We start from the raw sequence: 240,912 nt of genomic DNA on the forward strand, positions 1-240,912 counted from the left end.
AACACCCTTATGACCATTTAAAGTGTATAGATTGCACACACACACACACACATACACTATTCATTGTCACATAATCTTAAACCAAACCTGTTGTTTACATTGTCTGCACATGCTGTCGACCGTTCACACTGCATGTAGTGCAATCTTTTTATGACAGAAATGCATGTTTTATTATTGCAATGAAATAAATACAATTATTTTATTGTTTAATTTTGACCATCAGAAGCGCTAGGGTAAGAAAAACTTTATTAGAGGGAAACACATAAAAAGTAGCAAAGTGTTGCACCTTGGTGAGGGGGAAGGGAACAGGATAGAGGGAGTTAGGGTGGGACAATGGAAGCAGTGGTTGACAGTCAACTACTTTGGATGGACTGAAAGTATAATTTTAAGCTACTATTGTACCACCGGTGCCCTTGAATCAAAACATTTAGGCCTTAGACTTTGAAAAGCTAACATTAGATTTCATTGAGTCATTACAGAGAGTATAGAAAGATCCTGATGTAGTACAGGTTTCTATGAATTGTATTGGACTAACTTAAGTAAAACAAACTACTGGTAATCTATGTAACATTACAGTTTTAAATCCAACGCACTTTGGCACTTGGAGTAGGACAGCAAATCTAAATATTACAGCTAGGATAAAATACAACCAATAAAGGAAATAATGATCAATACAATGCAGAATTCTAAGGAAGAGAAGAAATAAAACCTGTGAACCAATGAAAAACTTTTATGGATGAAATAAAAACTGACATGAGTTTTTCCTAGTTTTATACTGTCCACCCCAATAGGGAACTCAATCTAAAACCTGCCTTTTCCCTTCACCTCTCCTCCTGTTATTCTCCCATTTTCATCTAAATACGGGGTGCCGCCCCCTAGTGGTGACCCACAGTTCTCCCGTTCTTGTCCTCCCGTGTTATATGTGATTGTCTTTTCATGTTTCTTTGGACGAGATGAAACTGAAATGAAATGTCGTTGCTCTGTAACATGTATAATGACAAATAAAGCTGATTTTGATGGTAATTAATTGTGTTTTTGGTCGTCTAAACTTACTAAACACTGAGGGGCGGATTCACAAAGATCTGAAATAAAGGGTGGTAATTTAGTTGCTTCCCTAAATCCTTTAGTGACGCAGTTTCCTCACCTGATTGCAGCAATCATTAGTGCACGAGCAGAACTGGTGCAGACCGTCCCAATTTAAATGAGCGTTTTGCATACTGACATTTGAGAAAGTTAAATTTGAGGCATTTGGACTTCTCTGTCTGCTGCACAAACATTAAATCATGTAGAAAACTAAATTAAAAAAAAAAAAAAAAAAAAATATATATATTTTTTTTTTTTTTTTTAAATTAATGATATTTTTTCCCACTCATTTAATGTGGGTGCTCCGTCTGGTCCTGTAACTTTGCTCTGATCAGTGAATGCAATATAAGCAGATTTGGACAGAAACCACCCTATTGATCTACCATTGATCTGAGTTAAGATCAGCTACACAGTCTGTCAATCAGTCTGTATTATTTGAAGATGAACAACTGGCCATTCTGAACATGCGCAGTCCTGACTCCCTGGGCTTTGTATTCCTTATTAGCACGTGGAATGATGTTTGCACACGTTTTAATAATGATAAACCTTTTGTGAATCCGCCCCTGAGTCTTTCTATGGCGCTTAAGTCCTTTTTTAATTTGGAGAAACAGTCCGGCTCCTCAAACATCCACAGGTGAGGTATTTCATGGCCGTCATGCTAACATGCATTAGAGGACCCAGGTTGAAAAGCATGTGGTAAAATGCATGGACAGACAAGCCTCCAGTCTCATCTGCGTACTTCAGTGCTACAATAGGGGTGTACATGGGGTTGGTCAGATTACGGAAACGTGGGTTGTTGGCTTCAATCACTTTCTTGGTGCACTGTGGGGGAAAAAAAAGAAAAGGTATGACTTGTAGAAGCACTAGAGAAGACAATACAGTCAAATAAATAAGACTCTGTAAAGCTGAGCGGGATATAAACTCACCCTGGCAATGTCGTCAGGAGTTTGTCCCAGAGTCTCAAAGATGTCCACAGAAGACGGAAGGTACACGTTTTTGAAGTAATTCACAGTGTCAGCATCAGCTCCAGGAAATTCTTTCTGTTTCACATCCTGAATCATTTTAGCTTCAAACTCTGTGTGCACTGGGCCCGGCTCGATCATTGACATTCTGTAGAGAGATGCACAATACCAAGGACTAGTTAATAGACTCAACCTAAAGAACAGAACACATGACACTACAATAGTGCTGAATAACAGTGTTTGTTATTAATTTAAAGATATTTTTATTGATTAAATATTGCATGCGCAGTCAAAAAAAACCTGGATTTTGCTGCTTAATTGTAAATACACAAAAGAAGGAAATGTTTAAGCTGCTTTTATTTCAATTTAGGACAATAGAATGTGATGATATGATGATAAAAGAATAATATGAGATAATCGCTAATATTATGTAATATTGCCATAAATTAGAATTTTTAAAAATGCATAAGAGCTGCGTTTAAAATGATTCACCTGATAACAACATTATTTACTTTGTGCCTCTAAACTTGCCGGAGGTTTGCGCTCTCTTGTTGTCAATTTCTGTGTTTTTGATTAATATGTGTTTTTTCATTGTCTAGTGTATTTTTCTGTATTTTGTATGTTTTTTTTTAATTCATTTTGTGCGTTTATTTTCGGAGATGCACAAAATTAGAGCAAGACCCTCAATGGCCAGTTTCCCACGTCTGCTGTGAGGGAATCCAGAAAAAAAAAAAGATGATTAAGAGAAAAAAAAAAAAATATATATATATATATATGTATATATGTGTGTTCTCTATATATACCGATTTCACCTAGGTTAAAAATACTTAAACATATAAATGTTAAATATGTAATAGGTAAACACATGCTGTGACTGGACCACTGAAAGTGAATGTGATATAAAGGTTGGCGCTACTGTGGAAGCGAAATAGATAGGTCAACACTAGTATAATGTCTATAATTTGCGCTTTCTTGCTTTCAATGTGGTTTTAGATGTTTTAATAGTAATTTTTAGTATTCTAAAGGAACTCACGTGACATTAAACTTCAAAAGCTGCACAGCCAAACTCTCACAAAATCCTTCCATGGCAAACTTGGAAGCTGCATACACATCATTAAACACCACTCCTAGAACACACATGAAACATATTAATGAGGTGGTTTTGAGACATGGAGATAATCAATGAGTGATTGTTCTTCTTTTTGTAAATATATGCAGTTCAACAACATCAGCCTCTTCATCAATCCACACCTGTATTCACTCACTCACTCGTCCATTATATCTGAGGTAACTCCTCTACTTCTTCCTCCTCTAATAAAAACAATGCATTAGATTTTATGTAGCGCTTTATCATAGACACTCAAAGCACTTTACAGAATTTACAGGCATTATTCTTTCACTCCACACTTAGTGGTGGTAAGCTACTATTGTAGCCACAGCTGTTCTGGGGATGACTGACGGAAGCGAGGCTTTCACCAACCACCACCAACACACACACACACACACGCACACACACACACACACACACACACACACACACACACGCACACACACACACACACACACACACACACACACACACACACACACACACACACACACAGGTCCAGACCTGCTTAGCTTCTGAGATCAAACGAGATACAGCCACAATCACCTCACAGCTTCTGTCTCTACTCACCTTGTAGTCCCATCACACTGCTGACCACAATGATGTGCCCTCCTTTTCTTTTCTTCATATCTGGCATCACTTCCTTAATCATGCGGATCACCCCAAAGAAATTGGTTTCAAACACTTTCTTCATCTCGTCAATGGGAATGCTCTCCAAGGGACCCACCAGGCCAATACCAGCATTGTTTACTAGATCACAGACAGGGAGAGTAAAGTCAGGAGTTACTGATGGTAAGCAACCTGATGCTGAGGATTTTTCCTTCTTTTACTCACTAAGGACATCTACGTGTCGATCTTTGATGCCGTTGATACACTGTTTGACGGACTCATCATTGCAGACGTCCAGTACAGCCAGGGAAAGAGTCTTTCCATAGGCCTCCCCGGCTGCTTCCACCAGCTTATCTTTGCGTTTCAGATCACGCATTGTAGCGATGACTGCACACATTGAGATGACAGCAAAGGAGAAATCAAACCATTTCAAAGGTTTCATCGTGTCTAAAATATTGGGGGAAGCCTTTGGGTGATAATGGAATCAACACACCATTGGACTGCATTAATCATCTTTTTGAATACTATAGAACACAACCTATATGGTATTTTTAGGGACCAATGCCGATACAATATTGGGGGATTTAAATACCTGATATCCTATGTAGGCCATCTACCGATAACCAATATATTGGTCGATATATCAGGTGATATCTCAAATGAGAACATTAATATACACAGGATACAGGGAGAAAAATTCTTATGATACACAAAATATGGATCAAGCTAAAGAAGCAAAACACTATTAAATTAAAATAAGCACCTTTAATTAGTGACACTTTCAACATAAGGACTGCAAAGCCACTGATAATTTAAAAAAAAAAGGCAAACTCATGCAAACTGTATTTCGCTGTTGGTTTTATTATTGCTTTTGTCTGTTGAATTTTTTCTGCCCTTGTTTCTGTAGCACTTTGAGATTACTAAATGTAAAGTGCTTTACAAATAAAGCTGTTCTCATTATTATTGTATTTACAGAATACAACGTAATGATAAGGACATTAAAAATGAAGTTGCTCAAATCTCAAACAGTGAACATAGATATGGATACACTGATTATTCGGCCGCGCTATTGATTGATGTTGATTAATAGGTGATGGCTAAAATCAACCTGATTAATTGTTGCATGTTCTATTGATAAATACAAACGATACAGACTTGATCCAAGGAGCAGTTTAATTATATTAGGATGAGGCTAGAAACCATGTAACACAGATCCCAGTTAGTGCTAAACCACAAAGAATAGCTACACTATGAACCAGAACGTTCAAATTAATTAAATAGATTACGTAGTTTATACTTAAAGTGATAGAAAAAGTTCTACTAACTTGATTATGTCAAGTTAGTGTAACATGTTCTTTCTTTTTGAGTAACTTCAACTAATAATTTTTCAGTAAATGGAACTATATTTGTTATGAATATGCATAACTTAAAAACACAACTTGATAGAATTTTGTAATTACATGCTAAGAATGATAAAGCTCTATTCTTTTAAATAGGGATTATTTAGGAATAAACTTCATTCATATAGCACTTTAATTTACCTGTTATCAAAAAGTACAAGTAGCCAGTCAGTCAACCTTTTAAGTTCTTGAAAATTATGACTTTTAAGTTAAACAACTTAAAAACAATTGAGGCAATCGATTGCCTTAATTTTTTGAGTTCTAGTAACCTATTCTGGTTTACAGTGTAGCTATAACACACATACAATATTTAAACAATGAACAGCTTCTTTCTGAAGCCAACGAGTAGGAAAACGTGTGTTAAAAATAGCAGCGCTGCTAAACCGTATAGTCTGTCTGTGGTGATGAGCAATCTCGTTAAAGTAACCAGTTGACGTAGCATTAGTCTTACTGTAGTTCTCGCATTAGCAAGTAACTCTAAAATAGCCATGCTTGTCTGCCTGAGTTAACGACTTTGTTGATATTTTGTGTCTGAAAAAGGATGCCGAGGCTGTTCCACATCACATAGTCTTATTAGTGACTAAAGGTTAAGATGGCTGTAGTATAGTTACTGTATGTGTGGAGCTACAAGTAGGTGTAGTAAGCAGGGAGCTTAGCCTTATGTTGGAGACCTTAATCTGATCTCAGTGACCTGAAAAAACCTGGTGCTTTCTGACTATTTTTAAAAACGTACCCTATTTCATAATAAGATAAACCTGAAAATCACCGTTTTCCAATAATTGAAGTTTGTGTTGCATTTTTTTAACATACATTTACTGATGTACACAAAATTATAATGGTGAGTTAAATTTGCAAATAGTGTAAAATGAACAAGCTAATATCCTGTGTAGACAAGTATACTCTTTTAATACGCACAGGGACTAGTGGATGCAGGAATCGCATGAAAAATGTAGTTGCTTAAGAAATAATGGTGTGATGTAAAGTTGCTGTGATGTAAGCTTGTATTAAGTAGCTTTCTCTAACCTATCTCTAAAAACATTTCTTTAAATAATATATCATATACAAACAAACACACTGACACATTCTATGTAATGTTTCTTTGAACATTACAATTTGATTTGTGATTTTCAATTAATTCAAAATGTCAGAATATGAACAGTAATTTTCTATCTCTGTTGTCCCAGTCATGATTTAATGAACCACTAGAGGTCATCATTTGACCTGTTTTTATTTTAAAATGAGTTCCAGACTAAAGCATACAGATTTTAAAACTAGGGGAAGATTAAAGTAATATTAAAATATATTGTTAAATCTGCATTTAATAATTTAATAGTCTAAATTTTGGGCAAGACTGTGCGTTGGCTTGTAAAAAACTAAAATAAAAATAAAAACACTTGCATGATCCTCGTGGGAGAACCAATGAAGCCAATTTGCGGCTCACAAGTTGACAGAAAAATGAGGTCCTCAAAGCCATTTACAGCAGTAATTTGTGATGTAGTAGTAGTAGTGATATTCATGATATTTCTGTTATGAACACAAGCATGAATAGTGTTAGATTCTGATGTTTGGCTCCTTATGATTAAATAGCTTCTCTGGCTGTGTTGTCATAATTAATAAAGTAGAGTTGATAATAAATAAATATATATATATATATATATATATATATATATATATATATATATATATATTTTTTTTTTTTTTTTTTGTGGACGCTGCCTCATTGTTCTCTCATTCGAGGAACATTATGTCATGTTTGATGATCACTAATAAAAAACACAGGTAGCATTAGCTGTGATCCCTTTAAGCAGTTCACTAAAACAGCTTTCACTCCCACAACTACAAAAAGGATCAACATTGGACACAACAGTAACGCTTTACTAGAAGTTTTATACATAAGGCTGACATTACACTGTCATTATCTGTCATTAGCATGAATAAGGTGTCATAAAGGCTTTCATTAAGTGTCGTTTGCCAAATTATGACACCTTTTGGAGCTATGTTGGCACTTTTTGGGTTAGGTGGAGGGATCTAGTGGGGTGAGGGTTAATGTTAGGGCTTAGGGGCTAGGGTTAGGGTAACAAAGGGTTAGAGTTAAGGTAAGGGTTAAGATGTAATGACAGCCTTATGTATAAAACTTCAGGTAAAGTGTTACCGACATAACAATTAACAAGTTATGTTCACCCAATGAATTTGGACGAGTTTGACCCTTTTAGAGTCAGCATTTAAAACATTATTTAAAGCTTTACTTGAAGTGAAGCTTATACAGTGCCACTTTCGATATCGTAGACCACAGCATTCTTAAACACCTGGTGGGCCTCTCTGGTGCTGTTCACAAATGGTTTTTATCCTACCTCACAGACAGGACTTTTATAATAAGTTTGGATATATTCTCCTTTAAGGTCCATAAAATAACATGTGGTGTGCCTCAGGGATCAATTTTAGGCCCTGTTTTATTTAGTCTGTATATGCTCACTCTTAGTGATGACATCAGGAGGCACGAAGTGAACTACCACACTTACGCTGACGATACACAGCTATATATCTCTGTGTCTCCTGATGACACCAGTCCAATGGATGTTCTTTTTAACAGCCATGTGCCATTGACCTTATTTTAACTTGTGTTTCTGTGTGTGATGGACAGGTTTTATACGGGTTGGGCATATTTTTAACTATGTAAAGGCACTTTGAACTGCATCTTTTTGTGTGAAAAGCGCTTTCTCATGTACAAATATTGATTGATTGATAAAATTAAATGGATAAATTATCCAAATTAAGAATTGTGTTGAACTAACCTGACCTCAATTGTTTAGTATCAGAAATGCTCACATTTGTCTAACCTATTGCAAATATTCAGCCAACTTTAATCATTGAGCTTATATGGATTTCATAAGCATAGAGGATTACATTCTGGTACACGTCACACAGATATTGCGTATTTGCGTTTTATTATGTGTTTACGATTCAACAACTTCGAGCAACTTCATTGGGAGAAAAACTGAATATCAAGTTTAAAATACTGTAATTATCAGTTATGAATGCTATACTAAGGATGTTTTCTTTAAAATAAAAACAAAAAAAAGCAAACTGGGATGCACTCACTCACTCAGAGCCATCTCTACATACCGTGGTAACGCTTCTGTTCATCGTTGGCCAGCATCACAGCCATCCTCAGACCGATACCGGAGGAGCAGCCGGTGATCAGCACCACTTTCTGTCCGGGACCCGCCATGACTGCACACTGACACACACGCACACACAGAGCCTTATGGAACGAGTGAAGATCCGGGATGAGATGAGAGTAAGAGGATCAAGACATGGAGAAACCACGTGTGTGTGTGTGTGTGCGTGTGTGTGTGTGTGCGTGTGTGTGTGTGTGTGTGTGTGTGTGTGTGTGTGTGTGTGTGTGACGAAGGCACATGGACAGGGAGCAGGATTATCTACTGACTCCTGTGGGTAAACCAGTGGCAGATAGTGAAGCCAGTTTATATATTCTAGTTTTAAATATCAGACTATGGCCCACATGGTAATGCTGCCGCTTGTTGTGGCAATGATTAGAAAACGTTTCAAATCTATGTGCGGTCATGTAAACACAAATTGCTTTGGCGCCACCTTGTGGCCAATGTGAATACACATTCTTATCTTCACAGTATCCCTTCAGTGCAGTAGCTCCTAAACTATCCTCAGTCCCGTATATATATATATATATATATATATATATATATATATATACTACTACTACTACTACTACTTACTGTGAAATAACCTGGAACTAAACATATCAACCCTGGATCAACCTGTCACTGCGAAATGTTCATGGACATAATTTTTTCATTTAAATGTTCACCTGCACTACTCATCAATGCACTACTGCACTATTATCTTATTATTATTATTGTATTTTTTATTTTATTTCATTATTATTATTATCTGTTATTTTTCTTTAGTTTGCACATATTAGTCTAACTACTCTTATATTTATGTTTATACTTCTTTTTTATTTATTTATTTTTCTTTACTTTCTTTATTCTAGTTGATTGTTATTATTTAACGTTACACTACCTGAGAGAGCACAGGTCACCATAAGAAATTCCTCGTGTGTATTCATACACCCCTGGCCAATAAAGTTGATTCTGATTCTGATATATATATATATATATATATATATATATACCCCCTACTCCTGCACACTTAGAAAGCATAAGGTAACACTTTGACATTTTATACACAAGGCTGACATTACGTTGACATTAAGTGCAATGAGATGACTTTGTTGTAATTTGCGCTTTACAAATAAAGTTTAATTGAATTATTATGACATGACACCTGTCATTAATAAGGTGTAATGAAGGCTGTCATTACGTGTTGTTCACTAAATTATGGCACCTTTGGAGCTATGTTGGCATTTCTTGGGAAAGCATTGTCATGACAACTTGTCATTAAAGGTGCAGTCCGCAACTCTCAGATCCCTCTCTCCCCCTCCCTCCTCGCTGCTCTCTTGCTCCAAACTTCCCAATGTCCCTCCCTCAGAAGAGCTAACAAGCTATCGTTTGTCCGACAGCAACATCACTGTAATATAACATGCACTGTTAAAAGCATATTACTGCAGCGCTTCTCTCTCTCTGTGTGCACACACCTCAGCAGCAGCAGCAACAACACGTGTCACTTACAGCAGCCACATGGAGGCTGCTGTGCACACATGAACAACACATGCACTACAGAGTTCTAGTGTAACAATTACAAATCAAACATAATGTAAATCAAGCAGCAGCAATTACCTTTCAAGCAGAAAAGTCACCATTTCCATTTTCTACTCCTCCAGACCCTACACTGTAAAAAAGACGACGCTCTCGCTCTGGGAAAGGGGCAGGGACTATGAGCATCAGCTGTCAGACAGCCCATCAAACACAATCCTGGCTCTGATTGGTTCTTTTTGCTCTTTTGTTTTTGGGGTTCTTAGAACAAAATGGAGATGGGTGAAAATGAGCATGATATGGGACATTTAAAGAGAAGGCTGAGGTTGAGAGGAAGCACATCAATGTTTGGCTGATTCTGAAAGAGTCTGAAATCACTCTCTACGCCAAGTTGTGTAATTTGTTTTCACGTATACCAAAGCCTTTGCCACAAGTACGTGGTGACAAAGGGCATTGAGCATGTTTGGCTAGTGCAAAACAACGTAACTCGCTATATTTGCATTTTTTTGATGAAATTGTCTCTCTCACACCACTAGAGGGCGGTCTTACAGAGACCAATGTGTAATTTGTGGCAATGCATGAAGGCTCCTGACTGCTGCTCTATTTATATTCTCGTTTCCAATGTTGTCACACAACACAAATTTTCCATGTACCTACTATGACAATTTGTGCACCCCTGGGGGTACCCGTACCCCATTTTGGGAACCTAGACCTTAAACCTCCTTTAGTGATAATGCATTAATCCAAAAGAGGGAGAAAAATAATTAAACACTCGTTATAACAAACATCATTGTAACATTATGGCTTGGCACTCATTAAAAACGATTGTTGCTTGTACAACAAACAAAGCAACACACAGAGTAATAAATCTCTCACTTCTCTTTCGTTTACACATGCATTTAAAAGAATGTGTTGCAAACTTGAGTCAAGCCTACCAGCAACAAGAGGCAGACAGTTGGGAAACATTCATGGAATCTATTTCTTTCGAAGAAACATCTTAGTATTTATAACTGCCTGGATACAAATACCGTCTGTTACTAAAAACAGCAGCTGCCAAATGCAGATGCTGTAAAATGGTTGCACAGCACTGAATGCACGTTTATTCAGTCATATTATACATATAATCAATACACAAACTGTTCACACAAAGTATTCCTCTGTAGAATAGAAAAGCAGAAAATAATTAATAATAACTGAATCCTTGACAGTTTTTATACAAAGAGAAAACCTGTTTCGTTTGACGTTTTGGAATTTGGAAACATTGAGGAGGCAACTTTTGGTTGGTGAAGCATGGTCACTCAAACCTTTCATTCAATTTTTACTCAGTTCATCAACATTCATGAAACACTAATTATAATTTTAGTCTCCATGACTAGGCTCTAGTATGATGAGTTAGATGATGAATTAATGAATATGAATATTTAAGTTCATCATAGATGACCAATGAAGTGTTTTTATTCCAAGCAATATAGTAAGTGATGTATAAAGACGTCATATGGAGGATATTTCATCAAAGTAAATTAATCTTATGTGTCTTTGTCATGTTAGAAGCTAATCTTACGGTGACGGATATTTTGTTCTTGGATTGTGATGCATAACTTCCATTTTTCATTGTTTCCCAATTTCAGCAGCACTACTTTAACATCTGTCTAAAAAACACAGCAGAAAATTCCTTAAACTATAGCTGACGACCACTGTTCAGAAGTAAAGGACATTCGCTATTAGTACAAAGTAAATTGATATATTGTAAGACTTTTTGAATAGTAAGCACAGAAGTCTAAATGTAAACATTGTTCAGGAATGCATGTGACTGTATGCAGGTGTTTAGTTTTTTATTCCTTTAACCAACAGATTCTCTGTTTTAGCCTTTCAGTGACCTGTAGCATGCTGTCAACTATCACAGAAAACGAGACAATAAAGCCCAAAATGAGACCTGTTTAGTCTTTATTGTGTGTGTGTGTGTGTGTGTGTGTGTGTGTGTGTGTGGTGGGCAACGACAGACAGGTAATGGAATTTGGAATCTGCAGCAGCATATTTTTATTAGCCTGGTAGCATCGCTGTCTTGTTCGAGCATGCTGGCTGTGCGCGTGCCAGACAAACGCAAGTTCGTGAATGGAAAGTGTGGCACGAGCGTTTGTTCAGAGTGGAACCTAATCAAACATGCACGTGCAACAATTGCACTGCGAGGCTACGTATGACACATGCTAATTGCTCACTGTGCGCGCGCGCAAGAGAGAGAGAGTCTTGGTAAAACGCACGCGGAGATACAATCACTGAGACGCTAATGTCGCTCACGTGGGCAGGACACGCGCATTAAAAATGAGATGTTAGGGGAGGGAGAGGGAGGGTCGGCCCGGAGGGGGGAGGGTGGTGGGGGAAAGTGAGGAAAGTTGTGAGGGTGAAGCAGGTTCGAACCTCTGCTGAATAAAGGCTTTCCTTCCCGCGCTGCGGTGACCGTCTGTACCCGCTCATCCAGAGGTGAAACAGCTGGAAGCTGTCCCAACAAACCAGTGCCACCGTTCCCTGCATGCGCGTGCTCCCGGTCATCAGCTGCTGGAGTGAAGGGCGCAGGTGCACGCGCTGCTCCGGTCTGTTATAGCTGTTCCCTGACTGTCGGTGTCCCGGGAAGGTGTAGACAGCTCGGGCTCGGACCGGGGCTTGAAGATGGACCCGTGGAGCCCAGTGAGCGCGACACGGCTGCTTCTGCTGCTGCTCACCATGGTTTATACCTCCAGAGCAGGTAGGCTCAGGACTTAATGTATTAATATTTATGTTAACACCCGTGGGCATAAAGTTCCATCTTCCTATCTCAGTCTCAGATCACATGAGACCAGCTGCCAAAAGTCTGATTTAATTAATGCAACTCATCTTCACCTTGCCCTTATTTACAACTCTTGAACTTGAGACTGTTCATTTCATTGTTTTAACTAAGACACACACTACTTCACAAAGTTTAGTACAGCCTTAGTTCCAAAAATCACTCAGAGCAAATTTCTGCTCAACTTTCCCAAAGTCTCTCTTTTTGATGGATTATTATTGCCATACAAGGTCATGCAGGCCTAAAGCTACAGAAACTAACCATCTCTTTTCTGGGCTCCTTGGGCCCTCCGCTCATTAGTTAAACATTGGGAAGCATAGGCCTATATGTCGAGACTTGTCCTGCTCCATACATGCTTCAACATCATACAGCAGCTTACAGAATATTTCACCTCTCCAGCTGGATAATGGTGAACAGACTGAGGCAAAAATGAAGTGAGCTGTGCTGGATTGTTCTGTGGATGCTACATAGAGCAGCCCCTGGAGCAGTGCTGGAACTGCATGAGTAATAGGGACTGATAGATCCAGGTGTCACTGGTGCCTCTCAGCTGCTCAAGAATGCCCTACAAAATATTTGTATCAGCAACAATTATATTGCACTTTATATCATGTCATCACAATACTGTTACGATACAACAATCATCACTGTTTATACCATTGAAAGTATTTTTAGAAATAAAAGTAATACCTTGAGCAGACATAGGCAAGTGGAGGCTTGGGGGCCACGTGTGGTCCCGAATATAAAGCCCAACAGAACACACAAAATAACTGCCAAAACACACAAATGTATACAAAATATACAAAAAAAAAACACAAAAAAAAAACACATACAAGCAAAAATACACAAAATGACTCATAAAACCCAAAATGATGACACAGACAGACACAACAACCACTTAAACAAACAAAATGACTACGAAAACAACACATTACAGAATAGCTTCAAAGACACAAACTGCCAACAAAATGACAGGAAAATACAGAAAACAACAACCACAATACAGGAAGTGACCCCAAAATCGACAACATAAATGCAGAAAATGACACACAATTACTACATGAACACACAAAATCACAGACAATACTCAGATCAATCATTATTCTAAATGCTGACTTAAATGTTGATCATGTGGCACTCGGATCAGATACAATCACTTTTTTTGGCCCTTGCTGTGATAAAGTTGCCCATCCCTGGGCTAGAGCCTTTGTTACAACACGCTTAATAAAAGTTTCTTGAAAAACATACATGATGTAGATCTGGGACATAGAAGCACTCTTATTGAGACACACTATTGGGTTGTGAGAGATATTCAGGTGATAGAAACTGGCTCTAATTACTCAGTGTTGGGCAAGTTACTCTAAAATTGTAATACATTTTTATATCACTTGTTACAGGCATAAAAATGTAACATATTTGTATTATAATATTACCACCTCCAAAATGTAACCGAGTTACACTACTTTAAGTTACTTTTAGCTAATCGCACATTTATGTTATGTGAAGCCATTTTAAAATACTGATACTATTCCAGATTAATGTCTCCAAATGTGACAGCACAAAACACTTTTCTTTTTCTTTTAAAAATGTATCTGTTAAAGCTGCTATCCGGAGTTTCTGTGAGAACATCTCAATGTCCCGCCTTCAACAGCTCCACTTCCTTCCTTAAAGTGTTGACACTGGCTCCCAGTCAGCCTCAGAATAGACTTTAAAGTTCTGCTGCTGGTGTATAAATCTGTGAATGGGTTTGGTCCAGAATACATCAGTGAGATGTTAGTCAGGTATGAACCCAGCAGGTCTCTCAGATCTATGGACACAGGTCAGATAGTGGAGCCCAGAGCTCACAGTAAACATGGTGATGCTGCGTTTAGTTGTTATGCTGCAAAGAAGTGGAACAAACTGCCAGCAGAGCTGAAGTCAGCATCTAATGTGAACATTTTTAAATCAAAGTTAAAGGCACTTTTTTTCTCTACTGCGTATGATTGAAAGGGAGATTTTTGGTCATGTTGTTAATGTAATGTGTTTGTTGATGATTTTGATTGATTTTACTGATGATTTTAAATGTTCTTATTGATTTTACGCTGTTGAATGTTTTATCATGTAAAGCACATTGAGTTGCCTTGTGTATGAAATGCGCTATACAAATAAATTTGCCTTGCCTTGCCTCCCCTGCTTCTGCCAATCGACCAGAAGCTACGCCTCTACGTTTGTGCATGCGCATTGCAAAACAAAACAAAGTCGCATAAATACAAAAACAACACATTTATTGTTTGTGTCATAACTTTTAATTAAAACATGTTTATTACCTGTCCATGAGAAATGTCACCAAATCCTGGTCCTTTCGGAATTCTTTTAAAAGCCGGAAGTCCCTCCACCTTTGAAAAGCAGCTCCGAGATAAATTATTTTGCGGTCACGAGGACGATTATTCATAACAAGCTTTGTACCCAGACTTTTCTTTTGTCTTTTAATAGAAGCTTTATACTTTGGCAATCGTGGAATGAGTAACTTTGGAGTTCAGGTATCATTAGGTATGAACAGTGATGTGCAGTCAGGGTAGGCAAGGTAGGCAGTGCCTACCCAAGGGTCAATTGATATTTAATTTGTTTTAAAAAAAAATATAATTATAAGTAATTTATTTTTAAATTTCCGATAGCCTACAGTACCTATAAGTATGAAAGTGTCAGCATTTTGTGTGTTTCATAAACCAAATGACTATACAGCGCTATTTCCTGGTACCGATGCACAGTTTCACTCCGCTGGAAGGCAGGAGGAGGCCACACCCTCTTTCAAAAGCACATTGCTGCTCTGCCTTTGGCCCAATAGTGTGTTTTTGTGTTTGCGCATGCGCAGTCAGTTCTCCAAGATGAAAACCATTTACGTAAAAAGTCAGCTCTCTATGCTGCCTTTGGATGTAACCGCGCTATGCTAAATGCTATACGTAAGTTCAGAGTGCATTAGTGAATTGGTCAAGCGTGGCTGCTTGCTGTTCTCTAGCTAGTGGGCGGGATAACACTACAGGCAGGATGACAGCGCTAGAACCGATAAATAAACTTTCTTTTGAGGAAAAACAACAGCTTTTAAAAGATGGGAGACCAACACCTGAGCCCCCAGACCTTCAGCAAAGAAAAGGTCAGAACATTGTTCGTACTTTCCTCAGTGAATGGTACATAAGGAAGGATTGCTTTGTGGATGCGCCTCACTGAGGCTGTTCTGAGTTGTTGTGATTTTCGCCATGTTCCTGTGTTTCCAACACAAACAATAGATGCGCTGCCGTGTCATGAGCTGTATCTTGTTGGGAGAGTATGGAGGCTATATTAAATAATTGTTTATGTTTCTTTAATGGTGTTTTATGATGTTGATTTTGTTTGATTAACACTTGCCAGCCAAAACATATGAAATTGTCATTGGTGGTCTTGATTTGCAACGTGCCTACCCAACAATTGTGGTCACGGCACGTCACTGGGTATGAATTAATAAATTTGAAATTGTGAGAGTAATTCCACCTTACAAATGTATAGTCCGTTTCCATGGCCATGCATTGTGATTTGCGACAGTCCGCTCTGCAGGAAGAAAGTTGGTGCGGAGGTTCTTCTTCTACGCCGCAGAAATGGGTAGAATTTACGATGGTGTCTTTTCATTGGAATATCAGTGGAATTCATTAAAGTCTCCATATAACTTGAGTTACTGAGATTGTAACGAGTAATATGTTGCTGATTTTTATAATTTCAGTAATGCGTTATATTACTGCGTTACTTAAAAAAGGAATATATTACAGTAACTTGTTACTTTTGTAATGCGTTACTTCTAATATTGCTTCACTCAGTTGATTACAAGTTGTGTTATTGCAATCATTACTGTAAATATTTTTGCTATAGATTCGTTTTTAATGTATTATTAATTTTATTGTTTAATTTGACCTTTTCAATTTCACACATACAGACAACCATACAAAAGAGTATATTTTACACAAATGTGCAATAAACAATGCAACTGAATATAGATATGTTTGAAAGGTTACAGCACGACTATAGCAGATTGATTCATTGCCTTCAGCAGGTGCAGAAAGTAAACACTCCTCCAAGCCAACAGGTGGCAGTAGCACAAATGGGCTCCAAGGTGTGAAATTGAACACAACAGAATTTAAGAAGAAAGGCAGGGTTTGTAATCAGTTTATTATGTACAGAAACATAAAAAGGATATTATTAAAATCAAATACACACTTTTTAGCGAACATGCGATCTCGACTCAGAAAGGCATGGGTGGAGGTTTTTATTTTTTATTTTTTATATCAAACCTTTTTTTCTCTGACTGGCAAGTGCAGGTGTAAAAACCAAGCTTCAAAGTATGTATAGCAGCGGTGGACAAAGGTGGGGTGCAGGTGTCCATGCGTGACCAAAATAACAAACGTGCACCAGCTTGTGCACTTTTGCACACGTATGATTTGGAGATGGATAGTAGTGAAAGATGATGAGTCGGCTCCTGATTGAACTGAAAGTGAAAAAGTTGTATCGGGACATCCCTACTATAAATTACAATATTTAATTTCAAGTAAAACCATAGTTTTCATCAGTCCCCGGGTGTTTGGCTGGGGGCTTCTCACCCCCTCTTCCTCCCTCCCACCACAGCCTCTTCCTCCCTCCCACTGCACCACGTCCTCACGGGGGTCCCTTGTCCTGCCTATGGGTCTCGCTGGTCTCTGTAGATCCTCTCCCTCCGGAGTCTCTTGCACCTCGTCCTCCAGCAGTGCCAGATAAACCACTGTGCGTCTATACGCATTGTCTGCGCGTTCCTTTTTATTACAGCTACAGGTGTTGCAGCCAATTGATCAGCAGTTTTGCGCAATTATCATGTGATTTTAATTACAGTTATTATCATTAATATAAAACTGTATTTCTAGGCGCTCGCACGTTACTCTGGGGTGTCAGTATAATTTTTTTCCTCCATTGTTTTTGGCAAATACATCCTTCATATATGATATGTGTTGTGAAATGTTCAATTATTTCACACAAATGTATCTATTTCACAGAGCTGTCATTAATTTTATTCTTCTTGTGTTGGGGTCAGAGTTTCCCGTTTCTCATGATTTTGTGCGTACGGCAGGGTCAGATCTGCCGTTGAAGTGTGCTCATTATCTCGCCAGGTTTTTTTTTTTATAAGTCCCAAACGTTGCTTATATGTGGCGTACGCTTTCTTTTTTACGTACGCAGCGTTTATAAATGAGGCCCCTGAAGAATGGTTGTGTTACTTGAAAATGACACGAGCACTATTACCTCTCATAGTTTCATTAAGCATTTTTCTTTTGTTTATGCGCAATTTATTCATAATCAATGTAATCTATTCATTAGACAGTTAGTTTTAAATGCATAGATGCATACAAAGTGTTTGACATTCCACATAGAATGTTTTATAGACTTTATATAATATACTGTCCACATTTCTTGCTTTCAGAGATTCCTAAAGATAGGAATTGTTCTCTTACTAGAAAATGTTTTATTGGATGCTCTGACACATTGGATGTGTTGACACAAGCACTTACCTCATCGAATTGACATTTATTTTATTATATTTATGCAGGGTATCCACACCATGTCTTGTTCTCATGCATGTTATTTTGAAATTGTGTTCTTTATTATTATTATTATTAATAATAATAATAATAATAATAATAATAATAATAATAATAATAATAAAAGAACCTAGTTTGATCGTTCTACACATGTTTTTGTACTTTTTTATTGCATGGGAGAGATTTTCTTATCAAAAATTGCTCCAATGTGCATAAAACTCCATATTTTGATAAATCCAAATCATGTAGTCAGATAGATACCACTATTACACATATCTGAGCACTTCTCAGTTGAGAAATTTGTCCAATGAGGCGCATAGCGCTTGTGCGTAAAATGGCCCGTCCCTCCTTTACCCAGCTCTGATTGGCCAGGGTTAAACCCCGACCCCATAGTGTTTGATATCACCAATTTCTACAGGCTCTCAGCTTTGCAACACAGTGTCAAACATTGTAATTGGTCAAAGCATTGCTGAACGAGACACATGCGTAACAGCACCAAGGAGTGGAACCACAGCATATAGCAGCACAGAGACCTGAATAAAAATAGACATGGGTTTATTTCAAGCCAAATGCAACTAGGACTGCAACTAATGACTATTTTAATAGTCGACTAGTCATCGATTATTGAAACGATTAGTCGACTAATTGGATGACAAATCGTACATTTATTTGCTCTATGTTGCTACAATCTTTTAAATTTGGCTTTTGGGCAAATGACAAATAAAAACAATAAATAAATAAATAAAACAATTCTCAACTTAGTGTAAACAGGTTCCTTACAAACACAAAATAAATTAAATACGTCAACACTAGAATCTGCTTCAGTTATATCATTTACACATTAAATAGCTGTGCATATTGGTCATTCCATTAGTGTTATTGTATGAAATTAATTTATTTCCTCATTAATAGTGAAATTATTTTCTAAAAGAAAATAAAAAGAACATGAAAAGCAAAGATAACTAACATTAACATTAGTGTTTTTACTGTTTAATATAAACCACTGCTGTTGAATCTAGTTTATATTATATATTTAATGAATTACATAAAGTTATGGTTGATAAATATCTCTCTGATTTCTATAATTAAACCAGATCAAGCTGATGATTTATTCATTCAGGATATTTAGGTGTAATAATCTCAATAGTGACATTACTGTCACTATGTGTCGCTGCTCATCACAGCTTCAGGTACAATGAAGAACAGAGCAATGTGTGTGAGCGGCGTCGATAGCGCTGAGCTCCCAGTAACAGCGACATATTCCAACCAGTGTGAATGTTTTTGATGGTATATCTTCCTCTAATCTTGTCGGTAATGTGCATACAGCTCTGAGCACGGATATATAGAAGGTTAGACGAGCCACCCCTCATGAAAAACAATGTTCTGCTCCGTCCACAGCTTGAAAAAGACGGCGATGACGTAACCCACAATTGTCGACAAATACATTTGTCGGTGACTAATGCTGTTAACGACAATGTTGAGTAATTGTTGCACCCTTAATTGCAACATCTACTGTAGTGGTCAAACATAAGACTAATAATGATTGGAATCAATTTGACTGACACATTACAGTTTTAAACTTTGCCACAGTTGTGGCCAAGTACAAAATCACATGTATCTTTGGCCTAATGTTTATTGTTATCACCAAACTTGCAGCAGTTGATGTTCATACATTAATTCAATTATTTTTGATTTTACAGCCTTTTTAATGATAATTGGCTTTATATTTTATGTAAATCTGTAATGTTTTTGGGTGGACTACAGATTTCTTTAAAACATGATTTATTGTCACTCAGTATCATATATTCCCTAAATTTCACATCATCTGTAACCACTAAGTTTCCTACTTCAATCTGAACAAAAAATTGCCATGTAGGTAATTTGTTATGGGTATGTGATTTTTGGCGAAAAGTGGCTGGGCTTGAGGAAGCAGAATTTCCCATTAGTTTGATCCAAAGACTGAAGGGCAGAGGATTTTTATTTATTTCTTTTTCTTTTTTAGAACAGTTTTAGTAACTGTTGTTAGTGCTTAGTCATTTCATTTGGTTTTCACTTCAGTGTTTGAAATGGGAGATTTGAACTTTAGTGTTTTTAGTCTTTTTATTAAAAAGTTTCATATCATGTGCTGCTTCTTTTTATTTTCAGTCAGAACTCTGGGATTATGTTATCCATGGCATGCATCTCTATTTTATTCATCCAGGAGGTGGGTTACAAAAACATGTACTATATTTAAAAAAGTGAGTACCAAGCAACAACTCAAGGTGCTCCGCTGAAGGCCAGACCAAAAATGTTAAGTGCTCCCTTTTGTATAGTTTGACAGTTTCATTCATCATATAATGTATTCATCACAGAAATATTTTGTTAGCATTTTTTTTAATCAGTGAATTGCCAAACATGTGATTTCATTTCACACTTCACCATGTTGGCGCCACCTGCTTTGTCTGATGCTGACAGCGCCTGAAAGTAATAAAATGTGTTAAAAACCTTTGTAATTTAAATCTTCTGACTTAAATTTTTTCTCATTTTTAATTGAAAGTTGAGCGGGTCAGAAAATGGATGGATGTGCCGATGTCATTAATGCATCTTTAATGTCTGTCTGTTTGTCTATTATGCTATCAGACACCTGGCTGTCAGCAGGTTGGGTTACCTGTGAATTATTGCTCATAGACATCTAAACAATGTGGTCAAATTTTGGTCAAGCATGTTGTGATCTGGCTTGAGGCATTTCAGACACTTACCTGCCTTAGCTAACAGGTAGTTATTAGCCTGACATGTGCTATTTGTTTCTTCCAAAGTACCCGTATTTTAATTCTTTGAGTTTCAAAATTATTTGGTTCCTTAAGGCCAAGGGTAATACAGTTAAATATAATGAAATTGCATGGGTGGTGTCCTCCCACCAGCCAAAAACATACAAGGTTAATTGGAGTCTCCAGATTGCCTGTAGGAGTGAATGGGAGCGTGAGTATAATGATGATGGACTGGTGCCCTGTCCAGGTTGTACCCTTGCATAGTGCGCCTTGTACCAGCACACACTCGTGACGCTGAATGGGAAAAAGTGGGTTGGACAATGAATTAATTCTGAAATGTTTATTTAATTGGCGAAGGCAAGGCAAATGTATTTGTACAGTGCCTCTTCGAGGTGCTTTGCATCAGTGATCTTGAACCTTTTGTGTGCCTCAGACCACTAATTATACCGGGCATTAAATTAGCTCTTCTGTGGAGTCTGTGCGATGATGCACTTTTGGCAACATAATCCAAGATGGCCGCCCGGACTAGAGCCAAGACGAATTATTCAATAAAAACCTTAAAAGACATGTAGTTAATGCTGCATCCACAGGCCGTAATATCACCAAGTTTATCATTGTACCGGTTGTTAGAACTGTTATTTTTTTATTCCTGGTTATTGTTTTCCATAATTTTACAGGGCTTTATTTTCTGGTGATTAGTTCCTATCTCCTTCTGCTCCGCGGACCAAAGTGAAACAGCATGTCATTGTTGAGTTGCAGCTTCAAAGCTACAGTCATAATAAAGGTGAAAAGAGTAAAACGTTTGTTGTGTGTTTTTCCCAATAGACGTGATACGTCACGTTGACCCCGTCCAGTCTGAGCCTTCCCAACCCCCAGACCTAAAGCGTAATTAAATAGAATTGGTTTTTCCATGTAAACACAAAGCAGAACATTTTGATTCCGAATGATTTCATTCTGAATAACTAATTCAAAATTAAAAAACCTTGTGTAACTGTGGTCATTGTGTGCTGTGCACGAGAATTAATCCCCCTTACTCCTAACTGTTATACAGTTCAAGAGCCTTCAGAAGTCACGTAGTTAGTAAGTTAGTCCACATAGTGAATCTTATCCCAGTATGAATACAGCTGTTGAAGACATTCTTTAGAGAACAGTTGTGTACCATTGTCATTATGAAGAACACACCAGACAGGTCATAGGGTAATGTTATTGAGAAGTCTTTGTAGAATTTGATCACACTCAGCCAACAGTGCACTTCAGAGCTCCAAATGACGAGGTCCCCACAAAGGGAGCCTGACCCGGCCCACCGCCCCATTGACATCCCTGGTGAAGGTGCGCCCCAGGGGACAAAGCCAAAGCGCCCAGACGAGCCGGCGGAGAAACCCACAGCAACCCTCTCCTACCCAGCAACCCGGAACGCAAGCACCGCCCCCGAGCAGTAGCTACCCCTATAGCCACCCCCATCCCGGACCTCCCCAGCCACGAGTCCCACCACCCTAGGCTACCTGACAGACCACCCCCTTGCCAACCCACCCGGATAGTTCCATCTCCGCAGATCTTCTGTAACTTTATCCAACAGTGGATCCAGGTTTAGTTTAATTAGTTAACTTAAATTTGATTATATATTTAAGCTTTTTGGCTGGCAGGATTCCATGATTTTTTGTTAAGGGGAGGATTGATGATTTTGACCAGTTAATGGAATAGTCTGATAGTTTAGAGAAGCTGTTTAATAGAATAAATACTTCTTCTAATGAGGATTGGGGCTCTTCCAAATAAAGTAAAATATCATCCGCATAAAGATTAATTTTGTGTTCTGAGATGAAGAAGTGGATTCCTTTAATAACAAAGTTCTGACGTATAGATGCTGCGAGAGGTTCAACGAATATTGCAAAAAGCAAAGGTGAGAGTGGCAGCCTTGTCTGGTTCCCCTCAGTAGTGTGAAGCTTTGGGTTGTTATTTTGTTTGTGGTTACTGAAGCATTAGGTTTCGTGTACAGAATGGAGATCCATTGTATGAATGATTCTCCAAAGCCAAATTTGCCAAGGACAGCAAGGAGGAAATGACTAGTTGACTCTATCAAATGCTTTTTCTGCATTGAGTGACAAGATTATTGTTTTCTTTTTAGAGCTCTGTGCCATGTTGCTCAAATTAAACATTGTTTGTGGAGTGAATTTTTTAAATAAATCCTGTCTGGTCTTGGTATATTATTGACTGTACTACTTTTGCTTGTTGTGTTTTTAATACCTCTTAGCATAAAACAGGGGTGGGGAACACCAGTCCTCGAGGGCCTGATTCCTGAGACTTTTAGATGTGTCCCTGCTCCAACACACCTGAATCAAATAAATGGCTGGTTATCATGCTTTTACAGAGCTTGATGACAACACATTGGTTTCATCCAGTTGTGTTGGAGCAGGGAGATATCTAAATGTCTCAGGAATCAGGCCCTCAAGGACTAGATTTCTACTCCTGGTATAAAGTATGGGACAGAGGGGCCGGTTAGTGATGGATGGAGCCAAACATGATTGACGACGGGTCACCTTCCATCCAGTTGGACAATGATCCTAACATACAGCCGAGCTACAGTGGAATGGTTTAGACCATGACCGTTCAATTTAGGGCCCTCGGGCCAAAATTGCCCGCCCAAGAGATTAGTTTTGGCCCGCTGCCTATATTTGAAATAGTTTTTTGTATTTTTTGATATTTTTTAAAATATACAAAATTATGTAATACAGTACAGGAATTTATAAGAAAAAAATCTAAAGCTTCCTATAAAGTGTCTTTGAGTTTTCTTTGAAAAGTGCTATATAAAACTTTATTATTATTATTATTATTATTATTATTATTATTATTATTATTATTATTAATAAAGCTAAGGTCCAATTACATTATTTTTTCTTGAGTTTTAAATAATAGAGTAGAATAGCCTTTTATTGTCATTGCCCTGCAAAAGGTACAATGAAATTTGGGGGGCTCCCAAAGAGCCATGCACAAAAAAACAAGGAGAAACAAGAGTAATATGTATACAATAAAAGTGTAGAAAAAAACATTATCTGCATTAAAATCTTAAAGTGACTGCAGTTCTGCAGGAGTACATAACGTGTACATGTTGTCCTATTTTGATGAATTTATATTGCTCTAAATGTTTTTGAAGACAGATTTCATAAATTTATGCCATGAAACACAATAAAGAAAAGTGTTCTTCAAATTAAAAACTAATTGTTTATTTTGCACAGTTATCTTATTGGCATATTTAATTTCATGCACTGGAACATGAATGTTTAGTTTTGGTCCACAGCCCACCACTGCGATTAATTTTTGGCGCTTCAATGAAAAAATCTTGGGCACCCCTGGCGTAGACCAAATTATATTAATGTGTTAGAATGGCCTTTCTTTGTGTTGTACAAAGTTCATATTTTTGCTTAGCCTAGATGCTGCAGCAACATGCTAACAGCAGTTAAGCAAAAGTTGTGGATCACAAATAACATCTTGATTTTTAATGAGGGTTATTGAATAAGCTCAGAGCCATTTATCAGCTATAAGTTAGAGCAAGCTGCACAAAATTAGTAAAGAGCTGCACATTTGACCACCCACTATAGTACAAAATATGGTGGAAATACTCATGATATTATATATATACATGATATTGTCACAGAAGATGTCGGTAAGGCTCATATACAGTAGCTGTTTCCTATGGTGAAGTCCATCGAATCGTGTCATACATCAGATTTTTATTTAGGATTAACTTCTGTCTCTTTGACCAATTTAAAAAAAAAAAAAACTAATTGTGAATGATCATGTCCAAAAACTTGTTCATTTTTCCTCAATAGAATAACAGGTCAAGCCCATTAAATGCTGTGGGCAACCTGCTAATATTTGAGCTAAGCTCAGAGCTCCACATTGGCATCTCAGACTTGCAAACATCTGTACATGCTCTTTTGAGACACTAGAAATTGGTTAGAGCTGTTCCCCAATCTGTTTTTGTTGGATTGTGCTGAGCTCAATTGAAATCAGATTTATTCTGCAGTAGTGGGTTACCTTTTAATACAGTTATTTTCACTTGTTTCCAAATTTATTTAGTGAGCAACAATTGTATCTAATAATAACGATGCATAACTTTGAATGTATGAGTGTATTTAGAAATATTTGACAAACATGACTGGTGGCATGTCTAGTATGCATCCTGCTTCCTGATGACCTGCTTCAATGTTCCACTGTTTGCTGAAGCACAATTAGGAGATGAATGGATATATAGATAATGAATGGTAGGATGCTGCATGCAAAACATGCAACGTCCTAGTATTATTGTTAGTAAACTTAGCCTCAAGGTTGCAATTCTGCTGATTAGTTGACAATTTAGAACATAAGATAAGCTCTTGCCTATCACATTTGTCCCCATGTCTTTATTACACTTTGTGGCCTACACTTCTAGGGTTTAGAAATGATCTCAACCTTTGAAAGATCTCACAGCCAAGAATAATAGAACACAAAGCCACATGAAGCAGTGTGTAACTCTCTGAGGAGAGTCATGGCCTTGCAAATGGCAAATATTGATGCAGGCTTTGATCCTTGTTTTAGGGGAATACCCGCTTTGTTGTAATACATGTGCTGTATGTGTGTCAGTAAACTGCTTCAATATTTAGAAGAGGACTGGTGCAGTAATTGGCACAAAATGTACTCGAGGCAAATCTTAATGTGAACAGAAAAAAACAACCTCCCAAAGTACAAGCTCAAAAATCCAGCAATAAGTTACAAACCAAGAACCAGAATTAGCTCAAAGAAATAAAATAACAGGGAAAACAAACCATCACAGCAGACAATGCAGTAGCATTCAGTCAGTGTGCAACCACACCTTAAATGTGTAAGGAAGGTAATTAGGAACCCCTTTGGAGAAATAGAAGGGACTTCCCAATCTCTTTGTTTCACACACATACCGAAAAGACAGAGTGTGAAGACACAGACATAAATCCATTAACAATAGACAATTAAAAAACGAATTATTACTATTATTATTCCACCTGACTAAACAGGAAAAGATAAAGACCAGGCTAAAAATAACCTAACATTCCAAAGAACCAACTGATCATTTAATAAAAAAACGTAGACAAATACAAATCAAAACTAACAAAAACATTAAACATAAATACAAAAACTACCCACTAACCCTAGATCACAACTGAACTAGAGGTAAAGTGTAATATCAAGTTTTGATTTCTCAAAAAGGAATTTGTCTCCATTTTTCAAACTGATTCTTTAAAGCTGTGTGTGTGTGTGTGTGTGTGTGTGTGTGTGTGTGTGTGTGTGTGTGTGTGTGTGTGTGTGTTCTTTGATCAGCACCAGCAAACTAAGAAGAGAGGAAACACATGGTCCCTCTATTGTGTTTTTCATCTAGGCTCTATTGCTCTGGATTTAATCTTCTCCTGGCGTTGTCTCTGCAGACACATGTCAGCTGAGCTTTAGACTACGTGGCCCCAGTCCATCACCTAGAGTGGATAACAGATTGTTGTCTGGCTTTTGGTGCCCTGTCCCTGACCACTTCAGTTCCTATCTGTACACAGGCGTGTTATTGCATTCTTGACTTGTGCTGAGATAATGATGCACCAACACATACTGTGGTCCACACTGACCAACACATGTGTGGACAAACATCTGGCTTCCAGATTTAATGAACCCCCCAGATGTGGTACCAGCCCATTTGCTAGTGGGTTGTTGTGTCCGTTATCTTGATTATGAATTAAGGTTTGTTGTCTTGCTTGTATGAATGTGAGATCACCAATGGACCAAAGAAAAAGGACATGAATGCCCATCTGGTATAAAAACAACCTTTATGTACTAACTCAATTAAAATAATTCTGAAGCAAATTATATGCCCACAAACCATTAATTATACTTCAGGCTCTTCATCTAAAAAAATTGGGTATTTAGTTACACCATGACTGTTAGTAATGCACAACTCTCTCCTCCCCTGTTGTTAAGTCATATGCACTGAGGAAAAGCACATGAGCTATGTCAAATATAAAGAAAAATCATAGACAGAGTCCCAATCGGAGCATTCCACAGAGCCCATTCTAAATGCAACACCTTAGCAGTAAACACACACTTGTGTGTAATGTACAGGTGGATGAAATTTGATCTGCACTTCAGTGGTTTCCTGGAAATATGTATTCATTTATTCAGAGGCGAGTATTTAGTCTGTCAGTCCCTGGGCATTAAGATCCCTCTTCAACCATCCTGTATTACTTACATGTAATGCAATGTTTGGGAGGTGGAAATTCCTTAGATGCACTATTTTCCATTACAAATTTAGTAGAAAAAAGGCATCAGGCAGTGGTATGATGTGATTTTTAAAAAAAATCTAAATAAAAAGTCTCAAAAGTAAAATCTGAGTTAAATACATCAGTAACAAGTGGGTAGACTGCACTTATGCTTGTAACACTTTCATCTGTTGACTTGTAGTTTAAGAAAAAAACCTTGTGGTTCTTCCATGTAGTAATGGGGAGTAATGGGAGTGCTTATTATATAATTATGACAAAAAAGAGGTTAAAAAGGATCTATTGGCCTTTAAAGACCAGAAGTCTGAAGGCATCTAAAGTTACAAAGCATATATATAGGCATTAGCAAAAAGTGTTTCTCCAAAGACAGACAGTAGAACTGATTGCAGCAGTACTGTATTCGTCAATATATTACACCACTAAATACCATAATATGACCAAAGGGTTTGGGTTTGACAGTAGAAGATAAAGTACATGCTGTAGTGTGTACTTATGACAAGTGAGTCGTAACACACAGCACATTTGTCACACAGTGGTTGTTGTCATCAATCCTGGTCTCTAACCACAGCTCTTGTCTTTACCAAAGAAGAGCCCCACAGTATGACCCCTGCTTTTAAAATTCAGAAATAATAGAGGGAAAACTATCATAAATGGTGTTATGTCAGACTGGTATCTTTGATTGTTTACTCGTGTGATTGGCTTCATGTACTGCCAATGTGGTTTTACATGTTTTAATCCTGGTTGTTATCCTTGAGTGTGAATTGCATCAGAATACATTAAAATGACCTTGTGACTCATTCAGTATTTGTCACTTTTAGTCTCATGTCGTGGCCATCCATTCAAAAATCTGACCTTGAGCGTTTTTACCTTGATTAATGACATAATGAGTTGGAATCAGGCCAGGTCAATGACTTCGGCAGTAAAAGAACATTCTTTTTTAGATTCCTCAGTTGAAACTACAATGTCTTGATGTCAAGGCTAACATCTGACATACTCTGCATGTGTGTGCACGCTGATCGTTTGCACCTCCAACTACAGTTTACAGCCCGGGGATAAAAGCAGTAACTAATGAGGACCAGCACACTACAGTGTGTTTGTAGAGCTTGTAAATGTCCAATGTGCATAGTGTGTTACTGTGTGTATCCATATGAGCTTGTGTGTATAAGTGCTTTAGCTGTTTTTATTACCATGACTACTTCTTCGTTAGCGACAGTGCAAACTGCAGAAACTGATAGCTGATGTTTCTAAGGAAATAAGGGTGAGAGCTAAGCTGCCATGTCTAGTCTTGTCCTGCGAAGCATTCAGATGTCAGGGCTGCCCATCATTTTGTGGTATGTATGGCTAAAAACCTTTGTACCTGCACACTCTGCATGTGACTGTCAAAGTTTGTATTACTCTCTGACAGTCCAAACCACAAGCTCCTTGGGATCTACTTTACAGTTAATCTTAGACTGTAAGAAAAACAAGCGAAATGTAAACAATGGTAATTTTTATTTAATAGAAAGTGAATGAAAATATTTTAATTTAGGGTGGATTTTCTGCCATTTATTTTCTTAATAATCAGTCAGTAAACATTCAGTATTAAAATTAGGGCTGCAACGAAATGAAAATTCTTGGCTGAAACGGAAAACTAAAAATTGGGAAACTAAAGCAGAAAATAATTATGCTAATTATTAATATCTTTGTAATTATGGCTATGACTGTGTTCTAACGCCCCCATGAGTTGATTGACATAAGAATCTAATTAGTATTAATTACTTAGTATTAATTGGTTTAAGTTAGGGGTGTCCTAATCCAATATTGATATTGAATATTGGTCCGATATCAGCCAGAAAATGAATATCGGATTTTATCGGACTGCATCTAAAATCTCTGATATTTATTATATTATATTTACTCAGTTGTAGAATACTGCAGAAATTATGATGAAGGTTAAAATGTACGTAACCAATTTTAATTTTCCGATGCACCGATTAATCTAACGATTATTTTTTTCAATTTGATTCAACTCGATTCGATTATCTCCCCATTGATTGACTTAATAGTAATTAATACATACTGATTTACATATCTAAAATGAAAAAAAAAAAAACATGAATTCCTTGACATTGTAATATGTTTATTGCTCTTCAACTCAAAATTCCAAAATAAAGTTCAAGAATATAAAAGTACAAAATAATGCATTCAGAGTCAGAGATAGCATTTATTAAAAAATAAAAAGGCAGTGGGAGCCGGCAGCCTGTCATAGTGTCCTTCCTGAACCACAGAATTTAGGATTTATGTTGAAAACACATAGGCCTAGATTACTGAAAAAAGTGCATCTTTTAATTCTTTATTCACATGAAAATAACAACAACTTAAGGTCACTCAAATTAACAAATAAATATGGGGTTTTATAATGTTCATTTTTAATTAAAAAATATAATTATAATAACGTAAATGATCTTGATTAGAACATGAACAGAAAATACAAGGGTCAGTCTTGGTCCCACACGAAGGGGGAGATGACACGAAATAATAAAAACTATAGAAATAAATCTTTTCAGGAGCCACTAAATACTGTTTTATTCCACTTATTCTGATTCTTTAAAATGTGTGTTATCACTCATTCATTCCATCATTATGCTTTATATTAAAGTTTGGGAACCACTGGTGTATAGCAACTTCTCACCCTGACTCAGGAAAAGAGCAAAGCTTTTTTTGTTCATATTTTAATGAACACGCTTGGCTCGGTGCGTGTGCGTCTGTTGCTGCTGTCACGGCGGGTGTTTCCTCCTTATCCCGGGGTTGGTCACACCCGGGATAAAAGACAAGGCTTATAGGGAACAGCTACCTTCACTGCCTTGCGCTTTTGAAACTCGGAGGGGCCACTCGCATTAGTTATTCTCCAGCGCCGCCGTCTTTATTTTGATCAGACGACGCATCGGCGCGTAAATTTTGCGTCTACGTATTTTTTGCGTCAACGTCATCGATTGCGTTGACGCTGCAGGGTAACTAATAATCTGTTCAATCACCTGAAAAAACATCACAAACTTAAATTTGATAAGGTCATGAAGGCTAAAGCTAATGTTGCTTCACAAAATCCCTGTGTTCAGCGGACACTCAAGACAGAAAATGTTTATATGCTGGTGTTTCTTGGCCAAAACCTGTAGGCTTAATGTCGGCTTAATCCTGATGTTCTTAACCTTTCTCTTTACGCTGTAATTGTTTTCAAGAAGTTGCACTCTGTAATAGTGTATTTTTGTACTGGTAGTTAGACCATAGTACATTTTTAATTATTGGGTACGTTTTAGTATTTATCATTATACTTGTATAAATCTTTTAATTTCCACTCTAAGATGTTCATATATTGTTTGTTAAAAAGTATTAAAATAAAAAAAACATGTTTTCCCTAATAGGATGAATAATTGTGATTAGAATATTGATGCAAATGATCGTGATTATCATTTCATCTTCTTCGTATTTGGGATTCCTTTGAATATGACTGTGTCATGTGCGAGTGACTGGCACCCTGTTCAGGGTGTACCCCCATCTAGCACCTAACAACAGCTGGAAATAGGCAACATCAGACCCACTGCGACCCTGAAAAGGAGCAAGCACGTTGGAAAATGGATGGATGATAGTGTCAAAGGTGTCTTGTAGTGGAAGCAGGTGATTTTTACCCTAAACTACATCTAGGCATTTTCAAAAATAAAAACAAATAAAAACTAGCAAATCTCCTCTAAAAACTAATGCAAACTAACTGAATTTAAAAATAAAAAGTCAAAACTAAATAAGAAGTATACCTAATAGAAAAATCTAAAACTATTATAACCTTGGTGCTGAGAGAGTATTTTCACTCCGTGCTCCGCCTCAACCTCTGCTTAGATGACACTTAAGTGCTCAGATATATTAAAATACATCCATACGTATCCAGACAAGTGCCTGCTGGCTGCGGTTTATGCTTGCATCATCGCAACATTCTGTTTCAGTCATGTTATTTTGGTGATTTAAGTCTTTTGGCCCAAAACCAAAAATGCCCTTTTTGGCCAAAGGTTTTCGGTGGCTGACTTTTCTGTGCAACACTAATTAATTAATCAATTGCTCAAAAACTATTCCCACTTGCCAATCCACATGCCATTTGACAAAAAATCTGTCTAAACCTTAAATATAACAAAAGCAAAACATCTGGCATGTTGCTCTCTTAGAATTTTATTACTGAAAGAAAGCTACAGGGACAAGGAGTTCTACCAATATTTGTGAAAAATTATTTTGGCCCTTTGATTGATTGATTGTTATAATATTTAGTTCCATTTGTAAGTTTTAATGCGTTGATATAGCAGCCATAACTATTGTTGTGTTACAGAAAGAACGTTCAATCTGGTCATTCAGCTGTAGAGACATTGTCAGTGTTGTTAGCGACACAGAAACATGAACCCTTCTACTGTATAACAGAATTTATTTAAATTCCCACAGGGCGTTTTAGGAAGAATCTGCAAAAACATGAGTTAATAACAGCACTGTGGATGTTTTTTAATACTTGTGTGTGGATGAATGCTTGGAGAAGCTGCATAGTAGCAACTCATCAGCACCGGGAGGTGCTCTTGAGTGCAAATCTGACTGCTTTGTCTTCGAGCGTTGATGCAGTCTTTCTCACACTATTTAATGAAATATATAGCAACCTACATGACTACTAAATGAGTTATTGATAGGGTTGAGATGATATACAAAGTTTTCGAGGAAGGACGATATATGATACTAGGCTCTCGATAACGATAGGGGACGATATTTTTGGAAAGGAAAAAAAGATCAAAACCATGCTTTTATGGTTAACTGTGGGCATATACTTATTTATACACTTATTATATCCGTGTCTTGGATGGCTGCCACCATCTTGGATTATGTCGTCACCAGCGTGTCATCGCCGCAAGTCGCGAAAGCGCAGAATGACCCAAATAACTGTAAAGAAGTCTTATATTAGTCTATTTTCTTTTTAAAGTGGCGGGGGTTTTTTTGTGGCTTTAGACTTCAATTACATTTATGTATATAATATATTCCCTACAATATAAACAGGTTCACAATATAACTATTTTTATTGTTTCTGTTTCCACTGTATCCAGAATAATAATAATCTTTCTCAACAAGAACTATTGATTGATTTGTCACATGACTGCTCCAGGGTTTGAGTTTGTTTTATTTAGTTTCACATCTACTTGTAGCTCTTTGTTTTTTAGACTGCTCCCAACTTGTTTGTAGTATGTTGAGTGACCGTGGTACCACTGGTACCCCTATTTTCAGGTTTGACCAAATAACTTATGATTAAAATTTTGGACAAGAGGCCACCAGAATACCTAATGAGAAGTAAGGGTAATTCAGCTGTTTACCAAAAACAAACTGTCTTTAAAATGTTTTATTGTGAATGATGTAGATAAACTCTGCACTCAAAAGCAGAACTGCAGAGGCAGACGAAAAGTTAGGCAGATAATTTTAAGCAGTATTGTTGTACAGATCCAAAAACAGAAGATAATCAGATACCATACGCAGGTAGATCACAGAGGTAGGATTAGTAAAGTCTGTGCTCATTGGCCCATTGGACTTGTAGTTACTAACTGTGGACATGTTTAATACACATTTCTTATTGTATTCTTAGTTATCATAAATGTCATATATCTTTGACAAAGATTACAGTAACTCCCCCTGTTTCCCTTTATACAAAATAGTTTGTTATCTCCGAATTAGACATTGCACTACATTAGATTGTTAGTAACACTGTACAGTTTTGTGTTCGCTGTAAAATCACTTCATTGTGATTTAAAAATGAGCTCAACACACAACTGACTCAATCGCTGACAGACAACATGCCAGCAGGCATAAGGATAAACAGGCACTTACATCTGGTATCAAGACTCAGACTCTGTGTGCGCGCGTGCGTGCTAAAGCAAAGGAGGGTTTTCGTAAGCCTCAGAAATACGTGTGAGAAGGAGCCACACCAGTAGAGGCATGCCCACCTCTCTTCTGTCATCTATTATTTTTTCTATTCCTCTTAAACCCCCTACCCCTGTGATTAGCGTGTTTCACATCTATCTCTTCTTTGCTTCTCCCAGAATTCTCATATTTTATTGTTTAGCCCACCCGATCTTTAGGTCTCTCACGATTGGATTACGATTATAGAGACTGCGATTCGATTTTGAATCTATGTATTAGGGGTGGCGTAAAAAAATCGATTCACATAGGAATGGTGATTCTAATCATCCACAATTCTGAATCGATTCATAAACTTCAAAAAAATGTTTTTGCAACATACAAGACAAAAGACAGGGACAAACAACAATGTGATAACCCGACAGCATACAGAACAATGGGATGAAGAGAGGAAACATTTATATTACTAACAAAACAAGATATAATAATATTAATAATAATATTTTTTTTACATTGACTCAGCCAGCAGCCCCAGCGCCTTTAGAGGCTGAGGGGCCCAACCCAGCAGACACGAGGGGGCCACAGTACCCCCACCCCCCAACCCCCCCAGCCACCTTTTATTCTTGTAGTCACTGAGAGTTGAGACTTACTTCTGAAAGAAAGGGGCAGCTGGCCTATGCTTTTATTTAGGCAACTTTATTTATGTAAGTTATTTATTGTACAGTAAGTAAGATTTTATTTGTTTAACATGAATAAATGTTGCCTTTTGTCTTTAGTTTGCCTTTGTGTGATTACATCATTGGAATCAGTTTATTTAAAATGATCTTATACAAACTGTATTGTTTTTATGCCATAATTTGCCTTAACACACTATGCATTGTATCAATTTTTGAATCAAGAATTGTTTGAATCGAGAATAGATTTTGAATCGAATCGTGACTCTAAGAATCCGAATCGAATCGTGAGACACCCAAGATTCACATCCCTACTATGCATTTCTTTGTTTCTCAATGTGACACACTGATTAATTGCTGTTTTTTTAAAAAATAAATAGCAGTTGAAATCAGACACATGAGACAAAATTACCTTTTTACATTTTATTAATGTAGCAGAGGACATCTGTACACTGTTCAGTTAATTCCAAAGCATCCATGCTTATAACATAAACAATAAACAAGCACTAACCAAAAAGGGATGTTCTAAATGATAAATACAGTTTATTATATATATGAAAACAAAACCAGCAGCTCAAGTACCATAGTGCTTTTCAAATATCTGTCAATCTGTTAAAATATCATTTTACAGTATTTACTAGTGTAATTTACCATTGAAATAAACGATTATTGGAAATGTATGCATCGATTATTGATTACTGTGTCTGAATGATGATGCATTGATTATTTCTCCCACCTCTGCTTAGACACCTTTTGACTGTTGTGTCTACAAAATAAGTGCATATGCTCATGCATTCCTCCTTAGAAATCTGCTGAGATCCCTTATCTGTAACTGGGTTGAATCATTGCCTTAAAACACATTCACAGTTTTCTCAGTTATAGAAAGCCTCTGCAACAAGTATGTGCCTGAATGTGGTCCTTTTAGCCTTTGTCCCTTGTTGATATACTTCTAGTCATTGAGATGGATGCGAAGAAAGTACGTTTAGGCAAATAATTACTTTAGCAAAAATATAGTACTTGAGTTAAAGCAACTAAAGTGCACAAATGAAATGGTTAGTGGTCTAAATGGTCTAGTTGCGAGCAAGCACAAAGTAGGAGTAAAAATCTTGAATTAATTAAAATGGGAAAATTCACTCATTTACCAATACATTCGTTCACTTCTGGTGCTTTTACTAGTTAGTATCAATAAGTAATGCATTTGTCTTTTAAATCTACATCAGTCTGTACTCTCATATTTTAATGCATAAACTTTACTTCATATTGAATTATCCAATTTGGAAACACAAAATTTTCCCAATCTAAATCTGAGTCTGATGATAGTAATCATTAAACCTAAGAGATGATACAGCATATCAATATAACACTAACAGAGGAAGGCTTTTGTGATGGACTGCAGTGGGTCAAACCTTTGCAGTTCTACAGTAAGGATAGTTTCTGATTCAAACCTGCAGTGCATGTGCAGTGCAACTGTTTCAGCATGTCTTTAACCCGAGATGAAAGGTTGGATGGATTAGACATCCAACGTGCTTAGGTTTTGTCTTGCCTTATGTGTAATGACTGTGGATAGTCAGATAGTTGGATAAAGTAGGTGTTGATGAATGCAGAGGTCACAACTTGCGTAGTTTCACCTTGGTCCAGCCTGCAAAGTCTTGAAAATTAAGAAGTAAGATGTAAGCTTTGCACAATCCTACCAAGGAATGCTGTATAGTACAGTATGTGACCTGTAAAAAAGAATGTACAAAACATACAAGCTTTGACACTCATCTTTCTTCTGAAAGACTTAAGCCTGCATACCTCAGCAGGTTGTGATGAAGGCAGATTAACCAAGGAGTGAAAGTGATACTAAAGGCCTGCACAATAAGGTGATGTGCAGTACTAGACATAAAGGTGATTGGGTGGCCTGTGTTGCATATAGATGAGATAACGTGTGGATAAAAATGCACTTTACAAATATCTTTGCCTTTGCTTGCCTTGCCTTTGTCATGTAAGAGCTGAGTCATTTAGGCCGGGTCTACCGGACTCAAAACACCACTCACTTTGTTCTTGTTGTTGTGTACACTAGTTCAAATCGCTACTCCTATTATTCGTGAACAGATCGGGCTGAAATTTGGTAGGTATAATCTATGGATGTGTACCCTTTTTTATTTGGGGCCCCAAAAGACAAAAAGAAAGAAAGTCAATTTCTCATTTATTTGCAAGTAAAATATTATGACTGTTAGTGTTACCGAATCATTGGCACATACCAATATATAAATGGGGCCCATTACCCCGTATGTGTCACAGGGGGGCCATGGGGGCTTCATTTCTCAAAAGACTACTCCTCCGTTAGTTCTTGTTAGATCGAAATGCAGTTTGGTATGAATGAATATGATGAGACGCTCTGAGACATTTTTTTTTAAGTGGGCCCAGGGTGCCCACCCCCCATTTCTGGTAATTTCCAAATTTATGGGAACATAGTCGTGTTATATATCGTTTCAAAGGTAATTCAACATAGATTACAATTATGCCTCGCACAATTCGATTAGGGGCCCTTTTTTAGGCAATTAGGCAAAGAAGACCTCAAATTAATTCAAGCTGCTTTTCCTCAGAATACAATACAATACTATTCAATCCTGAGAAATCAACAATCCTTCTTGGATACTTAATACTTACTTATGTCAGCAAAAAGGTCTGCTCCCAAAAACAATGTGGACTCAGTGGCATTTGAGAATATGGACAATGCGTTTTATCCAACATTGGGACCGTACTACATCATAGATGTCGATCTATGAAGGTGTAATCATCATGACACGTTACAATTCCCTGCAAGCTACGGCTAACGGTATCTTCAGATCTTATTTACACCCTTAACATGTCCAAAGATCTTGAGTAGAGTAGTTGCTGAGGTGGATAAAGCACTCCCCTTTATTACTTGGGTAATAGCACAGTCAAAATATTGCTTGAGTGCAAGTACATTATAAATTATTTAAGTATTAAAGTAATTACCGGTAGAAATGTGAACATAATTTTAATCATTGTATTCGTAAGTGCAAGTTAGAAAACACTGATACACAATCTGTTAAATGTTTATAATAGTAAAACTGAGTACAGTAGTGCACACTGTATCATAACTTTTAGGATTGTGTTAAAACTCCTCACATCATATCAACTAAAATATTATAATTTACATAATGAACAAGGAGATTTTCAATAGGCTCAACATTTAACAAATATAAAAAATGTCTACAATAACTAACTTAACGGTAGCTGCATTCACCAACCAATACAACTGGTTTTATATAAGAAAACAAAAACTAATCAACAACTGCATCTTTATCACAACAAACATATCCATTACTTGTAGTAACATTGAAGCTTACCAAGGTGTATTAAATGAACAAAATACTAAATAACGAATAATAAAGATAGAGCCATGGACGCTCAGGCTGTGTATCTTTCTCAGTGTCCATCTATGACGGCACCATGGTACAAAACAACTCTATTTAGACATGATTCATCTCTCCTTTGATTTGCCTCTTTCTCTGACAAGCATGACAATTTAAAGTATGCAGACCTGGCTAAAAGCCATACAAGGATCAATTGAAGCTTTTTATATCAGAATTGGAGCAATGAAAAAAAAACAAAAACGTGAGCAGACATAAGAGAAAAAAGTACTTAGTAAAAAGTAAAAAGTACAATATTTGTTCTTTCAAATGAAAAATAGTACTTCAGTACAATACTTGACTAAATTTTCTGTGTTATTATATACCACTGGATAGTTGTGTGTAAAGATCCACCTACCACTATCATGTTTGAAAGATGCAAAGTACAGACAGATTAGACACTGCTTCCCAGTAAAGGTCTGCTTTGTCTTTAACTGGACGTTATTCTCAGGAGACATGAAAACAAACATCATACCATTGGTTTTGTTTTGGGTAAAATATTTTCTAGTTTTAATAACACAGATGGTTTCATTTCTATGTGAACAGTATATTTCAGATTTTTTCAAATCCGACCCAGGCCTCTTTCATATGTGGATGTAAATCTGATATGTATCTGATGCTCAGGTCGTCCTCCGACTCATGTCAAGGTGACAAATGTCACAATTGTTTGACAAAACAGACAGACGCAAAAATAAATGGCGGAAGAAGGAGGCAAAAAAAAAGATGCTTTAGAACAGTTAGATATATATATGTGTGGGGGGGGGGCTGGTCAGTTCAAGCCAAAATAAAGGGGTCATACCACAATCGGTTCATTCTGGTTTGGGGGCCATATTTACTTCCGCAAACACACTGATGTCGTGTTTTGTGTACATGCGGGTTACTTCACGGACACATTCCGTTAACATTAGAAGTCGCTGTTGTTTTTGTAATGTGAACAACTACAACAAAATCCTAATTTGGCATCAAACCCTGCAGTGTGAACGTAGCCAAAGATTATTAACCATTATGTTTGAAAGGTTCAAACCATGTGTTTTATGTGTTTTTGCAGCCACGCCAATTGATGTCCTAAAGATTCTGGATCTATCAGAAGACATGGAGGGTGTGTCACTGGAAGCAGGACTTTGCACCTCCAGGAAAGGACGAGAAGAAACAGACCTCTCCTTTAAAATAGACAAAAAGATTCAACTGAGCGCGCCCACCACACAGCTATTCACAGGTAGGTTTTAAATTTGTGGATTTTCTGGAAATCTCTTTCCCTTTGGGGAGGGGCTAATGATTACATATTTGTGATGTCTCTTTCAGATTCACAATTTCCTGTCAATTTCTCTGTGATGACAACAGTTCGAGCTCTTAAGGGCTCACAAGTTTTTCTCCTGTCCTTGTATGACCCACAGGTTTGCACCAGAAAACTGTCAAATTCTAAGAAGACATATTCATCCCAAAATTCGTAATTCTCTACTATTTCCTTGTCTCTACCTTTGTCAGGGCACGCAACAGCTGGGTATAGAAATAGGTCGCTCTCCAGTGTTCCTGTATGAGGACCACAGGGGTCAGCCACCTCCAGAACTTTACCCCACCTTTAGAAAGGTCAACCTGGCTGATGGCAAGTAGGTAACTACCACACACACTCTACACATACTAGTCCATGGGCCCAGACCAGACTTTTCACTTATCGGTTCTCATGAAGTGTTTTATGAGGGACTATATCCCAGGAACATATTTTGATGTGATAGCCATTCAGAGTGGCAGCTTAGTCACAGAAAAATGATGATAAATGTACTAAATCAAAACCAGCAAAGCAAAGAGCAAAAAGCTATTTTTGAACAGATTTGATCAAATAATAATACAACTGCTGAAGAAACTGAACAAATCTTTGTTATTAACTTCAGTCATTCAGTTCTATAACTATCTGAGAACAATCTAGAATCATTGTACCCTGGCTGTGGTTCTATTTTACCTAATTTGACCATGTATGAATATGACAGCTGCTTTAGCATAACATACTTCATTTATTACTTCAAAACTGTTATTTTTAAATCAAGTATCAAGTTGAGAGTATATGAACAATTTATCAGGTTACAAACAGTTTAACTGGCTGTTTCAATAGAAACTGAGCGTGTTTACTTACATGTATATTTGCATGATTAGTGCCAAAGAAAAAATGTTGATTTTTCTATTATTTTTTTCTATATATTTTTCCATTTTTTTAACCTTGTACATATATGTCCTTATTACTTCTGTAATTGTTATAGATATTGGTATTGTACTTTTATTTGTTTTGTTCTTTGCTTGACATTTGTTTGTTTTTAATCTTTGTGGCATCCAGTGTGAATAGCAAAGTAAAAATTTCACTGTACAGGGAAACATGTTTCTTACTGTGCACATTATAATAAGCACTTTGAATCTTGAATATTACAAGGCACATTGAGCAGTTCTAACAAGTAACATGAAATACAATATGATTTAAAGCTGCAAGCAGCGTTGAACGGGCCCTCGCAACCACACGCATGTCGGGACGTGGTGTACGTTGAGGTGTGTCGCATGTCGGAGTGTGGCAGAAATTTTGAGGTGTTGAGACGTAGCTGACCATTTTCAAGGATTATACCACAAATTTTCATGCAGTGTTTTGTGCAAATATAATGCCTATGATTTCCTTTTACCGATAGGTGGCGCTATAACTATGAATGACGGTTGGGTTAAACCATAACTCCTTTTTTGGCATACAAATGAAAGCTGCTATAATTATTTAGCATCTACTTAGCTCCACAAATTCTTAATAACTTCCATAACCGTAGCACATCCGAGTGAACAGGCTGCTAAGAGGAATAATTCAATCTACAAAGATTCAACCTTATTGACCAATCCCCTGTTGGCTCTGTCATGGTCGCCATGGTAGCCATGGTAACCATTGAGTATAGTTTGCCAAAACGGGGTGAAATGGGGAAGGATGCTACGGCCCTGGAGTCAGCTACAACCTCAGCTATATAATACAGCTACAATAGCTATGTTGGAGAAGAAGTGTGTGAGTAGGACTACATGCTTTTATTGGCTGTGATACTGTTAGTGCATTTGCTGGTCGTGGGAAACTAATAATAACTAGTGCACTCGGAGAGCGCAGACCTCCGCTAAGTACTCACTCACATCAGTCATACTGGTGGGGCCTACTGATAAAAGCATGGCTGCCATTTTGCACCGACAACCGCTCTGACTATCACCAACATTCATGCAAAATTCATACGAGCCATATTTACATGTGGGTAAAGTGACTCGGCCAAGGACACAACAACAATGACTTGGATAGAGCGGTATTCGAACCCCCAACTAACTAGAGATAGTGCCTATCGCGATGCCTTCAGTACTCTGGGTAAAACATGGATTGTACCAGATTATTTGTTTCTAAAGCTGGAAACCTTTGTCTGCAGAATACATACATTGTATAATATTATTACAATATGCATCTTCATCAAAGACCCAAGATGTGAATGAAAGCTTGGAGAGATTGAATCTTGTCAGCTTCCACCATCCAAGGACTGTCTGAGCCTGCACATTCTGCGCTCAAATTATTAGGGTGCAATCTGAAGACATTGTCTTGTAAATCAACCTATTTTGCTGGACCCAACATAAGATGGTTGGACCACTGATGATGAGGGTAATCTCACTATAGAATGGATGAGTGGATCACCAGCACCATGATGCAGTGTTACAACTTCTGTTCTGCAAGTGTGCACGGGCTTGCAAACTTCCTGATTGCACCTGCCTGGCAAACAAACTAAAATGTACTGACTGCACTAACCAGAAAACTGATGATGATGATGATGAAGAAGAGGTAGTTGACCTGGAGAAATCTGATATCGAAAAAAAAGATTATGAGTAATGAAACAGATCATTAAAGCTTGAACTGAATGTTTTGAAAAGTTTTATAAGCATGGTTGTAAACTATATTGCTAGTTGTCATAATACTATATTTCATTTTGTTGTGATACAAATTGTGTGTTTTTCAGTTATGATCTGTTCATACATATATGTGGTCAAGTACTGTAAAGTCAATCAGCACTATTTGAAGATGATCTGCTGACCATCATCCAGCAGGTCTGAGCTCCTGAGTAGTCACGCACACTCCCATTTGTGAACATTGTGCCATTGCTGTGTAAATTACGTATGCTTCTCAGTTGATTCTGGCCTGATGCTCCTGCCATCAATGTGACATGAGAGTTTGAGTCAAAACATGGAGAGAAAGACACAGGAGCTCCATGGAGTTCCATTGGAGGACTTCCATGGAGCTCAGCGCACAGCATCCACGTGTCCAGTTTTTTCTCTCCCTCACACATGCACACATTTCTTTGCATTTTCTCTTCCAGTTAATATTGACCAAATTTTTTATATAGATTATTTTCTTATACTAGAAAGGTTAAATTTAGCATTTTTTCCCATCTTCACTGTGTTTTGTGTCAACATTCAGTGCAGCTGATCTCTGTGTGTGAGTTTGCACCTGCCTGTGGGTTGTACTATTTTTGGCGCATAAAACATAGTCACCGCAAACAGTTCCAGGTTTGATGAATTGCATTGCATCCACTGCATTGGGGTGGACACTTGGGTTTGCATGTTCTCCTCGTGCAATATGGGTTTCCTCTGGGTACTCCGGTTTCCTCCCACAATCCAAAAACATGACTGTTAGGTTGATTAGAGTCTCCAAATTGCCTGTAGGAGTGAATGTGAGTGTGTTGTCTGTCTTTGTGTTGCCCTGCGATTGACTGGCGCCCTGTCCAGGGTGTACCCCCACCTGGCGCCCAGTGTGAGCTGGAGATGGGCACCACCAGACCCCCGCAACCCTGAAAAACAGGAACAAGCGGGTCTGAAAATGGATGCCTGGATGGATGGATGGATGTTCAAATATAGCATTTTACTACCAGCTTTGGTGGTTTCCAGTTAGTACGTTCTTGATTTTTCTGTGACTAAGATGCCACTCTTAAATGGCTATCACACCAAAATATGTTCTTGGCATATAGTCCCTTTCAAAATGCAGAAGGAGAAATCACTAGTAGTAATATACTATTGTGCAAACTCATTGGGCTACAGCAGGCGTATCACACTAATTTTAGTTCAGGGGCCAAATGTGAAATAGTTTGATCTTATGTAGGTCACAAATTTTAGGTGGCAAAATGAGCAAATTCAACAGTAATTTTGCACTTTGATACATTAAGTATGTAAGGTGCCCACAATATCCAAGTGACCGATATGAGTCTGATTTCCTCTTTAAATTTCATTGATTTTGTTTTCGGGAAATTTCAGGAAAATTTAGTCCTCTGAACAATTTGAGGTTTAAAATGACTGCAATCATGTGTATTGTGGACTTTGATTGAATTAGTGTAATTAAAGGGGCTGAGATATCTACAATTTAATTATTTGGCAATTTACATAATACTTCATTTTATTTTGTCCATTTTTAAATTTCTCCTGTGGGCCGAATTGGATGATCTAAAGAGCCGGATTTGGCCCCTGGGCCTTGAGTTTGATATATGTGGCGTACAGTATTTTAAAATAAGACATACTTTAAAAACCAGGATAAACACAAATAAACTGAAGCTCTTTTTCCCTTTTCTATTTGTTAGGTGGCACAGAGTGGCCTACAGTGTGGAGGGACAGTCAGTGACTCTCTACCTGGACTGTGAGAAGCTGGACACTCTGGACTTGTTCAGAGGTGACGACGCCCGCGTCAGCACAGATGGTGTTACCGTTTTTGGAACACGTCTGCTGGATGACGATGTGTTTGAGGTGAGAGGATTGGGATGTGTGGAAGTCAGGGTGTTACATGAAACTAAAGGATGTCTAGTTAAAGCAGAAAAGAGCCTTTATAGAGAAGAAGAAACAAAAACACACACACACACACACACAATAGCATCTTTATCTGTTGTATTAAGTACATTGACTTCTTTCTACTCGTCTGTTTTATCCATCTAAGTTTAATAAAGGCTCATCATCTACATCGCCCTCTAGTGGCATCAGGCCACATTACAATTCCTCAACTTGGCTAAGGTCTGATGTAGAACTTTTATATTGACCTCATTCGTTATTGTAAAAACATTTACATTTCTGTAGCCCTGAAAAATGTTTTGATTCCTCATGTGACATCTTTTGAAAGTTTTCACCAAACTGTGACCTCTATTTTCACTCAGCTGGTGCAGCTGTTTAACAGAGCAGCTCCCAGCATATGTTTGGCTCAGATTCAATGTATATACTGTATATATATATATATAGATATATATATATATATATAGATATGTGTCTTTTTGTGCTGAGGCCATTTAATATTGAACCTCAAGGGACAAAAAAAGATGATTAAACTCGTCTGAAAAGCTACTTTGATTTGACACACACACAAAAAAAGATACCTGAGACTCAGAGGGATTCAACCTGTCATTTCCTCTTTTGATCTGTTGTCCTGTAGTGATCCTGATGTTCTATGTGCATTCCTGACGCGCATGGTTTTATTTTGTTGGCTTGTTTTCTGTTTTTTATTTGATACACAGGGAGACATTCAGCAGTTGTTGATAGTCGATGATCCTCGAGCCGCAGAAACATACTGCCAGGATTACATCCCCGACTGTGACGCACCTTTACCGTACGAGAGCATTCTAACGGATGCAGAGGAGGTGAGTTACTCTAAGAGAGTGAAAGAAAGCACAGACCACACCGGGGTGCATGTTTAATGTTTTAAGGCTGTCATTTTTAACTTCAATCAGCTTTTGTAGTTTCAGGCTGAGAAGAAACTCATTAGTCATTTTAGGAACCACGTATGACAAAAACAGATGTTTAAGTTCATTAACTTTTACTGAAGTCCCTTTACTTTTACTGAAATCTTTCAGGTATCATGAATAAAAACCTGGCTAAAAATGATCTCAGATATATTTAGCTGTCATTTTGTATGTTAATCTGTTGATGACTAGGGTTTTAAAGTTGCTTGTTTCTTCCTCTTTTTCACTGTCATACATCGTAGTTGTCGTGGTCCTGTTACACTTTTCAAGTTCTCGAGTGCCGATCCCTTAAAGCCTGAAACACTGATAGATTTCTGTTTAATTGTGTTCAGTTTTTCTTTTATTTTAAACTGTAAAAACTGTCAAACAAAGATGTTTCAGTCTAAGGAAGACAAAAGGAAACATGATGACTTTTCATGTGTCCTCAGCGACTTATTTACTAATGATGTTTCAATGGCAATATTTGTTGCCACGCTACAAATGAGTAAGAAAAGTGTTAAATAAGTGTTGTTGTACAGTAAATTGAATTCTTGAGTTGGATGAAGTTCTTCTTCTTGTGTGGATGTCAGGTTGACAGAGTACCTAAAAAACACGTGGTGGAGGAGTTTGAGGAGTTTGACTACAGTGACCTTTACAGTGACCTCTCCGTCTCCACCGTGACTGCAGGCCCCAACACGACAGATTATGAGGTGAGAAACAGGAAGATTGAGGACATCAGGTGAAAGGATGATTGCCAGTGTCTCTCTTGCTCATGTCTGGTGTCCCACAGACGGTAGAGTACGACGACTACGACAATAGCACAAATTACTACCACGTGAATGAGTACGAATACGAGGAAGAGTACGACGAACGCTATGGACCTGCAGAGAGAGAACGCGAGTACTCCCTTGACACACAGGTACCACAGAGACGATACAGAAAATTCATCTGAGCCACAAATTTAATGAGGCTAATGCTACATCTGCCTCTACCTTCTATCAGAACTTACCGGAGAAAGGAGACAAAGGAGAACCAGGGAGCTATGGAGCGGTAAGGAAAACTTGACATTGTTGGTAAATCAAAGAACTGGCAGGTGAAGCAAACAAAGGTCATCAACTCCTAATAGGATATCCGAACATTCAGTTAATTAGAAAAACTGGAAAAATTAAGACAAATCAGTATTAAAAACAATCCATTGCTGAATATTTTACTTTATAAAAGGTTGCTAGTTGTGTACGTGGGTGCAAACTACTTTCTGTCTAACAGATGCCTAAAATAACATTATCATAGTGATTTTCTGTTTAGTTTACTTAAAATTACTTAACTGGAAACATTTAAAAACTGTGTATATTGTTTTTTTTAATGTCACCGTGTTAATGTCAGTAGGTGTGTGGAATTTTAAAGCTTCAAAGCTGTGGTGAAAATACAATGTATGGATTAAAGTACACAGCGTTGACTATGGCTGGAATGAAAAGTTCTTTCTCATCTAAAGAACCTGAAAGAAGTTTTTTTAATATGAAATATCTGCAGGGAACACAGATTACAGGACCATATGGGCCTCCAGGACCTGAGGTAAGTGCTTTACACTTTAATGAAGTTTAATAGGAAGCACATTTTACAAGTGGGAAAAAGCATGAAGGAGACACAACTACAATAGCAATAAAATGTAGAGAATTTATTTGATTAGATTTACAAGGTTACTTTGTCTCCTGTGTGTGTGTGTGTGTCTGTGTGTGTGTTTGTTATGCAGGGTGAGCCTGGGCCACCTGGAATCACAGGACCAGTGGGACCTCGAGGAGACCCTGGAGAACAGGTAAGGAGTCTATGTCCCAAGCAGATGACAGTTGAGTGTTTAAACCTTTTTTTCAACCTTGGGATTGGGACCCAATGTGGGGTCGCCTGAAATGTCTAGCAATTGGTTAAAAAAAACAAAAAAAAACAAACTTATATTTAAAATAATTGTGAATTATTGCTCTTTTTCAAATACACAATAAATATCAATTAACTCTATCCTATACTTAAACATTCTCAAATGTAAGTCTATTTCAAATTAAATGCTGTAAAAAATGTGTAAGGTGGTGCACTTATCCCTTTGTGCACTAATCCTGGTGTTTGCAGAACACTATAATAAACATAATAAAAAACTAAAATAAACATTACTTACTGACTTACTAATTCTAAAAAAATGTCTCTGGGGTCACTGGACATTTTTGATATCAAAATGGGGTCACGACCCGTAAGAGGTTGGACTCTGGTTCAAACCCTACTAACTGGACTGTGTCTCTCCCCTCAGGGTCCTCCAGGACGGCCTGGCATTAACGGAGCCGATGGGATACTAGGACCTCCAGGAAACATCATGCTCATACCGGTAACACAAAGGCTGTTCCTATGGAGTCAAAAAGCTGCACTGTGTTTGCAGCTTCACTTAATAAACTTTATTAACCTTTACAAAAGCAGATGTTTTATTAGTTAGGAGTTTGCTTCAGTTTGTCAAATTAGCAATTTTGTAAAAATCAGGTTTTAATCCAAGTTATAGCAAAGATAATTTCCTAGTGTTCACTTGATCCTCCTACATGTGTAAAAGCTCCGTGACTTCTTATATGAACGTCGTCTGTAATTTTTTGTTTTTTGTTTTTATCTTTGTGTAATAAAGCTGATTAGCAGTGTGCTATTGGCCACTGCATGGGACGTGGAGATTTGCTTTAGAAACGTCACTTGTTATTTGGTGTGTGCAGTTCCAGTCAGGTGGTGATCCAAAGCTGGGTGGTGTGGTTTCTGCTCAGGAGGTGCAGGCTCAAGTCATTCTGCAGCAGACAAAGGTAAATGATCATTTTTACAACTCAAACACACAAATACAAAATTCTACAGATTATGACTATTTCAACTCACATTTGCCACCTCTTGTCTTCTAGCTTGCTATGAAAGGACCTCCAGGGCCACTCGGTCTGAGGGGAAGACCTGGACCTCTGGTCAGTGCGACCACTCTCGTTTCTCACAGTGGAAAAAAGTTGAAAGTGTTTTTGATTTTGAAAAAAAATATGATTTGGATATACTACATTGTTGTTCATTAAATCATCTAAAGATGAAAAAGTTGTTTTTCAATCTTTGGTACAGTGATTATCCCTGTAAGTTTATTGTTTGTTTGTTTTTTTGTTGTTTTTGTTTTATTATTACAATTGGCTTCTGTAGAGATATATGCACTAGATCCACTGCTGAGCATTGCTGCTAATGCTGCTTTAGAACATTTCACAGTAATTTCTGGTACTTTGCAGTTTGGTAATGAACCTGTTTGAGACACATAACACCTGCACCCTGCAGGAATGCAGCCCTCCAGGAAAGAAGTTTTGACCCCTCTGATCTAAATACTATTCAAAAGGAGACATAGAGGCTTTCTACATGACTAGCTAGCATGGAGTAGTAGTAGTCGGACATATTTACTAATATTGATTATTTGTGACAGTTATAAAAAAAAATAAACTGTTAGAATTTAAATGTGTTAGAAATGCTATATTGAAAATGTGCTTTTCTCAGGGTGAGCCAGGTCCGTCGGGGCTGAAGGGGAACAGTGGTGAGATGGGTCCTTCTGTAAGTTTGACATGGCAACACCCTCTGCTTGCACTTATTTGACATACCTGCTCTGGCTCCTTTAGATCACATTTACTTTTCTTCCCCTCACTCACCTTTTCTCCATGACCTCAGGGCCCCCAAGGACTTCCAGGTATCCTAGGTCAGAATGGGCGACCCGGGAAGCGGGTGAGTGTTTCTGCTCTGTATTTTTCAGGAATAGCTTTTTCCCTGTTTTTGTGTTTTCATTTTGCAGATGAGCTTTATAAACCCTGTTCATAGTGGTGTGTGTGTGTGTATGTGTGTGCGTACTAGGGTCGAGGGGGTGCAGATGGAGGCCGTGGGGAAGTCGGAGAGCCTGGAGCAAAGGTAAGAGGTTTGGAAAGCATTTTCCTCACCTACCGGAGTGGGGAGGAGAGCCTGGAGCAAAGGTAAGAGGTTTGGAAAGCATTTTCCTCACCTACTGCTTTGAACTCCTGGAGTATTTCAATGGTTTTCTTATTTTTTCTCCTTCCATCAGGGGGACAGGGGGTTTGATGGTTTACCTGGTCTACCGGGAAACAAAGGACATAAAGTGAGTCATCTGTCTGCGTTAGTCAGCTTTGTTACATGTGTGATTTATTGTGCTTCTTTACTTGTTATCTCCCAGGGCGACAGGGGAAAACCAGGCCCTGTCGGTCCTTCAGGAGACAAAGGTGAAAAGGTGAGAGGTCGTGGCCTTTGCAGTTACTGATATTCTGTCTTTGTGTGCGTCAGTTTTCATTTGGGCCCTTCTTTCTTCACAGGGGTCTGAGGGACCATCTGGGCCGAGAGGACAGTCAGGGGATGCTGTGAGTGTTTGCAGAAACACACAAAAAGAAAAACCTGCATTTTCTTAGGAATAATTTAGATGATAAAGAATTCGGTTGACGTAGTGGTTGCCTAGAGGTTAAGGAAGCGGCATTTCCATTATCCTTGGAAATGCGCACAATCTAAATAGCGCAGTAAAAAATGGTAATGGAAATTCAAGCAGGAATTTTGAAAAAACACTCAAATATCCTAAAAAAGTTTTTTACACTTTTCTGCAAACACACATCACAGAATATGACAGACCTGGTCACATGACCACTTCTCTCCGAAAACATACCACGTTACATGTAGACAGAAGAGACCGAGACATTTCTTAGCAATATACTTTAGAATTATTAGTGCCACATTAGACAGTAAACAACAAAGGACTATGGAGTGTTATAAGGAGGTTTTGAGCATCCATCTTCCTGCAGCGAAGTATCGCGGGATGAGATTTTACGGGAGTTACGAGGCTCCTGCCCAAAACAACGTTCAATGAAAACACGTTCAAAACGCAATTACACTTTCTCGACATTTAGAAATATCGCTTTTTTTTTGCAAAAATCTTTAATGGAAACCCAGCTAATGAGATGCTCCTGGTTAGATAACGTTCAATATCTGATTCAGTGACATCTGGCAGTTGCTCCTCCTCCTCAGTTTGCGGCACTAATATCTACAGATTTCAGTATAATGGTTCAGTAGATTACACCCCACAGCACAATATGCACAATAGTAGTTTCCTTTTTTATGACCCACCCTCCCTTTCCCTTGTCCTCCTCTCCCCACAAAGGTGTAGCACTGCCTTCTCTTTTTATATCTTTCCCTCTAATCAAGTTTAGCTTAGGGAGGGCTGGTCACAACTTAGCAATACAATAAATTGTTTGTTTATTTCTTAGCAAGAACACAACTTGCATAAATTGCACAAATGAAAAAAAGGTTGCATTGTACATAGTGTTAATCTTTGATAACATATGTAAACAAGGTAAAACCAGTATGACTGGGTGTCAGTGAGACAAAGAGAAGTGGATGTAATGATTACGTGTCAAATTATTTTTATTGGCTGAAGAAGAATCTCTGTAAAGTTACTTATAAATGCTGACTTCTGGTGAAAGGCAGTGAATACCCTGGACAAGACAGCGGTTTATCGCAGGGCAAACATACAGAAACAATCGCTCTCACTCTTTTACTCTTAAGGTAAATTAAGGCATGTGTTCAGACTGTGGGAGGAAAGTAGAGTAACCTGAGAAAACCAATGCAAGGAAAGTCTACATTGAAACAAATCCAAGCTGTGTCTACTGTGGGATAAATGTGCTATCACTAAGTGCCCATTTCTATTTGATATAATATTATACAAGCTAGCAGACAGAAGCTGCTGCAAGTGGCTCGTCTAGATAAAACATTTTTGCCTAATATCCTAATTGATAAAAGCTGTTTCTTTGCTATTTATCTAGAGTGAGGTAAAAACATTGAATTGAAATGTTGCTCTGAAAAACACTACACTAATACTTGTCTCATTTTGATGTGTGATTTACGCTTTAGGGTTCCAGAGGTCTGAATGGCCCTAGAGGTCGTCCCGGACCCCCGGGCCAGCCAGTGAGTGTGACCTTCACTACTTTTCATGTTCACCATCTGCATACCCACTCTAACTTCTGCAACCTCCAGACAACAGCAAACAATGAAACATGAAAACGAGGACTGCAGTGCAGCATGTGTTTAAGTGGTGAAGCTGAGCATCTTCTCCTCAGCTATAAATAATCTCTCATCTTAAACCATCAGAAAATATTATGATATAGTTGTTCTGGTAGCTGGAGAGGTGCCAGGGCACTTCTCGAGCACTGCAGAGGTGCCCTTGAGCAAGGCACTGAACCTCAACACTGCTCCCTTCATTGTAAAGCAGCTTTGAGTACCCAGAAAAGTGCTATATAAAATTGATGTATAATAATATTCATAATAATAATAATAATATTAGCCTTTACCACTGTTGCAGCCTTTTATGCTATCTAGCAGAAATGGTTACCGTAATTATAATCTGCAAATCTGTTTCATTGCACCTTATTGTAACACAATTTAACACATGTTAATCAGATATCAGCCTTTCTTCAGTACGTATTAGGGATTCTGAATGTGTGACTATTTAATGGAAGCACTCCACTTTTTTCTTTGGTCATGTAAGATAATGTGAGAAATGGAAAATGATGTTGCAGAAGAAGCATCATCAGAAAAACGCACCATGTCAGGAAACTGTAAATTATGGATTTAACAAACTACAACCCTGAATGTTTTGAACACCAATAAACTGTTATAATGACACTTAGGTTTTGTTGATTTCTTTTTAGGGCATTCGAGGAATTGACGGGGTTCACGGTTCAAAGGGAAACACAGTGAGTATGACACAATAATTTGTCACAGAAGTAATTGAATTTCATCATCATCATTTGTTCTAATTGCATCACTGTCCTGCTACTTCAGGGACCGCCGGGAGACATTGGAGCTCCTGGACAGCAAGGCAACCCAGGGATTGTTGTAAGGGCAAAAATAAAAACAAGAAAACAAGTATTTAATGACTCTCACCCACTGAAATGTTAATGCTCTGATATCTGATGTAGGGGTTTCCAGGTCCTCAGGGATTGGTGGGGCTCCCAGGAGAGAAGGTGAGTGAGATTTACTTAGCAATTTCTCTCTTGGGCTAAAGAAGTCTTCACTCAATAACTGGTACGTGTCTTAAAGGGACCTCAAGGGAAGAAAGGGATGCAGGGCTTACCTGGAAACGATGGGCCCCCTGTAAGTACACGTGTTTGTATAATTATGCTAGAAATATTCTCTAATCCAACACTTTCACATCTAACTACAGATGATTTTGTCCCTTTATCACAACAGGGTCATCCTGGAAGAGAGGGGACCCCGGGTGAAAAGGGATTGTCAGTAAGTTTATTTTGGCCTCTGTTTTGATTGTGTTTTTATATCATTTATGAATGCTGTGTTGTGATTAGTGCATGTGTGACTTTCAGGGTCCTCTAGGAGTTCAGGGGCCTGTTGGATATCCTGGACAACGAGGAGTTAAGGTAGACATTGCAAAGTAGAGGCTCTGGTGTGGGACTACCTGTGGTGGAGTTAATTTTTTAATCCAAAAGACATACATCAATCTTAACAGAAACTAGATCTCTATACACATGGGTTTCCATAACAACAATAATTTTAATGCGTTCCGACAACTGAATTTGTGAATATTAGCACTGCTACCATAGACATTATATACGTTAAGTGCTGCTACCGATTGGAGCCGATGTGCCTAAATGGCACTTTGAAAGTGATCGAAAACCACTCAATTGTCAACATATTCTTCTATTCATGTTTGTTACAAACATCATACATGGATGACATACAAAAAACAGCTGTATTTAGCTCTTTATTTAGAAAATTTATTGTTGGGTATAAATTGTTTTTACTTATTAATTATATATTATTATCACTATTATCATCCTGTTATTATAACTATTATTATAAATAATGTTGCTGTTATGCTTATTATTTGATTATTACTATTATTGTTAATATTATTTTTATTACCATTCTATTATTATCTTTTATTTTTGTAGGTATACATAAGCTGCCTCTACCCTTTGTTAACAGCAGATCGTCTCATGCTGTGATACTGTTATTAGTTAGAGTGGCTCCCTGAGGACAGACTTTGTTGCAGACTGAAGGACACAGAGCGTCCAGGTCCTAAACTTTAATCATCCCCTGCTCTTATTTCACTCCTTAAGCACCTGTGTACTGTAATATGTGGGATGAGGTTAAGTGAGCTGATCTAATATGGATAGAACCAGGATGCAGAGCAGATGGGTTTATAAATAAACAACCTGCTCACTATAATTGCTTAAGGACAGCTTACAAAAGTAATTCAAGGGATTTGGTTTTTATTTTCCACTCAATACGAACATCCGTTTGCAGCACAAAATACTTTTTTTTCATCAGTTATGTGAAAAGGATTTTGAGTAAAACTGGCATCTTAAACATATCCAAGCATCCTCTGTGATGGCTTCATACATAATATTTGAGCAAATTTAACCATTTGGAAATTGGTTGGAAATTAAATTAAATATTTGAAACCGAGAGGCAACTCCTACCTCCATATTATCTGAATGAGAATACACAGACTAGAGGTATGTGTGTTCAATTTACTGAAATAAACCTTTTGTAATTTTGTTTAAAAAAAAAAGGGAAAAAACTTCAAAGTCATGACAGCAGTCAAAAGAACATCATGCATTTGCGCTCTATACAAGGGGCTCTCAACTGGTCTCACCCTGGGCTGGGCCCAACATTTTTCTTAAATCATTAAATTGTGACCCACTTTTTAAAACCAAATTTAGTTTTTTTAAAATAGCTGTTGAGAACACACATATATCATCTTTTTTTTTAAAACATAAATGTATGTACTTTCCTGTGCAACATGCATTTCACAGCATGCCTGTCAACATAACTTTCTTTCAAACGAAAAGACAAGTCCAGCATGAGACACACACTAGTATTTTTTTTTTTGTCAGCTGTCTGCAACCCACTTTCGGGTCCCAATCCACCAGTTGAGGATCACTGCTCTATACTACAGTGTATCAGATGTACATGTATAATTAGGCCACATTCCGGCAAAATAACAAGTAGTAAAATGGACTTTCTCATGGCCACATACACAAGCATTTTTGCTAATTTTGCTGATTTTGTATTTTCACTTTCCTTTTTCAAAGGGGCTGATGGTATTAGAGGATTAAAGGAAGCAAAGGAGAGAAGGTAAACACTATTTAGACCCCTGTCATTTTAGGACAAATTTCTGAATAAGTTCTGCATAGTCTTACTTTGTCTTCCTCTTTCTTCTTCGCAGGGTGAGGATGGTTTTTCAGGGGCTAAGGGGGACACAGGAGTAAAGGGGGACATTGGGGACAACGGTGTCCTCGGTCCCCGAGGTGAAGAGGGATCCGAGGGGCTTAAAGGTCAGATGGGTTCTCAAGGAGAGGCTGGACCTTCTGGCACTGCTGGAGAAAAGGTAACTGTTAATCAAAAAGACAGAGCACTTTAAATATTGTCAAGTCATGTCCTGTCGGTGTTTTAAGAGTTTAACTTTCTATCTTTAGGGAAAGTTGGGAGTTCCAGGACTGCCAGGCTATCCTGGGAGACAGGGGTCGAAGGTAAAACTACTAAATAAAATAATTTAAAAAAAGTTTCCACAAATGTGAAGAAAATATACAAATTAGGAGTGTCCCGATCCGATATTAATATCGGATATTGGTCCGATAACAGCCAGAAAACGAATATCGGATTTTATCTGACTGCATCTAAAATCTCCGATATGTATTATATTTATGTAATTGTAGAATACTGTAGATATTATGTTGAAGGTTAAAATGTATGTAACCAATTGGTTAATAATAAATGGTTCAGTTTTTCTCATGCCTACTGTTGCTGACTATTGTTCTCTCTTTGAGTAACATCACTTGATCAAACCTTTTCTAACATTCCACACTACAAAATAAGTAATAAAAGTATGTATGATTCGTGCTGATATCGCATCGTATCGATATCGGCATCGGGCAGTATGCAAGGCTGTAATATCGGTATCGTATTGGAAGTGAAAAAGTTGTATTGGGACATCTCTAATACAAACTCTATGTTGAACTTTCTTTTCTCCTCAGGGTTCTGATGGTTTTCCTGGGGCTCTGGGAGCTGCTGGAGAAAAGGGAAAGAAAGTAAGTACAATGTTTAAATTAAGAAGTATTTTAGCCTATTTTAAGACAACACAAGGTTGTACAGAGCATGAAATAATCATCGACCAGTTATTTGCTAGTTACTAAAAAATAGAAACTTTAGTTACCATTACTAGTTACTTAATCTAAAAAGTAACTCAGTTACTTTATGGATTGTTTAAATATAAAAGTAAGGCATTACCATGAAACGTAAGGTTTGATTTACCTAAAAAAATGTTCAAATGCTCCAACAAATGACTTTAGTTTGTAGCCATCATTTGACATGTTAGTGTGTGAACATTAATGCATACTTTTTCATTATTATCATTACGTTACATGTTTTAGATCCCTTGCCTGGACGTATATCATGGCGTCATGCTTGTTAGCTCCCCGTAATGTGGATCATCCACTGTAGTAATAAGTGGCATGTTTTCTACCACATACCGTGTCGTTGCTCTGTCAAGTTGTCCTTGGCTAACAATCCCCGAGTTAAAACCCAGCCAGGGTAGAGAGAGACTGTGTCCACTGATGTGTTCACTCTTTTGCTTCTTGTTGAAGAATGGAAACTAATCTGTGCCTCTATAGAGTAGAATTGCTGTTTCCACTAGTGGATACAACCTTTTAGCCAATACAAAACTTACATTTAACTACAATGTTCTAATTGAATTATCATTATGGGGAAGGTGTGTGTCAATGAAAACAGAAGGCCTGCCATTAGTGTATCCAATTCTTTACAGATTTTACAGATTATTACACATTTTTACTCCAGATTCAATATAAATTCAATACACTTTATGATGAAATATCAAGTATTTGAGTTTATTCATCCTCTTTGACAGATGGAGCAACTCCAGATAAATGAAAGTAGTAATGAAAGCTTTGCAGGACATCCAGTGAACTGCCAACAGCATAGCTTAGTATGGCTACATCTTAAATGGATTTTAATAATTTCACCGTGTCTGCTTTAATATCTGTGCCACCATCATTCTCAGTCAGTGTCTCATTAACATTCTCCTTTATCTGGTTTATTCCAGGGTCCTGCAGGACAAGGAGGGGGTGCAGGACAGAGGGGTGCAAATGTGAGTGATTGATTCCACAGATAATTAAGATAAATAATGTATAAGAGATAAATGTCTTGTCTAACATTGCTTTACAAAAGCTGTTGATATCTGGTCCTCTCAATAAAAGCTACTGGTCAGACTGGGTGCTCCAATTCCAGCCGCTTTGTTTAATAATGCAACTGATGACTTATCCATGTAGTAGCTTCAAATACATTTATTCTCATCTTACCTAACCTTGCTTTGTTAGTTCATGTTTTAAAGTTTAATTCTACAGTTTCCACAAAACTCTGACAGTGGAACAAATCAAAAACAGGCTATATACAGTATGTTGTTTATAAACTCTGACATTACTGTCGGCTACATTGTGTCCTCTGATTTTCAAATCCCAACACAAAGAAATCCTCCAAACTCAAGTAACATGAAGGGTGGCATCAAAAGGCATTGTATGTTTGTTTTTTTATAGGAGAAATCTCTTCATATTTTAATTAAATTAAACTTTGTTTAAATAGCACTAATTATGACAATAGTCATCTCGTAGCGCTAAAAAAAAATTAAATATTTCAGAAAAAACCCAAGAATTCCACATGAATATGCATCAAAAAACTCCCAAACATCCAAAACCATTTTATTTAAGATGTATGTTTCTTCCCCGTTGATTGTAAACGTCTAGTGCTCATGATTTTAACACTTAAAACCACCATAGAGTTCATCCACACAGTGTTTCAGTAGTTACTAAAATATTAGCTAACAAAAGAATAACTGGAACCCACTCAAATTTCACTAAAAAGTTAGTATGGATTTTTACTTTACAGTTACTGTAAATAATTGTGAAAAAAATAAATAAAAGTGAAATCGTTTATATTTGTTGAATAATGACATCTTTTCAGTGCCGTTTTATCTCGATATCTCTACACCTGCGTATTCATTTTCTTTTCTTTCCATCAACACAGTATGGTTTCAGCCGGCATTTACTGAAAACACTTTAACTCCATAGAAGCAATAGTCTGCATGCAGTGCTGTAATAATCCAGTAACACAGAGACAATGGACATTTTCAATGTCCATAAAGATTGTTAGAACAGATGTAAACATGATGTAAACATGATGAGGGCAAAAAGTAAAATACTGTGTGATGATAAAATACAGGTTTTACTTTATTCAGGCATGTTCACGAAACTGCGTTGCCAGATTGGTGAGGTTTCTGCTTTTTGGATGCCATTTGAAAACCCTTTTTCAGGCAAAAGTGTTACTGACAGGTATTAATGGTAGCTTTACAACAGCAATTTGGTAAGTTTCAAAATTTAAGGGGATTGGTTAGTTATATCTGAAAACACAAGAGTCATCAAAATCCATTTCTCCTTTGGTTTCATGAGAACAAATTACATAATGGCACCCTAATCCGGGACTGCCAGAAACTGATAAAATGTCACTAAACTAAAGCACACAAAAATAGATAATCTGTTACAATTCTACTACTTTGCTTGTGCACCTTAAATATATTTTTGCCCGATTAATGTTTTTCAAATCAAAGAGTGGGAAACTGGTGAGAACAGAACATGAACAGAGAAAAGTATTTGTAACTGAACCTTGTTGTCTGTTCCGTTGCTAATGTGATTTGTTGGACAGGGTGCACGAGGGAACAGGGGGGCACGAGGGCCTACTGGGAAATCAGGAGAAAAGGTAAGCTGGTGTTTGTTACTCGCAGGTAAGACCTAGTCACTGTTGGCCTTGACATGTGACAACATTTCTATCAATGATTCATAGGGAGCCTCTGGACTTGACGGCCCACCAGGATCTCTGGGAGAACGGGTATGGACAACACTAAAGAAAATCCAACACATTCATGAATTATTTTAACAAACAATGCTTTCTTGTTGGGACTGTTTAAGGGACCTCAAGGACCACAGGGAATGAATGGAGAGCCGGGACCAAAAGGAACAACTGTAAGTAACAGTATTTCATATTTATAATGTATTTATTCATTCATCAGTTTTATGAAAATCTGTATCTCTGGCTCTTCTATTCTTACACTTGATGTAACATAAATCTGCTCTACACATGTTTCAAGGGTCCAGCTGGGAAAGACGGACTTCCGGGTCATCCAGGACAGAGAGGAGAGCCAGTAAGTTACACTTTCTAAAGCTACCAACAAAAACTCACACCCATGCACACACACATCCACTTGTAAGTGCTTAACCTTATAGTTGTATATGTGTCAAACCTGCTCAGTAGCAGTTGTTCACCTTTCCTTTAACCATCCCAGGTGCCGATGACCAGAGAGTAACCTTTGGTCTTATAAACCCTTTCTGACCTCAAACATTTTTTTTCAAGTATGAGAAAAACACCCCCAAGGTTTTGTTTAACTATTATTGTCTGTGACTCTAGGGATTCCAAGGAAAGACTGGACCTCCAGGACCCTCAGGTGTGGTAGGACCGCAGGTAAGAAAACCTTTCCAAACAGTCACTTGGTTGTTTATTTTTTTTCAGCCTGTGTGTTCAAGGTTTCATTGACATTCTAATGAATGTTTCAGGGCAAGTCAGGGGAACCTGGTCCAACAGGGGACAGAGGTCATCCAGGTTCACCAGGTGTGCCTGGAGAGCATGGTTTACCTGGGGCTGCTGGGAAGGAAGGTGGAAAGGTAAACAAATGTGCTTTAGTCAATGTAATGGAGATTTGATTTTTTTTTAAACTCTCTTTTCTGTACACATTATGTCTATCTCTACCTGTGATTAGGGGGATCCAGGTTTGCCTGGAACAGCTGGGAAAAATGGTCCAACTGGGCTGAAAGGGTTCAGAGGGAACAGGGGAGCACCTGGAGTCATGGTACCACTCATCGTCTGAAATGCACGATGCATGTATTGGCTGCATTGCACTAAGAATCAAGTATGACCGTTTTAGGGACCACCTGGCCTGAAAGGAGGATCAGGACCTTCAGGCTCTCCAGGAGCAAATGTGAGTTAAAGTGAATCAAACTGTCATTCAAACTGTGTGCAGTGCACTGTCTGAAGTCTGGTGTTGATGGCTATTAGGAACACTATTTAAAGAGATACTCAACACAAATTAATAAGACAGATCAACTGAAGGACTATTAAATATAAACTTAACTAGTAGGAATGAGAGGTGTTTAGAAGCTTTAAGTGCAATAAGAAGCACTTTAAACATGGTTTGACACATGACAAAGTTGTTACTGAAAAAGTGCAACTGGTTTTATGGCGTTAAAGGCATCCGATCGTTCCGAGTGGAGCATAGACTTACCATTCTAAGATGTCTTTTTAGTTTAGCTGGAAGGAATGCGTGGATCAGTAGTAAGATGACTGATAGTTAAAGTTCTGTGGCCATACCAGCCTGTCATTGCCCGATCTTGTTAGATCTTGGAAGCTTAGCAGGTCTGGGCCTGGTTAGTAGTTGGATGGGAGACCACTGAGGATTTCAGGTGCCTCAGTGGGGTACAGTCTCTCCAGTGGTATCTGTCATTTTGTCCTTCACCTTCATTACCTAGTATGAATGTAGTGTGTGAGTGAGTGTTGGTGGTGGTCAGAGGGGCCGATGGCGCACTATGACAGCCTCTCTTCCGTCAGTCTGCCCCAGGGCAACTGTGGCTACAATAGTAGCTTACCACCACTAAGTGTGAAGTGAAAGAATAATGCCTTAATTCTGCCTTAATAAGATCAAACGCATTATTATTAAATGTCTTGTTTCCCAGTAAGTGCAACAACAAAATCCATCAACCGTAATGTTTTTAGTTTTTTTAGGTAAACCATGTTAATGTCCAAGGAACTGGATGACAAGTAGCCTGGAATCTTCCCTAATCTCCTTGTATTAGTCAATGTTTAATACAGGCATTTAGTCTAGAAGCGCTCACAAGGCATTTGAGTTCTGGGGGCAGGACAAACACACTCAGAGGTACCAATTAAACGAAGAGCAGATGTGATGATAATAGCATAACAAACATAGATCTTTTTCCCTAAACGGAGCTGGTAGAGGAAAATGGCGTGTAGTACGGTATAGACTTAGGGTTTTAAAGCCCCTTCTTGTTATGGCTTTAATGACATATCCAGGTCTTATAAAACAGAGCAGAGCACAGCTGCGAATGTCTTCTCCGTGGTGGGCACCATGTTTGTTTTGACATTATCATTATATTAGCGTACATTGATGTGTAAATGTGTTACTATATCACCATATTGACAATCATATAGAGTTGTACATAGGAAATTAAGTGTGTGCGTGTGTGTATGCATGTGTGTATACATATATAATAGAGATTGGGGGTAGGATTAAATACTTTTTTATACTTCTTTCTACTCCTTTTCGAGCATATTAATGATAATGATTGACATATACTGTATACTATATAATGGATATTACGTGTTTTTGAAGGCTAAAAGTTGATACAAATGACTACAAAGACATTTCTTTCGTAACAAAGTTTCATTTTTCAGCTTTGGATCTGTCATCTAAAGTGAGTTAATGTGATGGGTGGTGTATATCTTTAGGTCATATACAGTTACGTATTTTGTATTAAATAAAAATCTGAATTAAAGCAAGGGTTCAGTTTATTATCAACATGTAATGTCCTCTCAGTTAATTTTACTTTTTGTGTTCGTAGGGGCCGACAGGTGAGAGGGGTCCACCTGGATCAGCCGGTGCCATTGGGCAGCCTGGACGGGCTGGATCACTTGGAGGACCTGGACCAATGGGAGAGAAGGGAGAACCTGTGAGCACATCTGGCTTTTTTCAGCATTACTGTGTTTAATTGTCTCGTCTCTGCATGCTGTAGATACTTTCAGCAAAGGTTCAGACCACCATTGATTAAATGTTCTGTGTCAGGGAGAGAAAGGTCCCATTGGACCATCAGGGCAGGATGGAGAGCAGGGACTGCTCGGAATGCCTGGAGTAATCGGTCCTGCAGGACCTCCAGGGGATGACGGAGATAAGGTAACATCTTATTTTCACGATCCAGAAATGATGTCCTAAAGCTTGCGTCTATCCTGAGGTGATAAGCTGTTTATGTTTGTGTTCTTCTGTTTCCAGGGAGAGCAGGGAGGCCAAGGGCAGAAAGGCAGCAAAGGGGACAAAGGAGAAGCAGTAAGTTTGGAGCTAAAATATTACACTGACTCTCTCTGTGCTCTGTGACATCAGCAGCTTATGCCTTTTCTCTCTTTCTATGGCCTTTTGTCATTGTAGGGGCCACCAGGGACACATGGCACTCAGGGTCCAGTTGGTCAACCTGGACTTCCAGTAAGTTTGGGTTTTTTTGTGTCTCTTCTGTTGGTTTTTATTGAGCAGTTGTTGTTTTATAACTAAACTCATGACTTGAAACGAGGACATGTTTGGAATCCCAGAAGAAGATCTGTATTGAGTTTATATAGCAACAGCCTTGACAATGTCTCTTTAGCATTTATGTTTTTTGATTTACTCACAGACCTTTCAAAAAGGAACTGTTTAGCATCTTTTAAAGATGTATTAGTTTTTGCATCACACTGAGCTATTCTATGTATTTAGAATAGTAGCATGCTTTTTGGTTCAGCATTTATAAAATAAATTTGTCCCGGTCAGGCTCATTTTATAGGTTGGATTGTATGTGTATCAGAAAAGTGATTAAAGGCACAATCTCGACAAAAATGAGAGGTTTTATGTTATGATATCATAACTTTCTGTCTTCTTAAAAGACGTTTGGGGTTTGGCAATATACAGAGCCACCAGTGACGTCTTCATTTAAATCTAGAACTGTTAAAAATGTTACTCTTAAAAATGCCTACACTGTAAATAATATAATTGCCTTAAAAAAAACAATCAGCATCGATATATTGCAACCATTTTAAAGTTACATTGAGTGTCCTCTGTGAACCAGGGTGCTGATGGACTGCTCGGTCCACGAGGCCAGCAGGGAATGTATGGTCCAAAAGGAGATGAGGGACTACGTGGTTATAAAGGAGCCAGAGGCCCAATAGGGCTACAGGTGAGATCTCATTCATTCAGACGTCTAAAGTGTGCTACTAATAAACCTAGACCTTGAGCTTGTGTGTGTATTTTCTTAGGGAATGCCCGGCCTACCAGGAGAAAAGGGCGAGAGCGGACAAGTTGGTCTGATGGTGAGTGTGGATTTTGTTTTTCAAAATTTTACACTCCACATATTCTCCAACTAATTTTGTCATATCTCATGGTTTCAGGGTCCACCGGGTCAACAAGGCCCTAGTGGACCTCAAGGACCTGTGGGAGGACAGGTAGGACGGTGCTGTACTTTTGAATAATGGTGGATTGGGAAACCTTGTTAAACATTTTGGCGTTTGTGTTGCACAGGGGCCCACGGGTCGCCCTGGGATGGTTGGACAGCCGGGTGTTGTTGGTGAGAAGGTAAAGATCATCATTGAGGATTTTTATGTTGTTATCTTTTTAATGAATCTTACACATAATTTATCTCTTTTCTTAGGGAGAGGATGGGGAGGCCGGTGACCCTGGAAATGTTGGTTTTCCAGGAAGGCCTGTGAGTTTCTTCATATTTTAGTCAATAATGTTTTGCTTAAACTGTCATCTTCTGTTTTGTTTTTTTAACCTCCCTTGCCTCTTAAAAACTTCAGGGAGAAAAAGGAGACCATGGGGAGAAGGGAGATACAGGCCCTCCAGGAGCAGCTGGTCCTCCAGGAGTCAAGGGACCTCCAGGAGATGACGGTTCCAAGGGCAACGCCGTAAGACATAAAAAAACAGTCCAAAAGGACGGTGTTCTACCTCATAATTATTATCCTATGGGTCTTTTACCTATAACGATTGTACAACATGCTTTAAGATTAAGGTCCTGACATTTCCAACCCCATTTTTTTTATTTGGTATAACTAACTACTTGTTTGTTTTCTAGCAATAGCTTTTCTTCTCTTTACTGCATTAGTTAGCCCATTTAAGATGTGGTATTACCTTATGCGCATGTATTTTTCTGTATCTCAGTTGTATCAGCCCTACACTAACTAAAAACTGTTAACATGTAGAACTGAGTTAATATAACAACAAATATGCCAGTTGCACATATCTATCTATCTATCTATCTATCTATCTATCTATCTATCGATCTATCTATCTATCTATCTATCATCAGACTGTATGTTAGTCAGGAGGCTAGTCACTGCATCAGATTGTTTGAGGCTAGGCGTGTTAGCATCCAACTCATCTGTTTTCACATCTTGAAGACCCTTTACCTTTTAGTTTTTATAGTTTTTCCTCTTCCGGATTGTTGAAGATAATCGTCCACGTCAGAATGATTGATCTTGTCCTGTTCTGGCAGAATAAGACAGCAAACTGGAAGTCAATTAAAAGAAATTTAGTACTGGTCCTACATGTGAAGAATATCGGCCCTCAAATCCTGGTAGTTCAGGTTGTTGCTTTGGGTTGCTGATATGCCTGACACAGCACCAGCAATAGAATAGGACAGAATAGAATAACTTTATTGTCCTTGTAAAACATTTGCAATGAAATTGGAATGCTCTACCATCAGTGCACATTCAATGGCAAAGACACTGAGCTGCTGCAACTATATGCACTGCCATTTTGGTTGCCAGGTCATGCCAGTAACCTCTCAGTGCAGAAATTGTGGGTTAATGGGGCCTAATTATAAGCTCCCGTGACCCTATATAAGACAAAGTAAAGGCAAAGATGAGATGACGCTGGTCCTTCATGCTTCCAAATTGCTGTTACTGTGACATCTTTTGGTTTTTTCTAAATGTATGCTACAATGGTTGTCGTTTTATGCTGCTGATAAACTACTTACTGTACATGCAGTGTATCTTTGAATGATTTATCAATTATTTGTGTTACTTATTGTTGTTCTTCTGGACTTCTTACTGTCTTATATTGGTTTTAAACAATCACAAACACATTACATTATCAAACCTGATTTCTTTTACTGATGTGAGTATTGGTGCATCTTTTAATACATGTCATCATTGTGTGATGCCATAATGTCTTTGGAAACAAATAATTGGAAATTGATGCAAAGTAAACTAAAACAAAGCATTTAACTAACCACAATGAGGACATAAATCACACTAGCTGAAGCTGATAAGCAAATCCTAGTCACCAAGATAAGTTAAATTATCAGAAAATAAACCTTGAATAATTATTTAATTTGGATTAGCCATACAAGTCATGCAAAGGGAATAAAAAGCTTTGTCTTGTGTTTTTAATGGCTGCAATGTCTGTCATTAACTACTACGTGTGGCATTGAATGCATTTCAATTCCATAATAAGTAGTACATTCATTTTATTTTCTTGCGATTGTGAAGAGAAATGATCTGGCTGGAATTGTTAGGAATAAACATATTGTTATTTCTCATTTTAGCGAACATTGTTTTACTGCAATAACTGTGCTGGTCACTAAACTCACCTCTCTTGCCAACAGGGTTCCATTGGTCTGACTGGTGATCTTGGACAACAAGGTGAAGCTGGACCTAATGTGAGTGTCTTTTTTTTTAATGTACCTTGCTCTTAGCTGTCCACATCTGATACAACTACCAAGCCAAAAACAGGCATAGTTTCATTAAAAAAAAACAAAAAAATTACAAAATAGTTTTGTACACTCAAAAAGAACCGATGGCCTCAGCCTTTCTGTTCAGATTTTGCCTGTTCTCCGTACAGCTTTGAAGTTTCCTCTGAGTTCTCGACTGTTACAAAGACCTTCACACTGGTTCATCTGAGAAAATGTAAAATGCCAGTGAGTTTGTATGTGTTAGTCCTTATGGACTGGCAACTGGTAATGTGACATGTGCTACTATGACAAGTTAGATGCTAGTTCAGGGGTCAGGAACATTTTTGGTTGAGAGAGCCATTAAACCCAAATATTTAATATATAATTGGCTCTCACGGAAAAAATGTATTTCCGTGAGAGCCATATTATATATTTTTTTAACACTGGATACATAAATGCATGCATTTTTAAGACAAACAATCCAGTCACCTTGTCGGGTCCAAACACGGAGTTCCTGCTGACTAACCTGCACTCGGCACAGGAGCTCTTCTCACACGTTCTTTCTGCTTTGTAGCATGGCGTGTGTCAAAGTGCTGCTTCATATTCATCCGTTACATTGAGGAAATTTTATCACTGCATTTTAGACACACTGCAGAAACTGCTCTCTCCAAAACGGCAAATTCATCCATCCACTTGTCCTGAAATGTCCGGTACTTGTTAACTTTTTTTTTTCTTTTCGCCATCTTCTTTTCTACCTATCCAGCTGAATATTTGATTGAAAGGCGGGGCATTTTTGTGACCTCGCAACATGTGTAGGTGTGATTGGCTCAAGCCTGGCAGGTTGCTGGAGCCAAACCCTGGCCTGGACTCAAGCGGCAGAGAATGGATTAAAATGCATGAGAATGTTTTAAGGTGCTACGATTTATCTGCGAGCCAGATGCATTCATTGAAAGAGCCACATCAGGGGTCAGCCATAGGTTCCTGACCCCTGTGCTAGATTACACATACCATTTCTTCATAGTCTATCTAAGCCAAGGGTCTGCAAACTGCGGCTCTAGAGCCTCAGGCAGCTCGTTGACTCTATTGCAATGGCTCCCTGTAGCTTCAAAAAAATATTAGAATAATGAATTGTTATTTTTTACAGAGGGTATTGATGATTATTGACACTAACTTTAAATGAAATTCTGATTAAACAATAGTGCAATAACTCTGCCACCTTCCTACTTTAACTCCTGCAACCTCTACAGACCATTGACTTTCTATGCACCTGTGGCTAACCTTAAATTTTAAATCCCCGGTAAGATAACTAAACTAACAAATGACCATTCCGGAAGAAAATAGAGACTTTATTTGTGTGGGGAAAGATTTATTTAATTGTTAATTGTATTAACATATCGGCTTAATATGCATGCTTGATGTGTTGCAAGAAATCAACAATTAGCATTTTGTAGCCCTTCAAAATCCATTAAATCATAAAATTATTTGATTGATTGATTGATTGACTGATTTGACTATTTTAACTGTTTAGAATTGTATACACTGTATTGTCTTCATTGAGAAGGTATTTTTTTGGCTCCGGAACGGAAGGACTTTAATCCAGGCAAGATGAGGCAAAATGGTTCCTTTGAGAGTACATGTTGGAGATCCCTGATCTATGCAGTGGTTGGAGACGCAAAACAATGTGTCATGGATGAGATAATATGCACTTTGGCCAATAGGTGGTGGTGTTATCACACAAAACCTTGTGTAATGAACTGTCATAACCAATCTGCTCGACAAACTTGTATTAGCTACCATTAGCATCCATTACTGTTGGAGCACTGTAACCTAAACAAGCTGGAATAGATTACCTTGTGCCAAAACCCTGAACAGATTAAGAGTGACTTTCAACAATTGTGGTTTTTTTATTTATTTATGTCTGAACACGTTACAATATAAGAAATGCTTAGATATGTGCTAAGTTCTTTTTAAGCTTGTTGATCCTAATTACATTAAATTGAAACTGTGAAAGTTTTAGTTTAGTTTACACTTTGATAAGGGAGAAGGCCAAAACATCACAGCAAAAATAACCACATGTAGGGCTAGCACAAGATGGGAAAAGTTTTTATTTATTTTCTATTTTTTTTCTGAGCACTGCACTGCCCCCAGAAGTAGTTCATACTGTTACATATTTTTGAGGTAAATCAAAACTGAGTGCCTCAGGTAGAAGGTGCACACAAGGCTGCTTGCGACTTGGCATAACTTTATCACATAGGGGTCGATTCTCCCGTCTGGATTAAGGGCACTTCTCTCCTGCTCGTATTCTCCCGTCTAGGCTGATGACACGCCCACTGCGTGTAAGGAGGCCAATAGCTCGTAGTCTTCTTCTGATGGAAAGGATGTGATGATGTTATTTGTTTGGGTTTTCCCAACACTTGTAAATGTTGTTGAAATCCGTGAGAATTATTAAGCGCCCTTTTAATTTGAAACGCCTTCTGACAAACAATGTCACAGGTTGATTTGATCAGATAAATGCAGTGTGAGGATCTGACACATTTATATCCGAGCCACAGTTAAAATCTCTTTTTCTGCTTATTTTAACGCCAGGTTTGGAAAGCCTGATTTTATTAAATCCTTACATTCCTGCATTCAGAAACGATCAGCGTGCATCATCATCGTCATCATCATCATCATCATCTGTCACCAATACGGTACCTGCTCTAAAGCGTGACACGCTGCAGGGAGGAAATAATCCCCGCAGATTGTCTTGCTTTAGAAGGAGACAGAGATTTGCAGTGAAACAGAACTATTGGCTTCCTTCATAATACGCAGTTTTAGACATAAATTGTTTAATGCTTTATGGAGCTGATATGAGCGGTATCCAACCATCCAGTTCTGGTATTCACACATACTGTATTTCACCAACCTCCGCCTATGACAGCTTGTTTCACTTATTATTTATTCTGTAGTGGATCAAACTGTGGCTTTACGTTGGACATAGTATGAAAATAGTTGAAGATCACTGTGGCAACATGCACAGAAGTTTGTCTGTTTAATCGAGCAGCAGCAGCTGTGGCACAATTTGAGTGTGCACAGAGCAGCTCCACGAGTCTGTGTGCCTTAAAATGTAACTGTGTCCACATTTCTAGTGCAATATATAATGTTTTACCATATCGGGGCGCTGCACTTATTCCAGGGTTAGAAGCACGTAAGAGGAAAAGGACTTATGCACACCGGAGAATGCGCGTAAAGCCAGATTTGAATGGGAACGCCCACATTTCAGGGCCTCTCCACCCACAGTGCGTAACTGGGATGAAGGTGCTCAGCGACTGACTTGGACTATGGACACAGGTCAGATAGTGGAGCCCAGAGCTCACAGTAAACATGGTGATGCTGCTTTTAGTTGTTATGCTGCAAAGAAGTGGAACAAATTGCCAGCAGAGCTGAAGTCAGCATCTAATGTGAACATTTTTAACTCAAAGTTAAAGGCACTTTTTTTTTCTACTGCGTATGATTGAAAGGGAGATTTTTGGTCATGTTGTTAATGTAATGTGTTTGTTGATGATTTTAATTGATTTTACTGATGATTTTAAATGTTCCTATTGATTTTAAGCTGTTGAATGTTTTATCATGTAAAGCACATTAAGTTGCCTTGTGTATGAAATGTGCGATACAAATAAATTTGCCTTGCCTTGATTTGACCCTTACAATGGAATGACTTGACTTGACTTTGACTTTCCTCGAGACTTGCATTTGGTGACTTACTCCCACCTCTGAACAGAAGAAACAGAGAATTTATGAAGACACAATTTAAATGTGTTAAAAAGTGTTTTATTTGCTGAGGAAAACACAATATTAAAGGGGACATATCATGCTAAATCCAATTTTTTAGCCCTTAAATGCATTTTGTTGTATATTTAGAGTGTTTAGAAGTACAGAAATTTTCAATTTAGTCTCTTCAGGTGCTCCGTTGATCTTTATATTCTGTTTTGGTCATATTTTTCAATCTGTTTTGATTTTTCGATTCTCAATTACGTTTTTTGAACAATAATGTCACAGTATTTGCAGCGGAACTGTACATCAACTCCAGGTCCAACACTTCGAGCAATCCACCATTTTTATTTCTCGCTTTTATTTTGTAGTCCAAGCTCAAGGATGCCAAAGTGACGAGAGGATTAGTCAAAATGTTGGGTTGTTGGATGTAGTAACCCACACGCTTCATTACACCGTCTCCCAGCATCAGAACCTTTTCAAAGTGCCTGGTTGAGTTTTATTTTTTATGGAAATGTACCCACATCTGTGGGTAAGGTCATTTTTGTGTGCACGAAGCACTTCAAGGATGACTGCTTCAGCAACCTCCACCAGTATAAAGAAGGATTTGCAGAAAGACTTTGTCTGATTGAGGGTTCAATTCCTTCTATCTTTGGAGACGACGAACAGAGCACTTTGGTAAGCTGTAAATAACGCTAAAAAGTGTGATGATAAGACGTCCCTGTCATTGTTTTGTTAGCATTAGCAGTTGCACCGTCTTCATATGTTAGCGCTGTGTGCTCGTTTTAGATCCTTGATGATATGGCCTACGTGATTTAATTTAAGTCTAAAGTTTTCATTAGTCATTTCATTTTGCTGTTTTTGTGTCCGAAATGACTGTATTAAAATGCATTTCGTGACGTTAGCTTGGCGCTAGCGTTAGCTTGTTGCTAGCGTTAGCTTGTTGCTTGTGTTAGCTCACTTGTTAGGGTTCTGCAGGTTCATCATCTTCATTTTCATCTCGCAATGCCAGGTCCGACTCTGGCTCGAACATGTAAAGCTGGATGGACAAGTCTTCCGTTGTTGACATATTGTAAATAACGTGTGAATAGAAAGTTTCTGCGTCGCATCTCTTTTATCAACCTACAAAAATAACCGAACAGGGTGGAGTTGAACCTAGTGTCACCTCTGCAACCTGGAGAGGGGGCGGGGTATGAAGTGTCTCATTTGCATTTAAAGAGACCGCACCAAAACGAGTTGCTCTCAGAAGCACATCAGAAAAGGGGCCTGTGGAGCTATAATAATGAGGAATTCAGACCCAAGCACTGCAGTTCCGCTTTATATAGACCACAACTGTTTGATTTATATGTAAAAAAGGAAGGACTTAAAAGCATGATATGTCCCCTTTCAGATAATGAGGAAATCACCAAGATTTTACACATATTATTGAAGTGAAATAAGGATCTTTGTGAGTTCCATGAGAGATAACATCATTCCACAGACAGAACGACCAGTTTTTGTCTTATTTTTCCACTTGATAATTTGTCAGATTAAAAGTGGCGTTGAATATTTTTATTCCTTCAGGGTTTGGATGGCCTTCCTGGAGCTAAAGGAGACACTGGAGATCCTGGAAAATCTGTGAGCTTTTTTCTTTTCGGAAAAGAAATAACTGAGTACTGGCCCTTTAACCTGTATATGTTTGCTTCTTAGGGACCACCTGGAGCACCAGGAGAGCCTGGACCATCTGGGCCACCAGGTCGAAGGGTGTGTGTTCTCTGTCTGTCTGTGTGGCTGAATGCTTTTCTCAGCTACTTATTTTAATCACCCTTTACTCTAAGAACTGTTGAAATCTTGAAACAATATATTTTTTAGGGTCAGGTTGCGACTTGTGTGTGTGTGTTTGCTACAGTGCACTTGGTTTTCAGATTCATCTTAAAAAGTGTAAGATCTTATTCCTTAGGGCCACTTGGGTAAAGCAGGAAAAGAAGGAAAAGCAGGCTTGAAAGGGACAAAGGTGAGAGTGTGAACATTCAAATGATAACTTTATTGTCCATCGTCACTGAAGGACCACTTATGTTGTCTCTAGGGTGCTCCTGGTTTAGAAGGTCCTGTTGGGAAAAGAGGGCCTGTAGGTGGCCAAGGGCATCCTGGCAAGCCTGGTCCACAGGGGCTGAGAGGGATTCCCGGACCTGCAGTAAGTTTTTGCAACAGTATGCGATAAAAGACAAAAGGAGACTAAAGAGCAGTGGTGGAGTGATTTGTGTTTGTGTTATTTGAACAGGGGGAGCAGGGCCTCAATGGACCACTAGGCCAGACTGGACCCCCAGGTCCTATGGTAAGAGGGAAAACTGCATTGGTTTAAGTTCTTTACCTAATTATATTACTTCAAACATACTTGCAGCTATCTGACGTGTGGTTTAGACTGGGGGGAAATCAATGGGTGTATATCGTTCCTAATTAAAAGAAGCAAAAAAAATAGCATGATACTTTGAGCAGTTTTAACAAAATATTTAGTGTTTTTTTATAGCAGAGGGAATTGTTCCTGTTTAAGTCAACATTTTGTACTTTTTTTCTTCTTTTTCATATCAGTTCATCTTTTCTTGATTTCAGCTGATTTATTTATTTTTTTCTTTTTCACAGACGGGTTCAATTATTTTGTTTCACTTCCCCATGCATTTAGATTTATTCATGTTGCAACCTGAAATTATCAGGCTTCACAATCTGTTTAAAAACTTTAATTGTTCCCAGTTCTTAGTTGGAGGTACTTCACAAAGCAGTTTATGGTGTGCACAGTACCTTCATGGACTGCAGTGAGCGATGACATCATTCTCGACCTCTTTCTCAATCAGCACGCTATACCTTTCAGATATACTTAAAGCTGCAGTATGTTTTTTTTGGTGTCATTTGATCAAAAATCCATAATCACTTTTGAGCATATTGTTATTCAGTGTTCTGAGACAAAACTGGACTTCTGGACCTTTTCTTGGCTCTGTATCTGAGGTTTAGAAATCTCTATAAATAGTGTGCTCCATGAGCTGTTTTGGGGTGTTACTATTGGCTGCTTGACTGAAGTCAATCCGCGTTTATGTACTATCAATAGTAATAGTGCAATGACAGTTGTTCCAGCCGAATTCTTCATCACAGCATAAAGCACAGCAGTTACACGGCAAAGCAAGCACAAAAAGGAAGACTGACGTGGTGAAGCAACAGTCTAAAGGCACAAACATCTTCGGGAAGCAACGGAGCTCCACGGGGACTCACAGTGGACCGTGCACAGTCTGCGCCCTATACTGAGTCAGAGGAAGAGTGATAACAGATGGAATACATCACCTGTAAACCTAAGAGAAGCATATTCAAGGTGGAGAGAACATGAACAATTCATTTGCAGTCTGGACGTATCTGCTCTGAGTGGCAGCTGGTATTGCTGTGGCTGCTTGTGTGTGAGCTATGTGGCACAGGAAATATGGCGTCACATTAGTTTAAAAAAGCATCAAACCCGTTAGCAAGTACGCGCTAATGGTCCCTACTCCTTCCCCGCCACTTTCTGCGTGCTCTCGGGCGCTAGCTCTCGGTAACTTTCTGCTCGCTCGAATGTATGGAAGAGGGCCCCCTGTGTCAAAAGGCGGGTGTTTCGGGAAACAATAGACGGTCGCTACTATTACTTTTATTTTCGTCAACGTAAACGCCAACATCAGAGCCTTATACTCAATATAATAGAAAGTTATTAACATCTTCCATTAACATCTCCAAGATTTCATAATGTGCAGGTTGTCAGTTCACGTCCATGCTGTGTTCCCACACTTTGGATCTATCCACAAATCACTAATTAAACGTCTTCATCTGTTTTGCACTTAGTATTAATGTGACGGATGTCTTAAATCACATGCAGCAGGCGATTGTTAATTTCATTTTTATTAGCCAGTAGAGAGCCAATGTTACGACAGATGGACATATTTTGTTTAGTTCTGAATAAAGGTGCTGCCTGACAAGAAAGCTAACTGCCAATGACTTTGAATTCATGTTTGTCTATGTTGGCATTTAGTCATAGCAACACTTTCAAAAATGGTGGTCTTTTCAGGGTCCACCAGGTTTACTAGGACTGAAAGGAGACCCTGGCAAGAAAGGAGACAAGGTGAGTGGGTTAGTGTAATGGCGCAATGATATTCTCCTGTGACTTTGAACTCATCCAAGGTATTGGTGCAGGGTCATGGGGGTCTGATAGGACTAATAGGAGCTCCAGGAGACAGCGGAGAGAAAGGTGACAGGGGACTACCAGGAAACCAGGGACTATCAGGTCCAAAGGGAGACGAGGTACTAAAAACTCACACTTCTGACTTAGTTGTTGGTAGACCTGCAACAATGAGCCTCGTTTGCTCAGGGTTCAGGTCACTATATACCAGGAATAAACCTGTAACCAAAAAACATCTCTCTGGTTTAAATTGGTTGTAGCACATTAATTAATAGTTAGCTAAGAACTACTGTCTTTTATAAGCATGTAAAAAAACAATAAATAAAAACAATATATAAATATATATATCTATATATATATATATATATAAATACAAAATCTGTCTTTTCTTTTTACTAGAGGTAAAGTAATTTTTTTATAAATAACTGCAAACAACTGATTTATGACATTACAAATAATCAATCAAATTGGTCTCATTGTGAAGATGAGAGTAATAAAAGAAGTTAGTTTATACAAATTAAGTTTTAATCACATGTCATGTACTGGTGATTGATGTCTCAAATATAACTATAATACATTTGGCTTTAAATGAAATATAGCTTTTGTAATTGAGAGGTTCCCCAGATAAAAGCCATCCATTCATTTTCAGACCGGCTTGCTCCTTCTTTCAGGGTTGCAAAAATATTCCTACTTCTATCTTCAGTTAAGACCTGTTTTGTCTTCTCGTCAGTTTGTTTTTGTGTAATTTCAGGGTCCAGTTGGCCCAGCTGGTCAGCCTGGTCCCCCTGGTCCAACAGGGTTTGCTGTGAGTATATCAGATTCTTTTGATAGTAAATCACAACCAAAGTTAAGCCAAAGTTATATGCAGAACTTCTCTGTATCCTTATTTGCTTATATATGTGTATCTCATAGGGTGCAATTGGTGGGAAAGGCTCAAAGGGAAACCAGGTAACTGTGATGTTTAAAGTTTTGGCAGAAATTATTTCTGTGAAGTTAGGATTTAAAAATGTTGCTGTTGCTTTCACATTGTGTTTGTGTGTTTAGGGTCCAATTGGTGCAAGAGGAGACACTGGGCCTGCAGGACCTCCAGGGCCACCAGTACGTGAACCTGAACATTTTAAGCTTAACCTTAAACCTAACTTGAAACTGTCCTTAACTGTTTTACTATCTAAGTTTTATCTCAAAGCTGCTTTGACCAAGGTTATAATAGTTTTTGATTTTTCCACAAGTTTTAGTGATTATTTTGTTTTGACTTTTAGCTTTTAAATTGGTTAAATAAGTTAGTTTGTGTTATAAAAACAGATTACCTTGTTTTTATTAGTTTTAGTGTTTGTTTTTGTAAATCAAATACAACAGTTCACAAGATAAGTACAACATGTCTGCAATACTGCTTCTGAGGTTAGTGTTGTGTGCAGGGTAAAAATCACCTGCTTCCAATCCAACACACTGATTGCTGATGCAGTCATATTCAAAGGAATCCCAAATACGACTCTGCCACTTTTTATCAGCTTTTGTTGTAGCCATTACACAAGCTGGCGCAGGCAGAATGTCAACAAGTGATGTCACAGCCCATGAGGTTCCGTACAGCTGCCATCCACCAGCAGGGATGATACAAATAGATCAACCTAACAATTTCAGAAATAAAATACATTTACAAAGATGTAAACTAAGGATCGTATTGCTATCATTTCGGGAAAGGCAAAGCACATTTATTTGTATAGCACATTTCATACACAAGGCAATTCAATGTGCTTTACATGACTAAAAGGTGCAACAGGAAACATTAAACAGTTTAAAAATCAATAAGAACATTAAAATCAATAGTAAAACATTTAAAATCAGCAGCAAAAACATTAAATCAATAATGATACGAGTAAAAAATGTCCATCAGTTATACGCAGTAGAGAAAAAGAGTGCCTTTAACTTTTATTTAAAATGTTCACATGTGATGCTGACTTCAGTTCTGCTGGCAGTTTGTTCCACTTCTTTTTTTTTGTCAAGGTTTTTTTATTGTTACTTTTTCAATTATACATACATATAAACAAAAACATTAACATCAATGATGTTTCAATTAAGAACAGTGAAACATCCCCCTCCCCCAACCCATAGCTCCAGCTGAGCGATTCTCATGTTTTATAAACAATAACGGAAGTTCAAACATGTTGAGAAAGGGTAAATTATAAAAAGTATATAAAATATACAAAATAGATATATGCATATGTACACAATACACACATGCCCACATATATGCATACATACACTAAAAACAAATAAAAAAAAAAATTAAAAAAATGAGTGAACAACAAAATAATTTACCCAAAAAGTGGTGTGATCATCAGCTCTAATTTACAGTATCCTTTGCTTCCATTTTCTCTATGTAAGTGAGAAAAGGTTGCCAGATAGTATAAAATTTCTGGGCACTGCCCCTCATGGTGTATCATATTTTCTCATATTTCAAGAAATGAACAATATCATTTAGCCATGATTGAAAACTCGGAGGATGTTTGTCCTTCCATTTAAACAATATCAGTCGGCGTGCCAAAAGAGAACCAAAATAAACCATAGTTTTGGCCCGACGACTGAGATGCAAGTCAGGTGGTATGACCCCAAATATTGCCGCTATGGGTGTGGGTTTTAATGACGTTTTTAGGACATCTGTAAATGTTGAGAATATCAGTTTCCAAAACCCATCCAGTTTTGGGAAGGACCAAAACGTGTGTAAGAGTGCCTGGTGCTTGCCTACAATGGTCACACAAGGGATCAATACCAGGAAACATTTTAGATTTAGATTTAGATTTTGGACCAGTGGAGGCGATGCACTACCTTGAATTGGACTGTCTTAAACAAATGGAAGAAGAGTGCATATTTCCCACAGCTTATTTCCCAGATTCTCTCAGAAAGTCCTAACCCCAGTTCTTCCGAACAGTTTTTCAACCTGATCAAAGGTTTCAAGTCGTGAGTGTTAATTGAAGAATAAACAAGTCCAATCGACCCTTTCGAAGATGGGTTCAGTTTCAAAATCGAGTCTAGGAGAGAGCTGGTCGGAGTAGATGGAAAAGAGAAGATAAATGTTGATACAAAATTACGAATCTGAAGATATCTGAAGAAATGTGACCTTGGAATATTGAATTTTGATGTCATTTGATCAAAAAGATGCAAGTTTTGTTAAACATATTTCCAATTGTAGTGGCTCCTCCTTTAACCCAGACATTGAATGCTTTGTCCATGATTGATGGTTTGAAGAGATGGTTTTTGTTATGGGGCGTGGATTGAAATATCTTTTATGAAAAAACTCTTCAAAATTGCGTCCATATCTTAAAAGAGTGTTTAATTATTGGATTTGAAGAATATTCAGATATACGTTTAAGTAAAGGAAGATTTGTATTAAGCAATGCATCTAAAGAGGTAGAATGACAGGACAAATGTTCCAATTGAAGCCATTTAGGGGTTGAATCAGAGTTTTGGGATCCTTTCCAGTAGAGTATATTTCATATGTTGGCAGCCCAGTAGTAGTATTGAAAGTTCGGGAGGGAAAATCCACCATTTTGACAATGGCATTCTAACATATTTTTATGTATTCTAGGTGTTTTCTTATTCCAAATGAACTCCGATATTAGTTTATCAATTGATGTGAAAAAAGATCTTGACAGGAACAGAGGAATGCTCTGAAAAACGTACAAAAATTTAGGCAGCACATTCATTTTAATTACATTGATTCTACCTCCTAATGATAAAGGCAGCAGACCCCACCGTTCCCAGTCTTGCTTTAAATGACACAATAATGGGGGAAATTAGCTTTCAGAATGTCTTTAAAATCATGTGTGATCCAGATTCCTAAATATTTAAATTTGCATGTATTAGCTTTCATGGAAAAAAGGTCAAAATTAATCAATTTGGCAGTAGTATTAAGTGGCATGATTTCACTTTTTTGTAAATTAACTTTGAACCCTGATATTTTGCCAAATTCTCCCAATGTGTTCAGTATGATCGATAAACCAGTCAAGGGTTCAGACAAGAATAAAAGTATATCATCAGCGTAAAGGGATATCCTATGTTCCGAACCATTTCGCCATATCCGCTTCATATTAGCTCTACCACGTAGTGCAACAGCTAGTGGTTCAACTGCTACAGCAAATAATAGGGACGATAGTGGACATCCCTGTTTGGTGCTACATAACAGTGGAAAATAGGCAGACAGATTATTGTTCGTACGTACAGCAGCTGTTGGAGAGGAGTACAACACTTTTATCCATGAGATAAATTTGGAGCCAAAGCCAAATTGTTTAAGAGTATAGAACAAATAATCCCACTCCACCCTGTGACAAGCTTTTCCAGCATTCAAGGATAAAACTATCTCTGGGATGTTTAATGGAGTGGGGTCATAGTTAATATTAAATAGCCTTCGTATATTGAAAAAAGAGTGGCGATTTTTAATTAACCCTGTTTGGTCGTCAGAAATAATAGAAAGAAGAATAAATTCTAACCGATGTGCCAGTATCTTGGCTAAAATCTTGATGTCCACATTTAGAAGGGATATAGGGCGATACAAACCACACTCCAAGGGATTTTTTATCCTTTTTGTGGATTTTGTTCCACTTCTTTGCAGCATAACAACTAAAAGCATCATCACCATGTTTGCTGTGAATTCTGGGCTCTACTATCTGACCTGTGTCCATAGATCTGAGAGACCTGCTGGGTTCATACCTGACTAACATCTAACAAAAATTACACGATTACAATTATACCAACCATTTATACACCAGCAGCAGAACTTTAAAGTCTATTCTGAGGATAACTGGGAACCAGTGCAAAGAGGTTAGGTTAGTTTTGTAAACACACAATACTGCTTCAGGTAAACACTCGTTTTCATTTCTATATCAGTTAACAAAAATGTTTTTGTTGTTTCTGTCTTTTGTTAATTTTAGTTCAACATAATAACCTTGGTTTTGACTAACTTTCCTCTTATCTTTTTTATTCTCTTCAGGGACCACCGGCTGTTGGGATGTCACCTCTACCAGAGCGAGGAAGAAGAAGGAGAACTCACACAGTGGACGGTGCTGCACTAGAAAATGAGGATGAGGAGGAAGTGTTTAATAGGAGAGAGGATGAGTGGCTGCAGGGCGACCAGGCGCTGCAGGACAGCGTGATAATGCAGAAGCAGGGCCAAGGAATGGAGGAAGTATTTGCCTCTCTCTCCTCTATGAAAGTGGAGGTGGAAGGGTTGAGGAACCCCCAAGGGACGTACCACAGCCCCGCCCGCACATGCAAAGAGCTTTGGATGCTTCACCCTGACCTTCCCAATGGTACTTTATCAGTTTGTGTGTGGCCATCTGTTTAGTGCAGCCTTGTGCCAGCTTCTCTCTCCCCACCTGCCGTCCGCTCTCTCTCCCTGTTAGTTTCACTCTACATCTGATCACTTGTGCATCTGTGTTGATTAACCTTTGATCCATTCATCCATTTTCAGACCCGCTTGTTCCTGTTTGTCAGGTTTGCGGGGAAAACCTCTCATATCAGACTTCAATGTATCTTTTTTAACCATCTGCATTGTGTTTTTCTTCATGTCTCTCCAGGTGAATACTGGATAGATCCCAACCAGGGTTGCCATAGAGACTCGTTCAAGGTGTTTTGTAACTTTACGGCTCAGGGAGAGACGTGTCTCCATCCTGACAAGAAGTTTCAGTCGGTTAGTTTTCATGGTAACACTTTACTTGAAGTTTTATACACAAGGCTGACATTACGTTGTCATTATCTGTCATTAGCATGAATAGGTGTCATGAAGGCTGTACTTAAGTTTCGTTAAAATATGACACCTTTTGCTAAATCATGACACCTTTGGAGCGATGTTGGCATTTTTGGGTTAGGTGGAGGGATCTAGTGGTGTTAGCTTGGGTTATGGTCAGGGTTGTGGTTTAGAGCAGGGGTCACCATACTTTCTGAAACTGTGAGCTACTTCATAGGTACTGTATAGTCCAAAGGGCTACTGATTTGAAAAGCACTTCTTAAATACTAAGTGTTCACAGTTTCACTTTAATTAGAGGATAAGATAATAAGCAAGGTTAGCAGTGACCTAAAAAAGTAGGAAATGTTTAAGTTTCAACATGCAACACTTTATTTCTCCTGATTTATGCAATTGTTTCATTTTCATTACATTTCATAGAAAATAACCATCTTCCTATTAAACTAGCTACTAACAAACAACTTTTAACCAATAATATGACATAACATCTCTGTAAAATGTAATAAATATGTCATATTTTACAAAAATCTACCGTGTTTAAAAAAAAAAATTATTATATACGTATATATATAACATCACAACTCATACACCAAATCTGCAACACTTAAAAACATTGGTCACAATGTTTCAGTGAAAATAAAGATTTAAAGATGGTGATTTAATAGTAAAACTTTATCACCTGCAGCAGTATTTGACTCAATTAAGTATTAACCACACATTTCATATGTATATATCTTTGAGGGGCGGATTCACTAAAAGTTTAGGCGTGTCAATCCACGCCCTAATATTGGGTACAAACCCCAGGGAATCAGGACTGTCAGCCTTATTGTATAAAACTAAAACACTAAAAATGTTACCATTTTCACACACACACACAGTTTGAGGATTTGTTTGGTGATTAAATAATTTGCTTTATTTAATAGATTTTTTTTTCCTTTTTAACAGGTGAAGTTAGCAGGCTGGAAGGGTGAAAAGCCTGGGACATGGTACAGTAAATTCAGGAAAGGAAAACAGGTAAAGTGTAAAAACATAAGGATAGGAGCATATTGTAGATATCTGTGTATGTTTTGTCAGTAAGTGACATTTTAATGTGTGGGACTCATTTGGCTGAGCTCCAAGCATTTGTCAGCTTTAAAAAGGCCCTCTTGGATTTTAATTACTATCCATCACCGCATTTTCAGCAATCAGCAGCAGCTGAGTGTCTCCTTCAATGCCACTCAATTTCCAGCGTTGTTACAAAACCATCAGAGCCTCTAAAGCTGGAGTTTGGCAGCACGCCGGAGCTGCTTCACTGCCTCTATACTGTTCTGATCCACTTTGCTCAGCTAATGTTCTGGTGCACATTTTCTGCCTGCTTTACTGTCAGAATGAACAACAAAGTTTGTGTTAAGGTAAAACATGGATGAATTTATCTTTAGGGTAAAAGGCTTACAAGCTGATTAGAAGGAAATCAATGTTAACTTGGCTTTTTTCCCAGAAATAGCCATATTTTTCAAAAAAGAGTTTAAAGTACACACTTGGTGGAGAATGCAAAATACCACAGTAAGAACTACTACATACTGTATCAGTGTCAGTGAAACAAAGCAATACAAAGATTTTCTTCATGAACTAATGACATTCAAACCGATGTATTTAGAACAAAGGCAAAGTATGCTGGAAATAAATCGAGACAGGTCGATTCTGCTCATTTTGCAGCACAGTAATAACCTGGAAAACAAACAACAATGACTTTGTGACTGGATCCTAATCAACAATATGAGTCAGCATGTTTTCCACGTCTCGCTGCTCCAACACACCTCAAAGTAAAAGTTTGATACTTATCAGGCCTTCCACAGTGCAGCAGAATGGTACATTTATCACATTCAGGTGTGCAGAGTAAGGAGAACCGCTGACATTTAAAGACATTCAAAGATTTATTGATTTGGGAATTTAATCTCAGCCTTGCAGTGCAGTATTGTTAATATTCATGTTGTGAAAAGCACTATTTCAGTCTATTTATCAATATGATGATCAGGAGATGTAACTCTAAAGAATAAACCACAGCTAAGTGTAATGAGGCCTGTTGAAAATTCAGTTACGTACATGTCTATTCATCTTGTTCGGACAAACAAACAGGACGTTTAATGTAGTTTAATGTGATAGTAGTAATACGGTACGTAGGGTTTACCAAGATCTAACGCCAATCAAAGTAAAAGATACACAAAACACAATGAACACGTGAGGTAGACAACATACTGTACAAAGTAAATCTATGACCTCAGCCTTTTTAAAACAATACCACTTATTGAAATTGTTAGAAAAACACAATCCATCGTCCATCAAGATTCTTTGTTTATCTACCTTGGAAAGTTCCTCATAACTCCTTCATGAATTAGTTTATAAACATACAGTATATATAAGAATATTACATAATTCATATGATTCATGTAAAAAAGCCAAACTGTTATTTACACAAAATTGAGAGACAGTAATGCACTGCATGAAGAAATCTCCTAAATAAAAAGTTCAAAAAACATTTCAAGGGATTTATTTTGCCCAGGGAAAACTTTCTTGGCTCACTGAAAAGGATCAGTGATCCACTCTATGGGTTACTGAACTAGAACAGAGCTGATATACTGGAAGTATTTGGTGTCTCTCTGCTCATTCACTCCTAAACCTGGCTTTTGTGTCCTCTTCCTGATACTAGTTTACAGCCCCATTAGAGGAGCGAGCTGGTTCAGGTGGACGTGACTGAATTAGGTTCTTCTTGTGTAGCCACAATCAGCTACTGCCTAATTCTACATCATTTAACAACGGCCGGGCCGTGCTCAGACATGAGCATTAAGTGTCTAGTTTAGCTCAACAAAGATGCAGAAAATGGATACTGTGGTATGTGGAGGTAAAACGCTGCTTTTTTTGGCCATATTGGTTCCCCCGTAGCGAACGGAATCATCAATTAGTCTGGTTACAAACTGTGTCACTACAGCCAATATGATTTCCAAGCAAAATAGCTGCAGACATGTCTCACAAATAGAAGTGTTAATGTATCTCCTGCTGCTCTAGAAGGACTTTTAAAGAATATAACCTAGTGAAACCTCTAATATCATACACGATCTTTGATGGAGTAAAATTCACTACAGGTACAGTTTAAAATGATTACAGTGGCCATTATTGTTGGTTTTTGCGCCTCCTGGTGGCATTTTCACATACAACAGTATAACCCCAATTTCCACTGGATGCGGCTCCGTCGCATTACGTCACCAGAGCTGATAGGTTTCCACTTTAGTCTGTGTTAATTTCCACCGGGTCCACTGGGATGCGTGTCTGCTCCTTTTCAGCTCCGACAGTCCGGTGCCCTCCGCCAGATATACGTAGGGCTTCTATTCTTGGCGGACAGTGGAGCACGACGCATCAATCAGCGCAGAGAAAATTAAGCTAAACAGGAAATTATGCACGTATTCCGCAACGAAATATACAGTTATTTTCCAAATAAAACACTTATATTATATACTACATCACCAAAACGTCATAATGTGTAAAAACAATCAAAGTATGTAATGAATAGCAATTTTCCATTCATTTCATCTAATTTTAAAGAAGAAAAAATATTGGGCACTTTATCATTATCAGGATATAAATCTTCCGATATCGTGATATAAAATGTTCTCCGTATCACACATGTTGGACCGCTTTACTCTTGTCACTTTGATGATTTACATGAGAAACAGAAGAATGAATACTACATCAGAGTGTTGTTGTAATTGTGTGTGTTTTTCTGATGCCTTCCACAGTTTTCCTACTCCAGTGTGGACAGCGTCCCAATCCATGTTGTTCAGTTGAACTTCCTGAAGTTGCTGAGCGCTACTGCCAAACAAACGTTCACCTACCACTGCCTCAACTCTGCCGCTTGGCTGCACACCGCCTCTTACAGCTATGAACACTCGCTACACTTCAGAGGGAGCAACGGGGAAGAGCTAACACAAGAGAACACACATTACATCAGTGCGCTGTACGACGGGTGTCAGGTGAGGGAAAAGCACAGACCTAACCCTGAACCTGCCATTAGAGCTTTTGTTAAAATGTGTTTCCCTCTATTTCAGACTCGCTCAGGACAAGAAAGGACAATGTTGGAATTTGACGCTCCACTGGCCACCACGCTTCCAATCATCGACGTGGCGGTGTCCGATTTTGGTAACGGGAACCAGAAATTTGGTTTCCAAGTTGGCCCAGTGTGTTTCAATGGTTGAGCAGGTCAGAGAGAGGTGCTACTGTATCTACGAGAGCGTTTGAACAGAAAACGAGCCATGGACACTTTTTACATGCAGGGAAAAACAGACCAAAGCAGATATTTATGAGTCATTGTAGCTCTAACAGTATTCATGAAAACTATTGTTTCTCACCACATGCTCTCATGCTGTGGCTGTGGCAGATGCTTTGAATAACAGTGATATCCTTGTTGTTTATTTTTTTCTTAGTGGTGCTAAAGTAAGTACTGATTTATGCACTCAATACTCACCCGTCTGTTATCACACAACACAAATATTATGATTAGTGACTCTTCATCCACCATGTTGTTCCACAGTATCAAACCTCAATTTGTTGTGTTATATGTTTCTGTAATTGTGTTGTTCTAATTATCTGTTATGTGATGTATATTAAGAGTGTATTTCATCGCGGTGCTATTTTGTCGCTCCTGACGGAGTACTTTGTAAATGGGAATAGGGGCAGTGCATTTTTTTATATTGTGAATCCATGTTTTTTTCTTTTTTTTTCTACATAACAAACCAAACTGTGGTGCGTGATTTCCTCAAAGTCTGTGTAGACATATTTGTGACGGGGAATACCCCGAATAAAGTACATGATGTACATTTAATTTAACACGATGGTATTTTGTGTCTTATTGCATTAGTGAACACAGGAGGTGGGCAGTGCTGTAGTTTGACTTTTACTTTTACTTAAATACATTGCAAAACTAACATTTCATTTTGAACTCATGTGCATTTCTTGGATTATCTGTGGTTGTAATGTCATTTTCTTCATTTCTACCTTCAACAGCTGCTGTTTTTTTAATCTTCCCCAACTGAGTGGAATCTAAAAAGCCAGGCAGGAAAATGTTAGTGTGAACACACAGCGTCATGGCTTTTTAATCATAATGTTATGACTTGTGTTAGTTTGTAGTTTACAGCTTTTGTTTTAAAGATTAGGGTGATACTGTATCACTTGAGATATGAGTATCCTCACAAATACTGTAGATGCCATAAAAGTACTTTCCTTTTTTTAAGTGTAACTTGTTAGTTTACAAGAGATCAGTTTTTATTTACTGTGTCCACCACTGAGAAAGATCAATGTGACCTGCTGCTGTTCAAAGAATCAAATTGGGGGAAAAAAGAAATAAACTGCATGTGTTTTTCTATAAAAAAGGATAAACATACCAAACAAAGACTAAATACATAATGACCTGCTGTGCATACAACTTTCAGCTGTTGTCCAAGATTACTTCAGAATAAAAATTTGGTTTATTTGTTGTTGTGACATAAACTGAAAAAAGACAGTTAGCAGCTAACATTCACAGGATTAAGATGATTCAAAGGTATTAGTATCTTAAATTCCAGCTCATCCAACAAAGGTACAAATGCAACCAATGGGCACGGTTACATGATGTTTTTTAAATCAGAATGAGTTATTCCGATTTAAATCATTCGAAATTAAAGCGTTCTGCTTTGTGTTTACATGGAAATAGTAATTCCCAAATTGAGGTTTACATGGAAAACCGGTTTATTCGGCTTTATTTAATTCTGTTTTAGGTCTGGGGGTTGGGAAGGCTCTGATTGGACAGGGGGAGAATGTATTGTATCACGTCTATCAGGAAAAACACACCACAAACCTTTTATTGTCGGCTATAACACAGAAGACCACACCTGAGAACTGTTTTCACCTTTATTTTGATTGTAGTTTTGAAGCAGCAGCTCAACAATAACGAGTGGAAGGGAGACAGGAACTAATCACCTGTAAAAAGCCCAGAAAACAATCACCACTAGTAATAAATATTATCTCCCTGGTAAAAATAGTAGCTCTAACAACTGGTAAAATGATAAACTAGTGATATACACCTTTTCGCGTGACGTCAGCACTTGACTTAGCAACGTGCGCTGCCAATTAAAGAGTGGTAAACGTTTGCCTGACAATCATTGTTTACCGCTGATATCACGGTGGAGATTTTGCAGTCTAATGGGTATAATGCCCAAATCCTGCGTAGTATTTGACTGTCATAATCACGCCTGGCTGAAGGAAAATATATCCTTTTACAGAATACCGACAGAAAAAGACCAGAAACGGAAATTATGGATCCAAGAACTGAGGTGAACAAACGTAGTTGGAACTACATGGAGCCCAAAATCAAAGTGGTCGCATGTTTGCAGTAGACAGTTCGTTAATGGTAGGTTGTGTATTTTGGGGATCTAATTTCTTCCTGACTGATTTTATGACATTGATTATGAATTATCCTACATTTAAATGTAGAATGTAATTTATTCAGTAATGACTGAAATGTTTATGGCTATTATGTCTAACTTGAAGACAAGCGACGTGAAATTAACAGTAAATATGCAATGTGTTGACTTGTATATGAACTGTAAGTATATTAAATAAATGTGCTTGATATACCCATTTATGTTTTAATTTAGGCTGTATTATTATTATTATTATCAGTGATGTGCAGTCAGGGTAGGCAAGGTAGGCAGTGCCTACCCAAGGGTGAATTGATATTTTTATTATTTGTTTTAATTATAATATAATTATAAATTATTTATTTTTCCAATAGCCTACAGTACATATAAGTTTGAAACTGTCAGCATTTTGTGCGTTTCATAGCCCAAATTACTAAACAGTGCTATTTCCTGGAACGGCTGCCGTCTCACTCCGCTGTATAGCAGGAGGAGGCCACACCCCCTCCTAAAAGCACATGGCTGCTCTGCCTCCGATCCTATTACGTGTTTTTATGTGTTTGCGCATGCGCAGTCAGTTCCCCAAGATGAAAACCATTTACGTACGTTCACAGTGCATTAGTGAATTGATCTCATGTGACCGCTGCTGCTACGTTCTCTCTCGCTCAAGCGAGTGGGCAGATAACACGACAGGCAGGATTACAGCGCTAGAGACGATAGAGAACCTTTTTTTCGAGGAAAAATGACAGCTTTTAAAAGATGGGAGACCAACATCTGAGCTACCAGACCTCAGGAAAGGAAAGATCAGAAAATGTTTCATACTTTTCACAGTGAATGGTACAAAATGAAGGATTGGCTTTGTGAATGAGCCTCACTGAGGCTGTTCTGAGTTGTTGTTTCATTTTCTCCGTGTTTCTGTGTTTCCAACACAAACAACGGATATGCTGCCGTGTCATGAGATATGATTTGTATGGAGGCTATATTAAAAAATTGTTTATGTTTCTTTAATTGTGTTTTACGATATTGATTTTGTTAGGTGGCTAAATGTTTGTTCATGTGGATCTTGTTGGGTTTTTTCTTTCTTATTATGAATTTTATATTTTGATAAGCGCATTGAGATGACTTTGTTGTAAATTGCTTTATACAAATAAAGTTGATTTGAATTGAATTAACTCTTGCCAGCAGAAACATATGAAATTGTCATTGGTGGTCTCGAATTGCAACGTGCCTACCCAACCCTAGTGGTCACGGCACATCACTGATTATTATTATATTATTAGCGGCGCTAGCCTAGCATAGCCACATCGCGTAACGAGCCATTTATCATGCTGACACAGGCCTATATAGAAACAAAAACACATACATAAGCCTACCTTAAAGAAAATATATGCATACAAGCTTTTATAAGTCTTCATCTTCTCCATTGTGTAAACGCCAGGGTTGTTAATGAGCTACTCGTAAATAGCAGGCCATTGGAGATCTGGCCATGTTGTCAGGTTGTTTTTCCATGAACCTTGAGGTGTTTCGTATAGACATGATTCCAAACCAACCAGATGTAACTTCCCTTCATATTGGTGCTTGGCCTTTCTAATCTGCTGAAATATTCATACAACATTGAGTAAAACCTCTGCGTTGTCCATGGTAAATAGTGAAAATAACGGTTGTCAGGCAAATATAAACCCTCTTACAATGGGGGAGGGCGTTGCTAAGGCAAAAGTCCCGAATGATGATGTCACCGTAAAAAGGTGTATTACAGCCTGTGAATGTAGTACGTGTGAAAGTCAGCATGTTTATGCTTCCGTCCATCCACTCTTTTCATTATATCTATGTCTTTTAAGGCTCTCATCAATTAGTCTCGGCTGGAGTCCTGGCCGCCGCCATCTTGGATTATGTTGCCGCAAGTCGCACAAGCGCAGAACAACTCGAATGAACTTAAAGCGGTTAAAGCAAGTTAATAGTTTACAAGAAAGAGGAATTATCTAATTCGGAATTAAAATTGGAATAAACCAGTCACTTAATTTGGATTTAAGTTTAATTTGGAATTAAATTAAGGTTAGGCTAAAGAGGAATTTACTTTTATTCTGCTTTTATAGAGGAATTAAATCTCCCATGTAAACGTGGCCAATGTTAGGTTGGAATTTGGACATTTGTAGACTGGAAGCATGATATCTCATAAATTTAGATGGAAATGTCAGCATTTGGATAAAATCAGAGCAAAGCATGTGTTTAAGCTGCTTTGTGTGAGGTTGATGTTTCTGGCTGCAGGTGATGATGTGATGGTGAATCAATCAATCATGCCCTGTTTAACCGCTCCAGCCTCCATCTGTTGATGACTCACATTCAGCGAAAAACAGCTGAGTCACAAAGCTCAGACCATCTAAACGGCCTCTGCAGTCACAAGATTTCACACCAATATCTCACATTTGTTGTGTTGAGAAACACAATATTCACATGATCGATGCTCAGCCAACACATCTCTGAGGAAGGTTTAACGTGTTGATGAACCAATACCATGAATATGCTGTACTTCATATGCAGTAGAATAAAGCAGAAGGGAACCAGTGCTAGTATTATACTCCTTTTATGATACAGTCTAGTTTCACTGGGGGTTGTGACACTGTCACGTATATTAATCTATATGTTTTGTGCGTGTCAACGTGATTTCTAAATGTTTTTGTGCTGCATGGGACAAATTTCAAACTGATGTATTCCAACTGTAAGTTATTTCCCTAACTGTAAGCCTTACGCAGAATACAATGTTCCATTTCAGATTCAGAAATTAAATAATACCAGTGTCATCCTGAAAAAAATACAAGCATTTGAACATCATTGTGGATAGCATTAAATAAATAACGTACAATTGAAATACATTCCAAGAAAATTATGAAAAACAAAAAATTAGTGATAGTTTCACAATTCCCTGAGAAATTGTGTTTTTTAGTATAAGTAGTTTTATTTTCATTTATTAGCAACATACTTACATTAATATTGTCTCTTTCATCATCCACCTTCTAAATCAGTGGTGCTCAAACTGGGGTGCGAAGATCCCTTGAGCTGTAGCTTCAATATCTGTGTATATCTGAGTATATATATATATATATATATATATATATATATATATATATATATATATATATATATATACTGTATATATATATATACTGTATATATATATGCTAGACTAAAACTGAAATAGTCCTGATGACAAACTTTGGACTTAAAACTAAGTCAAAAGACTATGATTTAATCTGTCAAAATGAACACTGGAGGAGGTCCTTGAAAAACCTTCCCTCACTCCAAAAAGTTCGAGAACACCTGTTTTAAATATAATAATAATACTATATAATAAAATAATATAATGAGATCATCATCTCTAATTTCTCCCTCATTTTTAACCCCTCCAGTCTCCGTTCTGACTAGGGTGGGAACCTCTGGGTACCTCACGATACGCGATACAAAGCTCACAATAACGATTATCTCATGATAACGATTATCTCATGATAACGATTATCTCATGATAACGATTGTCTCACAATATGACGATACTGCGATTATCGATAAATTGATCAGAAATCAATCTACAATAATCTATGACATAACAAGAAAAACAATATTAAGTGAAAAAATTAAAATTTTATTTTATATCTCTGAAAGAAAATAAATTGAAAAAGTGTCCTATGAACAGTGACACTATTTTAGTGCAACATTTCTGTAAATAAGTGTCAACATACCAATGTAAACGAGAAAGTATCTCCAATAGTGCTTTCTGTAAACAATAAATACCAGTGACACCATTATAGTGCAATACTTCAACAAACAGTGACAAAATTTATGTGAAGACTTACCTGCACATTTTAGTGAAAAAATCTATATTATTATTATTATTATTTTTTAAATCTATACTTAGCACGAGCATATCAATAATCGGTTGTGCGAAAAAATATCACGATATATTGCCGTATTGAGATATTGCCAAACTCCTAATTCTGACCCACATCTTAAGTGAAGCACTTCAAACAAACAGTGAAACATTAATGAGAGGAAGCTTAGCAGGAACATTTAGCCACTAATCTTCATGTATGAAATATGGATGATCCGACATGTAGTCCGTCACAGATTGTTGATCTAAACCTAGAGCGACAGTGATTTGAGCTTCATTTAACACAATGAAATAATTGATGCTTTGTCTGTTTTAGTGAAATCCAGAAAGTTGCCAGTTCATAGGCTACACGCGTCACAGGCCCAATTCATATCTTTTGAAAAGGTCATTTATTTATGTTTTTGAAGTGACAGCGATTAGAATAATTGGTTAAAGATTATTTGTCATGCTGTGAGATTAAATCCCAACACATTTGGTGTGTGTGCTCTGACAATATTATCAGTTTACTCTTTTCTTTATTCACTCTTTTCAAAAGTCAGTCAAAAAAAAGAAAAAAAGTAATGAACAATCATTTAAATATTTTGGTGACTTTACACAAACCATCCATTGAAGGAAAAAGGTGATGTCAGCAGAGGTGAAAGTAACGGATTACATGAACTCACGTTACTGTAATTGAGTTGCTTTCATGGTTACTTTTACTTTTTTGAGTATATTTCTAAATCTGTAATTTTACTTGTAATTAAATACTTATATAATTTTTTTTTGTTTTAAAATGATCAACAGACAGTTGCAATCAGATGTAATGTAATGCACCAAAACAACATGGAATACTTTTCTCAGTTCATAAATGTATCTATAATTAGAGAATTATTTTATTTTGAGTTGAATTTGTTGGTTTTATTTTATTTTAAAAAGAATTGCACATTTTGACAATTATTATTATTTCATATATGTGGAAAATAAATTAAATTCCATTTATCTCTTACTTTTTAAGTTTAAACATGAGATGTTTGGAATCTGTAGCAGGATGTTAACCAAAAAAACCATGGAGCAGTCCTACATTGTGCATCAAAGCATTATTTGGTCAAAACCATTGGTAGGAGCTCATGCAACCGGCCTCTCACTCACACCTATTAGATAATTCCATTTATTCTCCACTCCATGTGATGATGTAACAAATGAAGACGTTTTTCTCCAACTCCTCCTTCTGTCTCCTCTCCAACCTTTTCTTAGACAGGTCTGTTTCCATTCACAGCCTGCAGTCAACCCACGACAGCCTTCTATTCACCAGCCGGAGGGGATTGACTCATCCCAGCATCCATCAGTGGCCATCCTATCTCAGGGCAACCGAGCTGTACGGCCCTCAGCTCCACCAAAAGCAATTTCCTACCAATGATTCAGGTCAAGCTTGGGTCAAGAAGACAGTGGAGACCTGCAGGAAGCACTAGGACTGGGATGGGTTCATGTGATGCCCTTTGGCTGCTGCTGATGCTGTTCACCTTCAGTTCATCTAAGGTAAGAAAACACTGGGTACCAAACACCAACTGTGACTCTAAAATTAGATGTTACAGAATAAAAGTCAATGTAAAAAAAAAAAACATGTTTTATGAATGAAAGAACAGATTTTGTGTTGCCAGATGAATCTTCTAGTCTTTGTAAGTTTCTGTTGGACCTCAAAGTACTGACAAAAAAATGGATGTCAAACTTTTTACTCTTGTCTCTTGCATTATTATTATCTTTCTTTCACACTGTGAAAGTTAACTCACACATTAGAATTCTCAGGGGACATGTTCAAAAGCCTTCTATCAGGAATGAATAAAGGAACGGATACAGTACATCCTGTATGTAAAGGAACAAAGGATCTTCAACTAGAAACAGACCTAAACACACAACTTGCAATTGCAGAGCACTTACTTTTGATTTGGACTCTGCAAAAGTGTGTATTATATATATATATATATATATATATATATATATATATATATATATATATATATATATATATACTGCACATTTTAAAAACATCTGTAGAAAACCCTGAATTTTTGAATGTCTAAAATTATACATACATATATATTATGTACAATACTATCTTTTTTGTTTTTGTTTCTTTATACATCAAACTTGGAAACCCTGTTTTGTGATTTTATTTTGTAGACTTTAAAGAGCTAAATGTTAACTCTTATTCTGATAAATGAACATCATATTTTCCCTCGTTCTAATATTAGCCAAAAGTAACTCATTTTGTCAAAATGTTACTTTATTCTGATATTTGTCTCTATCAGTTTGCCTCCACTTTCTTTTTTCTTTTTAAAACAGTGTTTTTCCTGAAAAGGCAGCGATCGCTCCATTCGAGTCAGTGACCATAAAAGCCCTGAAGGTGTTTTTTGCAGCACAGTTGTCATGTTGACTCTGTCACAGCCGTCCTTCTCCTGATGTCTGTGTTCCCCCTAAGTGCTGCTGATTGAAATATTCATGTTAGCTTAGCGTATTTGCTGAAGGGTATTTTTTGTGTCTTTTGTATCTCACACACTAGTGTAGAGAAGGAAAGGAGAATCAGCATGTTTCAGCTCATGAGAACAAAAGCCCCATCAAATATTTAGTGTTGGTTAGTTGTCGACCTATGATTGCTTCTTGTGTGAAACACAGCATAAAACACATCTTTTGCAGCTAGTTTGCAGAGAAGTGATGTTTATGTTACTTTATTACATTTAAATTATTTCCACTTTCTCCCAGTCAGCCTCAGGATATACTTTAAAGTTCTGCTGCTGGTGTATAAATCTGTGAATGGGGTTGGTCCAGAATACATCAGTGAGATGTTAGTCAGGTATGAACCCAGCAGGTCTCTCAGATCTATGGACACAGGTCAGATAGTGGAGCCCAGAGCTCACAGTATACATAGTGATGCTGCTTTTAGTTGTTATGCTGCAAAGAACTGGAAGTCAGCATCCAATGTGAACATTTTTAAATCCAAGTTAAAGGCACTCTTTTTCTCTACTGCGTATGATTGAGAGGGAGATTTTTAATCATATTATTGTTGATTTAAGGCAAGGCAAATGTATTTGTGTTGCGCATTTCATACACAAGGCAACTCAATGTGCTTTACATGATTAAAAGTGCAACAGACAACATTCAACAGCTGAAAAATCAACGAGAACATTAAAATCAGCAGTAAAAACTTTTAAAATCATCAGCAAACTCATTACATCAACAACATGACCAACAATCTCCCTCTCAATTATACACAGTAGAGAAAAAGAGTGCCTTTAACTTTGATTTAAAAATCAAATTACTGCTGATTTGAAGTGTTTTTACTGCTGATTTTAATGTTGTTATTGATTTTTAACTGTTAGTGTTGCACATTTTAATCATGTAAAGGATATTGAATGGCCTTGTGTATGAAAAGCGCCTTGCCTTGCATTAAAGATCACATGGACCTGATTATAAATATTAACCTTCTTCTGTCAAAACAGAAGCATTTCTTGTTTTCACCAAGACTCTTTATAAGTTAGCCTCTATTTTCTGAGCTAAAAAAATAATCCGTAATTCACTCAAAAAGCCTCAAACATTGTCAGTAAGTTTGCTCAAGATTCCCTTTATAGCTCAAGCTATAATGCTTGGATCATAAAAGTAAAGGAAACCCATGAAATATGGTCAGACAGGATGTAACAATAACTCAATTTATATCGACGTACCAAGAAGTGACAATAAAACAATCCTAACAGCTTCACTTAAGCAAAAGGCTGAAGGATTGTATACTATGTCTCTATATGATATTCCTGCTCTGTCTCACTTCATGGCTGTTTCCAGTTTTCACTGATGAGATTATTAGTGCAGTGTCATGATGGACGAGCACTGGGGACAGTCCGATTCACAGTCGTTCCCATGATGGAAAGAGCCTCACTGCTCACAAACCTGCCAAGCTTGGCAGCATTACTGTCAGTGTGAGAAACTCTAGAATTATGTGTAACCAGTCCAGGGATGGAAAATTACACAGCCGTCAAATATTATGCTTCACCACTCAAAGCAGTAATCATGGAAGCTTTTCATTTACAGCTGAACATTTAGTGAAAACACAAAAACACCACAAATATGCATTTGACTGGTTAATAGGAAGGAATATGGTCCTTGTGGGGGGAAAAAGCACAAGGGAAAGATGATTTAATGAAGTCAAGGGCTTTTTTGGTTCATGTACTTGCGACTGAATGATTTTTCACATTAGTGCATAGTTTATATGATCTGTAAGCAACACTTAGACTACAAACACGTGCAAACAACCACACGACAATGTCCTTAAATACTAAAATTAATCAGAACTGGTTATTAGGGAGGGCCTGAGTTATGTTCATGCTTGGGGAATTAATTATATTTTGGTCATATTAAAACAGATTCACTCGACTTCACTTTGTATATTTAGTCAGTTAAGACTGAAACTCCTGACAGAACTACCTGCAGTAAAGGACACGTGTCAAACCCAGGGTTTGCTGACCAGATCCAGTCCGTTACATCATTTTATGTGGAACCCAAAAGTTTAAGCCATAAAATCATCTCCACTTCTTTAAAGGTGCAGTCCGCAACACTCAGATCCCTCTCTCCCCCTCTCTCCCCGCTGCTCTCTTGCCCTGCCTCCAAACTTTCCAAAGTCCCTCCCACAGAGGAGCTAACAAGCTAACGTTAGTCCAACAGCAACATCACAGTAATATAGCATGTTCTGTTAAAAGCATATTACTGCAGCGCTTCTCTCTATGTGCACACACCTCAGCAGCAACAACACGTGTCACTTACAGCAGCGACACGGAGGCTGCTGCGTGCACATGAACACATGCACTACAGAGTTCTAGTGTAACAATTACAAATCAAACATAATGTAAATCAAGCAGCAGTAATTACGTTTCAAGCAGAAAAGTCATCAATTCCATCTTTTACTCCTCCAGACCATACACTGTAAAAACGACAGCACTCTAGCTCCGGGATAGGGGCGGGGACTGTGAGCAACAGCTGTCAGACAGTCCATCAAACACAATCCTGGCTCTGATTGGTTCTTTTTGCTCTGTCGCAGTGCATTCTGGCAATCTGCCAAAGGCAGCAGGAGCAGCAGGGGGGACTCAATGAGTCTGTTTTTTTCACACAAACTACTAGTTTCATGTAAAGCTGTCCTTACATAGTGACAGCTTTAGCAAATATGACAAAAAGTCACTTTTATAAGAGTTACAGACTGCACCTTTAAAGTGAACATTTCCCATAAACCACATTTCCCACAATAAAGGGAATGAAAGTATTTTTAATCTGCAAACTGATGCCATCTTGCCTGCGTCTACGGTGATTTAACAATGAATAGCTTTTTACAAATTTTATAATTGTTCCTAAGATGTCCAAGAAGGGAAAAAAAATGCTGAAAGAATGAAATGGCATAAAAGAAGGGAAAGAAAATACATGTTTGTCCCTCAAGCAGAAAACCTGGTTTGTCTTTTGTGTAATGATGCAGTAAAAGGAGGAGGACATTATTTGTCAGCATTTTGACACCAAACACATAAGCTCAATATTGCAATTTTTGCTTCCAAAAAACAAAAACAACACAAACACAAGAACAAATTGAATTCAAAGGCAACTGCATTCACAGCAGGACATGTTTACAAAAGCTACAGCACAAAATGATGCATTACAATTGTTTTTTTTACCCAAAAATGTTTCAAACTAAATTCATATAATAACTGTTCCATCTTTAATTCATGGAGCAAAGTGGGTTTCTGAACCTGATAAATTAAAATTATTTATGTTACAATAACAGCACAATAAGCCAACACTGAGTAATGAGTAATAATGAAAGTCTTACGGTGAGAACTGGCCATTTGAGGCCAATGCTGATGTGGCCCTCAGTAAAAATGAGTTTGACAGTGATGCTCTATGGAATCAGTCTTTGAGAACAAATGCAAACACAGTGTAGTATTCTGCCTGTGAGGAGATAAACCATTTTCATGATATCGTTAAAATGAATCGTAAAGAAGAAGTCATTAGTTATGATCAGTAAACATACATCTTCAAGATTAAAATATCCTTTGATGATGAACCAGGATTGTGTAAAACTTGAACCAAAATGGAATTGAAGCCCTAGGGTTGTTCTTGTTGATCTTTATTGTGTGTTTCTGATCTCTGGGGGAAACTTCTCTTGTTTATGGCTCAATTCAACTGAAACAAAGTAAACAAATCCCTTCAACAGTCTATCTATTATACATACAAACAGCATTACAGGAAATGCACTGCATGCTCATTCCCATCAGATTATCGTTGTGACAGAGCATTTGTTTATTTATGTGTTTATTTAGCAGGATCCCCATTAGCCATGCCTTTGAGCACCGCTAGTCTTACTGGGACCATACATAAAAACAATACATTAAAAATGACACACAGAGAAAAACTCTTTCACACTGCATATGTATAACATCTAAATGTAAAGAAAATACATATCTTACACTATTCTGTGTGTATATATATGTATGTGTGTGCGCACTCACGTTCACGTGTGTGTGTGTGTGTGTGTGTGTGTCTGACCATACGTGGCTAAATCTGGTGCATTTTCTATATGGATATTAATGTACACTGTTAAATAAACAAATAAGAAAACAAATAAAATATTTGACTGTGTTTACAAACATTGATACATCCCATATCAGGCTGATAAATGGTAATAGAAGGCGTAAACTTTTATGCTCAGCTTTATATTTTAGTCAACTAAAATCTTAATATTATTTAGTTGACTAAAACTAGATTAAAACTGAAATAGTCCTGAGGACAAAATTTGGACTTAAAACTACATTACATTTTAGTCAAAAGACTATTATTTAATTCGTAAAAATGGACATCGTACAGAAACAGTTTTCCAAGGTATTACTTTATTTGCTTTTAAAATATATTTGTATTCCTGTATCAAATTAGTCAATGACCGCAGTAAAGAGTTCCATGTTTTTATTGACATGTATTCTACTGTACGCTTTATATAATTAGTGTTTGGTTTAGGAAGTGAAAGCCAGCCTTCTGTTGTGTTTTATGTGTTTTAACTGATTGTTCTGATATAATGGAGTTTTTTTCTCCTAAAACTCTCCACAGTGAACATAGAAGAGCAGCATTCATTCTGTCCTCAACGTTGAGCCGTGATAGACAGAAGTATTTGTATTGTATGGACATTGAAGAGCAAGGCGTGCTGCTTTAATTGTTCTGTTCCAACTGGACTTTTATTAACTTTGTTTCTGTGGCATTCACCCATACTATTTGGCAGTAGTCAAGTTGCGAGAGAACAATAGTGTTTAATACCATGTTAGTCATTCTTCTGATGGTAAGTATTTTCTGCATCTCCTCACCACTGCCAATGCCTTGTCCAGTAGTGGATAGTGATCAAACCATAACATCAAGAATGATGCCCAGCTTATTTTCCTTTATTTTTGGATTGATAGTTCATTTATCAATAGTTTAAGCAGTGGCTCTATTTTTGTTTTGGTTATGGTAAGTTTTCAAAGACACATTTCCCAGTTACACTGAGCTTCCATTTCAAGATGACATTAAAATCAGCAGGTGTTTTTGCTGAGTCATACACTGCAGCTTCATCTGCATACAGTCACTGTTAAGTTTAGCATCTTTTAAAACAAAAGGTAAATCATGTGTAACACGAGCACTCAGAGAGCGCAAACCTCTGCCAAGTTTAGATCAGCATAACTTTTGAAAATATACTCGCTCAAAAACTTTGTCTGGATACTGTATCGACAGTACCTTCTCGATCATCTCCAAAATCAAACGTGTTCTTCCTTTTGACATTGTCTATCAACTCATCAAATTTGATTTAAATCTGTTCAGATCTTTGTCAGATATCCTGCAAACAAACATCCACATGAACAAACATTTACTCCTTGGCAGAGGGAAAATGTAATACATGAGAGGACCTAGACAGCCTCCTTGAGGGATTCCACATTTTATAGTCATGCTGTTTGAGTAATCTCCATGAAATAAGACTTTCTGAGATCTATGCATTAGATAACAGTCTATGCAGAGGGTCTAAATCCATAAAAAATGCTTTTTGAGAAGAAACCTGTGATCAATTACATCAAATACTGCTGTAAAATATTGCACCAAGGATAATTTTGTTGTCCAAGTCATTTGAGTTAAAGCTGTGCATGTAGAATGTCCCTTTCTGTAAACACGCTGAAAATTAGTTATCAGATTATTTACTGAGAATAATTCTTGTATTTGGTTGAAAATGTACTTTCTCAAAGATCTTACTTATAGTTGGTATAAAGCTTATGGAGCAGCTGCCACTAACTTCTGCTTCCTTCCAAGCCTGTAGAAAGATTGACTGTCCCAGGCTGGTGTTCATTATGTGACAGATAGGTGGTGCAATGTAATTAGCAGCCATTCAAACCACTTTATCATCCATATGATCAATTCCTGGTAATTTATCATTACATGTTAGCTTAATTCATTATTTTACAGTTTCTAGCTTTAATTCTTTGAACTCAAAATGGCATTGCTTATCTTTTTTGTAATTTTTTCTAATGTTAAAAAGGGATAGAGCATCATCCGTCCCAAGTAATTATTTTATTCATTTATATACTTAACTTCTATAAATACCTCTACAATCATTACAGTCAGGTTGTGAAGATAAATTTCATCCCATTGTACTGTTCAGTGTACCCAAAGCTTTTTCCCATCACTTTTTGCTCAGAATAATAGTTTCTTTTTCTTTTGGTTGAAATTTGTGAAATAATTCCTCCTGTCTGTCCACTACACTACCACTTTGTTGTTCCTTATCCCTCAGACACATTCTGTATAAAGTCCTTTAACTCCTTGTCAACCCATGGTGCTCTAAGATCTCTCAGTTTTTTAACAGGTACATGCTTGTCAATAATTGGCTGAAACTTTCTAAGATACGTTTCTAGTGCTCCATCTGATTCTTTCTCATTATGAATGCTGGACCACCAGATATTACTAACATCCTCCAGGAAAACTGCCTGAGAGAACTTAATAAGACCTTTTGTACAAAACTTTGAGTTTAACTGTACTTTTCCTGGTAATTGCTACTACACTGTGATCGCTACAGACTTTTGGAACTGATGCTGCCTTCATATAATGATCTTCATTTAAAAAAAAAAAAAAGATCTATACAAGATGACCCCTGTTGTGAGGATCTAATCTGGTTGTGTTACCATTTGTTCCAAACCACCTGGATCAGTTATGGTGATGAGTCAGTATTTATACATTTTTGCAATTTGAGCTTGGTGGCCTATAACAGCAAACCCAGTAAAAATGAAACCATCAAATGTTTGAAGTAATAACAGCAGCTGTCACTGTTCAATTTCACTAACAGATGCGATGATGAGAAAACAGCTTCAAAGCCTGTAACATTGTCTATTACTTTATTTATCTTTTTTTTTATTTCAATTTTTTACAACAATTTAAAATAACAACCGTCCTTGGAGTGCAGTGCATGATGCAAAATCTGGTAACTTTGAGAAATCAAGATGATTTTGGTTTGTACAATGAATTATGACAGTGTCTAGTTACAAATACAATGAACAGCAGGGATGTTAGAGAACATAAGAAGGAAACACTAATGATGGATGAATAAAAGGATGAATGGATGATGGATGGATGGATGGATGGATGGATGGATGGATGGATGGATGGATGGAGTTCATAATTGTAGGTTTGTAGGTAATTGAGGACACAAAACAAGTACAAAGCTTTCTTTGTTCTCGCATGACCAATTTCTATGCAGAGCTTGGATGCTTGGTGTCACTGTTGGCCTCATGGTGGCAGTGTTGTGCTAGTTTAGATCTAGTAAAGATCAGGACAGATCACTTCAGAGCTTTGTACATTGACTACCCTCCTGTGCTTTGGTGATCACTGCAGAGATGTGGTGATGTTCACAGAAAATAATAATAATAATATATATATATATATATATATAAGTCAAGTCAAATGTGAGTACGAGTGTGTGAATACATTATTAATCCATTAGGAGATATATGTATTTAATTATAATCTTTTTTCATACTTTATGTGTCACTTTTGCGTCATAATATATCATCCAGTTATTGTTAAAGAGGAGATTGTGCTGTTATGGTGGAGCAGGTGAATGAACAGGTGAGAGTGTGGGTGATGGTAGAGAGAGAGAGAGAGAGAGAGAGAGAGAGAGAGAGAGAGAGAGAGAGAGAGAGAGAGATAGTGGATAAATGAGGGAGCAGCTCTGGCTCAGTCACAACGCTTCACTGCCAGGCGAAAGAAGCAGCCCTGGAGACACACATCTGCAAACATCTGTATTCAGACGCATCTCCTTCAGCTCCACCTGCACCTTGGATGTTTGGACTTGATACTCCTGCACATGGAGGCATCTGGAAGGCTTGTGCACCAGGATTTATCCAATAATCTGTAACAGTCCAGAAGCTGCTGGCTGTGGAGAAATCTCTGAAGGCTTTCTGGTTGTTTTTTTGTTGTTGTTGAAGACACAAACAACCTGGAGCTTCCACACATCAATGCATTCAATCCAGGGCTTTTGGCTGCTTGTAAGATGATTGCTGTCAACAGTTTGGAGTGTGTGTGAGAGACAGTTAGAGTTTCTGTGTGTGTGTGTGTGTGGTACATGAATGAGTGTGTGTCAGGATGAGCGTCCCCATGCTGAAGATTGGTGCTGTGCTCAGTACTATGGCTATGGTCACTAACTGGATGTCCCAGACTCTGCCCTCACTGGTTGGACTCAATGGAACCATCATCTCCTCTGAGGGCACACATGAACGCATTGTCAGTGTATGTATACACACACACACACACACACACACACACACACACACACACACACACACACACACACACACACACACACACACACACACGCACACACACACGCACACACACACAAATGTGACAAACTGCACATTAGGCAAGGCAAGGCAAATATATTTGTAGAGTGCATTTCATACACAAGGCAACTCAATGTGCTTAACATGATCAAAAAGTGCAACAGAAAACATTCAACAGCTTAAAATCAATAAAAACAGCAACAACAACAAAAAATTCTAAATAATCTGTGAAAACGTTTATAATCATCAATAAACACAATATATCAACAACAACATGACCAATAATCTCCCTTTCAATCATACGCAGTAGAGAAATACTTTAACTTTGATTTAAAAATGTTCACATTAGATGCTGACTTCACCTCTGCTGGCAGTTTGTTCCACTTCTTTGCAGCATAACAACTAAAAGCAGCATCACCATGTTTACTGTGAACTCTGGGCTCCACTATCTGACCTGTGTCCATAGATCTGAGAGACCTGCTGGGTTCATACCTGACTAACATCTCACTGATGGATTCTGGACCAAACCCATTCACAGATTTATACATGATGTGAGGACTGGGTGCACACGGCGGCTGATGCGCGTGTGTGTGTATGAGACTTCGCCCACTTTTGATAGATGGACAGGTAGCGAGGCACACACACACAAGTGGGTGTATGCGCGTGCGTGTGTGTGCCGGCCTGTTCTTTCTGGGTGGTACCACAACCACACAGAGGAAATATTTTAGAACAGCACCATAACACCTACAATACACAGCATTAACCATAATAACACACATACGCACGCACGCACGCACGCACACACACACACACACACACATAATCACCCCTGCACTAAGAAATGTTAAATGCTAAATAAATAGTTAAATTTCTTAGCAGATTCTTCCTAACCGCCACATTGGTGCACACTTGCATTCATTTATCATGCCCATGTCCCATAGAATTAAACAAGGGAAATCGCACACGCTATTTTACTTTGCTCCCTCAAATACAGTATACCCCTTTATAACACTACAGAGTAGTACAGTATGTACACCTCTTTGTACATCCAACCTTCAAACACAGACTTATTTGGCCATAATTTAAAACTCTATTTAAACTCCCACATGAATACATAATTGTAACGGACACTGTACTAGTATTTAGAAATAAACTTATTCTATTAGTGCAGAAATCACATCAAAGAATGTACAGCAAGAAAACAAATAAGATCTGAAAAGCAGGTCAAAGCACAACTACAAACCATATTTTCTTTTTAATGAGTCATGAAGCACAATATGCATGAGTGCTACCTACTGACACACACACACACACGCACACACACGCACACACACGGGATTGCTCTGGTGGTATTTCTCCTGGGGAAAGCTGACTCACCCGTGGGACAGCTGACGATTAGTTGTCCTGGCAACACCCAGCATCTTGAAGCTGCTGTACTAGATATGGGGGTCCTGACCCCTCTTGTGCATTTGCACGTTGTGTGTATGTATGTGTGAGTGAGGTTGGGGGGTTCAGGCTTTGTAGCTTTAGAGGCTCCTCACATCTGCTGTGTCGTGGTACATTGCAAGTTCAGCAAGGTGCAACTAAACAGATGCAAACACAAACAGCCTTGTCTACACACACACACACACACTGATAATGTCTTTGGCTGAAGGATAAGCATCATGCAGAATGTTTGTGTGTGTTCGTGCACATTCATTGACACAGTGTTATTTTACGCTGGCACACGTTGCTAAAAGTTATGGCCTGTGCATTAGACCTGCCAGATCTGATTTATCACAGCTTTTATAAGGGCACATGGCGCGCTGACTGCCACCCTTAAATTAACCAAAATATTACACAGAAGCATCTAGTACTTTAGACTTAGTACTAAAAAAGCTTTTTGCTCCTGTCCTCAAGTGCATTTTACAACACTGAAAATGTGACTCTACCTACCGGTACCTGTAAAAACATGTGTAACAATCTTTACATTTCGTTCAAGCACATCTTGAATATAAACAAAGCTTTATTTGAAATCCCTCCTGTGCAGCAGCATGATGTCAATGAGGTCACCTTACCAAGATGGCAGTTTTCTAGTATATTGTTTTCCTAACACAGTCAGGAGTGGAAACATGTTGACTGTCTTTATTTGCACTCAGTGATTAGAATTGAAATGATGGATTAGTCAGGCTGTAAACATAGCTTCTAATAAGAGCCGTACCCATTGGGAGCAGAACATCACATTACATATCTTGCCTGAGTGGCAGCATCAAAGTTAAAATTCAATGGGGGGAGGGCATTAAGAAAACTGTGGGGGGCACACATTTTTGTTTGTTCCTGGAGTTATTCTATATTGTGGTGCACCTGAGAGGATGATCTCTCATTCAGAGTAGAGTGGGTGTGTTGGTGACGTGTGTGTGTGTGTGTGTGTGTGTGTGTGTGTGTGTGTGTGTGTGTGTGTGTGTGTGTGTGTGTGTGTGTGTGTGTGTGTGTGTGTGTGTGTGGAGGGGGAGGGGGGGGGGGGGATATTGACAGGTGTATTGACATATTGGTCATCCTGATATTTGAACATGTCTATTGAGGTCGCACAAGCCGGCATGGTCGCAATGTTTGCCGCTACCATCAAGTTACTAGAGTTTTGGCAAAATGACCCAGAGACGAGGTTTCAGCACGTCGAAGCCAAGTTCCAGCTCAGAGGCATCACTGCAGACGACACAAAATATTACCACATCGTTGCGGCGTTGGATTCATCCACCACCCGCCGAGTGATGAGATTGCTGCAAGATCCACCGGTGCACAGCAAATACACCGCTCTCAAACATCTGTTCCAGCTGTCCGACAAAGAGCGAATCGCCTGCTGTCACTCAACGGGTAGGGAGACAGTAAACCCACAGAGCTGATGCAAAAATATGCTCACGCTGCTGGGATCAGGCGACACCTCATTCCGCTTCATCCGGCTGTTTCTATGCCAGCTCCTGCCGCACGTACGCACGGCTATGGCCACTTTTACGCTGGCCACTTCGCCTCTGGTGCCGGCTAAGACCGATCGGATTCTGCTTGCATCACAGCCGTACGGAGTGCATGCCCTGTGGCCAGCGCAGCCTCAACACCAGCCGGAGGAGGATGCATCGGCTGCCATCGTAGCGATGAGGGACCGACGCATGGATGACTGCTTTTTCCACCGGATTTTTGGAAGCAGAGCCAAGCTCTTTACGCTGCCCTGCTCCTTCTCAGCCACAAAAACAAAGTTAGCTTGTTAATATACCTCTGACAAAGAGGTCGCTACAGACACGGGCATCAGCAGACTCTGCTCCTCCGGACTGCAGATGTAGCTTTAAAATCTACTCTTTACGGCGTTGTTCTGTGAACTTTTGACATTTCTCACCTTTGTGAACGACAATCTTTGGTACTCAATCAAATCTTTTTTCCTTTTCTCGGTTAGAACGATTGGAGCAGCCGTAAACTACACAAAACATTTTGGTTATTTTAGACGGCAGATTCTCAAGCTACTTCACCCTTCATCTGAATTTTGCGCTCTTGCGATGCAGCAATGTGACGTTTCGTGAAATTCAACCTGCTTCCAGTGATGTATATTATGGCATAGTTTTTATCCAACCATATTTCAGCTAGCTTGTTTTGTTGTCAGGGTCTGTGAAATCTAAGGCCTTCAGAATCAAGAGAGCAGGCTCCTGTGCGCTGTCAGTGAATGGACACAGTCAGATGCAATAGCAAAAAAAAGGTAGTGGGAAGAGTGAGGTGGAAGGGGGGCACGGCTCGCGAATGCCCCCTCATGAGGCCGACACTGGCAGCATCCATTCTTTTAGGTGAACTAAGCTGCTAAACATGATTTTTTAGTCTTCCGTTGACTGCAGAGAACACTTCTCCCAGCTCTGAGCTCCTTCTCTGTCTCTGTTTGCTCGTATAGATTTTTATCTCCTTCCCTTGTGTGAAATGAGCCTTTAGGTGCAATATGTCCTACTCTGTTTAATTACACTGAACGGCCGGAACAACTGCTGTGTGGCTTTTCATCCAATTCATGTCTTGCTACTTTAACCCTTCTCACTTATCTTCACAGTGAACTTTATTGTAATTGTGACTTCAAGGTTACTGCAGTGGACCCAGCTGATTGATTTATCACATGTTTCCCTCCAGGTCTCCATGCTCCCCGTCCAACATTTCATTTCATTTCATTTTTTTAATTTGGTCCAGACATGTAACACAATGCACATACACATGATGTGTACTCATGCAAAGGAAAAATACATTAAATAAAAGCGAATAAAAGGTGGTGGATACTCCTATATCTAATATAACATGTCTGAAAAGGGTTTTGCTACAGTCTTGCTTTTTGCAGAGCAGCTTCTCAGTAAGAGACACTGCTGGATGAAAACTCAGATCCCTGTTACATTTCCCTAGATGTTGGTATTAAATAGATCAAATAATGTGTAAACCACATGTTTGTGAAGTGTTGTGTTTAGCTAGAGTCTTATTTCTTGGTTGTCTTCAAGGAGTTTTCACTTCTTCTGCAGCATTCCCTAATTACTCCAGAAAATATGAGGTGAAAATGATTTTTACATACAAAATATTTTGTACCGCTAATAAGTAAAATGTTTCATTTTTAATGCAGTTGCCTTAACAAAACACCTCATTCATCACTTGCTTTTTTCTTAGTGACTAACATTCAACAATAATGACACATACACTGCCCTAACATTTGAACCTTCTAATGTTTGCACCGTTTTGACACCCTTGTTGTCAAATCAGGGCCCTTATATGATCTGTGTTTGCAAATGTAAAACTATCTAGAGATTTCCCAATCTCTATAGATATGTTGGTAGGACCTGCTTCCATTCCACTCTCCATTATCAAGGCCCATTCTCATCCCACTTTTATTTTTCTCTTTTATCAGCACCTCAAAGTATTCCTTGCAGTGACTGAGCTCACTATGCTCATTAACCAATGCATTTCCATCTCTGGTTTACACTCTTACCTGCTGCACATCAATTCTAGTTTTTTCTGTCTGTCTCCTTCCTTACTGCCCAGCTTCTGAAACAGCTCACCAGACGCCCCTGTGTGTGCCTCTATTAGTGCCCTCTTTGCCATATAGACATAGCTGCTTGGTATTCTTGGTCTGTCTTCTTTTTCCCCTAGGTTGTTCTGCTTTATTTTAGCTGACTTCTTTCTTCACCAATCCTCATTTTCTGCCTAGAAGAAACATACCTTCCTGACATTTTTCTTACCAACTAAGTTGTACTCACTTAGTCATCTGGTTATACCTCTCCGCCTCCCAGGGTTTTTTTGCAACACCATCCAACACCCCTTGCAACACAGTTCCTACCTACATTTACAACACTTAATCTTTGGCTTTATCTTCCTCTGTCTCATTTTAGATGCTTTCTTTGGTCATTCTCTGTCCACACTCTCCACTCACACCCCCTAACAGTCTTTTATCTCTTTCAGGTTATTTTGTAAAGGTTACATGTGCGCATTTTCTTTTACTCTTACAAGCCACTGTACGGTTCTTTTTTTTCTCCTTGAAATTCTTATCCATCTCTACCATTCTGTCTTTATGGCCAAACTTACACAACACCTCCTTATCTTCTCTGTTCCCATCATCATCATGCTTGTTCAGGTCTATCCTATAATCAAACTCACATCTGCTGGCAAATTTAAACTTCATCCAACATATACTCTGAGGGGCGAATTCACTAAAGGTTTAGCGCTATTAAAACATGTGCATACGTCACTCCACGCGCTAATAAAGGGTACAAATTCTAGGGAATCAGGACTGCGCGTGTTCTGCGCATCACAATGCACCCACAATCTATTTAGCGTGTTTCCCTCTGATGAATAAGTAATGTAGGCAAATGGGAGGAGGAAATGCAAATAAAGTAATGCTTTAATAAAGGAAATTATGCTTGTCAATGTTTTATCATTTTTTGGCCCGTGGTATCGAAAATGATGTTGAGTATCGAGTCCCCCCCACCCCCCGGAATATCGGTATTGAGTATGAAATTCTAGTATCGTGACAACCCTAGCGTGTGGTGACAGCGCTGCTCAGGAGCTCAGACCTGCTGGATGATGTTTTCCATGGACTGATGAGATCAAAGTTACAGGACAACCTGACAGAACAGCAACATTCAATTAGGGGGGAGTGGGGGAATTACATTAGGTTTTAAACTTTATTAAACAGCATTTTTATTTGTTTATTTTGTGCAGCAGACAGAGACGCCCACCTACCTCTAATTTCACTTCCCTAAATGTAATTTTGTGCATCTGTGCACTCACCTCTCCACATTGAACAAGCAAAATGTTCTTTGAAATAGGGCAGTCTCAACCATATCTATACGCGCACTTATTTGCGCTGCAATGTTAGTGAATTCTCCACAGCAGGGGAGGAAACAGCGCCATCAAAAGATTTAGGGATGCACCTGGTTTACCACCCTTTATTTCAGATCTTAATAAATCCACCCCTGAATGTACTGCTATCTTACATGCTGCATACCTCCACAACACTGTTCACATACTGTTCCATAGAGATGACCTTGAATCAATGTCTCTTTCTGTACACCATGGTCAAACTGTTTTAATTCACCTCCTTACTTTCAGCTTAAGCATTTTTCCCATCAGGTGTCTTGCCCACACAGTGTAGGCTTATCTATTTTTCCATCTCTCCATAACACTAGCCAGCACTCTTCCTTTAGCAGATATTGACCCTACATTTTATATTTCTACTTTCACCTCATCAGTCTTGTCTTTTGTTTTCTCGAGAAGCCTCTGAGCACACACCCCTTCTCTGCTCATGTGTGTACTTTTCCAGTGGAATCATTGTGTCCCATGGTGCTTTTTTCTTACCTGATTGTTAACTAGCTAACTAGCTTGACTACTCAAACTGTCCAATTTGATTAACATCAACTTATTTGTTAGCTTTTGGTAAAACTTTTGCCCATAGTGCCTTCCGGGCTCGGACCAGTACAAAGACATACTAAGCAACTATGGCAACTTCTGGCAAAAGTGAAAATGATTATGGAATACATACAATGATGCACATGAATTGTTTTTCTATGTTATGCTTTTAGGTAACTAGATTGTAGAAAGTAATCATCTTAATGCATTTAGCCTCATGACCTTCTATACGCACACATGTTGTTTGGTGATACAGGGCACCAAAGCTAAGCTAACACGAGTTAGAGAACAAACAGGACAGGTTTTAAGTTTATTATAGTCAGTCACCCTGACATCACAGCATGGCAGACAGCCAAAAGTATACACAAAAATATTTCTTTCATCCTTTTGGATACATCAAATAAACTAATACTTAAAGTTTTGGATCATTGCAGTAAAGCAGAACTTCTTTGAAAATGCCACAAATTGCCTGGGAAAGCTGTTTTATACTCCATACTCCTCCAAAACTAGAGCCCCAGTTAGACTACAGAAGAAGAAGGAGATTTGTGGGCAGTCTGTGACTCCCTGGCAGACAAAACAGCAGAAGTGGTGATTAAGCTGGCAGCGGGTGGAGACTCCACCTCTGCTTCCATCTTTCCTAGTGTGAGATGTTAAAGATGTCACAGCTGGCCTATTTCTGAATGTAAGTGATACGAAGGGTTTTTTTTTTCTTCTTTTTTGTAAAGATTTTCCTGTGCAAGTAGACACAGCAAGCTTTGCTGAAACTACACGTGTGTTTTGTTTCTTCTAACAACTACTGTAAGAATCTCATTATCTGTCAAGCTGAAACGTCCAAAAACTTCACTACAGCAATGTTCTTACTTACATTAAAGACATTTATGAAAACATTGTTTTACAAATTGAGAGCTATTAAATCCTGACAGTTGCACCCAGACTTGAATTATGCTAATATGCAAATTTTTAATTTTGCCACATTCTGTATTAATTTTTACTTTTTGAAATGACTCAAATCATTTCCCTGTTACAATGAATTGAATTGAAGTGTTTCTTTCGAATATGCAAACAAAATAATAAAAATGAGGGGAAAAAAGCAAAATGTTTGAACAGAAGAATATATATTCTAAAAGGAGTGATAAGAAGTACAACTTAACTCCCACTTTTTTTCCTCAACTAATGAATTACAATGGCAATTTTGCTTGTAACTAAATGCGCATAAACATTCGTCATGGTTATGATAAGAGAGCGTTTAGCTGCAGCTGAGGAAAATCCAATGCTGAAGAAAAAGATTTATGGAAACTTTTCAGAACCGACTGAAGGCTTCATGAAGTTTATGATATTTGCATGGCAGAAGTGCGTTGGAGGAATTTTATGCGACCTATTCTACATAGTATATATTATCTATTTCTACATGACAGGTTATTGAAAGTACGTAAATCCCCCAATAATTTAATGAAACAACTTACTGTTTGTCTTCTTTGGACTTTCTCAATTATGGAAAAAATGTTTTTATTTGGAATCTTTAACCACTTAATTTACTGAGAGTTCATAAATTATTTACTTTAATCTGTTCAAATAGTCTTCTAAATCTTCAGAGGTTGAAGTAGGTAAATGTAAGGCTAAAACATATCAATCAATCAATCAATCAATCAATCTTTTATTTGTATAGCGCCAAATCATAACCAATGGTATCTCAAGACACTTTACAGTAGAGCAGTCTTAAGGACGGACTCTTCATTTTATGGATACACACATATGCATATATACGTATATACACATACATATGTATCCCACACCCAACATGAATTCATCATGTAAAGGCATTAGACTCAAGAGTGGATGTTTTTTTTTCCAAGAAAACAAATTGAAAGGGTCCACATGCACGTGCACACACACTTTGGTCAAATATAAAGGATAAAAGGATAAAGAACACCGGCAGCAGAAGTTTCAATCAAAGTCCATTTAATTCAATATATCCAAACATAAAAATCTACTAAGTGAAAATCAAAAGAACAGAATCACTTACAACTAAAAAAAAAACTAGGAGGGGTTCATATTACATATAATGCACTTGCATTCATTCTTGTGTACAATCTTTTAAATAGTGCAGGGAAGGCAATGAGAAGATGAGGCACACCTGGGTGAAAACAGAAAAGAGAAGGAAATAGGCATTTTTACTCAACACACACACACACACACACACACACACACACACACACACACACACACACACACACACACACACACACACACACACACACACACACACACACACACACACACACACACAAGACAGGGAGTGTAGCAGACCAATAGGAATCTAAAGACCAACAGGTTGTAAAAATAAACAAAACAGATCACCAGCAAGAAAATAACTAAATCATGACATGGTTTTCAATCAACATTAAATCCTAGTGGACTACTATACAATCAAATATTTATTATGACAAGTAAACCATAAAATAACACACACTAGCCCTGACATTCCTTTTGATCTTATTTCATTTTAATCTGTGGTTGCGTCTGTTTTCTATTATTCCTGCAGTGAATTCATTAACACTGTGTGCCTCCCTGTGTGCAGGGCTTGTACCCAGGCTCAGAGGAGGGCTGGCAGGTGTACAGCACTGCCTCGGACCCCGACGGCAGGTGTGTGTGCACTGTGGTTGCTCCGGCACGAAACCTATGCAAGCGAGACCCTCGGAGTCTGCAACTACGCCTGCTGACTGAACAGGTGCGTGTCTGTGTGTGTTTGTGTGGGATTTAGACTCCTGTGTGACTTCTTGCATTATCATTCTCAAGGTGGTGAGCATTGCAATGCAGTGCAGAGGGGAAGGCATCACACCGGAAAGAAATATTCAGAAATGTCTCTTTGTTTTGACACTTGAACACGCACGCACGCACACACACACACACATTTCACTGACAGATGCATACCTGATACTTCAGTAGCTCTATCCTCTACAGACGACCAGATGTTCGTTCAATGTGCCAAAAGACAAAGCTCTGTACACAGGCACATCACAAGTAAATAGGTGGCAGGACAATAGTAGACTAATTGAATAAAAAGCAAGGTCAATACATCCATAAGTATATGTTGCATTTTTTGTAAAAGCAAGAAGATCTTTGGTTTGTGAGCTACATATCCAAGAAAATGTAAAAAGTGAAGGTGGTTTTCTCTGTATGGACGGATTAAACAGAATAACTCATTGTAAATATTAAGTTGATTGTAGTAATCAAAATGACTAAATAAGGTTTTATTTGTTGTGTTTTACTGTTGACTTTGACCCTTGCTGACAGATGATTGGCTCAGAAGTCTCAGATTATTAGTGACTAAAACAACAGACTTGGGTCTGGGTGATATAAACCAAAATTCAAATCTCAATATTTTTCTGAAAATGGCGATATACATAATAAACCACAGAAATATTATTCTGGGTCAAAGTCACAGGTGTAAATAACCACACTGGCCTTTCTATTAAAATCCTCCTGCAAAGTAATAACATGTGCCACTATTTCTCTTACAAAGGACGCATGTGAGAATAACTTCTGTTGTGTGAGACCTCGTTTATTAACCGTTGCGTAGGATAGTCATAGGGGTGATAGATCACCTTTATTGTGGTCACATATGTAGAGCTCCATGCATGAAATTATTTCTCTGCATTTAACCCCTCCCTGAGGAGCAATGGGCTGCCACAGCATAGCGCCCAGGGAGCAGTTAGGTTTAAGGGACTTGCTTAACATCCCACAGTGATGGCCCAGGTGAGATTTGTTTGACGCCCAGTGACCCTCCGATTACAAGCTCGCTTCCTTAACCACTAGGCCACCACTGCCAGACCCGTTTTAAAAATGAGCGTGGGACCAAAATCTGAAAATGTGTTGTGCTAAAATAACTTCTGATTCATAAAACAAGGATGAGAAGACCTGCATGCACTTTTCACTTTCAAATTACAGCCCAGCTAGGAGTTTGCGCAGGTGAATTAACTTCATATCCCGCCCTCGACACACCCACATTCTATGTACAAATGGTAAATGCAAAGGAGCTCATGAATGAATATCAACACAAGCCTGTTGACCAACAGACAAGGGATTTCTGAATGGGTAAAAGAGTATTTGTATGGTGGTAACAGTAGTGGCATCACGAATACATGAAAACAAGTTATTTACAGCATTCGTCACTGCTGTAAACAGTTTGAAATGTGGCCGAGGTGAAGGAAAAGCAGTTTGAGAGACGTGGCACTGTCAGAGCGTGTCTGCTACAGGATACACCTGAGCTCACATCGCGTCACACCTTCACAAAACTTGTCATTTTGGAAGTTGTGGGCCTACAATACAGAGCACACACGAGTGGGGGCACAGCTCACCTCTTCCTGTGCGCTGTGCGTCAAACAGCTTTCCACACTGCAGTCAGTTGCAGATTCGACAGCTATTTATTCTGATATGTGAGGACATTAAATGTATGAGATGACTCTCATTTCTCACGGCTCCAAAACTTTTGTGAAATGAATGAGACCCCTGATCTGGGTTAGAGTTCTTAGGCCACACTCAATAATCTGAGCCTTGTCAAAGCACAACTGCCCCCTTCCCTTACCCCCACTAGCCTGCATGGCTGACAAACCATCCAAACTAAATAACTTAACAGTTGTGCTTTTTCTTGCTAACCAGCTTATCATATCTGTGTCCGTCGTCAGGTTGCCTATGCACTTTTAAGAGTGAGTGAGAGAGGGTGGGGTGATTGTGCACTTAGGAAGAGAGTGAGGTGGGGCAGAGCATAGTGTGTGTGAGACTGACAGGGGAGGAGGAGCAAAAGTACCATCCATCCATCCATCCATCCATCTTCAAACCCGCTAATTCCCGTTTATCAGGGTTGCGGGGGTCTGCCGGTGCCAATTTCCGGCTCTCATTGGGCGCTGGGCGGGGGTACACCCTGGACAGGGCGCCAGTCCATCGCAGGGCGAGCAAAAGTACCAACTATTATTATTATTATATTATACTGATATACAGTATCTTAAATCTTGAGCTCTAAATGGACTCTAATCGGTTACTAAAATAATTAGCTTATTTAATGTATTTCACACTTTACACAACACTTAATTGCTTCAGAAAATGTGTGAAAAACACTGATAGTTTTAATGATCAAATATTCGTGTATTTGTCCTTTTGTGTGTCTGACAGTGGGCGTGCACTGTAGCTGTTCCCACACAATGTTCTTGAAGCGCTTAGGGATGCTTCCATCTTGAAAATTTGACGTCATTTGGAGCCAGAATCTGCGCAGTAGGGTCCGGCTGGAATAGCCCTGGTAACACGCCCCACCCTTTTAGCATACTGCCCTGATGACTTGCGCAGCCCAGCTACGCCTAGAACATAAGTATCTTTCTACCAAAGGGTTGTTCAGATCATAGAGGTTAGTACAAAACCACAATATATTTCAACTCAAATATCTAGTTAAATTGCGTCTCGGCTACGCAAGATCTGCGGCTGTCAATCATCGTCAAATACGACGTAAAATCCTGTTTTTCAATCTCAAATAACTTATTTAAAACAAACTTCACAGAAAAATGAGCACTTGAACACATTGCAAGGTGATAATAACTAATGATCACAGCAGAGTTTAGGTTTGAAAAAAAATTATGTGGGGAGTATTTTCAATTTACAGTTTGACCCACATCCCATTCGTTATCATTGAGGTGGCGGGGTTTATGACCCATACTGCAGCCAGTCAGCAGGTGGAGCTCTATAAATGAAAGCTTCACTTCCCCGGGAGCTTGTCCCATCACTGGGGGGAATGAAAAGCAATGACGCTGCTCCCCTTAAGCGGGGTACACAGATAAAGATAATCTGTTTTTGTCCCGATCTTCCACCTTCTCAACTCAGGATGACAAATGACAGATTATTTTATGTCTTAAAAGATTATTCGATAACATTATCCTGGGGTCTGTGGTGTGTTTAGTGAATTTGTCCTGATAGTCTGCTCTGAGACGGGTCTGGGCCGGAAATCCTAAATATCAAACCTATTCCATATTTACGACTAAATGTGTGCAGGGAAAGCCGACAACTCCCGAATCATGAGCAGTAGAACAGAATGTAGCCAATCAAGAAGTGAGCTGACTGAGAAACACGTAATGCCGTGTTCCAGACAACTTGGAACTCAGCATTTCTGAGTTCCAAGGAATGCTGCAACACAACATTCCTGTGTTGCAGCATTCCTGCAACACAGGAATTTCAATTCATATGCACATTGACATAATCAAACATGGCTGACAAATATAATATTAGATTTATTTTCCCAACTTTGGGTGGTGTTCCAAGTCACTTTTTCAAGTAGGTAATTGGAAAACCCCAAATACCGAGTGGCTTGGAAGGCAACATAAGTTCATGTTGTTAGATTTTGCTTGATCTTTCAGGATTTCTGGCTTGGTGGAACATCAGTAGTGGGACAGAATGGTTATGTGTGTGGTGTGCTGCATTGATATTACGGGAGCAAACCCGTAATCAAACATGAAAGTTATGTGGTCTGTTTTTGTTTTTTTGTCTTTTATTGTTCTTAGTTCTGGATAAACTCAACTCATACTATGGAGGTAGCTTAATAAAGACACAAATCTAACTCCAAACATACTGGCTTCCGATAACATAACTAAGCATTAATTCAGTGGCTCACAAAGTCACTCCAGCCTTAATGCGCATGGATTCCTTATTCACAAACAAACGAGAAACAGGCAGCGTACCCGTTCTTCCTTGTGACGTTTGGATGTGGCGCTGTACCCAGCGTCATGACCTAGACGGACATTGTCCTGGCTCGTTTGTAGCGTGTATTGCGAGCGATTGCTTTCATTAAATGCCTTTTTTTGTTGCCCTTAATTATGCAATAATTACCATTCTCAATTTAACAAAGACATAAATGCTGCAAAGGTAATGCACAATGTTTTTACAAGCATGCAAATCAGGATCCATAAATAATAGTAATCTAAACTTGAATCTTCTTTCTTCATATTTATTAGTCAAATCATGTAAAGTCAAAGTTTTCCAAAAGCGAGTCCACACAGTCCAAAGTCTCTACTGAGGCCAGTTTGTCTTTAATCCATCTCAGCCTCCTTCAGCAGACAAACCTTTGTGATTGGCCGGCCCAGACAGCTGGCCTGTGTTTTTACCCGTACCTGACGGACAAATCCTCTGCGGTCCGGAAAGGTTTGAATTACTTGTCCCATGAGCCACGAGTTCCGAGGCGCTGTGCTGTCCATGATGAGGACGAGGTCTCCCACATTGAGGTTTCTTCTTGCTCCTGTCCATCTCGGACGCTCCTGCAGCTGGGGTAAGTATTCCTTGACCCATCTTTTCCAAAACAAATCAGACATGTATTGGACATGTCTCCATCTCCTGTGAGCATACATGTCTGTTGGCTAGAACATTTCCGGTGGTAAGGATGGCAACAACAATAGCAGGTGATTAGGAATCAATGCTTCCAGGTCATTCTCATCCATAGAGGCCTTTGTGATTGGCCGGCTGTTGATGATGGCCTCGACCTCGCAAAGCACTGTATGCAAGCCCTCTTCGTCCAGGTTTTGTACCCTTAGAGTGGCACTGAGTACCTTGCGGACAGATCTTATTAGGTGTTCCCATGATCCTCCATGACGTGAGCCAGCTGGTGGATTAAAACTCCATTTTATTCCCTTTTGCAGCATGACATTCCTAATCTGCTCACTGTTCCACTGCTCAATAGCACTTCTCAGTTCCCGCTCTGCTCCTGTGAAGTTGGTGCCATTGTCATAGTGAAGTTCCTGGACCTGACCTCTTCTGGCAATAAAGCGACTGAGTGCATTAATGCATGAGGCGGTGTCTAGCAATGCTGCAAATTCAGTGTGAACTGCTATGATGGCTAGATAGGTAAAGATCACAACATATCGCTTGACCATACTCCTTCTGCTCTTTACTTCAAAAGGTCCAAAGTAATCAACTCCCACACGAGTGAATGGGGGTTCATCAGGCATGATTCTTTCTTCGGGTAGTTCTGACATTTGCTGGTTCACTGGCCTAGCATTTAAACGGCGACAAATGATACACCTGGACAGCACCTTTCTTATAGCTGTCGTCACGCCAGTTAACCAGTATCTCTCTCGTAGCTTCGACAACATGTGGTTACGACCACCATGTCCCACTTGCTGATGTATGTGTCTAAGGAGAAGTTCCAAAACATGAATATCTTTCAGCAATATCACAGGGTGTTTCACCTCCGCTGACATCGATGATCTACTGAGTTGACCACCAACCCTTAGGACTCCGTCTTGCAGTTGTGGGCAGAGCTTTCGAAGATCTTAATGGGCTGACCTTTCCCCAGACATGCCATCACCTCAGGAAATTGTTTCTGCTGACAGTACTTAACAATGGACGGCTCAGCCTGATCCAAGTCCTCTACCATAAGACTCCTGGTCATGGTGGTCCTTTTAAAATTGTTCATCTTCTCTTCCACCCAGGATTTCTGTTGTTCCCTTGTGAGGACAGACTGTCCCGGTGTCAGATGTAATTGTTTCCTTTTCTCCACACAGGACAAAAGCCAGTCCTTTATCCTCAGGATCCATGCCACATATCTCTTCAGACGTGTCCAGGAGCCAAAATACTGGAACAGGTGAAAAACAGGCTCTTCTTCCACCTGTATTATGTTCCTCACAGCCACTTTCTTCACCTCAGGATCTTTAGGGGAAAGCTCACTCACAGCCACGTAGGATGTCTGATGAACGCCTCAACTTTCAAACCTCTGGAGGCTATGTCTGCTGGGTTACTGACAGTATCCACATACCTCCACTCTGCAGAAGAGGAAACTTGGAGGATTTGTGAGGCACGGTTAGCCACAAAAACTTTAAAACGCGAGGACTCGTTCCTTATGTACTTGAGGACTGATTCACTGTCGGTCCAAAATATAGAATCCACAAGATCCCTCTGCAGCTCTTTTTTTCCAGAGTACATCCATACGACTGGCCATAGTTGCAGCAATGAGCTTCATCCTTGGGATAGTTACCGATTTTAGTGGAGCAACTCGAGATTTTCCCATCACAAAGGCACAGTGTAGTTTAGAGTTCTTGTTCTTTGACACCAGGTAGGTAACTGCTCCATATCCATTCTCATTGGCATCACAAAAATGATGCAGTTGGGCTGTACAGGCTTCACCAAAATGAGGGTGTTTAAGGCACCTACTGACCTCAAATTTGTCCAGCATTTGGAGCTGTTGTATTAGCTTTAACCAGCCCTTGGCGATCAACTCGGGTATAGTTTCGTCCCAGCCTATCTCTCTCCTACACAGGTCTCTCAGGATCATCTTGGCTGTTAAAATAACAGGACTCAGCAATCCCAGGGGATCATAAATGGAGGCGATGGTTGATAGTATTCATCTTCTGGTAAGTGGTCTGTCCTTAAATTTGACCTTAAACTTAAATGAGTCAGATTTAATAGACCACTCAACTCCAAGCACTCTCTCCATTGGCAGAGCATCCAACTCCATGTCCAACTGTTCCTTGCCATTTGCTCTGAGATTCACAGGGACAGCTTCCAACACCTCTGATTTATTGCTCATCCACTTTGTGAGAAAAAACCCTCCTTTGGAGCATAAAGAAAACAGTTCCTGGTACAGTGATACAGCTTCTTCTTCTGTGGCTATGTAAACGAGGCAATCATCAACATAAAAACAGTGATATAGCTTGTGTCGTGGTTCCTTGCTATAGTGATGCCCGTAGTCTTCTGCACATCTTCTGAGGGCATAGTTAGCGCAGCAGGGAGATGATGTAGCCCCAAACAAATGAACTCTCATCCGGTATTCTGCAGACTGTTTCTCCAGATCTCCGTCTTGCCACCAGAAGAACCTGAGCAGATCGGTGTCTTCAGGAGTAACTCGTAGTTGATGAAACATGGATTCAATGTCTGCCATTATCACCACAGGTTCCTTTCTGAAGCAGGTCACCACTCCAATCAGAGAGCTTGTAAGATCAGGGCTTTGGAGAAGTTGAGTATCGAGCGATGTTCCTTGGTAACTTGCTCAACAATCGAACACAACTCTGATTTTGGCCTTTGTGGAATGGTAAACCCTGTGGTGTGGGATATACCAAACTTTTCCATCAGCATGTTTCAGCTCCTCTTCAGGCACTTTCTCGGCATAGCCTTTATCAAGAAGGTCATTGATGAAAGTGTTATAATCATAATAAAACGTTGAGTTCTTCTGCAGCCGCTGTTTGAGATGTTGTAAACGCTGCTCCACAAGTTTCCTGTAGTTTGTCATGCAGAGGGTGCTTTGCTTTAATGGCAGGCTGATCTGGTAATGATCATTCAGATGTTTCACTGAGTGCTTCACTGACTCCAGAAAACGCTGATCTTCTCTTGACATGGCAGCTTGCTCATCCAAACTGCTTTCAGGAAACTCATTTTTGAACTGTTGTTGCCAAAGCTCCTCCAGGTTGACAACCGAGACCCTGTTACTAGTTATATGTGGCTTCCTGTCTACAATCTCCTCACTGCTGCCTCCCAGTGGTCCATTAACGATCCATGTCAACATAGTCCTTGTGGGAAATGGTCCCCCATCTACATTGCACACCACTTCTAATGGCTCAGGGCTCTTGGCACATTAGTTCCAATCAGGAGCTTAATCCCTGTGTTGATTTGAGGTAAGTGAATGTGTTTCCGGTGATGCCACTTCTCAATGTCCTTTTTGGATGGAATACTTCCTTTATACACTGGCATGGATTCTTGTGTATAAACTTTCGGCAAATGAAGGAATTCGTCTCCGTGTAGTGCAGCCACCATCAATCCGGAGACTGTGTTGCTGCTCACAACCTTCTGCTGGGCCATTGTACTTAGAAGGATGTGTTCTTTCATCCCAGTGAGTTGCAGTTTATTCATTAGGCTTTCCGTACCAAACACTGCTGTGATCCCTTGATCCAAAGGCATAGGTGGTAACTATTTTGCTTCCCTTTTTAGATTTTACTCGGACGGGTACAATTGGAAGTTTAGAATCTTGGTCTCCAGCCCCTGTAAGGCCATTGGACACCAGACTCAGACCCCTCCATCCTTCTCAGCCTGCTCCGAATCCTTTTCTCTGTGGAGTACAGTGGGGTGCTTCAGGTTACACTTGGAACAAGAAATCTTTTTGCGGCAGTGCTTACTTATGTGTCCTGTACACAAACAACTGAAGCAAAAGCCATTTCTCTTCAAAAATTCAATCTTCTTTTCATGTTCCATCCTTCCCAGCTGTGTACACATAACCAGTGTGTGTCCTGCACCACAGAAAATACACATATTCAGCGCTGGTGTTGTACCTCCGTCTTTCTTTGCAGGCTCAGGTTCGTTCGCCACAGGTCCACTGGTGGTGGCAAAACTGGCTCCTTTGGATCGAGACTCTGATCTTAGTTTGTATGTTCCTTTATTCATTATTGTAGGAGAATAGTGTATATTGCCAAAGACAGGATCTGTTAGAATCTTAACCTGCTTTTCAATAAAATCTGCAATGTCACTGAACTTTGCTCTTCGTTGCCGCTGTTCCTGTAGCTCACAAGCTTGGCTTCTCCATCTGTCTCTGAGCTTGTATGGGAGCCTTTTCATGATGCTCAGCATATTTGAAGGCATATCTAAGTCATGAAGATACTGCATATCTTCCATTGCATTACAGCAGCCGCTGAGGAATAAATTGTAATCGTGTAGTGCCTTCACATCCTCTGTTCCTATTGTATGCCACGAAAGGGCTTTGTCCATGTAGCAAAAGGCAACCTTTTGCTCATTACCAAACTGCTCTTTTAATAAAGCTTAGGCTCTCAACTATCCATGATCTGGGTCTTGGTTTTGACAGCTCCTCACAAGTTCTTTTGCATGTCCGTTAGTATATTGTTCCAGGAAGTATAGACGGTCTGAGTTATTTGTTGTATTTCTTTTGACTACATTCTCGAAAGCCTTCATGAATATGTGATATTTTAATGGATCACCATCAAATATTGGAATATCTCTCTTTGGTAGAGCTGCAAGGCATTGCTGTTGTATAAGCAGAGTTGTTATTTCATTTTGCTTTCTCATAATGGCAAGAACATAATTGTTTTCTACATCAAGTGCATTACTATTTGGGTTTGATGTAAGTTGATGAACACGCTGCATGTTAGCCGGTTCTCTTTCAAACTCGGAATACTGTGGGACTTTATCGTATGAAGGTGTTATGTTTTCCATCACAGTTTGTTTAACTGACTGTTTTCCATCATTGTTTATTGTTTCCTGGTTTGCAGCTGCTGATGGATGGAAATTCTTTGCATTGAGTTGTTGTTGAGATTTTCCTTTTTTCAAATATGAATTCATTCCATCTGAAACCTTTGATGACCTGTTTCCACTTGTTGAGCTTTGTATTTTCAGTATGTTTAATTTTGCAATTTTTTCAGCAATTTTGGTATACAGTTGTAATTTTTCTTTCTTTTTACGCAGTTGTTCCTCCTCTTCTTCTAGCTGTAATCTTGCGTTCTTTTTGCGTAGCTCTTCCTCTTCTAGCACATGTTTTTCATTCAACAAGCTTTGTCTAGTGGCCAAAGCAGCTAGCTCAGCTTCAGCAATTAAACGTGCAGATGAAACAGAAGAGTACATGGAACTTTTGCGAGATCCAACATTGGAAATACTGTCACCTACTTTTATTTCATCTTCATGTACATCACAGAAATTTGATAAATGTTCATTTATTTCATTTAGTTCAGGTTGTTCCTGTGGGTTAGTGTTGTATTGTTCAGTTTCCTTTATCCATTGTCTGGTTTAATTTTTAAATGTTTCAGTGTATTTCATTACACTTGACAACCATTCGACTTGTTTATCAAACGTATCTTGTGGCAGTAGTGGTAACAGTTCAGTAGAAAACATGTTTTCTTTGTTTCATGAGCTCCTTCATTTCTGATATCATTCGTTTTATTTTATTCACAAGATGTCTGCGCTCAATTTGCAGTTTTTCCACCTTATTCACCAAGGCCTTTTCAGTGAGTTTGCTTTCTCTCCTTTTCCCAGACTCCATTTCAGAGCACAATATCTCACCACTTGTTTGACTCATTCTGACTTTTCTGAATCAAATATATTTAAATGCATCCACAGGGTGAGATGAACAGGGAAGTTAATTTTTTAAAGCAACATCTCCAAAGCATCGCATTATTTAAATCCACAATACAGGCGTCAATCAAAGCGCATTTGTATCCAAATAGCGCACGGACGTCTTTATCCGCTCACAAAGTCACTCCAGCCTTAATGCGCATGGATTCCTTAGTCACAAACAAACGAGAAACAGGCAGCGTACCCGTTCTTCCTTGTGACGTTTGGATGTGGCGCTGTACCCGGCCTCATGACACGGACGCACGTTGTCCTGGCTCGTTTGTAGCGTGTATTGCGAGCGATTGCTTTCATTAAATGCCTTTTTTTGTTGACAAATGTAGCGACTCCAAAGTAGCCTTGTCGCTTGAGAGGAGATGAATGGGTTTTGTACCTGTCAGACGCGCTGTTGCTGTGGCGAAGAAGCACACTGAGTCTTGAAGTTGAGTTTTCCTTTTGCCTTTTAATTTAACAGCGGCTTTCACCGTTAACACACACTGGATGGGTTCGTGTACACCTTACAATATGTAGAAGCATGTGAACAAAGTGAAGCGAAGTGGTCAACAAAAAATACGACTACCCAGCTCTCCTTTCTAAAATGACAGCCAGAAATACATGCCTTTTGAACTAGCCGCCCTTTACCACCCATCATGTGACCCTGCCTCCTGTGCGTTACCACAGCAACCAAACACCGTGTCACACATACACCAATATCCTATATTATGGCTCCTTGAAAGACCAATCAACTGTCAGAGGTTCTTTTTTGCTTTTACTTCTCTCTTGTAAATATTACAGGTTGGCAAACTGGTGTCCAGCTTCCAACAGTGGAGTTAAACAAAATATATCAGGTTTTACAGTAGTAAGACCATACGTTACATACGTTAAGCATAAAGGATTTTCAGGGATGGAAGCCAAAACAAACCAAATTAAAACTCAAGGCTCTACACGCCAATATCAGAGCCATATAAACCTAGAATGTGTTTTCTATGTTCAGTATCAATATTTGATCTCTTAATCTCCTGTTTGACTGCAAACGTATGTTTCAATGTAGTTTGTCCTGAGGAAGAAATAAAAATGATTTGTGACAGAAACGTGAATGATTGAATGCTGTGAGGCATCAAACGTCTCTCCACTGATGCACATGACCAAAGCTGAATTGAAGCAATGATAACATCACAAGGACCATAGCTCGGTTTGTTGTTCACTGCAGGTGTTACAGCCTGTCTTTTTTCCTGCAGAAATATTGAGAAATGAGACACGCCACCTTTACTTCTCCACTTCTCTGCCTGCTGTGTTCCTGTTTGGAGTCTTTTTTGTGTTTTTGAATCATAATTATCCCAGCACATTTTCTGGAAGTGACACCTGCATCCTGTTGAGGGCCTGAATGCGTGTGTGTGTGTGCGTGCGTGCGTGTGTGTTAAGCACCAGTGGGTCTCTGTCCTTCACAGCATGTGTTAGAGCAGGAGATACGTGGGAGAGTTCCTTGTTTGTTTATTTGTTTGTTTGCATATTACTAATGAATATCTAGGACATCTCAGACTTCTCAGTTCCCCACGCTCGATGTGGTTTGTTTTGCTCCAGTATTAAAAGTGCAATGAAGTGTGTGGCATGATTGCAGGAATGTTAACAGAAGCAGATGTGGGCGTGTTGTTTTGATACAAATGTACGACAGGTGAAACATTGAATAAGATACATCCACAAGAGAAAAAATGTGTCATGATTTCTAGGTTCGTGGTAACATAAGACTGTATGTTTAATCTGAATGCTTAATCTCTTCGGTTATTTTCTGACACTGATTCAGCATTTATGCTGTAACCTCTTCATGGTACTAAAGGGATCTGTTGTCCAATAGAATAAGGTGTTTGCTAAATCATGAAAAACACTTTCCTATAGAGTGTGTATGATCTGTCTTTATCCTACAGAAGTTGTATTCATAAAATAGTTGAAAATGGCCATCGGTGGGTTTGTTTGTGTTTGCAAATCTCTGTGTTTGTATGTTTTATAGGATATACTAGGAATTAGTTTAGGCAATAGCACACCTGCTGTGGTAATTACTAAAGTCCTAATCCAGAGGATGTGTGCATCCTGGGCAATGAGCACACACGCGTGCCATGGTCATCATGTTACAAAGTCATTCTACTTTTTTCTTTAACAACAATACACATTTTTTTTTTTAATCCTTAGTTTTCTGTGGCCTAAAAAACCTATTTTACTGGAAGCCATTTCTGAGTAATTTCTATAGTGTCTGAACTATAGTGTCTATAGTGTCTAAAAGGGTCCAACACTGCAAAAAAACACTGTATGCGCTCGACAGGGTAACTACGCCGTACTGCATATACTGTTCATTCTCATACAGTGGCTTGCAAAACTGTTATTACCCCACTTTTTGTTACATCACAACAACAAAGATAGATTATTATAGATCAACTTAAAATTTTAAAGTGGAAATAAATTGATACATTGTGTTTTTTTTTTTTTTTTTGGAAAAAAACAACTAAAAAAACAACAAAAACTAAAAATTGCAACTTGCAAAAGATTTGTTTACTCTAGAATACAGTGCTAATACCTTTAGAAGTCACTTAATTAATAAACATTAGGGTGGTAATGCTCCTTGCCTTGGTTGCCAACTGCAGTAAAACTACACAGAAGTATGAATAAAGCTATTTTGTGAAGACCTTAGACATCCGTTAGTGAACATTTCTGACATTCACTTGCAACGGATAAGGTTTATGGTTCCACATCTGGAATCGACAGTTTTGGTGTGAGAGTGTGTTGTTGGGATTTGGTTCTTGGGTTCTTTTCCAGCCCCCGACGCCTGGGCCTGTTTGGACTGGTGATTGATTCATGACCTGACTTGCGTGAAGGTCAAGGCAAAGAAGAGGAAAGGATTGCCAGCTGCTGGGGGGGCGTGCGCATGCAGCCTCTTGTGGGTGTTTCACCCGCCTTCCCTATAGTTTATGGGGGAGGGAGGGCAGACAGACGGCCAACAAAGGCGTTGAAATATAATCCCTGAAAACATTCAGATGACGTATGGGACGGAGCGTCTTTCTGCACAACACCCTGTTAACAGATGAGGCAGGCTGGCTATGGGAGCCAAAGAAGATAAGCAATTTGTTTTTGATTCAGGCTAGCTCAATTTCGCTAGCCTTGAGTCTCCCAGCATTATTCCAATAAGGTGGCCTTTTTAACCTGGCAAGCCGAGCATTCAACTTCCCTAACTTGGATTCAATTTTGTGTAAACGTTCCAAAGCAGCCTCCTGCTTGCTTTTGAGATCATTCATCACATGAGTCTGAGTGTTTAGAGCCTTGCTCCATCCTTCAGAAATTACTGGCAGCCTTTGCAAAACGTCTTCCAACATAATACGGACTTTGTGATAGGTTAGAAAGCTGCCAGCTCCAATCAGCAGCATGTCTGCTACCATAATTCCAATTATGTAGATGTCTTCCACGTCTTCCACGAAAAAAATCGACAGACACACAACTCGCCACTTGTTCCAAGGGTCCAGTGTATATCCAGCCGCAAATGTACCGCTTGGACAGGTGGGCTTACCATTCCCTGATCTTTTTGTTGAAAACTTGAGAGACCAACTGATCAATTCCAGAATTCCAGTTTTGGATGAAATGCAAAGAGAGGCTCCTATTAGATTCACAAGACCAGACAAAACAAAAGCAGCAGCAAGGACAGATACAGGTGGGGAAAGAGGAAGCAGAGAAAAATGCAACCGCCTTGGTTGAGGAGCAGAAGAGGAAAAACATGCATGTTCTGTTAGACAAACCTGCTTAGTTAACAGTCATGATAGAGATCTGTTGATCAACAGAATAGACAGCATTTGTTCTGTCCGTCTTTGACACAGGTCTCACCTCCTGATCATTAACTTATCTTTTTAATTGTTAGTTCCACAATGCACCTAATTCACATCTTAGTGGACACCTATACATCTTACCTAACCCTTCTCTTACCTTACAATGGTGTGGCACTGCTCTCTCTTGCTTGTTTTAGTTTAGTTTAGCAGGAAGAGGTGTGATGGTCACGAAGCACAAACACACATAAATCATTGTCAGCAAAAATTAAAGCAAAGATGCCCTTGAAAACCTTTGACTCCTTTCATTGAGTTGAATAAAAAGAATAAAAAAATCGAGCCAGGTTAAGAAAAAAACATATAGAAAAGAGGACATTTGTGACCAATTAGCAAAATAAAGTAGCAGCCATAGGCTCAGGGTAACTCTGGAGGAGATCGACAGGTCCGGTGGGAGAATCTGTCCACCGGACAATAGCATTAATGGATGAGTAACAATAAGAAATCAATTTTTGATAGATAGCCATAAGAAGTTTGCAGTTTGACACAAGTCATGTTGGGGACACTGAAAACTTTTTTGACGTATGAAGCTATTTTGCAAAGAAGAAGCATTCTATAACAAGTTCGGATGAACTACGGCCGGGCCCGAATTGCACGGCTCTTGACATCAGCTCATAGAATATCCATGTCAAATTACAGCCCGATTCAACGAGCATTAATGGAGTAGTCATTTGAAAAGCCCCTGTGGCACATACAGTAATGGGCTTCATTCATATATTGGTATGTGTCAATGAGTCGGTACCATCAACTGTCGCAATATTTGACTCACAAATAAATGAGAAAACAGCTTTAAAGGAAATTGCCGAAAAAATGGGCTCTGAGCAACTCATCATATTCATTCATAGTATTCATACCGAACTGCATACTGATCTAACAAGAACTAACGGAGCAGTAGTCATTTGAAAAATGGGGCCCCCCTGGTGCCCCCGTGACACATACGAGGTAATGGGCCCCATTTATATATTGGTATGTGCCAATGATTCGGTAACACCAACCGTCATAATATTTGACCCGCAAATAAATAAGAAATTGACTTTAGTTCTACCCAGAACAAGTACAATAAAGAGTTCTCAAATTTGTGTACTCAACAATATCGGGGATTACCGATATGAGTACCTGATGCGAGTCACATATGCAAATGCAAACATCTTATTAGTGTCAGTGACTGGATGTACCTTTACATATTTTTACTAAGCCTAATGTTGGGTTCAGATTTGAGTTATCCGTCAAGGTTTATTTTCCACCATTTACTCCTATTGAGCGCCACAGATAGGATTAACAATGTGTGTGTGCGCGTGTGTGTTTGTGCATTAGGTGCAGAATGTAAGTCAGTCCATGGAGGTCGTAGACCTGCGGACATCCAGAGACCTGCAGTATGTTCGAGACACGGAACCGCTGCTGAGAGGAGTGGACGGACGTTTACACACATATGTGACCAGTCCTCGCACATTGACGACAAAGGGCCTCCAGGTACACACACGCACACACACATTGGAAGATCGTTGCTGCAGGGAACACATAACCCTTGGTGTGAAAACATTGATTTCACGGCGTGCCAAGCTGTAGTTTGCTGTCTGTTCTTAGACACGCAAGCATCAAGGGGACAAAATTTGCCTTGGATACTGTAATTTTGTTGGTTACATATTTGCTGCAGAAGTGCATCTCACCACCTTACATTAAAAGCACCAGCATCATTGCACAAATTAAGATCACATAGTTAAACAGTAAAGAAGCCAAATTAAATGATGGTAGAAGTTTATTACAATTGATGAAATTCACACAAAGATGCAGAAGACCATTATGGTACAAGGGCTACAGCCTGTTGTTGTGTTAAAAAAGTTATTTTATACAAATATTTTCATCACCATTATACAAATCAATTCTTTAAAACTCATACAATGTGATTTCCTGGATTTTTTGTAAATATGATAAAATTACAGACCTCTCTCATCTTCATAAGCAGTACAACTTGCACAATCACTGGCTGCTAAATATTTTTTTTGCCCCACTGTAAATGTGATCTCAGAGACTGTAGGGTGGATTTATTTAATAGACTACAGTGTCAGATGCCATTGTGTATTTATTTATTTCATATATTATTTTACTCATCTTCTATTTCCGTGAATTGCATCCATTATTCTAAGTTGTATTGTACATGATCACAGGCTCTGCTGGTGTCCATCACACCTCACATTGGATACAAAGCGGAACCCTGGAGAGGATGAAAACGTTACCACTTTCAACACAAATACACAAAAAAATTGCATTCAGACATCCGTTCACTCCTATAGGCAATTTGGAGACACTACTCAGCCTTATCTGCGTCATTTCATACCAGTGGTTCTACTAAACCTTGCAAGGTTCATCAGTGCATTCACCAAACCCTTTGTATTTGGATAAATAAAACTAAATTTCACTAAAACGCAGGTATACTTCATTCTGACTCACACACGGAAACCGGGGCTGATTGATTTTGCTTTGTTCAAAATGCTTTTGATTCTGGCCTGGGGTCGGGCCCCTGCTGGCTCTGGGCTCGCCGGCGGGTGCCCACTGGCTGCCTGTTCGGCGCGGTTCTGGTCGTCTGCTGGGTGTGGGCTTCGGCTCCTCCGCTGGGGCCTCGGGCAGGGAGTTCTCGGGGCCCTCCCCTCGGGGGGTTGGGCGCGGGGGTGGGGTGGGGGGGTGGGGGGGTCGATGGGGTGGGGGGTCTGGGGGTTGGGGGTGGGATCGGTGGCGTGGTGCGCTGGGTCCTTGGCTCCTTGGGGCTTTCTCGGGTGTGTATGGGGGGGCGATGGCTGCCTCTCGGCTTGGGATCTTGGGGGCGTTCGGGGGACTGCTTGGCCGTGGGGTGGTCGCCGGGGGCCCTTAGGCTGCCTGCTCTTGCTGCTGGCCTGACTGCTTCTTCGGGCCCGGGGGCGGCTCTTGGGTTTTGCAGTGGCGGTACTTGGAAATACATTTGTCATGGATGCACTGGCCTTGGGCTGTGGGATAACACTCATACTGGGCTCAACCTTAGACACGTTGTTCCCAAATACCTGTTTTCTGGAATTTCCACTCACCTCTTCCTCTGTTCACAGCCACCACCATTATTCCTAAACCACACACTGGTCACCAAACTGGCTTGACAACACAACAATAAACACAATATACACAACCACAATTTCACATCGCATCACTTAAAACTATTCCTCACCCATTCCATATCCTATCTTGTATCCCTCTTCCCTGCTAACTTCCCCACCCCCCTCCAACCCCTCACCTTGGTGTAACACTGCCCTCTCTTTTTTACACCCTCCCTTTAATAAAGTATTTCTTACCCTTCCCTAGGGAGGGCTGGTGACGGTCACAATTATGCAATGAAATAAATAAATTTATTTAATTGCAATAATAAAATATGCATTGCTGTCAAAAGATTGCACTTCTTGTAGTGTTAACCTTCGAAAGCATGTGCAGACAAGAGAAGAAAAAAAAAAAAAAAAAAAAAAAAAAAAAAAAAAATGATTTTGTTTTAATTTTTATTATATAAATTATATAAAAAATAAATTAAAAATTGTTATTATTGTTTGATGAACTACCTTTTCATAGCACTTAATTTTGTGTAACCTGCTGAACCTCTGTGACTGACTCAATGAATCCCTAGGGTTTGATTGAACACAGGTTAAAGCTGATATCTGGAGTTTCTGAGAAACGTCTCGATACCCCGCCCTAAACCACTCCACTTCCTCCCCCTTCTCTGCCAATCTACCAGAAGCCACGCCTCTACTTTTCTGCACGCGCATTCCGGAACATAGCAAGGTCGCATCGGGTCGCATTGATATAGGTCTATGGTCTTTTGGTGATGGACATTTCTGGGGTAAAAGCCAAAATCATATTTATCTGTTTGCTGGTGTGATGCGCGGCCTTGTTTCAGTGCACAGTTCCGGAATTCACTTTGATTGACAGTATCCGCGACAGGAAGTCGAAGCCTATTGGCTGGGCGATCACGGCGCTCGTTTCCATTTGTATAGGGTTCTATAAGACGAAGGCCATAGTAAAAGACTAATTTTTTTGCATTTCAAAAGACTCATACATAAACATAGATTTCTCAGAAACTCCAGATATCAGCTTTAAGAAGCAGTGCTTTAGACTGTGTAAAGCAGCTTATCCAAGCATGAGAGAAAATGTAAATATGCACATACAAGCACACAAAGCCACACACGTACACACTTTATTTCCATTCAGCTACAGTAATGTGACATGTTCCTTCATCATTGCTGACCGCCATTGAGTAGTTTAAAATTAAGTGCAGATTACATGTTGGATTAATTGAAAGAACACAACAGCAGCATGTTTAGGCAAGGGCAAGGCAAATTTATTTGTATAGCGCATTTCATACTCAAGGCAACTCAATGTGCTTTACATGATAAAACATTCAATTGTTTAAAATCAATAAGAACATTTAAAATCATCAGTAAAATCAATTAAAATCATCACTAAAATCATCAACAAACACATTACATCAACAACATGACCAAAAATCTCTCTCTCAATCATATGCAGTAGAGAAAAAAGTGCCTTTAACTTTGATTTAAAAATGTTCACATTGGATGTTGACTTCAGCTCTGTTTACAATAGTGTGTGTGTGTGTGTGTGCGTGCGTGCGTGCGTGCGTGCGATGAAACCCATATTTGGCTTACTGCAGCTGTAATAGGTGATATGTAATTACAAAACTCTCTCCTGGTCAGTTCTGGTCAGACTGCCCATAAACTGTTCAGATACCATAGTACACTGATAGCACACGCCAAGTTCCCTGCCTGAGGAGACTGTTCCATGTTTTGACTACCACTATCAGCAACATACATAAAACTGAGGGGCGGATTCACTAAAGATTTAGGGGCAAAACATCTCTCCATGCATTAAAAATGTTTGTGCAGCAGACTGAGAAGTCCATCAGCCTCCAATTGAACTTCTTCAAATGTCATTTTGTGCTTCTATGAACTCACCTCTCCATGTTGAACGAGCAAAATGTTCATTTAAAGATGGTGGTCTCAACCATGTCTATACGCGCACCTATTAGTGGTGCAATGTTAGTGAATTCCCTACAGCAGGTGAAGAAACAGCGCCACCAAAGGATTTAGGGACGCACCTGGTTTACCACCCTTTAATTCAGATCTCAATGAATCTGCCCCTAAGAGCACCAAACAGCAGACAGATTTGCTGAGACTTACACTCTCAGCTGGTGAACCTCCAAACCCCAGACTGTCTGCCCAAAACCCTTTGACATAATAAACCCTGTGTCTGGATTTGACCAGGAACCCTAAAGTTTGCCTCCATTTCATTCATCTGCATCCTCTGGGTTTGCAGCTTCTTTAAGTGGAGGTTTGGGCAGGTTGGTGGCAGGGCTGCTTTTGAGTGCGGAAAATACGTCACACTTCACAATTTATATATATGTTTTTCTTCATTAAATAATTTTCAACTATAAATAGCAGAAAGACATTAAATAGTTTTCAACTATTTCAATCAACTAGCTTTCAGTTTCATAAAGAAAGGCCTTCATATATATATGAAGAAACAAATAATGTCCTAGCTAACTCATGCACTAGCTAACTAATGTGTATAATTAAAAACTGTGCACCTGCTACTTATGGAATGAAAGCTCGTATTAGGAGAGAAAATATTCTTAATGAAAGTGAGACAGCAGATTTGCATGTATTGCATTGAGGTGCTGCTACACACATCAGTGTTGCTGAAAAGCAAATGATCAACACACATGAATCCCATCATGATAAAAACGATGACACTGATTGATCGGTTCTCATTTCCCCTAAAAGTGCTTTCGAAAACTTTGTTTCCCAATTCATCATTTTTAGGCTGTAGCCAGTCATTGCGAGGGAGAGACATCATGGTGAAGCTAAGACTGGGATTTTGGAGCATATTTAAGTTTTGATAGGATAAGGATGCACAGCTTTTATGTAGTTTGCATTCAAGTCATGTTGTCTTTGTGACAGTAAGCAGGTCTGACTAATGAGGTCTCATGAGCTGCAGGTGTGTTTCTACCTTTACGAACCAAAAGACAGAAGCTGCGTCCGAATAGTCCCTCCTATCTTCTTTACTATCACTGTTCCTTCACTACCCAGAAGTGTTTAAGTGGCAGCCGTGATAAAAAAAAAACGTCTGAGTTCTCTTTAAGCTCATGAAAGGCTCAATGCTTCCTTTACAACCTCCTTTAGCCTAGGAAACACTGATGCATCCTTTATAAAAGGTAAAGACGACATAATGCTGACCCACAATTCCTCACAATGACTGTAGCAATGCAATAATATGCCTTGAACAACTTTAAATAAATAATCTAAAACCCATATATTATTATATGTAGAACATATTCTCAGATTATAACTGACATAAAACAGACACTCTGTGGTTCAATGAAAAGGGATCAGAGACATTTTTAGCCACATTATCTTTTATTCAACGTAATTCATATTTCTGAGTGGAAGGTGAGTGTGAGCAACCATTCTCAATCTGACGTTCTTTTAGTTTCACTTTTGTTCCTCATAGCCTGGTAGCCTCTTTTCCTTTATTTCACATTCAACCCGTGTGATTTTTTAGGTTTTTTTAGGACGCACGTCCAGAGCGTCTTCAATGCTGGTGACAAGCGTACTGACTAAATGAATCCTTGTAGGTAGCGCTCAAGGAATGCCGTTCCAAAGATTGCAACAAAAATGTTTTGATGACCCAAAAAAGAACTAATCTACAGTAAATTTGCAATAATTTTCCATAACATGTTATTTCCCATTCTAAAACGTTTTTTCACCGACCCTTCACTGTGGAAGTGCACAACGCATTATTTAAAGTTTGACAGGGGTACCTTTTGCTTCCTGCGCATGTGGGTGCACATGCACGAGTCTGTGGAAATGTTTGGCCACATGTGTTTATGTCTTTAAAACAAAGCTAAACAACTGTTTTACAATATGCAAGTAATAAAATATCTTATTTAATACTTTTAAAGTAATGGAACTGAGACATGAAGAAGGCAGCTTCTCCTCACTCTCTAGCATCAGCAGGACAGACACTTGGCAGTGCAATAGTGAGAGTGAAGCCTCATTTTTCATTTTGGGGATACATCACATCCCAGCATGACGATACATCACTCTTCCATTACATCTCTGAGCTGGTTTTTTTTTTGGCTTGTGCTGGTGTTGTGAAAAATGCAACACAGTTTGTCTGCATTGAGCCTCACCCAAAACACAAATACTAACCTCTACTTCCTGGAGTCCAGCATATTACTGAGTTATTTTCAATATGCCTTTCATCTTTAGCTTTGCATTATCCTTCCAGCTTTGTGGGTAAGTGAGAGGCTGCTTTTAAATTTTTATATAGTCAGTATAAATGTGTGTGTGTGTGTGTGTGTGTGTGTGTGTGTGTGTGTGTGTGTGTGTGTGTGTGTGTGTGTGTGTGTGTGTGTGTGTGTGTGTGTGTGTGTGAGCGCTCTTGTGCTTGTCGTATCTCGGGGGGGTTTCACAGTCATGAGCTTTTTCCTTTGCACTCAGAGGCAGAACTCCTGAATATTCAAATGCAGCTACAGTAAGATGATCAGTAACCTAGCAGTATTTTTATCACACGGAGGAAGGACACAAGGGAGATGGAGAGAGGAAGGTCAAACCGAGAGTTTTTGCCTTGTGGGAGGGAGGGATGAGTAGAATGTGGTTAAAAAATAAATTAAAAAGCGCCAGTGTAAAGGTCAGACAGAGATAAATGATATGAGAAGATGAAACAGGACGAGGAGCTTGAAGAAATTAAGATTAGGGGGAGACATGGCAGGTGATCTGGTGATAGATATTCACAGTGTAATAAACCACGACATTGTTGGCATTTTGTCAGAATGGTTTTAATGAAATATTAACAAGACCAAAATTGTGGGTAAAAACTACTGCCATTTCCAATCAGTGACGTAAAGTTACCAGCTCTTTATACGGATAGACATGCCACAGGGCGTCGAGGCAACCCCAAGGTTGAAAAACACTGATTTAGTGGCGCCTGAATAGATTTATTTCTATAGTTTTTATCACTTGCGGTTACTTTATTTGTTAAAGGCACACTGTGGACTTTGTGACCTAAAAAGTTGACGCATATGAAATATTTTAAATGATTCCTCAGGCCAATATACAGGGCTTGACAGTATCAACGCTCCCAGCGGGGAGAAGACGGACCAACATTGACCAGGTCATGTGACCTGGAGAACGTTTCACTTCACGGCAGTTACGTGACCACAGGCTCTGATATACTCAATGAGCTAAGGCTTTTGCTACTATTTTTCACTAAGTGGTGCTTTTTGGTCACTCCATCACTTTATCGCTCCACTGACGCGATGACCAGGGAACTGTGTGTGTGTGTGTGTGTGTGTGTGTGTAGAATCAGTGACAGAGGAGAGAGAGAGAGAGGTCTGATCACTTCTTTTCCTTCTTCTCTGACCGTATGTTTACAGCACTTATCATAGAAAGCTCCACTTTTACGGTTTAAATTATCAACTTACGGACTTACAAAAGGATGAGTTCACTCAGAATGTAGGTTTATTCAAGAAGTTAACCGCTTTAATTTTGCACCGATAAATTGAGGAAGTGTAGTACAGCCCTCTGCTGCAGCCCTCTGCACTGTAGCTGGAGGGAGCAGGGAGGGGCTGCTGCCTCAGCTCGACAGACTGTGAAATGGGAGAGTTGTTGCTTGAAGTCGCTTAAAAAGTTAAAATTTTTCAACTTTGAGCGACAAAGTCGCGCTTGACCTCGTCGCTCAAATCACGCAAGTCACGTCGCGTGAGGGGGGATAACTTGAGGTCACTTCATTTGCATTGATTTGAATGTAATCTAATCGCTTCAGTCACTTCAGTTGCGTTCAGTGTGAACTCACCTTCAGGCATTTTGCGTAAGCGACAGATTCCTACTTACATAAAACTAACTTTACTTTTCTTTAATAGTGAATGCTTTAATCTTCCTCTGTCTCTCTCTTTCAAGTACCCCCTGTAGTGCCACCGCGTACCCCTAGGGGTAGACATACCTCCATTTGAGAAACATAGGTCTAATAGACTTGGTTAATTGAGAATGTTAAAAAAAATAAGTTCAAAACATCTTGACATTTACTCTGGTTTTCCATTGGACTTTTAAAAGCAGAGCAAAGTCTCATGGATAATGTTGCTTAAATACAAGAGCGTTCTTCTTCACAAATGTTGTGAAATGAGGTAAAGAGTGCAAATATTTTGTTGCAGCAGAACTGGCCTGTACCTCTTGATCATATATAATACTGAAAGTTTATTCAGGTGACTTTCTTTAGAAGTCCTTGCGGAATAGTCAGAAGTAGAAAAACCTGCTGAGGTTAAAACCTACTACTGTGAGACACGGTAGCTGCCTTGTTGCTCACCTCAGACATTGGTGGTGAAGTCAAGTCGTTGCATTTAGCGCTGCCGCTGGCTCCATGACAAGCACTTCCATTGTGGATTTCCCTCCTCTAAACCGCTCCGTCTTCCTACACTCGTCAGCCGGTGAGTCCTGAATTATCTTGTGTCGAGTAGAGCGATCTCCTCTGTAAATCAGCTGTGGGTTCTCCAATGCAAAAGAGCTGACGATAACAGCTTCAGACTCATCATATGTAACTTCAACACATGTTCTGGTGTTGTTTGGAGTCAGAAATAAAGCAATACTAAATCAATTGGGTAGAAAACCACTACAAAATCCTAGTCTGGAATTCATCTTAATCTTCTTGCATTATTCATTGTTTAATACAGGCGATTATTCTGGCAGCGCTCACAAGGCGTTTGACTTCTGGTTGGCTGAGCGTGGCCTGACAAACACGAGCAGAGTAACCAATCAAACAAAGAGCGGACGTGACAACAATAGTATAACAAGCATAGATCTTTTCCCCTAAATAGAGCCTGCCAAGAAAAATGGCGTATAGTATGGTACAGAGTTACGGTTTTAAAGCCTCTTCTTATTGTGGTTTCAATGACATATCCAGGTCTTTCAAAACAGAGCAGAGCAGCAGCTCCGAACTTCTTCTCCCTGGCGGCCACCATGTTTATGACACTGCTTGGTGCAGGAGATATGACGTTCTTACTGTACGGCTCTGATTGGCTCGGTTTCTTTCGAAACGAGGAAGTGAGCAGAAACAGCGGTGTTACTATACCCACTTTCTTACAAAAAGGTACCCTTTAAAATAAAGGGTACCTGTACAAGTCATTAAAAGGCTTTAAATGAAATGCTCTGAGTATGTGATGAAAGCAGACCTCCTGACATTTAACTGTAGTGTGAAATATATTCACTAGTGTAAGAGGGCACATTTGCACATGCTCAAAAGAGAAATTATTAGTGTAAAAGTGAACAAAAATCCAACCAAGACATCTGGTGTAAAAGCTAAGAGTGCCCTTAAAGATGCTTTTAAGGGATTTTGGATACTGATTTGAAGATAGCAGAGAAAGTATTTGGTACATCAAGTGTTTGAATGAGTGCCAGGTGGCTTGTTTGCTGGGTAGGTTGCAGTGTTTGTGTGCGGGGGCGAGTGATGTTCCAAAAAGATGATCATGTTTATGTCTGCGTTTGACAGTCCTTTGAATCATCTCTCCACATGAAACCTATCTTCTTCCTCCACAGAGCAAACTCCGTGAGTGCAAAGATGGAGTTTAAAAATGTATCAAGGAATATATTGAAGTTATTTGGCTCTATGATGTAACATACAGTTGCTTACATGTAACTCATCTGATCTTTTTTTCAGGCTGTTCTGCACTGCTATGGATTTTTCAGATCTGAGCTATAAATAAAAATGGAGATTTTCTGGGTTACTGTATAGACATACTTTGCTTTAAGCACATCTTCCGTCATCTCCTGGGGGATTGTAAAACATTCCCAGGCCAGATGGGGAGTATATTCCCTCTAGCATGTTCAGGGTGGGGGCTTTCAAAGTTGGTTAATGTGCTTCATCTTTCCTCTCAAAAATGTCTTCTTTTAGCCTCCAGCAGGAAGTTTAAATGCCTACAAATTAAAACAACGCTTAAACAACAAGTACTGCAATATCGCCATAGAATAAAATAAGTGGAGAAAATACATTATCCTTTACCAAAGAAGAAGAAACAGTATCAGTAATGCTTTTGATCAACTATCACATTTCTCACCACCAATAGCTAAATTTGAAACTAACAAATGTATCATGGTACGTTGTCACCCAGTCCACCCATGAATGGTGCAGGTTTTGAAATGGTCAGGGAAGCAAATTGGTGCAGCACAGCTTAGCCCAGAGTCTCTGTACAGCAGGCAGTTACAGCGGACGAATAGATCTATCATCGATGACAACTCTTCTCTATTACGTAGGGAGTTTTGGCTTCTTTATTTTGCTCAGAGGTTTGCAGTCTCAAAGTGCAGCGGAAACAGCTTAGTACCAGAGCAATGAGCAACCCTAAACATTAGATAAAGAAGATTACATGCATTTTTTCTTTTAATAACATGTAGATATTCATTCTAGTCTCTGGTGTAGAGGGGTAACGGGGGTTGATTATTAATTAAGAGGTTCATAACTTAATTAATTTAGTGTTGCCACACACAGTAGTGGGAAAAGAACAATAATATAATGAAAATTGCTCAATAATTCATAACATAGCCAGAGTTGGATTCTTCTAACCTTATCTACACTTTAAATTCAGACAATAGTTGATTACAATAATAACCACTAATGAATTAACAAGGATATATGCTGAATAAGGGTTATATAGTCAAATTAAGATGAACTCACAAATATCAACAAATTAAGATAATTCTAAGAAGTAAATAAATAACCAAATAAAAATACATAAATAAATACAGTAAAGGTAAACAAAAGACAATCTAATATTAAGGAGTGAGGGTGCGTGCGTTTGCCCCTATGTGTATGGGATGTAAACTATATAAGGATTTACTTTTAAGAGTCCATGTCAATTTTAAGTTTTGCGTTTTAAGGGAGATGTGATGCCACACTTGGAACATCCTAACTTACACTTAGCTATGCAGATTTTAGCATTACCATTGGTCAAACGCTTGCATGTCAAGACTCCCCAACTCACACCCAAATCAATGTAAATGTGGGTGTGAGCATGAGTAGGGGAGTGTTGGGAATGGGATGCAGGGTTTATTTATATACTGTATAAGGGAAGTTTCATGAACAGAAACAAAGTAAAACAAAAGCACTCAGAGTGTGCAAACCTCTGCCAAGCTCCAAATCTCCTTTTTTTTTTAATCTAGATCAGTGATCCTGACCATGGTACCATGATCATTCACACCAAAATATCTCCATGAAATGCACAAGTTCCGGATTCGATCTGTGAAAGAAACTCGGTGGAGTGCTAAACTAACTCAACATAACTGAGTCAAAATTCATAAAGATCGGTCTATTACAAACAAAGATATGAATTTTGGAAATTTTTCCAATTATGAGACATTTTTTAAACTGATCAATAATCAGTATATTTACCACTGTTCTACGGCCCGCATACAATGTCCTTGCGCGGCTTGCAGACGCTTGGTTGCTTTAAGGATTAACCACACGACAAAATGAGCGAGGGACAAACTTAAGCATATGAAACAGACATCATAAACATCAAGGACCAGAATAACAACTCCAGTCCAGTCCTGGGGCCTCATTTATCAACCTTTTCTTTGCACAGATCTGTGCATATGACATGCGTACACACATTTCCACGCAAAGTATGGTATTTATCAACTGCGTAGAAACAGATGTGAATTTGAGCACAACTCTGACCATGCGTACACACAAAAGCTGATGGTAGAACATTAAAACTAGAAATAGAACACCCAGAGTCACAGTGTTCAGCAAAAGTTCAACCTCACACATGCTCTCTTTTTCCTCTAATTAATAAAAGTTGTCAATTATTAATTTAATACACAATTTGAATAATGAGTGTAACGAGTTATAAAACACAGCTTTGACAAGTCAAGCTGAAAATAAAACTTAAATTACATGTGCCATGGCTTATCTTGCACTATTGGAGGCAAACATAAGGAGAACAGTTGATTGAACCAATGGACTTTATGTCATTAGGAGAATGTGCTAACATTTACACAGTATAATGTGTGGGTAATTTGATGAATGTAAAGCCCCTGATGGTGTTATGTATATTTCTAATTCAAGTGTGACATTCTTTAGTACTGATCGTGAACAATCTCTGGTTTGTCACTGCCTCCTGCTTTCCTCTAATGAAGAAAAACAGGTCGAAAACAAGTTGCTGAAATAAGATATCAGGATTGAACCAAAAATGATTTCCAATGGTAGTTTAAGCTCAATTTTTTAAAAACAATTTCCCATAATATGCTTTGAACACCTACATCTGCATCAGGATGAGGACGACTGCAGACTTTAGGATAGATTTGACCACACAAAATGTGGAAATTAAGTGTGATTTATGATCCTCCCTACATGTTGTACCCTCCGCAGGAGTTAAAGGGCCAGATGTCTCAGCTACGGCCCCTGTTGTCAGTGATGGAGCAGTACAAATTGGACCTTCAGACGCTTGCCTCCTTGAGAATGGAGCTGCTCAATCTGTCAGTTCTCATGACGTCAATCCAGGAGGAGATTGGTGCTTATGACTATGAGGAGCTTCAGCAGAGGGTGTTGCTGCTACAGACCAGACTGCACAGCTGCATGAACAAACTAGGTAAGAAGGAATGAAATGGATGAACACAACACACGGGGGAAACATGTTCAACTAATGTGCCATTTTCTACTTTGCATTCAGAGTTTGTCGAACTAGCAAAGGAAGCCTGAAGCGTTTGTCAATAGTGATATAGAAGGAAGTGTAGTGAGGCGTGTTGCTGAGAGCACGGCTACTTTCATTATCAGAGGAGGCAGAGGAGCGATTATGGCCCTAGGTTTGACAAAAAGGTCCATATAACATCAAATAGAGAGTAAGCTGTTAATAGGGCAAAGGCTGAGTACAATGTCAGGTCATATATGACATCTATGTTGTCTTAACTATTACAATGTGCACTTTTACTCATATATAACCAATTAAAATTGAAAACATGAGAGCTCACAGGGAACAGCTCATCAGCTGTCATATTAAGATAGTGAAGGTGTTTGGTGTCAACATATATTTGATGCCATCTTGTCCTAAGACCCCCTCTTTGCATCAAAACTTAGCTTTGAGAAGACAAATCTGGCAACGCCAACAGTAATATTAATGGGTTAATAAAGAAAGTTGGGTTATAATTAGGGGCATTTACACCTTGTTCTCCCGTCTGTGGAGAGAACAAGGATAAAACCATGATATTTTTGCTTTGCTTTGATAATTTCTCTCTCTATCATAGAAGTACTAGTACAGTGCCCGTCGGAAGTATGTATTCATATAGTGGGAGGGGCTTAAGTAGAGTTGTCAGTTATGACCAAATGAGTATATGTTTGAAGGTTGGATGTACAAAGAGGTGTATGTACTCTGTACTCTGTAGTCTTATAAACGGGTATATTTGTGAGTGCAAAGTAAAATAGCGTGTGCGATTTCCCTGATTTAATTTCTATGGGACATACCCATGATAAATGTCTTTGTTGTTTTTTTACTCATTCTTGTATTTTTTTTTTTTTATATATTTGTGCATTTTTGTTGTCGTTTTGTGTACTTTTTGTATAAATATTGTTTAGTTTTTGTTTTATTTTCCTAATTTTGTATATTTTTATTATAAATACCTTATGTGTGGTGAGGGCGTGTTTTGAGGTGTGTGTGTGCGTGTGTGTGTGTGTGTATTGGGGGTGGATCGCTTCTAAATTCATGCGCATCAGTCTATCGAACGCGTAAACGAACGCGTACCCTGCGTCTGCACGTCTGCACGTCTGATCTACATTTTCCATAGACTTAGAATGGGTACACGGGCACAATGCACAAGTCACGTCTGCATGTGTGCTTGCAGACACTTTAATGTGAATACAGGTGGCATAGGTGTGCATACACATTAAAGTGTATGCACACCTATGCCACCTGTACTCCACCTGGATGTAGACCTAACAAACAGTCACATGTTGGTGTTGGATTAAATATCTTTGTGGGTAGATTTTCATTTTTTTTTATAAGGTATTTTGTTTGGTAGCCCTTATTTTGAAAAGTCTTTATATTTTAAAAGGTTTTTTTTTTGTAATTAAAATTTGAAGAAGTGCAGCATAAATGTTTCAAAGCTGGCGTGCGCACTGCTATCTTTAGAGCGAGCAGGACATAACATACGCTACGCTTAGACAAGTTCATATTCTGCAGGAAAAGACTGATTAAATATCTACGATTTACGAAGAATGATGATTTCTCCATCTTTAACGTTTAATCCAGGACCAGTGGATGTCAAAGGTTAAACCACAACACTGGATATTACTGCCCTATAAAAGGCTTGAAAACACAGATCTTGAGCATCTGTGATTGTTTGTGATCAGAGAGGAAACAATATTTATCAGTTTTAGAAATTATTGTTATTACGATTGTGTATAAAAGACATTAGCACACCATTTACTTTAGCAGTGCGAGAACAATCAAACATTCAGGGGCTAAAGGTGGCACAGTTTGCATATGCCCAGGCTTTGATTAGAATGGAAAGCTGCAGAACCAAAGGAGCTCTTGTGGGTCCACGTCAACATTTGAACTGTTATGAGACCTCCCATGCCATGAACAGTTTTATCATTTTATTATAGATTCAGGCTGATCAAATGTTCTGTCTTAGATTTACAGTGGAATAATAATTGCTTTCAAAGCCACCTCTCTAACCTGTAGTGGGTGTAGTACTGTCAGCACTGTGAAATATGGACGGGAACGGGTTGGATAGAGTTCATTCTTTCCAAATACAATCTGACTGCTTTACTGTCAAAAAGTTATTGCAGTGCTTTTTAATGTTGATTTGAAGTCTATGCCCGAGCCCTTGATTTTTTTTACATTTCATAAATAGCTCCAAATCAGCCTCTTCAAAAGATTTACCTGCAAACATTTGTCTCTGAAAACCCAGAAAATAACAACACACACACACGCACGCACGCACGCACGCACGCACGCACGCACGCACGCACGCACGCACGCACGCACGCACACACAACACACACACACACACACACACACACACACACACACACACACACACACACACACACACACACACGTTTCTCTTCTTCCCTGTTGCACGTCTGATGATCAATATACTGAATGGTTTTGACCACGGTTCATTCCTCTCTGCTAAACAGGTTGTGGTCGTCTGACTGCAGTTAGCAACCCAATCACCGTGAGAGCCTCGGGGTCCCGCTTTGGTTCGTGGATGACGGATGCCATGATTCCCAGCTCCGACAGCAGGGTGAGTGCACATTTAAAATGCTATTCAGCCAAAATTAGATCAGGTAGGAAAAGAAGAATAAATGTGTTTCATGCTGAAAAATGAACACAACTCTCAAAACAATGGCATTGTTTTTTTAAAGGGTTTATGGAAGATTAAGACTTTACTTCAATAAAGGGTAAAAATAAATTTCACACAAACCTGTCATATCTTCAGTTGATGTAGTGTTGCTCTGAATGTTTTCACATCTTGTCACTAATTAATTTCAGCACCTTTAGTGCAGTTTATTTTTGAAGCAGAAGCTGTCTGTTGCTGGGTACAAGTTTATTTACTGTAACTGCACTGTAAGAACATAATTCTGACAGAACTTCTGATATATCTTTTTCAGCTACTGGGCAAAACAACACTTAATTGCTGCACCCTCGCCATTCATTTAACTTTTTTGCACATTTTTCCCATGCCACTACAACACATAACTGTTTGAGCAGAAATATTGTTTCAGATCCAACCAACCTTAATAAATCAATCACAGGTTCAACGGAAAAGTAGGTTTATTCTTTTAATCTTGTTTACAAAAAAAAAAAAAAAAAGCTTCTTGTATGTTAAATACGGACAAATTGACCACAAAAACAATGTAAAAATGTGTACAAATATTTTAAAGATAGACATAGTAACTGTTATATTCTGTCTTTTGATGCACAAGTGCATAGGATAACTCGCATTTTATCATTTCCTTCAAACCTGTAGGTAAATCATTTACTATTTATTTTTGGCTCCTTGATGGATGAAAATATTTACAGAAACAACAACAGGACAGCATGGTTGTCTTCTGAATCCATTGTTGTGTTAATAATACCTTTGTGCATTGATTTTACATGTTCTTCATAGGTGCTCTCGTTTAAAAACATGTGTTTTTAGGTTAATGGATTCTCTAAATTGCTCAGAGGAAGAGTGACATATTTACCAATGTGTAGCTACAGTGTAATGTAGAATAAGTACAAGTTTGTGAGCACAAAAGATAAATTAAAGCCACACTGTGGAGTTTGACCCACATGAGTTATTTTAAATGATTCCTCAGGCCAATATACAGCGCTTGAAAGTATCAATGCTCCGACTATGTAAGTTTGGAGAGACGGACCGTCTTTGGCCAGATCACTGGAGAATGCCTGGAGAACGTATCACTTTACGGCAGTCACGTGACCACAGGCTCGAATATACATAGTTCCCACATGACGACATTACAACTAACGGGCATTTCCCGACCCGGCGCCATTGCTGTGGGCAGCTAAAATGAGTTTAGCCTCTGTTTACAGCCAAAAGAGCACAATATGGTAGTTTCATGTTGGATTGATGGTGCACTAAGTGATAGTTCAGTTAAATGTGGATTCTTTAGTAAGGGAAGTCGGCAAGTCAGATCCGTAACTTCGGGATAAGGATTGGCTCGGTCGGGCTGGGGTGCGAAACGGGGCTCGGCTTGCGCCACAGCTACAGTCTATGGGCTGGAGGAGCAGCCGCCACCGCTGCACTGTTCTCCCCGCCGCGTTGGTGGCGCTTCCCCCCTACATCCTTGCCTCGCCACCATTGTCGACCCCCTTCGTCCGTGGCGGCGCTCAACGTTCAACAAACCAATAGCGTTCAGACTTACTCTAACCCTAACACTAACTCTAACCCATATCTATTTTGTATGCCTATAGAATTATGTAACATATGAAATTATTTATATGGAAGAATTTATTTATTTTGAGGTTGATTATGTTTAACTGTATAAGAATCACAGAGCACAATAGCATGCCGCGGGGTCGGGGTACTTTGATTTTTGCGACAGTGCTGCGGCACTTATGGCCACTAGGGGCGCTTGTGTGAAAGTTACTGGTCTAGCGCCCCTAGTGGCCAAAAGTTACACAGTGTGCCTTTAATGACGGAAAAAAAACACAAACAAAAAAAGGTGTCACTGTCACTGTCATGATGAGACACCCAATCCTCTCAGTCTAAGTTTCTGAGAAACAAAAGAAAATGTCTTAGTTTTTCCTTTTCAACAAATGTTTGTAAAACAAATGTGTTAATTACCTGAAGATCAACTGTTTTATAAACCTATCTTTTTTTTCCCTTAAAAAAATATTTAATCTCTTCACAGTCCACATCCCCTAGTTCCCCCATAACTGTAGAAATATCCCTGATTCCACCTCATGCACTCTAACGCGGCGTGTTGTACAGTTCAGTGAACCTCAAGAGCAGGACGAGGAATCACTTTCCACAATGTTGCTTCAAAAAAAGCCACTCGTCTAATTAAAAGGTAATGTTCGACTGTAATCTGGAAGGAGACAACATCGTGTTTGTGCACATGACGAGGAAGCAGATGTTTCATGACTTGGGCATGAGAAAGATGTTTGGCACTTTATTTTATCTGATGTTTTATTTCTGTCTCTCTCAGCTTCACTTTCTAAATCACTTCTGAACACACTATTGTCTGAACTCACTGCAAGCTTCACCCATTTGCATCCCACATGCACACACACACACCACACAAATCTAGAGTTCAGGAGCGGATAATAAACTAGTTGTCAAGGCGACTGTCTTCTGGTTGCCAGGTGTGATTTATATCACCATGGTGACCCTTGCCTGTTCCCTATTAGAACATCTCCCTGGTGATGACAAGACAATATATGCAGCAACGATGCTAAGTCTTTCCTCCTGTTTCCCTGTTACAGGTGTGACGGTACAGTTTTAAGGTTGAGGGCTGTACCAAACAAACATTTTTCATATTATTTTGTCTGCTCTTGTGTTATTCTGTATACAAGTTCTTCTTCCTCCAGGAAAGAATCTAAAGGGCTGTAAAGACGCCATATGCCAGCGATTCTCAACTGGTGGGTCAGGACCCAAAAGTGGGTCGTGGACCTGTACTGGGTGGGTCGCGGACAGCTGGTCAAAAATAAATAAATACTTAATGTCTCTCATGTTGGACTTGTATTTTATCTTGAAAGAAACTTTTCTATTGACAGACATGCTGTGAAATAGAGGTCGACCGATATATCGGGCCAATATATGGACTTTTTTCAAGATCGACCATCACCAGCCCTCCCTAAGGAAGGGTCAGAAACACAAGTTTGGGCTGGGCTCAGGCCTCATTTTCCCGCTCAGCTGTCGGGTCAGGCCGGGCTCGGGCTTCATTTTTAACTTTTTTTTTTTTTTTTTCTTTAAATCTCTATTACATTGATGTTATTTTACAATAAACACAAAAACACTTCTATATCGTTGTGGTATCATTTCTAAAGTGATTTCTGCAAGTAGTGAGACGGGATATTGCCGGCGTTGTGTTGCGTGGATTAGACCGTTGTGAGACAGGTTAGTTTTACCCTAATTATGATGTGTTGTTGCAATAGTAACAACACATCATGTTACTATTGCATGATGTGTTGCTATTGCAACAACACATCATCAGTAGGGTAAAACTAACCTCGGCGTTCACATTCACTGAATATTATTTGCTGATTTTGCTCATTTGCTGCTGGGGCGCAGGGAACAAATATGATTGTGTGCTTCAGTCAGGTCTGCGCTCCACGCACGGGCCGCCCGGTCTCGTCTGCATACTGTAAATGTTCTGGTTATGTTCCACTTGTGTGTAATCAGTGGTTAACTGATGCTGAGATTTCCCATGGCTGAGAAGGCATCATGGTTACATGCAGCTTTCTCTGCCAACGTGTGTCTTTGTTTACATGTGTTCTGAGTGTTTATTGGCTGGGAGGCTGGGGAAAGGCGGGCGGGCGTAAGCGGGAAAAGAGGGAACAATTCTGTTCCCGTGGTAGTGTGAGTGTATGACGGTGTGGGATGGTTCTTTGTGTGTTTGTTTGTTTATTTTTGTTGTGTTACTACGACCTCCATTAAAGTCTGTAAAACTGTGATAACGAGTCGAGTCACATCATTACAGTACCTTTTGGGCTGCGGTGAGTGTGTGCGCCCCCCCCTCTCTCCCCGAGGCATTGCAATACTAATCTACCGGCTGCAATACGTTCAATTAAATAATAATTTATGTCGGGTTTGCTTCAAGTTCGGACCTACAATTTAAGTTAATGGGTCGGGCTCAGGTCGGGTTGGGTTGGGCTGGAGTTTTTGGGCCCGATCCAAACTCTACTATACGCAGACAAAGCGGCTGCTTAGGGCCCCCTGGCCACTAGAGGACCCCCAACCTGGCAACCTCACTTGCATGTTACTGGTACTGCTGTGTATTGTGCGCATCAAAACTGGAATCACCTACTACTCTTAAACATGTTCATAAATGATTCCTTACTCCTTTAGCACCGAAAGAATATCTGTAATATTACTTGAATATGTGTAAAAGTCACGTTTTTCTATTAGCTCTGTCTGCTAGCATAGTATGTCTTCTTCACTACTAGAATAGTTGCATCCCAACCGACCACTGGGTTACCAGCACCGTCTGCTGGTCAAACAAATATCTGATGTAAATACAGTTCACCAGAGGTCTCATTCTCATGATAATTTGTGGCCCAATCAACACGCAGAACACATGTAAACAAAGACGAACATTGGCAGAGAAAGCTGCACATAACGATGCTTCAAATTCCATGGGAAACCACAACACCTGTTAAACATTGAATAAACTAGACGTGGAACATAACTCAGTTAAATAGGACCCAGTCTAATACAATATGAATGGCACTTTACAGCATTGTGCGTTGACAATGTCACCAAGGGAAGCACACCTCCGATGGAGCCACCCACCCAGCCAGCTCGCACCTGCCGTCCCGCTTCCGAGGCTGGGGGCTCATAGGGGACCTACCCGCCTTGGTTATAGTCAACAAAACATCGGTGTTGGCTGGAACGTACAGCTGATGCCATAGGGTTATTATAGAAAATAAAAGCCAGTAAATAACGCCTCTGTGGCTGCATCCCATGGTTTATATCGGCTATAATCGGCTAATGTCCCACTGTCCGAACGGATAGTAAATGCCCCACTGGCGATCGCCTTTTTTCCGCTCTCTCTCTCTCTGTACTTTCTACCATCTACAAATGTCACAATGTTCATGTCATCACAAAATACATGAACATTGAGTGCAAAAAGAAAGACGATTAATGCCGAGTGGTTCATTATCCGCCTTGTTGTTGCCGGAAGAAAAAGCGGAAATGACGTTCTCCGTGCGTCCGGTTGGCTAAACACGTGACTTAAACTTTATTGCTTGAAAAAAAAGAAAACTTTATTAGGAGAGTGACAGCATTTAGCCATGTGAGAGGAAGCGCTGCCAGGTCTCTAGCAGCAGGAAGTAGGCAAGAGAAGCCATGATCATGTTTGTCAATGCTGCATTCATGTTCAGGGCAGTTCATGTTCAGAAGAACCCATTGAAATTAAAGAATTGTTAGTAATGACATTCATGTCATTACTAACAATTGAATTGATTTAATTGTTTTTACCAAAGTTGTTTGTGGAATTCCTGAAATTAAAGATAGGGTTGGCAATTTTCTCCGGATACACTTTTTAAGTTTTGGGTTGAAATTGTCTTTATGTCCTGACAGAAATTAAGATCTTATGTGCTCTGAAAAAGGAACGAAGAAAATCTGTCATCTGTAGCAGCTGTAAACCTGTAATAACTTCGACCAATGGAAAAAAACCAAACCGTTTCTTTTTTTAACCAATCACGTTTCCCTGTCTCCCTGCTCGTTCTCAATCCCTCGCATGCACGAGCTTACACTGTAAGCGCGTCACTGCTGACAGAGTTAAAACAGAGTTTTTAGTCACGTTTTTTAACATAAATGGTAGTAAAGTTTAGTGTTTTCTTACTGCTGAATGAGACATGAGACAACAAAGTTTCTACACAATACAAGCAATGAGCTTCTCTTCTGCAGCAGCTGTGCGCATGCATGTGAGTGAGACGGAGCACAGAGGGGAGGGAGCTAAATGCGGAGCCGTCGGGGAGGCTACATTCAAAATCATGCTAGCTTTCAAAAATTGCCTACCCTACCTTTAAAGAACTGTTAGTAATGATGTTTATGAAGATTTCATTTTTTTTTACCAAAGTTTTTTTGTGGAATACCTGATGCGGCCCAGACTACTGTGGCCCCCAGGTAATTTGAGTTTGAGACCTCTGCAGTACACTGACTAAAATGGAATATCTATTATAAAATAACTAATAGCTTTCACGTTTTTTTTTTCATGCTGTAGGCTTGTCAATCACTAAAGCTTCTGAGTTTCCTGGTTTTACCTCTTGGCCATGTTTGCACCTTTTTTTATTTATGTTAATTTATTTTACCTGTATCTTTTTGTGTTTGTTAAAACTGTATTTCAAGATTGTGCCTTTTTGTAAGACTCTACGTTTAAGTATAGTTAATAAATGTCTTTTAATAGCACATAATAATCATAATTTCAAAATTCCTCTCAACTTTTAACATTTTTTTTTTTTTTACAAAAACACGGTGGGCCGCCGGTGGGATTCTCTACCACCACTGGTGTTTGACTTGGTATGCACAAAACAGACATTGTCTTTGTTAATTGACTCTGGTGTGTTTGGTCTGCAGTGAGCTTGAAATACTTCAGTTAACTTTTTGATCAATACTTACATTTAGAGTGTTTACCTGTGTTCTCTGTTTGCTTTACTTGAGTTTAAAAGCACTTAACTATTTTACTTGACTTTTGACATGTAATGATTGTATGTTACAAAAATAAAATCAGGAATTGCAAAAATTTTTGTCTTTTCAGTTTAAATTGAGGTTTAGAACCATCTAGTGTAAGTTTCAATCAACAGGAATGACAAATAAAATATAGGTGTAAACGTAACAAAATGTTTTTGTTTGACCAAAAAAAAATTTGCGTCCTATGGGCCCCATATACTGATTTTGCTTAGACCCCCCAAATGACATGGGCCGGCCCTGGTGAGGGGGAAGGGAACAAGGAGGAGAGACTCAAGGTAGGAAATGGAAAGGGTGGGGAAGAGTTGATTATTTTAAAGTGAGAGTGAGATGTGATGTTGTAGTAGTGTAAATGGTGACAAGTGTGAAGCTTAGGTATTACTACTTGCACATTGTATATTGTATGTTGTTGTCATGCTTTACTGCTATTTACCCGTCCTGTACTTTTTGTTTTATTTGGTTGTGTATGAGTATATTTAAAGTTCAATAAATATTAGTTTTATTGGTGTATTTAATTTAATTTCTAATATATTTACATCATAGGAGTGTTTCAATTGTCTTTCATAATCAATGTGCTTTAAAAAAAAGTATATCGGCCTCAAATAGCGGCTTTAGATATCGGCCATCGGCGGAATTATTTTTTTAAAAATCGGTATCGGCATCGGCCTTTGAAAATCCCATATCGGTTGACTTCTAGTGTGAAATGCATGTTGGACAGGAAAATATATAGATTTTATATATATATATATATATATATATATGTGTGTGATATATGTGTGTGTTTTGAACAGCTTTTTTAACAAAACTACATTTTGGGTCCCAGGGTGAGATCAGTTGAGAAGCGCTGCCATATGCAATATGAATAAACCAATGAATCTCTGAAAAGATGTAAAAGAAGCTTGATGGGTTTTGATGGTGTTTCCTTGTAAGTAATGTTTGCCTTTAGTGATTTACTGTGTAACCTTGAGGCATTACAGACGCATCAGCAGAATTTTCTTCTTCTGAAAACACTTGCAAAGCTAGCTTTTTTTTTTTTTTTTTTCTCCAGCGTACAAAACTTATCCATTATTTTCTGCTCGGAAAATTGCATTCAGGTCTTTACAGCTGCCTCTGAACAAGCTCAATACAATTTCCTCCAACATACACTCACTGAAAATGACACAGCAGTAAAATGTATTTATATATATATTTATATTTTTTTTATTTTTTATTTTTTTGTAATGCTGTAAAAACCTTCAGTAAGATGATGTGAAGACTGGACTCCTAAAGGTTTTGGTTACAGATGATGTCCTGTAAATGTGACTCAGATGGGACTTCTTTAACTGTGGTTTGAATAATCTGATACACTGAATTAAAAGTTCAGCGGTGGAAATATTTTACGAAGCATCACTTCTAGGCAGTTTCTTCTTACTTCCTGTACAAAGACAGTGACTGACAGTCTGCTAATGCATGTACGTTTTTGAACCACAGTGCCATGACACACCACTGTGTTGTGGCGAATAATTAAACGTGTCATTTAAAACTGTCTAATTGAAGAATGAATTTGATTCCTAACGGTTTGCTTTATCAAAACTGAGAATGCTAAACAACAAACCTTGAATTCTAACTGTAAACACGATAGTACATTTGAATGACTTTAGAAGGCCTTCTGTCACTGTGCATGAGTGAAGAACACCATAAATAACAGGATTTACAGTATATAGATAATGAAGTGATTTAGCATTAATGCCAAGTTTTTCTCTTAATTAAAGTTTGCCTGAGCGAATCATTGTATCCTACATTTTGACACCACCTGGTAGACATTATTAAATGATATGGATTCATTTCTCTGATCAGGAAGCAGGAATAATTTGAGAACAAATTTGGATTTAGTCTCCACGACGCTGAAAAGGAGCAAGCAGGTCAAAAAACGGAATTTAGTTTTAGTCCTAAAATGCAACTTTGATTCAGTCAAAACTGAGTCGTTTTCAAATTTTAAGATTTTTCTTAGAATTTTTCCTTGTTTGGATAAAAGTAATTCACAAAGCATCTTAGGCCATAAGAGAGCTCCTAAGGTGTAAAATCTCTGCCCTCGCTTTGATTGCAGCAGGTAACAGCGCTTCACACTCGTATCTTGTGCCACACAGGAGAGAGAACAATGCAGTGATTAGCAGGGCCAGCAATCACAGTAATCACTGACTGCTGCGTTTGTGCCAACATTAATATTAAATACATAAAGCGGTACAATTACCAACGTGGACAGTTAACTACAATAACTCAGTAATTCTGATTCTGAAATCAATATAATATGAATGAGGTTCAAACATTAATTTAATTTTGCTGAATTAAATTAATTTAATGACTACACATTTCTTAATGCAGTCCAAATATAGATCAGTTTTCTTTACTCTCTTTTAGCAGACTGCATCATATCCAGCAATGGGGTCAAACACACCTCCTCACTAAGATAAAAGTTTCTGTCAATTCCATGTCCAGAGTTGCTCTCAGAAACTTCCTGAATCATTTTTAAGCTAAGCATATGAGTTTATGCATTTTTCAAAGTTTAATTTACCATTTATCAACCTAATGTTGTTAAAGCTTGTCCCGCCTTCCACGTAACAAAAGTAGTTTTGATTGGATACCTTCCAAAAAAGAAACTATAAAATTAAAATTATACATTTTTATTAGTCGACGCAGAAATCAATATATTTTGATCTAGTTTACATTCATATGGATTTTTAAAATTAGTCATAGTCTCTTAAAAAAAACAAACTGTAGGAGGTAGTAGTGTCAGTAACAACTGTTTTATTAATGCAAATAAGGTTAGAAATGGATTAAAGTTGAAAAAATAAAAACAAAAAAAAATCATGCGCATGTAGTAACTGAATAAAATGTGCCCAGAGGTTAGTTAACTCTACATAGCGGCAGTAATGACCTCCAGCTAAAAGAAAACACACTAGATAGCAAATATTCAGATATTACAGTAACTTCAAAATGGTTAATGAGGATTTTGACACAGTTGGTGTTAAATAAACATCAAAACCCAGGTTTGGAGTTCAAGAAGAAAGGAAATATATTGATTCCAAAATTCAAGTGTGACAGAAAAGTAAAACTGTTAACGAGAGTGAAGAAATCTGAATGAGCATTTAATTAATAGTCATAGCAATGGCCACAAATTGCATACATTTTACAGGGCTGATATGAAATTATGACTACATTTATAAACGACATACTTGCGTAGTTGTTTTTGTGTATGTGCATGCATTCAGAAGTGTAAAGAATACTGATACAGTATATCCTAATCAAGTAGAAGTTACTTGTTCAAAATTGTACTCAAGTACAAGTAAGTCATACATAAAATACTCAAGTACAAGTAAAAAGTAGCTCAATTTAATAGTACTCAAAGTAAAAGTTACTGGTTACTTTCACCTCCCACATTTATTTTTGGTAATAAATCTTGCCACGGTTCCCTTGCATACAGTAAACATCTTACGCCTAAAAGCTAAAAAGGAACTTAAGATGCAAAATCTTGCACAATTAGAACTATATATATTTTTGACAAAGCCATCTGTATAAAATAAAAGGTTTGTCAAAACGTAAAATTGTTTTTTGTTTTTTTTAATATATAAAATAACACAAATGAATTCAATTCAAAATAAAAATTTTCATGCTCTAAGTATAGCTACATTTATGAACTGATCATTTTAAAACAAAAAATTATAATTTACTCAGTAACGGTTGGTGTAAAAATGTAACTAATTACTTTACTTCTTTTAAAGGGTACTTAAGTACAATAGCAACTCAATTACAGTAACTTGAGTACTTGTAATCTGTTACTTTCACCTCTGCATCCATGTGTGTTTAATGTAATTTTTCCACACGTATCCTCTGGTGACTTCATCCACCTCATTTAATGACTCGACCTGTCAGTGTAAACTAGGGTACAGTAACTGCTCGCTGCTAATCTGTGAATAAAATACGTGGGAACAACACCTCCCACACCTCATACAGGACTATTACACTGCAGCCTTTTACTCTGTGTTTACGGCGAGAACAATGTGATGATAAACGGGCTGATTATTAACATACTGCACCAATGCTATAATCACAGGCAGTAAACCTTTGAACAATTAGAGACCTAAGACTCTGTCATTTTTATAACCCTAACTCTGATTACTGAACGTATATAATGACCTCACATTTGTGATGAAACCTCGTACAGTTTCTTCAAATAAAAATTCTCTAACCCTTTTATGCATGACTAATAAACTTGAGTCACTTTTTTTTTTATCCCTTTACTGTTTATGTTCTTTTTAGAACATAATTTTTTTTTAATTCGGCTTATTAACCTCTTTAGCTCAGTGATAACCACATTTTATCAAACCTAGGCTTTGGGAAACTTGGAAAAGAATTCAAAGCACAGCTGCAGACAGCATCGCACATTTTCTCTGACGTTTTTTTTTGTGACTACATAGTCTGCGAGTTCCTTTGAGCATTGGAGCAGCAGCAGCCGGTAGTCAGCTGCACACCTGCATTATTCATACGTGAGATTTGACCGAATTTCCACACTGGTGCTCGTGCCACTTGTCACAAAGTTACTCAACTAAACATATATGTAAACTTTAAAGAAGGCTTGCAACTAAAATACCATTAATGGTAATTTACTACTTATTGGATATTTTTTCTATAAATGAAATAATAATGTTGTATAGATGTTACTGCAGTCTGCATATATTATAATGCGTTATTATATCATATTTATTGTATGTTTTTGGATTCAGAGAACATCTGCTTGTAGTTCAAAGACTGACCAGTAACCACTGAATAAACCTTACTGGTTAGGTGCAGTACAGAGCCCTGTGGATGCCAATGAAGTTCAATCTTAAACATAACGTGCCCACACTTGAAACCCCTCGGCCTGACATTTGAAAAATCATCAAAATATTAACTGTCATGAAAAATGACATTGATTTATTGTGACCAAGCTAAGCACTTCAGTGAATTTATAGTTTGAAATGGTTCATTCATTACATTTTTAATACCAGTAGAGGAATAAAACATTATTAAATATGATTACTCACCTGTTTATGCATAGAATTTTATTACGTAGTAGTTTATGTGACAAACACAAAGATAAAAATGTTTGCCCTGAGTGAATGTCACCTTACATCAAGGTATCAATGGTCCACCTCCTTTCCTTCTAATCAGTCCACGACAAAGGTTTTTTCAATATCCTCAAAAACTCTGTTTGTTCACCAAAAATTGTCCGACTGGGTTATGAATTCAGATTCACACCTACATAAAATATAAAAATCCAAAAAATTTTTTTAAAAAATGCCATTTTTTTGGCAAAAATTATCAGATTGGAAAAATGTTAGCTCTAATCTAAAGCCCTGAGTGAATGTCACCTTACAGCAAGGTATCAATGCTCCACCTCCTTTCCTTCTGTAAAGGTCCCATGTCATGTTATTTTTCACCGATCTCCATTTGCTCTAAGAACCCCAAAAACATAGTATTTGAGGTTTATTTTCCCAAACTCACCTTTTTTCCAGAGTTTTAGCCTCTGAAAAGTCACTTTCTGAGCAACTCTACACAAACAGGCTGATTTGCGGCCTACTTATGCGTATTCATGAGTGGGCGTGTCTATAGATGGGTTACGGCGACGTAGTGCCAGAGGACGGCCCGCCCTTCTCCCACCCACTCCGTAGCCGAGTTCATGCTGCTTTATAAACACGAGACAGAGTGTGGGGGCGGGGCGTTCGCCGGTACATACATAGAATGTAGAAAATACATACACAGCACTGCGCGAAGGACACTGATATGTTCACCTTTGTGGGCGTGTCTGTTTACATGTCAATCACGACAGAGAGCTTCCTGGAGGCACGGCTTCTCCAGCTCAGTGCTCAGCGTTCGGGCTCGCCCTGCAGTAAGAAAGGAGCAAATCACACTCTAACTAACGAATGAGAGAATCAATGAAAAAAACACTTTGGGCATGTGTATTAAGCCCAAATAGCACTTTATGATGTTTAGCTTAACATGAAATCTTCAAAACCGTTGTTTTTTCACCGAAAGTCGACCGACCGGAATTTCTTTTTTATTACCTGGAATCCTCCCATTAGTACCAAAGTTTTGATGTGAGAATGGATGGTGAGTATTGCATTAAAAGACCTACAACACTCTACACACACTGACAGACAATACCCTTCGGCCAAGGCCGAAAGTAAAAACCAATGCGTTTAGGAAAGCTGTCTACTGCCACTGTGCTCCAGAGGGACTTTAAACACATTCTCTAGACTTCCTCGTTTCAACGCAAGTAATGAAATCCACATCTAATGACGAGTAATCTGTCTTTGCCTTGGATTCATTTTAAAATCACAGTTCATTAATGCTACATGTTAGAGTCCCTTACAGTGGTACTCACAGCCTCAAACAACACACTCTAAAGGGATATTTAATGAAGCAATTTAGTTTGAAGAACAGTTCACAGTAATATAGTGGATTGCTGATAAAAGACCTGCGACTAATAAGGATAGTTTGGTGTTTTTGCTGCTCAATTGCTCATGGCACACTGAAAATTAGTCTGCAACTCCCTTCTGAATGCTGAAAAACATTTATTACAGCTGAATTTGGAAGTTTTTACTACATTCAGGTTTCAACGAGGACTTTTAAGAATAAGGTTAATAAAGTAGAAGTAATAAGCAATATTCTAATTATTATGTAGATTTCTAGTCACATGGCGTTCAGTAGGGTTAGTATTTCATGTTTCTTGTAAGGATACAAACCCTTCACATGTTAAATGTCCTAAGGACCTTTATACGTTTTTCAAGCATCAGGCTGCTATTTGTTAGCTGTAGCTAACCAACATCTATTGTATTAGATCCTAAAATAATGCACACATGCACACACAGGAAGTCATTATAATCTGATGTATCCTTTGGTATCCATGGTTTCAGGGTCTGCACAGGGTGCCAGGTTGGCATTTTTAAATTCTTCTTTATCAAGGTGTGTGTGTGTGTGTGTGTGTGTGTGTGTGTGTGTGTGTGTGTGTGTGTGTGTGTGTGTGTGTGTGTGTGTGTGTGAGTGTGTGTGTGTGTGTGTGTGTGTGTGTGTGTACATGCACGTGCACACACCTGTCGCTGTACAGCTGCTGAGGTGTGATGTGCCCCCGATCTGCCAATATGTCTTTGTTGTTCTTGTGGGAAACAGAGGGAGAATGAGAGGAAGTGGACCCTGGGTAAAGAAAGAACAAAAGGATATGAAATAAACAAGAGGAGATGAAGGGAGCTGGCTGTTACGTGGAGAAGTAGGAGGAAGACAAAGCATACATGAAGTGAAGAGAAGGGAGGGAGAAGAGAGAGAGGCTGTAGTTTGAGTTTTCAGAGGTCAAATTGCTGTAATGATCTTTCTCCTTTAAGTGAGGGCTCTTGCGACTTACATCATTTCACATGGATAATATAGTCAGTTATTACAGTGTTATTCTCAAGTGTAGCTTAAGATAAGACATACTCTTTCTCAACAGATCCGAACACAAAACCTAAGGCTTGAGTAGTGTTACAAAAATGCTAATACTGTGTCCTGCTTACCAGAGGTGTAAAGAGTACTGATATATTCTACTTAAGTTGAAGTACTGATTGATTGATTGATTGATTGAATATGTACTCAAGTACAGAGCTGCCAAGTCTCACACTTTGAGTGTGACAGACATGCAATTTGACACATTCTCACACCACACGCCACACTTGACGTTTCTCACGCTTATATTTCCTCATTCAGTACTCTTTATTTTTTTCATGATAATGAATTTTGGTCCTCATGGCTTGCCGTAGCTCAAATAACTCTGACTGACTGACCGAGATAACCAATCCCAGACAAATCCATGTCTCCTTGTGCCTAAATCTAACCAACCACGGCAGGCATCACACAATAATGAACCAATCAGGAGCAACGTCTTGACGAGCCGTCTCTCGACACAACATGCACCGACTTGTCGACATGCTTTCAGAAAGAAAGTGTTTCTAGAAGTCAGACGCCATCTGAGATGGTATGTAACTACCCAATTTTGTTCACTTTTTATATTGCTGTGTGTGTGTGTGTGTGTGTGTGTGTGTGTGTGTGTGTGTGTGTGTGTGTGTGTGTGTGTGCGTGCGTGTGTGCGTGCGTGTGTGTGTGTGTGTGTGTGTGTGTGTGTGTGTGTGTGTGTGTGTGTGTGTGTGTGTGTGTGTTATAGTGTTCATTTACTCGTCTAAAAAACCAGACCTGCTTAGCTTCCGAGATCTAACGGGATCGGGCAATGACAGGCTGGTATGGCCATAAAACTCTATCAGTTCGTGTTGAAGCACTGAGAGATGTTTGAGGACACACATACAGTGTTTCTCTTCTCTAACTAACTCTCTGTCACTCCTCAGAAGAGATCTGCTGCAGCAGCTAATGAAGCTGTTTCCACACTCTTAAAGAGACAGTGTCCTGAATGTGATTTACTTTAAAAACTACTTTCAACAACTCAGAGTTGCCCTGAATAAAAGCAACACTACATAATTTAATCACATTTCAGCCTTAATGAAGAAAAAGTCAAAAGTGACACAAAATGTTGTTATTGTGCTGCTAGTGATTACTAAAAGGGTCTTTGTGGCTCCACTAAGTTTGACCCATTATTGTTTTTCTTGTAAAACTATTGATAAGAAATAAATGGTTTATATCACCTATTGCCATTTTGAGGAAAAATATAGAGATGTGAATATTGGTCTATCTTACCCAGGTCTAATGTAACCAAAGCAGTAACGTTTTATCTTGTAAAGGATACAAATGTCTAAACTGTATGAAATGAGGCATTCAACCACTGCTTAAAGTAGGATTTTATTAATATGTGTTACCTCAATAACAAATAGAAATCACTAGACTGATATGCTGCCTTGTTATGTAGCAAGTGATGCTAATGCTAATGCTACACCACTATAGTTAAACAAAGTAAAAAGACTGTGTCTTTTGTTTAACGTTAATTGTGATTGGAACCAGTTTGATAAATTGCTTACATACAATTTAAAAAAATATTTGAAAATTACTTTGTCTTAAAATACTTTTTATTCCTTTTACCATTTAGGGCGATGATTTTAAGTAAGTGAATTGGTTTGTTTTATTGGTAAATAACTTTAAAATAGTCTAAAATGATTTGAATGAAAAAAATTGTATTATGATCGTGATTTTACAAAGAAAAAATGTTGATGTGATTTTTCCCCCCCCCCATATTGCCCACTTCTACGTGTGAGATTAACTTAAATTAATTAAAACTCTTATTCAGCTACTAGCAGTATTAAAAACACTGCTAGTATCTGAATTGCACTTGTAGGTTATATCAGCATAAATACATAGTAAATGAAACAAATGCCTTGTCTAATCTAATGTTAATTTTAACTGTTCTTATTTTATTATTTTTGGATGTAATAGTGTCATTCTATGGACCTAGAGTCTGCTGCTAAGACATTTATTAATCAAAATGATTAGCTTTTTAATGACCTCCTTTCTGTTGCAGACAAGGAGAGCTGAGGTAAAGGTAGCACTGCCTTGGGCCACAGTGTTTTAAGTGGGAGCCCCCTGCCTCTGTCATCAAGGCATCAAAATCTGAGACAAACACCTACAACATGAGACATTTCCCCAGCTAAATGATGGAGAGTTGGTTGAAATGAAATATTGACAAATAAATGTATTTTGTCAAAATTTTTGTTAGTTTTTATTTCCAATTTCTGAAACTAGCATTAGCAGGCCACAGTGCAGAAAGAGCCACTGGCATGGAGGTGAGGACATCAGTCTTAAGTTATAAATCAACATTAAAACAGGCCAAAGCCATGTTAAAAAAGGCCACATCTTTTTTCGCCAGAACGCTTTTGGTCACTAAAGTCACACTCTTGTCATTTTGTGAAACTTGGCAGCCCTGCAAGTACAAGTACAACAAGTCATACATAAAATACTCAAGAACAAGTAAATAGTAGCTCAATTTAATAGTACTCAAAGTAAAAGTTACTACTTACTTTCACCCCCCACGTTTATTCTTGGTAATAAATCTTGCCACGTGCCCTTGCATATACAGTAAACATCTCATGTATAAACTTAAAAAGGAAGAGGGGAGATCTTGCACAATTAGAACTTAATTTATTTTCCAAAAAAGGCATTTATATAAAAAAAAAAATATTTGTCAAAATCTACAATTCTTTTTTTGAAATAAAATAACTACAATGAATTCATGTTTGAAATTAGAGTTATTACTAGTTTGGATATAGGATGGTTTAGTATAATAATTTATAATATATTCATATTTATAATAATTTACTCAGTAACGGTTGGGTGTAGAAACAAATTACTTTTTAAAAACATACTTATGCACAAGTAAAATCACTGATTTAGAAATATACTCAAAAAACTACCCATAAAAGCTAATCAATTACAGTAAAGTGAGTAAGCTACTTGTAATCTGTTACTTTCACCTCTGCTTCAATCTGCTGCTTACTGAGTTTGTTGTTTCAATTAGTGATTTTATTTGATTTTTTTCAAAGTTTGACCGTGTGTGAACTCAGAATGATTGAAAGTGCATGAATGAAAACTGCATGATGTGCTGGTGATGGAGTGCTATATTTATAGTCACTGCTAAAGGCGTTTTGAACTTCACGGTGCATTTGAAAGGCACCTGAACTGCTCGTTTGATCATTTCACTGCTGGTGATGGTCACGGTCACAGTCAGGTAATCTCCTGCTGGAATGATGATCGTGCACATAACAGCATGACTGTGTTTACTTTAAGGGTTAGACATGCCCCGACACCCATTGCTGTCATTTGTTTGCCAAACAGACTTTTACAAATCTCTCTGCCTGACAACAAAGAGTGGGTCCAACATTTGATGTTTAAAAATGTATCAAAAGTCAGCCTTCCAAGACTAAAACAGGCATGTAGGAATCAAGTTCAGAACAGCCGGTGTGCATCCATATTCTACTACAATCAGCCAGTTATTGGGTGAATGTAGTTAGAAATATCAGTGCAAAGTAAAGCATACCTGTCAAGTTTTGGAATTGAAAATAAGAAAAACTTTCATGCACCCGCTACGAGCAGCAGAAGTTGTCAGTTTGACTAAAAAAGCTGCTAAATGATCCTGAATGCTTCACCTCCCATACAACTCAAGGGACTAAAAGGAGCGATTTACATCACCAATGACGTTATTTCAACATGGCGGCGCACAGGCGCTTAAACGGTAAAGTAGTCCCATTTTTAAAAGTTAGTAAAACAAATATGGTGCAAAATAATGTGTTTTGTTAGGCATAGATCTTCTAATAAGGACATTTCAAAGGTTTTAGGCCACATTTGTAAAATGTGGAGGATCCCTTTAGATTATTTTTTTGAAGATTGTGGCTCCACTAGATTTTAGAGAGAGAGCTTAACGGTTTGTTTTTTTAAAGGGAACATAAAGATCAGAATGTCAAATTGCCTGGGAATCTCTGTAAGAGGTTGTTTTTAAACCAATATGGGACTGAGAGCTCACAGATCCTACGTGTATCTGAAATGTCAAATTTGGTCTGAATGTTTGCAGTCTGTAATAACAGTAGATTTAGTTTTCTCTGTGTTGGCACTGGGGAGAGAAACTTTTCATTTAGCGCTCTCTTTAGATGCTTACTCTTCTGTAAAATGAAAAGGGGACCGAGCCAAGTGGGAGGAAAAAAAGAACAACTGTACAACAATATCTGAAACATCCTGATCAATTGAGAAAACAATCCCTTTACTGTTCATTTTTACCGTCATCCACTGGAGTCTATTTATGTAAAGTAAATGCCGTATTCAAATGTTGGAAAATTATATTTGGTGAAAACAAAGGGAGATGAGGATTTTAAACAGCTTTGTCAAAGGAATTCAATCAAATAAAGCATCATCCAAATATGCAAAGAGAAGAAAGAGATATGAGTGTTGGGAATTGAGTAATCTGTCTGCTTTATTGTCTTCTCAAACCGTGAGATGAAGTTCAGTCAGTCTGTGTTGTTGAGAGCTCTCTGCAGAATTGCAATCAGTCACATTTGTATGATTGGAACTCGTTCACCCTCAAGCCCATATCCTGCCACTATGAAAAGAAAAAGAGTGGAAATGTTTTACTTAGTTTAGTTTAGTTTTATTCCAACACACCATTTTGTCCATGTTTTTATTTTTCTGTGTGGAACAAGAGTGTTTTGGGTTTGTTTTACCCTCTGTACGTGCTCTTTACTTTCATCTAAATCACCTTTCCTCCCGGGATGTGTAATTAATCCTCCTTTTATGTCGACATTTGATTTTCCTCCCATCATGTCTCTTCTCCATCCTCTCCTCTTTTCCTTTCAAATCCTCCAATGAGCTTTCACACTATGTCTCACAGCCCTAACTATATCTGTCTTATATATTTACACTTCTAATTGCTCATCAAACGTGTTCTGTTTCAACAAGCTGGGATTGGAATTCAGTTCAATAGTACACAGGACTGACTGCCAGTTCAGGGTAAACGTGTAATATACTATTCACCAGGAATTTTATAAAGTTACTGTAAGCAAAAAGAAAAATTACGCTTCTACTGTCAGTTACAAAACATCACAAAGAAATCCAGCCATTGCCAATGGTTTCCGTAGAGAGAGAAAAACTGCCATTTTGTCATTGATCATGATTGTTTGGATTTAAAGACATATTTTATAGATAAATGCCAGCAACTACTAGGTGAAATGAAAGTCTCATGAGTGTGAAAAATAGAAAATGTGGCACAAATGAAAAACAAAAGTGGAGGTAATTGAGGCTTGAAGCGTTTCAACGAAAAAATTAACCCCATTAGATGTTGAAATTATATTAAATAATATTTCTGTAAGCTCTGTGCTCAGTGGTGCCCTAACCATTAATGAAAATGAACTTGTAGGGTCATAGGTTCCTATCTGCTTTGAGCCCTCGAGCAAGGCCCTTAGACTCAGGCTTACCCGGCACTACACCAGGGGTCACCAACCTTAGTGAAACTGTGAGCTACTTCAAAGCTATTGAATAATCCAAAGGGCGAGCAGTTTGAAAAAGCACTTCTTAAATACGACATTTTCACAGTTTCACTTTAATTAGAGAGTCTGAAAATCCTATTTGTCACACTTAAACACATTGCCACAATGCTTCAGGGAAAATAAAAATGGTTAATTTAATACAGAAAGCTTGTCAAGTGCAGCCATGTCACTCTACTAAGGCTCTGATTACATCTGTATCTGTATTCATTGCTGTGAGCCTGGCAAGAAAATCAGATTTCACCAAGGAAAACTGGTGTATACGAGCTAACTTATCCACGTTGTACGTATTTTTACCAAACTTTTACCGAATAAGTAATGATAATGTATGTAACTGAGGGATATATCATGTATCCCTTTTTTGTAATGAAACTTTGATATTGTAAAAGACAACTCATGTTTCTAATGAGCTGCTGCCTTTGAATAACCCCTCTGTACAGTGCTAGCAGAGTTATAGACCCAAAGACTTCATGAGTAAAATGTATATCTATATTATTAAGCATTACTGACAAGTCTAAACTGAGAAAATTCTAGTCTAGGTGAGGATTTTACAATTACACAGTAGTATGCAAATCCTTAAAGCAGGGTGTCAAACTCATTTTATTTCAGGGGCCAAATACGGAACAGTTTATCTTAAGTGGGCCGCAGATTTTAGGTGGGAAAATGAGTAATTGAATCATTATTGTGCTCTAGGTTGCACTTCCACGTATCAAGATATGATCAAATACTGTATGTACAGCACTGATAATATCAAAGCAATATGTAAAAGATTTCAGTCCCAGCATGATCTTCACTTTCAATTTATTAGATATTTATGTATTTGGGAAAATGTTGTTGTGTAATTTGAAGAAAACTGCAGCATTTGAGTTCTTTTCACAGTTTGAGATTTAAGATGACTGGCATTATGTGATATAAGCATGGCGGAAATGTGAGCCCTGCTAATATTGTGGAGTTTAAATAAATGTGTGTATTCATTTGGAAATATTTATAATTGAATTAGTTAGGATTCATGATTTTTCTGACTTTTTTGGTTTCTGCTCTGGGCCAAATTGGATGCTCTAAAGAGCTCTAATTTGGAACGTTTTAAAAGGAAAGCACAACATAACACATTAAATATAATAACATATGAATTTACTTTCCTGAGGACAAAATATCCTTGTGTATCTGCAAAGTGGTTCCATTCCTGCTGTTATGGCTGTTGTAGACTCTCACACTAAAAGCCATTCCAGGTAAATCGGTTTGTAAAATGTGTAACCTTCGGACTGAACATCGGAGGCAGGGAAACATTTTTCATAAAGCATTTTTCTCTCACTGAGCAGTGGAGCTGCTGTTTTGTTTCTATGACGACAAAATACTGCTATTTTCCACAATGGATTTGCCAATAGTTGAACTGCACAGCTAATGACAAGCTAACAACACATGTGGTCATAAAAGTCAAACCCTAATCACTGGATACAATTTAGTTCTGATCTATCACCACCAGCTTTTCTATTTATGTTATTTTTATTACCATAAGTGCAAGGTCACACTTGTAAATAATATGGCCCACAGGTACAATTGGATCCATTAAATGTTTCTGAATAGTTTCACATATAAAGTACATGATTCATTATGAAAAAATGCTATGCTGCAAATATAAACACCCTAAAAAGACAATGAAGAATAATGTTCTTCATTGTTTTTAAGGCAAAGTCCACTTTGGATAGATTCACGTTTTGTGCTATTGAACATCTGCTACAATCTGTGAGCTGTAACATATCTCTGTGAATAATCATTGGTCACATATGAATTCCTTCTTTACACAAAATTCTTCTTTCATATAACATTTGAAAATGTGTCTTTCTTTTATGTACATGCATGTTGGAAGTTGGAGGTCATGCTCGGGTGAAATGTCTTTGCTAGCATACTGTATATCAAATATGAGATCCTGTTGCTATAAATGTCTTCTGTAAACAGAGTGTTGGATAACTCTGCATATCGGTCAGATATGGAGAGGTGAGGGGTGAGGGGTTGGATAACTCCTTGTTTTGTTTAGGAGGCTACTAGTCCCACCATGTAATATTTGGTTGGTTGCCTGAAAATTATCTATAGAAAGGGCATTCAAATGTCAACTAGACATTCTCAGAAACAGTACCAAGATGCAAGCATTAAAACTACTTCAAGGCACACTGTGTATCGTTTGGCCACTAGGAGCGCTAGACCGGTTGCTTTCACGTCAAGCGCCCCCTAGTGGCCACAAGCGCCGCAGCAGTCGCAAAAATCAACAGGGCCAGCCTAAATGACTTTTGGATGAAATACAGGTACATTTTTTTAAATGTGAGTTATTTGGTTAAGCAACTTTGAAGTCAATATATCTTTTTTTTGTTCTTACAATCTAATATTTTCATTGTGATCAACAAAATCCTAAGTCCATCTCAGTCCTAATGCTGGTGTTTTAATACTGCTGCTGACAAGACACCGTCTGTTAATGGACAGAAATTCAATACTTGCTCAATCTAATAAAAAACTAACAGTTTTGTGCATTCAGTATTGTTGCTGTTCAACATTGATTCTGAAACTAAGAGGCAAGCTTTTGAGTGAAGCAGTCTGTTGAAAATCTGACCTGTTAGTTTGTAAATTCAAAGTATCAATTTAAATAAACTTGTATGACAAATGAGTTCCTAAACATTGGTTAAAGCTGTTCTGTCATTCTGTCTAAGTGGCATTGACAGAAACAGTTTGAGTTTGAGATCCAGTGCTGACTACAATGATTTACTGTTGGCGACAGTGATTGATCGATTTGTCTTTTTCCCTCTTCCTCAGGTGTGGTCTATGGATGGCTACTATAAGGGCAGGAGGGTGTTGGAGTACAGGACCATGGGGGACTTTACAAAAGGCCAGAACTTTGTGCAGCACCTGTTACCCCACCCCTGGGCTGGAACCGGCCATGTGGTCTACAACGGCTCACTTTATTACAACAAGCACCAAAGCAACATCCTGGTAGGCTTACAATCAGAACACAAGACTTTTAACACTGCAAAAATATCCAAAATAAGGCTTCATTTGAAGTGTCTGTGTGCATGTGTGTGTGTCTATAGGTTCAGTACCACTTTCGATCTCGCAGTGTGTTACTGCAGCGCAGCCTGAGTGGAGCAGGATATAACAACACCTTCCCCTACAGCTGGGGAGGATCGTCGGACATCGACCTGATGGCTGATGAGACGGGGCTTTGGGCCGTGTACACCTCCATCCCCAATGCTGGAAACATATTGGTATACCCTACTTCTCTCTCATTGTTTCCTTCCAAAGGAAAAACAAATCCACCCCAGTATTTAAAAAAATCATTTTAAAGGTTGATGGATGCACATTTCTGTTCTGACTAATGTAATACCCCTGACAAGCTTTTAATGTGACAGTTATTTCCTGTACAGTTGTGCACTTATTGCATAAATGTTCTGATTGAAAGGGGAGTAGTGGAAATATATCACATCCTTATAAAGCTTGTAAATTGGTTCATCATTGATGAAATGGAGACTTCTGGTTTTAACTGAAACAAAATAAATCAAGCGAAATATAAATCTGTCTAATGAGTAACATGTCAAGTTTAACTACAAAACCGTCTTATAACACAAATGAAAAGGAAATGAAGTGCAACCCTTCACTTGAACCTCAGCGTGAATAACAGGATGAAACATAACTCGCTGCTCAGGGAACTGCTCCACTGAACAATGACTACATTTCAGAAAATGAGCCATAATAAACACAAAGCAACTTTGATACACATTGAAACTAAAAACTTTAACCAAACTTTGTCAAGTAAGTTCAGCTTGAGTCAAAGCAGTTTCTACAAGAACGTGTAGTTGGTTTGGAGTCCATCTTCTTCAGTTCTCTGTCTTGTAAATGCTAGACATCCGACAATAATAGAGAGACCATCTCTTACACTGCAAAATATTCAAGCTTGAAGTGGATAGACTACAGAAGAACAACATACAAGATGCTATTCCTCAGTCAACTTTGAACAGTAACTAAGACGGTAAGCTTTGCATAATAAGTCAGAAAAAAACAAGACCGCAAAACTCTGCCAAGTGCCAAATGTCCTCTTTGACAGATATTGGCAGTTACTAGATCAGTGATACTGATCATGGTACCATGATCATTCACACTTAAAAGGTTTGTGTATATCTCCAATAATTCAGTGAAGGCTTGTTCAAAGCGAGACAGTAATTATTTTCTGAAATTATTGCTAAACACGTCAACAACTCTTCCACATTGTTTTCTGTAATTTTAAAGCTCACAATACCCCCCCCCCATGAGATAGCCCCTGAATTACTATCAATTGGAAAATGCAATGAATTTGCTGTATATTTCAATGAAAAGATACAATCAATAAGGTCAAACATCAGAGCAAAATAAGACAAAGCTTGAACAGCTTCAACCACTGAGGGATGAGTCAACTACAATGTTAGAGTTTATTACAGTGAACCCAAAAACAATAGAGGAGTGTGTTCAGCAGCTGAATCCATCAATGTTGCCTTGACACAATACCTTCAAACTTCTTTAAAACTGTTGTGAAGTCAATTGTCACTGATTTGTGTCAGATAATTAACTGCTCATTCCAATCAGGCACCGTACCAAAATCCTTGAAAGTAGCTGCTGTGAAACCTCTGTTAAAAAAGAGAACACTGGATGCCTCTATACTGGCTAACTATAGACCAATCAGCAACCTTCCATTCATGGCCAAGATCATTGAGAAGGTGGTCTTCAACCAACTGAGTCAATTCTTAACATTCAACAAAATATTTGATAAATTTCAGTCAGGCTTTCGTTCTCATCACAGCACTGAAACTGCTCTGATCAAAGTGATCAATGACATAAGGTTGAACACTGATTCAGGAAAAGTATCTGTTCTCATTCTATTGGATCTAAGTGCTGCATTTGACACTGTAGATCATACAATTTTGTTGCACAGATTGCAAACATGGGTTGGACTAAATGGTAAAGTAATGCAATGGTTTAAGTCCTACTTGGAGGAACAAAATTATTTTGTAAGCATTGGAAACTTTGAATCTGACAGATTACCAATATCCTGTGGGGTTCCTCACAGCTCTGTTCTTGGACCTCTTCTGTTTAGCCTTTATATGCTTCCTTTAGGACACATTTTACAGAACTGTAAGGTTGATTATCAGAGCTACGCAGATGACACACAACTATATCTATCACTGAACCCAGATAAGTGAAAACTTTCTTGAACTAAAGCATGACAAGATGGAGGTGATTGTCTTTGGTAACAAGGAAAAGACGACAGCTATCAGCAAGTATCTTGAGTCTCGATCTTTAAAAGCTAAAGACCAAGTCAAAAACCGTGGTGTTCTAATTGACTCAGATCTGACATTCAGCAGTCAGATCAAATATATCACAAAAACAGCCTTCTACCACCTAAAGTGAAAGGTTTAATGGCTCAGAAAGATCAGGAGAAACTGGTCCATGCTTTTATCTCCAGCAGACTGGACTATTGTAATGGTCTTCTGACAGGAATCCCCCAAAAGATCATCAAACATCTACAGCTGGTTCAGAATGCTGCAGCTCAGGTCTTAACCAGAACAAAGAGGTCAGAACACATTACTTCAGTTTTAGAATTGTTACACTGGGTCCCAGTTAGTCTCAAAATAGACTTTAAAGTTCTGCTGCTGGTGTATAAATCTGTGAATGGGTTTGGTCCTGAATCCATCAGTGAGAAGTTAGTCAGGTATGAACCCAGCAGGTCTCTCAGATCTATGGACACAGGTCAGATAGTGGAGCCCAGAGCTCACAGTAAACATGGTGATGCTGCTTTTAGTTGTTATGCTGCAAAGAAGTGGAACAAACTGCCACTAGAGCTGAAGTCAGCATCCAATGTGAACATTTTAAAATCAAAGTTAAAGGCACTATTTTTACTCTACTGCGTATGATTGAGAGAGAGATTTTTGCTCATGTTATTTATTTAATGTGTTTGTTGACGATTTTAAATGTTTTTGCTGCTGATTTTAATGTTCTTGTTGATTTTTAAGCTGTTGAATGTTTTCTGTTGCACTTTTTGATCAATGTGATCAATGTGCTATACAAATAAATTTGCCTTGCCTTGCCTTGCCTTCCCTTAATAAGGATACATTAATAAGTGTATGGGCACTTCAAAGATCAGTATGAAATAGTAATCCGGATTCGATCCGGATAAAAGTTGATGGGGTAATCGAGAAATCGACCTTACTTAACTTAGACAAATTACGGAAAGATTGCACATTACTGTATAAGCCGAGATATGTTTTTGAATTTTCATCAATGATGAAATAATTTTTTAATCTGATCCAGAATCAGTGGATTGATCCGGATCCCCTCAAGAATCTTTATCTTTGGTTAAAATTTTCGTGAAACCCGTTAAGTGCTTTTGACAAACAAATAAAGGCAGTGAAAATCTTACCTCCTTGGTAAGTAATAGATTACAACACAGTACACAATCATAATCCACAATCACCAGGTCTCACGGCAAAATAGTGATGATTACATCTTCGACGTGCAGCAGACAAATCTGCAGAAACTGTGGAATTGTTGAATTAAAACAACCTTTTTCTTGCAGATGTATTTAATAGCTGGACCAGTTTGTGTATATTTACCCAAAGCCATTGCAATTTAACAGTTTAATTAGGGATTTGGGAAAAAACACCAAACTATATATTTAGCATATCTTTCATTCATTAAGCTAAATTTGTATGAAAGAGGCTTCTTTATCACCCATGAACACACTCCGACTCTCTCTTTTTCTTTTCCAGGTAAGTCGTCTGGACCCTCGCTCACTCGATGTCCTCCACAGCTGGGACACAGGGTTTCCCAAACGCAGTGCAGGAGAAGCCTTTATGATTTGCGGCACGCTGTACGTCACCAACTCCCACTTGGCTGGTGCTAAAGTTCACTTTGCCTACTACACTAACACCTCCACATATGAATACACTGATATCCCCTTTCACAACCAGTACTCTCACATCAGCATGATGGACTACAACCCGAGAGAGAGAGCGCTGTATACCTGGAACAATGGACATCAGGTTCTCTACAACGTCACGCTGTTTCACGTCATCCGGAGTGATGGATAGATCATTAAGTGTTGTAAAGAGGAAGGGAAGGTTCACACAGGAGAGTGTGACTTACACACACAAACACATACACTCTCAATGGCTAATTGGGTCAACAAGAAAATTACTATATCCTGTGTTTGACTTTAAGACTGCTGGGTTGTGAGGGCTCCCTGAGCTAATGACTAGACACAGTACACTGTTGTTGAATACCGGTCTAAAGGTCACACGGTAAAAGCATTCATCAAGGCAAACATTTAAATTAACCACCAGAGCTGAAGGAACCCTAGAGAAAGTAGGAGGTTTTGAACTATTCATGTTCTGTTACATTTCATTCCATACTTTTATAAAGAAGGGACTCGGGATGTCAGTTTTTCATTGTTAGGTCGGGGTGGGTGGTAACAAATGGCTTGTAAATGGAATTTCACCAAAAGAAAGGGCGACAAAACAGAAAAACTTTGGGTTTGTGATGTAATTGTGTTCAGCATGGTTGTTCATTAATTAAATTTGGTCCTAAAAACGTTGTTGTCTGTATTGGTTTTGTCTCCATTTTATGTATCTCTCGTCTCTCAGATGATTGGCTGATGCAACCATTGATTGATGACTATTGTTATTATTATTAAAGGCTTCCATAGTTTAAAATGTGTTATGCCCTTCCTCCTTCAACATAGTCTCAAGTGGGTGACAACCTGGTTCTACCAGTCATTATTTCAAGGTATAAGATGGCTGTGTTTGAAATGGCATACTCTGTACTACACACTACAAACTCAGTGAGTATATACTGTCTACTATATACTATGAGTATGGTTAGGAGGATTAGGATGGTGACTGTTCCAACTGAAGTGTACTTCAAAGTTTCCCAAGATGCATTTCAAATCTACAAATACAAAAACCTGAAGCTCACTGAGGCTATCTTGCTGATTTGCCACCTTTGAAAGTTCTGAAAATATTTTAAGCAAGAAAGTGACACATTAACATGTGGCCATGTTGACATTTCAGAGATTTTCGGAGACCGTTGTACTACTGACTAAACTTCCAGTTAACTTCAAAACAAGAGCCCTATTTACAAAAAAGTTTAAAAAAACTAATGGAAAACAAGAAGAGATGCTTTTGTTTTGAAAAGGGGATGTTAGATTTTTAGCTTGAAGCCTTTACAACCCGCTCGTGACCACCGTACATACTTAGGATACATCCAGGTATTTCTCAAAAACTCAATCTTTCCATACTATCTAATGTGATTGCACTACATACTCCTTTTGACTTCAGACCTAATATGAGTAATACGTTAGTATGTGATTTCGAACACCACCAATGTGTTGGACAGTGGTGGTTTAACAATTAAGGAAGCTGGCTTGTAATCGGAGAGTCATCGGTTCAAATCCAAACTGGGCCATCACTACCCTAACCTTACTGCTTGTGTTGTACGTCACTTTGGATAAAACCGAATGCTAAAAAGAATTGTAGATGTAAAAGCATCATTTAAACTTTAAAAAGATAGCTTAGCTTGTCACATTAAAACTTCTGGGGATCAGACCTCAAAGAGATTGTTGCTCTCAAATGATGAGGTGATAGCTTTAGAAAATGTCTCAAAGGCTGCGTGGAAAGGCCATTGGCGTTTTTCTGTTTAGGAAAATTGGCAGATGAAAGAAAACTCATTAAAAGTTAAATGGTATTTCATTCCATCACAGTCTCATGCACTTTGGCGCACTGACACAAAATGGACTTTGATTCATTTTCCCTGGATGACATCGCAATTTTCTTATATTTTAAGTGCTGAAGCGCATGGTATTCATTTGTGTCACGCAGGACGTAATATTTACAGTATGTGCTGCTTGACACGTTTTTTGTTTGTGCTGCACGCCAGGGAAATGTAAAAGCGCTTCTTGGTGGGGATTAAAGAGCGATGCATGTTACTAGGAGTTATCCCCTTAACCATAACCATAACCCAAACCCTAATGAAAGTGTTGTAATAAAATACAATTGAAAGAAATAACTTCCAATCGAAACACATTGAGTTAGAAAGTCGTGTAGCACAGCACAAAAACAATGCGTAAGTCGAGACTGTAGGCACGAAAAGTGAAATTATTATTTTCTTGTCAGTGAGATGTTTCCCTGTGAGATTGTGTTGTTTATTAGAAGATTATTAAAAAAGAGTAAGCTGTACTACGTGATCATGTTTACAACATCAATCTTATTTTATGTATTACCAACGAAAAAAAGGCATGCACATTTATTTTAAGGATTAAACACCTCTAAAAATGTTTACTTCTTGATATACAACTAATGACGAGCAGCCATTTTCAGCTGGATATGATGTAGTAGGCTACCTATGATTCCTTAGTAGTGTTTTACATTAGCTCCCATAACAGATTCAAATTCAACCTGGGTCATCACTGTGGGATGTTGAGCAAGTTCCTTAGATCCTTTGGATAAAAGCGTCTGCCAAATTAAATTGTAATCTTGTAAATTTATAGTGATTCTGAGGAGGAAAATACTGTCAATGACATGTGTGACTGCAGATCCAATACAACAACTGGGAAGGAGGTAGATCGCCTCGACTCTTCCTTTCTGAGGAGTGGTTACAACCCGTGGCTGCTTTACAAAGACTTAAGAACACCTCTAGTTTAGTTCAACAAGAGCAGACACCAAAGCTTTCTGAACCACTGGATTAATGCAAAAGGGAATCAGTTGAAATGGTTTAAGTCAAACGATGACAGCAACAGCTGTTGTACAATCATCAAAATAATATGTACTGTACATGCACTCTAAATAAATGTGTTGTGAAAAACCAGAGCAATGTTAAGTGTGTTTAACAATTCTGGTTTACTTTATTAGCTTAAATAAATGAATAAATAAATACCAGTGCTTGTCTTTGAGTATTTTGTTTGTGACACCATAAAATAGTATAGGTATACTTTGGAAGGGTTGATCTAAATATTTTGTCATATAAATTCAGTTTATTGTTTGCTGCTTTTGACCTCTCTGACTGTTAATGAGTTTATTCATTTTATTTATTTAATGTATTATTTTAATATGTTTATAATACAATATTCATATAACATATGAAAGGAAATTGCAAAATACACATTATTTCAGTCAAATTTCTTATCTCTACCCAGCACTATTTTAAACAAAATGATTTGCCAAATTGAATAAAGTTTTTGATACTGCAAAGATGAATTAGAAACAGAATTAAAACTGCAAGCAGTGATAACGTGACCTCGTACCGGCTGCGCCCGTCGAGGCACAAGGCGACTCCTTCTTACCAGCCGCGTTCAAAGTCAAACTTCATTTCGTACGGCACGAGGTCTGATTGCGGAGTGGGGCATCTATCCCATGAACATCTGTGTGGTGCTGGTGAAAATTATTATGTTTCATAAAATGTCATTATGCAAGCAATCTGCTTTCAATAGGATTAGAAATCATGCAGTTTTAAGTCTGTGTGTAGCTCTGTGTGTGAAGGCCTGTGTATATATAATCTGACACCCAGGACCAGGGAGGCAAGGATGAATGATCAGTCACACAAGCATCACCTGTGAATAATGTAGCATAAAAGCATAACCACTGGGAATATTTTGACTAAATGTTGCTATATGAGGGTCAAGCACCTAATTCACAACATTTTAAAACCTCATATCAATTGAACAACCAATGAGGGAAGAACTACAGGAGGTGATCACAGAGGAATTTGGTTAAGTAAAATATTCATATTCAACCGTTAGTACAATCTCGACCATTCAAATGTAGATGGTAAGCTAGTAATCAGGGCTATAAGCATGTAAAACGGTTTGTTTCCTGCATGAAACAGTGATAACAGTAAAAAGTTAGAGTGACAGATTTCTTTGTAGACCAGATGTTGCAGTGTATAAAATGTCGGACATAGAAAGCTGACTATGTAGAGACTGGTTTGAGCCTCTTCTGTATGGAATCACAGGAGTGTCAAAATTTAAAGTCAAAGCATGTGGAAATATAAAGAGAATCAATAATGAAAAAATATACAAATGTCATCATATTCTTTTTCCATTTTTTTTTTCTGTATTGTCTTTGTCTTTTCCATTGACATTTGACATTGCTTTTACTTCATGAGTACTTTTTTTTGAGTACTAAGATGGCGCCGCGGATGGTCGCCTCGGTACTGCGCTCTCTCGTAGTTGTTGTGTTTTTCTTTATTTTTGTAGTTTATTGCTCCCCTTCTCTGGTCTCTTTCACCAGAGAAGAACTATTACAAGTTGGACAGTCCTCTGCTGATCTTTTTTCACCGGTTCTCATTGAACCAGAAAGTTATGCGGAGATTCTCACCGGAGGAGCAGCAGCGCTCTATGGAATTTGTAGGAGACGCCGCAGACGCAGACAGGGTAAACGAGCAGGCGCGCTTGTTAAACTGAGGTAGCGGGGATTACGCACTGCGCTTCCATCCATTCACCTGGCGAATGTCCGCTCACTGGCAAATAAAATGGATGAACTGCTGCTTCTAAACACCAGAAACTCGGACTTTTGCAGATCCGCCGCCCTGTGTTTTACTGAAACCTGGCTCAGTGAACTCATCCCGGACAGCTCTCTACATCTACCGGACTTCCAGCTCCTCAGAGCGGACCGCGTAAAAGAGCTCTCTGGGAAGACGAGGGGCGGCGGAATATGCTTTTACATTAACCAAGGTTGGTGTACAGATGTCACAGTGTTGAAGCAGACGTGTAGCCCTAATCTGGAGAGTTTTTTCATAAACTGCAAACCGTTTTATTCTCCACGGGAGTTCTCCTCGTTTGTTATGGTCGGTGTTTACATCCCACCTCAGGCTTGTGTAACAGAGGCGTTACAGCACCTGGCCGACCAGATAGCAGACGTGGAGAAAAAACATCCCGACTCTTTGCTAATCATTCTCGGGGATTTTAACAGAGCAAATCTAACCCACGAACTCCCTAAATACAGACAGCATATAAAGTGTCCCACCAGGGGTGCTAACACACTGGACCACTGCTACACTGTAATAAAGGATTCATATCACTCTGTTCCCCGTGCAGCTTTGGGGCTCTCTGATCACTGTCTGATTCACCTCATCCCCACCTACAGGCAGAAGTTTAAATCTGCTAAACCTGTAGTAAGGACTGTAAAGAGGTGGACAGAGGAGTCAAAGCAGGAGTTACAGGACTGCTTTGACTGCACTGATTGGAGTGTTTTTGAAGCTGCATCAGACAACCTGGATGAACTGACTGATACTGTGACATCTTACATCAGATTCTGTGAGGACATGTGTGTGCAGACCAAGACTTTCTGCACATACAACAACAACAAACCCTGGTTCACACCTCAACTTAGGATGCTACGTCAGGCTAAGGAGGAAGCCTACAGGAGTGGGGACAGGGACCTGTTCAGGCAAGCCAAGTACACACTATCCAGGGAGATCAAAGTAGCCAAGAGGTGCTACACTGAGAAGCTAAAACAAAGCTTCTCAAACAAAGATCCTTCTGCAGTGTGGAAAAGCCTACATGAAGTTACCAACTACAGGAAACCCTCCCCCCACCCCACTGGTAACAAAAGACTAGCTAGAGACCTGAACAGCTTCTACTGCAGGTTTTCACACCCACCCCCCAGCTCATTAGCATCAGCCCATCACCTGGACTCTGCCCTTCCTGCTCCCCCTACTCCCCCCCCTACCTCACCCTCTGTCCCCCCACCTGCCCTGAAGATCAATGAAAGAGATGTGTGCCAGCTTTTCAAAAAACAAAAGATCAAAAAGGCTCCAGGACCAGACGGAGTATCTCCCTCCTGCCTGAAAGCCTGTGCTGAGCAGCTGGCCCCCATCTTCACACGGATCTTCAACACATCACTGGAGCTGTGTGAAGTACCTTCCTGCTTCAAAAGTTCCAGCATCATCCCAGTCCCCAAGAAACCTGCCATCACAGGACTTAATGACTATCGACCCATTGCTCTGACGTCTGTAGTCATGAAGTCCTTTGAGAGGCTGGTTCTGAGCCACCTGAAAAAGATCACAGGACCCCTGCTGGACCCCCTGCAGTTTGCCTATCGGGCAAACAGGTCTGTCGAGGATGCAGTCAACATTGGTCTGAACTACATCCTGCACCACCTCGACTCCCCAGGGACCTACGCTAGGATCCTGTTTGTGGATTTCAGCTCTGCATTCAACACCATCATCCCGGACATCCTTCACCAGAAACTCACCCAGCTCACAGTGCCGGCCTCCACCTGTCAGTGGATCACCAACTTCCTGACTGACAGGAAGCAGCAAGTAAGGCTGGGAAGCATCACATCTGGCACCCGGTCACTCAGCACTGGCGCCCCCCAGGGGTGTGTTCTCTCCCCACTGCTATTCTCCCTCTACACCAATGACTGCACCTCAGGGGACCCCTCTGTGAAACTCCTGAAGTTTGCAGATGACACCACCGTCATCGGTCTCATCCGGGACGGGGACGAGTCTGCCTTCAGACGGGAGGTGGAACAGCTGGCTCTTTGGTGCAGTCAGAACCACCTGGAACTGAACCCGTTCAAGACCGTGGAGATGACAGTGGACTTCAGAAGAAATCCCCCCCCACTCCCCACCTTACCATTTTAAATAGGGAATTGGCTACCGTGGACTCCTTCAGGTTCTTGGGATCCACAATCTCACAGGACCTGAAGTGGTCCTCCCACATAGACTCAAACAGGAAAAAGGCACAGCAGAGGATGTACTTCCTGCGTCAGCTGAGGAAGTTCAACCTGCCCCAGGAGCTGCTGATCATGTTCTACACCTCCATCATTCAGTCTGTTCTGTGCACCTCCATCACTGTCTGGTTTGGATCTTCAACCAAACTAGACAGACACAGACTACAAAGGATAGTCAGGACTGCAGAAAAGATCATTGGTGTTGATCTGCCCTCCATCCAAGACTTATACCTGTCCAGGGTCAGGAAACGGGCAGGTAGCATCACTGCAGACCCCTCCCACCCTGCACACAATCTGTTTAAACTCCTCCCCTCTGGCAGACGCTACAGATCACTGTACGCCAAAACAACCCGCCATAAAAACAGTTTCTTCCCCCAGGCTGTCACTCTGATCAACACTAAACAGTCAAAGAGTGTCAGTCCTGTTTCTGTGAAAAAACCCTGGAACCAAACATAACAACCTTGGATCAATCTGACACTGAGAATGTTCATGTACATACCTTTAATTTAAATGTTCTACTGCACTACTTATCAATGCTCTACTGCACTATTTTCCTTTTATTATTATTATATTTTATTATTATCTTTCTTTTCTATTATTTTCCTTCTTTTATCTTATTTTTTAATTTTTATTTTGTATCTATTTAATTATTTTTTATACTATTATTATTATTATTATTATTATTATTATTATTATTATTATTATTATTATTATTATTATTATTATCATCATCTTGTTATTTGCACATTCTAGTCTAACTACTGTTTATATTTATACTTGTGTTTATACTTATTATCATCTTTTCTAGCTGATTGTTTATTGTTGAAAAATTTTTGTTTTCACTATTGGAGAGAGCACAGTTGACCGAGTCAAATTCCTCGTGTGTACAACATACACTTGGCGAATAAAGATGATTCTGATTCTGATTCTGATTCTGATTCTGATGACTCAAGCTGTCGGTAAAAGCAATGTCAAACCAAAGCCCCGTCCAGGCTAGTCGATACCTGATCACACAGTGGCTAGCTATGTATTAGCAGGCTTGGGGAGTAACAGATTACAAGTAACAGCGTTACGTAATCAGTATACCAAGTATACAAAAAACATGTAACAGTATATTAAAAATTGTGTAATCAGATTACATGTTTTTTTATTTTCTATTTATTTTTTATAAAAACAGGGATTATTTCAGGGGATAATATTTTAAAAGCAAGCAGAATATGCATCAGTGAATTAAACACGCAGTGCTCATACGTATTCAGACACTTCACGGTAGTTCACCACAACAAATGAACATGTAAAACAAGCTGTAACAAAGTTGTGATGACACGGGCTTGTCTGGAAAAGGGCCAATGTGTCCGTGGACTCACATTGCGGCTGGATTTAATACATTTGAGCACTGAAAAGTTTTCTAAGCAGAGTTGATGGAGCAGTAAGTGTGTTCTATGTTTCTGTCACGTCAACACTGTAGGACGCTGTGACCCCAACACAACAATCTGAAGCATGGCGCATATGGCGTTACATTTGTGCCACAACTCTGCTGTCAGTGCCGTCTGAACTTTATCACGACTGTAAATGGTCTGAGTTATAAAGATTATTTCTTCATTGGATTATAATTAAACCAGCGCACAAAAGACATGTACACAGAGCTGTGTGTGCGTTAGAACATGTTTGGATAATAAATAAAACCAATAAACTGATTTTCATCAATAACTTCAATGTTTTTACAACATATTTTAATGTGACTCTCTTCCAACAGCTCAGTCAGTTATAGGCCTGTACATTATTATTTAATGTATGAGTGAGGTCAGGTTAAACATTTCATTATTTTATTTTATATTGTGCATTGTTGGAATGTCCGTGCTAAATAAATATTTTCATATTTTTAATTTATTTGTTCTTCCAAGCATTAATGTTGCAATTGCAATGTTTTAATTTTAGTGGTAAGTACACATTCAGAGCCAGAAATGCAATGAGGAACTAATTATTTGCATAATAATTTCTTTCGGTGTTTCAGTTTCGGCCCAAAAAATTAATTTGGGTGCATCCCTGATCATGCTGGAAACTCCTGCATCATGTTAAATTTAAATCCCAAAAAAGGAACAATATCACAGTATTAATAATAATAATAATAATAATAATAATAATACATTGGATTTTATATAGCTCTTCATCATAGACACTCAAAGTACAATGTGAATGATCTCTGCCTGCTGTTAAAATGTTGTTGTCATGCTGGGATTTTTTCTTTTACTCTGTATTATGTTATCTGCATTGTGCTGTAAGTTAGCGAGTCAGAAAATGGATGGATGTGCTGTAAGCTATAACCATCCAGTCTTTTAAAAACTCTTCTTAGGGGGGTTTAAAGACAAAAACAAATCATGTTTTAGTGAAATATATAAATATTCCTGGCAGAAGGCTGCAGGATGCAGGTTAACTGCATTCATTAATCGAGGAAATAATTTCCAGCAAATTGTATTTGGCACGTATTTAATTAAAGTCATTACCTGTACATTACATGACACATGAAAAACATGCTGACACCGGTGTAGGTGTAATACCTAAAAAATCTACTGAAAATTGTTACAATGTTGTATATGTAACTTTTGTAACTATAGAACTAGTTAAAACATGACATACCACTTTCAGATGGTGCTTTTTTGTTTTTCATATATTACAAAACTGAAATAATAACAATTATTTAATATCATACAATAGTCATTATAGCATGGTCTTTGGCCTAGGTCAATGATTCAACTGAATTGTTCATAACTAACACCTTATTTATTTAAACTGTGGGTTCTCTCACTCTGTGTTAAACTAAAACATTTCCTTTAATACAGTGTGACTGTAAAAGGTGATGTTTTGTTTGTCTAAAAGAATACAGTGAGTAGGTTACATGTATTCTATCCTTTTGTGTCTTTATTTAAAATGTTTGGTATTGAAGTAATTAAAAAGTAATCAGTTATATTTCTTTAATAATATAGTGATACTTAGAGTAAGTTACTGATTACATTTTTTAACAGGTAACTTGTAATTGTACTGGATCACTTTTTTTATAGTAACCCTCCCAACCCTGATCATAGCTAATATGTAGCCACTGCAAGCAGGAATCGTGTGATCAGGTATCAACTCGTCGGCCTGAGATTTTACCGACAGCTTGAGTCCTGAAGTAAATGCAATGTCAAAACGCAAATGGAAAAGACAAAGACAAAACAGAAAAGCAAAAACAAAATGGAAAAATAATGACTACATTTGTATATTTTTTCATTATTGATTCGCTTTATATTTCCACATTTTTATTATTGATTCTCTTTATATTTCCAAATGCATTTTCTTTTCATTTTTTCTCCTGTGATTCCATACCTCTGACCTTCCAATGATTTTTTCATTAATTTTTGAAATTTTTGAAAATTTCACAAGTACGTGGCGCTGTGTCTACAGTCAGTTATTTCTATTGGTATGTGTTTGTCGTAGTACAGTGATATTTGTATCAGATCGATAAGATCATGTACAGCAATGGCTTCAAGAGACATTTTTGTGCGTCGTAGAGGATCCTATAAGTCTTTAGCCTGGGATCCATCCTAATCGCCTTTTATTATGCAATGCTTAATACAGGCAATAGTCTGTAAGCGCAGACAAGGCTTAAACGCCTTGTCTGGGGGGCGGGACAAACACGCGCAGAGTAACCAATCATACGAGCGGACCTGGCGACAATATCGCGACAAGCGTAGATGTTTTACCCTAAATGGACCCGGCAGAGGAAAATGGCGTGTAGTACAGTACAGACTTACAGTTTCTTGTTGTGGTTTCAATGATATACCTGAGTCTTTTAAAACAGAGCAGCTACGAAGGTGGCCGCCATGTTTGTTTTGATACTGCTTGGCACAGGGGATTTGATGATTTTCATGTACAGCTCTGATTGCCTCGATCTAACCACTTTCTTACAAAAAGAAAGGAAGTGGGTGTGAAGTAAGGAAGTCTGTACATTTTGGGATGTCTAGTGAAAATGTGCACGAGGAGCTGCTCATTTAAAAAGCTCAAGCGTGCACTACAGAGTTAATTTTGAAAAAGTAATTACAAAATCGTTATGAAATTTAGGGTACCCATAACATACATGGCAGATTTGATCACTTGCAAAAAATGTCTAACTACTCCAGTTGAGACATTCCGTTTTTTGGCAAATGGTGCTCTGCCACACGTAGTGCATTCCAAAAAACTCATCATCTTCCTGACAAATGATTAGCCACTTGTCCAGAGCATTTCTGAGCACATCTGGGAAGTATATGTTGCAAACTGTCAACACAAAGCATAGCACAATGAAAAAAGTGCTTGTCTATCACCACCAGGGGAAGTAAGACTTGTTGCGTGAATTGTCATGTCATTACATGCAGAACGTACTTCCCGTTCTACACATGACTTTGGGTTTTTGGTTATTAAAAAAATTCCAGTTTTAAAATTAATGGAACTTTAGCACCCCTTCTAGGCCTGGCAATGTGGTAAAAAACTCACCGTTTTCAACATGGTTTGTCTCCAACTTGTCAAAAACATATATCCTAAATTTCAAGTGGAAATTATAAATGCCGTAGGAATTTGCTTTTTAATTTAATCAAAAATTGAGAAAAAGTGCCAAATTTGGCCCGCTAAATTAAAAAATGCAGACTTCCTGTTGAATTTAGGTTATAAGGTCCAAATTACATTGTTGCTAGTCACTGTCCAAAGCATATACTGTACCTTCCGAATGCCATCCAGCTAGTTTAAACCACTGAAAAGTTACAAATTCTAGGTGGCGTTAACAAGTCCCGAAATTGCATCAACAAACAACAGTTTTCACTTTTCATCAAACTATACCGTCCTTCCAAATTTCACGAAATTGCACCTCTGGGAATAGCCTCAAAAATCCAAGTAAAGTGGCGGTAACAGAATAATAATAATAAAGAACAATAAGAAGAAAAATCCTTACGGGAACAATAGGGTCTTCACAACACTTCTGGTGCTCGGGCCCTAATTATCCTGTAAGATGTCTGCTGTAGGAAAAAACAACACCAGCAGCTGCTTCAGCCTGGAGGAGAAAGTGTTCTGGTGTTGTTTTTCTGCTTCAGGGCTTGGAAGCTTATAGGTATTGACTGAACTATAAATTCTGGAGGGCGGCTCAGTGATGCAGTGCTAGCAACGCTGCTTCTCAGCAAGAAGACTGGAGATTAAATCCACCATAGCCCTCATCTATCCATGCAGAGCTTCCACGTTGTTTGATTGGCCTCTCTTAATGAGAGATCGCTGAGAGAATAAGGACTGATTAAATAGAACCTGTCCTCAGTCTAGTTTTGCAGCCAGGATAGGCTCCAGACAGCATTAACCCTGATCTGATTATGCAGATATTGAGGATGGATAGACGAATGTTGGGATGTTAAAAACAACAAATTAATATAATGGTGGAAAATGTGTTTGATGTCTGCATTTGTCACATTAAATGAATAAATCCAAGCAAGGAAAGGACAGATCAGCAAAACTTTCAGACTAGTTTCTGTTAAAACAAATCGCGACATGGGTCACATAGTTATTCCCACTTCTGCAGCCACATGGGTTTGATACCCAGTTTAGAGAATAAGTATATTATTCTAGTGCTAGCATGATCAAAGCATGCATGTTTAAGAAGGTGGTGCTGGTTATCCCAATGTGAAGACATGCTCAGTTGCCAGTGACGTGCTGTCAGGGTAGGCAAGGTAGGCAGTGCCTACCCAAGGGTGAATTAATATTTGGATTATTTGTTTTATTTATAATATAATTATAAATTATTTATTTTTCCATTTCCAATAGCCTACAGTACCTATAAGTTTGAAAGTGTCCGCATTTTGTGCGTTTCATAGCCCAAATTACAAATCAGCGCTGCACAGTCTTTTTTTTTTTTCACTTCGCTGTAAGGCAGAGGGAGGCCACGCCCCCTCCCAAAGGCACGTTGCTCCTCTGCCTCCGTTCCCATTGCATGTTTTTACGTGTTTGCGCATGCGCAGTCAGGTCCCCAAGATGACAACCATTTACGTGCAAAGGCAGCGTAGAGAGCTTCCTTTGCACGTAACCGCGCTATGCTAAATGCTATACGTAAGTTCACAGTACATTAGTGAATTGATATCACTTGACCGCTGCTGCTACGTTCTCTAGCTAGTGGGCGGGATAACACTACAGTCAGGATGACAGCGCTAGAGACGATAGAGAAACTTTTTTTTGAGGAAAAACGACAGCTTTTAAAAGATGGGAGACCAACACCTGAGTTTCTAGATCTTCAGCAAAGGAAAGATCAGAAAATGTTTCGTATTTTATACAGTGAATTGTACAAAAGGAAGGATTGGCTTTGTGGATGCTCCTCACTGAGGCTGTTCTAGGTTGTTGTCATTTTCTCTGTGTTTTCAACACAAACAACGGATGTGCTGCCGTGTCATGAGATATATCTTGTTGGGAGAGTATGGAGGCTATATTAAATAATTGTTTATGTTTCTTTAATGGTGTTTATGATGTTGATTTTGTTAGATGGCTAAACACTTGTTCATGTGGATCTTGTTGGGTTTTTTCTTTCTTATTATGAATTTTATATTTTGATAAGCGCATTGAGATGACTTTGTTGGAAATTGCTTTATACAAATAAAATTGATTTGAATTGAATTAACACTTGACAGCAGAAACATATGAAATTGTCATTGGTGGTCTACTTTCAGATTATGATCCAACAATGAAAGATTCAAACTTATTTTTCAGACATTTCAAAACAAAAGCCTTTTCATTGAGCAGATAATGTCAACCTAAATTATTTGCTATGTAATTTGTTTTTGAGTTCATGGCCAAAAACAAAAACATCACCAAACAAATTTGATATTAATTATGCGTGTGTTAGAGAGACTCAGACATCCACACACAATGAAAGCTCACAATCCTCATGAGAGGCCACAATGCTCCCATCACACCCTAGAGTGAGTATGTCAGACTTTATTGGTTTGTTTGTGTTTTGCTGCTGGTTTAAACACAATGTCTAACAGATAGATGGTTCACATTAAAAAAATAAAAGGATTGTGGTCTGTGGTGGCTGTGGGACTAACCAGCTTAAAGACAGTTGGGTCAATAAAATATTTAAGACATCTTTTTCAGCCTTTTTTTCATTTCTTTATCTAAACTCTGGGTCCAAAAGCTCTTCCTTAAGGGTTTTTAATACATCATAATTTCCTGTTATTGTGTGTATCTAAAGATCTCAGCTGTTTAACCCAACATGAGCTTAACATCCAATAAAATTAGGTCGAGTTTAAGTGCCGACCTTCAAGTTATCATTTAAGTGGCAATCATGGTCTGAAATTAACAGAGCCGCATAGTCAGAATTGATGCTCACCCACACACATGATGATTGAATAAAAGTGTGTGTGATGGTTTCTGGCGCACACAACACACTTTGTAATGGACACACACACACAGGAATATTGGCATAAAGAAGAGGAGGTGGGTAACCAACTGAATGTTCAGTCAATAGGGAGTGATAGAGGAGAATAAAGAAGCAAGGCTTCAATCATGGAAACGTCACAAATGGCTTTTTTGTTGCCTTGGTGATTATGATTTAATAGTTTCCTACTCCCTCAAGTGCAGATCACAGATGTAAAACTCTCCATGTACACTCCATTTTGCACTATATTGCTAACTCAGTTGCTCACATGTCAATCTGGTTTACCCATATTTAGTATGGATTTTTGCCATTCTATGCATATGGTAAATTCCTATGAATGATTCTCCCTCAAAGTGATTGATTTTGATGTAAATATCTCCGAAAACTTTTGGAAATAATTATGTTAAAAAGTCCCCGTGACCCTGAAAAACAGGAACAAGCGGGTCTGAAAATGGATGGATGGATGGATGGATGTTAAAATCTGGATTTTATGTGTTGGCAGCACAACACAATAGACATGCCACTAGCAATTCTTAAACGCAATGAAATACCTAACTAGTGACAAAAATCTGATTTTATGTTTAAAAGATCAATAATGATACAGAATAACAATTATTCTGACTCATTCTGCCACAGTTCAAAGCCCGTTTCACTCACAAGATGTGCTGATGCCATCATTAGGCTTAAACACACAGGGAGGCATTTTCATTTTTGGTCTCACAGTTTTATGTTTTTTGTTTTGGAACTAAAAAAAAAAATCAACAACAAAAATGCTTCATGTTTATGGATAGTGGGAGCACTTCATACCAGGAGGAAACACAACCTCAGGCAGAAGATGAACTAGTTTTTAAACTTAAAGGTACAGATTTTGTGTCACTGAGAATATTTTTATGATCCTATTTGTCTTCAAATATTTCATATATGAAAAGGCTAAAATCCATAAGGGACACAACACTTTCATATTTTCATATATAAATATAATGCAATTTCTTGATTAAACTTGCCAATCATTTTTGTGCCTCTCATGACATTCCCTGGTAAAGCAGGTTATTGCTTTTTCAGCTTTGTGGAATAATAAAAAGGAACAAGCCCAGACAATGCAGTCAGGGAGTCTTTCTCTGTTTACCCGAGGACAAGACACTGCTGGTTATTGAGGGAAACCAGTGTGTAATTTCCATTGCACAATGTAAAAGGAGAAAAGATTGGTTCTGAGTAGAAAAATGAAAAACTATGAATACTTTGAATTGTATTCAAAACATTGATATATGAATCGAGAATAACATTTATTTATATTTTAAATGTAGTTGAATTACATATTATTTATCATCAGAGGTGAAAGTACTCACACTGCTGTAACTGAGTTGCTTTTATGGGTACTTGTATTTTTTTCAGTATATTTCTAAGTCAGTCATTTTATTTGTCTTAATTACGTTTTAAAAGAAGTAAAGTAACTCATTACATTTCTACACTCAACTGTCACTGAGTCAACAATATTTTTTTCTGATTGTTTTTTTTAATTTATTTGCGTTTAATGGTCCTCTATGGTCCATAATAAACTACCGTAGTTTTTAGTCGTGCCATTTGTGATCAATGCCCAGCCACTTTTTTGGGTTCAGGTTGTGGTTTCTACCTATTATGTTGTTACCCATATGGCACATTTGGCATGGCACTATTTTTTATAGGTCATAAATGTAGCTATACTTTGAATTAAATCCAATGCAGTTATTTTATTTTTAAAATAATTCTACATTTAGACAAAGCTTTTATTAAATCCAGCTGCCTTTGTGGATAATAAATTGAGTTCCTTCTTAAGTTTTACATGAGAATTTTACTGTATGCAAAGGAAACGGTGGCAAGATAAATAAACATGGGGATGAAAGTAACTAGTAACTTTTACTTTGAGTACTATTTAATTGAGCGACTTTGCACTTGTACTTGAGTATTTTATGTATGATTTACTTGTACTCGATTACAACTCCAATCAAGTAACAGTACTTCTACTTGAGTAGGTTATACTGTATACTCTTTACACCTCTGTTTATCATGACTGTAACCTGTATAATTTAGAAATTTAAATAAAACATCGATTTAGATTTTAGATAAATTACTAAAGGTTAAACTTTCTAATACTCATGCCTAAGAATTTAAGTAATCCAATCAAATAACACATCCATTCAGTTAATCAAAATCCAGGATTTAAATAACCTTTTTTTTTTTTTTTTTTTTTAAACAAAACCTTCGTCCCTCTCACTTTCCATTCATTTGCTATAGTCCAATTAGACTATTAGGGACTATTACAGTAATAGATTATTATTGTGAGCTTCTCCAATGTCTGCCTGCAACTCTCGCCACAAAAAATTGCAGAAAATAGATACAGCAGAGTTTCAAAATAGGTCAACGAAACAAAATTCTGTCTGTTCAGTTTTAGCCAAGGATGCTTGTCATCCCCTCACAATAGGTGGTGGAAACATCTTTAAATGGATACAAACTGAAACAGGAGCATGGCATAAAAAGCTAAAAAAAAGCTTCAAAGCCGTCTCAGAGCTGAGAAGTATCAGCCAAGACAAGAGTGCTTAAACTGTTCAATGCATTGGACCTGCTGTAGAAAACACAGGACAAAATGCACAACAACTATGTGTATATGAGCAACAATTACCACATAGTCGAGTATTATGAAAACAACTTTGTGGTTTCTTTCTTCAATGTAAGTTTCAGTTCAGTCAAAAGTTATATTGAACACTTTGTTGTTCAGGAGCTTGCATCATTTGTTGGCTTTTGGTATTATTTATGCTGCGCCTGTAGGTAATTAGCATGTGTCACCTGTTCTGAAAATAGCACTGGCCACTTTATGTGTGTAAATGAATTTTTAATGCCATGGACCGGCCCCCTGTCCAGGGTCTAGTGTCAGATGACAGCTGGAGCTAGACACCAGCAGAGCCCTGCAACACTGAATAGGAGCAAGCTGGTTGAAAAATGGATGGAATGAATGGAAATGAATTCTAGAAGCAATGCCTCAGAGTAAAGGTAATCAGGAAGATGAATTTTACCCATGAGAGAACAGAGGTAGAGAGAGGAGTTCTACCAAACGCTCTGCACTACACACTGAAGTCATGGGTTGGAATACACAAGAAGAAGGTATATAACCCCCCTAACACAGACACAAAGACAAAGAGAACAGCAACTATATTAACTACAAGAACTGACATAGAAGTAGCTAAACAGATTTAATACTTGGGGAGTGGTGGCCGAACAGTCAAGGATTTAGCACTTTATTAGTATTATTTTTTAAATCATCAAGCAATGCACAATGATTGTAAATAAAAAGAAAAAATATACCCTTCCCTATCTTGAAACTAGGGTTTTCTGTTTACTTAATTCTTTCACTAAACGCTTGCACGACACAAAATCACACATAGTACTCATATCATGCCAGATAGGATACCTTCATTATCTGCAAATCCCTTCTCTTCCCTTCTTTTTTGTTCCTTCCCTTCTCTTATCTTCCCTTCTCTTCTCTTCTCTTCTTTTCCTTTCCTTTCCTTTCCTTTCCTTTCTTTCTATGGACATAGATCTGCCTCTCTCCTATTTTAGCTTTTGTTTAAGTCTAGCATCACAGAAATTCCAAACAATCATTTTTCCAGTGTGACTAGCTTTGTCCACTTTCTCTGAGTCATCATTTGCTGTTGTTTGTATTGTGCCAGTGATTTGCAAGGGGGATTTTATTTTTCCTTTAGATTTTCTTCTTTTACTTTTACCAATTACTGTGGGTGTGAACCAAAACAGGGCTTTTAATGTGCGTGAAAACAAAAGCTACCAAGGCTAAACATTCATTAAAATCTTTCACTTATTACCCTTTTTTCAAATGGAAGCAGTAATGTTGTTACTGACAGAAAAAGAACATTTGGTATTTAGGTTCTGTATTTTTTACAAACATATTATTTCTCGGAGATAAAGTTTTTTATTCCTTAGTTTTGAAACTACAGACTGCAGAAATGTAGCTTCACACTCATCCTGAGAGAAAAACAACTCCTGAATGTCAATAACCAAATTTGAAGAAAGACGTTACATCAAACACAGAGAAGGATGAGTTTCTCACCAATTACGAACTCACCAGGTGTTAGCTGTGCCAACCATCTACTGAAATGGTTGTCCAGCCCGTAGAAGTAGTCTCCTCAAGCGTTTCGAAGCACAGACATATAATGAGGAGCTACTGTATCTGATGACTGTTCCAGCCCGGTTGCGTTGGTAAAGGCAAACGATAGAACTGCTTCTCCGCCACCACTGGGAACAAACAATTGTCAATCCCAATCCTCAGCGGCCCATTGGAGATGGGAATGGGGCTGAGGAACTGTGGCCCTGGCTCTAGAAGATCAACACCGCTCAACTTCTTTATGGAACCAGCAGCCAGTGTCAATACAATGGCCGGTCCTCTCTACAACAGCGGTGCACAATTTGTCGATTGCGATCTACCGGTCGATTGCGATCTACTTGCCGATTGCGATCTACCGGTCGATCGCGCACGTGGGCCGCAAGACCACATAAATGAATGAGAACGGCACATTCACGTTTACCAGAAATGAAACCTAACAATTCAGCTTTTGACCTCAGTGTGAGGGCGTGCTAGCACACCAATCTGTTCATTTACAACCTCTAATAATCAGCAGAATCTCCTCCAGTCCTAAAGCCACTCACACACCCGCTCGCACCAACCCTACCAGGTGCATTTATTAGCAGCATCTTCAGACAACCTCTGTGTGGAAGCTACTGAAGTTCTTCTAAAGAACAAAATGAGCTACAAACACTGAAACGCTCTGTGTGCTACTGACTGGCACTGGTATGTGCTTTTTATTCTGGGTCTTTGATGAAGTGAGCAGCTGCGTTTGGTGCTATGCATTTTTAAAATATTTTTCTTCATTGTATTTTTAAAAAATATGTTTTAATCAAACTCAGTTTGATTGAATCAGTGTTACTGTTTCAATATTGTTTTTGTATTTTATTACAAAAAGTGGAACAAACTGCAGCAGAGCTGAAGTCAGATCTTTAAAAGATTTTTAAATCCAAGTTAAAGCCTTTTTTTCCCACTGCGTATGACTGAGAGGTCGCCCTGCGATGGACTGGCGCCCTGTCCAGGGTGTACCCCCGCCCAGCGCCCAATGAGAGCCGGAAATTGGCACCAGCAGACCCCCGCGACCCTTTGCGGGTTTGAAGATGGATGGATGGATGACTGAGAGGGAGGCTTTCAATGTTTTTACTGCTGATTTTATGTTCTTATTTTTTTTTTAAACTATTGAATGTTTTCTGATGCACTTTTTAATCATATAAAGCACATTGAATTGCCTTGTGTATGAAATGCGCTATACAAATGAAATTGCCTTGCCTTCATATTATACAAATATTGAATAATTATTTGATAATGAAATAGTAATAATCTATCTATAAAGGCAAGGCAAGGCAAGGCAAGGCAAATTTATTTATATAGCGCATTTCATACTCAAGGCAACTCAATGTGCTTTACATGATAAAACATTCAATTGTTTAAAATCAATAAGAACATTTAAAATCATCAGTAAAATCAATAAGAACATTTAAAATCATCAGTAAAATCAATTAAAATCATCAGTAAAATCATCATTACATCAACAACATGACAAAAAATCTCTCTCTCAATCATATGCAGTAGAGAAAAAAAGTGCCTTTAACTTTGATTTAAAAATGTTCACATTGGATGCTGACTTCAGCTCTGCTGGCAGTTTGTTCCACTTCTTCGCAGCATAACAACTAAAAGCAGCATCACCATGTTTACTGTGAACTCTGGGCTCCACTATCTGATCTGTGTCCATAGATCTGAGAGACCTGCTGGGTTCATACCTGAATAACATGTCACTGATGTATTCTGGACCAAACCCATTCACAGATTTATACACCAGCAGCAGAACTTTAAAGTCTATTCTGAGGCTGACTGGGAGCCAGTGTAAAGACTTTAAAACTGGAGTAATGTGCTCTGACCTCTTTGTTCTGGTTAAGACCCGAGCTGCAGCGTTCTGAACCAGCTGTAGCTGTTTGATGCTCTTTTGGGGGATTCCTGTCAGAAGACCATTACAATAGTCCAGTCTGCTGGAGATAAAAGCATGGACCAGTTTCTCCTGATCTTTCTGAGCCATTAAACCTTTCACTCTGGAGATGTTCTTTAGGTGGTAGAAGGCTGTTTTTGTGATAGATTTGATCTGACGGCTGAATGTAAGATCTGAGTCAATCAGAACACCAAGGTTTTTGACTTGGTCTTTAGCTTTTAAAGATCGAGACTCAAGATAATTGCTGACAGCAGTCCTCTTTTCCTTGTTACCAAAGACAATCACCTCCATCTTGTCATGGTTTAGTTGAAGGAAGTTTTCACTCATCCAGCAGTTTATTTTTTCTAAACAGTCACACAACACCTCAATGGGACCATGGTCATCTGGGTTCAGTGATAGATATAGTTGTGTGTCATCTGCGTAGCTCTGATAATCAACCTTACAGTTCTGTAAAATTTGTCCTAAAGGAAGCATATAAAGGCTAAACAAAAGGGGTCCAAGAACAGATCCCTGAGGAACCCCACAGGACATTGGTAATCTGTCAGATTCAAAGTTTCCAATGCTTACAAAATAGCTTCGCTCCTCCAAGTATGACTTAAACCATTGCATTACTTTTCCATTTAGTCCAACCCATGTTTGCAATCTGTGCAACAAAATTGTATGATCTACAGTGTCAAATGCAGCACTTAGATCCAACAGAATGAGAACAGACACTTTTCCTGAATCAGTGTTCAACCTTATGTCATTGATCACTTTGATAAGAGCAGTTTCTGTGCTGTGATGAGAACGAAAACCTGACTGAAATTTATCAAATATTTTGTTGAATGTTAAAAATTGACTCAGTTGGTTGAAGACCACCTTCTCAATGATCTTGGCCATGAATGGAAGGTTGCTGATTGGTCTATAGTTAGCCAGTATAGAGGCATCCAGTGTTCTCTTTTTTAACAGCGGTTTCACAGCAGCTACTTTCAGGGATTTTGGTACGGTGCCTGATTGGAATGAGCAGTTAATTATCTGACACAAATCAGTGACAATTGACTTTACAACAGTTTTAAAGAAGTTTGAGGGTATTGTGTCAAGGCAACACGTTGATGGATTCAGCTGCTGAACAGTCTCCTCTATTGTATTTGGGTTCACTGTAGTAAACTCTAACATTGTAGTTGACTCATCCCTCAGTGGTTGAAGCTGTTCAAGCTTTTTATGATTTTGCTGGTTTGTTCTGATGTTTGACCTTATTGATTGTATTTTTTCATTGAAATATACAGCAAATTCATTGCATTTTCCAGCTGACAGTAATTCAGGGGCTATCTGATCTGGGGAGGTTGTGAGCTTTTCAATTACAGAAAACAACGTGCGAGAGTTGTTGACATTTTTGGCAATAATTTCAGAAAAGTATTGCTGCCTTGCTTTGAACAAGCCATCATTGAATTTTCGCAGACTTATTTTGTACAGTTCTAGATGAATTTGGAGTTTTGTTGATCTCCATTTACGCTCAGCTCTTCTACAGTCAGATTTCAAATTCTGCATTATGTCAGTCCTCCTCCAAGGTGTTTTCTGTGTGTTTGGTTTTCTCTTAGTTTTGATTGGAGCCACCACATCTATGACATTACAGACGTTTCTATTATACTCATCCAGAAGATCATCAACTGTCTCAGCACTCAATGTTGGTGTCATTGCTATGGCTTCCATAAACTGTGCACTTGTGTTCTCATTTATGTACCTTTTCTTTAAACACACATAACTAGGGGGAACAGATGTTACAGTCTCTAGGTCAAAAAAGACACAGAAATGATCAGATAGAGCTAAGTCTCTTACATCAACAGCAGAGATATCAACACCTTTAGAGATAACCAGATCCAAAGTGTGACCTTGAGTGTGTGTCGGACCAGTCACATGTTGTGTAAGACCAAAAGTATCCATTAAAGCATACAGTTCTTTGGCAGTATTGTCCATGTTATTGTCTACATGAATATTTAAGTCACCTATTATTATTAAAAAGTAAGGAATATCTGTCTGTCTGTCTGTCTGTCTGTCTGTGGCTCAAATATCTCTGCGGTTCCGGGACAGACAGAGCTGAGACTTTCAACATGGCTGCTGCTTGGTTCAATGGTGTGCAACGTCGGATTTGTTTGGACGCTTCACCCCCACGCCCCACGGGAGCGGACAATTTTAAAAACTGATGTTGACAGGTAGTCATGGTAACTCAGGATAAGTTGTTGACTTTCTGTGATGTGTCTTGCAATAACACATGTTATGAATTGGCGCTATACAAATAAAGATCAATTGATTAGTGCATAAAAAAAATAAAAAACAAGACTCAACAGAAGAAAGTTAATTTGTAGTTCTAACTCTCTCTAATTATCTCTCTCTCGCTCTCTCTCTCTCTCTCTCTCTCTCTCTCTGTGCACCCCTGCTCTACACCTTTCTATTACTTACGTTATTGAAAAAGCTTATAATTAGGACCAGCAACGGTTTTTCTTCCCTTCCCCCTCCTGGCTAAGTCTTTCTTGGTCTGGGTCTGTGATGGGGGTCAGCATACAGGACCTCGTCTTGCCCAACAGTTGGGGTGTCTGATCTAGTCACATCACTGACTTGTTAGTCCCTACACTGACTTCCACACAAGGAGATTCTTAACCATGAGCATTTCTTGCTCATGGTTAAATGTCAGTTAAATGTTGAATGGGTCCGTGGCTTTGACCCACATGTTGAGAACCTCTGTTGTAACAAAAAACAACAATAACATGGGACCGGTAATCGGCTTTCTTTCTGAAACCTCAGTTAATACACTGTAGGCTGTAAAGTGCAACATTTCATATATTTTCTATTAAGGCAAATATTTTCAGAGGTGCAGTAACTTAAAAAGTACCACTGTTCACTGGGAAATCCAGACATTTCCATGAATTTGTAAAGAAAATACTTTTTATAATGAATTAACTTTTGATGTTCTATTCTTAAATGTTTCAGAAATATGATGCAAAGGGCGTCCTTTACTATTTGTACTAAAATACATTACATTTTTTTTAACTACTTAAGTAATCAATTATGTTTTTTCTTCTTTCATATTTCAGTTACTTAAACTACTTTTTACTGCCTTGCAAGAAATGTCATTTAGGACCATACAGTATAGACACATACTTGGTGGTGGCGTATCAATTAAGGAAGCAGGCTTGTAATTGGAGGGTCACGGGTTCCAACCCTGGACATCGCTGTGGAAGATCAAGCAAGTCCCTTAATCCTAAATGCTTGTGTTGTACAATGCTTTGGATTAAAGTGTCTGCTAGATGTCATTGTAATACAAATACATACAACAATTGCCATGAATCTCAGTGGGAGAATTGCAGAACTAACCCAACATTACTGAGTTAAATTTCATACAGATTGCTTAATTACAGAATGAGATGTACATTTTTGAAACTTTGCCAATGATCAGAGATAGGGATTTATTTTCATTTTGAAACTGATCCAGAATCATATTGATCCTGATCGCTTCCAAAATGTAATGGTATCTTCTATTGTGTAAAGTCTGTTTTTGGTTAAAAAAAATTCTCAAAATCTGTTTAAGTACATTTGGTTTACTCCTACTAACAAGCAAATATACAAACAAATAAACGCCAGTGAAATTATAACCTTCTTGGTGGAGGGAATTTTAATACCTCAGGCCTTAAAAAATTGTTGAAAATGTATAAGTAATTTATGAGTCTGAGTTCAAATTCATCATATATTAAGAATGTAACAAAACCAGGGTTTCAACATCTCAGAAATAATGGCAGAGTTCGCCCTCACCGACACAGAGGTGCTGAAGTGCTGATTTGAAGTTGAATTGATTTCTGTAATGCTCTTCCTCCTAATCCTCAAAAAAAAAGAGATAGTACCTCAAGCTTTCAAATACTTCAAAATACAGCTGTGCTGATGGAGACTAGAAAGTGCAGGTGAGTGTGCATGTGTGTCTGATTTTATTCCTGTAAAGCACTTTGTGTTGCCATTAGTTGTATGAAAAGTACAATGGAGGTAGAAATGGATTTGTTTGCATGTTTACGGACAGGGATTATTTTGTCATTCTGGGCTCATTGCAGCTCCTTTGCACGTTGCAACTCTGACGTTCTTGTCTCGCGTTGCAGGTTGTGATGTTATCCTTGCAGACACGTTACATAACAAGCTGGCTCATATTTTTTGAATGCATTGCAGCCACAGACTGAAAACAGACTGCCTGCAAATTTACTCAGATTTCTCTCCGTCTTGTTCTGTCTCCCCTCGTCACATCTCTTTCTCTCTCTCTCGCTCTCTCTTTCTTTCTCTGCCACACTTCTTTAGTTGTCTTCCTCCCTGTTGTATTTGGCAGGGGCCTCGTTCAGTTTGGCACAGTCTGTGCTGCAAAGGTTTCCCAGCTACATTCATCAAAATCAATAGAGCCGATTTTCTGCTTCGTGGAGGCGCCTCTCAGGAAGTCCTGCTGGTAATCCTACAGTGACACAGTCCCTTACACACAAACACACAACCTTGGACTGCTCTTTATGGAGTAGATCCACTGATATATCATTATTATGGTTTTATTTATTCATCGCTCTCTGAACATCTATCCACCAGGCTTGTCTCCTGGGCGGAAATGAAGTGAATAATTTATTGCTGTTAACAGAGACCACCTGAGGAGAATGGAGTGGAGGGGATCGGAAGAAAGGAGGCAAGAGAGGTTAGATGAGAAATAAAGGCTAGATATTATATGGCAGAGAAGAAGGCATGTCAACATAGAGCAAAGACCAGCTACATACAAATGGCCTGTGATCATGTTTAATCAATGATGAAGAGATCAGCCTTTTCAAACAAACAAGGACACTTGCTCCTGACTTGCCTAAGAGGGAAAATAGCAGCTAAAAGCAAGAGAAGGTCAGGGGGATAGTTTTCCTGGTTCCCCCACGGAGGATGTTGGGCTCCAAATGAGAAGGAGGAGGGTCCTCGTCAGCTCTAATAATAGAAGTCTGACAGATTAGGGAGGGGAGACCAGCCAATTAGAAACAAGCTGCAGAGCAGACAGTAAACCCCTTTCTCAGTCACACAATTTATAAAGCTGTGCTGTCTTTGTCACCTTTTCTCAGGTGGATTATCTCTTCGGGGATCTCTGTGAGAGACTTCCCAACCCAAATGACTAATAAGGCTCTTTGCTGATGTTTAGCTGCTGCACAAATTGAAACGCACACGTCTGAGCCTGAGGCACTGAGATACTTTGGGGAATTGTGCAGCAAGGTTGATGTAAATCAAGATTCGTACACAAGTTCTCAATCTGGTGTGTTGCCAAAGCACTGTTGCAATGCAGCGGAAATTAATTTATATCTGTCTATCAAACACTTGACTCTTAGTCGAAGTGTTACAATGTTACAGGTGTCTTTAGCCCGCGGGACTTTATAACGGCAGGGGATCTAAAACTGTCGTACTCAAACAAGAATTCCCCCTCTACCTTGTCACCGAAGCTGGCTGCCTATCCTCTATTATTGTTATCTAATAAAGAAAAGGACTAAGTGTACTTCCTCCTATTGGAAGTCTATCCTATTGTAACGATTCACCTGTCTTTTCCAAGGCAATAAAGCTACAACACACTTTCAGGTCACGGACGGATCGGTCTACCAGCAGGGATGAAAGCCGACACACACATTAACACATAAAATAGCTTTGGCTTATAGGTATTAGCCTTGTATTTCGGGCAGTTCAAAGCACATCCCACCCCAACGCTCGAGCGTAAACCCATGTACAACCAAAAAACCAAACACAAAACTACGCCCTATGGCGCGAGAAAACTAGAGTTTATCAGTCCATCAAAAGTCCATGCACGCTGACGTCCAAAACCCCGATGCCTTGCTCCCACCGCAGGCTCGGTCCTACGGGGTAAAATGAACACACTGGTATCAACAGGTAGCTGGCTACGGGGCCATAGGCAGCCCAGTTACTCACAAACACCAAGCAGCTGCCCTCCCGTGCATCCGAAGTCGAACCAGATGATCCCAGCAGCTCCGCGAAGTCTTGTCCTACCCGTCAATGGATGATCGAGGAAACCCAACGGTACAATCCACAAAGAGGTATGCTCCACGGTATTGCAGCTCTGAGCAGTGTGTCGTTGGCGTGTGACGTCACAACACTAAGCGCCTGGCGCCCGCGACCTGATCACCTCATATAGGCGTGACAGCTCCCATTCACAATTACAGCTCCATTAATAAAACAGTACTACGAAAGAAAATGACCAAAATTAAATGATTTTATATCCACTGTGACCAGGTTCTGCACAATAAATGACATTTAAAAAAGGGTTGGCTCATCCCTGCTGGGTGACACACACGTAGGGACCTATGCGGTCCTTACATTCCCCCCCCCCCCAGCCAGCGGCTTAACAGGACCGAAGAAGGGCTTCATGTCGACTACGTTAATAGTGTCCACCTTCCCCTGATCTGTCATCCAGCGAACTTGGTAGTTCACAGGGCCTAATTTCTTCTCTACTCTAGCAGGCCCTTTCCATCGAGGCGCAAGTTTAGCAGAGAACTTAACGGAAGCTTTGGACAGCGGGTGCGACCTAACCCAGACCAGACTACCAACGGCAAAGTGTACATCCCTGCGTCGTGCATTGTAGTACCTGGCTTGTCTATTTTTGGACACGCCCACATGTTTTTCGACCTCCTCCCGCAACTGTGTGTGTGTTTGAAGGGTGAGATATGCAGATGTGTATGGCGCTGGAGCTCTGTGCACTAGTCTCTCGAGTGGCCCCTTCAGCTCTCTTCCCAGGGTCAGCCTGGCAGGCGTGGCCCCCGTGGTTTCATGCACAGCGGTATTGAGGGCCAAACGGAACTCAGGTAGCCACTTGTCCCAGTCCTGGTGATGGTTTCCAACATAGGAGGCCATCATAGTTTTCAGGGTGCGATTGACTCTTTCTGTCATGTTGGTTTGGGGGTGGTATGCTGTGGTGAGTTTTTGTGTCACGCCCCATGTTTCACACACTTGGGCCATCAACTGACTCGTAAACTGGGGTCCCCGATCCGACACCATGAACTTGGGAATTCCCCAGCGCGTGAAAATCTCATTCTTGAGGATCTTGCAGACCTTGGGTGTCTTTGCATCTTTCATGGCAAACACTTCAACCCATCTGCTGTAGTAGTCCACCACTACCATCAGTATGGAGTTTCGATCTTTGCTGAGGGGGAATGGTCCCATGAAGTCCACCCCAATCATCTCGCCTGGGTCTTTCACCTCCGACGATTGGAGGAGTCCAGCTGGTTTCTCATTGGGGCTTTTGTACTGCTGGCATGTACTGCAGATGCGAACGTAATTCCAGACATCCCTTCGGACCGTGGGCCACCAAGCCACCTGAAGAACCTTCAACAGCGTTTTCATCCTACCAAGATGTCCTCCGAAGGGACTGTCATGGAAATACGCCAGGAATTGGGGCACCAGCGCCGCAGGCACTACTAGCTGGTAGTTGTAACCCCCATGTTTGGATGGTACCCCCCTATACCACACACCCTGCTGGAGTTGGCAATGAATACGGCCCGGACTGGGTTGGTCTGTAGAGGGACCGAGCTCTTGACAGGTGGGGTCCAACTTTTGAGCATCAGCTATTTCTTGGAGTGATCTTGGTAGGTCAGCCCAGTAGGTCTTGGGAACGGCTAAGAGGACTTGCCCTTCAGAACCTTGGGGTGCACGTGACAAGGCGTCAGGTACGATATTACAGCAACCCTTTTTGTAGTGCACCCGAAAGGAAAATGCCTGGAGGCGCAGGGTCCATCGTGTCAATCGCGACGATGTTTTAGGGCAGTTAAACGCCCAGGCCAGGGCGCTGTGGTCGGTGTACACATCAAAAATGGTCCCTTCGAGGAAATGTTTCCACTTCTCTACAGCCCACACCACAGCTAGGCATTCCTTTTCAGCTGTGGAATAGCGCACTTCAGCACCTTGGAGAGCTCTTGAGGCATAAGCTATGGGTCGCTCCTCCCCATCAATACTTTGCATTAGCACAGCTCCCAGCCCCTCATCGCTTGCGTCGCAGTGAACCTGGAAACTGTGGTGAAGTCGTGGCTGTGCGAGGACTGGAGGTGATTGCAATAGGAATTTGAGATGGTTGAAGGCAGCATGGCAGGCCGAGGACCACTCCCAAGGTATGTCTTTCTTTTTTAGATGGTTCAGGGGAGCGGCGATGTCCGCCAGCCTGGGGATAAACTTGTGATACCAGCCGACCATCCCAAGGAACCTCTGGAGGCTTTTCAGGTCGGTTGGAGGGGGATAGTCTGTAATGGCTGAGACCTTCGCTGGATCGACCTCTACTCCTTTGCCCGACACCAGATGTCCCAGGAAAGTGAGCTGGCTTTGGAGCAGGTGACACTTTTTTACATTCAGCGTCAGGTTTGCGTGGTGAAGCTTGGCGAACACAGCTTCGAGATCGTGCAGGTGTTGTTCTTGGGTCTTTGAGAACACAATTATGTCGTCGATGTATACAAAACAGATCTTTCCCCTGAGGTCACCCAAAACGATCTCCATCAGACGCTGGAACGTGGCCCCAGCATTGCGTAGACCGAATGGCATGACCTTGAACTGGAACAGGCCAAGGTGAGTGGTCATTGCAGTCTTTAGTTTACTCTCTTCATCCATAGCCACCTGCCAGTATCCGCTCTGGAGATCCAAAGAGCTGAAATGCTGGGCGCCTTGCAGGGATTCTAAGATCTCGTGTATTAGGGGCGTAGGATAGGCATCATGCTGTGTCTTGGCATTTAGGGCTCTATAGTCCACACAGAACCGTGGGGTACCATCCTTCCTCGGTGTGATGACCACAGGAGAAGCCCAGGGGGAGGTAGATGGTTCGATTACATTGTTCTCAAGCATCTTCTGAATCTGCTCCTCAATGACATTTCGTTTCTCTGGGGACACCCTATAAGCCCTCCGTCGCACTGGCATCTCATCTGCTGATACTATTTTGTGCTTTATCACCTCGGTGGTCCCAGTGGTCACAGTCCAAACAGTTGGCCACTTCTGCAGCAGCGGCCGCACCGCCTCGGGCTGGGAATCTAGGAGGGGGATGACAGATTGGTCGCCCTTGGGAGTTGTCACAGCCACATAGAAGTGCACCGAAGGGGCTTGGTGATCCCACTGAAGATTCAATCTTGACTTCGGGAGAAATGTGTATTCCCTCCCTCCTGGCATGGTGTACCTCCTGAGGTGTGGTCTCAGGGTGATCTGAGACATGGTCATGAAGTCGAGACCGAGCAGCAAAGGCATACACAGGTGGCCATCAGCTAGAACATGGACTGTGAGCGTACCGTGGAACTCATTCAGGGTGAGGAGCAGGGTAGCCTTTCCACTAGGTTTGTTCTCCTGTCCATCAGCCATAACGAACCTTGGGATTTCACTCGGGGCTAGGATCTCGCCTTCCTTTCTCACAGCCTTCCATAAGGTGTGGCTCATCAGGGAGTAGGTACATCCTGAATCTAGGACTGCGTCGCCCTTGGACCCACGAATACTGATTGGCACTACCAATAGGGACTGCTCGCCCACAGCCGTGGCAAGGTCCGCCCCAGCATTCCGACCTGGACCATGGTCCGATTTTTTCCCCGCTTTTTTAGGGGGGTGGGTCTGTTGAACGCGGCTCCAGTAGTCTCTAGTGTTACTCCAGTCCTTTTCAATGAGCGAGCCCACCTTGACCAGCTGCTCCACCGTGGTCACTGTTCCTCGTAACCCGCTAGCCAGCCTTGGATTGCATGCACTGAGGATACGATTCACAATATCTCCCTCCAACATGTCTGGTCTCCACTTCAAGCAGAGGGCCCGATGATCATATGCAAAGTCTCTCAGACATTGGTTTGGGGCCTGGACGTTTGCTCGGAGCTGTTCCTCGATTTCTGACTGATAGTCCGAGGGCAGGAAAGCTTCGAGAAAGGACTTCTTGAATTGTTTCCAACTGTTTATGGTGTTGCGAGCAGCTACCCACCAACTCCGTGCCGGACCCTTTAAAACAGCATTGAGAGTACCCATCAGCTCCGCATCACACAAAGGCCGAAGGGCCAAGAAGTTTTCACACTGCTCGATAAAGTCCATGATATCCGCAGAGCTCCTGGATTCACCAAACTGGGGAAATTCCATCCGGATGGGCGGTAAAGCAGGAGTTGTTGGGGGTATGGAGAAAGTAGCGTCACTAGGTGTCTGGCGTCTGAAGGACGTAGGGGCGACAGGTGTGGAGTAACTGGCGGGTTTCCACGTCAACCGACTTTTGGCGAGGGTTTGTTTCAGCTCTTCGCTCCACTTTTCATCCCTGCGCCGTAGGCAGGCTGTGACCACTTCGTCAAAATGTTGCATCTTAGCGTCCACGTACTCTTTTAACTCACTCCCTAACCTCTCCATACCCGCTCTCAGGCCATCTTCTCTGCTGAGGGTACTGTCCACCGCCTCTTTAAGCCGGACCTCCAGATTGTCCACCGTCTGCTGTAGGGCCTGGAGCTGCTCCCTTACAGCCTCTGTGGCCTCTGAGCCTTCATCATTCTCTTCCTCAGCTGTGACTGTATTTTGCTCTTGTTCATTGGACTCATTTAAATACATAGTTTCGAGTTGGCTAATGAGCTCTGGTACCCCGTCTTTGGCTTGCCTAACGGTGATATGGCGGTACGGGTCGGTGTTGGCGTCTACTACCCTTTCCCCTTCAGTCTCTTCGGGGTCCACCAACCCCCTTTCTGGTGGCAGATCTTCCATTATTCAATCCAAATGCGCCAGGAGACTGTAGATGTGAATAGGGAACGTGTAGAGGCTAGGTTTGCTTATAAGAATGGGTTTTGAGTTTGGTTCCCAATTTATTTCATTGTTGTAATTTTAATTTTTTTTTTTACCTTTTTTATTCTTATTATTTTTATTTAGTTATTTATTTTTTGGTTACTATTATTATTATTATTATTATTTTATGTTAATTAATATTTTTTTTTTTTTTTTTTTTTTTTTTTTTTTTTTTTTTTTTTTTAAGAGAGTGAGTGAGTTTTGCAGCGGTTCGGGCTTATAATTGTGCGCGGGCGTACGTGAACCGAAACCCTATGCGCATGCGTGCGTAAAACAACCGGCCTGGACACTAACCCCAGCAACTCTATCCGCTAAATACAATGCCGTGGACTTGTTCTGTAGGGAGTTACGCCATATTTATGCGCTACGAACGTCAGTCCGTTTATAGCAAAGTACGAATAAAAGCGCTGAAATGAATGAGAACCTGATCCGCGGTCCCCGTACGGGCCACCACTCTGTAACGATTCACCTGTCTTTTCCAAGGCAATAAAGCTACAACACACTTTCAGGTCACGGACGGATCGGTCTACCAGCAGGGATGAAAGCCGACACACACATTAACACATAAAATAGCTTTGGCTTATAGGTATTAGCCTTGTATTTCGGGCAGTTCAAAGCACATCCCACCCCAACGCTCGAGCGTAAACCCATGTACAACCAAAAAACCAAACACAAAACTACGCCCTATGGCGCGAGAAAACTAGAGTTTATCAGTCCATCAAAAGTCCATGCACGCTGACGTCCAAAACCCCGATGCCTTGCTCCCACCGCAGGCTCGGTCCTACGGGGTAAAATGAACACACTGGTATCAACAGGTAGCTGGCTACGGGGCCATAGGCAGCCCAGTTACTCACAAACACCAAGCAGCTGCCCTCCCGTGCATCCGAAGTCGAACCAGATGATCCCAGCAGCTCCGCGAAGTCTTGTCCTACCCGTCAATGGATGATCGAGGAAACCCAACGGTACAATCCACAAAGAGGTATGCTCCACGGTATTGCAGCTCTGAGCAGTGTGTCGTTGGCGTGTGACGTCACAACACTAAGCGCCTGGCGCCCGCGACCTGATCACCTCATATAGGCGTGACAGCTCCCATTCACAATTACAGCTCCATTAATAAAACAGTACTACGAAAGAAAATGACCAAAATTAAATGATTTTATATCCACTGTGACCAGGTTCTGCACAATAAATGACATTTAAAAAAGGGTTGGCTCATCCCTGCTGGGTGACACACACGTAGGGACCTATGCGGTCCTTACACTATTTTTGGTCTCTGAGTAGTCTCGCTATAGTTTTGTGGGATTGATATTAAGACCCATCCAATATAGGTCGAAGCTGGAAACAACTCTTTTTTACAACAGCATGAGTTAGCCCACCCCGGGCACCCCTATTTACAGGATACCAAGGGCAGGCTCACTTACCAGAGGCCTAGAAGTGTGTCCTCCACTCAGGCGCCGTCTCAGATGTGGGTGTTTGCAGGTGGTTAATTTAATCAAGTAGGCTTCTTAATAGTTAATGAATTTTTATTATAGGTTTACAAAAATTAAAAGTCAATCAAAAAAGTTTCAAAGTATCAAAGTCTTAAACTATCAGCCGATAGAGAAAGAAGGGGGTTTCATGAACAACTAGAATGTCCGTGTAAGAGAAGCCCCCGAACACAATATATCAGTGGTATATATAGCCTGAAGCATGGCGTGATAATATGTCATAATACATGATCTGACCACCTAAGCGAATAGAAAAATAGGACAAAAGTTCACAAAGATGTCATGGCCCAGCTGGCGTAACAGGTGTTCACAAAGGGTGGTTTCCATACTGGTTGTTGTTGTTTGTGATTAACACTTGATACATAACAAGACGTTGTTTTCCTGTTAAGTAAAGTGTGACTTCTTACACCTAAAGTGTGACTTCTTACACCTCGAGGTGAAAGTTTTAGCACCTTCTGTGGAAAACAGGTGTTGTTTTGGGTATCACTTAACAACATTTGCTTTGCAGCTGTGTCTTTACAAAAAGCTGTAAACAGGTGTGACATGTCAGAACAGGCTAATAGCTGTAATGGTTAAATAAGCATTTCTTTTGCAGAATAATGAATGAATGATTAATACACACCATACAACAACAGGTGAGCACACTCAATACTGAATAGGGCGATTATATGTACATTAATAATATGACAGAAGAGACTATTTACTAGACGCAAGATTGATGCTTCCTTTGCCTCCTTCTGTCTGTCAAAACATCTAAGTCTCACTGAACTAAATCTTTGGTAAATATCTTGAGCTTATGAAACCTGTTAAAGAAATGTTTTGGTTGCTAAGTAATCTGGTAAAGCCAACATAAAGCTTAGAAATATTTATACAGTTGATCCTCCTATTATTAGTGTCAATAATTTTAATTACCCAAGATTCAGCATTAGGAAACATCCCTCTCATGGATTGGGTGCAGATGGTATTCTACCCAAAAAGCTGGCTGATGTAATCTGTGCATTAAGGCAGATTTTTAGGAGTAAAAATATGAGCTGAAAACTAAGAAAAAACTCTCTTTTTATTGTGCATTTCACACAAAGGAGACAGAGTACCTGCTTGCTACTTTTCAGGGTCGGGGTACACCCTGGACAGGGGGCCAGTTTTTTAAATGGTTTGTGTTTAATTAAGTTGTAAATGGCAGTTTTTATATATTTTCCATGCCAATTACAAAATCAATTATCTGAATACAATTACAACTCAATTCCGATTTCAGCAGAAACAGATTTTTTTTTAATTACAATTATATAATTATAATTATGTCATAACCGTAATCATTTATCAATTATGCAATTACAATTATAAATGACCCCAACCCTGCTTCTCGGCCAAACAGTGTATCGTCACTTTAAGTGTTACCTTTATTATTTAATAATAGTTTTTATTAGCAGTGCACACACATCCAACAGTCCAACATGGATCCACCGTGAACTCTCATAATAACTTTCTGCTTTCATTTAAATCTATAAACATATCTGTCAAGTTTTGGATTTGAAAATAAGGGAAATTTTCTGGCGCCCGCTACGAGCTGTCCCACCACGCCAACCAAGCTCCAGTATCCCTTGTATTTTAAGACAAGAGACAAGAAATCTAAAATACCCACTTGTCAACCACAATTAGGTGATTATAAAATGTGGTAAACCTACCTTTGTTGACATTTAAATGCTGTGAACATTCCTACATTATAATACAGCCTAAATGAAAACACAAGAGCATATAAATATATATGTATTTTTTACTAAACATACAAGTCAAAACATTGCGTATTTACAGTCAATTTCACTTTGCTTGTCTTTAAACATTTACATTTTATTGATATTACATATTGGGAATTAGCGGGTTCGAAGATGGATGGATGGATGGATATTACATATTTTATTTATACTTTCTCATGCTTACTCATGTGGTTTTCTGTCATTCACTAATAATGTACTATACAGTTTTGTTGCTGACTTTGAGTCTTTCAACACTTTTTTGGAAGGAGTGCATTTGTGGGCGGGGCCAGAATGTTTTTTTTACATGACAGTATAAGACATGTCAGCTTTTATTCATTATTCCCTTTTTGCTACTTTCTCTGATGTAAAACTTGCTCCCAGCCAAGGACGGCAACTGACTTCAGATTTGTGGGTCACCACCCACAGTGACACAGGGTGTTTGCTAATTTGCCATGTGCAGCTCCGAACATTCAAATGAACCACCGTCACCCTGTTAAAATAATCGCTTAAGTCATTTTTTCAAGTCAAGTTTTTCAGGAAACACAAAAAACTTCACCAAAAGTGTAACACACTTGACATAGGCCATTATCTTAAAGGGGTAAAATCACATGATCTGATCAACTGAGGATCTAGGTGATTTTACCATAGGTGGCATCATGAGGAGATGACTTAAAAATGACATAGGCGATAATTTTAACAGTGTGATGCTGTGTACGACTTGTTTTCTCGCTCGGGGGCCCCCCACAGCCTTTGACCACTTTGATGCATTTTTCCAAAATGACACAGATAGTGAGTATGCCACTGCCTTAAAGGGGAGGTTACATTTCGATTGAAGCCTGAAACAAAAATAGCATCACAGACTTTGTTTTTACGCTGAGCAGTCATTTTGCCGCCAGTGGTTGACATGTGATTCTTGAGATATCATTAAAATTTGTCAGAAACCACACATTTCTGCAATTTTATCTGAAGACATGACTGTTTGAGCTGTTTTGCTGCTTTGACTCTCCTAATTTGTTTTGATTGATAGAATGCATGGCAGTTGTATATGACACATCATGTCACAGGCATCTTACTGTACAGCGAGACTCAGTGCCCTTTAGGGTTGGATTTGTTATGCTTCAATACTCATTTATTCCTCTTACTCGTGTTTGTCACGCCCCTATGGTGGAGAAACATATTCATGAATTGAATACTGAAAATTTTAAAATAAGTTCTAACAACTCAATAGATCAGCTCAACAGGACTATATTAAAAGATGCAATTATTTATATTATTCATGTTGTAGAGACGATGATGAAAAACCAACTACACTGTTTAACTGTTACAAGTTTAACTTAAAAGATAAAAAGGCTTTAAGAAAAAAAGGTTTACAGTTATACAGAATCTTACTGTACAGTATGTGCTTCACAAAGGCAACATAAATCAGCTGCAAACTGCAGCATTCTCATTAGCCATGAGTGATGGTGATGTTTGTATTTGTGTCCTTCATACAAAGTTTCTCTCAGTTTGATGCACATAATAGAAAATCAATTGCTATGCTCACTCATGCTTGGGTTGATGTTAACAAATGCATGTCCAAAGGTACTTGACAGTAGCACTAATGGATGCACTAAACATGTCTATCCCTTTGTGCCTATGAAATAATCTACTTCTGCGCCTACTTTAATCAGAATAAAGTATCATGTCACAAAGCTGAAATCCTTTTCAGGTGATTTAAACAGTGTCTATGGGCCCTTCTTGTTAGACATTAGATTTCTAATAAGACAAAGCATCCCAGTGGTGTTCTGACAACTGATCAATACGCAGTGTTCAGACTTTAGGAACTGTGTAATGTTGTCATGGTACTATCATTATGGCCCACAATCTCCAAGGAAAGATTTCAGCAGCTTAAGTCGATACCACAAAGCACAAAGACTGTTCTGAATACACAAGAAGAGCAAACCCAAATGTCAGCAAACAGACATACTCTATAAAGGGGCCAAGCAGTGCAAGGTCTTAGATGTGACATGCAAAAAGAGCCAGGCAAAAGGAAGAAAATGAAGTACGAATGTAAAATTATTAGTACAAAAATATACATTTGACTGGTGGTGTAGATACCTGAAATTAAATCCTATCTTTAGATAAGTCTAGTCTTAACCATGTTATTTTCAGCAGAGGTGAAAATAATGGATTACAAGTACATGCGTTATTATAATTGAGTTGCTTTTATGGGTACTTGTACTTTTTTGAGTATATTTCTAAATCAGTAATTTTACTTGTATTTAAGTACGTTTTAAAAGAAGTAAAGTAATTTGCTAAATTTCTACACCCAACCGTTACTGAGTAAATTATAACTTTTTGTGATTATTGTTTTATTTCCGTTTAATGGTCCACTACGGTCCATAATCATGAGTGGAAGTCATCAGTATCAGCATGAGGTTGGAAGGCAGATTTCCTATAATGACGTTATAAAAGACTTTGCTTCTCAAAAAACAAAAAAAAACATATAATCATTAGCAAGAAAAAACTAAATAATTTAAAAAAAAGTGGTTTGAGATAATACACTGTAATATTTTTGTTTTTTTTTTTACAAGTTTTAAATTATATGTTAATTTATTTTTTCATTTGGATGTTTAGACTTTTTCAACATTTCTTTTGAGGCTCCTTTTTTTTTTTTTATAAACAATTACATTTACCACTATAATAATTATAATACATTTTATTTGTATAGCACTTTTACAGTGCTCAAAGATGCTTCACAGGGATAAAAACGCAGTGCATTAACAATAAACACCATTACATATTTACAATAAATACTATTCATATTTATCTTGTTGCAACGAGTGTTTTTATTTTTTATATTTCTAATTCTATTTGTATTCATGTTTAACCTGACTTGTTTTTTGTTTAATTAGAATAAATTACAGTTAGAAGTGTATTTGAAGAATCCTTATGCAAATAAATTATTATTGGCCTATTGAAAATTATCATTAATGAATACATTTAAAATCAGGCTTTAACCTTTTGTTGTGTTTATTTATCTTCCATTAGAGTTGCTTTACATACATTTTATTTTGCTCTCAAGGTTAAAGTGGTTCATTGGAGTTAATGTTTGACACTGAGGAGCATGCAGTAGAGGAGCAGTTACTAAACTATGGCCATCATGTTCATAGAGGGGAAATTTTAATTAATGTGGTTTGAAATAGAATACGGTATCGGCTTTTGTGTTCCTGAACTGTCCATAGTTGGCAGTGTGGGGCCCCCAAAAGGAATAAGATGTATTGGGCTGGCTCTGCAAATGCATCACATCATAGCCGACCAATCAGATTAAATAATGTGTGGCACAAAAACAGCATTGAATGCTGGATATTTTCTCAGTTTTTTAGTTAATACATTTTAGTTATACTTAGAGTCTGAGCCTGAATTTGTTGGTGTTATTTTATTTAAAAGTTCCAATTGTGCAAGATTTTGTCTTATCCTTTTTTAGTTTACACATGAAATGTTTACTGTATACAAGGGAACAGTAGCAAGATTTATTGCCAAAAAGAAACATGGTTAGTAAAAGTAACCAGTAACTTTCAATTTGAGTACTATTTAATTGAGCAAATTTTTACCTCTACTTGACTATTTTATGTATGACTTACTTGTACTTGTACTTAAGTACAATTTCAATGCATGTGTTAGCAGGCAGAGGATATAGGGTAGGTGATTCAGGGATGGACTCTGTGGGTGATTAATCACAGGTATGGTGCATGTGATTAATCACACCTGTTACATATATTGTAGGAGGAAGACCTTTTAAGTGGTTGTGTCATTAGAATTGTATGCATGCAGAAGATTCCCTAGTTGAATAGTGATATAAAAGATTTCATTGAGGTAAACAAATCTACAAAATGTTATTCTCCTGCATCTTTAATTTCGGGTTGAGGTTGTTTGTATTATGCTTACATTTATACAAATGCCGCATGACATTTAACCTCTGAATTGGAAGGTTTATTAAAGGTAGCTTGAAAAACAACATTTAATAGAATAAAACACAGAGGAAAAAATTTGTAACATTGATGCGAAAGAAAACACAAGGTGCAGAGGAGAAAATGAAGAAGCTCAGTGAAAGATCACTTCTTGTCAAATCTCAGTCTTAGGTATTACAGTAGGAGCTGCTTTGTTGGTGATGTACAGGTATATTATATTATGTCATTTCATAAATTAGTTTAAAAAGCTGCAGACAGTAGACACAAAAGATGGTTTCTTGCATGTCTTGAAGCAGAGTCTATAGAATTGCCTATAGATATCACAGTAATTAATTATTAAAAGAAAACTTAATTATACTGTACATCTATGCAAGTTATCACTGTGCTTTAAGTTTTTTGTAGCAAAATCTCTTTTGTATTTATGATTTCTGTAACGTCTATACTGTACTGTAAAGGAATCTACATGACAACTTTATAAGAAAGTGGTTATATTGTCGAATTTTACAATTGTTGTTATTTCTATTACTATATTATTACTTGAGCAAGTTGGCAGTTGAAAATGGTTTAGTATGCATTTCTGTTTATTGTAATTGTATTCCTTTCGTGTAAAGGTGATATTTTTACATATTTTCTGATTGTTACTATGGTAACTATAAATTGGAAGCTGTGACCCTTGTTTGTAGAAGCTATGGTGGAGGTTTGGAATAAAGTAGGAATATTTTCATATGAATAAATTCAGCATTAAGCATTAATTATTGGAGCTTTGCTTATAGGTATCTCACAGTGGAATACTGAAAATATCAATCACTGAATCAAATTTGAAGATCAGTGAGTGAGCATGCACACCCCAACGTTTGTATTTCTTCACAGACTATAACCCGAGCAAAGACAAAAAAAGGTGCAAAGAATTTGCCACATTTTCTTTTTTATTTCAAACTACTAAACTGAGTCCTTGCTGTAGTCTAAGTTGTATCAGATGGTAATAAAAGTACAGCAGAACTGATTCTTTTTATCTCTGTCTCATGAGAAGTCAAATCTGCACTTGAGCCTTTTAAAATTTAATGTGCATATATATAAAATCCAGAGGATTTCACCACAGCCAGCACACATACACGTTTTAACTGGGAAACCCTTTGCAACGCGTTGATATTTCACAAGATGAAGTCCCTTTATTAATAGTGTTTCCTACTACACAAAGCAAAGAGTTTTCTGTGTTGTGAGTTCTACATGTTTGCATAATAGGTATATATTTTAATTTGAAGCATTCATTTTGCACAATGTGTCATTGAAATCTTAGTTGTTGTTTGTTAAGAAATAACCATTTTTTTCTGAATTTTGATTGTTTTTCTTTTTTCTTCTTCATTTAAAGCTGCACCACCTGATTCGAGAACCATGACAGAGGGGCATGACTGAATTTGAACAGTTAATCCCGCCCCCCACTCTGATAATCCCTCCCAGTCTCTTCCTCTGACGGACGTGCACGAAATTGCGCACGAACGCTGAACGTGCGCTACCGGTAAAACACGTCGCCACGCAAAAGGATTCACACAAAATATAGGAAAATGGAACATTAGATTACCTGTATAGAAGGAAAACAGCCACTTGCATGTCCAAAGTTAGTCCAAGACTGAAAAAAGTTCGCACCGTGCTCGCGCTTCACTATATATCGCGGCAGCCAATGAGGAGGCTCCTTCGTGGGCTGTGCTCACCCCTCATTTCTCTAAATCCTGTGATTGGAGCTGGAGGGAGTGACACCAAGATTTTGTCTTCTAGGTTTTTTTAACTAAAATAATTAGTTAATAAATTATTACGGGCGACCGTGGCTCAGGTGGTAGTGGGTCTTCTTCTGATCGAGAGGTTGGGTGTTAGATCCCAGTACCTGACTATGTGTCGAAGTGTCCTTGGGCAAGACACTGAACCCAAAGTTGCTCCCAGTGGTCGACTAGCGCCTTGCATGGCAGTCCTGTCCTGGTGTGTGAATGTGAGAGTGATTGGGTGAATGAGCTGATATGTAAAGCGCTTTGAGACTGCTTCAGTGTGGTGATAAAGCACTATATAAAATCAAGTCCATTTACCATTTACCAATTATAAGACGTACGATTTTTTCAGAAATTATTACTTTTACGATATACTATATGATGCTAATAAGAATTTTTTTTTTTTTAAATTAAAGAAAATAAATCGAGTACCCCAGTTTTAACATGTTTTTTCTTTGTTAGAATGAAGAAAAAAACAGTTTAAAATGTAAATGGAAATTGTTTCATCCTTGCAGAGCAGAGTTGACCCTGTACACGCGTAAGAAAAGCCCTGATCATGCCTTAGCAGAAACTTGTCTACAGAAAAGACAGGATGGTCCTTATAGGTGGACATTCTGCACTGATCAATTCCTCACTTCCATCCTTTCTCTCCACCTTCCTCATTCTTCTCCTTTCACCTTCTGATTTGATCACTCTTCCCTCCCGTGGAGGCTTCCCTCATTGAGATGCTGTCCCCTTACCCACATCCATCAGAGCATTGCTTTCCTCTCTCACTCCTCTTATCTCATTACTCTCTCTAATTAGCCTCAAACAAGCCTGTAGGAACTAATAACACGCCTTTGTTCATGTGTGTGTGTGTTTTAGTTCTTAATATTTGCTGATATAGACATGAGTTTTTGCAGCCCATTACCTGTTGATTATGCAAGAAAGTAGAAAGTAAGATAGTGTGTGTGTGTGTGTGTGTGTGTGTGTGTGTGTGTGTGTGTGTGTGTGTGTGTGTGTGTGTGTGTGTGTGTGTGTGTGTGTGTGTGTGTGTGTGCGTGCGTGCGTGTGTATATGTCTATGCTAGTGTGTGCCCAACCTGCTGGTATAGAATTTCCTGACCAAAAACATACTTCCTCTGTCCAACTGAGATGCAAGCTGCCTATACAGAAGTGCACACACACACACACACACATGCACCCACACACACACGCACAGTATATTTACAACAATAGATGCATAAGCTAACAAGCAAAAAAAAGCCCATTCATGTGGATTAATTTAAGCCAAAAATAATGATGCTATTCCCATTTCCTATTTTGACGTTCGTTATTCCTTTTCTGTATTTACAGTATTATATTTCTACATTAGTGTATCTTCTATTGACAGACCGTTTGAACAGATTCTGTGTGTTTAAACAAGGTGAGAGTGTACATAGCCTAAGTAAATTGTTTGTGTCTGAGATGAGAAGAAAATCAGGCACAGCTCAACAAACACTCATAGGAGTTCATAATACATAAAAGATGAGATCTCGCTTCCCCCAAAACATTACACACCACACACACACACACACACACACACACACACACACACACACACACACACACACACACACACACACACACACACGACTATATTTTTAAGTGTTTATCTCAGTTTATTGTCAAATCTTCCTTTAAAAAGCTTTCTTTTGCCACTTTTTTGTTTACCTGAGAACTGGACAAACACAGCTTTCTCAGCTCCACTTGTTATTTTTAACCATATGGATCTCTGTCCTCATTTTGTTTATTTTTGTCTCCTCTCCCCAGGCCTTGGTCGATCTTGGAGGACAAAAATAATACCTTGTCGAGCTTAATAATCGCTGCTCAGCTACGAAGCTGTCATCCCAGTCTCTTAACTGTCTGAGTCCTCAGATTAGCCTGCTTTGTTGATGAATTGAGTGCTGAATGTTAGGACTGTGCAAATGAAAAGAAAGTAAATGTTTCATGTTTCGCACTCACACAGCAAAGATTCTTCAGTCTTTTTCTCTTTTCATTAGTGGTGCACGTTCACATCTCCCTCTTCTTTTATTTTCCTCATTCAGAGGCAATGAGAGGCTTGAAGGGCAGAGGGTTAAAACACTGAGTGACAGAGGCCAGGATAGGGGAGTGGAAATGGAAAGCTAGGCCATGTAAAAGAGATGGGAGAAAAAGATTGTCTCCGATATTGATCTGGTAATCCTCGTTGTCCTTTAGGCGATTGTAATCTTCCTGCTACACCGAATGAGGAGATGAGAGAGAGGGAGAGAGCGAGAGAGAGAGACAGAGAGAGAGAGAGAGAGAGAGAGAGCAGTAAAGTGAGGATGGATACAGAGGGAGGAGAGGCACTGCCCTCCAGTGGTCCAGGTTGACACTTCCTGGTTCAACATCTACCTTGTGATTGTGATCCCTTGTGAGGTCGCCTGGAATTAAAATTGGGTCGCCTGAAACTTCTAGTTATTGATTTAAAAAAATACTGATTGAAATATATTTTATTTTCATTATTATTACTATTGAATTAATTCAATTCAATTCAACTTTATTTATGTAGTATAAATTACGACACAATTCATCTCAAAGCACTATCAAAATATAAAATTTGTAATTGAAAATGTAAAAAAAAACAACAACAAATTTACACGAACAAGCATCAGCGACAGTGGGAATAAAAAACTCCCCTTTAACAGGCAGAAATTTTCAGCAGAATCAGGTTCAGAGGTGGCAGCCATCTGCGTCGACTGGTTGGGAACAGTGGACAGAAAGACGAACAGAACAGGATAGAGAGATAAAACATCAGAGTGTCCCAGACTAGTTGAGCCGTGAACCATTGATCAGGAACTGTCAGCTTCGTGACACCTGAAACAGAAAAGAGAGAGAAGGGTGAGGAGAAGGCACAGACTGCAGAAACATGTTACAGTATTAGCAGATCTGCCTGCATGATTTTGGGCTTTGATCCTCGTGGTTAACGCTCGTTAGAAAGGCGACGAATCTCTTCCCAGAGATTGCTACACGAGCAGCAACTTCATTGTCTGTAAATACAACCGTTAGGTTAGCATTAGTGGTTTGGTTAGGTTAGCTTTAGTGGTTTGGTTAGGTTAACTTTAGTGGTTTGGTTAGGTTAACTTTAGTGGTTTGGTTAGGTTAGCTTTAGTGGTTTGGTTAGGTTAGCTTTAGTGGTTAGGTTAGCTTTCGTGGTTTGGTTAGCTTTAGTGGTTAGATTAGCTTTAGTGTTTGGTTAACTTTAGTAGTTAGGTTAGCTTTAGTGGTTAGGTTAGCTTTGGTGGTTAGGTTAGCTTGAGTGGTTAGATTAGCTTTAGTGGTTTAGGTTAGCTCTAGCGGTGACTCCATGGTCTGTAATTAGCATTCTTTACTACAGTGGTTAAGAATAAACACTAAACAAAGAAATGAAGAAAGAGTATATCAGGATTAAATACAAGTGCACACATTACAGTAGAAAAAAAATAAAATAAGTAATAATGATAATAATACAAATATACAAATGTACAAGTATAATACAGATAGATACAATTTTTGCTCAGCATACAGTGAAATAACATTTATAGAACATAATGATGGAAGGAATGAGTGATAACACACAACTGATTGTAAATAAGTGGAATGAAACACTATTTAGTGCATCCTGAAATGATTTATTCCTATGGTTTTTATCATTTCCGGTGCAGGGCCAAGACTGAATCTTGTATTTTCAGTTTATGTTCTAATCAAGATCATTTTCATCATCATTATTATTATGATCATTTTAAGTAAAAAATAAACATTATAAAAGCCCATGTTTTTAATATATACAGTATAAATGTAAATTATTTCATTTGTTAATTTTCCACTTTCTCTGTCTCAAGTACCCCCTGTAGTGCCATCACGTACCCCCATTTGAGAAACACTGTTTTACTTGACACAATCTCAAAAAAAAATATTCTATACTTTACTTTCTTTAACATCAATCTAGTTAAAAAAAAAAAAAAGGCAGCATAAAAATATCTGAGTAGATGCATCTTGTCACTTTGTGCACTAATCATGGCTACTCTGTATTTGTTACACAGAATAACAAACATGATCAAAAACTAATTCCAGTGAAATAAATGTCTCTGGGGTAACCAGAAACCGGTAATATAATATATATATTAAAAAAGGGTTAAGAATCATTGGTCTACCTTATTCCTGGCATGGCTACTTCCTCTTTATGGGCCCAACTTCCTGTGCAATAAACAGTTCAGTACAAATGAATCAAGAGGGGTTTTTTTTAGGCAAAGAGACAGCTGAACTTCCTTTATTGTTGCTCACAAAAGAAAGTGCTCTTATGGCCTTTCAAAATAACTGCCTTAAAAATAGGCAATATAAAAAATTGTAATCAACAAAACAACTTTAACCTCCTGTTATGCAGTTAAAACGTCATGAAAACGTCCATTCAACATAATAAATAGACAGTAATTTTCAAATGAATATCATCATTATTATTTAGCCCATTATGAAAATTCATCATCAGCTGCCAAGAAGAATGATGTGTTGTGTTGTGTAATTGTTCATCTGCAGTGATGGCATCAGGAATGGTCTTTCACAAACATACCAATTCAAAAGTCATGAGGTCAACTCCTCTGAGCAGTCAGTGGCTGAGATGAGCATATCTGCGAGCATATGGTCATTGTGACACACACTGACCTTTTGTGTGGGGTTTTGGGAGTGTTGTATACACAAGAACATATTAGAAAACCTGCAACACAAAATTTATTTGTATAGCGCATTTCATACTCAAGGCAACTCAATGTGCTTTACATGATAAAACATTCAATTGTTTAAAATCAATAAGAACATTTAAAATCATCAGTAAAATCAATTAAAATCATCAGTAAAACACATGACATCAACAACATGACCAAAAATCTCCCTCTCAATCATATGCAGTAGAGAAAAAAAGTGCCCTTAACTTTGATTTAAAAATGTTCACATTGGATGCTGACTTCAGCTCTGCTGGCAGTTTGTTCCACTTCTTTGCAGCATAACAACTAAACGCAGCATCACCATGTTTACTGTGAGCTCTGGGCTCCACTATCTGACCTGTGTCCATAGATCTGAGAGACCTGCTGGGTTCAAACCTGACTAACATGTCATTCTGGACCAAACCCATTCACAGATTTATACACCAGCAGCAGAAATTTAAAGTCTATTCTGAGGCTGACTGGGAGCCAGTGTAAAGACTTTAAAACTGGACTAATGTGTTCTGACCTCTTTGTTCTGGTTAAGACCCGAGCTGCAGCGTTCTGAACCAGCTGTAGCTGTTTGATGCTCTTTTGGGGGATTCCTGTCAGAAGACCATTACAATAGTCCAGTCTGCTGGATATAAAAGCATGGACCAGTTTCTCCTGATCTTTCTGAGCCATTAAACCTTTCACTCTGGAGATGTTCTTTAGGTGGTAGAAGGTGTCAGGGCAAAATTGTTAGTTATGTTTATTAACATATTTACTCATAGACCTTATTCTTTTTAAGGCTTTAAGTTGAGACTTTTCATTTCTGCTGTTTCATGTTTTCTGCTCTCTTCTCGAGGTCAGCTTCCCAAAACACATCTTATCCCTCAGACACAGAGGCATGACACACTCACATGCCTACACACACTCACATAGTCACACATACACACCCAATACACATCCATTCATACACACAAACACCATACACGCACACACCTCCAACACTCACGACAATCAGGAGATACCAGAGAACTGGTTGTTTTGACCTAAAGAAGAAACTGTCTCTTTTCACTCTCTTCTTTCACCTCCACCCTATCCTCTTTATCTCCTGGGGGGAGGAGGGAGGGGGGCTGAGGGGGAATATACGTGATGAGTTAGAACTGTGCCACTCGATCATCGGAAGTCCGCCCGGGACGGTGACTAATTTTGTCCATCTTTGTACTCCTTTTTATTTAGTTTTATAATAAACCTTTTTTATAAAATCATCAATGCCTCGCCTGGACTCCATCACTCAACCAGAGCAATAAATCATGCCTCCAAATGAGGTCAACTGCAAATTTGCCGTGACAAAGGCTATTTTTGTGATAGATTTGATCTGACTGCTGAATGTAAGATCTGAGTCAATCAGAACACCAAGGTTTTTGACTTGGTCTTTAGCTTTTAAAGATCGAGACTCAAGATAATTGCTGACAGCTGTCCTCTTTTCCTTGTTACCAAAGACAATCACCTCCATCTTGTCATGGTTTAGTTGAAGGAAGTTTTCACTCATCCAGCAGTTTACTTTTTCTAAACAGTCACACAACACCTCAATGGGACCATAGTCATCTGGGTTCTGTGATAGATATAGTTGTGTCATCTGCGTAGCTCTGATAATCAACCTTACAGTTCTGTAAAATTTGTCCTAAAGGAAGCATATAAAGGCTAAACAGAAGGGGTCCAAGAGCAGATCCCTGAGGAACCCCACTGTCAGATTCAAAGTTTCCAATGCTTACAAAATAGCTTCGCTCCTCCAAGTATTACTTAAACCATTGCATTACTTTTCCATTTAGTCCAACCCATGTTTGCAATGTGTGCAACAAAATTGTATGATCTACAGTGTCAAATGCAGCACTTAGATCCAATAGAATGAGAACAGATACTTTTCCTGAATCAGTGTTCAACCTTAAGTCATTGATCACTTTGATCAGAGCAGTTTCAGTGCTGTGATGAGAATGAAAGCCTGACTGAAATTTATCAAATATTTTGTTGAATGTTAAGAATTGACTCAGTTGGTTGAAGACCATCTTCTCAATGATCTTGGCCATGAATGGAAGGTTGCTGATTGGTCTATATTTTTAACAGAGGTTTCACAGCAGCTACTTTCAGGGATTTTGGTACTGTGCCTGATTGGAATGAGCAGTTAATTATCTGACACAAATCAGTGACAATTGACTTTACAACAGTTTTAAAGAAGTTTGAGGGTATTGTGTCAAGGCAACATGTTGATGGATTCAGCTGCTGAACACACTCCTCTATTGTTTTTGGGTTCACTGTAATAAACTCTAACATTGTAGTTGACTCATCCCTCAGTGGTTGAAGCTGTTCAAGCTTTTTGTGATTTTGCTGGTTCGTTCTGATGTTTGACCTTATTGATTGTATTTTTTCATTGAAATATACAGAAAAATCATTGCATTTTCCAGCTGACAGTAATTCAGGGGCTATCTGATCTGGGGGGGTTGTGAGCTTTTCAATTACAGAAAACAACGTGCGAGAGTTGTTGACATTTTTGGCAATAATTTCAGAAAAGTATTGCTGCCTTGCTTTGAACAAGCCATCATCGAATTTTCGCAGACTTATTTTGCATAGTTCTAGATGAATTTGGAGTTCTGTTGATCTCCATTTACGCTCAGCTCTTCTACAGTCAGATTTCAAATTCTGCATTATCTCAATCCTCCTCCAAGGTGTTTTCTGTGTGTTTGGTTTTCTCTTAGTTTTGATTGGAGCCACCACATCTATGACATTACAGACTTTTGCATCAAACTCATCCAGAAGATCATCAACTGTCTCAGCACTCAATGTTGGTGTCATTGCTATGGCTTCCATAAACTGTGCACTTGTGTTGTCATTTATGTACCTTTTCTTTAAACACACATAATTAGGGGGAACAGATGTTGCAGTCTCTAGTTCAAAAAAGACACAGAAATGATCAGATAGAGCTAAGTCTCTTACATCAACAGCAGAGATATCAACACCTTTAGAGATAACCAGATCCAAAGTGTGACCTTGAGTGTGTGTCAGACCAGTCACATGTTGTGTAAGACCAAAAGTATCCATTAAAGCATACAGTTCTTTGGCAGTATTGTCCATGTTATTGTCTACATGAATATTTAAGTCACCTGTTATTATTAAAAAGTTGTATTCAGGGAGTCAGGTGGGGCAGCCGAGAGTGATGGTCGCACACTAGGTGGCTCCCTGATACCCATACCTAAAATCGTTACTTTGGGAGACATGCTCTTCGAATAACTGCTATTTTATTGCTGTTCTTGCTGAGTGGGAGGCCCCGTTTGAGTTGCGGTTGTCGGAAATATGTCAAGTGCCAGTAAAGGAACCTTTTTCAAAGGGGCTACGACCACGAGGCTAACCACGAAGAAGCTAGCTAAATCTCATTCTGTTGAAGACGAAGCTAATGCTAACACAGCAGTGGCTGGGGAGGAGGACCAGGAAATGAGCGCTAACATGTTTGAAGAGATACGGAAAATGAATGCTACCCTACGGACTATGGCAGCTGATGTAGTCACTATTAAGCAGACGACTACCGAGCTGAAGGAATCCGTGGAGAACATCCAGGTACGCATGGGTGAAGTTGAACAGCGTATATCGGACCTGGAGGATAGCCACGAGCGAGCTAAGACCAAGCTGGAGAGATGTGACGAGAGAGTGGCTGTACTGTGCTCACGGATTGAGGATATGGAAAACAGGAGTCGGAGGAATAATGTACGTTTGTTTGGTCTTAAGGAAGGAACCGAGGAGCCGGGGAAAATGGTTCAATATGTGGAGAAGATATTAGCGGACGCGCTTGGTCTCACTACTGACGGTGAATTTGAGATTGAACGCGCTCATCGTGTTCCCGTACCTGTTCCAGACCCCACTAAGCCTCCGAGGGCAGTGCTTGTACGCTTTTTACGTTCTTCTGCAAGAGAGAAGGTATTGAGGATGGCCAGGGAGAAGCGTGGCATTGATTGGGAGGGCAGCAAGCTTTCGGTCTTTGAGGATTTCACGAAGGAGTTGGCGGAAAAGCGGAAAGCGTTCAACCCAGTGAAGAAACGTCTTCGGGAGCTCCAGGTGAAGCACCGGGTGGTCTACCCTGCTACGTTAGTGTTTACCGGGGATGGTCAAAGGAAAGCCTTCACTGACGGGAGAGAGATTTTTGCAGCGGTCAACATAAACTGTGGGAATAAAGAAGAGCATGTCCTTCTTACAATGTAAGGTCAGCAATTGATGGGTTGGGGGGGGTTTGTCTGGGGTGTGGGGCCGTCGGTCGCACGGGTGAGTGTCTCACGGACCAAGTAAATTAGGGTAACCCGGACTATTTAATGTTCGGGATGGGGAGGTTGGGGACTAGTGGAGCTGGTCAGCGGTGTTCTGCGTTGATGAGCGGGGGAGTGTGTTTGTGTTGTAAATGTTCAAGTTTCAGACAGCAGTCATTAGTATATGGGCCAAGGTTTTGTATTGTGTATTCTGATGTATATATTGTCTATACAATTGTGATTTACGTGCTTGATATTTCCCTTAATGTGATATAATGTCCAAGTATATTACAGTAACATCGTGGAACATAAAGGGGTGTGGAGATCCAATTAAAAGGAGGAAGGTACTGTCATATTTGAAAACAAAGAACACAGATATAGCATACATCCAGGAATCTCATATTGCAGGGGATGAAGAAGCCCAAAAATTTAAAAGAGATTGGGTTGGGACTGTATTACATAGCTCATATTCCAGTAAGAGAAACGGCGTCATGATTCTCATAAATAAAAATTTAAGCTTTGTATTATTGAAGAAATATAATGATAAGGAGGGTAGAATCATCTGTGCAGAAGCACTTATCAATGGAGTAAGAACTATCTTGTGTAATGTATATGCTCCTGATAAAGGGGACCCACATTTTTTTCATTTACTTAATAGTGTAATAGGTAACAAAGAGGGACACGTTATTTTGGGGGGAGATTTCAATCAAGTGATGGATGGAATGATTGATAAAAGTAAACCAAGGGGCCTGTCTTCACCTAGGGATAGAGAGGCAATATACATGCTGGCAGAGGACATCAGTTTAGTGGACATATGGAGGCTGGTTAATCATGGTGAAAGGAAGTATACATTTTACTCCACTTGTCATAAAACATATTCAAGGATAGATTTCTTTTTGATATCCAAAACTTTAATTGACTCGGTAGTGGGGTGTGAAATTGGGACAATAGTTATTAGTGACCATTCAACAGTTGAATTACATATTAACTTAAATGTTGATAGTTTAAAGAGGGGGCGTTGGAGGCTTAATACTACGTTGTTACAAAATGAATCGTTTTGTCAGGAGATTTCAGATGATCTCAAAATGTTTTTTGAGATTAACATGGGCTCAACAGATAAGGTGGCGTCAGTTTGGGAAGCATCTAAAGCATATATACGGGGGAAATTAATTGCACATGCCTCAAAGGTGAAAAAAGATAACCGGGAAAAGGAAAATAAATTGGAGAAGGAAATACATAAATTAGAGAAGGACCTGGCAAAAGCATTTTCAAAGGAAAAGTATCAAACTATCTGTAAAATGAAATATCAATTACATGATATCTATAACAAGAAAGCCGAGTATGCATTATTCAGATTAAGGACTAAGTTCTATGAGGGAGGGGAAAAAAATGGGAAGTTATTGGCTAGACAACTAAAACAGCAGGATAATCTTAGCAATATATCAATGATAAAAAAGGCAGACCATGTGATAACCTCATCAAAAGAAATTAATCAGGTTTTTAAGGCATTTTATCAGGATTTATACACATCTTCTGGTCTTGTCAGTGATAAGGAAATGGACATGTTCTTTTCAAACCTAGAATTACCGACACTTACTGTTAGTCAAAAAGAGCAATTGGATACACCTATTACAGAAGCGGAGATAAGAGCGGCTATTTTAGCTATGAAAAATGGAAAATCGCCAGGCCTTGACGGCTTTCCAATCAAATATTATAAAAAATACATTGACATTTTGAGCCCAATATTGCTTAAAGTTTATGTAGAGGCTTACGAATCAGGATCTTTACCGAGTTCTTTTAATGAGGCACTGATATCCTTGATTCCTAAAAAGGATAGAGACTTATCTGATCCAGTAAATTACAGACCTGTTAGTCTTTTGGGTGTTGACTGTAAGATTTTAACAAAAATTTTGGCCTCGCGTTTAGAAAAGGTGCTGCCTTCTGTCATTAATGGGGACCAGGTTGGCTTCATTAAGGGTAGATGTTCGGGAGACAACATGAGGAGACTTATTCATATCATGCACAAAAGTAGGGTTTATTTGGAACCGGTGGCGGCCTTCTCCCTGGATGCGGAGAAGGCTTTCGACAGGGTGGAATGGGGTTTTCTTATGACGGTCCTTAGTAGGTTTGGTTTTGGGTCAGAGTTTATTAATTGGGTGAAGACTATTTATTCAAGTCCAAAAGCAGCTGTTTTAACAAACGGTCTGGTATCAGATTTTTTTCATTTATCCAGGGGAATGAGGCAAGGATGTAGCCTGTCTCCACTGCTTTTCACCATTTTTTTGGAACCCCTAGCTCAGAAAATTCGGTCAGAGACAAAAATTAAAGGTGTAAGAGCTGGTGGGAGAGAACAGAAATTGTTTCTTTATGCGGATGACATTTTGGCGGTTTTAACAGACCCGTCACATTCTCTGCCAGCTTTACTTGAATGTGTTGACTCTTATTCCAGGCTGTCGGGCTACAAGATAAATTGGAGCAAATCGGAGGCTATGCCACTTAATGCACTATGTTATTCTAAATATGTCACAGCCTTCAACTTTAAATTTTTACAATCAGGTATGAAATATTTAGGAATATTATTAAACCCGAACCTAGAAGAAATAATGCAAATGAATATGAAACCCCTCCTCCTGAAAATTAAAACTAATTTGGATAAATGGGAAAAATTAAAGCTTACTCTGTGGGGGAAAATTAATGTGATTAAAATGGTGATTGCTCCGCAGTTCAATTATGTTTCCATGATGTTACCGGTGAAATTTCCAGCCGATATATTTGTTCAATATGAAAAAATGGTCAAAGATTTTTTATGGGACCGGAAAAGACCAAGGATAAATATAAAGAAAATGTGGTCTTCAAGAGAACTTGGAGGTATGGCTCTTCCTAATGTAAAGCTCTATAACTTTGCATTTGAAATGTCTAGAGTCGTGAAACACTGGACGAAAGCAGAACCACAGCCAAGTTGGATGAAGATTGAGGAAGAGTTGGTGCACCCTTTTAAAGTGCTGGATGTCTTATCCCAAACAACTGATGCCAATGGCGTGGACATACAAGGCAATCCGGTTCTTATATACTCAAAACATGTTTGGAAAGAGGTGCACACTTTGTGTGACATATCTCACTTGAGACAACCTTATGCTTCATTGTGGCATAATTCAATTTTACGGATCGGTAAGAGAACTGTTTATTGGAGGGAATGGTGTGAGAAGGGAATTCACACAATTGGTGATCTTTATGAGGATGGAGTGATTATGCCCTTTGATGCAATCATTGATAAGTTTGGCCTGGAAAGGAAGGGAAATTTTTGGAAATATCTACAGTTGAGAAATTGTATTATGAAAGGGAAGTGTACACAGGAAACAAATCCAGTTGTGGATTTTTGTAATCTACCTGATGGTGCCCATAGGGCGTTTGTTTTATAAATTGTTTAATAACTTAACACTAGAAGTCCCAGGGATTTCTATATCCCCCCAGAAGTCCCAGAGCAGGGTCAAATGAACTCTAGGACCAAACTGACGACTCTGATGGCTACAATTTGCCTCTATTAATTTGTAAATGAATCACCTGAGAAATCAGCAGGGGGGAGAGCCTGACTCTAACAATGGAAGTCTGGAATGTTAGGGGGAAGTGCCCTGGAAGCTAAAGTCACAATGCCCCGTTTATTAACTCGTTCTGCTTGATGCTGGGGGAGAACAAACACAGACTACAAACATTGAAAGAAACAGAGTCACCTCTTCCAACACACCTGGTTCAAATGATTATCAGGCTTCTGCAGAGCTGGATGATCATTTGAATAAGGTGTGCTGATTAGCGGCCCTCGAGGACCGGAATTGGACACCACTGGAATACCATGTTGTCATGCAGCCTTTTGTGCTGTGGGGAATAAATAGCTGGCTGCTTCCACCTGCTGACACTCCACACTTATTCTACTCAAAATGCAGAGAAGGTTTACCACTCAAGAAGCGTTGGAATTGATCCTGAACAATGCAAACCCTTGTGACTCAGATGGGGAGGACATAAACCTTCAGCCAAATTCGGATTCGGACTCTGAGCTGTCTTCAGGTTAGATTTCCCAAACATCCTATTTTCATTTCCTGACTTTATTTTTATTTAAAACCGAAGAAAAGAATAATTTGAATTTGTTCACATTGCAGATGACGCGACTGCTCCTCATCTGGAAAAGAGAGCTCGGTTGGAGAGTGAGCCCACAGAGACGGCGAAAGAGGGCACAGTGTGGCATGAAGAACATGTGGGTACAATTCTCCGTTTCACTCCAATGGAACCGTACGCTGCAGATGGAGAGCCAACAGCAAAGGCCAGAAGAAGAATCAGGAGTCGCCTTCAGAGCTTCCTCTGTTTCATTACTGTTGGCATGCTCCGTCCCATTCAAGAATGGACTATTCAGCATGCACGGCAAACGGAGCAGACGGACTGGTTCATGATCCTCCATGAACTAATGGCATTTATTTCTGTTATTATTTTGAGGGGGGTGACCAAGGTTCCATCTCTGCGTGACAGCTGGTCAGCATGCCTGGGAAACCCACTTATCACTGGAATTATGTCACGAAACCGTTTCCAAGACATCATGCGTCACCTACGATTTGATGACATGTTTACGCGCAGTGAGCGAGTGCAGACAGATAAGTTTGCTGCAATTTCGGATGTGTGGGGATCGTTTGTTACCAACTGCATCACATGCTACAACCCTGGTCGACACATCACAATTGATGAACAGCTTTTCCCATCGAAGACTCGCTGCTGTTTCCTGCAGTACATTGCAACAAAACCCGACAAATTTGGCATAAAGTTTTGGGTGGCTTGTGATTTGAAAACAAAGTACATCTGCAATGTCCTCCCATATCTTGGAAAGGACCCCAGTCGTCCCAGTGAGGAGAGACTTTCTGAGAGTGTGGTGATGAAGCTGATGGAACCATTTATGGACAAAGGCAGGACGGTCACCACGGACAATTTCTTTACATCACTGACACTTGCACGACGACTGCTCAGCCGGAAAACCACCATCCTCGGGACAGTCAACAAGATTCGCCGGGAAATTCCTCAGTCAACTAGAAAGATGGACCGCAAGGAATTCACCACTCAGGTATGTTGTTGGTCTTTTTTATTCCATCAACACCTCTGAGTGTGTCATTGTGTTTAAAACCGCTATAATAACAACAATTTCTTCTTTTTTAGGTGTTTTCCACCACTGGTGCCACGCTGACGGTGTATGCGCCCAAACGAAAAAAGACCGTCTACATTCTCAGCAGCATGCACAGCGTGGTTGAGACTGAGGAAACCATCAAAAGGAAGCCAAACACCATCACCCAATACAACACCACAAAGTGCGGAGTGGATGTGATGGACCAGATGGTGCGGGAGTACAGTGTGCGCACAGGAACACGGCGATGGCCAGTCGCCGTGTTCTACAACATGATCGACATGGCGGCACTCAATGCACATCTGCTTTATCAAGCATGCACCGGGGTGCAGGAGAGACGGGTGGACTTCCTGGTTCAGCTAGCAAGAGAGTTGGCTAACTCTCATGTGAGTGAAAAGAAGGCACTCAAAGAGCAACTGCGCCAACAACAACCGCCTACACCTGGCCCTGGGAAAAGGGCTAAGTGTCAGATCAACCATTGCTGCAAGAGCAATCGCGCAACTGTGCGATGTGTTCATTGCCACAAATACACATGTGGCAAATGTAGGAGAGAGATACCGTGGCAGTGCCAAGTATGTCACGAGTCTCAATAAGAGGATGAAGGAGATTCTTCTAAATAAAAACCATTGAAAACAAATCACAGTTGTTCTTTTGCACATTTCTCACACCACACTGTCATTAAAAATAAATAATTTTTGTGTTCTCTTTGGGTCAAATGACACCTCTATGGGTTTTATAGGTAAAAAGTTCATTTGACACCTCTGTGGGACTTCTAGTGTTAAGAAAGAATATATGTGAAAACTTGAGGCTTATTTGGCAGAGAGATTTGGGCTGTGATATTGATAAAGAAATATGGGACAAAATAATTTTACATTCAGGTAAATATACTAGAGAGGCCAGAGGGAAATTCACTCAGTATAAATTAATACATTGATGGTATTTCACTCCTTCTAAACTTAAAAGAATGGGGCTTATAGCAAATGATAAATGCTGGAAATGCCAGTTGGTCACCGGGACATTTATGCATGCACTGTGGGAATGTCACAAAGTGTTTCCATTCTGGGAAAAAGTGTTGGATTGTATAGGGAGGTGGATTGGTAAGAGAATACCCAGGTCACCAAGATTATGTATACTAGGTGATAAATCAGTTATGACAGGCATAACCAAATGTGAATACATGGTTTTAAAAGGGGGAACTTTGGCTGCAGCCAGGGTTATTCTTGGTGTCTGGAAAGACCCTGCTTGCCCACATTTTGACAGGTGGATGGATAACATTCTGAAAATTGTTTCATATGAAAAAGTTGTATTCAGTGCATACTACTGATAGCAGTTCAGCAAACTCATCCATGAATTCTCCAGAATATTTTGGGGTCTATAAACGACTAAAAACAGAACTCTTGAATCACCCTTCAGTAAGAATGACATATATTCAAAGGAGATAAAATCACCAAATGTTATTTCTTTGCACTGAAATATTGATTTAAAAATGGCAGCAACTCCACCACCTTTCCTGCAAGTATGACACTTATTGAAATAAATAAAGTCTTGTGGTGCACTTTCATTGAGAACAGTATTACTGATACCATCATTCAACCACGTTTCATTGAGAAATAAAAAGTCCAAGTGATGTGTCAAAATAATATCATTAATTAGTAGTGACTTGTTAACAAGAGATCTAACATTAAGAAGAGCTAATTTTAAAGACTTTACTGGAAAATAATAATGACCATGTATTTTTTATTTAAAAATCACAACATTTTGACTAACAATAAATAGTACTGGTTATTTCAGGGCGCACCCTTCGATCTTCAGGCCAGGTCTCCTAAAGATCCCCAAAACTAGGAGACCTGGCATTTTAGGCTGTGGCTCCCAGACTCTGGAATAACCTGCACCAGTCTCCCAAGGAGTGGAACTGTGTGGACTCTTTTAAGAAACATTTGAAGACTTTGCTCTTCAGAAAAGCTTTTATTTAAATGGATTTTATATTGTATAATCCTTTATTGATGCTGCTCCTGTTGATGTAAATGCACCTTTGTTTTATTATTCTTTTATGATGTTGCTCCTGTTGTTTTAATTTCTCCTCTGTTCTGTACAGCACTTTGTTATTTTATCTGCAAAAAGCGCTTTGTAAATACATTACTTACTTACTTGCTTATTAATCCACTTCCATTGGGTTGTTACAGATAGCACCTTTCTGTGTCTGTCTTCCTGTCTGATCTTATAATTCTCCCTGGCCATTATTCTTTCTGTCCCACATCTGAGTACTTAGGTAGAATAGAGCAGTTTTTCTCAAACAGAGGTATGTATGCCCCTAGGAGTACGCAATAGCACTACAGGTGTGGCCGGTTGGTATATTTAAAGGTGTTAATAATTGTTATCAATGTCGACAACGCCACCTAGTGTAAGCACTAGGACCTAATTTATATAAGGCAGGTTCGTTTTTACAGGGAGTGAGCAGTGAAACCAGAGATCAATAATGTGATTAATTTATTATAACAAAACATTAAAATACATGGCCTAATTCTAAAAAGAGTCTAAGGAGGTAACAGATTAAAAATAAAGGCTGAGCCTGGACGGGAGGCGCAGCCGCCACTGCGCTGCTCTGGGTGTCGAGTCTCCGGCCCCCCGGCCCCGCTTCCACGTAGGGCTGGCCCTGGTGTCCAGTCCTGGCGCTGCTCGCTCACTCTGTTACCACGTCAGCTCCTCGCCTCCAACCCTGGTTCCGCCGTTCCCTCCTCACGCTTCGCTGTCGCTCGGTCCGGCCCTAGCGGACACAACACAGCTGCCAGTGGGAGAGAAGTGATCCTGGCTCCGCGTGCCTCCCCCCCAGGTGTGCGACTCACCGCGTCTGGGCGGCGCTCGAATGCAACCGCCCAGTATAGAGTAAACAGGCCTTGAGTGTCACCCTCCACCGCGTCTCCGCGTTCCACGTCCTGGCGCTGCTCACTCGCTCTCCCTCCGTACCGCGTCCGTTCCTCGTCCTGGCGCTGCTCACTCGCTCTGCCTCCGTCACCGCGTCCGTTCCTCGCCTCCAACCCAGGTTCCGCCGTTCCCTCCTCACGCTTCGCTGGCGCTCGGTCCGGTCCTAGTAGACCTGCCGATGGCTGTTGCTGCCACCACTCACACACACACCATTGTCTCTCTGCCAATGTCCTTTTAATCCCTCATGTGAGGGCCACTTCCAGTCCTGTACAGCTGCACTGATTACCAGCAGCTGTCCAAAAGGTAGTGGGTTGGCCTATGCTGATTAACAAAAAAAAGGTTTAACAAAAACACAGCAAACAACACAACTGCAAATAAGGAACTAAAACAAATCAAAGTACATTATAATGGCCACATGCCCACACCCCCCCGCACTTTAATGGTGCCAGTCCCTGGACCAACAACTTAGTTCCTATAACGAGCGGGGCATTGTCCTCTGGTGGTGCGAGTGGATTGACGGGGTAATTGTTCAGGTTCGACATTAGCTGTAGGATAATACAACATTATTGGCAGCTGAGGTGTTTCAGTCTCAGTTCGTGGTGGCTCAATAGGCAAATCGTTGGTCGGAGCAATGCAAGGTTTAAGTGCATTTCTGTGCAAGGTTCTTTCTTTACCCCCTTTTTCTGGTTTAACACGGTAAACTAGACCTGAATCGCCGACAAGGTCAACAATCACGTGGGGCTGACGCTTCCACCAACTGTGGAGTTTACCATGGTCTTGCCTGTCCCTATCTCATACCCACACACGTTCACCGGGGAGAAGGGCATTTGCTTTGGCTCTTTGATGATAGTATTTTTTCTCATCTCTCGCTGCATCGGTCATTTTTTTACGGGCCAAATCGTAAGCACGCAAAAGCTTTTTGTGATGTTCGGAAACCAATCCCTGCAAGTCATGACGTGGGTGGTCATCTAAAACTCCTAGGTTAACATCCACAGGCAGCCTAAGGTGGCGACCGAACATCAGATAGGATGGGGTAAACCCAGTGGCGCTGTGGACCACATTGTTGTAAGCATGTAATAGCTCGGGAAGGTGCTCTGGCCACCTACTCTGTTTCTTAACCTCAAGCGTACGAAGCATATTCAGCAGAGTTTGATTCATTCTCTCAGCGCGGCCATTACCCGCAGGGTGGTAAGGAGTAGTGCGACTTTTGGAGATGCCATACATACTACATAACTGTTTCATGAGCTCCGATTCAAAATCTGGTCCCTGATCAGAATGAAAACGTGATGGGCAGCCAAATGGTTGAATTATGGTAGACCAAATTACACGGACTGTAGTCTTGGCAGTTTGATCACGAGTGGCAACAGCCCATGAGTAGCGCGTGAACATGTCAGTCATAACCAATATGTTCTGATATAGATCATTGGGACGACGCAACGAGAGAAAATCTAAGGCAACAACCTCAAGAGGATACGATACCTCTATCGGCTTTAATGGGGCCCTAGGTTCAGCTCTGTCTTTTTGAAGGTTACACACGACACACCCTATTTGAAAACTTTGTACCTCTTTTTCCATGCCTGGCCAGAAGAAATGGCGCCTTATGTGAGCAAGAGTCCGTTCCGTGCCCGCATGAGCTGTAGCTTCATGGCATTTCTTCCATACGTCCTGGTGGCTTAGATCTGGACAGACAATTTGATAACGGGGCTCACACGCATGAGAGTCAAACAGTTTTCTGCAGAGGACCCCCTGGTACAGGCAAAGTCTCTTTCGGTGTTGCAGCAACTGCTTAGCAGTGGCTGGTAGCGCTTCCCTTTCAAGCTTGCTGGGAATTGTGTCTTTTTCCACATACCTTCGTACAGTCTGAATGTTTGTGTCTACCTCCTGCAGGGCTTTCCAGTCCTCTCCGAGCGCTGATTCAGATGCACCCTCCTGGTCAGAGGCCGTTGTGACAGCGGCAACAGTTGCAACGTGGGTAGGGCCACTTTTCCACTGCGTAGAAACTGTGGGGAACCTGGACAGTGCATCTGCATTCACATCGAACGATGCCATCTGGGCAACCCACCGCTGTTCTACAGCCCCAAGCTTAGCAGTCTGTAAGTGGGCTACAGGATTATTGTCAGTGAATACCATAAATTTAGCTCCAGTGAGATAGTCCTTAAATTTTTCAGTGATTGCCCATTTTAGTGCCAATAGCTCAAGTTTGAATGAGCTGTAATTAGAGTCATTTTTCTCTGCGGGGTGTAAACTACGACTCGCATAAGCAATAACGCGCTCTTTTCCATCCTGAGTTTGGGCTAACACTGCACCAAGCCCGCTGTGGCTTGCGTCCGTGTACAAACTGAAGGGCTTTGTGTAGTCCGCATAGGCTAAAACTGGAGCTTTAGTTAGAGCCTCTTTTAGTTGGGCGAATGCAGCATGACACTCTGGAGTCCAATCAATTGCTTTTGTAGAAGATCTTTTATCACTTTGTGGGATGCCGATTAGCAAAGAATTTAACGGGCGAGCCATTTTTGCAAATCCCTGAATGAATCGTCTATAGTAGCCGGCCAGGCCTAAGAACGACCTCACCTCTCGTACAGATGTCGGAACAGGCCACGCTGTCACTGCAGTTACCTTCTCTGGGTCAGGCATTACACCAGCCTGGTTGACGACGTGACCCAAAAACTGTACTTCCTGCTGAAGGAGTTTACATTTGTCTGGCCTCAGCTTCAGTCCATGTTTCCAGAGTCGCTCGAAGACCTCTTCCAGATCCTGCAGATGAGTTTCAAAATCGGGTGAGTACACAATTATATCATCAAGATAGACAAGCAAGGACTCCGTGATTTGGCCGCTTAGACACTGCTGCATTAATCTCTGAAATGTTGCGGGCGCATTACAGAGACCAAATGGCATGCGCTGGAATTCAAACAAGCCTACAGGTGTAGTGAAGGCCGTCTTTTCTCTATCCCTGGGGTCTACCTCCACCTGCCAGTACCCACTTGAGAGATCCAATGTGGAGAACCACTCTGCCTTGGAGAGAGAGGTGAGTGTCTCCTCGATCCTGGGAAGAGGAAAAGCATCTTTGTGAGTGACAGAATTTAACTTTCTGTAATCAACACAGAATCTCCAGCTCCCGTCCTTCTTTTTAACCATGACGATGGGTGCGGCCCAGGGGCTAGAGCTCTCGGTTATCACATCTCTGTCCAACATGTCTGCAAGTAGCGACCTCATCTCTTTATACATGAGTGGTGGCAATGGTCTGAATCGCTCCCTTATAGGGGCTGCATCGCCTGTTGGAATGGTGTGCGTGACAGCGTCCGTCCTACCAAAGTCCTCCTCATGTTTAGAAAACACTTTTTCCCAGTTTTGCAAGACTGTAGTCAGCTTACTAGTTTGGTCTGGTGTCAAGTTTGTTCCATCTACCAGTTTTTGCACATCAAAGCGGTGTTTATTCTCATATTCATCGGTTGCCTCTACCAACCCAACTTCTACCTCTCCGTCGTTATTGGGGGTCAGGTCAACATCACGGCCACCATGGACATCAGCGTCATCAACTTGGTACAGGCGGCCGATCTTCTGGTAGCGTCCTAGAGTGATGGAGGAGTTACTCAAATTTCTCAAACGGACAGGGATCCTACCATTCTTGACGACAGCAAGTGTGCGGGCCACAGCGACAGCGTTCGGCTCGTCAAGGGCTTCAATCAGGCCACAGTAGTTCCTCCCTGACAGCCCAGCTCGAGCCCGTCCCCAGGCAATGATCTCACTCCGAGCGGGGATCCTGACTCCTCGTCTCTGAGCTGGCCAGATATATCCTTTAAATCCATCCTCTGTACTGACAGCAGTTCTCCGGCAGAGGGCGAAGGCTTCTCTCCACGCCTGTTGGGACCCTGGACTTTGGCAAGAAAAAGAGAGAGGCTTCTCGGGGTTATGGAAAACTGTATCCCAACATGGCTTAATTACATTCATGCCAATAATAAAAGGATTACTGGAACATTCATCGGTCACAACAAAAACCCCTTTTTGGTCAATGTCCACACCCTCTATTTTAAAATCCATTAGTGCGTACCCTATACAGGGGATCTTAAGGCCATTTGCCGCCTTCAGCTTTATATACGAAGGCACATTGTTAACATCATAGTGAGAAAAATGTTTCAAAAAAAGACTCTGCTGGATCAGAGTGACTTGTGACCCAGTGTCCAAAAGCCCTCCCATGTTAACTCCTCCCACTAACACATCCACATAGGGGCAATTTCCCACCAGAGCTGTAACGGCCCTTTGGTCTTCTCTCAGACCAGACCCCACTGCATGGACCTCAACAGTAGGGTGGCTTAGTTTAAAGCTGGTCGAGGCATGCGGGATGCTCTACAAAACCTAGCAATGTGACCTGACTGATTGCAATTCCTACAAATAGGCCTACCTCCCTCATCCCAACGATTACTGGAGTGGGGCTGCAGGTACCCCTCTGAGGTACAAGGCTCAGGGGCGCTGCCGCGGCGTCCTGGCATGTGTGTCGGGCTAGCTGGTCTTAGCTCCCTGATGAGCTCACGAGCAAAGTCCTTCATTTGGTCCCTCAACTCCTCCACAATCTCCTTTTTTAACTCCTGCTTCCATGAGTCATTCTGTTGATTAGATCTGGAGTGATTAGGGTCCCTTACCACGGCACACGTTGCTTCACTTTGCCTCGGACTTTGTGTTCCCTCCTCCAGGAGGACCTCCTGTTGCAAGGCACTGAAGGTCATTTCAGGGTCTAATCGCAAGGCTCTCTTTAATGCTCTCAGCAAGGCACCATCTTCCAGGCCAAGCATGAACTGGTCCCTCAAGTGGGTGTCAGTGGGCACTCCATCCTCATCCTGCTGATGTAACTTACGATATAGTTCCCTTAAGCGCAAAGCATACGCTTGAATGGACTGGCCTGGTTTCTGCACACAGCCAAAAAATTGAGATCGTAAAACACACAGGGGGATTTCTTTTACATAGAGTCTATCCAACACAGTAAAAATTTTGGCAGCCCTGTCACGCTCATCCTCGGCCAGAACATTAATTTGCCGTTTAGGCAGCCCAGACAATGCGCAAATTAAAATTTTTACTTTTTGGGGTTCATTTAAATTATTAGCATCTAAAAGACCTTGCATTTGCTCCTTCCAGTCCAAATACTTTAAATTGCCTTCTTGGCCTTCAAATTTGGGCACCCATGGGGCCCCAGGATAGATTGGCATCATCATGTTTGATTAAAATCTGAAAACTAACAGTGCAGAAAAAATTTTTTTTTTACAAAACGTATTAATCTATGGATATAACACTGCTCACGATCCTATAGTCCTGTCTCCATCGCCAAAAATCTGTGGCCGGTTGGTATATTTAAAGGTGTTAATAATTGTTATCAATGTCGACAACGCCACCTAGTGTAAGCACTAGGACCTAATTTATATAAGGCAGGTTCGTTTTTACAGGGAGTGAGCAGTGAAACCAGAGATCAATAATGTGATTAATTTATTATAACAAAACATTAAAATACATGGCCTAATTCTAAAAAGAGTCTAAGGAGGTAACAGATTAAAAATAAAGGCTGAGCCTGGACGGGAGGCGCAGCCGCCACTGCGCTGCTCTGGGTGTCGAGTCTCCGGCCCCCCGGCCCCGCTTCCACGTAGGGCTGGCCCTGGTGTCCAGTCCTGGCGCTGCTCGCTCACTCTGTTACCACGTCAGCTCCTCGCCTCCAACCCTGGTTCCGCCGTTCCCTCCTCACGCTTCGCTGTCGCTCGGTCCGGCCCTAGCGGACACAACACAGCTGCCAGTGGGAGAGAAGTGATCCTGGCTCCGCGTGCCTCCCCCCCAGGTGTGCGACTCACCGCGTCTGGGCGGCGCTCGAATGCAACCGCCCAGTATAGAGTAAACAGGCCTTGAGTGTCACCCTCCACCGCGTCTCCGCGTTCCACGTCCTGGCGCTGCTCACTCGCTCTCCCTCCGTACCGCGTCCGTTCCTCGTCCTGGCGCTGCTCACTCGCTCTGCCTCCGTCACCGCGTCCGTTCCTCGCCTCCAACCCAGGTTCCGCCGTTCCCTCCTCACGCTTCGCTGGCGCTCGGTCCGGTCCTAGTAGACCTGCCGATGGCTGTTGCTGCCACCACTCACACACACACCATTGTCTCTCTGCCAATGTCCTTTTAATCCCTCATGTGAGGGCCACTTCCAGTCCTGTACAGCTGCACTGATTACCAGCAGCTGTCCAAAAGGTAGTGGGTTGGCCTATGCTGATTAACAAAAAAAAGGTTTAACAAAAACACAGCAAACAACACAACTGCAAATAAGGAACTAAAACAAATCAAAGTACATTATAATGGCCACATGCCCACACAGGGGGTACTTAAGAGAGAGAAAGTGGAAAACAAAAACATTAAAAATACAAAGTGGCTATCCATATGTAGCCATACTGTCCGTCTGATGCTATTCGTACGTGGCCTATGATGTTACCGGAAGTCATGAGACCATTCCGTGCAAGAAATTAAAATTCACTTCAGAAGGTTAAGGTTATGGTTAGGGGTTAGGGTTAGGGTTAGTTAGTCCGTAACATAGTTTAGGGTTAGGGTTACGGTTAAGGTTGGGGCTAATTAATCCCTAACGTAATTTAGGGTTTGGGTTACAGTTAGGGTTAGTTAGTCCGTAACGTAGTTTAGGGTTAGGGTTACGATTAGGGTTAGGGTTAGTTAGTTCGTAACGTAGTATAGGGTTAGGGTTACGGTTTGGGTTAGGGTTAATTAATTCATAACGTAGTTTAGGTTAGGGTAAGGGTTACGGTTAGGGTTAGTTAGTCCATAAAGTAGTTTAGGGATAAGGTTATGATTAGGGTTAGGATTAGGGTTAGTTAGTTTGTGACTTAGTATAGGGTTAGGGTTACGGTTAGGGGGTTAGGGTTAATTAGTCCGTAACGTTGTTTAGGGTTAGGGTTACACTTAGGGTTAGGGTAAGGGTTAGTTAGTTCGTAACGTAGTTTAGGGTTAGGGTTACAATTAGGGTTAGGGTAAGGGTTAGTTAGTTCGTAACGTAGTTTAGGAATCTACGTATTAATAGCAAACAGAAGTACAAGTACTTAGCGTCTTAATCACGTGACCCTAACCCTATCACGTCACCTAAACTGGCCAATGAGGGGTGCTATGTACGGATTGAATGTCAGTATATTGATACAGCTTCGTACGGATAGCCACTGCCCTAAAAATAAGGGGGTTTGTAGTGTTTATTTTTAGTTAAAAAAAGATAATCATAATGATGATAATGAAAATGATATTGATGAACTGAAAATGCAAGAGTCAATCATGGTTCTACCCCTGGTGAGATATGACCAGAAATGATAAAAACTAGAGAATTATATTCATTCACGAGGCACTAAATACTGTTTCATTTCACTCAGTTACAAAGGGATTCTTTCAAATGTATTTTATCGCTCATTCATTTTATCATTACGCTCTATAGTTGTTTTTTTCATAGAATTTTGAGCAAAATGTAGTGGTTGGAGGAGGGGAAACTTGGATTCAGAAAATAGAGAAAGGGGGTACTTGGGCCAAAAAAGTTTGAGAACCACTGGAATAGAGTGAGATAAAAATGCCTTTTATTTTTTTATTTTTTAGTAAAAAGAGAAGCAAGCACACTTCCCGCTGTAGCATTAAATGGGTCGGTTTTTATGGTTAACTTATTAAGTTTTATGTGGTACCCTTTCTTAGGGAGGGTTGGTGATGGTCACAAATAGGCAATACAACAAATGTATTTGTATTTGTTTCATTGCAATAATAAAACATGCATAGCTGTTGTGAAAAGATTGCACTACATGTAGTGTTGAACTTCGACAGCATGTGTAGACAAGGTTAAAAAAAAAGTGCTGTGTGGTATTGTTCAATATTGATATTAAAACATACAGTCACATCTGAAGGCTTGATCGGATGCTGGTGTCATTCATTTTAGTTGCTGCTCCTCCTCCCAACATGGCGGCGTGAACAAAACTAGTCATGTGACGTCCGGACCTCTTTTCCTCTTCTGACGCACTTTGCATCACACAGAGTGAGTGTGGGGGAAAAACAACAACTACTTCCCAGACATGTTGGGCCTAAACTTCCCATAATGCATCATCAATTAAGGTAGCACCGAGCATGCAATGGTACAAACTAACCACCGATGAACCACAGATGCCAAAAAAGGAAAAGAAGAAAATCGCGATCGTGCGTTAAAGTAATGATCTGCGATAACGTGTTAACATTAACAGCTATGACTATAATGTAAACATGTTAAATACAAAAGTATTCAAGACACTTTGGCAGCAATCACAGCCTCTAGTCTTCTTGGGTATATCTCTAAGTGCTTGGCACACCTGTTTTGGGGCATCTCATTACATCTCAGATCCTCTCAATCAGATTGGATGGGCAGTGTCTTTGAACAGACCTTTTTCAGGTCCTTCCAGAGTTCCTTGAGCCAAAAAGCTTTGGCTGTGCCACTGAATGACTTAATTATATTGGCTTTGTGCTACGGGTCGTTGTCATGTTGGAAGCTTACAAGTAATCCACAAACCCTTGTGTCAGTTCCAAATTTGGTTTTCTTGAATAATCTCTTGATGTTCGGCAGTTATCAATTTATCCTTTATGCTGATGAGTTGCCCAATTCTTGCAGATGTTGTAAAATATGATGATGAAAAATATCTTGATTAGAACATGAACTGAAAATACAAGGGTCAGTCTTGTTCCCACACCAGGTGGGAGATTACCAAATTGTAGAAATAAATCTATTCGTAAGACACTAAATACTGTTTCATTCGTCTTATTTACAAAGTTAGATTTTTTAAAATGTGTGTTAACACACTCCATCATTATGCCCTTTGTTGTTGTTTTTTATAGTATTTCAAGCAAGAAGTTGTATCTGGACAAAAGGGGAACTTCAATGATAAACTTTAAGAACAAGTTTAAGAACCACTGGTATAAGTAACTCTGTTCAAAAACAAACAACAATATTTGCTCAAAGACATATTTTTTTTACAAGAAGGCAGATGTCTATTTTTTGGTTAGCTCTAGTGGTTAGGTTAGTTTTAGTGGTTTGGTAAGCTTTAGTGGTTAGGTTAGGTTAGCTTTGGTGGTTAGGTTAGCTTTAGTGGTTATGTTAGCTCTAGTGGTTAGGTTAGCTTTAGTGGTTAGGTTAGCTTTAGTGGTTAGGTTAGCTTTCGTGGTTAGGTTAGCTTTAGTGGTTAGGTTAGCTCTAGTGGTTAGGTTAGCTTTAGTGGTTAGGTTAGCTTTAGTGGTTAGGTTAGCTCTAGTGGTTAGGTTAGCTTTAGTGGTTATGTTAGCGCTGGTGGTTAGGTTAGCTTTAGTGGTTTGGTTAGGTTATCTTTGGTGGTTAGGTTAGCTTTAGTCTGCTAAAGATCCCCAAAACTAATTGGCTCCCAGACTCTGGAATAACCTGCACCAGTCTCCCAAGGAGTGGAACTGTGTGGACTCTTTTGAGAAACATTTGAAGACTTCGCTTTTCAGAAAAGCTTTTATTTAAATGGATTTTAATTTGTATTATCCTTTATTGATGCTGCTCCTCTTGATGTAAATGTACCTTTGTTTTATTATTCTTTTATGATGTTGCTCCTGTTGTTTTAATTTCTCCTCTGTTCTGTACAGCACTTTGTTATTTTATCTGCAAAAAGCGCTTTGTAAATACATTACTTACTTACTTATTAATCCACTTCCATTGGGTTATTACAGATAGCACCTTTCTGTGTCTGTCTTCCTGTCTGATCTTATAATTCTCCCTGGCCATTATTCTTTCTGTCCCACATCTGAGTACTTAGGTGGAATAGAGCTGTGTTTCTCAAACTGGGGTATGTATGCCCCTAGGAGTACGCGATGGCACTACAGGGGGTAGTGCCATCCGGCCGTAGTTCATCAGAACTTGTTAACCAGCTAACAGCAAAGCATGCATTTAGCTAAAGCAGGAACACAGGGACAGAACAAACAGACTGTGTGTAGTGCAGGGAACATGTTCAAAAGGTACCATCTGTGACAAGTGTGCTTACTATATTTTTAGTTTTAATCAGTGAATCAGCAGTAAAAAGCCACCTCCAACGCTGCTAATGACCATAGCTGAGACTTGTGTGTAAACAATGCCAAAACTAGTCTTCCTCAATATTTATCATGCCCCCCACCCCTTCTGTGACTGCTTCAGACTAATGTCTCTGTTGTTACCTTCTGTCAGGTTATAACTGTTTATTACTCACTCTCAGCCGTGGCTTGTGCCTGCAGGTAGAGTTGCAGAACAATCTCCACTTACCCTGATGATGATGATGCCAATGTTGCTATCGTTAGCAGGTAAACACCAAATGAATGAAAGTTCATTAAGATTATGTAAATGAATCCAAGGATTGATGTGAAGCTATTAAAAATCGATGTAGCTAATACAAAATCTTGGTGATGGTTGAAACAGAATGTGGCCTTCTACTGTCAGGCCTGGAAAACGTTCAACTGCTGACAATAAGGAAGAGGAATGAGTGAGTTAATATCGAGGAGTAGAATGGACAGGCCTTTCACTGCACATCCATATCACTCAACCCTGAAACTGAAGGATAACAGTTGCACCTGGGCAAATATTACAGCTTGACAGACTGTTGAAGGTTTTACTGAACATCAGTAAACAGCAAACATTGAATATCAATTCCTCAATAGTCTCAAGGAAATAATGAATCCTCGGTACTCAACCTAAATTATAGAAACAGCTCAACTGAAAGAGTATTATATGTAAGGTTTATTAGTCACTTTTGACAAACTGAGATGAATCAGAATCAGAACTCCTTTATTAATCCCAGGGTGAAAATGCTTTTACAGCCACTTAAGAAAAATCACAAATAATGAATAAAACGTTGAACAAAGACGAAAGAAAGAATAAACATTAAATAGGTGTATAATTAAGTAAAAGACTGTTGATCAGATACACACACACATTACAGTAGTAAAAAATAAAGTAAGCTTAATAATAAAAATAATAATAATAATAATAATAATACAAATGTACAAATTATATATAAATATGATAGATATTTACAAAAAATAATACAAAATGTACAAATATGTTACAGATATTTCCAACAATCTGTTATGGTTAGTTCTGTGCAGTGCCCTCCCACTTGTGTGTGTTTTTTTTTGTCTGCTCCTCCGATGTGTCCTCCTCTGTGGTTCCCTGCAATCAGCGGCAGGTGTGGCAGCCAGGTTCTCCTCATCAGCTCATCAACCTCCAGTGCATAAAGACCAGACTCTACCTTCACTCAGTGCTGGATTATTATCTACCCCAGTGGTATCAAACTCTCAGATCTCGGCTCTCAGTGAAAGTATTCTTCCCCATGGTCTTTGTTCTCACCTCCTCGTGTCTCCTTATTCTCCAGCATTCAGCGATACTCGCCTCCTGCCTGCCTGCTACTCTTCTGCTCCACACTCACCTCACATGTTTTGGGACTTCAGGATTGTTACGGGGATCTCCACTCACCTCACCGCTCACTGAAGAAGGAAAGACTCTGCACATTCACATCACTTGTAAATTAAATCACTTGTTCACTGTTAACTCTGTCTCTGTGTCGTGCGTCTGGGTCCAAAACATTATACACACCGGGTGTATCACAACACAATCAAGCTGTGAGGTTATAGAGATGAATTATACAGTTCGATTGCCACAGGCAGGAATGATTTCCAGTGGTGTTCTGTGGAGCACCATGGTTGGATCAGTCTGGTGCTGAAGGTGCTTCTGTGATTGACCAGCACATCATGGAGTGGGTGGGACTCAATGACCAAGATGGCCTTCACCTTGGACAGGGTTAGATGTAATGATTTATTAGGAAGTGCATATTAACGGAACACCAACTGTCTTCCTTATGCCACTAAAAGGTTTGTGTGGATCATAGTCTTAAGTCCGATTTCTCATTTCCTAAAAGACGCAACGTGAAAATCTGTCCACCAAAACGTTCCTGGTGTTCTTAGGAATAACATAATGTCAAAGGAACTAGATTACACATAACTAAGTGCTAAAATGGAGTGAAAGAATAATGCCTTAATTCTGTAAAGCGTCTATGATAAAGCGCTATATAAAATTGATGCATTATTTAAAATATATTTTATATAGAGTAACATTGGGACCAGAAATACGAGGACTAATCTTGGCTTGACAACAAAATGTGAATATTATTTTTAAAATTACTTGATCAATGTTTCCACAGACATTTGGACATTCTCTGATAAGGTTGCACATACAAGGGCATATAAAAGACAACTAATTAATAAAGCTGTAATTAAAATAAAAAACTGAACCCTTCTTATTGTAGATGTGGTCTTTACATGGTATGATTACATTTCCTTTTATTACACCATGTCTGCGTATGTCGTCAAACACTACAAGTAGTGCAATTTTATTATGACATCCATGGTTACATTTCCTGTTCCCCCAACGCTTTCCACCAATGGCTGATTACGGTTGTCTTCAAGGTTTTTTCAATGGCTGACAAGATTGATTACCAAAAAACTTTAATTCCTTTGCTACAATTGGTCAAAAGCCAAATCAACATGAATAAACGGACATGTTTTGATGGAAATTTACTCGGGATTAACTTCTAACAGTCACACAAACTGCCTGAGCGTCAGAAAACAACAATGCAAACACTATTATTCACCCAAAGTTTAGCGATGGCCATCATATTTCCAACAAGGTTACATGATTCCAAGACACATGGTGTCACTCTTGCGCAGCACTCGTACATGAGTTTAAGATTGATTGATGGTAAGATGCATGAATCAATCAGACAGTAACAAAGAGAAGCTGCAACACCTCTAAACCTTTATGTTGGCATTTTAATATGTACTTTTCACATTTGGTGATAAACATGGAGTTGTCACACATTTGGTGGTACAGGGTGTATAATTGAGATCAGCATTAATAACAAAAAAGAACATACATTATGGATACATTAAGAAGTATAACACTTATTGGAGTAGAGTAGAATTAGATATGACCTGCAAGGGAAGCTTTACAAATGACTTTTAGTTTATTTATGAACAAAACATTGCATCACTGGATGCATCTTACATCATGGACACTAAAGCGGTGCTGAATAATAGAAATGTAGTTTGTTGAGCGACTGATGCTGTGCCAGCTATATCAAAAAATAAAATTAGAATAATTATATTAAAAAAAAACATTAACCAGTGTTAATTGTATTCATCCTATCAGGGAAGTCAGTGATTACCAACCAAAGGTATGTGTAAGACAGAATAGTATAATACTAGGAGCATGTAGAAACATTGATCAAATCATTCCCAAGTCATTCAGGTTTTTGTCCAGTATCATTTATTAAGTCAGGAGAACCACATTGAGATTAATCATCTCTTTTACAAGTGTGTCCTGGCAGCACTGCATAAAACAGTATCCAGTGCAATAGAAGTATTATGCAACAAGTGTCTGAAATCAGCTCACATTCCCTGTTAATGAGATGAATTGCAAAAGATACTTTCAGAAAGACTGTAATTAATAAATCCAATCAATGCTTCATCTTCTAACTCATGAAAATGAACTGGTACAATCTAGAGAGCAGGGTAGTAGGACTGCTGCTGCACATCCCTAACTTGGCAAGAGCCAGATTGGTGTGTAGCCCTCCCTTTAACTTGTGTTCTCCATATCGTGTTTGTGAACACCAGGAGAATCCATCTTGCACCAGGAGAATCCATCTTGCACCAGGAGAATCCATCTCGCACCAGGAGAATCCATCTTGCAGGCAAGGTTAGCACATCCCTGTATTAACAGAAACAGATAACAGTTTGTGTTGAATAAATAACTCACCGCTGTATGGGGCTTAATTGTCTTTGGAAATAGTTTGTATATTAATTTACTTTCACTCATTCTGATGAATTATCATCAACCAAATAAACAAACATGTCAAGTCGGCCTGATTATTATTATGCTCAATGTATTCAATACCCAGTGTTCCCCAACCTTTTCTGTCTCATGTACCCCCCGAGGCCTCTCTTCAGATGAGGAGAACCCCTTCATCACTCCAATTTAATCACCTTTCCTGTTTTATTTACATGTTAACATGTTGGCCGCTGAAATCTCCTACAGCTTGAAAATGTCAACCTGTACATTTAACGCACACTAAATATCAATTATGTGCATTACAATTATTGCATATCAGATATTATATTTACCTCAATTTTTGATAATGTGCATAACATGTTAGTAACAATTTAGTAGGCTATTAAGACCATAATATTGTTTATTCCATTAATGTTGTTTATTGTCAATGGGTGGAAAAGATGTTGGATGAGCACATCTGAAATAGGATTAAAAATGACTCAGCATGTTGGAAATAGATTAATCAATGTTTCCAAGTACCCCCTGCAATGTGTTCAAGTACCCCTGGTTGGGAACCACTGCTATAACCAACGGGGTACACAATGTCTATGATTTACATATAATAACGAAACAAAAAACAAGTACTACATACTGTATGCTCTAATGTTTGAGCCATATTACCAGGGTGGATATTGACAAGGTATGCGGTGAGCTTTAGGCTAGACTCAGGGAAGAGGATGCTCCTGCCTTACATAGTTCCGTGGGCTGGGCAAATGAAACAAGCAGGATTCTCATGATTGGGAATGGGACAGGTGTGCATTCCTTGGCTGAGGGAATGACATCATGACAATGACATCCCTGCAGTGCAAATCATAGGGCACAGGCCAAGAGTGAAGCAACCTCAGGCTTGATCACCCTGTAGCTGGCCTCCTTTGATGAGGATGTCTAGTGTTTAAAAGGCAGAAACATCCAGTGATTCAAACACTACTGATTATGCGTCCCAAATTACATCCTTCACATATCTGAGACACAGCTCCCACTCTCACATGGTAAACCTTACGTGACTACCATCTTTTGGCACAAAGGACAGTTTAACATCACGTCCCGTGTTTAATAATTCTGATTTAATTATATGTTTTGCTTTAGTTTCTGTCACACCAAATACTTGGTTAGAATTTAGTCTGTGGCTATCAGCTTTAATTTAAGTCTCATCATAGTCATAAGCGCTATTCGCACAAGATTAGTTTCACCTAGGGACCACATGTAATAAATAAATTACCCCCTACGTCTGCTTTTTATGTAGAGCATTCGCACGGGATAACCACAGCCTGAGATTTTGCTGAAATTTTCGGACCTCTGAAAACATGAAACAGTGTGAGAGTTGATGTTAAAACAACTTTCCGGTGGTGTGTAGCTCAGTGGGTTGAGCGCCCGCCCCATGTACAGAGGCTATAGTTCCTCACCTGCAGCGGGTCCAGGTTCGATTCCCGGCCTGGGACCCTTTCCTGCGTGTCATTCCCTGCTCTCTCTAACCCCCTTCCTGTCAAGCAACTGTCATATAAAGGCCACTAGAGCCCAAAAAATCCTTAAAAAAAAAAACAACTTTCCAGGCTTTTGACCACAGCTCGGTGCTGTGTTACTGCTAGCGCTAGCCAGCTGTATTAAATAGAAGGCTACAAACAGAAAAAAAAAAGATTCTTACTACACAGTGTAAAGCACCGCGTGATCTACCATTTGCTTCTGATATTGCTCTTTCTCTTCAGCCTTCTCTTTTTGTTGCCGTACGCTATGGGCTGATAAGGTTTTGCTGGCCCAGGATCCAAAAGGATTTCTAAACACTCCAACGCCTCCATTCTTCACCAAAAGTAAATAAACATGCGTCCTGGTGTCACAGTCTGAGTATACCTCGTACTGAGATCGATTATGAGCATATATGCGCACTACCGGACAATGAATTTGCAAAAAACAAAAATAATTCAGTTTTGTTTATTTCTGTTTTCAAAGTGAACGGACACGTGTTTTATTAGTTTATTGGATTAGGCTTGGGTTGTATTAAATTAAGATTAAGATTAAATCGGGCTTTCGCCTTTAATTGGCCATGTAATGTTAGTACATTATTGGAATTTGTCTTCTGCACTTAACCCATCCCTGAGGAGCAGTCGGCAGCCATTTTGCGGCGCCTGGGGAGCAGTTCGGGGTTAAGGGACTTGCTCAACATCCCACAGTGACGGCCTCGGTGAGGCTTGAACCGGCAACCCTCCGATTACAAGCCCAGCGTCCTTAACCACTAGGCCACCACTCCCCTATGCGTGCATATCTGATCATAATTGATCTCAGTACAAGGTAAACACAGACCGTGACACCGGAAACAAAACAACGCGTATTCACGCATCAGATCCCGCCCATTTCTGTCCAAATCACAGAGATGCCTATTTGCATTGGATTAGTAGTATCACAGGACCTCGGAGTTCAGCAAAATATAGTAGGTAATTTGAGGGAGGATTTTTACTTTTTTTTCGCATGTGGTCCCTAGGTAAAATTAATCCCGTGCGAATAGGGCTTTAAAATAATTTGACTGTTTTCTTATACTTCCTCAAAGAGTGGTCCTCGGACCACTGGTGGTATTTGTGCAACCCATAGTGGTTCATTAGTTTATAAGCCGAATATGTTTTGAAAAATATTATCACAATATTTTCCAATTAAAAGTGTTTCTTTAACACAGCCTATTAAATGTAGGTGTAAAAGTATGTCCACCACATTAGAAAAATATAGCCTTGAACTCACAATTTCGGTCACAAGAGACAGTGCTCTATGTCACTGAGGTAATTAGTAAGAAGAGACAACTCTGCCATACCTATGTTATACGAATTCTACAACTGCGATGATCAGTCAGTAAATCAAACACATGATTAATCCACAACTATTTCATGATGGAACATATTCTATGTTACTGAGTTAATTAATAGATGGAAAGACATCGAGGATAGTTGTAATGTCATGTTTTTACTCGTCAGATGATCACGAACAGAGAACAAAATTGTTTTAATTTTGATATCATAATTTAAATTCTCATCACAAATTAGTCACGTAAAGGGTCGTTGAAGAAAGATTTTAGTTTAAGTTATTGTTGACAAAACTAACACTGCTTGTTAGGATACTGAATTGTGGACTTTTTATATATTGTCTGGGTATTTGTGCCTGTGGTTTCCAGAATGTAAGTGTAAAATAATCTTTAAACCATCTGGATGTGATACCTCTTTCTTTTTGGCCTCTTTATGACTCTTTCTATCTCTCATGTTCACTGGCCACATAATCAATGTTACTTTGACTGTGCCAAGTTGGATCCCCTTTTGATTTCAAAACAGTGGCATCGATTAAAGAATGCTGGAAACCTTTGAAGATCTCCCGGCCATATTGGTATTATAGCCTCACACAATTTTTCTTCACCACAGATAAACATCCAGCACATTTGAAAGCTAATGAATTATAGTAAAGTGTTTCTCCTGTTCAGGAAACCAGTTTGAAATGATTCCGAGTTCCCAGCAGGTCATCATGGAGCATTATCCCTGGGAGCTCATCACTAGCTAATCACTATACATTGTTCAGAAAAGTATAGAAATGGTCAGTAACAATACTGGGGTGAATTATTACTGATGCTCAATTAATCTAAGAAACTCCAAAGTCTGCCAGGATAATATATCTCCCACAGTCAGACCTATTGATTTAAAGCAAGATAGAGCTATTATTTCACTGTTGATGTATTATCTGCAGGAATTAGGATAAATTAAGCCTGGCAACATTTTTCAAATCTTTGTCAGATTTTTGCTGATCTTGTTAAAACTACAGTAACTCAGTAGATCAGTACCTCTTCAGTAGCCTGTCTGTTTCTTGAGTAAACATGCTGTGTGATCAGCAGGGACCAAAAATATAATATGGGCCCCTTAAACAGCACCACTGTTTATAAAATATTAAACAATCTGACACCAACATGTAACAGGAGGTTACTCCCATATAGTTGCAGATCCATAAAATACAGGACCCCCTTTTGGCCTCGAGGCCCCAAAATAGTTACCTGTCCTGCATGTTTCATACAGCACCTCTGGTTGATTGAGAAGTTCTTAGCTTGCCTTTTCTTACAAGTGATTATTTAAGCTAGGTTGGTATTTGTATTATTACCTCTTCTAAAGACGTTTTTTTTTTTGTCTGGGAACAGTCTAACTCAAAAGCTAATGAATGGACTTGATAACATTTTCAGGAAATATCTGAAAATGATAAAGAAAGAAGTGATTAGATTTTGGGGACAATCAGAATCAATATACTGATTGTGGATCAGTTTGAAAAAATCGACAAATTCCCTATGTTCAGCTCATTGAACTGGTTCTACACTACCTCCTACTGGTGACTTTGCACATCACCTGCTCTACTCATAAGATGTTTTGGAGTATTAAAACAGCTCAGCCTAGAAATTTCTTCCACGCCTTTAAAGCAGGGGTCACCAACCTTTCTGAACCTGTGAGCTACTTCATAGGGTACTGTATAGTCCAAAGGGCTACCAGTTAGAAAAGCACTTCTTAACTTTAGAGGGTAAGATAATAAGGAAGGCTAGCAGTAACTTAAAAAGGTAGGAAATGTTGAGGTTTCAAAATGAAACAATTTATTTCTTCATTTTTTACTACATTTTATAGAAAATCCACCATGCGTTTTAAAAAAGATATATTTATCATATTATACCAAGTTATCACCCTGATAGCACACATACATCTCGCCGACGATGAATGAAATTGCATCGGTGAGACGTTATTATGGAGCGCGTTTGCTCATTTGGCAGACGTCGAGGAGACATTGGCGTTTGACCGATGTTTGGACGATGGATTAAAGATGCTCAACGCGGCCTCTCTACAGC

General features: G+C 39.2%; 3 protein-coding genes across 3 annotated transcripts; 2 read left to right on the plus strand and 1 right to left on the minus strand.

The window, feature by feature from the left end:
- Nucleotides 1-1,418: 1,418 nt before the first annotated feature.
- On the minus strand, nt 1,419-12,403 carry LOC114462058 (retinol dehydrogenase 8-like). Its single transcript, XM_028444654.1, has 7 exons — nt 12,269-12,403; nt 8,286-8,400; nt 3,988-4,149; nt 3,724-3,903; nt 3,079-3,172; nt 2,010-2,193; nt 1,419-1,905 (listed from the first exon to the last, which is right to left on the minus strand). The coding sequence occupies exons 1-7, from the start codon at nt 12,398-12,400 to the stop codon at nt 1,678-1,680; spliced, it is 1,095 nt and encodes a 364-aa protein (XP_028300455.1). The 5' UTR covers nt 12,401-12,403; the 3' UTR covers nt 1,419-1,677.
- Nucleotides 12,249-82,091, plus strand: LOC114462061 (collagen alpha-1(XI) chain-like). Its single transcript, XM_028444667.1, is given in 67 exon segments — nt 12,249-12,593; nt 38,294-38,461; nt 38,548-38,639; nt 38,731-38,852; nt 42,855-43,017; nt 43,773-43,895; nt 44,567-44,686; nt 44,767-44,895; nt 44,979-45,026; nt 45,507-45,548; nt 45,727-45,789; nt 46,270-46,344; nt 46,712-46,795; nt 46,889-46,945; nt 47,508-47,561; nt 47,676-47,729; nt 47,856-47,909; nt 48,061-48,114; nt 48,190-48,243; nt 48,326-48,370; nt 49,908-49,961; nt 50,705-50,749; nt 50,838-50,891; nt 50,975-51,019; nt 51,096-51,149; nt 51,246-51,290; nt 51,377-51,425; nt 53,105-53,128; nt 53,131-53,153; nt 53,245-53,406; nt 53,495-53,548; nt 54,053-54,106; nt 55,138-55,182; nt 56,790-56,843; nt 56,928-56,972; nt 57,053-57,106; nt 57,232-57,285; nt 57,549-57,602; nt 57,695-57,802; nt 57,898-57,987; nt 58,063-58,116; nt 59,771-59,878; nt 59,992-60,099; nt 60,196-60,249; nt 60,349-60,402; nt 61,016-61,123; nt 61,203-61,256; nt 61,335-61,388; nt 61,465-61,518; nt 61,595-61,648; nt 61,743-61,850; nt 63,551-63,604; nt 68,930-68,983; nt 69,056-69,109; nt 69,306-69,359; nt 69,432-69,539; nt 69,627-69,680; nt 71,424-71,477; nt 71,549-71,656; nt 72,286-72,339; nt 72,447-72,482; nt 72,579-72,632; nt 76,519-76,837; nt 77,105-77,217; nt 78,217-78,285; nt 81,042-81,275; nt 81,351-82,091. Coding segments are annotated over 67 exon segments (5,220 nt in total). The 5' UTR covers nt 12,249-12,517; the 3' UTR covers nt 81,498-82,091.
- A 15,746-nt stretch (nt 82,092-97,837) lies between these two features.
- Nucleotides 97,838-167,919, plus strand: LOC114462053 (noelin-2-like). Its single transcript, XM_028444641.1, has 8 exons — nt 97,838-98,364; nt 107,881-108,030; nt 123,545-123,700; nt 135,671-135,890; nt 138,440-138,546; nt 160,974-161,150; nt 161,249-161,422; nt 164,954-167,919. The coding sequence occupies exons 1-8, from the start codon at nt 98,221-98,223 to the stop codon at nt 165,272-165,274; spliced, it is 1,449 nt and encodes a 482-aa protein (XP_028300442.1). The 5' UTR covers nt 97,838-98,220; the 3' UTR covers nt 165,275-167,919.
- Nucleotides 167,920-240,912: the final 72,993 nt, after the last annotated feature.

This window comes from Gouania willdenowi, chromosome 1 (genome assembly GCF_900634775.1).
Source record: "Gouania willdenowi chromosome 1, fGouWil2.1, whole genome shotgun sequence".
Taxonomy (NCBI): domain Eukaryota; kingdom Metazoa; phylum Chordata; class Actinopteri; order Blenniiformes; family Gobiesocidae; genus Gouania; species Gouania willdenowi.

What these genes read in the sequence shown, in the direction of transcription:
- LOC114462058 (XM_028444654.1), bottom strand. Translation starts at nt 12,400, where the DNA reads ATGACCGGGAGCACGCGCATGCAGGGAACGGTGGCACTGGTTTGTTGG. An exon ending in CTTTTGAAGTTTAATGTCAC is followed by an intron (nt 2,194 to 3,078) that starts GTGAGTTCCTTT and finishes ATCTCTCTACAG; the next exon opens with AATGTCAATGATCGAGCCGG. An exon ending in CTCCTGACGACATTGCCAGG is followed by an intron (nt 1,906 to 2,009) that starts GTGAGTTTATAT and finishes TTTCCCCCACAG; the next exon opens with TGCACCAAGAAAGTGATTGA.
- LOC114462053 (XM_028444641.1), top strand. Translation starts at nt 98,221, where the DNA reads ATGAGCGTCCCCATGCTGAAGATTGGTGCTGTGCTCAGTACTATGGCT. An exon ending in CACATGAACGCATTGTCAGT is followed by an intron (nt 98,365 to 107,880) that starts GTATGTATACAC and finishes CCCTGTGTGCAG; the next exon opens with GGCTTGTACCCAGGCTCAGA. An exon ending in AGCACCAAAGCAACATCCTG is followed by an intron (nt 161,151 to 161,248) that starts GTAGGCTTACAA and finishes GTGTGTCTATAG; the next exon opens with GTTCAGTACCACTTTCGATC.